We start from the raw sequence: 215667 nt of genomic DNA on the forward strand, positions 1-215667 counted from the left end.
TGGTATTGAGAACATGCTTACGGTGGAAAGGTAACGAAACACTTCAGAAAGTGAGACATATAAAAGTTTTATTTTGTAACATATGAGGAAAGCATGTTCTTCAACATGATTATAAAAAAAGTCATCACAAGTGATTCATCATTTTAGAACATTTACACTTCAGAAAATGTATACATTTTAAAAAATGTGATCCAAAATTTAATGCAATTTTTATGAATAGCAGTTACACATCTGTATTCAAGTGAAAAGATAATTGTCAGATTGCTAATACTTTATTTTAAATCATTCTGCAAATTTTATTACAGCTTAAATTTGCATATAAATATTGGATATTTTTAATTTTTCTTTCATGAAAGAGGCAGCATTGTTATTTTGGGGTGGGGGGTCGAGATTTTTTTTCAGCTACATTTATAACTCTTTTATGTTTATTAATTATTGTTACTTCTTCAAAACATATTTTGCATGTGACTAGTGTTATATTTATCACTTGTGAAAGTAGTCCTAGTAGCATCAGTATAAGACCATGTAATCATTTAATGTATATTAATTTCATATTGTTTGTGACAAAGAATTTGAAATGAGTACCAAAACCTGAATTTTAAGAGATTAAATATTAGCATATTTTTGGTTTATTAGTTTTAATAATTTTTTGGTTATTTATCTATATAAATGGAGGTGATTTTGCTTTTGAGCTTTCAGATATGTTTCTAAATTTTTAGACCATATAATATCAGTGAAGCTAGACATTATGAAAATACTTTTATTTTTAAATATTTAAATGAAAAATTTCAGCAGGCAGTATACTGATCTATCTCCATAACTGCCATATGCACTGCAACAAATACAATAATTTAAAATTCTTTGGTTCTTTTAAAAAGACATTAGAGTCTTGTTTTAAATTAAAATATAAAGCAATCTTAGAGGAAACAAGTTTTTAGAATGTATCTATTTTTTTAATTTTCAATGAATGTATTATTTATAGAAATGTCTAAAAATGAGTTTCCAAGAAATTTTGTTATGCAAATTGTTTAATTATAGCTGTTTAGCAGATGTCACTTTATTCATAAAAGGACATAAAATGCCTTATCACAAATGTTAATTTTAAGCCATCATTATTGCTATAAGCCATTATCTGACCTAAGCAGACAGAAAAAATATTTTTGAAAGAATAACTAATATAAGGCATGGCTTATTACTTCATTTTAGGCAAAAATATACAGACAAGTAAATTGAGTTTTCATTCTGCACAATTGTCACGAAATCCAATGATTGCCTTTTCTCTCATAATTACTCCATCTTGCATAAATATTGCAAAATTCTCAATGCTTGCCTTTTCATCCATTTTATAAATAATATAATTTTTAAAAAATATTCAATTCCGAATAAAATTTCAAAACAAGTCAACATAGTACTGGTTTGTCACAATTCAAAAGCTAGCCACATATTCTGGATTCTAAGATAGCATGCCATCTAGTGAATGTAACTGCAGTTAAAAATTTTACACCTTTCCTAATTTCTTGGATTTCAGTGTTTTAGCATCTCTTGTAAAGTCTCTGAAATGAAATGATAGCTTTGAAGCACAAGTATATTCTTTCTTTTAAATGCTTCTTTATAATTTTATTTGAGATGGTAATTAATACCTTTTGAAAATAATTTAATACTCCTTTTTTATGAAATGAATATGTTTAGCATCTAATATGCTTTTAAGAATATGGGGCTAACGATTAATACTCAGCAAATGTGATAATATAATCATTTTTTAAGAAATGATGAATTAATCAGTAATCTTTTAAAAAGTTATAACGATTTAATATGCCTCTTTCAGAAAATTATTTAACATTAGTATTTGATTGAATTCTCTTATAAGAAAGTGATAATTTAGTTTTGTGCATGTTTGAAATTTGATAATAGATTGTTTACATTCATGTTTTAAAAAATGATTTGTTAAAATCTGCTGATATCTGTACGTTGTTATTCTCATTAGAAAGCAAATGTGTGACTATCTAATAGGAATATGTGCACTGAAGTATTAATTTTAGTTTTGAAGTATTTATAGATCCTTGATTAATTGATATAATTTTTCTCTTTCATTTTACATTTTTAATCTTGAAAAGTTTTGAGACCTGGATAATGATTGGTTATTTCATTGACAATTTTTTCCATATTTAAATATGTACATATATATTCTCTAGAAATTTTGTATACAGTAAGCAAAATAAAGTGGAAATCTAACTTTTTAAAATTTGTAAAATAATATTAACGCCTTTCATTTTACAAAATGAGTATTTGCAGCATTTATAGTTGTTGAATATATTCCATGTTTCCTTTACAAAATGAACCTTTTAATGATTAATTGGTGTTTAAAAGAAAGTAGCTTAATATAGGTGATTTTGTATTACCCTTAAAAATTGTCACAAATAAAAATGATTGGATGGCAGTTTAAGTGATCTGGTTAACTGTCCGTAGTTCTTAAATAATCAAGGTAATAATCTAATATCAATTATACTACCTCGTTTTGTTATTTGATATATGAGATTACTATCAACACTATTAGTAGTTACTCCATATTTTTATAAAGGAAATGGAGTACAAAATCATTGAAAAAAGACAATGAATCAATTTTTTAACAATTATTATTTCTTAATGAATAAAGTTGTTGGAATCAGTTTCTTGAACAGAAATTATTTATGCATTATAATTTGTTAATTTAAAAAACTAAAATACAAGTTTTAAATTGTTTAGAACTGTGATAAATCTTCATAATTATTTTATGTACTGCTTAAGAATTTTTTGAGAAAAACATCTTGTTCTGTTTATTTCAAAACTGAGTAATTCAGTTTTTCAAATGAAACATCTTCAGTATCACTATCATACACTTAAATAGCTAATTTCTATTTATAAATGAAATATTGGAAGTTTCTTTCCAATGGCAATTAATCTTGTGATGCTGATTGTCTTTTTGATAGCAATTTTGGATGCATAGAGAGATTCTAGATAACAGTTACGGGATCCAAAATTTTAAGAGCATAGAACAAGGCAAAAGTAACAATTTTTCTAATACAATGCATGTGAATCATATATGGTAAGAAAAAGTAAGCAAAAGGAAAGTTTGATCAGGTATTTACTAGAAACAATTTTCAATATTCAGAAGAATTGTTTAAGTGAACAGCCACCAACTGCAGTACATGCACCAGAGTGATTTGCATACCCTTTAGAAGTGTCTTCTTGTGAAAAACTTAGTTTATTTCTGACTACAAAGTGGATTATAAAAATTGTTACTTTTGTCATTATTTACAATCCCTTAAAATTATGACACCTTAGCCCCCCTGTATAAAAATAATATGTTTCTGAAAAATATAGAAGTTCTAAAATTTTCTGTCAATGAAATAGGTTTAGAATTTGATCACTGAATTTCCAAATAACTGCTTGTGCATCTATTCTTCTTTAATATCTAAGAAAAACCTGTCAAGATTCTGTCATATGATATTTATACAAGAAAACAATCTTAGAGGCAAAATTGAAAAGTTTTTAATATCCAAAATCATAATTCATTATCTCGTAAGTGTGAAAAACTGTGTTAGTGTGATTAGAGATGGTGATATAATTAAAAAAATATTTATATATCATTACATTATTTATATAGCATTATATATCATTACATTAAGGGAAAAAATAAAATTTTGTTATAATAGTGTATATTCTTTAAAGGGAACATATTTTTAGAAGCATCACCCTCTTATTGAATTACAAAATGGTGAATGAATTTAAATGGCATTCTATGTCGATATAGCAAAACATATGAACAAATTGAATTTGAGATTGCAGGGAGGAAAGCAGCTTCTTCCTGATATGAAATATGAATACACTAATATGAAATTTTTCCAGCAGAAAATACTATTTCAATCACAATAACATAAAAAATATTTCACACATATTAAAAAATGCGAAACATTCAGCCGCACTAAATTTCTTGTTGATTTTGCAATCGAAGCTTTAAAGATAAATTTTATTGTCATTGTGAATGAAATTAAGATTTTTCGTTACTGATTTACAATGCAGAGATATAATTAAGAACAACCATCAAAACTCATCTTTGTTGGAAGTTTAAAGAGTCTTTCACCGGTACAATTTGATAATTTGCTCGTGGGAATTTTTTTTTGCTTTTGGTACTATTTGTGTGAGAAAACATTTTCCAAAATTAAGTACACAAAAAATGCTTACACATCTAAGTTAACCGATGAGCATCTTAAATTTCTTTTAACAATTGGTACAAGTAAAATTGGTCCACAGCTACAAACTATTGCTAGTGGAAAATCATTTATATAAATCTCTTTAGTATTTTTTACAAGTGGACACTTGTCATTAAGCTTTACCTAGCAAGAAAACAAAATTGAGTTATTCTATCCAACTTATCACGACAACAATAAGCCATTAGCTGTCGCGGGGGGGGGATTGATGACACTGGCGGGCTGTAGTTTCGAGACCCTGATCTAGGTGATTACATTTCTATATGTAAAGAACGGGAAAGGCTAGGAATTATTGAAGAAGTTCAAGACGAGGGGGTAAATGATTTCAAGCATTATTTACCTCATCAGCCCAGTAACTAATGAAAATATCCGAACCTAAAAAAAGTCGGATTCTCCAAAAGAGGAAAATCAGCTATTCTTAAATTATCCTGATTGACCAAACCCGAGTTAATATCCGATATAATGGATAGATTTAGATCGTATCCCATTGTTCAGAATAGAAAGGGCCTTCTTACAATTGAGTATTAATCCACAGCAAAGAAATTTTCTTAGATTCTTTTTTCTTCTGAATATGAAGCAATTCTTTACAAACATTGCAGAATAGTATTTGGGATGACAGCAAGTGCTTTTATCCTTATAGGATCTTTAAATCATTTGCTAGGGAATGCCTCTAAGGAATATTCTCATCTTGTGGCTTGTCTTCGTCATACATTTTATGTTGATAACTGAATAACAGGAATGTGTCCCTCAAGTCCAAAGTTTACTGAAATGTGGATATTTTAAGAAACTGGGAAAATAACATACCTAGTTTACATATCTCCAAATCAGCTGGGGATACATATCTTTTGGATATGATATGGAATTTGGATTGAGATACCCTGAGATGCTTAGTACCTACTACTGAATTTAAACAAAATCAAAGAGAGGTGTTTTGTCTTTGGTACAGCAAATATTCGATTTGCATGGAATTTTGAACCTGCAAACTTACTGATGCAGGAGAAGTAAGTTAAACTGTCTCTTGACAATATGGAAAATTTTTTTTTAAAGATTGGTTTGTAAAGCTGCCGATCTTGAATAATGTCGAAGTTCCACAACACGTGGAAGTAAATAAGACATCTGAATTAAATGTATTTGTAGACAAATGTAAAACATCATATGATGCTTGCATTTTTACATGAACAGAGGTTTCTCTTGGTATTGAAATTCGTTTTTTACGAACCAAATCTAGAGTTGCACCAAGGAAGGAATTGTTGATTTAAGAAACTGGGAAAATAACATACCTAGTTTACATATCTCCAAATCAGCTGGGGATACATATCTTTTGGATATGATATGGAATTTGGATTGAGATACCCTGAGATGCTTAGTACCTACTACTGAATTTAAACAAAATCAAAGAGAGGTGTTTTGTCTTTGGTACAGCAAATATTCGATTTGCATGGAATTTTGAACTTGCAAACTTACTGATGCAGAAGTAAGTTTTTTTTTTTTTTAAGATTGGTTTGTAAAGCTGCCGATCTTGAATAATGTCGAAGTTCCACTACACGTGGAAGTAAATAAGACATCTGAATTAAATGTATTTGTAGACAAATGTAAAACATCATATGATGCTTGCATTTTTATATGAACAGAGGTTTCTCTTGGTATTGAAATTAGTTTCTTACGAACCAAATCTAGAGTTGCACCAAGGAAGGAATTGTCGATAATGAAATTAGAACTAATTTTGTGTTGTATAGGAACTTTATTAGCACATTCCATTAGACTGCTCAATTTGCCTGAAGTAAAACTTAAATCGTGGTGTGAGTGGCCTTTTGAAGGATTTGACAACAGGAAAGGCATCTATGTCTCATATAGACTGAATGAGATCCACCATTTGACTTCTCTACGAAATTAGGGATAGGTTCGTGGTAAAATGAATGTTGATGTTATTTCTCGAGGATGTTCCCCTGAAAAGTTAGCTAAAACTCTGTGGTGGTAGAATCCATCATGGCCACCTAATAAAATATTTTCGTAAAAGGGAGTGGATGAGGAAAGATGGTAAGGTTCATTCTATAAAGTGTGCATTGTGAAACTGAAAATTAACATTAACCAGACCTATTCAGAGAATATTTCCTTTGCCAATATCATCTAATGAATTTTTAGATTCTCTTTTACAGGTTAAACAAGGTAATGCTCGCCAGACCATTTCCGTTTCAGAGCAAAATTTGGACACTCAAACCACTCAATTCGGAAGAATAGTTAGTGAACTGAATATCGAGTTATTGAAGTGCTATGCAGCTTTGGTCTGGGTAATGTTTCTTAAAAGTTTTTGAGCCTTCTGCAGTAGCCACAGACTCAGAAGGGGGGATGATGTTAAAAACCAGCATCACAATTTCATCGGATTCCAAGTGAAGTCATGGATGAATTGCTTTTTGGCAATGTGAAACAGCCAGATTTGAAGACACTTTTTGTTTTTTCCCTTTCGACTGTCTAAGGGAATCTGGGACACAGCAATGCTAAATTCGATCCATTTACGTGTTTAATTTCTTTTGCTATTAATCATTAATGGATATCTTAGTGATTTACAGATGATTTGACAGCTGTAGTATTGGTTTGATGCAGGAGAAGCCCTTTAGAATTGTCTGATTTTACGAATATTCATATTAAATTATCATCAGTTAGCTTATAAAATTTCACATACAGTAGATTTTAAAATAAAATTCTGATCAAATTAATTAGAAGCATGTTAATAAATTTTAGCATTTACATTTTAAGTAATAATATTTCATCATTATTACTTATTTTTTCATCATTTTCTTAATGCAGATATTTTAATTTTGAATTCCAAATATAATGCCAGCAGCATTATAAAGATTTCAAATTAATAAAATTCTGCATTTTGAATTTTGTTACTTTGTATTTTTTGTACAGACAGCTGAAATATTATTCATATATATATATATATAAATAGATTAAAATTTGCATTGCAGTTTTTAATATAAGAATAAGGATATACTTTTTAAAATAAAATATATATCAGTGTATTGGTAAAAAATGACAATAAATAAAAACACTGGTTTGTAACACATCAAAGCCTCACCAGTGGCTGAGCAGTTTAACCTGGCTTGGTTTGATTCCAAACAAACAAGCTGGCTGTATGGTTGGTTTCCACATGTGTAATGTGAATATCAGTCAGTCTCAGAAACTCCTCCTCTCAGGATGATAGCTCTTGTGTCTTTCCCGTGTTTGGATATTCTATTCTTTCCTAACCGCAACATACTGGAAGAAATGTAGCAATATTTTGGGTTACAAATGTTTATTTGAAATAGGTGTCAAAAAGCTTAATTCTGCAAATCTTTAATCATGCTTATAACATCTTGTTAGTAATACTGAAATATATTGCTGAAATCAATAAATGGCTATGGCTAAGTGGTTAAAGACCAGTGGATACTGGTAATTCTAAACCAGTTCAAACCCAGGCAGACGATGGTTGGTTTTCTCTATGTTTAACCTGAATATAAGCCAGTTTCTCTTAGAATAGCTCTCATGAAAATATCCTTTTTCTTAGGCAAATAGCCCTCATACACTTTGACATACTGAAAGAGCATAACCAATAAAAAATTTTTACATACAAAAAGCAAAACTTATTTTACTATAATTTTATTTCAAACTGTGCTTTCCTTTGATGAAATCATGAACAAAATCACTAAAGTAACAAACAAGATACAGTTCACAATTTCGTCAAACATGCGTAAAAGTAAAATCATCAGTCAGAAATGTCTTTAAATGTTTGGGTTTAAAAAAAAAAAAAAAAAAACTTTAACAGTGAATTAAAATAATTTTTAGAATTTAACAATGACTAATATAACAAAATCACATAGAAACTACATTAACTAAATTATGTGCATGTATTACTAAGATTTTTCACTTAGCATACTTAAATAACACGGCTACAATTCATTTCCTATAAAAAATAGATCCACAAATTCAGTAATGAGGCCTCCCAATATGGGGGATGAAGTTAGCATAAAAAGATATGGTCCCACAAATATATATATAAAGCCACGTTATAACTTTTTGTCTCATTCACTGTCATGTATCAAGACACAAGCTACAAAACTGCACAATTTATTCATAACAAAATAAGCGACTTAAACATTCACACTTTTAATAGTGACAACAAAATTACTAGTCCTTTCCTGTGACAAGTTAAAATCATTTCCCCTCATCTGTTCAGATACCTCATGAACTTCAATCTTTTCAGGATGATAGTGATGAAGATGCCGAATTTTACAGTCGATTGAACATTCAGTCGGAGGACGTTTGCTTATGATGATTGATGGTGATGATGAAAATGGCACAAATGTGGTTTCTGTGGACCTGCAGTGTAAAGTTCTGGATAATTGTCTGTCACCATCTCCCACTACTATTATTTCGCAAGATGAAGAATCAGTGCTAAGTGCATTCTCCATTGTCACTTCACAGGAGACGGAACTAGAATCATTAGAAAATAGAGCTTCATGGTCACATGCAAACAAACGAGGACATGGTGGATACAACGAGGAACTGTCAGATGCATCATCATCTGGCAAAGGAGGAAGAGATCGAATATCGGATATAGGGCTACATAAAACCAAAGGAGAACTATCATCCTCCAACTCAAAGTCTGCAAAATCTTGAGATGTCGAAGTGTTGCCACTTGATGGCACTCTACTACGAATGTTTCTAGGAAGAGAATTTGAAAGGTTTAAATTAGGCATGGACTGTGCGTACATTTTACTAGTAAGTGTAAAGTTTTCTGTTACTGGGGTAGATGGGCTAGTAGCAGTTGCAAGACTGGCCTTAAATTGTGCAGGTACCTCAACTGTTGCAGGCTGATAACTAAGTGAACTTGGTGAAGTATCAGTCTCCAATGAATTACTAACAACAGAATCAGTACATAAAAGCTCTTTTGTTATTCTCTTCAGATCATGCAAATGACACACATTATTCGAATCAGTAACACGCACTGTTGCATTTGTATTTACTTCTATGTCACAATGTGGTTTAACTACTGAAAGTTGTTCGTGTTCTGATTTTTCATTTTTTGCATTATTTATTTTACGGGATAGACTAAGTGGAATATTTGACAACGATTTAAAATGATTTGTATTTTTCTTTCTGCAGCTTCTTGTAGGTAATGTATTGAAAACAATATCTTTTTTATTAAATATATAAGGTACATGAACTTCAACAATACATGTTTCCTCTCGCTTATGCTCTCTGGTCACGGCATCCTGAGTACATATGTTGGTATAATTGCTGCCAATAGTTAATCTAATTCCTTCTGAAGAAAAATTATGACACAAAAATCGTCTTTCTGATAAGGGCGTGCTGATCTTTGAAGATACTGAACCATTTCCACCATGTTCCATATCCAGATTTGTGTAGACTCTATCACAGTGTGGTATTTCCATGCCACTACTTAATCGTTCAAGTTCTATAACAGACTGCCTGCTTTGTAGTTGGACTATGTTCTCAGTTGATGGTGGCTGTGAGTAAGGCGGAGGAGGTCCCCACATGTAACGTGGAATTTCACATCCTGAAAAGTGACAGCTGATTCCTCCATTAGCATCAATTAAGGAATATGGTTGTGCATAGCGAGGTGGTGCATTCATGTGAAGATGATGGAAAATTCCATCATTTGATCTTGTTCGGCGATGATTGCTGTGAGGTCGACCATAAGGCATGTTTCTTGCTCGAATTCCAAAACGCACAGGAGGAAAAAAATTTGTATTATGTGGACTGGGTCGAAAAATATGTATGCATTCACTTCTCCAGGGCAAAGTCCCTACTGACTGTGAAAGTGAGCAAGAGTCTTCTGCCGATCCATTAACTGCTTGATTCCTTACGTCTCTTGACATTAAGCGTCTCATAAAACTTTGCCTTAATGGTTGGCCATCAGATCTATCATGCAGATTTATTCTACTTCTTTCACTTATCTGCCTAGGCCATGGTAGCCAATTCCAGGCTGAAACACAGTGGTCACCACCTGATCTTGCATTTCTAGTGGGAGATGAGGTAGATGGAAGACAATGTTCTTCTTCGCCAGAATTATTTGGCAAATTATTATGCGGAGCAAGATATCTATAATCAAGCATTTCCCACAACTGCCAAGGATATAATTCATCATAGCATCCACAAATGGAATGATGAGGCTGACGTTGGGACAAAAACCTTCTTCTCAGTTCCAGCTAAAAATAGAAAAGTTTTGTCATTTAATTCAACAGTTTAAAAATTTAAGTTCAAATTCTTAATGAAAATAATTAATTAGTTTTATAAAACATAATACAACTTGCTACTGGTTGAACATTTGAAGTTTAATCTTATATTCATAGAAAAAAAAATCTGCCCATATAGTAAAGTAATACTTTTATTAACCACAGTGCATTGACTTATTTATAAAACAGGTTTGTCTTTTAATGTATAAAAGATTCAACAGTTATTAACCGAAAGCTGATGATTAAATGTTTGCAGTTCTAAAATAAAAGTATTTATAACAACAGAATTTCTACAAATGCAGTATCTGAATGCCTTGAGTACATTTGGTTAGAATAGCAGATTTTTACAGTTTGATAGCTAAATCCATCTAAAAGATTTTAATCCAGATTTTTCTTAATAAAAGGCATGTAAAAATATCTACCTTTGTTTATAAGGTTTTATGTTAACTAACTCATTCTATGGAATGCCAAAAATTGGACAGCAATATATGAAACGATACATACATTTCTTAAAACTGGCATAGTATGAAATATCTCTTTGATTCACTTCGAATATCCATACATAATCTTAAGTAATATTATTATCATGGCCTTTTTTAATATTTTGCCTAAATAGCATTTGTCATTCTATAGAATGCCAAGGGAAAGTATATAATAGTACTTATATCTCATACTTTGACTAAAAAATGCCATTCTATAAAAAATGCCTAGATATTCCACTGAATGCTGTCTTTTCATGCACTACCTGTAACATATATTGAGAGAACCTCTGGCAGCACAGTCTGACTGTAACTCTGTTTTGCTGATGGGATTTAATTTACTGGCTTTCGATTCAGCAAACCCCTTTTGCTTCATGAACACTTAGTTCTCAGTCAAGTCTTAACAGAGCATTCTGATTTGTACTCTCGATTCAGTTTGAAATTGAATATGTATTCTGAATTACCTACAAGTTACAGATTTTGGTTTCTGTTATACCGGGTGGCCATAATTAAACTGACAGTGCTCACAGTGTTCTGTAGCGCGATCTATTTGCGAGAATGACGCCACATTTTATAGGAAGATTAAACAAGACGGGGGACGAAAGATTCCGCGAAAAAAAAATTAGTTCCAAAAGTCACCGCTAGGGGAACATTTGGCGCTGTGTAATAGGAAATAGAGTGTTAACAAATACAAATTAATATGGAATAAAATTACCTTTTATTATAGATATGCCTTACAGTACGGTATGGAAAATCTTACGAAAGTTTATCAACTTCTATCCGTACAAGATCAGCCGTGTACAGGAGTTAACTGTACCCCGACCACGATTAAGCACTTTTGCTCTTGCCTTTCTTGCCAGAATGGAGGATGATCCTTGGCCGTGGAAAATCTTATGGGGAGACGAGGCCCACTTTTACCTGAATGGAACTGTGAATACCCAGAACTGCCGAATTTGGGATGACAAACCACTACATGCAGTCACAGCAATTCCCTTTCATTCACCAAAGGTAACTGTTTGGTGTGAGTTCACAGCGGAATTTATCGTAGGTCCATTCTTCTATGAGAACATTACCCCGACAGGACCGGAAACCTGTTCTGTTACCAAAGAGAAATATCGTCACATGTTGAACAGCTTTGTCATTCCGGCACTTCAGCAAATACAATGCCTGGGGGAAATCATTTTCATGCAAGATGGAGCCCCTCCACACGTTGCTGTACGGGTACAACAGATGCTACGACAGAAATTCACAATAGAAAGAGTCATTAGCTGCTACTTTCCAACAGCATGGCCAGCCCGGTCGCCTGATCCCCCATGTGACTTCTGGCTATGGGGTTACCTTAAGTCCAAGATCTATCAAGGAGTGGTCCAGGACCTGGCTACGTTGAAGGATAACATATCACGGACTGTACGGGAGATTCCTGCAGACATGTTACTTTCTGCTGTTGTGTATACTGTGCACAGAATGCAATATGTGGTCCACAACAATGGCAGCCACATTGAACCTCATTTGAATGCAAAATAAAAGGTAATTTCCGTATTGATTTGCATTTGTTAACACTCTATTTTCTATTACACAGTGCCAAATATTCCCCTACCGGTGACTTTTGGAACTAATTTTTTTTTCGTGGAATCCTTCATCCCCTGTCTTGTTTAATCTTCCTACAAAATGTGGCGTCATTCTTTCAAATAGATCGCACTACAGAACACTGTGAGCACTGTCAGTTTAATTATGACCACCCGTTATTTTTAAGCTAGTATAACCATCAGGTTCATGTGTTAATAAAGAGTCTTTATTAAGCCTTCACTTTGAGTTGTGATAACTTTAATTAATGGGACCCTAAGTCATATGACAGTCTTAACTAATTTAGTATGTTTGGCACCAAAAAGCATTGAACAATCATATGTTAGATGTTATATTAATTAAAATTTTTTCCTCTATTTGCATCAGTTTTAAGAGTTTTTTTTTAAATTATAATCTAATCTTAAAGAACAGTGCATGCTTTTTTCTAATTGAAAATGTAAATTATAATCAATAAACTTACTTCATGTCATATTTTTTCAAAATATTTATGTTTATAGAATTTGGAGGTACCTAAATATTTTTCATTACAACATACAATTTAATTCATCTAAGCAAACAATCCATTAATGAGAAGCTCTCCTGAGTTCAGTGATACTGTTCAAGTTTTCTGCAAACAAAAATGCTAAGCTTTCTTCTCATACAGCTCTCCTGAATTCAAGTGATGCTGCACAAATGAAAATCTTAAGCTTTGCTCTCAAGCAATGCATGATAGGTTAGCTATTTGAATATGGCAAAACCACAAGAGCTATCTGCTTCAGAGAGGAATTTCTGCCTTTATGGAGGAATTTCTGAGGGAAAACTGGTTTATTTACTTTACACACAGGGAAACATATGAAAAACAACCATGCATCCAGCCCATTCATCTGGGATCTTATCTGAACTAGGTTGAACTATTAGTATTCAGTTGTCATTAACCACTCGACCTCTGAAGGGATTCAAGCAACCCATGAAAGAGAATCTCGCGAGTTCAAATGACACTGTCTACTTTCTACAAATGAAAAGCTTATAAAATTGCCATGGAAAATGGAAGCAATTAAGCTGCTCATCCAACATTACTTTTCCTCATCCTCTTAATTGAAAGTAGATTTGATCTAAAAGAAATTTTCTCTTCACATTACTCGTTACGTGCTTCTGCCACGGAGAGCTGAATAAGTTTCTACCAATGCAAGATATATTTTTTCCTTTCTTATACCTAATAAATATGTCTACTTTCTGTGTTTCTTACATATCACAATATGGATTATCCATTAATAAGGTAAGAGACTTTTATTCCACTTTAATATTTGCTTATGCCACCCAGCCAGTATAGTGGTTGGGGACCGAAATACTGTCATATGGATCTCCAACCTAAGGTTCTACACCAATCAGAGTTATGTCCATGTGACGGAAAGAGAATCTAGCATCCACCACTGCCGGCCACTACTATCATGGAATCAATGATAGTAATATTACACTGCTAAACTGACAATGTCATCTTTACAATAATTCTAACATAATAATTTGTATGAAAAAATATACAATTAATTAATCATTACATTATCATGGATAGGATCTATACTGTGGAGAGTGGAAACTATATATTAACCAGTCTCTAAATCTATGTCTACTTCAATATGTCATAATTTCGTGTTCTTTTTTAGTTACACACCCAATGATGTGTATCCTTAGCAATTTGCACACTATTGTTGCAATTATCCACGGAGTAGGCCAGTCACATCAGTTTAGGCATTTAAAAGTTCCATAGCCCAAAGTTTATGATGTGTTTCTCAACCGCCGGTCTGTGAAATATCCAGCTATCTGTCCAAAATACAAAGTGTTATCAGCCGATAACTGATATTAAGAACAGCACCTACATTGCAATACAATTTATGTGAAAAAATTGTGCCAATGGGTCGAATTATTAAACTTACCGGTCTGTGAGAACGTACTGAAATATTTTACCACTCCTTGGAGTAAATCCAGTTGAGAAACACTGGTGTAGACTATTCTATGTTCATATAAACTGTATATTAAGTTAACTTTTGATAAATTTGAAGTGTATTTTTGTTGAGTTCATTGTCCCTGACTGCCGTAACGATGGGTCCAGGTTCAAATCCTTAAGAAGGCATAGTTATAACTGTTTGTCCTTTTATAGAAGGCAATGGTGGCCACCTATCAAGTGCTTTCATAATGAAATGGCCTTTCCAGTGGCACAAGGCTAATAGCTATTAAATACAGCACCTGGCCTAATAAAAAAAAAAAAAAAAAAAAAAAAAAAAAAAAAAAAAAAAACTATATATATATATATATATATGTGGTATCTGTAAGGGCAACACAACCACCAGAGGGCCTCACCGATGCGCCAGCAGTGAGGTGAAAGAGGAGTATGACAGAGACTTTCTTCTGCTATCCAATGCGAAGGTGGTGAGATGTCTGTCTACACGTGAAGGTGTAGAATAAGGAACTGTAGTCCACACGAAGGTGGTAAATTGACTGTATAATACATCAGCAAGTGCGAGTAGGCACTAATCGTTTAAGTGATAAGACTGGCAAAAGATATACAGAATCCTGTTTGTATCAAACGGCACTTGTATTTAATCTAATTTCTACCTTCTTCTGTTTGTCTTTATTAAATGTTCTGTGGTGTGGAAAACAACGTTGGAATTGTTATTTAGCATCTTCAACTCCCCCACTACAGAAAATCTGGGGGCTCGGCCGGGATACTTGATATTTGAATACTTCAGAGAAGGTACTGTGAAAACTTTCTTTCTTGAAGATAGTGATACTTTTGTTTCGTTTTTAAAATGAGTTTCTTAAATAATTTAAAGAAAAGTGATTTAATAGCAATAGTGGAACAAATTGGACAGACTGTTCCAGAAAATGCTAAAAAAGGTGACATTAGAAAAATTATCGAAAATTCTGATATTTTCAAAACGAACATTGAATTTGTTCGTGGCGCCGTCAAATCGATCGCTGACGATCGGATGCCTAAAACAAGTAATGAACAGTATCTGTTAGAGATCGAACGTCTTAAATTAGCTCAAATTGAGAAGCAGACTGAGCTGGAAAGTTTAAAATCACAATCATTATCGAGTGATAGAAGAAACGCGCAGACTAGTGTTGAAGATATCATTAAAAGCGTCAAAACCACTAACTCTAGCTGTACCACAGAAACCTGAAGCTATGCATTTGTTTTTTCAGTCACTTAAGAAAGCTTTTACTACTAAAAGCGTACCAGTGGAGTTAAAATCAGAAGTGTTGATTAATTTATTAGGTGATAAATGTAATAATGTTTTAACGTATGTTTCTGAACAAGAGATTGCGGATTATGATAAATTAAAAACTCTAATCTTGAAAGAATTTCAGCCGACACCACGTGAATGTTTGAACAATTTTAAAAATGCACAGCGACATTCATCAGAATGACATGTTCAGTTCGCATCTCGACTCAGTGCAACTTTCAATTATTATTGCAAGTTAAGAGAGGTACAAGACTTTAAGAAATTGTGTGATCTTATTGTATCTGATAAGTTGTATGAAACTCTGGATTCTAAAACAAAGGAACATATTAGTGTTCGGGAGGGTCAAAGTTGGTTCCCACCTAATCAATTGGGAAGAAAATGTGATTTATTTTATTCATCCAGGGGTAAATCTTTAGCTGATACCAGTAACACGCAAATCGAAACCCCAGAAAAAAAAAAAAAAAAAAAAAAGCATAATTTTCCCGAAAACAATCTTAGAAAAGCTGAGAACAATTTCAAGGATTCAGGGAAGTTTGTAAATCAGGGTAATAGTAAACCAGAACGTATTTGCTATGTATGTGGGAGTAAAGGGGAATTATTTCATTTTGCTAGAAATTGTCCCAAACGGGTAGAAAAGGAGGAAAGTTCGTCTCCAAAAAAGGTATCTGGGTTAGAGTTTGAATCGGATAATGCAGCTAGAAGTAAGTTAGAATTTATTGAACTGTTAATTGATGGTAAGAAAGTAAAATGTTTAATAGATTCCGGAAGTGAATTGATAATTGTAAAGAAATCTCTTTTTCCGAATAAATTATCAAATGGTTGTATAGAGCTCAAAAGTTCGTTTGGTCACGTGGTTAAAGCGGAAATGGCTAAGTTTATTTTCTCTTTATGCGAAAGCAAAAAACAAAAAGAGATAGAAGCAGCGATGGTTGATGATTTGATAACAGACTGTATTTCCCCCCCCCTTCCTGTCTAAAAATGATCTGTTGTGACCAGGTGATGTTTATGTAATATGAAAATGATTCTGCCACGTCGCACCGGAAAGGAATTTTTTGTCTTTTATTTCTGCAGCCATTGAGGGAGACCGCGAAACAGATTTATGGCATATTAAAGATGAAGGATTATGCAATACTCTTTCCACTCTTATTAATGAGTATAAACCGTTAGAAAAGCCGCGCAGTACAGACTTAAAAATGAAAGTAATATTAAAAGATGAAATTCCAGTTTTTCAGCGTTCAAGGAGAATTCCTTTTGCTGATAAAAAAATTGTTGATAATCAAATAGATGAATGGTTAAAGGATGGGATTATAAAGTCGTCGTGTTCAGAATATGCTTCGCCAATTGTTTTGTGTAGAAAAAAATCGGGCAAGACACGGATTTGTGTTGACTTCAGTTGCAGTTAAATAAAAAAATAGTTAAGGATTCTTTTCCTATGGCACAAGTAGAAGAGGTTTTAGATCGTTTGGGTGAAGCAAAGTTTTTTTGAATTAGACTTAGAAAATGTTTTTTTTCATGTTCCAGTGGAACTTTACTGTACTAAATATTTGGCATTTACTAATATGTACTAAATATTTGGCGTTTATTACTCATGCAGGCTTGTACGAATTTCTAAAAGCACCTTTTGGTTTGTGCATGTCCCCTAGTGTGTTCCAAAGATTTATTTATAATGTGTTTAGATTTAATTCGGGATGAAACCGTTGTTACTTACATGGACGATTTTATTATTCCAGCACGAAACGAGAACGAAGGTTTAGAAAAGTTGAAACACGTTTTAGAAGTAGCCAAAGAATATGGTTTGGAGATTAATTTTAAGAAATGCCAATTTTTGAAAAGAAAAATAGAATTTCTCGGATATGTTATTGAGGATGGTACAATTCACCCTTCTACAGAAAAAACCAGGGCTGTGCAAAATTTCCCGGAACCCAAAAACCTTAAGCAGATTCAAAGTTTCTTGGGCCTTACTGGGTATTTTAGGAAATTTATTGCCAACTATTCAAAAATAGCGAAACCACTAAGTGATCTTCTTCGTAACGGAGCAGAATTCAAATTTGGGCCTGAGCAAAAAGATGCATTTAATAAATTGAAAGAACTTTTATCGACAATTCCAGTTCTTCATATTTTTAAACGAGGAGCACCATTAGAATTGCATACAGACGCAAGCAGTTATGGTTTTGGTGCTGTATTGCTACAAAAGTCAGATGATGGACAGTTACACCCCATTTACTTCATGAGTAAAAAAACTAGTCTCCAACAAGAGAAGCTATCTAGTTATGAGCTTGAAGTTTTAGCTATAGTAGAAGCTCTAAAGAAATTCAGGAATTACCTTTTAGGATCTAAGGTCAGGATAGTTACGGATTGCGATGCTTTCCAGAAGACCATGTTTAAGAAAGATCTAACCCGTAAAGTAGCAAGATGGGCATTACTTCTAGAAGAATTTGACTATGAAATTGTTCACAGATCTGGGCAACAAATGAAGCATGTGGATTCATTAAGTAGAAATGCTGTTATGATGATTACTTGTTCTCAGGGAGAAATTACAACCAAAATTGCAGCTGCGCAAAGAAGTGATGAGCGTCTCCAGTTGTTAAAATCCTTAGTCGAGCAAAGACTAAAGAAAGATTTTCTCATGAAAAATGGAGTATTATACAAGTTCGACAGTGGTCGCAAGTTACTTGTGGTACCCGAAGCGTTAGAGCTAGAAATCATACGTAGTATCCACAACAAGGGACATTTCACGGTGTCTAAAACGGAAGATCTGCTGAAAATCGACTTTTATATTCCTAACCTTAGAAAATGAATTGAACAAGTTATTTCAAATTGTGTAGAATGTATTTTGTGCGACAGAAAACGAGGTAAGGGCGAAGGATTGCTGAATCCAATACCAAAAGATAGTATCCCTTTGAGCACTTTTCATATCGATTTTATAGGACCATTACCTTCGACAAATAAGAACTACAATCACATCTTAACCATGGTTGATGCATTCACAAAGTTCGTGTGGCTCTATCCAGTAAAGTCTACATCAGCTCAAGAGGCATTGCAGAAGGTGAAACTGCAACACTCAATTTTCGGTAATCCTTTGAATAATTATAAGTGATAAAGGTACGGTGTTTATCTCTAAAGACTTTGAAGATTACTGTAGTCAGGAGAATATCCAGCACATATTTACAACTACAGGCGTTCCTAGAGGAACTGGACAAGTGGAAAGAATTCATCTCACTCTGATACCAGTCCTATCCAAATTATCCATAGATGATCCAACCAAGTGGTACAAATATGTTGGAGATGTACAAAGGATCTTAAACAGTACTAAGAGCAGAAGCACAAAGAGTTCTCCATTTGAGCTTCTCACTGGTGTTAAAATGAGAAATCGAGAGGACTTAAAGATTATGGAAATTCTTGAAGAAGAAGAAAGAAATATTATGATGAAAGATCGAGAAGATATGAGAGAGGAAGCAAGGAAAAACATTCTAAAAATTCAGGAAGAGAATAGAAAAACATACAACAAGAAGAAGAGAAAAGAGGCACAAGTATATAATGTGAACGACTTAGTTGCCATACAAAGAACGCAGTATGGAGGTGGACTAAAGTTAAGGCCAAAATTCTTCGGTCCATATCGTGTGACAGCGAGGAAAGGCAAAGATCGTTACCAGGTGGAAAAAGTAGGACACCATGAAGGTCCTGGATGTACCACTACAGCAGCTGATCTCATTAAGCCTTGGACTTCTACTATATAGAACTATGTGTGGTTCTTCCGCACTTCTTTCTTTTTGTTCTTTTCCTTTTTTTTAAAATTTATTTTTAGGTGCTGTCTTGATGTTCCAGTGTTGCTGATCCGTGTTTTCGAGGGTGAAAAAATGTCAGGACGGACGAGCTGTGGTATCTGTAAGGGCAACACAACCACCAGAGGGCCTCATCGATGCGCCAGCAGCGAGGTGAAAGAGGAGTATGACAGAGACTTTCTTCTGCTATTCCACACGAAGGTGGTGAGATGTCTGTCTACACATGAAGGTGTAGAATAAGGAACTGTAGTCCATGCGAAGGTGGTAAATTGACTGTATAATACATCAGCAAGTGCGAGTAGGCACTAATCGGTTAAGTGATAAGACTGGCAAAAGCTATACAGAATCCTGTTTGTATCAAACGGCACTTGTATTTAATCTAATTTGTACATTCTTCTGTTTTTCTTTATTAAACGTTCTGTGGTGTGGAAAACAACGTTGGAATTGTTATTTAGCATCTTCGACTCCCCCACTACATATATATCTAAAACTGCTTATTGCCAGTTATCTGTGTCTAGATAGTAAACAAATGAACTGGGCATTCCTTCAACAAAGCTTTCATGAATTCAAATGACACTGTTCAAGCTTTCTGTGAATGAGAATCTAAAGCTCTGCTTTCATGCGACCCCCAAATGTGAAGCTCTCCCGAGTTCACAACATTGCCCAAGCTTTCTCAAAATGAAGATGTTACGCTTTGCTCTGAAATACCCTCTTTATGCTACACTGTAATATATTAACATTTATTTTAATTTCACAGTTTGCTATTTTCTAAACCTGTAATCAATAATGAACAGAATTACCATATATTTCTGAATGTAATTTAAGAGATAAGATTTTGAAACAAAAATTCAGCCCAAAATTGAAAACTTGTGTATAAGTCAAATTTAAAATCACCTTAGAAATGTAGCGATACATATTTACAAAAAGTGTGATTAATTAATTGGCTAACTCTTTTAGAACTATCAGACAATGTAAGTGTTAATTAGAAAATTGGGGCCGAGAGTATTGTAAAAAGGGGCACTTTTGTCACCAAAACTTTCTTTTTGATTCTCCCACTTTAGGGCATGAGCATCATTCAGCACTTTCACAACAGCATGACTTCCAGTCGTAAAACCATTCCCCTGCAATAAAAGTTTTTATTCCCTTAGCTATAGTCTTGCTTTTAGAAGTTAAGTAAGATTCTTCATTTCTGCTTTGTAGTGAAAGATGCTTTGATGACTTTTAAACTGAGTTTTACCACATTTTCTGAACAATGTTATAAGCAGATCTGAGGATCATATTATTTACAAACATGGCAACAACATTAAGGATGACATTCACCTGGACTTAAAAGATTTCAGAGAACTGATACACAATTTCTAGTTGGATATTGATACTAGTAAAATTGATTAATGCATATTGAAATTAAATAATAAAAATAATATCTTTGCAGTATAATTATTTGTAAATCATTTTGAACTCGTATGTAAACTGAACCGAAAACTTTATATTTGCTAAAAATTCTCAGCTTACATGCAGAAGTGTATGATATTTTTCTTAAGAAGACTGTGAGACGTGGGGCTACTTTTTTGCAGTGGTGCATTGCTGATGGATAGCTACCTTTCAGGAATATACCCTTCAAAGAGCACATCATAAAATAAGGAATATTTGCTTTGTAGAAAAGTAAAGCTTAATGGCAAGGAATTTATCCCATAGAAAAGTAAAACATCACATCACTGAAAACTGAAGTGAGATTAAAAGTTTCCTTTCAGGAAAAGATAATCCTTACCTTTGGAATTATCTTTAATATAGTTACATCTTATTAAAAGAAGGGGTGCTGTGTTTTTCAGGATCATGATATATATATGCAGTCACAAAAAAAAAAAAAAAAAAAAAAAAAAAATAAATAAAAATAAAAATACACATTACTTCCCCCTATACAAACAAAACAAACTCGCACATAAAAGCAAAGCATTATTATTTTTGCATAAAATAAGCAATTTAAGAATAATTTTTTGTTGAAACCAATAGATCTTTTCACACTTTTCAGAAAATACAAAAAATCACCACTGCCCTCAATGTATTAAGATAATGGATCTCCCTATTACTAAATGGACAAATTAAATATTTATACTATTTGACACTTGCATGGCTAGCCGCATAAACTTGTTTTTATAAAAATAAAGAAAAATTGTATAATGAATTTAAGGAATCCAGCTAATGTAATTTCATATATGCAGTTAGTAATTAATAACAATTTACATGAATCTGTGTTTATTACTTAAAATTTTTCAGTTATTTAATTAATAAATCTGAAAGAAAAAGTATTAGCTTGTGTTTTACTAAGTGACAATACACTGCCACATGGAAAATTAAAATATTTTAATTCAGGCATGGACAATACATTTGAATTTTTGAAATCGCACGCATGATTTATATTCTCGGTAATATTTCATAAAGTCTAGGAGACAGTGTTCTTGTAAAATTCTTTCAATGCTGCTTGATCCATGGGAAAAAACATTCATTGAATGTTTGTTTACCAATGATAAATATCTTCCAGCATGAGAAAGGTAGTAAAAGATTTTTTTAAACACGGGGAGCAAATGCATTACACAAAACTAAATTAACTGTTTCCCTATAGTGGAGAAAACATAAATATGTTCTTTGTACACAAATTTCTCAGCTACCTTTATAATGATGAATGAATCTTTAGCTAGACATTGCTCAAGGGAAAGAAAGTTCTCTTTTTCAGTATTATGCTCCTGAATTTAGTTCTAAATTTTAAGGCATTCTGGACATGCCCTGCTTTATACAGGGTTCGTACACATTTCTGCACATGGAAATTTACTACTTTTAAGGACCATTAATGAAAAACATTAAGGACCTATTAGCAAATGGGAACTGAATAAATTCAATTAAAATTATTATCTATGCCTGAACTTCACTTTTGTAATACCCATACCCGGATTTAGATTTGATAAGGCCCAAGCTATTTCAGGTATTATACTATATATTTTTAAAATTTTATTTATGAGTCTATTATACTATATTTTAATTTTTTGGAGGCCCTAAGCTATAGCTTACACATAAATCCTGCACTGGTAATACCATCCTAAAAATAAAATATATCCATAAGTAGGATGCATTATTATTAAAAATGAATTAATTAACACAATTATTGATAAGTTTGAGAATAAAATCAAATTTATGAAATTTATCAAGTAGCATTAAATATTTTACAGTAATAATAGTTGGAAATATTTGAAAGAAGATAAGTGACATTTTATTTACGTTTTATTAACAGTTAGCTTTATGTTCTTTTTTTAAATATCTCATTTTGTCATATAGTTGCATAGTTGCTAAGTCTAGAGGTTTAATAAATAACAGGTAGATTTTATGTCAAGTGGCATATGTTAAAATGAGAAGTAAGATCTTAATCAGCATGATTCATAACAAAAGACTGGAATTTGTCACCGCTGCTGCTTGCCTACAGAGAGACATGCTGATTGGAAGAAACCTGAAAGGCCTTATGTAGGCACGGTTGGCAAGTTTTGAAAAGTAGTTGGGCTCTGTCTGACGCAGTTAGTGTCGTAGCTTCGTGTAGAGTTCCAGAGGTTGTAACCCAGTTAATATAGATTAAGGTTCTAATAAGGCACTAAAGCACCAGAGGTGATAAGTTGTTTTGTATTATTTTAAGTCTCACTAGATGTAAAGAATAAGTTTTACATAAATTTTTACATTTTTGTTTTTTATCTTGTAACCACAGTAAGGATTAATGAAATTCAATAACTCACTTTAATATGAGGAGATAATTTTTAAGGATAAGCAGTTAGTTATAAATAATTAAATTAGGTAGTTAGATAACCTTAGTCATGAATTTACGTGGGCACTATTAAATTTTATTTATTTTTAAACAATATTTGTTAAAAAAGCCCTATTCAGATCACGATCTAATAAAATTTTACAGTTCAAAATACATGTAATTTATGACACTGTTTCTTAAATGATATTAGGATAATTACACATTTAATGCTACAAAACATACAAAACATAAATGTTAACAAAATATTTATGCGTCTTTTTAATTTGAAGCCTTCGCAGACATTTTGGCTAATTTATATCGATTTACTTCTCTTTAAGCATCTTTTCTATACGCAAACCTAGTCTCAATACACAAACCTAGTATTCTCACTAGTTTTTGGGTGCTTTATCTTCTAACTTGTCAACCTCTCCACAATGTACCTATATGAGGGTTTACTTGATCTGGTAAAAGTTAAATAGTCCGAAACCCCCTGACAGACGTGAAGCAAATCATGTCTGAAAATAACTACAATGTCAGATAAAGGTTTAAATAAGCGTCTTATTTAAAAAGAACTTAAACATAAAGGCATGTTCTGATGCTAAAGAAATCAATTACAGCTCATGGTGATATAATTAAACAAGAACAATCAAATTCAAACTAAAAATGTGGACTAGCGGTCATTCATTGTGTATAGAAAGAGATCATCATGATGCATGTGGACTATGTGGTCAAAGACTATGCAAATAAATTTTAATTCAAGCTGGCTTAATAACTCTATCATATGAGGAAACAGAGATGGGAAATTATAGTAAAGACTGAAATCATAAACAACAGGGTAATTTACATAATAATAACTGTACATATCTTTGAAGAATAATTTTCTTTATGTATTCAGTTTCTTTCTTCAACATGATGCCTTTCCATTTTAGAATTTTCGGTTTTAAATAAGGATTTCTGTTATTCTAAAAAAAAAAAAAATGTATTTAGAATGTATAGAAAATGTTCGGTTAAAAAGCTGGTGTGGCAGAATTTTTAGAATTTAGTGACACACCAAGCAAAAAAAATCTAGAAACGACAAAACTTTTAGAATTTAGAGCAGGCATTGGAAGAAAATTTAGAAAGGCACTAGGTAGTAGAATTTAGTATCCACAGAGATTGCATCAGGTAGAAAAATCCCTAGCTCTAGTTCTGTGTGTGATGCATTAAAACATATTAGATTATCTTTTAAATTGTAAGTTTTCAATTTTTTTATTCCTTTTATTCCACACCAGTCCATGTGATAAGATTAGAAGCATTTTTTGACATTTTCCATGCTTGTGTCTAATGAAAAGTAGAGAAAATCAAGAGAAGATAAAGATTCGAGTATTAGAAGTAAACATTCAAATATTACGTTTTCATTATTCTTCCAGATGTTCTCCAAAAAGCAAGAAATTCATAGCAAACTTTCTGTAAACTACATCCATTATGTGTTAATACCACGGAGACATTTTTCATTTTGTCACATAGTTCTTTAATTTTCTAGAATCGGGGGTCTATAAATCTAGCCTTCAAATGGTCCTAAACTTTCCAGGCTTCAATGTTTAAGTCCTAAAGAAAAATTATCCCTACCAATTCTGTAACAGCAAAAAGCCAGAAATATTTTGGGAAAAAGTGTAAAACTAATTTTATAGAGGAAACTTACGCATAATCTGAGAAAATTACATGGGAAAAACTCTTACGATGAAAAAATTAGTAAAAGGACATTTTTAATTAACTACATAGCTAATTTTGCTCTTGTTAAGAACTGTTTGTTAAACTGTACTTTATAGCAGTATACCTTGTTTATTTTTCAGAATCAAAATATTGTAGAATAACAGAACTTTATAATATGACAGAGAAAAATAAAATTGCTTTATTTTAATGTCATTTTTTTAATATAATTTCAATATATTACCATTATTTTAATGAAATTTATCAATGTTACAATATTTTAAAAAATATTGTTGAAAAATTCCCAGATCTCAGAATTAAAAATTTTCTATAGAAACTGAACTTAAAAGCACCAAAATGTTGATAAGTCGTCAAATTTAGAACCATTTAATAAAAGACTTCACATTCCCAAAAGCAGAAAGCTGTTTAAGAGCTCTTCATTGGGAAAATGAATTTCAAAATGCTTATGTTTCACTTCTTGCTCAGAAACTCGAGTATACCACAGTTTATATTAGAAATAGGAAAAAATTATAATCCACTCAATAGGTAACCATATATGTTAGTGAGTTGCCAAAACTATTCCTTCAAAATGCTAACTCACACTTAAAATGGCAGTTGTAAAAACAGACAGAAATTTCAGATGATTAAAATTAAGGACCTTCTGTCGATTTTGGCCAAAATTAAGGACTTTTAAGGACCAAAAATCGATTCCAAAAAACATAAGGACTTTTAAAAACTCTTAAGGACCGGAAGAACCCTGTTTATAACTGGTAAATGAAATTCAATTTAGACATCAGTTGGTGAATTCATCCCTTTCTGAGAGTGTCTTATTTTATTATCTTATGAGGTTTGAAGATATAAAAATTTTTGGAAGTGGAAATATATCGGCTGTGTTGCCTAGTTGCAAGGGAGAACAGAAATTACAATTTTATACATCTAAATTGTCCAGAGTTATATGATTAATAATTGAGGAGAAGCACATCTGGCCCTTCAAACATATAAAAAGTGTCCTATGTTTGACTTTGCTAAATAAGTAGATCAGAGAGGAATAAAAACATTATGTAGTGATAGAAATATTATAAGAATATGCTTATTCAGTTCCTTTTTTCTATATAAAATACAGTAATATTTTATAATCCTTGTTTAAAAACTGCACATGAGCAAAAATATTTTATAAATTAAAAAAACTTTCCTGTCTAATATTAAAGATGAAATATACTATGAGTTCCTTTTCTCACCAAGACAGAATATACAAAGACATGCATCTAAGATGCAGTTTTAAATTTTCTTAATACCAGCTATAATAGTTGCCTCATTTTTAAGGACTTCCAGACTGACAATACCATGAACCAACAAAGAAGTATCTAAATGGAATGTTAGAAATATTTACTTTAAAATAATGTAGCACCATTTGTTAAAGAAAATAGTTCATGACATATGAAAATTTATGATATTAGAATTCTGAAAGCACCGGGAAGAATTAGGGATGAATGCCATTAATTAAAAAGAAGATAAATTTTTGTGATTGTGGAAGTTTTATTTTACTCAAAACTTTTGCCAGTCTAAGGTTACTTAACATATATATGTAATAATAAAATTCCATAGTCAAGGATACATTTAAATTTCTAACTGCATGTTCTTTTCATTTTTAATGGCGACGGTCTGTTATTTGAAAGTACGTGGAATTAAATCCACAGCCCCGTAGTCAAGTTGTTTTTCCCGCCTTTTCTACATGTACAGTTATAGAATGTTCTGGAATTATCTAAAGCGAACTGGAATGGCTGACATCATTTCTTGGAAGCTCCGCCTTTCCAGAGGCTATAAAAGAACTCGCAAAGGAATATCAGGGGCTTTTTCTTAAATGTCACAATGCAGTAAACTTCATACAAAACGTTATTAGTGATTCTTTTTATATACTCCGGATATCTGATTTTGTAACTGCTATTTCTCCTGAATAATAAAAAAATTGATCCTGTTTTTTTTTAAAAAACTTATCGTCTGATAATTTAAGCTACGACTACATTTATGATTCTTCACAAATCTATTTATTTCGGACAAAAGCTGGTACATCACACGCACACACACACATCTATATATATATATATATATATATATATATATATAATTAAAAAAAAATCTAAGTTTAAATTAAAGGTATTGTTACGAAATGTACAGGTGCGGTGAGATAGCGTCCCCAGAAAGCAGTTTTAGGGTTGCCATAAAATGGCAGGGCAAGACTGGGTTGCCACATTTGGTGACAAAATTGGTGATATGCCATGGACGGATGGAGAACCTTCTGGAACGAATTCTTACCGGTTTAGCCCAGAATGTTCTCGAACACAAGCCAAAAGCTATATAAACCCTGCTGGTCTGCATTCAGTGAGTGTGCGTGCCTCGCCGAGAGGGGGAGTAAGAGTGGCTGGCATAGAGTGAAAGTGTGTGCCTCGTCTAGCGAGCTGATAGTCAGTCATTGAGCGAGTGTCTTGAAGTCTAGTGCCGAGTTGGTCGTCCAGTGCATTGAGAGAGTCTTTTAGTGCATCATCGAGTTTTGTCTTAGACTGTGCTGAGTTGAGAGCTATACTCTTGTGTATCGTCGAGTGCATCGTGTGGAGAGTCTCGAGAGTACGTGGAGTTCCGAGAACGACCAAGCAGAGTTGGGAGCTGTACTTGGGTGCTTTGCAGCAAAGCTGTCTCCACAGTTATAGCCTGATAACCTGAAGGCTGTGTCAGCATGTTTATAGTAGCTCTTCGACGACTGTAATGTGATTTTGGAGTTGTCCTGATTAGTACTGGGCAAATAAAGTGTGTTGCAATACTTCATCAAGTGTCATCCTTATTTACTCCAAATCTACGAACCCCGTACGAACGTGAAGGAAAAAAATAACGTAACAACTGGTGTCAGAAGAATAAAAAAATGCAACAGTATGTTAAGAGATTTTCATTCAAAATCTAGATAATTTAGAATCAAAGTACACTGCAAAATGTCATATTTATATTGCAGTTATCATTATAAACACACCAGGAGAGGATTTTTTTTCAAAATCTTATTAGCTATATCTTCTGAAAAGAAATCTGGAGTCTGAAACTATCAGCTTATTGTGTTATTTTAACAAAAATTAAGATCTGATACAACTTTTCAAAATCAAAATATATTTAGTATATTGAAAATATACCTGTTCCCAGTAAACCCTTTTTTTCTCATGTGAATGGAGCTGATATATCAACATTGAACATGATATGCATAAAAGAATGCCCAGTACAGAAAAACTAAAGAGAACACGCAGGCAAGAATACAAGCTTCCATGGACAACTTCACAGTTCGGAGTGTTATTGAAAACGAAACGATGTGCTGGAAATAAAATGAAAAAACAAATTAAATACAGAAATAATAAAGCTGCAGAACATTGCTATAATTTACAACATAATACTATCATATCTAAAAATTTTAATAAAGATTCATAATAGCTAAAATTTCAGTACTTGTGAATGGTAATAGTCTTTAATACTGAAACCCTAATTTGCTTCCCCCATGTATGCCTTGTGAGCTTCTCATGTTCCAATTTTTTATTATAATGATATTTCACTTGCTTTTTTAGATTTATATTTCATCCAGAAACATATTATCTATTTTTAATATGCAACTGAAGATATTGATGCTGTTTTGGTCTTTCAAGAAAAGAAAATTTGCTGGAACAATAGAGTTTGTAAGACTAATCATAAAAAGAAACTTTATACACAACTTACATGGCATTGTACAGTTAATTAACTATGCCAAATTCCTCATTTTTTCCCCTCTATATAATTATATGACCATTGGAACCCCAAATGTTAAATTTGGTAAAGATAGCAGTAAAGCTACCTTTTGTTGCTTTTAGATGGCTGAGAAACAAATTCCAAATTTTCTTACTGGTTTCACCTGCTTAATTATTGGTACAAATTATCACGCTCATGTATTCCCTAATTCAGTATCAATAATTTTAGTTACCTGCATTTACAATGACTCAAAAACTTATGAAAATTATAAAAATAAATATTTTAGAAATTAAAAACATAAGTCAAAACATCAAGAGAAAACAGGCTGTAACTTGGTGAAATTCAGCAGACTAAAACATGATAAATATCACTTTTATGCACTATTCTGGACATCAGTGTATCACACACAACTGACTGCATTTAAGAAGCTGCAATGCTAATTGACAGTTACAGAAACATGCTTTTACCTTCTTGTGCACTGTGATCCCCAATAGCTGACACACACATGCAAGTTTTGCTTTGAGGAGTGTAGACACATTCATGAAGTGTCTGTAACCTATTCATATGAACTACTGTTGTAGTGACTGTTATTACAACACACAGAAGTGCACAAATAAGGCAACAACCTCCAGCTATTTTCATCTATAAATAAAGAAATAACAATAAAAAAAACGGAAGAAATCTACATTGAAGAACAGATACTAAATATTATAAAATTTCACTAAAGAGAAAAGAAAAACAATGGTACCAATAGATTATTTCTTTACCTTATAATGTTTAAAGAGTGGCTCTAGCTAGTTGATTATTAGAGAATGCATGCAAGAATCATCTACCTGCCTTCAGAAAGGAAGACTTTAAATGGAAATCTTTCTTAAATTCACATTACACGTGAGAATGACCATGAAAATCTCAAGCAGCCAAACTTTCCACTGGCAACCTAATCTGAGTTGAATTACTAGGGTCACATGTCTTAGCCAATCGACCAATGCTAGGTTTTCACAAACAGAAGACTTGCGATATTTTGTATTTAAGTTTACTTAAAAGTTTTCTTCTACAAGATCTGGCTTGTTTCATACAGCTTCTGAACAATATTTCTCCCCTCCTTTGATATGGCTATTTTTATATAAAATTTAAAATGTGATGGCATATTCACTAGACAATGTTTACAGCACTTGAATTATACTTATCTATTTGCAGTAAAACATTATGCTGAATCAAACATTATAAAACGAGAATTTTGTAGGGTTTAACTATGTCACTTTAAAATTTTTACACGAAAATTAATATGAAAAAGATTTGAAGCCAAGCTAGTAAACAGACACTTGCATATGCTTCGCTATTATTCTGTTACATTTTTTAGAAACATCAGAGCATAGTGAATGCATGGGGTTATGATGAAACATATTAAATTTTTTTTTTCTCAAAATCAAGCTTATGCACTCATTTAGAAAAAAGTGGCCATCATATGACCTTTTTCTAATTCGATCTTTTTAAATAGCAACAAGCTTCAAGAAAAGTATCACTTTCAATTGATTATTCGTACACAAAATCTAAGCAATAACCAGAAAGGTCTGTAAGACAAAATTTTGGATTATATTGCATTAAGCATAACTGGCCATGTGTAAAAACTGGTTTTTCTAAATTTATATCAATATAATCAAACATTTACTCCTCTATTTTTTAAATTAAAAATTACATTTTATTGGCCAGTTGAATAACATACTTTAATTGGTTTTTAATTAAAGGAAATTATGTGTTTACAAAATATTTTAAATAAATAATTTGAAATAAAAATCATAATTTAATTTTCTTCTATGTTATTTCTATAGCAATGACAAACCTAAATTCATTTTAATCTTCATATTATTTAGATATTGCTAAATGGTGTTAATTAGTTTTTGGATTACAGCTCCCATGCATTAAGAAGTAAAGCAACGCATGTTTTCTAATTGCCTATTTGCTCTTCTGCTTTATCTTCATCAACATTACAAGAGAATAACAAGTTCATTTTTTGGTAACATGCCTGCATTACAAGAGTTTGGAAGTTCTGAAAATGAAATGCTGTTATAAAAATCATTTTTGCTAAGGCTTGACATAAATAAATAAATATAATGTCTATATATAATAGAAATAGCCTTAACATGAGCTGCATTATTTTAGTTCAAACTCTTAGTATAATGCTTCTATATTTTTCTATGAAAATCTCTTATGAGTTTCAAGTTCTATTTTTGGTTTATAATATATCATAAAAATATAATACATTCTGTTCTCAAATGTGATTATATATCATTGTACATGCATATACCAATTTTAAATACCAAGTCTTAGAAATTTTGGATTATATCCTAAAATATATTTTTTTTTTTTGAAAGAAATCTGTTCAGAGCTTTATGTAAAGCATCATTTTCAGTTTATATCAATTTTGACTCAAATCTAATATATTGTTCCCACTCATATAAAAGTTTTAGATACTAAAATTTAAAAATTTTGGATTATATTTTAATACAATTTTCCATTAAAAACTCTTATGGGCTTCATATTAAAGTACCATTTCTGGTTTTTGTTACTCAACACCTACTCAACTTTTTATATGAATACAGAAAGCTTACATATGGAAAACAGATATTTTGGAGGTTTGATATAAAAGGCAAGGTGGATGGAAAAATTTTCACATACAGACTGGCATAGACATTATAAAAATAGTAAAAACATATTGTGGGGACCCTAATTCATGCTTATTTACTGAAAACATGCTATCGAATTTTTTCGCCAAAAATTTACCTTCTTCAGTATGTATACAGATTAGCAAGAAATAAAATTATTTAAATTTTAAATATCTTCAAGAATCAATAAATAAAAGGAAGGAAGAAAGCAGGAGGTTATTTCAGAAATTTTCTCGGAGGTTGAGAGATGCAAAAAATAAACATTAAGGTATTATTTATACTTTCTATTTTACACACACAAAAAAGGAGATTAATATATTTATAATAACTGTATACAGTGAAATCTTGAGATACAAGCACCTCTACATACGAGAAATTCGAGATACGAGGAAAGTACAAGTGAAAGATTTGTCTCTAAATACGAGCACTGACTCGAGTAACGAGTGAGGCTGTTGGTATGTGTTCTCGATCTGGCTGGACTCGGGGGGAATCCCCTTGTCAGATCACTCAGTGTTTTTTGATCTATGTGTTTGTGCCAAGTGTTTATTACATTTAACACGAAAATAATTATTTTATGAGGCCTCCCAAGATGACTGTTGCCTCAGATAGTGCTGCAAAGAAAAACTGGAAAGATGGCTGTTTGAAATTAAAAAAGAAGTGATACATAAAACAAGCGAGCGTGGTGTAAGAGTGACGGAATTGGCGAAGACTTACAGCCTTTCGACATCGACGATTTGCACTATTCTGAAGAAGGAAGGAAGAAATTAAAAAACTTGATGTAGACAAAGGAGTTACTGTTACTTCCAAGCACCGTCCAAAATTCCTAGATGTTGAGAAGCTGTTGTTAGTGTGGATTAACGAGAAGCAGCTAAAAGGTTGGTGTCAGAAGCTATCATAAAGGAAAACTACGGTTATATTATTTACCAGTGTTATTTATTAGAAAAATTAATTTTTATGTTGATATTTTGAGGGCTAGAGAACGGATTAACTGGATTTCCATTATTTTCAATAGGGAAGTTTGTTTCTAGATACTAGAAATTCGCTATGAGCTCAATGCTGGAACAAATTAAACTTCTATCTAGAGGTTCTACAATATAAATTAAATAAGTGTCAATAAAAGTAGTTCCATAAATGGAGATAATATTTACGGATTTGCATATAACCCTGCGTACTATCTATATAACAGATATAATGTTTTGATTAATTTGGGAAAGAATGATACAAGAAATAAAACTAAGTATGAATAAAAGAATGGACTTTTTAAAATTCAAACTAAAAATAAACTTCTGTTAAGAAACTAAATCACATTTGCAGAAATTTGGATAACTTCTAACAAATCTTTATTCAGAAAATACAAAATCATTCATTAAAGAGAACGCTAACACATGCATGCCACATAATACTTTTTATTAAATTATAAAATTCAAATAGCATTATTTAAAATTTATCAAACATGTTTTTACATACACTGGCATGCCAGATATGAATTTTGCCAAACAAAATCATACAATATACAAATTCAAAAAAGTTTACCAATATTATAATTACACATAACAAATTTTAAATCATTTTAAGTCTAGGAGAATTGTTAAAAATGGAATTACAGCCAACTTAACCACGTCCTCTCATAAAAAAGTTAAATCCTTATTGCAGAATAACTGAAAGTATCACAACCATGAATCATTACTATAAAACAAAACTGTCTGCAGGTTTTGTTTTACAGTAATGACTTAAAATGAAGAAGTTTGTTTTGCTACTAATAATAATAGTGAAAAAAAAAAAAAAAAAGAGAGAGAGAGGGGGGGCATGGGACAGCAGTAGTGATAGCACAATTCCCATACTATTTGGAAATTGTTTTTTTAATTAACAATACATAATTTAATTGTATATAATCTGAATAGATAACCATTCATTAACCTCTTCACTCCCAGCATATCATATATGACATGCTTCAGTTTCTCTTCATTGGTCTATCATATCAAATGGGACATGGGAGCAAAATGTCATTGCTGGTCACTGTATCACATTTGATATGCTGAAACAAAACATTTTATTTCAACTTTTAAATGTATGTAAATGATGTCAGAATGGTGAAATACCTGATTGATGGAATCGCTTGACTGTTAATCTTGTTATCACAAATATTATTTAAAACTTTTATTCTAAGAACATAAAACATGCAATGCTTGTAAACATCATTTAGAAATTAAAAATATTTCACAAAGTGCAAGCAGCTTAAGCTTTTTAATATAATTATTACAATAGGATGTAACAGGCAGTGATATATAAATTATTAAGATTTTTATATGATATATATTTATTCTGAGTTTTTATTTTAAGTATAATAATTTTCTTTTTATAATATAAGAAAATAAATTGAAAGAACACACAGTGACATTCAGCACTCCAAGGTCATGGTGAACACTTCATTCTCTCAACATTGAAAGCAAAGAGGTTAAGAGTGAATTTAACTTATGTAACCAAATGAACTTATTCTCCAGATTAAACTGCATGAAAATACAGATAAATTGTTGATAATATAAATGTCTTTAATATTATTTGTGTACAATGCCTTAAATTTCAGTTAATAACATTTCAGATATCATCCAAGGATGAATTTTTTTTTTCACTTTAATTTGGTTGTGAAAAACATTCATTAATTTTCTTCCTAGGGGCCTGAATAAATATTTTTACTAGAGTCTGGAAATCTACCTCATTTCATACTTTTCATAAACTGACAAGTCACCTGTTTAAGATATATTCACTGTTGCAGTTTTTTTTTTTTTGAAAAAATTTGCTATACAGTATATTTACTCACATGTTCCCCCCTTTTCTTATATTTTCTGAAAATCAAGATTAGAATTATGGATAGTGCATACCATTGCCAAATGAAAGGGTTGCAGAAAAACTACTTGATTAAAAACAGCATATGAAAATATAAATATGATATAAATTTCTATTACTGTACTCCATATTTCAAAGTAGTCAATTACATTTATTATTCTGCAATACTATTCATTTACTTAACTACTATAAATCAGATGTTCTGAAATCATACTAATCATTATGGATAGTGCATACCATTGCCAAATGAAAGGGTTGCAGAAAAACTACTTGATTAAAAACAGCATATGAAAATATAAATATGATATAAATTTCTATTACTGTACTCCACATTTCAAAGTAGTCAATTACATTTATTATTCTACAATACTATTCATTTACTTAACTACTACAAATCAGATGTTCTGAAATCATACTCCGATGGGTACAGGAAAAGAATATGTGACGGAGAAATATATATTATTCAATAACTATCTACTTATGTTTCATATTTGCACACTGCGAAAAAAGCACAATTAGCTGGTAAAGAGGAAGATTATGGCTTAATAAAATTGTTTTACATTTGAGATGAATAAACTACTTTGCGCAAGAAGAACAAAGATTGCAGTAATTATTTGCTTTCTTTTAAAATCAATTTTGTTTTATATGTTACTGTTTCAGACATTATTGGTACTTTCTCATTAGTACAGCCCCCTCCCCAAGTTTTTAAATGCTTCCAAGAACAGCATTAAATTGCCAACAACAGAATGAATAAATAAATAAATAAATACTAATAATAAAATATGTATTGCAATCCTGTAAGATGATTACTGGTCTGTGAAATGCCGTTTATTTTATGATATAATTTCTATAAATTTTGATGCATTCACTATTACTAATTCTGATTCACAGATTTGAAAATTGAGCTGACATTTACACTAATAATGGTCAATTTAGTTTCTAATTCACGAGAAAAGCTGAGAGGAACTGCAACGTGTTTTCTTTTTTCAAAAATATGTTATAAAGTTTGATTTACTGACAAATGAGGATGATAACAGCTGTGAGCAGGCCACCTCTTAAATACTTTCTTTCAGAAAAATGCTAACAATTTTTTATTTACATTACTGAGGAAGATGCTTTAAAAACATCATTCTTCTAAGAAAGCATTTTACTGTGCATTTGAAAACATCCCCGGAATGGAACTATACATAGGGTTTACTGGAAAATGCTGTCTGTTTAGGAAGTTAAAGAAACTAATACATTTCACATACCTTTAATAATATTTATTGTACAATATAATATTTTTCCTTACTAATGCCTCTTGGGTGATAATTTGTAAATAACATTTTTTGAAAAATGTCTTGTCCTTAGTGGTGAAGAACTCAAGTACTGCTTCCGTTTTGGAGTGATAACTCGAGGGTGCCAGGTCTGAGGAGTATGGTGGATGTGGGAGAATTTATAAGCTTAGTTCTATGATTTTTTGACGATTTGCCAAAGCAGCGTGCTGTTTGGCCTTATCATAAGGCAGTATGATGTGCTTTCTACTGAACATTGACAGCCTCTTTTCTTTGATTGCTTTGTTTAAATATCCATTTGCTGATAGTACCTTTTTAAATTGAGCTTTTTGTTAGGTTTCAAAAGGCTGCAACATATGGTTCTTGGATGTCTCATTATATATCTATCACTTTCTTATTCAGGCTCAAACTCAGTTTAGTGGTGCAGGTGCTAAGTTGTCTGGGCTCACAGTATACTCTTACTAACAATATTTTTGGAGGTAATTCACTTTTCAACTTTTCATCAGCAACCATCCAGTCCAATGCTTCACTTTTGTTGCACACAAGCATAGATGTGTATATATTACAATTCAATCATGCAAATTTTTCCCAATTCATGAAGCACCCATCTGAAATATTTAAAAAATAACTTTAGTTTATGAATATGGCACATATGGTTTGTTGGGCTGAGTTAAGCTTTCCTGGAATCCTTGTCGAAAAAGGATCTAGCTCTACCATGATCTTGATAATTCCGTTATCAATTAAAGACGGCCACTTAGAACTTCACTTACCATTGTAAGGATCCTAAGTTTTACTAACGTTTATTTTATTTTAAATCTTTACTATCACTTCTTATTTTCTACTTCTGGCCAGAATTAAAAGCTTTAACTTATTTATGCAAATTTGTCTTGCTAATGCCAAGTACTTAAGTTGTGGTTTTTTGCCAAGCAAGATAGAGAAAGGAGTTATTGGAAGCAAGCCTCTTGCCATAGTAGTTTTACAAGTTTTCACTCGGTTGCTGGCTGCCTTCAAGGCCAGAGGTTTAGTCCTCTTGATAATTTCAAACGTATCGTAGTTTTAGCAACTCGGCGTACTACATACGGACCTTTGTTAAATAAAGGCCAAACTTAATGCTAGGCACTTGTATACTAATTCAAAGTTAGTTTTAGTTAGTATTTTATATTCTTACGTTCAGACCACAAGTGGTTGGTCTCTGTATTCCGAAGTTCCGGAAATACCTGTAAAGATAGAAAAATAAAGGGTTTCGTATACCCTTCCTGTGTGTATTGTCTACTTCACAATTTATTGAACATAGCTTGAGTAAGCTCCCTGTTCCAAGTCAGGACAGTTCATGTTTCCAAAGCAAGTCAAGAGGAACACAAGTCTTGATAGTGGCGCCTGACGAAGAAGAATAACTATGGCCGAGTTTCAAGAAGAACCTGTGGTGCCTGCAGAAGCGGCTCAGAATCAAGAAATGCCAGCTGCCGCCCTGGAAGGATTTGGGTACATCGTCCAGACCATGCGCGCATTGATGAAACCAGAAGCAACATTTAATGGAAACTCACCGGTAACAAGTTTTTTGGAAAAATTGGATGACCACTTCATGCTGTATCCAGTCCATGAGTTCCAGTCACCTTAGCTACCAGCGCTTTGAGAGGCCAAGCGCTTAATTGGTTCAAATGTATAGGCAGAAACCTCTTGGGTCAAGCGGGAAGCCCCACCTATACTTACGAAAATTTCAAGACTGCCTTAGTAAAAGCCTTCCCTGTCGTAAGAAATCGTGAAAAATTAGAAGTGGAACTCTTCAGCATATACCAGCAACGAATTGAAAATCTCTCAAGCTTAATTTTAAGAAAAATTCACGTCTTTAAACTCTTGTATGGAATCCGTCCGGATCCTGAGATAATGCAAGTAATTTTGCCTAGGTTACTTCCCCAAGTACAAGACTTTATTAAGGAATCTGACTACACTGGAAAAGTTATTTGAGCTAGCAATCCAGTTTGAAAGTAGAAGAACGGCGGACATTGAAAGAAGACACCAGTATGAGCAACAAAGCCAATCTGGTGCGCCAAGACCACAGCAAAGGCAAGAACACGGCTACGGAAGCAAGTCGAATCAGTGGGCAAAGAAACCTGAGTATCCAAAAACAACCGGCAAACGTCGACAGTTTAATAGTAAGCCAGAAAAAAAGTCTGAAGGCCAGCGGAAAAAGAAGGAAGGCATGGAAAGGAAGAAATAAGATTTAAACTAAAACGGATTTCTGCTGACGGGAGGGTGCGGAAATCCGAAGCCCAAGAAAACCCCTCTTCCTTCAAGTTAAATACAGTTATTGTGAAAAATTTGATTCTTCTAAAGATTGAAGTTTTGGTAAACAATATCCCAGCCACGGCGCTCCTGTATACAGGTGCGCAGTGTTCCTATGTGGCAGAAGATTTTTTTAGGAAGTACTTCCGTAAATACAGAATATATAATTCGGATAATACGACAGTGTTAGCTGCGCAAGGGGAAAGATGCAAATGCATAGGCAAAATTCCCCTCTATATTCACATTAAGGATGAGAAAATAAAGATCATGTTTTTTATCATAAAAAATCTACAAGCACATGTAATTCTAGGGATAGATTTTCTTTCAGAGGCAGAAGCAACGCTGGATTTTAACCAAGCGTCCCTTAAGCTGACCATGAAACCAGTTCTGGAAGAAAAAAGAGAACCACCCACGTTAAATCTCAACCACCTAGCTACGGGAGAGCAACAAAAAATTCGCCAAGTGGTAAGTGAATTTGCTTCGTTATTTAGTGATATTCCCGGATTTACTCAAGTTACTAACCATAGTGTCGACACAGGAGATTCACTGCCAGTTCGGCAAAAGCCATATCGGTATGATAAGAATAAAGAAAAAATTATAGAGTGGCACATTCGAATATGTTACGTTCGAATGAGATATGTTACGTAAAAAGATCATAACGCCCATCTCAAGTAGTTATGCTAGCCCGGTTGTGTTATGTAAGAAAAATAATGACTATCCAGTAACACATCCAAAAAGGTGGCGTTTTGCAATTGACTATCCTAAATTAAACTCCATGACTAAATATCTGGTATATCCGTTACCTATTATTGAAGAAATTTTAAGGAACATAACTTACATAACATACGAAATACATGACTACGTTAGACTTAACGACTGGTTATTTTCAAATAGGTGTTAAACCAGAAGATGTGCCTAAGACTGCTTTTATAACCAAGTCTGGCACTTATGCATTCTTGCGTATGCCGTTTGGCATTTCAGGGGTACCGGCAACATTTCAGCGATGTATGGACATTGTGCTAAGGCCTGTTCTAGGAAAGACCACATTTATCTATTTACACGATATCATTATTACTAGTGATAATCTGGACCAACACGTACAGGATTTAAGAGAGGTGTTTTCATTATTAAATGAGGCCGGTCTAATAGTTAATGTCGAAAAGTGCAAATTTGCAGCCCCTGAATTAAAATACTTAGGTTACAAAATATCTCGGAAAGGAATCGAGACGGACGAATCAAAAATAATCGCTGCGCAAAAGTATCCGCCGCCAAATACGGCGAAGAAGCTGTCTTCTTTTCTAGGACTTTGTTCATATTATAGGTCCTTTATAAAAGATTTTGCTATTGCTGAACCATTGTTAAAATTAAAAAGGAAAAAGGGCAAGATTCTCATGGACGGCCGAAGGCAATAGGGTGTTTGAAAAATTAAAGCAAACATTAACGTAAGCCCCTGTTTTGAAATTTCCTGAGAACGATGAGAATTTAGAAATTTCAGCGGATGCTTCGGATTATGCGGTAGAAGCTGTACTTTCGCAAAATCAGCAGCCCGTGGCATTTTTTAGTAGAACTTTAAATGAAACTCAAAGAAATTATTCCGCGACCGAGAGAGAGGCACTTGCAGTTCTGTTAGCAGTGCAAAAGTTCCGAGTCTATTTTGAAAGGGCGCCAGTAACAGTGTATTCTGATCATGCGGCGGTAACTAGATTGTAGTCAGAGAAAAACTTATCCCCAAGGTTAATAAGATGGGCCCTCAAGTTACAAGAGTATAATTTGGTAATTAAGCACTCCCCCGGAAAGGAAAATATCGTAGCAGATGCCCTATCCAGAATAAAAATAGATGAAGAAGGTAATACTGTAAAGGTGGCAATGCTCACAGCATATACGATACATTCCCAAGAAACTGTAATAACCGAACTAGGTAAGGATCCGGAATTTAAAAAATATTTATGATTATTTAAAAGATTCTGAAAATTTTAGCCACCAAGATATTGTGGCGATAAGAAATAGGGCGGCCCATTACGAACTAATAGACGGTCTATTATTTTATACAAAAACTACGAATTCCAACAACGAATTTCGACCTGTTATCCCAGCTAGTCTTAGATTAAATATACTGCAGGAGTTGCACGACTCCCCTTTAGCTTCTCATGGTGGTATTCGAAAAACCATCCAATGCGTACGCGAAGCAGTTTATTTTCCTGAGCTGCAAAAGTTAACAAGGGCGTATGTCCAGTTCTACCCAACATGTCAAGCAGTTAATTATATTAACTTCTGCCCGGCCGGGTTTCTAAATAGCATTAAATCGGAATTTCCAAATGAAATAATTGGCATCGATTTATTGGGCCCTTTCCCGAACAGTGAGTTAAATAAAATTCGGTATCTCCTTGTTATGGTTGATCATTTTAGTAAGTGGACCGAAATTGTTCCCTTAAAATGAGCCCCCGTGAAATTAGTTATTGATTATTATTTTAAATAAATATATTTTAAAATATGGGGCGCCCCTAAAAGTTATATCGGATAATGGTCCTCAATTTGTAAGTAATATATTTGAAGACGTGCCAAAAACTGGGCATACGTCATTTAAAAATGGTCTCGTATTCGCCGCAATCAAATATAGCAGAACGGGTCAATTGAAATATAGTGAAAATTATCCGTAGTTATGTTAAAAATTTTCATAAAAGCTGGGATAACTATGTCAATGAATTAGCTTTCGCCCTTAGGACCGCAAAACATCAAAACATGATACAACGGGCAAAACTCCTGCTGAGTTATTTTTAGGCAGAAAGATTATAACGCCGTTAGATAAATTATTTTATGTTCAACAAAGAGCCCCAGAATTTAAAATGGGTGATATAGAAAAATTAATTAAAGAAGCAAAAAAGAACACTGAAGTAGCACAAAGAAAACAGAAGCTATATTATGATATGAAACGACGGGGAGTAACTTATAAAGTAGGGGATGAAGTATTAAAAATTAAGTATTCACTTTCTTCAGCACCAGAAGATAAAACTGCCAAATCCTATTCACGATTTGAAGGACCATATGTCATAGAAAAAGTAACTCAGGCTGTAGTGGTGTTAAAAGCCAGGAATGGTGAAACCTGCACCGCGAACGTTGACCAGATAAAACCATTCTATAATCGTAATAAAATGCCAATATTTCAAGATCTTTTGCAGGATCCGGCACGGCAGGCACAATCTCCAGAGGTGGAACAACGACAATCACAAGGGCAAGCCATGAGTAGACAGGAGCAATTGAAAAGAAAGTTCCCCCGTTGGAAAACTGAAGGTAACAAGAAAAAGAAGCTGTTCCACCGACCAGAAAAGAGAGGGCATGACCACCCCCAGAATGAAGAAGGGAGAAGTTTGCCTAATGCAAAGAGAGCCAGGAGAAATGGCAGCAACCATAACACGGTTCCAAAATGGAAGATCTACCCATCGGATAGGAGTCTACGCAGCAAATGTCGACGAATGGACGAAGAAAAACCAACCGCAGATGCAAGGAAGCAAGAAAAGTTTGAACAGCCAGCAACGAGACAGAGTTGTCCCGGTTCCGCCAAGACCAGCTGCCATCAAACGGCCGAGACCACAAGCAGATGCTAAAAAGAAGGTCTTCAAGGGTGACCGAACTGGAAGAAAAAGGAAGCACACGGAGGAAGGAACCGACACGCGACCCCGCACAAGACGGAAGATCAACCAGACCGTAGTCTTCACCACTTTCCAGGACTAGGCAGAAAAAAGGATGTCTGAATATCACAAAGATAAGTAAAACTTTATGTTACTTTGAAACTTTTAAGTTAATTTTTCATTCTTACTGCAAGTAGCAGAATTCAAGGAGTTTTACCTCATGTGAGGCCTACCTTTATCACCAAAAAGGCGAGAAATCAGTTGTTACCTATTTTGGTATTATGTTTTTCAATTACTCCCGAGTAAAACTAAAATTAATGTATAATAGGAATGTGTAAATACTTGAATATTGTAAAAGCATTGATAATCTTTGAGAAAGGTACCTTAAGAAAATTGTAAAAATTATTGTATAAAATTTTATTTAAAAGATTCTGGCAAGAAAGAAGTTTTAGTCTGAAAGACATTTGAAATGTAGTATTTCAATGTAGCTTGCTTGGAAAAGAATAGAAGTTAACAAACAATGTACTACTAATGTATGTTTTAAAATGCATAAAATTAACGACATGTTAATATGTCCTTATGTACAATGTGAACTGTTATCTTAAAATTTAAGAAATACTGTGATATGTTAAAAGTGAAAATATTAGAGTAATGCCAAAATTTTAACTTATTCGTATGACTGTAAAAAGAGCAAATTATTGTGAATATGTGTTAAAGGTTGAATGAATGTAGTTAGGCTCTCTGACGCTACACTTCAGAGTTAGCCACTTTTCAGAATAGTACCTCAGGGTTCAGAGATGAATATAAAGTGTGTTCTGAGGTCTTGTTATGTTGAATTTTAACACGTTAGTGTTTTGATTGCAGGCAGTAGTGTTGAACACTTGTACATAGACATGCATGTGTTTGGTGTTTTTCTTTATAACACATGTCAGAGAGCACGGGGAGATAATTAAATAACGTCACGAATGAAATAAGAATTTTAAAAGAGAAATATAAGTATTCATGTTACTTGCCATTTGATTGTGTAACATTTCATTAAACTAGTTTTCCTTCCAGATCTCTGGAAGGAACCAGATTCAACTAAGAAACTCCTGTTTATAGATGCAGTACAGATGAAAATTATTTGTCCATGGAGTTGATAATGTAAAAACGACTTTTTAATTTCTAGATTAGATAATTTCTAGTGAGAAATGCTTGTAAAAGATTGGCCTCATGTTAGATTTAGAGCTAAAAGTTTTCAACAAGGTCGTTTTAGACCTCAGTTTCAAACTAATTAACTCTGGCGGGAAGTATGTAAGGATCCTACGTTTTACTAATGTTTATTTTATTTTAAATCTTTACTATTACTTCTTATTTTCTACTTCCGGCCAGAATTAAAAGCTTTAACTTATTTATGCAAATTTGTCTTGCTAACGCTAAGTACTTACGTTGTGGTTTTTTGCCAAGCAAGACAGAGAAAGGAGTTATTGGAAGCAAGCCTCTTGCCATAGTAGTTTTACGAGTTTTCACTCGGCTGCCTTCAAGGCCAGAGGTTTAGTCCTCTTGATAATTTCAAACGTATCGTAGTTTTAGCAGCTCGGCGTACTACATACGGATTTTGTTAAATAACAGCCAATCTTAAAGTTAGGCACTTTTATACTAATTCAAAGTTAGTTTTAGTTAGTAGTTTTATATTCTTACGTTCAAACCACAAGTGGTTGGTCTCTGTATTCCGAAGTTCCAGAAATACCTGTAAAGATAGAAGAATAAAGGGTTTCATATACCCTTCCTGTGTGTATTGTCTACTTCACAATTTATTGAACATAGCTTGAGTAAGCTCCCTGTTCCGAGTCAGGACAGCTCATGTTTCCAAAGCAAGTAAAGAGGAACACAAGTCCTGATACCATTAAGGTCGAAGTCAGTTGCTTCAAATTGGTTAAACTATCTCCTAGACGTTTTATCCCAACCTGCATTTCTACCAAAAACTTTCACTAAATTTTAATAAGTTTCTGTAGCATTTCTTCCTTGTTGGAATTCATACAAAATAAAATGTCGTAAATGAACTTTATCAGTAGCCATGTTTACACGATTGCATCTCAATAATGATGCGAGACACTTTCAGTTAATTTAAACAGCACAATTGAATAATAAAATAACATTATCAGACAAAATTTCTGGTACACCTTTTATAAATAAAAGCATTTAGAGGTGCAATGCAAAAAGTTGTAATTAACAGAAAAACATATGCTCCAATAACTGGTTTAGTGGCTGCAGAATACTATTTGTAACCAACAGCACTATAATGTATTTACTATTGGACAAAGAAATTGATACTGATTAAGTGAGAAATAAGAGTAATATTTTTTGGAAAATTTGAGTTAACTAGGAAAGTTTTATTAGAGATCTGTGTTCTTTACATTTAATCCAACTAAATAAACAGATACATTGGCCATGGAAAAATTGTGAGAATAGAAAAAATCTGTTCGCCCACCTGATAAAACATCCCAACAGGGTTGTGAAAAACTGGCAAACGCTTTCTTGCGGAATGAAGTTCAAATAAAGAGGAAACCACACTCCTGACAGCATACAAGAGTGATGGATAATTTATTCAGATTGTTAATGAGCATACAAAACAGAACTGGAAAAAGTACTGCTCACTTCATTGTGAATCATAAATTTCATTTTGTAGATCTGAAAACAGTTGTTCACATAAAACAGGTCACCATCATCTTCATCAGTATTTTGCAGGATACATGATTTGAATGTCCTGATTGCGAGAAAATGCTTTTGATACCATACTGCAGAAACATGACACTCAGATACTGTATGTGAAACGTAAAGATGAACACAGCGATATTCTTGGCACCATTAAGATGGGGCTCGTGAGAATGAGAAAGTACCATATTATTTGAGAGGATATGACTAGAAAAATGAACAAATCTTCAGTTGCCTAAATCACACAGAATTTCAATATGAATACCTAAGAAAGAGTTTCAGTTTTATTCTACAACATGACAAGTATAAAGTTTCTTACCAAAAATGCATATCTATTCCTCCTTTTTGCAAAGCACATCAAAATAAGGCCAGTAAGAATAAACTGAAAAATGAAAAAGTTATGATCATAGTAGATAAACACTTTGCATTTTAATCTCTTTGGGAAAACAAAGTGCAATATTAAATAGAGATTAAAGTCGCCTTATTACAATTTCCTACAATATTGGCATTTTCATGCAGCATAGTGTCTTTCAATATAATTAATAAATACTCTTATCGTTAAGACAACTATTTTTAATACTCTAAAAGAGTGTAAACTTACCACCACTCCTGGTACATAAGTTGGTATTGTTTCAAACAACTGCAGGGAGGAAGTGTAGGAACGAAGTAAAAGATAAATGATGATGAAAACAATGCCATGGAACACAGACAAGCCTCCACACACAAGGGAAGAGATCACATATTTTTTCATCCAGGCTTTCCACCAAGGGCCACTTCTGTTGTTACTAGTTCCAGTTCCTGAAAGAATCAATTATTACACAGTTGATAACCAAGACAATATACATGCAGAAAAAGAAGATGGTGCCAGGGCACACATTTTTTTTTTTTTCTGATAACAAGCAATCATGGACAATTTAAATATTTCCTTAGTTGATGCATGTTTTTCCATAAAAAATAAACAAATAATAATAGGGAATTAAATTTTATAATTCTGTAAAGCAAATGTGTCCATTATCTATTTCTTAATTTGCTACATCCAGAAAATCACCATCCTAAGCTAAGTCAAGTGAATTTAGTCTTCTAAAGAATGAAAGGACTGTGTACATACCCCTCTGACTTCTCGAGGTAGAGGAGAGGGCTCGGGAAGATCTAGCCTGAAGCTCTTGACACCGGTCCATCCGTCAATCAGGTCATCCTGCAGTCCTTTCTTCGTCTCCACAATTTCTGAAACGTAGAAAACAACTTAAAATTTTTAACTAGAAGACAAATTTCGGAATTTGACTGAGATGCAGATGAATGCAACAGATACAAATCTTTACGGTAATTTTAGTTAATAACCCACTCAAAACTTGTAAAATTTCTTGTAGAAGCCTGGACATAAGGGAAGAAAATGGTGAAGGCATGACAATTACTCCATGTTATCTTAGAGCAGGGGTTTTAACCTTATTTCCTGTCTGGGCACATCTGACAAACAGAAAATGCTGATGGGCAGGGGGAGAAAAAAAAAAAAAAAAAAAAAGGGGAGAGAGAAGTATAACGATTCTTAATATTTCTTTATTTTATTGCAATCATAAGCATAATAAACTATACCCTACATTGAAAAGGTAACAAAAAATTCAAAATAGTTGCATTTAATGGGATTTTTCGCATTGCATACAGTACAGTCAAAAGTCGTTAATCCGGACTCGTCGGGACTTCGGCGATTCCGGATTATCGATTTTTCCGGATTATAGTTCATCAGTTTAAATCTGGTAAGATGGCATGCAGAAATTACAAAATTAAAAATATGAAACCGTAATTTATGAAATAAAGAACAATTATGATCTAAAGATTATCAAAATTTACACACACAAAAAAAAAAAAAAAAAAAAAAAAAAAAAAAAAAAAAAAACTTAATATTTATTTGTTTACTTTATTAAACATTTCTTTCAATGTAAGTTGTTTAAGTTGCTTCGTTTCATGTGATAATACTTTCTCTTTAATTCTATAAACAGACATAATTTCTTCTTCAGTTACAAAGTTCCGCTGTTCAAGTCCTATAATTGCTGAGTCGAGAATACCGACTAATTTGTCAATCGAAATGTTTTCGTTTTCAATAACCTCTGTGTCACTTTCTTCACTATCGGAAGCGAATTATAATGACGAGGAATTTGATTTAAATCATATGAAAGACGGAGTACATCGAGATGAAATACTACATTTAGTAAGGAATTATAAGCCAAATAAAATAAAAACATCTGCCCTGAAGATGAGGATAGTGCTGACAGATCAACTTCCAATTCATTGCGCGCCGCGGCGTTCCTCCCCTCTCCCGCCGCAGAGCAGCGTGAAATTGATTAACAGATTTCGGAATGGTTAGAAAAACGAAGGATATGCTTTTATCCATTTTTTGCAGCAATTCCACTTTTTGTTTGATGGACATCGAAACATACTTTCGCTTTGTAGATCCTTTACATATTAGTAAATATATATCGGAAATTATATTTGACATAATCGAAAGTTCAAGCTTACTTTTTATAAAATTGCTCTAACAGTCTGCAAAAATAATAAGCCGGATCCAATTCGAAGATTAAGGAACAACGCAATCTGCAACATTAACTGAATTAGATAATTTTAGTTTAGCTTATACCGTCCGTTATACATTAAACGCGCATGCGTAAACGTATTATGCGCATGCGCACACGCATATTCGCAGCCGTAAAGGTTGCCGTAATGTTTGTAGCTTTGACGTCCGGATTATAGATCATTCCGGATTATGAGTGTCCGAATTAACGACTGTTGACTGTATATAGCGGACAGTCACGGGCAAACAAAAATAGCTTCGCGGGTACGGGATTAAGAACCCCTGTCTTAGAGCATGCAATGCCTACCTACACAGTATGTCAAACTTTTAAAAAGGATTTTTATTTAGAATCAAATTTAAAGAGCTGTGTGCTGTTGACTTTCTTCTTTTCTACAAATTGTACAATGTAATTCCGAGTATACAGCCTCAGTTAATGAAATAATTTATACAGATAAAGGAAATTTCTTCTTTTCTGCAACATCTCAGACTGGACAAGTGTTGTCCATCTGTAATTAACAGATTGAATGTATCTGTTGCTTACTTACCAGTGAATTCAGCACTATTTATCATTATTTTAGAATGAAGGTGACATAGGTGAGTCTGCACAATACTGTACATTAGATTGGTTTACTTAACTTCTGCTCACATTTCCTGGGAAGATCACAGTGCAAAACTTGCGTAGCTCAGAAAAACAAATCCTCCATGTCAAATACAATCTGATCAGAAAGAGGAATTTTTATGGGCATTACTTATCTGATCGAAGAGTGGCTTCAAAATAGATTAAAAGCCAAAACAAAGATGAAATTTTATATGAATGCAGAGTACTTGATCAAAATACTTACCATTCTTTTATCCTTAGTATCATGTTATCTTAGTATCATGTGTTGTTTCTATTAATTTACCTATCTTGCATTTGGTAAATTAACTGAAACTACAGATGATACTAATTATTCACTTATTTTTTATTTTATTAATTTTTTTTATTAATTATTAAAATTTAATTTGCCTACTTAATTAAATTTCCCCACATAATTGATTTATAAATTTTTTATTTAATCATTTATTTTTGTTTACCGTCTCTGATGGCCTTCCACACAGCTCTCATATTTCCAATTTTAAGAATCACCTTGGCTGTAATAGTACAAGTTGTGAAAGATCATGAAAAGATAAAGATCAACCAAATGAATATATCTGTAATACCTTATAAAAAGGCAGTTACATAAATAAATAAAAAAAAATCTTTTGATAAATTATATATCTTTTTTTCAAAACAAGAGCTCCCATTCAGAGGTCTTGATCAGTTTCCTGGTATCAAAAATGGATAAAGTTAAGTAAAGCTCATCGCAAAGTCTAGAATGATTATTTCTTATTACTGAGAATGATCCTGTTAACTGCAGTTCAAACATTCGTATGAATGTCATAAAAAGGAAATAAGGAGTTCTTAGTTTGTTGCAATCAAAAAGCACATTTAGCCAAATACACAAGAAAAAAAAAAGGACTTTTTCCAAACGGAATGCATACAAATAAATGAGAAATTAGTGAACAGTCAGGAAAATATGAGAATACTCTGGTTTTGAAAGTCTGAATGGGGAGGAGGGAAATCCTTCTTCTATTTTGCAAAAAATTTCTAAAATCTTGTAAAATAAATTGCAACTTAGTTTTGCAAATTATTTCAGTTTAATGACCTCTTTTCTCCTTGAGATACAATACAAACTTATACACGAATGTATACCTTATATAAACACCAACGAGCAGTGAAGATTAAGATTGATTTACTAATTTTGCAAGTATCTGTATTTAAGAGTGAAGATCAAGATTGATTTACTAATTTTGCAAACATCTGTAATTTATCAACTAATTATATACGATGGTATATGCAAAAAACAAATAAAAATTTTCTCAATAAACTCATACATATATTTATATACATATGAGAATACAAATTTTCTTAACAAATAAAAGTCTCTGATGTAAACTGTCTGTGAAACTGAACTGGAAAGATTTCCATTTAACAAAAGCTGGTGCATTCTGTATTTTTATTATATGCATTTCATTAGCTAAGCAGTATTTAATAATATTAATATGCAAATACTACAATCAACTTCCGAATACATATAAGGCTAACTTCCCTTTATTAACATAATTTTGGTAAATCGATGCTAAGTAGCAGGTTCTTTATTAAAATTTACGGTACACTTCTGCATGTGTACTATGAATAATCAAGGATTATAAAAAGCATGATGGGGAAAAAATAAAATTAAAAAATAAATAAAATTACAAACATGTATTACACCGGAAAAAACTGGGAACTACCTCATTATCACTGTTCCTTCTTCCATTCAAATTAGTCTTCTGCACCTATACAGTGCTTGAATCATGACTGGAATCTTTACAGTTATTTTTTAATATAATTATAATCTTTACAGTTATTATAAGTCACACTAGAAAGACTTAACTGATACATGCCTAGCATCCTCTGCAATTCTGATGAATGTCCTTTACAGAATCGGTGTCTTATGATTAACTAAAGCTTGAGTTTATTAACTAAGCAGATTAACTAAGCAAGAACTAACTAAGCATTAACTAAGCAGATTAACTGCTAAGATTAACTAAGCAGGCTCAAACCATCCTGTAACTCCTTAAAACGTATTTTGTTATCTCAAGAAAACAAGAACGACACACACCGGAAGCTCCTGAAAGAGCTCTGTGTCTACGGCCCTTTTAACCATCAGTCAGGATAGCAGTTAGCAACACTTACTGCCTTTCCAAATGGTCAGGGTTCGAATACCAGAAAAATATGAATATTTGTAAACATATACAGCAGTGCTCCGCAACCTTTTCTCACCTGCGACGCACAAAAAATTTTTCTGGAATTTCGTGGCACACCAAAGAGTTCCGAGTTATCAAGGAAGTGGCAAAAAAATTCAAATGCTGACACACTTAGAATCACACACACAACCATACAACAGTGAAATATATAAAAACATTTAAAATAGACATTATTAAGGAAAAAAATTGTCATTGTGTATTAAATACATGATAAAAAATTGCAAAATGTCAAATACATGTATTTGATTGCAGCACACCTATATCCTACTCATGGCACACCGGTTGCGGAGCACTGATATACAGGGTTCATACACATTTCTGCGCATGGAAATTAAGTACTTTTAAGGATCATTAATGAAACAAATTAAGGACCTATGAGCGAATGTGAACTGAAATTCAATTAAAAATATTATCTATGCCTGAACTTCACTTTTGTAATACATCCTAAAAATAAAATAGATCCATAAGTAGGATGCATTATTATTAAACATAACTTAATTAACATAATTATTATTAAGTCTGAGAATAAAATATATGAAATTTATCAAGGAGCATTATATATTTTACACTTATAAGAGCTGAACATATTTGAAAGGAGATAAGTGACATTTTATTTAAGTTTTACTAACAGTTTTATGTTGATTTGATTTTATACCTCATTTTGTCTCATACTTGCTCAGTCTAAACTCTAGAGCTTTAGTAAATAGTAAGCAGATTTTATGGCAAGCGGCATAAGTTAAAATGAGAAGTAAAATCATAATCAGCATGATGAACAATAAAAGACGCTTACCTGCAGGGGGTTGTGACTCAGTTAATATACTTTAAGGTTCTAATAAGCCACTAAAGGACCAGAGGTGATAAGTTATTTTGCATTATTTTAAGTCTCACTAGATGCGAAGAATAAGTTTTACAAGAATTTTAACATTTTTAGTGTTTTAACTTGTGACTACGGTAAGGCTTAATGAAAGGCAATAACTCGCTTTAATATGCAGAGATAATACGTAAAGGAAAGCAGTAAGCAGTTATAGGTAATTAAATTAGGTATAAGATAATCTTAGTCATTATGGATTTACATGGTCACTATTAAATTTTATTTATTTTTAGCCCTATTAAAATCCCAATCTTAATAAAATTTCACAGTTTAAAATACATGTAATTTATGACATTGATTCTTACACGATATTCGGATAACTACAGATAAGACATTTATGTTTTGTAGTAACAAAACTCAGTAAATATTTATGCGTCTTTTTAATTTGAAGCCTTCCCAAACATTTTGGCTAATTTATATCGATTTTCTTCTCTTTAAGCACCTTTTTTAACAATTAGGAATTTGTCTCAATACACAAAAGGACGTTCTCACTAATTTCTGCACGTTTTATCTCCTAACCTGTCAACCTGTCCACAATGTACTTACGAAGGTTTATTTGATCTGGTAAAAGCTAAATAGTCCAAAACAAATCAACAGATATGAAGCAAATTATCGCTATGTCTGAAAGTAAGTACAATGTCCGACAAAGGTTTAAATAAGATTCTTAAAAAAAAAAAATAAATAAAAAAATAAAAAAATAAAATAAAATAAAATAAAATAAAATTTAAAAAAATTCTTATGCTAACAAAATCAATTACAGCTCGTAGTGATGTAACGAAACAAGAAGAGTCAAATTCAAACTAAAAATATGGATTAGTGGTCAAAGACTATACAATTTAATTTCATTTTAGGCTGACTCAATAATTCTATCATCATAACAAATTCAAATGTCGCCAACGGTAATCCAAGACGAATAATTACAAATTATCAGAGCGGGCAGTAACTAATGCAGTGAGCAAGTGAAGATCAGAAACACAGTCTTGTCTTACACTCCAAAAATCTCGTTTTAAAAACTGTCTAAGTCATTTGCTTTCTGGTGAGAAAATAGAAAAGGGAAATTATAGTAAGGGCTGAAATTGTAAACAATTGGGTAATTTACATAACAATAGCTGTACATATCTTTGAAGAATAAATTTGTTTTTCTTTATGTATTCAGTTTCTTTCTTCCACGTTTCCTCTTCATTTTAGAAATTTTAGATTTAATTAAAGATTTCTGATATTCTAGATAAACTAAATGCATTTAGAATGTATAGAAAAAGCTGCTAATTTTATTTCTTTAGTAATATGAACATTCAGAAGAAATTTAAAATATATATGGTAAGCTTCGGTTAGAGAGCTGATGTGGCATAATTTTTAAAATTTAGTGACACACTGAGCAATAAAGTCTAGAAATGGCAAAACGTTTAGAATTTAGAACAGGCATTGAAAGCAGAATTTAGAAAGGCACCAGGCCAGAATTTACGATCCTCAGAGACTGCATCAGACGGGAAAATGCCTAGTGCCAATCCTGTGTGTCATGCATTAAAACATATTAGATGAATGTTTTAAATTTTCAGTTCTCAATATCTTTATTAATAAAAGAATTCTTTTCTATAATGCCTGTCCATATGATAAGATTAGAAGCATTTTTTTAATATTTTCTATGTTTGTGTCTAGTGAAAAGTAGAGAAAATAAAGGGAAGATTAAAATGTTAAGAAAAAGATTCTACTATCAGAAGTAAAACATTCAACTATAACGTTTTCATTGTTCTTCCAGAGCTTAAACTGCGCCGGAGCAGGCCTCGGGCGCAATTTAAGCTCTGGAGAAAACTGATGTATATTTTGAGAATTCTGAATATTCTGAGACAATTACATGAGAAAAACCCTTACCATGAAAATATTAAAAATACATTTTTAATTAATTACATAGTTAGTTTGCTTCTGCAAAGAACTGTTACATAAATGGTGCTTTATAGTATTATACCTTGCTTATTTTCCACATATAATAAATGACTGAAATGGAACTTAATAATATCACAGCAAGAAATAAAAATGCTTTATTTTAATCTTATTTCATAAATATAATTAAAAAATATTACCATTATTTAAATGAAATTTATCAATGTTACAATGTTCTAAAATATCCTAGATCTCGGAATTAAAAATTTTCTATAGAAACAGATCTTAAAATCACCAAAATTTTGATAAGTCTCCAAATTTAGAAGGGTTTAATAAAAGAAATCACATCCTCAAAAGCGAAAAGTTAATAAGAGCTTTTCATTAGAAAAATAATTTTGAAATGCTCATGTTTCACTTCCTGCTCAGAAACTCGTGAATCCCACCTTTTATTATTAAAAATAAGAACAAACTGTAATCCATGAACCCATTTAAAAGATAACCACATTTGTCAGCAAATCGCCAAAAATATTACTCTAAAATGTTAATTCACACTCAAAATGGCAGTCATAAAAACAGACAGAAATTTCTGATGATTAAAATTAAGGACCTTCTTACGATTTTGGATGAAATTAAGGACTTTTAAGGACCAAAAATCGATTCCAAAAAACTTACGACTTTTAAGGAATCTTAAGGACCGTACGAGCCCTGGTATAGTGCCTGTGCGGCAAGAATGCACTCAAAACAAACGGCGAGCCGAATCCTCTCGAGAGGTTGGTAGTAGGGAAAGTAGAGTGTGAGACCTTCGAATTGTTTCCCGGGGTGTTCTTTCTCGGAATTATAAAATGGGGTGGAAGCTAAGTGCAGCAATACCTCAGTCACCCAAGGCCTGGACATTGTGATTCTAGGTGGTAATCAGTTGTAGTTTAAGTCCTGAAACATCGATTCTGAAGATGATACTCAGCAGAATCATAGATGATGTTAGACACCCTCCAATTAAAAGAATTCCAAGGAGACATTCCAATTATGGTTCAAGCACTGGAGTAAATAGAAGCACTGGTAGTAGCGAGATATCTCGGTTGATTAGCGATTCAAGGGGTGCCTATAATAAGGAAGTACCGAAAAGTTTTTAGTACTAGAAATCGCTTAATAAATTATAATTTTTAGTATGAAAAATTTTTAACATTAAAAATTCACGAAGCCCTACGGTAACAACTATATGTATGGAGAAAATTTTTTTTTCAAAGATGATAATCCACTTCGAAAATGAACTTTAGAACTGTTAATAATAATAATGTTAATAACTTTAGAATACTGTAAACAGATCAGGCAAAATTAATTAAAGAATTACAAAAAACTCAAATTTAAGAGTGACGTTTGTATATAAGTTATTTAATAAAAATATCTCGAGATAAAAAAGAATTAAATGTGGTTGATCAACTGTATTAAAAAATACTACTAAATTATATGCACACATATATTAAACAAAAATATATACAGCTTTGACAAATAATTCCCTTAATATTAATAACAATCTCACAGAAAACTATGAAGTAAATAAGAAGTGTGATAATAACGGAACTTACCTTTAGAAGTAATAAAATTTAAAATGATTTACTCAATAGTGCGGATAAAAATTTAACATAACGAAAGAATCGTATTTTTCTTCAATCGCATGTGAAATCTGCTTTCACATTCAGACTTTGCATTAATAATAACTGTAACTATAACTGAAATCAAATTAATTTGATGACCGGGGCATCTCACGCAAGACGCCAATGCTGCGTATCAAACGGGTTTTGAGACGAAGTCAAAATTTGCAAAAATTAGAAACACAAGAACAAGTTGTTCGACCTACTTTCCGAAATCGTTTCTATTAGCATAAAACACCAAGAGAGAAAGATCGTCGACTTTTGGATGGATAAAAAACTCTGCACGATAAGGGGAGGGAAGTGAATTAAACAACAGAAGGGAAAAAGAAACTGCGCTGCGGGCAGAATTTCATTTAGGACACTAACCCCATTTTGCAGTCGCAGTCTCCAAGCCTAAACTATGCACATCCTCCCGAAAAAACAAACAAACAAATAATACAAAATAAATCAGTTCCTAAGATAAAACACAGATTTATTCGGATTTGACCGGATAAGTTAAGCATTTCATAAACTTTTAAGTTTTCCGGAAACTACAAGCATGCATGAGAGAATCCAAACTTCTAGAAATCATACCGCTGTTACCGAAATTCCTATAAATTCGACAAATATTAGGTCACAGAGCGTTTACTAAAAATAAATAATAATAATAAATAACCTAATTAATTTTCAACAGCAAAATAATTTAGCACGTCTTGAAAAATAAGGCGGTTCTATTTCTCGAAGATTTTATTTTCAGCAGTAAAATACAGTAGCGTTATTCGATGTACAAAACTGCACAGCCGAGTAAAGCCTCTTATGCAACCTCTCCTCTAATTCTTTTCATTGTAATAGGTATCATCGATACGAATTAAAAAAAAAAAAAATCTTAATAATACAGTTATTTTTTATTTAAAGGTATTTAAATAAAAACTGGATTGCCTTTCTATATGTTTTTGTATTCAGATCTTTAGTTTATTATATATTGAGTAAAATATAAGCTGATGCACATTTTAATTAGAGTTGCTCTGGGAAAAAAATGAGAGAAAGGGAAGAACATAATTACAAACTATAATTAAATTTCATAGATAAAACCAAAATAACCCAATTAAATCGTTTATCAATTTAATAATCAAATAACGCCTACAGTTATCAAAGGACTCTAATGAACGTAACATCATGAGGTTCAAATGTAATCACACAATAGACAGGTCGGCTGGTCAAGTCAGCGTTGATTTACAAGTATTCGCCGCATAATATCAGTTGCCAACGAGAGTGAAGGCAATGTTTTATTTTTTGAACAAAGAAGCACAGAACTAAAATACGAAATTAAAAATTTTGTTCCTGCTCTAATCCTACATCTTTAAAACTTAAATATAAAAAAAATATCAAAAATTCTACGCAATTTAAACAATAAAGAAAAATTTGGAGATTCCTTTAACGATGCGATTCAGAACACACAGGCTTCGTTTGTCCTTAAATCAGGCCCTGCATAATGTTTGTATTTCCGATTTTTTAAAATAAGTAATAATAACTTCAGGGCATTTCAAAGAACAATTGCATCAAATACGATGCAACAGTTCTTTAAAATGCAATGAAATTAGTATCGAAGTCTTGATGAACGTAAGGACTTGTTTACAGAAAAAGTACTAATCGTTCATTTATCTTGTATTAGAAAAGGCGAAGAGGGGGGATGTGTGCGACGTTGACGCATTCAGCTCATCAATTTACCTGAAACATTGTCTACAGGGAAGTTTTTTTTATTACTTTTTATGACTTATTTTGCTAACTTTACTGCCCATTGTTGCGCAAAGTTTCAGTTATATTGTAAAATAAAACTACAAAATAACTGAACCACGTTCGTTTAATTTTTTATTTAATATCATCTATTTATTATTTAATATCATCGCAGAGTTATTCTTACTTTTTTTATTCTCCCATTCTCATTCCCAAACAATTCATATTTGAGCGACTTTCAAGCGTACGGTTATTCGATTCGTTACAGAATCGGGGTCTTCCTCCTTAAGTGGCCAAACAGCAGAGGAAAAAAAAGTTTATTTTTCGGAAAACGACCGGGCTACATAGAGTTTTCTTCATGACCATATAATTGTTAAACGTGCTTCGTCTGTTTGATACTATACGGACTGGATCCCAACTGAGATACCCCCATATCAGGCAGTGGCTGTGCACATCATTCAAAGTTCCTCAACAGGATAGTGGTCAAGTGTGGATTATGTTAAAGCCCCGGGGCCTCCAATATCCGAACGGCAGGCTCATAAAATTTCTCTAAAACCACTGCTATACCCCAGAGCACGGGATCACCACTCACGGTTCCCAGGGATCAGTGGCAAATGCTGCCCACTAGTACTACACGGAATGCCTAATGCCACACTGATCTCACTCTTACTCCAACATGCACCCAGACTAGGCCAAGACGAGAGGGATGGATAATGAATTACGAACTATCCTTAAAGGAGTTCTCCATTAAAACACTATACCCTTGCGTGCTTGGCCACAATCAATTAACCAAGTTTCTTTTAAGTGCAAATTCTGAAAATGCATACAAATATAAAACAGCAGCATTTCAAATGCAAAATGCTTACGTTATAATGTCATAAACAGATTCTTAGGGAGGGGGAAAAAAAAAAAAAAAAACAGCAATAGTTCCTCCCACTACCAGATTTAAACAGACTCGGCAATAGTTTCTCTACATCAGATTTAAACATTCTTATAACGGTATCCGTAATTTACTCCTGGCCTATAGCTACTGACAGTTACCAGTATATTGAAATTCGTAACAGTAACATTTGCTATGTTTTCAAAATAGGGTGCTTTAACTAAAGTACCAACGCATAGAAACGAGAATACACACGAGTAGTCATGAAATTTCAATCAAAGTGATGTTAATGTCATTTTTATAACAGCTTGTTAGTTGGAATATAAAATATGAATTCATTCTGGCGTATGATGGAAATTATAGATTATCCTCTAAATGAATTACGAAAATTCTCGTGAGCTCTTTCAATAATAAACAGACAGCCTACGTGTGCTTTGCCATAATTGATTAAACAAATAATCTTTAAGTTAAAAAGCGTTGTCCAGTATTTAATGAATTCTAAAAATGCAACATCGAAACTAGTGCAAACATTATTCAAAACGCAGTCACTTAAGCTAGCAATAATAGTCGTACACTCGTAGTGACACACCAGAATTCCCCATTGAATTATCTGTTTACAAACTTTTACTGTTAACAACAACTGTCATACACAACTTTTTCTCTCTATTTTGTGTGCAGTTGATCTCCAACATGTGAACAAGACTACAACGAATTAATTTTATTACATTTATTATTTTATTTTACGGTCATTTTGTATCAGTTCAACAACACTGCTGGGTGGAGTTGGTGCCGCTGGCTTGGGCTTCAAAAATGTATAAAGTACCTCCTTCCTATTTCAAACTTCTCCATACGGCACAGCAATAACAAAGGTAATTAATCGATATTAATTCAACAAAATATAACGTGGTCTGATTTTTTTGGAGGGGGGGGGGGCGAAGAGAATTAGATTTAACATTTTTCTTAAAAATTAGGATATTTTCAATGCATTATTTTGAACTTAAGTTTGCATAATTCTTCCATCATAAATCAAAGCCTATTGAAACTACGTTAATGAACCGCTTTTTCATCACAGCTACTTATGCCCGCGTTTGTTTTGTTCATATTTTTAATTATTTGATGCTTCAATATATAGCACGTAACTAGACCTTACTTTTTATGTAAATAAATACGTAAAGCTTTCCTTCCGCTTAGGAAGTTAGACATGCCAACTGCCAACCCCACATGTACTTATCATTTGAAAGGATCTATCTGTAAATGAACATATTCCAGGTTGAAGAAAAAAAGTTTTATTAAGAAATGATGGCAATACGATTACAATTTAGTAAGAGATAAATTCTCCCCTGATAGTTATATAAGTCGGTATGCGATAAAAGCATAGAATCAATTAAGCTAAAAATTTACGGCACTTTATAAAAGAATCTGACCCAAATTTTGCAAAAGGTCAACTAAATTATCGGTATTTCGAACAAACATGCTGTTGTAACTACAATAAAGTTTCGTTTCGGCTTGGTACGAAGTACTAATCTAGAAGTAAATAATGGTTACATAAATGATGACGCACATATATAATTCATTTGCATTACATATACAGTATTTTACAAAAAGAACTAAGATGCCTAAGTCTTCATTACTGCATTTCTTGCTAATCAGAAATGCAAACTATTCTAAAGGATAGAATGCTTAAAGCGTTCACTAACAGCCGGCGCTATTAATCTATAGCCATCCCAGTTTATCGCATATATATTCTATTCATATCAAATTTGGGAATGCCATTGAAAGATACTTAATCTTTGAAGACATTGCTGAGAAGGTCGCGCAATACATACAGAGTTCGTATACACTTCTGCACGAGGAAATCGAGTAATTTTAAGGCCCATCAAAGAAAAAATTAAGGACCCATCAAGCAAATAGGAACTGAATAAACTACAGCAATTATCTACACCCGAACTTCACTTTGCATTTTGTCTTAAAAACTTTGTAAACTTTTATAATAAAATTCAAGAACAAAATTAACTTTACAAATATTTTCAAGTAATTAATTAGCATTAAATTATAAAATTTCTCGAAACATTAATATTTTACACTAATAATAGTCCCACATATTTTAATGAAGATTAGTGGCTTTTTATTTAAATTTTACGCTTTATATTGATTCTTTCTTTTATGCCCTATTCCGCTACATATTCGCTCAGTCCAGAGTTATATGCATTTATGTCAACAGCCATAAGTTAAACTGTGAAGTAAATTAATAATCAGCATGACTTATAACAGAAGCTTGGTTGCTGCCAACGCAGTTGCTTGCTTAGAGACAGAGAGCCGCTGATTAGAACAGACGTGAATGCCCGTGTGTGTGTGTAATTATGGCAAAGCCTCGAGGGCTATCTGCCTAAGGGAGGGATGCCTTTGTGGAGGATTTTCTAAGGGAAACTGGCTCGTATACATGTTACACATGGGGAAAACCACGAAAACGCCCATGCAGCCAGCCCGTTCGCGGGATTCGAACCTCGGACCGAATTACCAGTGTTCAGCAACTTTACTGCTCGGCCGCTGGTGGGCTCTCGTGAATGCCCGACATTGGTAATTGTTGAAAGTTAGTTGCATTTTTGTCTGACCCAGTTTGTGTCATAGATTTATGTAGATTTGCTGAAATTGTAACCCAGTTAATACACAGTATTCTAATAAGCAACTGAAGTACCAGAGATAATTTATTTTGTATTAAGTCTCATTAGCTGAAAGGAATACATTTTTATGTTAATTTTTACATTTTTGTGTTGTAGCTTGCATGCAGAATAAGGATTAAGGAAAATATCCTTACGGATATTAAGGAAAATAAATGACCTACGTTATCATTTTCACTTTCTAAACAGACTTGAACGCCAAACAGTAATCGATTATCACTCAGATTGGGATCGCGTAATCTTGCAGAAGCAGGACCTCCGTCTGATTGGTTGATCTCTACGCAGGACAGAGCAGCAGACGGAACATTTCCGGCGAAGTTTCAAAACATCCTGTGTAGCCGGAACATTGTATCGGTAGCTAGGGCAGGACTTCGCTTCCCCACGGAACTACTACTTCTAGGAATCCTCCCGTTTAAACCAATGCTACCAGAATCTCGTTTCTCAGAAAAGTCTCGTCTAGCGGGGACAGTCGCTAGATGGGATAACCCATTTAGAAGCTCTTACTCTAATAGATTTACATGGTTATAATTACATTTTTTTCTTTTATTTCTAAAAAATATCCATTAAAAAAAACTAAGAACTAAGACAGCAGTTATAAATTATTTTCTCTGCTCTGAAATTATATTAGTAAAACTACATATTAAAAAGGTACGAAAAAATTATGTTTTATAGCAACAATAAACAGCAAGATGTTTAGGCGTCTTTTTAACTGTTGTTTTTAAATTTTTAACTTGAAAATTTTTCAGATATTTCAGCTAATTTACATTAATTTGCTTCTCTTTTATAATTTTTTCTAAGTTTGTTTCGATAAACAAATTAGTGTTTCCATTAGTCTCTGCTTCATCTACTAATTTGTTAATGTTTCAAAGATGTACTTTTATTTTCTCTTTCTATATAAAACCAATTTCTTTTTTAATGAATTTCCTCTTCATTTTAGAACTTTCAGATTTAATTAAAGATTTTTGTTATTCGAAAGAAATGCTTGTATTTAGAATGCATAGAGGAAACTGCTAATTTTATTTCTTTAATAATATGCATATTGAAAATAAGTATGAAATGATAAAATAGAGTTCGTACACATTTCTACATTCTGGACTTTTAAGGACCGTACGAACCCTGTAAAAGGTCGGTCAAGACCGGCACCAAAAACAGTGTGGCAGAATTTTTCGAATTTAGTTAGTATTTTGAAGTATATACTACAGTATTTATGACAGCTTTCACATGTCTAGGCATAGAGTTCACCAGCTTTTTTTTTTTTTTTTTTTGTTTGTTGTTGTTGTTGTAATAACTGCATTAATATTCCTTCATCATTACTTTTTTTTTTTTTTAAATGTTGTACCTTCCTACTCTAACCTGTAATTCTCTCCAGATGTGTTCTGTTTGGTTTAAGACTGAGATGGTGTTTTCAGAAATTGTGGATAATTATAAACACCCAAAAGGGCAACATTGAGGGCCATGTGCTAGGAATTGTTATCCTGATAAAAAATAAGTTGTTCCCAGTATCCAAGTTTTGGGCGGATATTTTTAAATTATCTTTTAAAATATTTAAATAAAGATCATGGTTCATTGTGCCATCAGAAAATGCTAAATAATTTAATCCTGATGTTGACATGCACCCTCACACAAGGAACACATCCACCGCCATGCTTTATGATACTAACCAAGGTCTTGGGATTTAGCTCCTAATTTTTTTTCTTCTATAAATTAATACCCCTATCGGAATCAAAAATGCTAAATTTTCTTTCATCTGCAAATAAGACATGATTCTAATACGCTTAGGACTTATTTATGATTGATTTTGAGAAGAAAAGCCTACGCTTTCAATTTTTGCACTTCCAAAAAAATTTCTTTGAGCATAGCGCTCACGTAATCCAGCTGATCTGAGTACTTGTCGAACAGTTTTAAATGAAATTGAAGTAGAAAATTTTTTGGTAAATTCTATAGAAATCTTTAAAAAACACAGACATGGATTTTTTCACAGATTTTCGAACTAAATCTCTGATTATGTTGAGTCCTCTTTGCCAGACAACCTCTTCTTGCTTTATTTTGGACCTAATTTTCTTCTTTAAAGCATTTTATCACATACTGCACCGCAAAATGGGATAAATTTCCTAATTTAGCAATATCCCGAATCGAATTTCTATCCTTATGATAAAAAATTATCAATTTTCGAATGCTGTGCGTTGTTTCCTTGCGCTTACGAGCTGTTTTTAAATTATAATTAAAATATAACAAAGTAAGCAAGCAATTATAAAGCCAAACAATTTTTAAAGGTCACCAAAATGCAAAAATAAAAAAAAGTAGTACCCAATAATTTTATTTATGAAATTTTATGAAAACGTTTCGGTATACGATCACTTTCGTGGTGTGTTTTACCTATGCCTCCTTACATTTTCAATTTTAGAAAAAGGAAATATGTTAGTAATAAGAAGTTTGGTTTTATTCAAAGTCACATGCAGATGATATGAAAAAATACTGGGCTTTATATTAGAATTCCATTCCAGGTTACAGCACATTTTCTGCAAATTCTTAACATGTGCAAACACTTTTGTGAGACAATGTATTTGTATGTATCACCAAAATTATTCTTCCAAAATGTTAATTCTAACACATGGCAGTCATAAAAGTGTCAGATGAGTAAAATTAAGGACCTTTTGCCAGTTCTGCTAAGGTATGCTACAGTATGCACCGCTTATTGTAATCACCTTTGTCCCCGGCTAATTTGATAACACTAAGCGACGAAAAAAAATATCCTTGAAAATAGCATTCGAATCTAACTAATTTAATATAAATACAACAAGAAACATATAGTAAGTACTTCCAAAGAATTTTAATTAGAAAAATGCAAAAATTTATGTTGTTCCTAATGTCCTTCATGCAATAGTTCATTAATGGACAGTTCAGTATTTCTGGAAATTATTTAACGGAGCTTATGCCTAATCTTAACACTCAGAGGGCATCCCTTATTCACTGGAAAAAAACAGGCAAATCCAAAATTTAAAATTTGCTAAAAAAGCGACCTAAATTTGGCATAGGTATTTTCATACCATCTTCTTTTCTAAAGAAAGGGGAAAAAATCATTTTTGCATAATTTTTTTTAGCCTAAAGGTGTGTTAGCCCAGAATGGCTATTTTAGTCTCGAAATTTTTGCATCAGTTCACTATAAACGGCGTATCACTTTTTAAATTGTTCCCACTAAATACACTGCTCAACATTGAAAATGCAACACCAAGAAGGAGTGGTCAGAAAGTGATGAAATTTGGAAAAAAGACAGAGACAGCAAGCAGCAATAAGTGATCTTTATTTCAAAATGATAGCCAGAATACAGAGCAAGAACGACGTCGGCTTAGTAGGATGTAGGACCACCGCGGACAGCGATGCATGAAGAAACACGTCTAGGCATAGAGTCAATAAGAAAGCGGATGGTGTCCTGAGGAATGGCTCTCCATTCCCTTTCAACCATTTGCCACACTTCGTCTTCTGAACGAGGCAGGGGCAGAATCTGCAAAAGGCGTCCAATCACATCCCACACATGTTCGATTGGCGACAGGTCAGGAGAGTACGGTGGCCAGAAAAGCATCTGTATACCTTGCAGAGCATGTTGGCAGATGTGAGCACTGTGTGTTCGGGAGTTATCCTGCTGAAAATTTGCATTAGGCAGCCCCTGAAGATATAGGATTGCCACCGGTCGCAGTACATCATTCAAGTATCATTGGGCCGTCATAGTGCTCTGAACACGAACTAGAGGTGACCTGGAATAGCGCCTCAAACCATTATGTCACGTTGTCGTGCGGTGAGGCATTCCACAGTTACTGCTGAATTAGATCTGTCTCCACGTCGACGCCACACATGTATGCAGCGACTATAACTGGATAAACAGAAGCGTGACTTACCTGAGAACATGACATTTCGCCATTCTGTCATCCACATCGCTCCTGTCCGGCACCATTCTAAACGTTGGCGTCTATGCTGTGGGGTCAATGGCAGTCTTCTTAACGGACGCCGTGAGTGCAGGCCATGTTCAACCAATTGACGGGAAATGGTTCTGGTCAACACGGGAACATCCAGGATATATTGCACATGCTGCAGAATCATGGCACAAGTGACTTGTGGCGCCATAGCTTGTCGGCGGATGCGTCGATCCACGCTTGCTGACGTCACTCTGGCTGGCCTGCACCCCTCCTTCCAACTATGTTCGCCATAGCCAATGCACCATGCTCGCATCCATGTGGGTATCAGCTGCGATTTGACGTAAGGACCAACCCGCCCTTCTCAGTTCGATTACATACCCCTCGTAAAATCGTCTATCTACTGGAAGTGCCTTTGTTGACGGCGGCCTGGCATTCTCTCCTATTACATGTATCTTCCAGGACAAAAACCAACTTTCTTCGATAATTCGCCTGGCAGAAATAACGACACGGATATTGTCCATTCTGCACATTCTTTCCCTTATATCTTACTTCATGTGCGTCGGAGAGCTGCGCATTTCAGATCATTCGCATAATTCAGTGACGTGCACCTAATTTGCATAAATTTCTGACCACTCCTTCCTGGTGTTGCATTTTCAATGTCGAGCAGTGTATTATTGCACTGTATTATATTTAAAGAATCACCTGATTGTGAAGTGGCTAGCGCATCTCGCAGCTGCACCACAGGTCAGAGGTTCGATCCCCGGGCTCGGCAAGGTTGACTCAGCCTTAATCCCTTGAATGGGTTGTTAGAAAATATGACTTATTGTAACCCTTTTTCTGCATCATCTCTCCTCTTGAAATATTTATTAGGCTTAGTTTTTATTTTAAAGGGATATAGTAGTTACTTCTACTTCTGTTTTCACTGCCACTGTTTGTGTTGAGAACGGACTGTTTAGGCCTAATTAAGATGCAAAAACGAAACGTGATGTTACGTCATCTGGAAAGCCGAGTTGTGCCGATAGCTGATTGGTTGCTGTGAGATGACATCATGCCTACTTCTGGTATAAGTATCTTGCGTCGCTCTGGCTCATCCCACACAATTTATTTCCAAAAGAACCCTTCCAGAAGACATCTCAACAATATCACAGTTAATAATATCTCCATCCCAAATGAAAAATGTGTTAAATATTCAGGCGTTTATCTTGATCAAAAACTAACCTTCAAAAACCATATCGAAAATATCTATAAAAAAGCTAACCAAGCAATAGGCAGTATCTATGCACTCATAGGGAGAAATTCTAAACTTAGTCTCGCTACAAAAAGAGTTATCTACCTACAAGCTACCGCCCGATTTTACTGTATGCTTCCCCAGCGTGGGCTGCAACTGCAAGAACTCATCGTGAAAAAATACAAAGAATTCAAAACAAGGTCATCCGAATAATTACAAATGCGCCTTGGTTCATACGAAACAGCACTCTTCACAATGATTTAAAAATTAAACCCACGGATTCTGAAATTCTAAAAGCTTCTCATAACTTTTTTATGAAATGTGACAGTCGTCTTAAGAATATCATCAAAAAACTAGGAAATTATGATTTCACAATTGAACAACGCCACAAGAGGCCCCACACTATTCACCATAATAGTCGGTGGTAATGTATATACAGTGAAACCTCCTTACAACAATATTTTAGGGACCAAATAAATATATTGTTGTAGAGAGGCATATTGTTATATCGAGGGCCCACATATTTTGAGCATTTAATAAGAGTTTTTTTTTTTTTATTATTATTAGTTTAAGGTGCATAACATACTACTTTTAAATCTATATTTAGAAGAAATTAATTTGTAAAATACTAATAATAGTGGTTTAAATACTAAAAAAATAAATAAATAAGACAAATTCAGAAAATAAGCACAGAAATATTCACATACCTGAAAACACTTTTTATTGAAAATAATCCAATATTTTTGTTTGTTTATTGATTTTTTTAACTGTTAAGTTCACCAATACTGTATGCATTGAGTCTAGTGCATGAAAATGTTCTTCATTTGTCGACGGAAGGCTTGAAAAAAATGTCCGTACAGAATTCACAGATTGAAGAGCTTCCTGGGATGACAATAAGGACTGCGATGGATCTGTATTATCATCGTCGTCAATATCATCATCATCTTCATCATTGTTTCCTATCTCATCAGTAATTTCAGAGAGAATATCTTCATCAGTAACTCCTGCAAAAACCATAAGATCATCATCTGCTGTTAAATAGTCTTCTATACTAATTCCAAACTTTTTACCGCTTGTTTCCTCAAGTTGGGATACGGATTTTTTGATGTGCAAAACACATTCTTGATCATCTGAGAGATCATTGCCTATGGAATTTTCATCATTATCAGATTTCTTATCTTCCATAACACAAAAGACCAGCCTTTTTCCAGCAATTCCGAATGGATTTTTCTGTTACTTCCCACCAACTTCCAGCAATATTGTCACACGCTTCATTGACATTTACAGCTTTGAAAGGGTCTTCTATTTTATTTTCAAAGTTTACAAGTATCCACCAACCATTTTCTGTAATATCCTTTGAAGCACTTAATTATGCCCATATCAAGAGGCTGTAAAATTGAAGTGCAATTGGCAGGGAAAAAAGCAATTTCGATATTTTGTAGCTTGGGAAATGACATGTGAGCACCGCAGTTATCTATCAACAAAATGATTTTTTTCTTTCTCTTCTTCATTTCATTGTCTAACTTCTGTAACCATTCGGAAAAAAATTTAGACGTCATCCAAGCCTTCTTATTTGCTTTATACTCCACGGGAAGACTTTTCACGTTCTTAAAGCACCTTGGCTTCAATGATTTACCAATGACGAGAGGTTGTATTCTATGCGTTCCTGTGCTATTTGTACACAGAAGAACAGTCAGTCTCTGCTTTGATTTCTTCCCTCCATAACACTTTTCACCCTTGAATGCCAATGTTCGATCGGGTAGGAGTTGGAAAAACAGCCCAGCTTCATCTGCATTATAAATGTCTTCTGGAGCATACTTTTCTAAGATTTCTTTCATATTGTTTTGCCGCCATTCATTTGCGTCGTTTATCGGGGCTGACTTTTTCAATCCGTGAACTTCTTGGAAAGTTATTCCATGACGATCTCGAAAACACATTAACCAACCATTGCTAGCTTTGGAAGTTTCGTTCCCTAGCATTGCTGCAAATTTCCGTGCTTTTGCACATAATAAAGGTCCATTTATTGGGACATTTGTTGCTCTCATCTCTTGAAACCATTTTAAAACAGCAGCATCAATGTTTTCATTTGTCGCAACTTTCAGTCGTTTTCGCTCTGGGTTAATTTCATTTGAAGTTACAGCATCTTCGATTTGCTTTCTCTTCTTTAGGAACGTTGCAACTGTAGATTGCGATAATCCATGTTTCTTAGCCGCATCAATCTGCTTCATTCCCTCATCAATATCATTGATAACGTTCAGTTTATCTCGAAAAGATAGTTGCTTTCGCCCTGCCATCTTAGGGAACAATATCGCGTGAAAGAAAGAAAAGTTTAAACCAAATGTTTCGCGTAGAACTCAAAATCGTTAAAGACTATAAAACAACTCACTTTTCAGTATGTCACTTAACAACACCCCGCCTCCATCTCCCCCTGTTCCTCTAACAAAGGGCACTTGTTCTGTGACAAGGTGACCAGACAGGTCTAGATGTCCTTAAACCTTATCAGAATTCCAAAGCTTACTGGGAAATGATACTAGGCATACATTTACACTTCACCACCCCTCACCCACTCCAATTCCCAAAAGGGTGGTCTTCATCTGTTTCGAAATCTGAACAATAGCTATTTCTATTTATTCAGGGATAAGTTGAATATCCACAATGAGTCTTAATAGACGGAAAAAATAACAAAAGAAAACGAAAGAAAAGCATTTGAAAATCAAAATATTATTATAAAGAGAGAAAATAATACTGAAATTTAGATTGAAAAAATCGTTTTACAGAGGTTTATTGTTCTAGAGAATATAGCAATATTGAGGGAAGATTAACATTAGTTTATATGCAAAATCACCCGGACCACAAAACATTATTGTAGTAGAGGGAGTTATTGTTGTATCGGGTATCCTTGTAGCGAGAGTTTACTGTATTTTCGTTTTCTTCTCAGTTAGCCAAGATTTTACTTCATTTTCTTTACTTATAGATTTACTTATCAAATTACAAAGCACTATGGACTTTGTTTCTGCCAAAGCAGGTAGACTTTGTGTGTAAATAGTTTTTACTCTTGTGAAACGTTTCAATGTACTGCAAATTGTGTTTTTCATCATTTTACTTGCCATTTATTGCTTACCAAAAGAGTAATTTTTATGAAATTTTAAAAATGCCTTACAATACATCCTGCAAGAGATGGCGTAAACAGGGCTCCAGTCAACTAAAATGCTTTTGATCACTACTAATAGATGGCGCCACACGAGCATCTCTTTTGTTCAAAGTTTACTTATTCTACGGACGGCGGCACAGGAGCCTCCGTCGCTAGTAATCTCCGAGTTCTAGTACAGCATGTGAACAAGTACTTCCATATTATTGGATACAACTTACTCGATTCTTCAGGCATTTAAAAGTCAAGTATCATATATTGGTAAAGGCCGTTAATGGTCGATTGTCTCTTACTAAGTGATAAGACATAGACATAGGCTCATCCCTTCTATTTCCTGCTTTCTTGGCTCTTGGGTGTGCGGATTCCAGCTCCTATTGAAAGACGTCTTGCGATGCATGCAGTCTGGGAATAAGTTCCTTAGTTCCAGTCTACAAGATGGTTTTTCCCGAATAAGTTCCTCGGTTCCAGTCTACAAGTTGACTTTTCCGGAATTAGTTCCTTGGTTCCTGTCTACAAGATGAGTGACTGCCGTGGGCGGCATCCATGTTCTTCATGAAAGCGGCATTTAACATAAGTTAGCGGCGATGTTTTACTGGGCTATGATTCCTTGTGTTCAACTACAGTAAGCGGAGTTAGGCCGGATTTAAGTGCCCTCATGGACTTAATTTAATTTTCAGGTGCTTTTTTATCATTAAGCGGATCTATTGACAGTGTAGCTAATTTCATTTAAAACCGCATAATTTCTGTTTAGGATACGTTTTTCGCGTATTGAATGCACGGTAAAAAAAAAGTTCGCTCTTTAAAGGCAAAAGTTTTGTAAAGTTATAGAAATCAAAAAGTTACAGAAGAATTTCTTGTAATGGTAACAGGTTGAAAGCAAACTGTAGCGGTAACAGCTGATTTGCTTGTAGCATTACAGATACTGTTTCAGTAGCCGCGCGGAAGAATCACGTGACTGACTGGAAATTAGCCAATCAGGAGAAAAGTGTTTGAAAGCTAGTTGCAGAAAAAAACATGGCTGAATGCATGTTGGTTGTATAGCGCAGGTAAGTAAGAAAATGTTTACAATTACTGCTTGAAATATTTTTTGTTCATTTTATGCAGATTATTCTCATGCACTTTGCACTGTTATATGTAGTGAGTAAGTATTTAAACGTTTAAGCTTTGCGATTAATTAATATCAGTGTTCGCAATGTCTAAGTTGAAAGAGTGCAAAATATTTATTCCAAATGCAGATCTAATAGTAGTATTTTGTCATTGTGCATCCGATAAATTACGCCTTAAATTGCCCGTATTATTATTTAAAACTAATTATTCCAAAATTTAATCACTGTTTGTGGTATTTAATTGAAATGGTAATGTGGTTGTTGAAACAAAACTAATCATGTTAGCGTTCTTTTCCAATCGTCTGACCAAAGAACGTTTGACATCTTTTTCCCGGCAGGCCTTGCGAGAAACGTTTATATAAACATTTAGAATTCTGAATGTAATGTATATATTTTTTGCTTACTAGGTTTAGTTTATTCTTTTTCTAGGATTATCTAATTAGTTATACCTGGTTTATAATTCAGTCTAATATGTTTATGTACGAGTGTGTTATGAAGTAAAATTACAAAAACTTGAACAACGCGGTCGAGAATCTCGTTTATTCCTTTAGTGTAATAATATTTTTTTCAGTGGTATTAATTTCTTACGAAAATATTATAATTCCAAAATGAAGTAATTATATTGATTAAAAATATGCCGTATCATACTTTTCGTAAGGTTTTGTTTTACTAACTAGATGCAACTTAATTATTCCATATATTTTAATATACCAATATCAACAGGGGAAAAATGGAAATGACCTAAAATATTTTTCTAACAATTCGTTAAACTAATTATAAAACAAAACTAAAATTTTGTGCATTATTTCCAAAAATATAATTTCATTAATATTTTATAAATGACAACATATATTATATTGTATATATAACTACCATTGCATACTTATAAGTTTTTAAACATTTAATGTAGAATTTATGTTGATTTTATTTTGCCCAGTTTAAATACAGATTTGAATATGATAGTCTTGTTACTAGGATAGCATGAATCTGCTAATACAAGTTTAATACATTTCTTGACAAATGTTTCTCTTATTCATGTAATATAATATATAAATCATAAAATAAGTTTTCTTAAAAATAAATTATTATTGTTTATTGTTTAATTTAAAATAAATCTGTATCTGTATGTTGTATTAAAAATAAAATAATAATGAATTTTGAATGAAGCATTGATTTTAGCATTAACAATGTAAATATATATATATATACACACATGAATAAATGGAAATGCAAGCTACTTTTCCTTACAAAACCATCCATGAATATATACTTCCCCTTAGGCTGATAGCCTTTGCATGCTTTGCCATATTCTATCAATCCAAATGATGCAAATATGCAGAAAATTTTACTTTCTTTGAAAGTTAATACGGGAAATAAAATTCAGTGCATTTGTAAACTACATTAGTTCTCTTATAGCTTGGCATTTAATTGCCCAATGATTTACTAGTCCAAACTAAGGCAGAATTCAGATAGCGTTCAAATAAAAGAAAATTAATAAGGTCTGATTTTTAGACGTATAGTATATGAAGATTTATTTTTTAAATATTATTTTAAGTCAACCAAATTAATTTCAAATTTAAGTAAGTATTCATGCCTTTCAGTAGCATTATTTTTGATATCTTAAATTAAATAACTGAATGCAATATTTCTTGTTAATAAAAGAAAAGCAATTTTATGAAAGACTAGCGAAGTGGATTTGCAAGTTCTAATTACGAAAGGTCCCATGCTTTAAGGGGTCATTTTTAAAAATACTTAATTAAAAAAAATATTTAACGTAAAACTTCCAAACTTCACACATGTGGAATATTAATTCTATATATTTTATCTCATTCTTATTTTATTAATTAATTTCATAGCATTTTGTGTGACACTAGTAGTAATTATTAATTAAATTTTATGCTGTTTCTGATCTATGTTTTGATTTTGTTATTAATTACGTTAGTTTACATAAGATTTAAAATTATGTAAGGTACAAAAACCTTCTGCATCTATTAATATATGCTGAAGTGAATGAAATTATGCCAGTGAAATTTTTTTAAATCAAAATCAAATTTCTGTGGAAAATTAAAGTTATAAATTCTAAATGCAAACAAAAGAGGGAATTTGAAAGTTATCAAATAAGCCAAAGTGTTGGTCATTTTTTCAGTTTTGCAGAAGAATTTTTATACTTTGCAGAATGGGAATATGATGTTTGGTTTTGTTAGTATTAATTATTACAACTGAATTATTGCAACTTAAATTGCAACACGTAATTTAGCTTAAAATTTATTTGAACTTAATTTTCTAATTTATTTTGATCATGTATATTTCATGTGTCATAAGTCTTTGAAATGAACTTAATTCTATTTATTTACACAATTTTTTTAAAGAAGAAAAAGTCACATTTGGTTTGCTTAGTTACACACGAAGATACATACCTATATATATGTAGAGAGAGAGGGAGAAAGAGGAGTTATGTTTACTTGCAGACTTTTTTCTTCCTTTTTACTAATATTATAGTATGAAAATCAAGGGGGAAATTAAGCAATCAATTTAATTTTGAAGGATGTGATTACAATAAGATCATAACCAATAAAAAATATTCATGAATGAACTACTGGTAACTATCATAGTATTATTATTTAAAAGAAACCTACATTCCAATAAGAACACTTAGTAACATAACCATTTAAGTTATCTGATAAAAGTAATTTTCATTCTTACTTCCCTATACCTTGAATTTCACTCTTAGTATTGCCCATTGCTACTCCCTAGACCTCAAAGCATTTAATGTATCTGGAACTGCAATTTGTGTCTTCTTCTACAGCATACAAGTTATCACCGTTTAGTTTGTACTGCCACGAGCAATGATCTTCAGAATTACCGTATTGCGTTGCATATTCCACCCCACCCAGCTTTAGAACCAGATTCTGAAAATTAAAAAAATATTTACATAATTTTCCACCTTTTAATGCATTCAGAAAATGAATATCCCAAGATTTTAAAATGGATTTATCAACATAATGATTGTTTTCGTCATACTAACAAAGGCAAACTTTTGCACACTTAAGACCCCATTGAATCTTTCTCTTCTAACTGTTGAATATTATGTCAGCCTAATACAAACAATGATCTATGATAGTGAAAGCAAATACCAACTGCCATTCACTGTGCAATTTTGCCATATCAGCTGAATGTTCACCCTAGCAAGCATCGGACCACAACCTTCTCTAATTATTTATGTATAATCTGAGGCCTAAGGATTTGCAAGAACAACAATGAGAATGACAGTAGTTCAAATTATAAAGAAGAAATGAGATAACTTATTAGATGTTGCAATTATGTTTATTCTAATTGAAATAGAGGTTTCTTTTTAATAAATAATATTGTGATAGTAGTAGTTTATCCATGATTACTTTTCATTTGTTATATTCCTGTGACTTTTGGAAATTAAATTATTCGTTTAATTTTTCCCTTTTAATTTTCGGAAGATAAAATTAGTAATAATAAGTGGGAATATGGCATCAAGTGCATTAGATATCCCCATTTTCTTGAAGCTGTTCACTATTATTGTTTCATCAATGATAGGCCATGCACCCAAAATCCACTAGCAAATCAGTTAGTAAGATGAAAATGACCACTATGCGGACAAAACATTTAGGGTAACTTGTTTTGTGAGCGCCTTAAGGAAGACAAACATTACCTAAATCATTAAAACATATTCTGAATCCTGTGCTAAAAAAAAGCTAGGGGGAAAATGTTGTCCGAGTCCCAGTGATTCCTTTGGACAAATATGTAATACTGTTTTAGAAATTTAAGGTGATAAATATAATATTTTTCGAATGCTAAAACAGTTCGAGAAATTTATTCAAGTTCTGAATTCTGAATATAAGTATACTGTATATTATATTTAATAACTATGGTGGCTTCATTTATGAAAATATTTGAATATTGGCTGTTTTTGTACAATGAACCTTCTCTAAGCTAGCTATATGTGATTCCTGAAAATTTTGATCTTTAAATGATAGTGGGCATCCTAGAGAAGTTATGTTTACTAATTAGTTATTTTATGAGGAATGCTGGTTAAATTTAAAAAGTGATTGACTGAGGTAGCTTGTCGTAATGAGACGGTTCACTGTAATCCAATTTTTTAAAGAATTTAAGCTGTTCTTAATTAATTAAGATACTATAAAGAAATATGATTAAAAGTGTTATATAAGCACATGTTTAAAACATCTATTAAAATAATTTTTATAAGCTTTTTAAGAGCATGATTATGATTTTAAAAGAAATGTTTTTTTTCTTTATTTAGGAGACATGGTTTACAAAGAGGGGAAAAACCATTCATTTTTTCCAAGCAGTCGAAACGAATTTTTATGAAATGTTTATTAAATTATATTATGTTATTTTTTAATTAATTCTTTTTTTCAGGTTTTATGTAAAGTTTATGAATTATGTAATAAATTATTTTTACTTCTGTATTTTAATTAGCATATTATTTGCTTCACAGTGTTGTTTCACATTAAAATTATAAATTCAATAAACTTCTTAATTAACATGCTGTAATATAGAGAGAGCATAAAGTTTGTTTTCTGTTGTCACATGTTTATTTCACAATTTTGTATGCGAATCTCGAAATTTATAATAACTAGGAATACTTTTTTAATATCACTTTCGAAATGGTAAATATTAAGCTTAGATTTATTACATATTATGTTTGTAAAAAATTATACGTAAAATTAAAATGCATTAAATTTTAAACTAAACTGAAGTATTAATTTTAGAAATAAATTTCTTAAAGGCATAATTGTATTAAGAATTTTAAGGGAAACAAGGCTTCAAAAATTAAGGTCAGTTGGCAAAGTTTTATGCTTATTCCAAAAAGCATGACATTAGGTTTTTAATGAAAGACTTCTTAATTGAAAGGAAATTATTTAAAGGTAAGTAAAAAAGTTATGCATTATTTCAAACAATAGCAGACTGTTGACAAACACTGAGTGCAGATAAGAATAAAAAGATTAGTTAGACGTAATTCAAGCGTATGAACAAAATTTGAATTCCTTGTAGTAACAAAATGAAGTTCATTGCTATGTTGAATTTTTTAATTTACTGAAAATGTCATTTTTTAGAAGGAGAGAATATATTTTTTGAAATATGAAGAACAGTTGTTCTGAGTTCTTCTTAGAAATATTTCACAAAATGTCTTTTACTGTAATAATATGATCATATCAACATGCAACACGTTTACTCATATAAGTTAAATCTAAAGCAACATGTGTCTATTTTAGCTAAAATTACTAAAAAGAAAGTTCTAGAACATTAATTAACTGACACTAAAACATGCAAATAAAACATACTATTTTTTACAGCTATTTTACAGGGCAAATATAAGGAGTAGCATATCAATTTGAGCTTTTAAATTAATCAAAATGATAATATGAAAGGCCTTTCAATAATATCAGACATAAGCTTCTCTTCATAAAACAAAAATACTCTGCAACAGACTAATGTTACTTTTTGAAAAAGAACATTGCTGTTGAAAGCACATCTTTTAAATTAATGCTATTCTGAGGTCAAATTGACTAATTTAAAAAGCCAAACTATTATGCTTCACTTGCATATATCTGTATAATGATATACACATGCAGATATTGTTTTACTCAAAATATCTTGATTTCAATATATTTTATTATAATAAGCATCATTTTAGACAAAAAAAAATCTATTACTTTTATAGACATATCCTTTAGTATTATCTATGAAAAATATATTCTACACACATAATTACTTAATGGGATATTAGAAGGAAATAATCTGAGACCTTTACAGATACAACCATTGGAATTTTACGTAAGAAAAGTATCTTCTACTCACATGATAACTTGCTATAATAATACAAGCAAATAACCTGTAACGGTTACAGATATATCTGTTGAGATTTTACATGAGAAAAACATGTTCTTTTTACATAATTATTTGCTGTAATATTACACGCAAATAATCTGTAATCATTACAGATATATCGTTTGGGAATTTACATGAGAAAAATATGTTCTACTTACATAACTATATGCTGTGATATTACAAGAAAAAGATCTGTAACCATTACAGGCAAAACTCTTGTAATGTTACAAAGAAAACACCTGTTTCTGTTACTCAAATAACCCATGGCATCCCAGTTTCTATGAGTTTTCTTAGTAACCTTACAGATTTTTTTTTTACAGTGTGCCAGTATTTTGGAGACCAGGTAAAATACTATTTAATATATGAAATTTTGATAATGATGGTTATATTATAATTTTCTAAGTTACTGATATTGTTTAAATTTATTCATTGTGTTTTTATTTTTCTATATATTGTTAATAAATTGGTTAAGTTTGAAACTTTTTATTGTCTTCAATGTCTGCACAACATATAATCTTAGGGAGCTTCTATTGCTACTGCTGCTAAATGTTTAATTTTATAAACTTTAAACTTTGCTTTTGCATCATGGGTCAATAAATTGAGTACTAAGTTCGCTTGGGGACAAAACTCTGTGGGTTCTGCGACAAGCTGACCACTTGGCCAAGGCATATGCTGATGCACTCCAGGGCAAAAGGTCAAGAAAGGGGATTTTGGAAGACTGCAGGCCGCAGCCCACTAGGGCTGTTGTGCCACTGAGTGTAGTTTATAATATTTAAAGAAATCAAATAATGAAGAATCCGCTTGAATGTAATGCATGTTTCTCGCACTGCAAAAAAAGACAGGAAATGAGCATCAAATTTTGAGTTTTGAATTTGTTTTATTATCTATTTCATATTTTGTAAAATTTAAGCGAATTTTTTATAAACAAAGTCAACCATTTCAAAGCAAGCAATGGCAATACTGTACGGAAGAAAACGTTTTTATCTCCAGCATGCGAGACTATGTGATATTCTAAAGATATGCTGTTTTTAAATACTTTGTGATACTGCTGTTGAATTGAATTTTAGGTGGTTTAAGTGCGAAGAACAGAATATTTAAGGTAACACACAAAAACTGAACCCGCCAAAAAAACTTTGGGTATGATATAAAATCTGAAAACTTTCATTTTTTAGGGGTTGGGGCAAAGAAAAGGGACTTTTATCTCATCATCCTCAGTGATGGATTACTCAAAATCTAAGCCAAACTAAGGTTGCTTTTCTGCCTAATTAAACGGTTGATTAAAATCATAATAAATAAATAAAAAGGGAATAAAAAATTTGAAAGCTTTCAGATTTTATATTATGCCCAAAGGAGCGCTTTTTTTTTTTTTTAATGAACATTTTGTGTGTTTATCATGTTCTTCACTCTTAAATCATAAAATTCAATTCAAAAGCAATATCACAAAATATTTAAAAGAGAATATTTAGAATTTCCGAAATGCAGTCTTGCGTGCTAGAGATAAAAATGTTTTTTTTTGTATACTGTTGCCACTGCTCGCTTTGAAATGATTGAGTTTGTAAATAAAAAATTCTTAAATGTTTGACAAAATATGAAAACAGATTAATAAAAGAAATTCCAAATTCCGGCTTTCAGATGCCCATGTTTGAATGGAGGACTACGCTATTCAAAATTGAATGTCTCCAGGTACTGTTGTTTTCTCACAGTGCGAGAAACTTGCATACATTCATGAAGATTCTTAATTATTTAATTTCTTTAAATAGAGGTCTCTAATATTTGGTGGCGACAATTTAAAAGGTAATTCACCATTTATAGTGAATGAACGCAAAATGCCAAAATAAAATTAATAGGCCTTCTGGACTAATTGCTCCTTTGGGCTAACAATAATAGATATTATGCACCTCAAGCAATGCCACTAGGTGTAGCAGTAACACATACAAGTAGTATAAGTCATGTGAATATTCCATCATTGTCATGGACATCTCCAGACACATCACTAGTCACTGGAGCTCAGTTCAATGAGGAACTCATTACTGAAAACATTTCAACTCGAGTCCGAGAAATTCCAGATCAAATATACCTGGCACCACTGTAAATGTGCCTGGTGTTTTGAATGGTAACAGAGAGTCTGTGCGATGGCCCCGTAACAGCAGACCCCATTAGCTGAGTCATCTATCAGTGGTCATTGCAGTCACTGATGTAGACATCAGATCACTGATAAGGATGCATCAGGGGCTGTGATCACCGATTGGACAATCACTCTGCCCTTGATATTGGTTGACCGCTACCTTTTTAATGCTTTGTAGGGCCTTGTTTTAGCCATTCCTGCCAACACCATTGAATGGTAGCATTTCTCTAACCCAAATGTCTAGTGATTCTGTTACCACACTGCTTCTTTTAGCCTAATTGCACATTCTCTCTCAAATGGTGACATCTGCTCATGCTATTCGCGAACTCATTTGTGAGGTATTTGGATAACCCACATGGGCTGAAAGAACAATGCTCACATGGAAGTTATACCATATCACTGGAATGTTTTCTGCTAGTCATTAACTAGCTGCCAAAAGTTAATCATTTACATATTCTGTTGTAAGGTTTCATATGCAGTTTCACTTCATTCAGTCAAGTATAATACTGTCTCAATGGGATGAAACAACCTGGTTACATATTCTGTTTTAAAGTTTCATACGAAGTTTCACCCCATTCAGTCAGATTACTCCTTTTTGGTGCATCACATTTTATGTTATTGAGTGCATTTGTGTTTGTTTAATCCAACACTTTCTTTCTTATAAGTACATAGACTTCAGAATTCTATTGTAATTCATCATGATAAAAAAAAAGTATTTGCCAGTGAAGTGACGGTTAACTATAAAATATGTAAATCCATTTGTATGCGCTGTCTTTGGTCGCATATGTACCAGACATGCATAAAAAAAAACCTAACACTTTTGTAAAATGCTGAAACTAGGGGTTGGATAATCAGAAAATACTTAAATATTTAGTATTTGAATGAGGTTGATAGTGTATGCTTCATATAGCTTTGTTCAAAAACAAGATAGCCTGTGCAGGCTTTGCTGTAATCAAATAAAGCAGAACCATTCTACCTTACACTATTCATTTAACAAGTGCAGCAAAATTTGGTACACTTCTGTTATCAGGACCGAATTCAGAAATGTATGAATGGATGAATGCATTTTAATATGCATGTATGTTAGTGTATAAACACACATATAAAAGTGCATACATATATTTCTGAATCCAGTCCCAATAACTGAAGAGTACATAGATTTTTCTATATATAAAACATAAAATTGTGTGTATTTTTTTAAATAAGGATCTGATTTTAGCTACTGCTGATTCAGCTGGGGATGCAAGAAGGGAAGTCATTTATGATCCTGGTTCTGGACATCGTATGATCACGACCAGTTTTGGATTACAAATCTCTTACCCTTTAGTAAAAGTGAGAAACAGGTGGAATTTTAAGAAGGCAAAGTGGGAAAACTTTTGCTGGGAACTTGAGACTAACTTTTCCCAGCCACTTAAGTTTTTAAACCCTGAGACGAGCATCGACAAGGCATTCTCTTATTTTTCTGAATTAATTTTGACAACCGCAAAGAAGTGGATACCAAGAGGTAAACAAATAAGGCTCAAGGCTTTCTGGAATGATAGATTGACTGAATTAAATGATATATCCGTTGAATCCCGAAACTTTGATGAACAAACAAAAAATCCTAAGAACATCCAAAGATGGAGAAGTGGTGCAGCCATCCTTAGAAAAGAAATTATTGCGGCAAAGAAAAAATGCTTTAATAATTTCACTACTAATATAGATTACAGAAAGGACGGAAAAAAGGTTTATAATTTTGTGAATGGAGTGAAAAAGGAAGAGAGTGTTCAGGGAAGAGAATCCATGAAAGTAGGTTCAAAAATACTGACGGATGATCTGGTCATTGCAGATGCTTTTAACTCATTTTATTGCAAAAGACAGCATTTAAAAACGATCTAATGAAGAGGCAAAATATCCTTAGGAAAACAATTATCGAGAAATTTTCTTCCAGCTCTCGGGGACCTTCAGCTTTTAATAGAGATTTTACTATTGTGGGAAGCTATTGGACAAACGAAATGTAAAAAAAGTCCAGGCACAGACAATATCCATGTTGAATTTTTAAAGAATTTTGGTGAAAACATCCTGAATGTCCTCCTGAAGCTTTATAATAAGAGTTGCAACTCGACTGTTCCTGCTGCCTGGAAAATGGCCATCTTGATCCCAATTCTTAAAAAGAACAAACCACAGCAGGATTTGGACAGCTATAGACCAACTGCTTTAACTACTGTGTTAACAAAGATAATGGAGAGAATGATTGTTTCCCATCTTAAGTGGTACCTGGAAACCAATGGCTTAATATCTTCCAAACAAGCAGGATTTAGAAATTACCATTCTACAAGTCAACAAGTTGTATTCTTAAGCCAGTCAATTAAAAAGATGGCTTGATGAATGAAATTCGGTACTGGCTGTTTACGTAGATTTCCAAGCAGCTTATAACGTTTGGAGGTTAAAAGCTGTTCAAAAACTTCAGACATTCGGTGTTGGCAGAAAAATGTTCCTTTGGTTAAAACATTTCTTGACCCAATGTTTTTGTGCCATTCATGATGGCACCAGCACTTCAAAATATATAAACAAGTTGAAATGGGTTTGCCTCAGGGCACAGTTATTAGCCCTATTCTGTTTGACATTTTTATTAACGACCTACCAGACATCTTAGAATCAGATGGAATCATAAACACTGACCTTTTTGCCTATGATCTTGTCGTATAGGCCAGAGCTAACAAAAAAGATCAAGACGGTTTAAACCCAATCTTAAACTCTGCGCTCCAGAGACTTGAGGAGTGGTGCTCTGCTAATAATATGAGAGTTAATCAGGGAAAGACTACTTGTCAGTTTTTTTTTTTCAACAGACAACACTTTACTCCTAGACTAATGTACGAGAAGTCGGTTTTGCAGTAGACGGATGGTGCCACCTATCTTGGGTGTATTTTTGACAAGCACCTAACGTGAAGAAAGCATGCAGTCTTTATTCACTGTCATATTCTCAAATTTTCTTGATGTCACTGATGTTATGTAGCATAAGGAATCTCCCTATGATGAATTTGAAGCACTAGATTTGCATTCAGTAAATTTCACACTTTAGATAAGCATAATGTAATGAAAATAGTAGGCTCCTTCAGTTTTTATATTTTTCTGAGCAGTGTAATATAATGAATCGTCCATTTAAATGGAGATCTTGATCTCATAGAATGGCACTGATATCAAAGCCAGAATTTGGTTAATTGAAGGTAATTTCAATTTGAAGAAAACAACATTATAATACTTAGTTGTGCCCTGATTATTTCTGTTACTGCTTTGTTTGAGGCCTCTTTTTTTTTTTTTTTTTTTTTTTTTTAAATTCTGGAAAGCAAACATTTTTGCAAAATTGTTGGTGTAAAGGCCCCGAAATTCCACTACTTATTCTGTGAATTTTATGCCACTTTTTGAAGTGACAATGTTACTTATATAAAGCAGTTTGTTCCACTATGTTATCTAATAAAGTAGTCTAACTAAGCAATCACTGAACAGTGATGAAATTAGAAAACAACTGATATAACAGCATTATTAAAATACTATTATTTTCTCCCAATCTTATTGAATGCTAAGTGCAGATTTTATCACAAATATTTAATAATATTTATAATATCAGCTGTATTTAGAGATCCGTATTTTTTGAAAGTATGCAAATTTAAACTTGGAACATTGTAAATCTTGTTATTATTACACAAATAGAAATTTTTGACCACATACGTTAATAACGTTATAAAGCCAGATATAATTTTTAATGCAATTACCCTGAGTTTCTTATAAATTTTAATGAATATTTCAGAAACGTAAAGATGCAATTTTTTAAAATGAAATAATTAAACTAATACATAAATACTTTTCTTTCATGAGAGTTGTGAAAAAAAAAAAAAAAAAAAAAAAAACTTCACACAATTTTTCAATTCAAATTTTTTGTTTGTTTTATACTTTCTAAAAAATTACTTATTAAGTATTTCAATTGGCATTCTGAGAATTATATAATCATACAAGTTACATTTAAATGTACACATCGTAACTGGGTCCGTGACACTCAACCGACAGGACATTTAGCCGACACACAGAGTTAGCCGCCAGGACATTTAGCTACGGGACACTTAACTGTCAAGACATTTAGTTAACAGAACACTAAGCCGACAGTTACATTTAGCTGACACGGACCCAATAATTATTTAAACTTACTATGAATTACAAAATTTCTCGACTTATCCACAAGTTCAATATTTAAGTTATTTCTTCACCTATCAATAAAATTTATTTTTTGATTATTAAAGATCTCATATGTGCTTTTAATCATTGGGACAATTTAGCATTGTTTGATATGTATCGTGATGTTTGGTGTATAGTGGCCAAATTGAAAACGCGCTAAAATTTCTCATCAGGGAATCTGAATTAAATTTCGAAAGGAAAAAATTTTTTTAACTAAGTACGGTGGTCACTTAATTACATTTGGGATCTTCAAAATTTATCCGTAAAGCTTCTTCATTTAATCAAATGGGTTACTTTGAACACTTTCACATCATTAATAATTTTTCGGTACTTTTCCGTTTTGCCGGCGCAAACGATAAAGTCGCCAATAATGGTTTAACTGATGCCAGACAGAATATCTTAGCTGGTAACCTTTTACGCCTCAGTTTCAAAACAAGTTGAAGCCATTTCTTATCAGATTGTTTCTTTCAATACTGGCATACAATAATATAGAATTTTTACACGATATTTAAATTTTATCCCCTAAGACAATTCATGGTAATAAGTCAATTAGTTCTAAGTCAATTAGGTTCTAAGTCAATTAGAACGCAATTACACCGCTCATCCGAAGGCGAAATCAAGTGTTAAATTCATCAATTCTAATGAGAATGCACTAGTGAGGTAAAGCACTACGGTTTTACATAATTTCTGAGTAAGCTATTCGTACGAATTGAAATAATTCTTGCATTTAAACTTGTATTCCAAATTAAGATTTAACTTGAAATTAATGTAGATAATTACTGAGCGAATTAAATTTTAGTAGCATAGTTTACGTGAGATGAGATCACTTGGGGTCACGTGATACGAACCGGCGAATCAGGATATTGAACCATGAAATCATAGTAAATTCTTAAATTAATGTCTTTTTACAAATTTATTGTCTTTATTTATTGGCTTTTTACAAAATTTTAAACCATATTAAAATGTTTATGCCTTCAAAATAAAAAAAAATTCTTAGAATTAACATTTTTTATGTGTGTACTGTATGTTGTCGCCAACAAAGTCTGCTTGGCGAGATTTGCGCCGGCGAAACGGAAAAGTACCAATTTTTCTTGTTTACTTAATGATATTAATTTTCCAATCTCGCTCTTCCAAATGCTTTCTAATGAAATTTCCTTTCCCTGTAATGAAAAATCCGAATAATGCAATAAAAATTATTGTTGTCCTTGAATTATTCTTTTTATAGAAACATATGGTCATAAAGGGTTAGTTTCAAAATATATATTATTTTGTTATTAGAAACAATAAAAAAAAAATAATCTTTAAGACAAGCAAAGGTATAAATTATTGACCTCTATAATGGGCTGTTCATGCTACCATACTTGAGATAAAAATTCTGTAACATTTTAATGACCACGCCTCTCACTGAAAATACTTACTTAGGTTAATGTTTATAGCCCTAAACTGGTGCATTATGTTTAATTTAGAAGTAAAATATTCTTTAAGGTTTTATTTCATTCATACCTGAATACATTTCTGCAAAAACCACATTTTTCACTCTTCATATATTGAAAACGTTGCTGATATGAAATTCCGGACATGGAAAAATCTCAGAAGAGAAACGGAGGAATCTGCAGAAGGAGGGGCACCAAGCAGGGCGGAGCAAAGCGAGACATCCTGAAAAGTCACCGTAATGTGGTACCATCTATCGATGCTAGATTTAACTAGATCAGTCATGTAACTAGATAATATTATGTACTCTGTTTTGAAAGTCGCAATGTGCAATTTTCGATGTAATATGTTATATTGTTTCATGTTTTTCTTATAAAATGTAACTTTCTCAATTTCTGTAAAAATGTATAAATTTTCATTTTACTTTTCATTAATTTAAATTCCCCCCCCTTTCATTCTTTCTCTTTCTGTTTTAGCTACATGGTGATAGGGAAATTTTTGGTGCCCATTTCCCTGAATGCATTTATAAAGTTCTAGTCTAAAAAGGCAATTTTCATTGGAAGAGACTGGTTATATATTAAGTAAAACAGTCACTCTATTTCTGTTAGGTCCAGCAGTGGCCGAGCGGTAAAGTCACTGTACACTGGCAGGTTCAGGCCGAATTTTGAATCCCACGAACGAACAGGCTGCACGGGCGTTCTCGAGGTCTTCCTCATGTGTAACATGTATAGGAGACATTTTTCCTCAGAAAGTCCTCCATGAAGGCATCCCTCCCGTTAGGCAGATAGCCCTCTGGCTTTGCCATAATTACATAAACCAAACCTACTTCTGTTAGGTGGTTGCAAGCCACGAATTCCCGTGCCAGAGCCCTATTCCAGATTAATAAATATGCGATGCCTAAATAGCATATGTACACTCTAAGAATGCTGTAAATAGCATTCTTAGAGTATAAATAAGAATGCTGTAAATAGCATTCTTATAAGTAATGTAGTGTAAATAGCATAGTAAGAGTGTAAATAGCATTTTAGATAAAAAAGTAGTTCCAGTGTGGCAAGGAGTAGGCGAATCACTCTACTTCCTGACAGGGAAAGGAAATTTCATTAGTGGGAGAAGCGAAACGATTTTATACGGAATGAATGTAGTGTGATGTGTTGAACAAAGTAGTAATGAAATGTAAAAGTATTAATTTAAAAGCATCGGGAAGAGCGAGACTCATTGTCGGCTTAATGGCATATTGGCGAAGTGTCCTGTTGGCTAAGTGCCCGTGTCGGCTAATTGTCCGTGTTGGCTAAGTGTCCTTGTCAGCTAAATGTCCATGTCGGCTAAATGGTGTTGGTTAAGTGTCCACGACCGATTGTAACTGTATGCAATCAAAATCACTTTTCGGGGGAAGGGGAGAATCATTGTCACTAAAATACTACATACGCTATATAAAATTTGCGAGAAATTTTAATAATAGAAAGTCAGGAGAAATATGTTGTAAATTGGGTTAGCAGGTATTAGTAAATTGGGTTGATTTCTACTTGTATGGTCAGAAATCTTAAGTCTCCCACCTTAATCAGGTCAGTTTGTGCAAATTTAAGATGTTTTTGCTTAAAAAACCATCACAATATTGCACAAATTTGGTGTCGCAGAAATTAAACATTATACGTATACGCTTCAACATCTTATTTTAAACAATGACTTAAATAGTAGATAATTTGTCAATCTGCAAATATTAATTCCACAAATTCTAAACATAGACATTTTTTTAACAGAACTTGAATGCACTTCCTGTGCTCACAGATATTAACCACTACCTGGGTGATGCATCTAAAATCATAGTCACATTCAAATTAAAATATAGGCTATACAGTCAAAAGTCGTTAATTCAAACACCCATAATCCGGACCTCAAAGCTACAAACTTTCTGCGCATGCGTCGCTTTGATGTAAGACCTTTACCGCTGCTAATTTGCGTGTGCGCGTGAGCAAAATACGTTTACGAATGCGCGTTTAATGTATAACGGACGGGATAAGCTAAGCTAAAATTATCTAATTATCTATTTCAGATAATGTTGCAGATTGCGTTGTTCCTTAATCTTCGAATTGGATCCGGATTATTATTTTTTGCAGACTGTTAGAGCAATTTTATAAAAGTAAGCTTGAACTTTCGATTATGTCAAATAGAATTTCCGATATATATTTACTAATATGTAAAGGATATACAAAGCGAAAGTATCTTTCGGAGTCCATTAAACAAAAAGTGGAATTGCTGCAAAAAATGGATAAAGTTTATCTAAACTTTGTTTATCTTTAACGCTGCGGTGGCGAGCATTGAATTGGAAGTTGATCTGTCAACACTATCCTTATCTTAAGGGCAGATGTTTTTATTTTATTTGGCTTATAATTGCTTACTCAATGTAGTATTTCATTTCGTCTTTGATATGATTTAAATCAAATGCCTCGTCATTATAATTCGCTTCCGATAGCGAAGAAAGTGACAGAGGTTATTGAAAACGAAAAAATTTCGATTGACAAATTAGTCGGTATTCTCGACACAGCAATTATATCACTTGAACAGCGGAACTTTGTAACTGAACAAGAAATTATGTCTGTTTATAGAATTAAAGAGAATGTAATATAACATAAAAAACGAAGCAACTTAAACAACTTACATTGAAAGAAATGTTTAATAAAGTAAACAAATAAATATTAAGCTTTTTTTTTTTTGTAAATTTTGATACCCTTTAAATCATAATTGTTCTTTATTTCATAAATTAAGGTTTCATATTTTTAATTTTATAATTTCCGCATGCCATTTTACCAGATTTAAACTGATGATCTATAATCCGGAAAAATCGATAATCCGGAATCGCCGAAGTCCCGACGAGTCCGGATTAACGACTTTTGACTGTAGTAAAAGATTACGCAATCAAATTTAAATCAAAGATGGCTCCTTAGCATACCAATTTAAATGTCGGCAACAAATAATATAAAGCTGAATAATTAGAAATCTAACTGAGATAACAGAACTAAAATAATGTGGCCTTAAGAGGCAGAAACATGCTCTGTTTCACAATTCAAAAACCCCAGCTTAAATACCTCTAACTTATTTACATTTCTGGTGAGGAAATGGAAAGGAGAAGGTACAGTAATTATAACTGAAATTATAAATAACTGGTTGATGCAAAATAACAGTAACCTTACTAACTTTCTACAAAGCAGGTTGCAGGAACAATTGGCATAACTTCGAAAGAATCTCTGCCAACTTTCATTATTTAATGGTAACCACTTTTATAGTCTACAGGGTAAAGTAAAGACTGGAAATACAAATAATTGCATACAGATAATAAAACTTCAAAAAATATATAAAATAATGATTAAATTTAATAATGCAGCACAATTAAAGTTAGAAGCTGCCATACATTAGTTCTTTTTTCACATCAGCTGATACTAGGAAATTCTTAAAGGTAGACCTTTTCCAGCACCTGTTTAAATTTAACAACACATTTAATTGAATCCAGATGAGAGTAATTCTTAGAAAGAAAAAGACTTGCATGATTCTGTAGTAAAGTACGACTGTGACTTGCACAAAAACAAGAGGTTCACAAATCAAAACAAATTTAACAAAAAGGATCGGATGAAACTCGTAAACATCATCACTATTCAGCTCTCTCTAAGTATGTGAATAAATAAAAGTTTCCTATAAAGAAACATAATAAATAAATAAAATGACAGCATCAATATTTCTCAGGATATTACCTGGATCCATGATTTTCCCTAATACACAGTAATTTTTAATAATATGTAGTAAGAAAGAAGAAGAAAAAAATATTCATGTATAAAATATGAATGCAAGACTATTTTGTGATTAATTTAACAGTTATTAAATTATTCTCATGCCATAAATATTAAATTATGATTTAACAAATTTAAAAGTAAAAACCTTTTGAATAATAATTAACTTACCATATAGTTTGAAGTATTAATCAAAACAAAAAGTGGAATCTGCTTGTATCAAGTTGTTAAATATTTACATCTTAACATCCTCACTTCCACATTTAATAAAAAACCTTAGGAGGAGAAAAAGAAAACCATTATTATATGACAAAAATATTCTTATAGATTACATTGGAAATTAATTGATACATTGAAATATAGAACAATGAAAAAAGAAAAAAAAAAGGGGGTACTGTTCTGTTAACCCATTAACCACCAAAACTACAAGGAATGTTTCTTTTCTCATGAAAATACCAACAAATATTAAATTAAGCATTTATAACATAAATTTACATTGGAAATAAAAAAAGGCTCTTTCTTGTGGAAAAAGCGAGTGTTGCGTTCGCGCAACGTCAGCGGAATAAGACTACGGATGTTTAATGAGTAGGATTGTACTCGTGTGATGTTTCTTTTGAATGGAGTGCAGGATTACTTTTTAGCTGTATAACGTTTTATAAATCTACAAATCACTTTACTTGTAATTAATATTAAAATATACACTGTATTTCTTTTACAAATACAGATTATTTCAACTGAGAGATTCAAGCATGAAAAGCTTGATTACAATCATGATGTAAAGCTACATTAAATACTTTGCATCTGTAAATAGTCTGGCTATGATACTCTTTACAACAAAGTCTTTTGTTATCAACGAACTTTACAATAAAATGTCTACCATTTTATTGTAAAGTTCGTTGATAACAAAGTGCAATGGTTTTTGAATGCTGAATTTACTAGGTCTTCCTGTTGCTGATCTATTTCTGGCTAATTCTACATTCTCAATAGGAGTTTGCAAAAGGAATAATGCATTCTCGTGTTTGAAATCTAAAAGAGACTTTATATTTCCAGTAGTAAAAAGTGGTAATATTTAGTAAGTTTAGATACGGTCTCACCTCATATAATTTATCAGTATTGTCAAATGCAAATTCTGCTTCATACTCCTGTACTGCTAACGTGATATCGATTCTCGCACAACAGGAACAGAAATGTCCTTATCAAAAGATCAATACATTTTTTCTTGAGGTAAAGAATGATATCCTGTAAGCAATAATATTCCAATAAATCTTCTCATATAGGCTTCAGATGCAATAAATTTTGGGCCTTTTTTTTTTTTTTTTTTTTTTTTGCTGAGCGTATATATTTGTCTGTTCAACGAGAAGAGAGTAAATGTCTAAACCAAAAAGAAAATCGAAAATTTGCGCACTAGTTTCACCTTGTATTTTGTCTTTTATAATTTCTCTTCTATCTCTTTCTTAATGTTCTTCCTGAGACATAACTAACAGTTAATTTTTTTATCCACTTCAAGATTTAAGTCTTCTGCTTTTTAAACTTTTTAGTATGACTATAACTGCTTTTAGAAAACTGAAACTTACTTCTTACGTGAATTTCTTTCAACTTCCCCAGCAGTATCATTTGATAAAACATTGCCATTCCTTTCTTCTTTGTCACTAGCTTGTGCAATTTCTGGGGGAACAACAATATCAGTTTCATTCTGGTCATTATTAACATTATCATCATCTGTTTCTTCATCAAAAAATCTTTGAAGGACTTCAACTAATGTAAGATACCTCATTCTAGGCATTTTTAAAGAACCAGAGCATGAACCAGAACGTCGAAAGGAATGAGTGATAAAGGAGACTGACTACGCGTTTCCTGCTGACGTTGCGTCAGTGCAACACCTATTTTCCCTTCCTTCCCAACACAAATACAGTCAAAAGTTGTTAATTCGGACACCCATAATCCAGAATGATCTATAATCCGTACCTCAAAGCTACAAACTTTCTGCGCATGCGGTGCATTGACAGGTGTTTACGCATATGCGTAAGACCTCTACGGCTGCAAATATGGGTGTGCGCAAGTGCATAATACGTTTACGCATGCGCGTTTAATGTATAACGAACGGTATAAGCTAAACTAAAATTATCTAATTCAGTTAATGTTGCAGATTGCGTTGTTCCTTAATCTTCGAATTGGATCCGGCTTATTATTTTCTGCAGACTGTTAGAGCAATTTTATAAAAGTAAGCTTGAACTTTCGATTATGTCAAATAGAATTTCCGATGCTGGAGCTCCCAAAGGATCTACAAAGCAAAAGTATGTTTCGATGTCCATCAAACAAAAAGTGGAATTGCTACAAAAAATGGATAAAGGCATATCCTTTGTTTCTCTAACCATTCCGAAATCTGTTTATCAATTTCACGCTGCTCTGCCAAGGAGGGGGGCCCAGTGGCACGCAATGAATTGGAAGTTGATCTGTCAACACTATCCTTATCTTCAGGGCAGATGTTTTTATTTTATTTGGCTTATAATTCCTTACTAAATGTAGAATTTCATCTCGATGTACTCCGTCTTTCATATGATTTAAATCAAATTCCTCGTCATTATAATTCGCTTCCGATAGTGAAGAAAGTGACACAGAGGTTATTGAAAACGAAAAAATTTCGATTGACAAATTAGTCGGTATTCTCGACAGAGCAATTATAGGACTTGAACAGCGGAACTTTGTAACTGAAGAAGAAATTATGTCTGTTTATAGAATTAAAGAGAAAGTATTATCACATAAAATGAAGCAACTTGAACAACTTACATTGAAAGAAATGTTTAATAAAGTAAACAAATAATTAAGCTTTTTTTTTTTTTTTTTTTTTTTTTTTGTAAATTTTGATACCCTTTAGATCAGAATTGTTCTTTATTTCATAAATTATAGTTTTATATTTTTAATTTTATAATTTCTGCATGCCATCTTACCAGATTTAAACTGATGATCTATAATCCGGAATCGCGGAAGTCTCAATGAGTCTGGATTAACGACTTTTAAATATCTGACTACATCACTGACATAAACATCTGACTGATGTACTGTTCTGATAAACGGTGACCTTGACTAAAAATATATCACTCATAAAGACGGCGATTCTTTCGTTAAATATTTTCAGCAAAAATACCCGGTCGAAAATTTTGCTTTAAGTATGAGATTAATTATTATAAACAAAATGATTGTTGAAGGCAAATATTTTTTACAGAAATAATCTTCATAATATTCCCCACACAAAATCATCTGCTGGTATAAAATATCTTAGGTAGTTATATTTATATACCCATTTATTTTCACCGTTGCGTCAACGCAACACCAGCAGCTAATGGGTTAATGGGATCGGATTCACAAATGTAATATGCATGCATGTGTTATACGCTATACACGTGCATCTCTGCTTGCACATATACATGCATACATGGACACACACATTCATCCATACATACAGTTCTGGATCTTGTCCTGATAACAGAATAGTACCCCCAAAAGAGAGGGGGGAAAAATTCTTAACAATTGAAGAGATGGTTGATCTTTACATTACGGTAACTTGGCGATTTTTTGGCGAAAATTTGGCGACCAACTTCCCTACAGCAACCCTCTATTTTTTTTCCCCCGCCGCCATTTTGTCTTCACGAAGTAAAGACATGTTTCTTTTCTTCTTATCTACTGAATACTTCTTCCAACAATCTACTAGCCGAATTACACTTATGCTAGAAATTTTATCAAACAAAACTGCTTAATCATGACAAATATTCACTGCAAAATTCGGAAAAAGTGCACAATACCATACACCTTACGTGTTTTTCAAAATAACACATACACATAAACCATGTACACGCTGACTTATTTTTATTTAAAAAAACATCCCAGAATTGCACAAAAATGGCATTGCGCACACTCTTCACTATATCCATGTACACTGCTTTTTTCTCATAAATTCGAAAAATTTCACGAAAATACATGACGATTTTCTCAATCTTTAAACCCGGTAAAAAGAACATATATGAAATTACCTGATCGCGAAAAAGTATTTACCCTTTACAAATATGAACATTTCCATATATAAAATAAATAAAATATCCAAAAACTTTTACCTCTAAATCATCTATTACATTATACACGTCACCAACGAATTCATACATGAAGCATTACAAATATTTAGTATCAAATATTTAAATTATTTCCATGCACGTTTATTTCAACTTAAACGTAAACCAAATTCCTACAAGCATAAAATTCACAAAATAACTATCATTTCATTAAAATATCACTGAATCATGTACACGTCGACTTATTTTTACTTAAAAAAACATCCCAGAATTGCACAAAAATGGCACTGCGCACACTCTTCACTATATCCATGTACACTGCTTTTATCTCATAAATTAAAAAAATTTCACGAAAATACATGACAATTTTCTCAATCTTTAAACCCGGTAAAAAGAACATATATGAAATTACATGATTGCGAAAAAGTATTTCCCTTTACAAATATGTACATTTCCACATATAAAATAAATAAAATATCCAAAAACTTTTACCTCTAAATCATCTATTACATTATACACGTCACCAACGAATTCATACATGAAGCATTACAAATATTTATTATCAAATATTTAAATTATTTCCATGCACATTTATTTCAACTTAAACATACACCAAATTCCTACAAGTATAAAATTCACAAAATAACTATCATTTCATTAAAATATAATTAAATTCAAAAACACCACTTAAAATATACATGAGCACATACATTCAATTAATAAAAATTACCTTACAATCCTAATTACTTTAAACTAAATCATTGCTAATAACAATTTTCCCAATAATACCAAATTCCTTTCCACCTTACATTTCCAACAATGCATAAAAATAATTAAAAATACTAACTTACCTAATCTCCTTCAGAATCTTCATTACGTGGCGGATACACTTTTCTTCATTCTCTTTCAGAATCTTTAAAATCATACTTATCTTTCAAAGCAAGATACCAGGTAAAATAAATAACATAATAAAACATGTTTATTTCTCTCTCACACAACCTTAAAAAACATTTCTTACTATCCTTTTCAATACCACTAAATACCCATTTCGAATTCACTTTACTTACGGCCATGGGATCCAAAAATTCACAAACACTATTTCACACAACACAGAATAAAGCCAAATACAAAATTTCCAGATTTTTTCCCGATTTCCCCCCTTTTCCGATTAAAGAACCGTAATTCGTCCATTAATATCACATGACATATCCCATGATCTCTCATTTCCCCCACACAAAATAATGCGTAATCGGAACTCAGTACTGCTCACATTATTACCAAAGTCCCAGGTAGTAACCTTTATCGCCTCCAAAATGTCGCCAAACTACCAGTTACCGTAATGTAAAGATCAACCGAAGAGATCTTGGACTATAACTCTGGATATCTTTTCTTCTATAAGCATTCTAGTGCAATATATAACTAGACAAAAACATAATTTATTAAAGCCCGACACTTTACGATTTACAGCAATGTTTCAAAAACTTTTCACCTTGTGGTTTAGGTTTATTGGATTATGGCAAAGCACTCGAGGAGTTTCTTAAACTGTGGGTCACGACCCCCATAGAGATCACAAGACCTGCAGCATGGGGGGGGGTTGCCAAAAATTTTAGCGGTTTTGATTTTTCTTTAACTTATTATAATAATTTTACTATTACCAAATATTGTTACACCATGTATCTAAAAATAGATAAAGATAAGACAATAGAGACAAAGAAAAATTAAAATGTTTTGACGCATTCTTTTTATAATATAAACGTTCATTTTACTTGCTTTGCACGTAAGGCTGTCATTTTGTCTTTTATTTATTTAAAATTTTCACATTGTTCTAGGTGAAATCAGAAATTGAAGTTATTGACCTAAAACTGCAATAGTACATTACAGTACAAAAATTGACAGTTTCAATCATGCGCATGTCGGATTTCGCAATGCTTATGGTATCCCATAGAGCTGTAATGTACTAGAGAGAGAAACGGCAACTCTGAGGGGGAACAGGAATGAAAACCATGTGACATATGGAACATTTCTCAGATCGTATTTCCCGCGAATCTTCCTTACCATTAGAGTTCTATGGAGAATTTGTGAGAAGCAAGTTTTTCGTGAGTACGCACATTGTTTTGGACTTCAAAAATGGTACTTTCGTTCTCTGCTTATGGATTAATTCCAGATAAGTGAAAGGGGGAGGAGTAACATTTCCCAGGTGAGCTTTTTCTAATGTTTTAAAACCTATTTTGTATAAAATGTAGAGGTTTTTTTATCCAGTCTACTTGCCATTTTCTAATAAAAATAGATTTTCTAATTTTATATATGGCTACTTGAAATAACATTTAAATAAAAGTATCTTAATATAAATGTATGTTTTTAATAACTGTGTTCTGAAAAAAATATTAAAATTTTAGTAATACAGTCAAAAGTCTTTAGGACTCGTCGGGACTTCGCCGATTCCGGATTATAGATCATCAGTTTAAATCTTGTAAGATGGCATGCAGAAATTATAAAATTAAAAATATGAAACCGTAATTTATGAAATAAAGAGCAATTATGATCTAAAGAGTATCAAAATTTACAAAAAACACTTAATATTTATTTGTTTACTTTATTAAACATTTCTTTCAATGCGCACATGCATAACGCATACATTATACATAGTCGAAATTAGAAAATTGCAACCAGAGAACTATTTGATGTGTATTTGTGATATTTATAATGATGAGGAATTTGATTTACATCGAGATGAAATACCACATTTAGTAAGGAATTATAAGCCGAATAAAATAAAAAATCTGCCCTGAAGATAAGGATAGTGCTGACAGATCAACTTCCAGTTCATTGCGCGCCGCATTTTGCATAAATTTTCCATGCAATTTTTTTATGGTCCTCAAAATGGAATAGTACCCAAAAATATTACTAGAAATGATTTATTAAGTTATGAAATAGGCAATGTGAAAAAGAAATATCTCCTAATTAAAAATGCAGCTAAGAGATTTTTCTTTCTTTCTCCCCGAATCCTTTTTTTTCAAATCCAAAATTTTTATACAGAATGTATATATAATGTCTTCTTGATAAAATCATGAAGCTTTATCATTCCTATTTCTTAATTCTAAATGTGAGTTAGTTTCAAAACAGTATTAATAATAATATTTATATTTTCATAATAACCATGAAACCACTAAGTTTATATTAACTGGCATATATAGGCTAATCATGAAGATAGCATTACTAAATACTAATGTTTCCATAATAACTACATAAACAAAGTTATTAACTGGCACATACCACAAATAATACGCTCTTCAGTAGCTAAGTAAGAACATTGAGTATTACTAGTTTACCAAGATTTGTTTCCTAGAACCTAAATAGGTTACTGAATGAAGGTTTTTTATGATTAATTTTTTTATTTGTAAAAATATGAATTAGTTTACACAACAGGTTTTAATGATGACAGTTCTTTTAAAGTAGGTAACACTTGAATACTTTATCATAATCAATAGCATAACAAGAAGTAAGTCTTCATAACGTTCATGTACTACAATAACACTGCATAAAAGCAAAATGTTTTAAGATAAGAGTCCACACCAGCTCAAAATGCACAGTGATGCATCAGTCAAACATTTACATTTATTAAAACAAATTTTCTATAAAACTTATCAGTTTTTAAACATAACAATACTTTATTACTCATGCATAGTAATTCGAGAACTTCCTTGTGAAAGAAATAAAACATAAACATTTCATTTCAAAATGATTCTATATGAGACTGATGACGCAGAAGTAACTACTTTCTATATTTTTATTATACATGTACAATAAGATATCACTAAGGGAAAATAGCCCGTGAAAACTTAAACTTTAAATGCTTACACATGATCCTACATCCCTCTTCATTCTTTAGAATGATATATATAATGTATGACTAACGCAGCTCTTATGTTTTAATCAAAATACTTTTTGTTTTGGAATCGAAACATCTACCAACATACTTGTTTGAAGTGCTTCACAGAATATTATATAATTGAAAAACTAGCTGCAGATATTTTTATATCAATATATGTAAACATTATACCTGTATGATAATTTTCACATTCAAATATCGTCATAAATGCGAAACAATTAGTAAAACACACATCATCGTCCTAAGAAACGGAAAGCAAACAAGTCATGAAGTCTGATACGGAGTTTAGTTGTTTCTTTTACATCAAACAGCTGATTATATAGGATGTTACATAATATACGCTATTAGTATATTGTTAGTGATTACACCGTTAGATAAACATCATAATATTTACGCCAAGGAACTATTACGGTAGTACTAATCCCAGCGAATTATGCGTCCCAAACGTGGCCAATGTTTGATATATCTTATGCAGATTTGAAATTTTAAAGATCTTAGGAATTGCAGAAATAAGCATTGAAGTGCTGATCTGGAAACTAAAATATGAGAGTGTCATATTATTTGTCATTTATTACCTTGATGTGAAATTTTTAGTTTTATATGCACTTGTGATTGTTTATCAAAATTAAAAACTGACTTACCTAGCGTCGAAAAATTGGTAGATAAGCATAATCAAATTATTTAGGACCCAGCAAAGTTTTGTATCTATACATGCTCATATTTTCCTAAATTCTACCTGTAACCGCAAAATAATAATAATAAAAAAAAAAAAAAAATGTGTAGTTCATTTGACAGCTATGCGGTAGTGTTTCCTGAGTAAAGCATTGGATTTGAATGAGACGGCAATGGTAAGTTTCTCACGTAATAGCAAAATTTTTTAAATGGAAATGTTTATTTCATATTTAAATCGCAATATAACAAATTGGGAAATTGTTTGTCATTATTTAAATGTCTATATATTTAATGCCAATATTTTTTTTTTCGTTTTGTTGTTTATAATACATGAATCAAATAATTTTATTTGATGAATGATTGACTTTTATCATTAAGAAAGGATGGGACACTTAAAATAATATTTTAGCAACCCGTATATAAAATGTGAAATTCATGTAAAATTCGTATGGCGTGAAACCTGTTTTTCTTAACATACACTGATTTATATTCTATATTTATTTTCGTATTGGATTTTATGAGTTCTTAAAAATCCGTGTTATTCTGTGCGCATGTATTTCAAAATTGTTTATTCAATCTACTTGGAGATAAAAGGCAAATGGACTAAGAATGTATAGTCAACAGTAGTTCTGCTGCCTCTAGAGTCAGGTCAAGCATTATTAAACTTATCAGCATGTTTCTGATAAAATATTTTATCATAGGATAATTCTTTTATATTTGTATTTTATCTATTTCTGGTAAAAGTAAGAGTATATCGTCTTTAGATTCTATGAGCATTGACATTTTCCTCTTCCAAAAAGTATGAAATTGTTGTAAGGGTTTAGTTTCTGGTTGTTTTTCTGCTTGCTGTCAATTTCCCACCAGTATAAGCATCAAAGATATACTCAGTATACAAAATTTATATGAATTTTTGTCTCTACTTCCTTAGTTTTTTTTTTTTTTAATTTACTGTTTTAAGTTTATTACCATGTTTAATTGATATAGCTTAGCAAGAAATTTGCTTTTATTTGCAGTCAGTAGACAATATTAAAAATGGAAAATGAAATTGTTAACTAACAATAATAATAACAATATTTATTCATTCTTCCATAGTATAACATTCTTCTGCCAAAAATATTGCACACGGCTTAATAATCCCTTACTGATTTTCAAGCAGTAAAATTACTGTTAAAAAGAGAAAAAATAAGCTTTATTCCCCGTCTTTATCAATGTGTACATGGACAAAGGGAGTGTACAGTGCCGAGTTTGTCCAATTCAGTGATTTTTTTTTTAAAGTGAAAATAGGTCGATGTGTGCATGGAGTTTGTGCAATTCTTTCACTCGTTATTTTTAAGTTGGCGATTTTGAAAAAAGCTCCAAGCAGTGGGTGATTCTTGAATTTATCATTTGCAAAAGAAATGTATGCAAAATTGAACATACTCTAGAAGTTTTCTATTAAACTGATCTGAATTTACGATGATATTTAATCAACTGAACCAAAAATGAGAATATAATTTTGATTGAAGTAAATTAAATTGAAGAATTGAAAGTGAATACATTTTGATTGTTGGTCCAAAAGGTTTCAAAACACAGTTTTGCTTAGTTTCACTTTTCATTCAAGGTCTGTTGCCATCTGGCAAAATGCAAGAGTTATCTTTCAGATTTATTCTGTCTGTTATTAATTAGCAAACTAAGCTATTTAAAATTAATAGATGTAGTTCAAGAATATTATTTTACTTTTGAATCAGATTAATGGAAATAAAAATGCATTTAATTCATTTTGTTATTCAAATTCATTTTGTTATTCAATTTCAATATCTAATTAAAAACATTAAATATTTTTAAAGAAATATGGTATTTCGTTTTGAGGACTGTAAAAAAATTGCAGCGAAAATGTATGCGCAAAAGCACCAAATCAGCAAACGCGCCCATTTAACAGCGCACCAAATCTAGCGTACGCGCTGATTTCAGATTACGTAAGTTTATATAGTTCTATATTTCTTAAGATACCATTGAAGTACTTGTTTAATTTTTAAATTCTTTTTTGATATACTATAGATTTAACAATTTGGAAATTGCCTACGATGAAAAGTCTGCCATAGAATTTTGGGTAAAGTGCAGAATCACCCACTGTTTGACGCGTTTTTAAGAATTGCACATACTCAGTATCCATGTGCGCATCGACCTATTTTCACTTTAAAAAAAAATCCCAGAATTGCGCAAAAATGGCACTGCGCACACCCTTGACTTTATTTATGTACATCAACCTATTTTCACTTAAAAAGTAAAAGAAAATTGACAAAAATTAAATTGTTTTTACCTTTGTAAAAAGTGGCAAACAAATAAGTGGGCGATTCTGCATTTTACCGAGAATATTTTCAAAGAAAAAGCATCATTCATTATAGAAAATTACGTTTGAACAACCAACGAGATGAAATTATGCTTTAGCGGTAAGTCGGTAGCGAAATAGCGATGCAGGCATCTATTCAGTTATGTTTAGCAATTTTTATATAAATTATAATAATGATCTGAAATAGTTATTCACTCTTATGCTTCCATTCAGTCATGTTTGGCCTTTTTCATATAAATTATATTAATAAAAAAGTATTATATGAAATTAACCTTTCATCTAAATTAAAACATGAATCTTAGATAGTTATTTACTATTATACTTCCTTTCTTGCCGGAATTATTTTTGGCAGCATTGCCATCAACAATAGTTTGGCGATATTTTACGGCCCTTGAAACCAAATAGTACCAAAAAAACATTTTTCCACCAGACGTGACTTTATTTGTCCATTTTTTTTCCGATTTCTATAAATTTAATTTCAATATTTTGGGAATAATCAACTGCCAAACATTATAATTTATGTTAATGCTTTTGTATAAATTTCTATAAATAATTTTTCATTAAGTATTAGTTACATTTTATTTCTGTCATTATCCTTTGATTTTGATGACCACTGTATTATTATTAATTCTATTCGTACATTAATGTACTGTTTTTTGTTGATTATCTTTTATAATTTCGCATTTGAAATGATGTTTCAATTGTTGCTATTTTTTTAATGATTCAGTACTGAATTTATGTTTAAATACTATATTAAATAATTAACTGTATTTCTTGTATATTTCAGGCTTCTGAAGATAAATCCTTATCAACTCTGGAAGCTCTTTTGACAGAATTTTTTAATCCTAATACAACAAATGAAAGGAAAAGACAGATAGGTATTTATGATAAAGGAAATTTTTGTGTATTTCTTTGTAAATAGTATATATATATACAGTGGATGGACAAAAATATGGAAACACCTTGTGAAATGCATGTTTGAAAAGAAAGATTGATTTTAATGAAATATGGCGAATTTACGAAGTTGTATAGGTGGCGTCAGTAGTCAAAACTGACGCTGGCAGTTTTGACTACTGACGCCACCTATACAACTTCGTAAATGTGCTAAACAGTTCAGTTGTTGTCAGAGTACTGTTATGTGAGGTTGTCATTGCATTATGTCAGAGTTAACAGACTTCGAATGTGGGCAAATTGTTGGAGAACGTATGGTAGGTGCTTCCGTAAGCAAGGTAGCCGAGGTGTTTAGTGTTTCAAGAGGTACTGTATCGAAGATTTATTCCGCATATTTGAAAAGTGGAAAAACATCATCTGCTAAATCACAGCGCGGACGAAAGTGTGTTCTGAGTGATCGTGACAGACGAGGCACACAATTGTGACAAAAAATAAGAAGACCACAGCTGCAAAAGTTACTGCTGAAATGAATGTTGTGTTACCGAACCCGGTGAGTACCAAAACAATTAGAAGGGAGCTTCATAAACAGGGAATTGCTGGCCGTGCTGCATTTGAGAAGCCACTTATCAGTGATGCTAATGCCCGTAACAGGAAAAGGTGGTGTTTAAGTCATAAAGCCTGGACTATAGAGCAGTGGAAGCGAGTAATATGGTCTGACGAGTCTTCTTTCACATTGTTTCCCACTTCTGGCCGAGTTTACATCTGGAGAACGCCATCTGAAGCCTATAATACAGACTGCTTGTTGCCAAGAGTGAAACATGGCGGGGGTTCTGTTATGGTTTGGGCAGCCATATCGTGGTTCTCTGCTAGCCCCATGATAACTGTGTCAGGGCACATGACTGCCAAGACTTATGTGAACATTTTGGCCGATCAAGTTCATCCCATGGTACAAACTTTGTTCCCTGATAGTGATGGTGTCTTCCAAGATGACAAAGCTCCTGTTCACATAGCTCACATTGTCCAGGACTGGTTTTCTGAGCACGAGGATGAGTTGTCCCATCTCCCCTGGCCACCACAGTCACCAGACCTGAATATTATCGAACCTTTGTGTTCTACATTGGAACGGAAAGTGCGTTCTCGTTATCCACCACCAACATCGTTATCTGAACTTGCCACCGTTTTGCAGGAAGAATGGTATAATATTCCCTTGGCAAACATACAGGAACTGTATTTATCCATTCCGAGAAGACTGCAAGCTGTTTTGGATGCCAACGGGTTTCCTACACCATATTAAGCAAATAAACGTGTTTTTTAAAAGGTGTTTCCATATTTTTGTCCAACCCCTGTATATGTGTGTGTGTGTCAGTTTGCTCTACCAGAATGAAAAATAATAGTAGCATATGCAGCATAGTTTGGCTAATGTATGCATTTTAGTTTTCATTGAATAGATATCTAACTAAATTTAGTTATTTGTAATTAACTGCTGAACCTTAGACATTACCTGTAAGTGTTAAGGCAACTTATTGCTTTTCCTTAATCCTTATTTATGTAAGATAGCACAAAATTGTGAAAATGTTACTTTTTCAGTTAGTGAGACATAAAAACATTACAAAACAGTATATTAGCTGGAACTTAACAGTATATTAGCTGGGTTACAACTCCAGCAATTCTGTACATAGCTAAAACTAACTGGTTCAGACACACATAGTGCAACTCACTTTCAACTCTCAATCAGTTGTGACAACATATGGTATTCAGATTTGTTCTCATCAGCAGCAGCTCCCTTTCTCTGTGCAAGCAGCAGTGGTGTCAGTAGTCAAACTTCTGTTACAAACTGATCACTGATTATGATTTTACTTCTTATTTTAACCTAAGCCGCTTGCTGTAAAATATGCTTAACCCCTTAACCGTGGAAAACGTACAAGATTCATTTCCCAGTGCTACGGTTTTTCACACAGGTGCACGTAGTTATGCGATGTATTGGGGAAAATAAGTGCAAGTTTTACTTTCTAAAAACTGTTTACTTTCACAAAATAAAGAGAAAAAGAAAAAAATGAATGCACAAAATTTAATGTTGTGAGTAAAAGTATAATAAAAAGATGTAAGTATAATAAAAATGATGTTTTTATAATAAAAAAGATCCCTAAAATGGAGTTTCAATCAATTCATTTTTATACCAGTAAAGTGTAGTATCAGGTTTCAGTGTTATACCTTGTGAAATCAGTATGCCTAAAAAAACATATATTTCTTCTGAATTGGTTGAATGTCACTATTTTGTTCTTGATTTTTTGTTTCCAAGGTGTTGGTTCATATACTCGTCTACAAAATGGTTAGTTTTTCAGTAACAATATGAAGCACGAGCAGTTCATAAAAAAATAATTCGAAAAAGATAAATGGGTTTGAAACATCCGTTATATCTTTCTTTATTCCTGCAACCTACTACAAAAAGTAAACAAAAATGGAATAAAAATAAAAACAAAAATGGACACAGAATAAAAAAAAAATACGTTTTACTCCAACAACACCAGCCAATACCCTGCAATCATTACTTTCACCGCTTTAGACACACCCCTCTCTCCAGTTTCTCCTCTTTTGCATACTTTGTGAAGGTCATTGTGGTGTTGCATTCCAAAGCTTTGCGAATAATTTTATGGGTAGCAGCGCAAAGCAAATGATAGTACAGTCAAAAGTCATTAATTCAGACACCCATAATCCAGAATGATCTATAATCCGGACCTCCAAGCTACAAACTTTCTATGCATGCGTTGCGTTGACTCATTCGCGTAAGACCTTTACGCCTGCGAATATGCATGTGCGCATGCGCATAATACATTTACGCTTGCGCGTTTAATGTATAAGGGATGGTATAAGCTAAGATAAAATTATCTAATTCAATTAATGTTGCAGATTGCGTTGTTCCTTAATCTTCGAATTGGATCCGGCTTATTATTTTTTGCAGACTGTTAGAGCAGTTTTATAAAAGTAAGCTTGAACTTTCGATTATGTCAAATAGAATTTCCAATATATATTTTCTAATATGTAAAGGATCTGCAAAGCGAAAGTATGTTTCGAAGTCCATTAAACAAAAAGAGGAATTGCTGCAAAAAATGGATAAAGGCATATCCTTCGTTTCTCTAACCATTCCGAAATCTGTTTATCAATTTCACGCTACACTGTGGTGTGTGTGAGGGGCGGAAATGCCGCAGCGTGCAATGAATTGGAAGTTGATCTGTCAGCACATCTTCAGGGCAGATGTTTTTATTATATTTGGCTTATAATTCCTTACTAAATGTAGTATTTCATCTCGATGTACTCTGTTTTTGATATGATTTAAATGAAATTCCTTGTCCTTATAATTCGCTTCCGATAGAAGAAAGTGACACAGAGGTTATTGAAAATGAAAAAATTTCGATTGACAAATTAATCGGCATTCTCGACACAACAATTATAGGACCCGAACAGCGGAACTTTGTAACTGAAGAAGAATTATGTCCGTTTATAGAATTAAAGAGAAAGTATTATCACATAAAACGAAGCAACTTAAACAACTTGCATTGAAAGAAATATTTAATAAAGTAAACAAATAAATATTAAGCTTTTTTTTTTTTTTGTAAATTTTGATACCCTTTAGATCATAATTGTTATTTCATAAATTACTGTTTTATATTTTTAATTTTATAATTTCTGCATGCCATCTTACCAGATTTAAACTGATGATCTATAATCCGGAATCGCCGAAGTCCCGACGAGTCTGGATTAACGACTTTTGACTGTAGTTTGGAAGTGCGTATATATACACCCGTGGCAGTTAACGCATCAGCTGAGCAAGGCCTATATATATGCCCACGGCAGTTAAGGGGTTAAATCTTTGGGCTGAGTGAGTACATGATGAAACAAGGCATCAAAGAAGGAATTAAGTTAACTATTAATAAAACTTAAATAAAATGTCACTATTCTTTGTTATGTATTATTTTATGGAAAATTGTTATGTATTATTTTGTTGAGTACAGTTATTACATATTATTTTGCTGTGCATAAGGTATTCTTAGTTATTTTATTGTGAATAATGAATTTTTAATGTTCGTATTTAAGAATTAATGTATAATATTTAGCATTGTTTAAACTTTTCCTTCAATTACGGCAAGCTCTTTTAAGTTTGGCTGAAGATGTGATACAGTTAAAAGGGCGTGGGTGTATTTCAGTTTCTCACGAGTCGGCCTCTTGTGGGGATCAGGAGTCAGACTGCACAGCTGCATTTTTCCCCCTTACTCTTTGCGGGGTTGACCACGTGTTTAGGATGTGAAGGAGAGAAAGTATTTCGGCTTTTCTGAAGTAGAGAACTGGGTGACGTATTTATTACCTATGGATGTCGCAAGTTTAACTGCATGCACTTTCTGTCTCTTTCTGTCCATGAAATTTTGAAATTTTTATGACCGTGAAAAATTCTTTAACCTGATTAGATCAGGAAGTCAAGTAACAATATTTTTTGGAACTTTCTAGTTATGTTTACATACCCAATGAACAATTGCAAACTTTTTGGTGACTTTGGAGAGCATTTGCAAACTCAATGGTGACTAATTGTTTGCCAAGTTGATACATGAAAGACAGCAGTGAAATTGAGGCACACTAAGAATTTTGTGCAAGAGCAATCAATCAATAAATTTAAAAGGCAACAAGTATTGGCAATAAAAAAACCTTTTTTAAAAAATCCTTCTTTTTCTGTATTCTTGTTTTCCCATGTACAAAGCAATCTGCTTAAGAAAACAGACAGTCACGTGCATTTGACATCTGTACAACTTGGGCATTAGATTACATTCATACCTAAGTTATAGAATACTTTTTGGCAATATTGTGAGTTACCACACAGTTGTTTGGGGGAAAAACTGCTTTGCCTCATGAATACTTTTTTGTAACCTTTTGGTAGGGAGGGAGTGTAGATAATTAGGAAATACCCCCCTTTTTTTTAATCGCAAAGTTCCTTTAACTTGCTCTTATAGCCATGTTTTGGAAACTTCAGCTGACAAGGTGATAGTTTTTCAAATGGGAGTGCCTTTTGGTAAGTGTGTTATAATAATGCAGGGAGTCTCTTTGACAATCTTGATTTTCATTGCAAATGTTGGATAGGCAACTTGGTGCAGTAGGTACATCCTAATAGGTCACCTGCTGCAAATTTATGGACATTAGATATAATAATTTTATGTCTAATAAATGCAGTAAGTGATGCAGTTAATAATATTTTAATACCGTATGTTAAAAAATGAGGTCTGCAAAATGGCTTATTTTAATTTTTACAAATCAGAAAGATAAATTATTGGCATATTAAAATTAGGTACTTTCTGTTTATCCATATCTTCAGGTTTAACTTTTGGTGGAGTTGCTTGCCTTTGGCATATAGTTTAGCATACATGCAACAGTAAATAACCCACACATATACCAGATACATGTTTGAATACTAAAAAATTTACATGTTTTGTATTTATTGGTTTCTTAAACAGTATCCATTGGCTGTAAAAATGTAAAATAATGACTGTATTGAATTTTGTTTTTCGTTTCTCATACAATTTCTTGTTTTTTATAGAATGCTTCTTTTTATTATTATTTATAAACAGAACAATAATTATGGGCTGTAAAGATATCCAAAGAAATGTTTTTCACCAGTTTACAAAGCTGCTGTTTTTAGAAACTTTTTTATTGCAGTAAAAATAATCTAAAAGTCCTTAAAATTATTCAGGTTATCTTCTGTTGCCTATTGCATAGTATAATTGAGCATCATAAAATTATCTATTATACATTTATTATGAAATTGTATTAAGCTCACTGATTTTTTAAAATTTGATTAATTTATTTTCAGAAGAGGTTTTAAATGGATTTAGTAATCAACCAGAGTGCTGGAGGCATGCTTTAAATTTTTTATCAAGTACCTCTAATGAATATGTATTGATGTATTGTTTGACAGTCTTAGAGGTATGTGTAACATTCTCTTCTAGTATTTGTTCATATGTAAAAAGCAGAAAATCAAAATATAATTTTTATAAGCAAGGAAATAAAACAATAATGGTAACAATCACAATAGTAGACAATCTAAAAATGTTTAAAAGTTCTACTAAAGGTATTTCTGATATCAAAACTGATATTTTAGTCTTAAAAATAAAATTTTGCTATTTAAAAAATAACAATTTATTCCAAAATGTTAACAGAGAGTAAATGACTGGAATGTGAGACAAAAATGCCTTGTTTAATGTAATAAATTAATATATTTACTTTGTTTATTGTGTTTTTAGAAAAGACATTAATATGGCTGAACAATGACTCGTGGAATAAATAAAGAACAGATTAGCTTTTCCTTTAATGTTTATAAGCTGCTTATTTACTAAGCTTTGTAGGCCATTCTAGATGTTGTATGTTGTATACATACCTATAAATTAATTTGGCATTTTCTTGAAAATGTACTATACTGTATTATTTTTATATTAAATCACTCAAATAATAATAATTCATTAAACAATTTTAGGTTAGGTTATTAATTATGGTAAAGCCCCAAGGGCTATTTGCCCAAAGGGAGGGATTCTAAGGACTTTCTAAGGGAAACTGGCTTGTATACATGTTACACATGGGGAAAACCACGAAAACACCCATGCAGCCAGCCCATTCGCGGGATTCGAACCTTGGACCGAACTACCAGTGTTCAGCGACTTTACTGCTCAGCCACTGGTGAGCTAAACAATTTTATGTGGCAAATAAAAGAATCTGAATGATGAAAATTGGGGTCTGAACAATTCAAGCTCCACTGTGTATCTAAAGCTTAGTATATTGTACTTAATACAAGCTTCCTGATGTTTGCTACAAGTGCACAGAAATCTCCTAAATAACTACATCAGATGTCCAGGAAGGAATTGACATTTTATCGAAACAGGTAATGGCTCATACAGCAAGGTGTACTTCTATAAATAGTTTAAGGAGGGGGTAAAAGCAGTTAAACCCAATTCTCTGTAACATGCAGTGCAGTCACCAAACTCATTCACAAAGTCCAAAGCAATAGTCAACAAGCAGAACAAGCAGATCAGTACAGTTGAAAAACTTAACTGACATTTCCAGTGCATCGAAAATTTACAGATTTTCTCAAAACATCTGGAAACTTCAAGAAGGTGCTCATAGGACTTCAAATATGCATTTTCTGGAAACTTCATTTTGGAAGGATGTCACCAAGTTTAAGTAATTGCCAGTGTTGCTAATGTCTCTCAGAAGGATTTTTGGTCATGTCTCTAGTTCTATATAAGCTGTCTGTACAGTTCAAGCATCATTTTGTTATGAATTAAAACATCTACAGCATAATAATAATTAAAATATTAAAGGCCAGAAATTAAATGGAAAATTATACAATAAAATTATTTTTTTGGTACATAAGTTCATGCCATTCATTATTGGGTTGCCGTTTTTACCATGGTATGATTTTATTAGTATAACGTGCCTTACAAACTATACAATGGACAATAACAAGACAATATATATTGCGTCATAAATCAATAATCATTCACTCGGTGATTTAATCACCATCTTTGTCAATAATTGCCAGCGACCATCCAGATAAGAATTCAGTGCCTCTCCTGTAGAATTGTTGTGGTTTCAACTTGAACAGATATGTTAGCCTGTTGCTAAAAAAATCTTTGTCATGAAACTTTTGCCCCTGAATGTTGTTAGAGAGATACCAGAGAAGATTGCAGTCAGAGAGGTCAGTAAATGTGTCGTAAGTATGAATTTTTCACTACTTGACATTCCATACTGATTAGCCTTGAAAACAGCCAAAACGAGTTGTTGACAACGTATAATTTCCTGTTCTCAACAATCAAACTCAAAACTGAAGAGAAACAAATAAATTACAAAAAATAACAAAGGCTTCTCAATGAATGCAGTGTTGCCAACCCAATGAAGAATGTCTTGAAATTATGCATTGACCCAATATTATAGTGTTTCTCAAACTTTCGACATCTGTATACTCCTATAATTTTCGTAATACTGAGTACCCCTCTTAAAAAAATTGCTTATACTTTAATAACAATCAAAATATTTTTACTTTTCCCCCTTTTTTAGTTAATAAACAAAATAATAATAAGTGAAAAATAAAATTAATTCATAATGAAACATAAATAAAATTAATAACAGTTATTTTATAAATAACATTCATTATAATTAGTGAGAAGGATAAAATCATTTATGTTGCGACAAGAGATCATCATAATTTAATTTTAATTTGAAATGCAGTTCCACATCCTAAAGCCTGTTTCTTTTTCTGACTTAATGTTTACTTATGCTGAAAAAGCAACTTCACATAGATATGAAGTTGGAAAAAGCAAGATACATTTCAGGACTTTCTCTGTTAAAACTGGATAAACATGTTACATTTGCAACCAGGATGATTTTAAAATACACTCTTTATGTCTATTTTTCAAGAATCCATCTGAAGTTAATTCCAACAATTGCTCTTATTCCACATGTGAGAAATTTCTGGCATGAATGTTGTATTAATATTAAATTGATATCTTATCTATTGAATATTTTCTTTAAATCAGGCAAACAGTTTTTCGGGCTCGTAAATTCTCTAAATGCTGTGTTATACATTTCAGAGTGTCATCATCAGTCTTATCAGTCATACTTCTTATAAACTCATGAAGATAGGAAAACGAGTCCACTTCTCCATTACTAGCTCTGTTTTGCCACAAATTTAATTTTGCCTTCATCTTGAACCTGAAACACTAAAGCTTCTTTGCCTTGCAACAATATGTTGAGGCAATGTTAAACAGAGAATATGTCTGCTAAGTATACCAATTTGCAAAGCCACTTCCAGTCATGTAAACAGTTTCTCAGCTGAAGTCTATCATTAAGAAATATTTGAAGTTCATGTCTAAGTTCAAATAATCAGCTTAGAATTTTCCTTTGAGATAGCCAGTGAACATCAGTATGATAAGGAAGCTAAGTATGAATACTTTCCATTTCTTCTCACATTTGTGAAAATAGTCATGGATTCAAAGGACAACTTTATTAATTTTGACCATACTTATTGCTCCAACTGTGCTTATTCCAATAAGTTTTGCTCTCTTGCACAAATTTATTCATAATATTAAAGATATCTTTTCCTACTGTGTGACCTGATAAATACTGGCAAAATAAAATATTATCATGGATTTCTTGATTTTTTTTCATATCTAACAAACAGCAATAGATTTTGCAAAATTTTCAATATCAATTGCCTTATCAATTTGTAATGCATAATAAGAGTTTTAAAAAATGTCAGACAATAACATCCATTTTACATCATTAGACATATCAATGATTTTCCAATGAACTGTATTATTTGAGAGGAGAACACAGTCAAAAGTTTGTTTTGCCCTATTTCCTATCATTATTCTTACCATCGTACAAAGCTTCTAGGATTTTTTGTTTGTCACCTCTTATCTCTGTATTTCTTTTTGAGACTGATTTAAATCCTTAAGTTTGTTTAAAAAACATTAAAATTTTTAAAGTGTTTACTTAGAGTAAAAACTGCCATGTTAAAGTATGAAATAAAATGAAACTGGCAAATTTTATATTCAAAAATGAGTATATACATTTAATTTTTATTCCTGTGTTTTAGTTAGCATTTGTGATTTATTTTGTAATCATCTGTGAATTGTTATTTATTAAAATTTCTTCTAGCATATCATTAATAAAGTATGGATTCGAATGCCTGGACCAGATAAAGCAGAATTACGAACAAGATTGCATCGATTTATGATCAGTCATCACCTTAAAGTTCCAAATTTTATATGCAATAAATTAGGAAAACTGGTTGTTGATATTGGTCGGTTAGACTGGCCTCATTTTTTTCCTGACTTCTTTATGAATATTCATCAGGTAAGTTGAATTATTTAATATTCAGTTCACAGTTTTTCTTAAAATTAAAATTTAGCATTTTTATTGAGTTTTGGTCTTTTATTATGCCTGGTCTTTCTCATTTCTGTGTGAAGAAGTGAAGGTAAAGAACTTAAACAAATGAACTGGAGAATATTTAATGTAATATAGACAACAAGGATCGGTGGATGCCACTATGGTTCTACATTGTCGACATCTGGACATTCAAACTGTAGGTTGCATAAAAAATGCAGACATTTAATCAGTAAAATTAGTTTTTAATGATACACCTTATCATAAAATTGTTAAAGAGTTCCCTTCTATTACTAAATTACCAGATCTTAGTCAGCCTGCTAAACGCAACACTTCGTTATATCATAACTAAAGGTCCACCTCTGGTTTGAAACCTCGTCACAGATCCCTTAAAAAGAGCAAAACAAGAATTTCAAACTGTGATACAATTGGGGAATTTGAGACTTGAGAAGCAATTATGTATCCCCACTTCACATGGTTCCAAAAGAGGGAACTTTGGAATGGAGACCTGTAAGAGATTATCACATGTTGGATGCTCAAAGAATAGAAGATAAATACCCTATTGCACGGTACTAAAATGTTTAGTCTTGTTGAACTGATTAAGGCATATCACCAAATATCAATTAATCCTGCTGACATTAATAAAACCACTATATGTACACCATTCGATTTATTCAAAAGTACCCATATGCAATTCAGCTTATGCAATGCATCCGCAAAATTTCAACCTTTGTAAACAAAGTCGCAAAACATTTAAGAGTTGTTTATGCTTTCATTGATAATTTGCTCATAGTCTCTATAAAGATTCTGAGGAACACTGCAGGTATTTGAAAGCCTTATTTTCGAAACATCAATAATATGGGCTTTGCATAAAACATATTAATAAAAAGAAATCTCTTTCTTGTGTTCAGGATTCATCTTCACCATTAAATTGGAATGAAAATGCTGAACAAGTCTTTATTGCTGCTTTCTTGGATTACCTTTTAAAGACACCCTATTCCCAGAACCCAGTTAAGCATCTGGGTAGATGCTTCAGACATCACAACAGGTGACATTCTTATGCAGTTGTTTCAAGAAACATGGGAACCTATAGCATTTTTCTCAATGAAACTCAATAAAAGTCAACAGAAATATCCACCTACAATAGGGAATTTTTTTTTCAATTTATTCTACAATTAAGAAATTCTGACACATGTTAGAGGGTAGAAATTTTCAAATTTATATGGATCAGAAACTCTTAATATGCGCTTTTAAGCAAAATCCTCAAAAATGTTCACCTTGACAATTACACCATTTAGATTTTATTAGGCATGTGTAAGGTTCTAAGAAACGTCGTTTCTGACACTGTCGAGAATCAAAATTGATTCCATAACAAAATCTCCATCTTTGGATTTAAAAAAAAAATTCTGAACTTAACAGCATGATCTGGTGGTACAAAACCTTCTCAAAAACAATACGTCATATTTGAAGCTGGAATTCAAGCCATGCAAATACTCCTAGGTTAACATTTTTTGTGACATCTTTACAGATGGTTTTCTTCCATTTATTCTGAATTCCTTTCACAAACTCATCATTAATCATCTGCATAATCTATCATATTCAGGAATTGCAGCTATTACAAAGCTCATTTGTTGTCATTATGTATAGCCTGATATGAAATGTCATGTTAAAAATTGTGTAAAATCCTGTGAATCTTGCTAGAGTTTTAAAATAAACAGGCACACACACTAAAGCACCACTGGTTACCTCACTTCCTGATGAATGTTTTTCAGAAATCCACATGGATATTGTTAGCCCATTACCGCCGTCAAAAGGTTGCACATACCTTTTGACTTTAAACAGATAGATTTCACAGATGGCCTGAAGCTATACTTATCCCTGATATGAAAATGGAAACTATTTCAGAGGTATTTTCAACTCATGGATATCTCCCTTTGGATGCCTTTACCTTTTTTGGTCATAACAACAGATCAAGGTTCTCAAATGAGATCTGCAATGCTTCAAGAGTTAACACTCACTTTCTGTACAAACAGAATCACAATGACAGGATATCATCCAATGTCAAATGGCATTGTTGAATTAATTTCATCAACATTTAAAATTCTCTCTCAAGCCTCATGAGACCAATAACTGGACTGAAACACTGTCGGCTGTTCTGTTTGACATTCAGACAGCCATTAACCCCTTAACTGCCGCGCAAAATGTACAAGATTCATTTCCCAGTGCCACAGTTTTTTACACAAGCACGCGTAGCTATGCGATGTATTAGGGAGAAAATAAGTGCAAGTTTTTACTTTCTAAAAACTGTTTACTTTCACAAAATCAAGAATAAAAGAAAAAAATGAATGCACAAAATTTAATATTTTGAGTAAAAGTATAATAAAAAGATGTAAATATAATAAAAATGATATTTTTATAATAAAAAAGATCCCTAAAATGAAGTTTCATTCAATTCATTTTTAGACCAGTAATGTGTAATATCAGGTTTTCAGTGTTATACCTTGTGAAATCAGTATGCCTAAAAAAGCATATCTTTCTTCTGAACTGGTTGAATGCCACAATTTTGTTCTTAATTTTTCGTTTGCAAGGTGTTGGTTCATATACAGTCAAAAGTCGTTAATTCGGACACCCGTAATTCGGAATGATCTATAATCCGGACCTCAAAGCTAAAAACTTTCTGCGCATGCTCCGCGTTGACACATGCGCATAGGCGTTTAACGCGTGCGCGTAAGACCTGTTACGACTGCGCATTTGCGTGTGCGCAAGCGCAGAATATGTTTTCACGTGCGCGTTTTATGTATAACGGACAGTGTAAGCTAAAATTATCTAATTATCTATTTCATTTAATGTTGATGATTGCGTTGTTCTTTAATTTTCGAATTGGATCCGGCTTATTATTTTTTGCAGACCGTAAGAGCAATACTAAAAAAGTAAACTTGAACTTTCGATTATGTCAAATAGAATTTTTGATTCTGGAGCTCCCAAAGGATCGTACAAAACGAAAGTATGTTTCGATGGCCATCAAACAAAAAGTGGAATTGCTGCAAAAAATGGATAAAGACATGAAGAATGTGACAGAGAGGTTAGTGAAAACGAAAAAATTTCGATTGACAAGTTAGCCGGTATTCTATTAACGGGACTTGAACAGCGGAACTTTGTAAGTGAACAAAAAATTATGTCGGTTTATAGAATTAAAGAGAAAGTATTATCACATAAAACGAAACAACTTACATTGAAAGAAATGTTTAATAAAGTAAACAAATAAATATTAAGCCTTTTTTTTGTAAATTTTGATACCCTTTAGATCATAAATGTTCTTTATTTCATAAATTACGGTTTCATATTTTTAATTTTATAATTTCTGCATGCCATCTTACCAGATTTAAACTGATGATCGATAATCCGGAATCGCCGAAGTCCCGATGAGTCCGGATTAACGACTTTTGACTGTACTCGTCTACAAAATGGTTAGTTTCAGTAACAATATGTAGCAGGAGCAGTTCATCAAAAAATAATTCAAAAAAGATAAATGGGTTTGAAACATCCGTTATATTTTTCTTTATTCCTGGAACTACAAAAAGTAAACGAAAACGGAGGCCACAGAAAAAAAAAAAGTTTTACTCAAACAACATCAAACAATACCTGGCAGTCATTACTTTCACCGCTTTAGACACATCCATCTCTTTGATTTCTCTCCATGCTTCTCTGAAATAGTATACTCCTTCGCATACTTTGTCAAGGTCATTGTAGTGTTGCATTCCAAAGCTTTGCGAATAATTTTACGGGTAGCAGCACAAAGCAAATGATAGCATTTTGGAAGGGCGTATTTATACGCCCGGGGCAGTTAACGCATCGGCTGAGCAAGGCGTATGTATATGCCCTCGGCAGTTAAGGGGTTAAAGAGGATATGCAAACATACTATGCAGAAGTGGTGTACGGCACAATTCTCAGGCAGTCTGATAATATGATAACACTATCTAAAATTGCCAAGCTAAGTATTATGTAATTTCTTCTTTAAAATCATGTAAACAATTTCTGCTAACTTCTGGTAAACCCCTGTCAACACTTCCCTAAGAGACTAAGAACGCTAATGTTGCTGGTTGTTGGCGACTCTCTTGGGTTTGCTGAATGAGAATGTGAGATGTTCCTCGTCAGTGAACAGATTCGTCGCTGGCAATTGAAACCGAGAAGTCAATAAAGAGAGTCATGTTCTTTTCTGTCTGCAAGTGAAGGCTGACTGAAAATCATGGTGAACTGAGTATATCTCCATAGCCTAAGGAAGCAACAGGTCCTGGAAGGCTTTGCACTAATCTAAACCCCTTTCTCTCTTTCTTTTTTAAAGATATATCATTCTTTAGAATCCATCAAAAGAAGGCCTGTGTGAAATAGCTTGTGAGGATTATCATATATAATACCTGTAATAATATTTGGTTGGTGTAAATTAGGTCTTATAAATTTTGATCAGGAATAAATCGTTCCAGTGACATCCGGTTTTAATTTTTAGAATTTAGTGTAGTCATAGCTTCAGAAAAGCATAACAGTGTAGTGAAAAACATTAACTCTATTAAGACATCAACTTTATCTAAACCTCTTTCTCTCTTTCTTTTTTTAAAAGATGTATCATTCTTTAGAATCCATCAAAAGAAGGCCTGTGTGAAATAGCTTATGAGTATTATCATATATAATACCTGTAACAATATTTGGTTGGTGTAAATTAGGTCTTATAGAATTTGATCAGGAATAAATCGTTCCAGTGACATCCAGTTTTAATTTTTAGTTTAGTGTAGTCATAGCTTCAGAAAAGCATAACAGTGTAGTGAAAAAAATTAACTTTATTAAAGTACTTTGTATAAATATAGTGGCATTACTCAAGTACATCAAATTACAAAATTAATTATAAAAATATTTTATTATAGACATTCTGTTATCCACTTTTCATAAATTACATATGTTAAACACGTGAAAAATTTTAAAAAGTGAACAATAATTCATAATGAGGTTAATCACTGCAATAACTGAACCTGATTTTAAGACATCGCTTTGTGGAAATTTTTAGGCATTTTCTCAATAGTCTATAATAATAGATACATCTTAAAATATGACACTAAATCATTGGCCTTGTAATCATTATTTTTATTTATTCACTTTGTGACCAGATGTTAAGACTTATTAATTGTATATAAGCTTGTAAAAAGTATACGTATAAAAAGTTTTCATCATCATATTCTGCACCTATTTAACCTACAATCTTTATAGCTTATTTAACTGTATAATCTTCATTTTCAAATGTATATTTGTTGCTTTGTATATATATTTATTGTTTGAAATTATATACAGTCAACTGCTCATTAATTGGAGGCAGATTAGCCAGATCTTATCTCCCCCCCAAAAAAATGTTAAATTTGTTTACTGTTTAACAATATTAAAAAAAAAAAAAAAGTCACAAACTATCAAAATAAAGCTACATTTCTATAGGAAATAAAAAAAAAGAGAAGAAAATGTGTGGAATAACAGCATTGATAGCAATTGATATCACAGTTTTTATTTTAAGGATTGGTGGTTTTATGGTTATTAGAATATCTGGAATATACAAATGTGGTTAAATTGTCTCTTAAAAGTAAATTACTAAATCATAAATTAATCAGCTGTTTCCCTTTGATTCTTATGAAAATACAAGAGTCATATAAACAAAAACATAGTACTTTCTGGTTTGAAATATGTTCATTTTAAAATTAATTTATATAACAAAGTAAACCTCTTCTTTAAATTAAATTTCTTTAAAATCATATAAATTGTTAATAGAAATTTTCTGTTAATTGTAATATGGGTTATTCCTGTTTTCCTATATTTTTTTTAACTACCAACAGATTAACCATGATTTTGGGTTAATCGTGGATGTTGTCACTAGAGGTACAAGAAGAAGCTATGCCAGCACCTCTGGACTACCATAGGTGATTGAGATATTGTTATACCTGGCTAAATGATAAGCTTCCATCCTGTTTGAAATTTCAAGAGAGAACACTCTGGGGAGTCCAAGGGTCTCCCATACTTCTTCCACTACTAACCAACCTCTAGGGAGAATTTCAGCTCATCATGCATTTTGAGTGCCCATTGCCACACAAATAATATATCTTTACAAATATCCATGCTTCTTCTGGATTCAAACCTGGACTCTTCAGTGCAGCAGACAGTGTCCTATCTGGGTGGTGAAATAGCAAATTTACTATAGTAAATTAGGATTCTACTGTATTTCATTGTATCAGAATTTAAAAAGTTATTTTTGCAAAATTAACAATGTCTTTTTTTATGGTTTTATGTGTACCTTATGCATATATGTTTATATGTATAGGTTATGCATATATATTTATTTATATAACTTTATGTAGTATTTATTTTCGAAATTTGAAATTTTTAAATATTTTCTAATGCCAGAATGCTAAGCTGGTTGCTTTCCATTTAAATTGGGGCTGCCAGTAGCCAAATGATAAAGTCGATGAACACTGGTGGTTCAGTCCGGGTTCGAATCCACATAAAGGGGCTGGCTGCATGGGTGTTTTCATGGTTTTTTCCTTGTGTGACATGTATACAAGCCAGTTTCTCTTAAGAAGTAGTAGGGATTTATATTTATTTTAACTAACAATTTAAATTCAGGCTTTTCTATAAGCCTTCATTCCCTTAATTGTCAGTTCCAAAATAGTTAAATATTGTAGCGCTCGTGATGGAATGCAAATTTTCTACTTTGAAGGAAGTATTTAAAAGCCGAGTTTCAGTAGGAGTTAAGAAGAGTTAGGCTCTAGCCGCCGTCTCTGCTGTAGGTACATTTGCTTATTGCTGGTTCAAGTGGCTTAATTGCATTTATTTGCGGCCACTAGCTTCGAAGGGGGTTTAAGTTATGGGGTCTCGCTGATCCCTGTAGGTTAGTTCTATCTCTTGTTAATATATGAACTTTTAGTTTCAATTATCTGACTTTCAGTTACTGCTCAAGCTGAGGTGAAGTTTGTTAGCGTTGATTTGACACTTTGTAAGTTTTCAAAGGTTTAATAAAGGGCAATTTAACCCTTCTCTTGTGTAGTTTTCTGCTACTCCAGTTTGACAGAAGTTCATATACTGGACTGTACAAAGTCTTTTATGAAGTCATCCCTATTCTTAGGCAGATGGCCCTCATGCTTCATCATAATGAAATGAATCAAACCATCCTTTTATGCTTGTTAAAAAAATAATTTGAGATTGATTTTTTCCCCATTTAATATCATTCAGTGATATTATTTTGTAATTAATTAGTCTGTAACATTCTTTAATTCATAATTTTGATTTGAGATGCCAAAAGCATTATCATTTCAAGTAATTTATAAATTTTCAAATGCAAAAAATACACTGATGTTCAAAATTAAGAGAATTTTTGCATTTGATCAGTTATCTCAAGAACTGATAGACAGGTTTTTAATAAATTTGTGATGGAAATATGTTGATATAATGCACAATAAATAAATAAATAAAAAGCACACTACAGATAATTTATACATGCATCATCATGCTTAACCTATAAAAGACGGGTAGCCTAAATATCGGCCAGAGCTGCAGTGTCTCAAAAAGACGGCTGTGGCCGAAATATCGGCCAGCGAATTCCCCTCGCCCCCAGCCTTCAGGGTGCGGAGATAGTCATTGTCCGAATAACCTCCCTTGCCACTTATGCGAGATGACCTTCGTGCCTCCCAACTATGGAGTTTCATAAATTTCCTTTCGTTTTCCTCAGCAGTGAAATCTTAGCAATTTGACAATAGTATTAATTTCACCAACTTTTCAGTGTCATTAAAAATGTTTTTTTTTTCTTTATATTTCCCCTTTTTATTGTAATTTTTGTATTTAATACTGCTGTTTTAAACACGCAAAATGCAATGGTGTGCAATGCAATGAAAATATAATCAATAAGTATTTAGACACCTGTGATAGAAAAGAAAAACTAACTTTATTATTTATTGATTATATTTTTAAGTAAAGGAAAATAATTTTTTAAAAAATGCTAAAGGATAAAAAAAGCTTTTATCACAAAACTGCAAGAAAGAACAATGAACAATAATGTAGTTGAAAGATGAAATAACTTACGATACAATGGGGGGGGAATCAATAAATTAAACTGAATAAGGAAGAATACCAATGAAAAAGGTAAACTAAACTAATATAAGAAAAATACAATGGGATTTGTTTGATATATAAATACAAGATGTTACACAATGCTTGGAAACAAATAAAAGCGAACTGCCGATTTATGCGAGAAACAAATAGTTAATCATCATTTTCGAGTATAAATTAAAAATGTTAATTAAAACGTGTAATTCTAAACTAAAAACAAATAAAAGTGCAATAAACTGAACTAATTACAGGCGTGCATTTGCTGCTAAGGCGTATTTTCATTATGACGCAATGCCAAAAGTTAATATTCCAACATACGACAATTATTTAGCTACGAAATCTCATTATAATATGTTTCCCTAGTTTAGGGAAAAGAAACAGCAGAGAAGAGAAAAAATTCAACAAATTCTTTTATATTATTCCCTAGTCCCTTATCTGAAAATTAACAAAGGCGACCCCCAAAGACGATCTACAGGAAAAGTTGCGAAAGAGTAGTAGTTTTTCTTTACAGTGGCAGCTAAAAGGGGGTGAAAATGCATTTGGATTTCCCGTCTTTTTAAGTGAAGCCTTTCCAAACTGCCCCGTCTCTTAAAGGTTAATTCTTATCAGCACAAAAAGGTTTAAAACAGGGATTGCATAATCAAACAATATGGATTATGGTCCCCTCTAACAGTTATACATACAGCTGTCTTGATGTGACCTTTACCACATTAAAAATAAAGCAGTTTATGAGGCCCTGTTGTAATCAGTCACATTTCTACAGCAGTGTTTTCACGCTCTTAAGAGGAAGGATGCTAGTTGCACTTGTTCTCCCAAGAGTATCCCAGACATGTTCTATAGAGTTTAGGTTTGGATATCTGGTTTGTCTATCCATCCAGTTAATATCCAAGCATTGTCATCCATAAAAATGAACTTTGAGCTAACTGCATCTCTGAAATGGTAAATATCAGCTTGCCATAGTAAACTCCTTTGTTGTCTGCTTTATGCGATGCTTCTAACAACTCCTAAGAATTAAAAATTAAGTTTGTAGTCATGGAATAGCAGAGTCAGTTGCCAGGATTTAAATTTTGACTGTTAAATACTTTGAATCACTATTTGTTCAGTCCTCTAAGGAATGGAAGTTAATTTTTTTAAAACATTATTTTAGGTTTATAGGTCAAGCAAAATTTTAAATGAATTCTTTATTTTTTTACATTGTGGTAATTACTGAGTACTTTTGCGTTGAAAGTTTCTGACAGGATTTAGGATTATTTGGATTATAGCAAAGCTCTCCAGGGCTGGTGCCAGAGCATGTGCATCAGGTGCAGCCACAGTGGGTGGCAAACTTTAGGGGTAAAAAAATATGTAAAATTTAGGCTGTCAGAATGTAGGAAAACAGAATGTAGGAATTGTGATTGTGCTTACAGTGAAAAGCCTAGCACCAGCACTGGCAAGGGCTATCTGCTTTAAAGGGATTCATGCTATACATGGGAAAACAGGAAAACTCAGTGCAGCTAGCTTGTTTCCTGGGATATGAACCCAAGTTGAAATAACTGCTCAGCTGCTGGTGATAAGGTAAAGATAGATAAAAATTCATTCAGTAGTCTGGAAGATTGTGCTAAAGTTAATATTAAGTCAAATTGAATTTATTCGTATAGGTAAAATTGTGAATTTTTATTGGAAATGCAAATTCTGCTGTTTAACAATAAGAAAAATCATATTTGGCAATTTATTATATTCCTTTGTCCTTAGCATCATGAAATCGTTTATACCATAGTGACACCTAAGTATTCACTGATCTTAAAATTGTTATTAATTGAAGGAGTTTGAAAGTAAGAAACTTAGATATAAGTTTTAAATTTTGGAAAAATGTTATTAATTGATGGAGTTTGAAAATAAGAAACTTAGATATAAGTTTTAAATTTTGTTTCTTGGTTTTATTTTCCCTTTTGTTGGAATAAATGGAATTCTGTATGTATTTTATTATTAATGCATACAATGCCTCATATTTATTATATTTTTCTCATGACATAAATGTTATTTATAGGCAGGTGTTATTCCTTAAAACTCCAGACAGTAAAACCTTCCATTATACACAGTGCATCTAAAAGAGTTTCAGGACTAATTCTTTTAAAACAAATTCCAGCTAAATGGTAATTGACAGTATGACACTTCAACCTATGTTTGCTAGATTATCATCTGCTTATAGGTAGAATATTTTATGCAGTTAATCATTTGCATTGATCAAGTGAACATCTACTGCAATGGATTTAAACAATATTTCAAAAGATAATTTTTGTGAAGGAATCCAGCAGCTTCGGGAACATGCCAAGCATTACATAGATTTACAAGGATTATATCTTGCAGACTAAGAAGTATGAATCTTGTTTTCCTTAACTTTCGGTTTTCTGCAAACTTAATCCTAAAACTTAACAGATGTACTGTGTATATCAGACAAGCTAATTTATGCAAATTATTCTGTTATGTTAGGGCAAAATAAGTTATGATAATGTATCTTTCAGTTGGCCCAGGCACCTGAAACAGCTCCACTTGGATTAATGTTAATACAAACTGCATTTGAAGAATTTACATCACCTAGGGAAGATCTGGCTGTCACTCGGAAGGAAGAATTACATAGATTAATGCTGGAACAAGTTCCCGTTGTTCTGAATATTTTAGCTGGTAAAATTTATGTTATAAGAACTATGCAATGAACATATTTTTAGCTGTGACATTAGGATCAATTTTTATTTTTATTGCAAAATTTTGTAATTATAAGATTAATCACACAAAAAGTGTTTTGATTAATAAATCAGAATCAGATTGATGAAAATATTTATTGTAAACATTTTAACATTTAAAAAAAATTCTTAGATTTAATTGTATTGATTCCATTTGATGTATTTCCCCTAATTATCTGATGAAGAAAATACACTCAGCCATTTTCTGCAAAAGGATTAACTTGCTAGCATGTATTTAATAATATCTAAAGAATAGAATGGCGAAGAAGAAAGATAACAAGGATTATTAAAAAAAAACAACCACATGTCATAACCAGTAAAAACATAAAGAGCTAATTGTTTTGGTCTGTACTGCATCATTTGAATTGATACTGTTAATTGATAATGAATAATCTAATACACTGACTACCAATAAGTATTTGGACACCTGTGATAGAAAAGAAAAACTAACTTTATTCAAAATCAATAGTTGGTAGAGCCTCCACGAGAGGTAATTACAGCGTGGACCCTCCGGGGCATACTTTCCACAAGTCTGTGTGACAGCTAGTGGTATTTTCTTCCACTCGGCTTGGAGAAGACATAGAAGTTTCTTTACCGATTTTGCACGGGTAGTGCACCCCTGAATTCGGCAATGCAACTCATCCCAGAGGTTCTTGATAGGGTTCAGGTCTGGACACTGGGCAAGCCAGTCCATTCGATGAACTCCATTGGCACCATACCAAGCCTTGGTTAACGTCGAAACATGACAACTGGCATTGTCGTCCTGAAAGTAACAGGGGTCCAACCCGTAAAACTGCCACAACATAAGAAGCTCATTGTCATCCAAAATAGTGCAGTAGGCATCGTAGTTGAGCTTACCATGAATGGGGACCAAGGGTCCCAGCCCATACCAGGAGAAACACCCCCAGACCATAATTCCACCTCCGCCGAACCTGACTGTTGGCACAATGCATTCTGGCAGGAGACGTTCTCTAGGTAGACGCCAGACCCAGACCCTGCCATCTGAACGGTAAAGGGTGAACCTTGATTCTGATACACTGACTACTTGATTCGTCACTCCATAGAACTCGTTTCCACTGATCTACGGTCCAATTTCGATGTGCTTTGCACCACATTAACCGAGCAGTGCGGTTGGACTTTGTGATCAAAGGCTTATGGGCAGCAGCATGACCATGAAAACTAAGCAGATGTGCTTCCTTACGGATGGTATTCATTGAAAAAATACTCCCGGATACCTGTAGAAACTCCTCGCGGATGAGGGCCATCGGTTGGGTGCGGTTCTTCCGAATTTCTCTGGACAGCACTCGTCGGTCTCTATCTCCCAGTTTCGTTGGTCTGCCGACTCGGGGCACATTCCGACAATCACCACTCACCTTCCACTTCTTAGTCACATAGGCTACTGTCGATTTTGAGTGCTTCATGTCGCTAGATATGTCCCTTAAGGATCGGCCACATTTGTAATACCCAATAATTATACCTTTCTCGAAATCAGGGAGCTCCGAACTGCGAGGCATCTTGCATGCGACTAAAGCTGATGCTGTTTCCTACGCGATATATACCGCCGGAGACCGTGACGTACCTTAGGACTGCAGATATCGTCATTTGCATAGGTGTCGAAATGTTTGAAAATTAGTATTGATAACAGAAAGTTACTTCCTTTGTAATTTAAAAACCAAGGTTTAGTTAAAATTCTAGAATTTTAATTAGTATTTTTTTTTTAAGATATAGTTGCTGAGCTGCAAGAGATAGAAGTAGTTTGATAGAACTACATCCATGTTTTGCACTGTGGCATCCTTTTTGGCTAAAATATTTGTTTGTTCGTTGTTAGGAACCCCACAGTGTACGGGGGATCCAATTTGAGGTTACTGCAGTGTTTTGTGATTGCAGTGCATTATTGAGGTGAGATCAGTATTTGAGAATCATGCAAGACATCGGGCATTTGACAAAGACAGTTGCATCGATGGACGCACATGAATAAACCAGAATGATGCATTTCCTTGGTATAAATTGTTTTTATTTTAATTGGTTTAAAGCCATGCGGATTGTCTCCACTTTGCTGTCAAAAGAGGTTGCTTAGTTCCTTCAGGGATGTGTTATCGAAATGTTTTGTTGAAGATTCCCATGCCTACATTTACAAAACTGTTAATTCTTGAACCATTTTGTATCAGATCCTACAAACTTTGATTTTCTGGACATTCAGATCAGAAGAATGAAGTGGTAATTGAACTAAATTGATTCTTGTGGATCTAATGGATAGTTTTGTTTGCAACTTTTGTTACAAACAATGAATCAACATGAGCATTAGCTACATTAAAAAGTATTGAATAACTAAGCTTTAAGAAAGAGCATTAGCTATATTAAAAAGTTTTAAATAACTGAGCATTAAGAAAGGAAATATGGTTTTCTTAATTATTTAATAAAATTAAGTGGATTTTTTAAAATTTCCCTTGTAAATATTTTATTTCAAGTATTGGTCCACTATATATATGTTACCAGGAAAGACCGAAATTGTCGACTTTCACCGGAGAATGTCAACATTCACCAAATACGTCGGTGAAAGATTGAATATTGAATTAAATTCTTGTACATTCGGACTCTCACTGGTGTATGTCGACAATCACAGATATGCTCTGGTGTAGATTGAAAAGAGAGGCGTATATGTACACGCTGTCATTGCAAAAGGAAGTATTCCACAAATAAATGCAGTTGTAAAAGCAAGGGCCTCTTGTGGAATTCAAAATGTCATACTAGTTTAAGTCATTGCAATAAATAAGATTTCAATCACATAATTTAGTAAGTTTTTAACTTCTATTATTTTCCTTTATCATTTTGAATGTACTGTGTGTTTCAAGTTCTCAAGTTCCTATTTTAAGTCTCAAGCGCGTTTTTTCGTGACTGAATTGACGAAGAAGAAAATATAATATTCTTATATGTTCAAGATTCACCATTAGTACATGGTGAATGTCGACAGTCACCGGTGTAAGTCAGAAATAAGGGTATTCAGAAAATATTTTGGACATACACCAAGCGACTATGTGAATATTGACATTCACCGGTGAAAGTCGACATTCTCCAGATTTCGGTGTTTCACAGTAACATATATATCTACTATTGTATATCTTTACGTATCTATATATCTTCATGTATTAGTCCACTGTATAACTTCTTATTAAATTTGAAATTAAAGATTAATCTATGTTTTGATAATTTGCTTGTTCCAAATATGTTTTTCATCTAAGTTACCTGAATTTCAGTGAAAAGTTACTAAATATTATGAAATGATAAACATACAATTATATTGCGTACATTAATGCAAACACGCAATACTTATTTTCAGTTCCAAGATTGTGTAGAAATTAAATGATGCTAATATTTTATAATTTTTTAGGTCATCTGGATGCTGTTTTAGAAAAACATAGCCATTTAGTGACTGCTACCCCTCCACCTTCACCAACCCATTATCAGAATAACAGTCAACAAACTCTTTTTAGCACATCTCCTCTGCACACAGGTAATTTTATGTTTTGTTTACTTTATTTAAAAAAAAAATTTTGGAAATAATTAAATCTATAATATCAAAATTTAGTACTTGAATTAATGAATACTTGACAATGAAATTAGTGAATACTTGACAATATTCATTAATTTTATATTACTTGAAATTTAGTTTTCTAATCAATTAGTAGATGAAAAATTCAGCTCAAAGATCAATTATTACTGTGTTGTATCTGAAACATTTCATAAAATGTAGACACATGTATTTTATTCTGCTTTACAATTTGTTTTCATCAGCGTGGTTTTAAGAATCTAGATGCTGAAAATAGTTTTATAATTTCTAATTTTGTGAGTGCCTGGAAAACACAGCTCAGCTTATTATCTTTAATATGTAACATAACCTTTAAAATAAATGGCTTAGTGTGAGAGAATTTAATCGATATGTATTTATTTTAATACATTCCCCTTCTCCCAATTTACCAATCGGATGATTTTCAAGTTTTTCTCTTTTGTATGTTGATTAGTGTATTGTGTTTTAATAAAATATGAAATTGTGGAAATACTATGTGCTATTTTATTGTATATAATATTATGTTCAATAAAATTAGAGGAGCACATTATTAAATGATTTTATTGTAAGCATTGAGTAAAATGTCATTGAATTACGAAAAGTCCTTTTGAATTATGAAAAGACAGTTGTCAGAAGGAGTCTGGAATGCAAATTAACTGCAACAATGCCATAATTGACTTCTGTGTAAAGATACATAAAATTGATAGTTCATTTGGAACTGTGTTCTTGTAAAGGTACTTGCGAGAGAAGCTGTTTTTTGCATTTATTTCATTTTAGCATGCCAGATCAACATAGTTGGACAGAATGTATTGTGGACCAACTCAGAGGAAGGGTGGTAACCATTTAATGCTTTATTATTATTTTATATCCTTACCTTCTAACTAATTAATCAAGGTAAAACAAAACTGCTTACCTCGTTCCAATGGGTTTGGCCAGGGCCAATGGGCTGAAGTTCCTCTCTGCTGTGCATCTGCAAAATCTTGAAAGAGATAATCCATATATGATAAACTTTCTTAACACAAACCTATTTAATGAAGACGCAAACGGTTACAGGATATTTACATAATGAAAAGGTTTAAATGTTCGCACATCGCAGCGTGCGACTTCTCAGTTCCAAGTTCTCGTGATCTCTAAGCGAGAGTTCATAGTTCGAGATGACGTCACTCAGCCATCGGATCTCAGCAAGAGTTGAGTTGCAACATCCTCCCGCCCGGAAGGACAATTGCTGTAATTGTCCTTATTGCATTCCAGCTCCACTGGATATAGTAATTGCACTGGTCTTTTAATCGTATGTCCATTGGGCAAGCGGACAGCACAGGTTCTCACCTTGCCATCTCTCCCAGGAAAGACTTCCGTTATGATGCCCATCTTCCACATCAGCCGTGGAATTTTATCTTCATGCACTAATACAATAGTTCCTTTCTTCAAACAGGTTCCTGTTTTCGCCAGTTTGGAATGATGAGCAGATTTTAAATTCATCAAATAATCCTGCCTCCATTTTCGCCAGATTCTTTCTGCCAGTATCTGTTGATGTCTAAATCGACGTGTAAGACTCTCCTATGTTGAAGTTAATTTACAACTTCCTTGTGGCAATGATAGTAATCGTCTTCCTATTAAGGAGTGACCAGGGGTCAAAGATTCTGGTTCTCCTAGATCCGAGTATGTAAATGTTAAAGGTCTGGAGTTCAATATAGCTTCGACTTCTGTTATGACTGTCTCTAATTCCCTGAAAGTTAAGGATGATTTGCCTAAGATTCTCTTCAGAAGAGCTTTCAGAGACTGAACCATACCCAAAAGCCTCCCCACCATGCCGCTCTCTCAACTAAAAATTTCCATTTGATTCCTTGCTTAGAGAACTCATCTTGAACTTTATTGCTTTTCATTGCCTCGTTCAATAGCTCCAATTCCTTTTTCACTGTTTTAAAGGTTTTGGCGTTATCGGTGTACACTATTCGGCACAAACCTCTTCTCACTATGAACCGTCTAAATGCAAGCAAAAATTTTTCTGTGGAAAGGTCAGCCGTAAGTTCTAAATGCTAGGCTCTAGTTACAGCACAGGTAAACAGTAAAACGTATGTCTAAGATAATTCTCTTCCACTTTTAATGTACAGTGGACCCGCGTAATCTATCCCGGAGTTTTCAAACGGAAAAGCTTCTCGGCATCTGTCTGGTGGGAGAGGTGCCATATCTTGCATGACAGGTTTAGTTCAAAATATCTTGCAGACATTGCAATTGTACAGAACACTTTTAATTTTTCGACGAGCCTTCAGCAACCAAAATTTATCTCTCATCTGATTCAAAGTATCTGCTATTCCTCCGTGTCCTACCACCTGATGACTGTGAAGAATAATTAGATCAGTCAAATGATCTTTGTCGGGTAACATGATTGGATGTGCTTGTTTGTAATCAAAATTTGAATTTTCTAATCATCCACCAACACGAATTACACCACTACAAATGGACTGAAGGACTTCAGTTTTGATTCTGAACTTAAATCCTCGTTGTTCTTCAATGCCCGTATTTCATTTGTGAAATTTCGCTCCTGAACACGTTTGATCCAATAAGTTTCTGCCATTTCCAATTCGGTAACCTGCAAACATCCTGATAATTTCGAGGTATTTTTAACATTGTTAATGAACCTTAAGCACCACGCAGTATTTCGGTAAATTCGACGTAAATTGCTGTAATTTTGGGTTTTAAATAAATCTTCGGAAGGTACGGTAACACACGCATTTACGAAAACTTCCTTTGATGTTTTTCTTAGTTCCTTGTTGGAATCTTCAATATTCTTTGTGGAACATAAATTCGGTTTTGTCCAGTGTTCCATTTCTTCCTTTAACCACGTGGGCCCTTCCCACCATATGCTAATCTGCTTCAGATGTTTGACATTTTCACCTCTAATTAGCAAATCAGCTGGATTATGTTCACCAGTCATATATCTCCAGTTCAAGACATCTGAATTCTTCTGTATTTCCTTCACTCTGTTCTGAACGAATGGCTTCCACCTTTTCACATCACTTCGAATCCAGTGTAACGTTATACTAGAATCAGTCCACATATATACAATTAAATCAATGTCCCAAAGTTTCTTTTGGATATATTTTGACAAGCGGGAGCCTATCAAAGCACCCATCAATTCCAATCTGGGAAGTGATAATTTTTTCAAAGGTGCTACTCGTGATTTTGATGTAATGAAACTTGTATTAATGATTCCATTTTTTGAATAACGAAAATACAGAATAGCCCCATAGGCCTTCTGACTGACTCGCATCTGTGAAACAGTGTAACTGTAAACCATCCTTTATATCCCTTTTCCCAGCACCTGCAAACTGATGTCTTGGTATTTCCAAACTAGAAATATAAGCTTATTCATCACACCAGCTTTGCCAATTCTTTCTGAGATTTTCTGATATTTCAGTGTCCCATGCTATCTTTTGTTCCCATAAATCTTGTAATAAAATCCTAGCTCGAATGGTGTATGGATTTAAAAACCCCAGTGGATCAAAGAAACGTCCTACAAATCTCAAGATTTCTCTTTTAGTGGGTATGTTATCTATCCTTTTGGCATCTTTTACCAAATCTTCAATTTCTATCAAAAATGTATCATTTGACCTTTTTCATATGTATCCGAATACTTTAGAACAAGTTGAATCGTGTGAAAAATCTTTTTCATTCCATACCCTTTGTAAATTCGTTTCATTCGTTTTCCACTTCCGCATGTTAAATCCACCTTCTTTCAGTATGCGTTTAATATGTTCTGATTCCTCGAATGCTTTTCATTCTTCATCTGCTCCAGCGATTAAGTCGTCAACATACATATTTTCAGTTAGCATGGAAAATACGTTCTGATACTGTGACTTGTATTTGTCAGCGTGTACATTAAGAGTTGCTCTGAGAAGAAATGGACTAGATGTTGCTCCAAAAGTTACCCTTGTCATACGAAGAGCCTTTATTTTGGTTCCATTTAATTCACCATCGTTCCATAGAAACTTGACTGCGTTTCTGTCTTCATCAGCAAGAGAAATCTGCAAGAGTGCTTGTTCGATGTCAGCTGTAATCACAATTCGATTTTAACGGAACTTAAGGAGCAATTCCAGTATGTCTGGACACATCTTGGGACCTGAATGTAAACAGTCATTTAATGACAAACAATTCTCCGCATGTGACGAAGCGTCAAAAACCACATGGAGGTTTGTAGTTTCCTTGTTTTCTCTTATAACGGCTTGATGTGGCATAAAATACGTTTTTGGTCCAATTTCAATGTTAGTCTCTTCGGCGATTCCTTCTTTTAAGTACTTATCAATTACTTCGCGATATCTGTCATAGAACTGTTGATTATTCTGAAATCTACGAATTAAACTCTTAAATCTAATTTTAGCAATCTCCAGATTATCTCCAAGCTCATTTGAATTATGATTCCAGGGAAGGTGAACAATATAACGATTGTTTTCAAATTTCACAGATCTTTTGAAATGATCGAAAACTAAATTATCTTCTAATTTGAGTTCCTTATCTGAATCATAATTTATCCCCATAGAATCGAGCTCCCAGAGATTCTTCAGCAAACTAGACAGTGATTTATTCTGTGTATCTTTATTATTATGAACCACAACCTTCATAGTATTCACATTAGTTGGGAAAATTCCGTAAGCCCTTTCTGTTCCACTAATGGTCCAACCCAGTTTTGTTTCAACTGCTACTAAGGAATTAGACAGTCTGTGAACCTTACCCTTAACTATTTTCCAATAAAAATCCGCTCCTATCAGCAAAGAAATTTTCGGCGATTTCTTCCCTGGTCCCCATTCATTGGAAAGTTGTATGCCCTATTTTTTAATAAGATTAACTATTTCATTTCTAGGGGAATGAATATATGATCCATTAATGACAGGAATAATTAAAGCTTCTATTTTGATTTCATATCGATTCTTCGAATTACGCAAAATGAGCCTGGTTTTTTTAACATTCTGCGCTTCAGACATCGTGCAACCATAAGAGAATATTTTAATTTTTTCTTCTCCAATAATGGGAAGTTTTATTTTTTTACAGATGTCCTCTCTAATAAATGTCCGCTGCCATCCTAAATCAAACAACAAGCGAACGCTTTGCTGGCGCCAATTGCCTGTGTTTATAATTTCAGATCGTGCTGTCAGAAGAAATGAGTTATTTGCCGTTGTGCAATCGGAAACAGAAGAGACTACTGCCCTTTGGACGGGACTCTTGTCTGACGCGTTCGTTTCGTCAGAATGTATCAATGTATGATGTCGCCGATCGCAAATACCACAAGTTAGTTTCGATTTGCACATCCTCGCTAAATGGTATCTTTTGAGGCACCTGAAACAAAAACCCCTTCGCTTTAACGCTTCCTTTTTTTCTAACACAGTTTTTTGACATGATTCTGACGTATGATTTTCAGAACAGAATAAACAGCTATTAGATAGTGATGTGTTTAACGCTGCCGCTGAACGAATTCTACCCTTATTATAATCCCGATTTCTTTCGTCGTCTCGAAAACGTTCTCGAAACTGCCACTTATTTTCAAAATGGGATTTCTTTTAAGTGACTTCAGAATCTGTTGGCTTAACTAAAAATCCTGTATGTTCTCAACTTTCTATTTCTTTTCTTTCCTTAGAAAATTGAGCAAATTCGTAATTTTTGTCTTATTATCATCTTCATATTTCCTATTAAATTCTAGTGCTAAATCATTTGGAATTACCTTTATTAATATTGGATACAATAAGGTACTTTACGAATCTGGTAAAATATTACACGATTCTAATCCTCTAATTTGTACTTCACAACAATCATTTTTCGTCCGAAGCGAACTTTTAATATTTTCACAGCCTTTTCGTAATTCTCTGCTGTTAACGTCAACCCTTGTATTGCAGTTTCTGCATCGGAAGTAAGAATTGACTTTAAATAGTTAAATTTATCTACCACATGCAGACTTTCGTTTTCATGTACAGCTGTCTCAAATCGTGCCCAAAACCCGGGCCAACTGCACACATCCTTTCCCGAAAATGTTTCCAGGGCCAATTTGGGAAGTTTAATTTTGTTTTGCGATTCAGTGACAGTTCCATATGACGTAGAATTAGCGCTATGTGGATTACTATCTAAATATCTTTTCGCGCGTAATTTCCAAACAATAATTTTACTTTTAAACTCTTCTCTAGACATTATCTCATCTTCTAAATTTATTACATCAATTAAAGCTTCAATACTATTATCCGCTAAGATTAGTTCTTCTTCTTTACTAATTAACTGAGCAACCGTTTCTTCAATTATATTTTTAACCCCCCTCATTAGCAATTTCTGTTTTTATCTTATTTATCAGCCTCGTAACTACTGCTCTTATAGCAGATCGTTTCTTTTTTAATTTTTCTAAATCCATGTTTTTGCTTGAGCAAAATCTATTAAATTTCAGTTCGAATTCAACCCAATGGCCCCACGTTATGGTGCCACAATATTATTATTTTATATCCTTATCTTCTAATTAATCAAGGTAAAACAAAACTGCTTACCTTGTTCCAATGGGTTCGGCCAGGGCCAATGGGCTGAAGTTCCTCTCTGCTGTGCATTTGCAAAATCTTGAAAGGGATTATCCATAAATGATAAACTTTCTTAACACAAACATATTTAATGAAGATGCAAACGGTTATAGGATATTTACATAATGAAAAGGTTTAAATGTTCGCATGTCGCAGCGTGCGACTTCTCAGTTCCAAGTTCTCGTGATCTCTAAGCGAGAGTTCATAGTTCGAGATGACATCACTCAGCCATCGGATCTCAGCAAGAGTTGAGTTGCAACACGCTAAGGATCATTATACCTGTCATTGGTTTGGGCCAGATTGCAGTTCCGTGTCTGTGAATTTGGTTGGGAGTCTTTGAAGATGTTACAGTTAAGGTTGCTTAAGAACTACCACTTAAGATGGTAACCATCATTTATCAGTAACAGATCTTTGGAATAAGGGCCAAAATGCAAAGTTAGCTTCTAACGGCAACTGGAAGAACATTGATACAATACAAAGTCCAGAATCTGGACCAATCTCCAGAATGACCTCTGGATCACGAGGAACCTTTTCCTTTTTTTATGCTTTATGCCTGCACATTTAATATTTTTTTAGGTACTTATGCATTAGCCTGTTGAAATTTCATCAATAGTTGACAGTTATTACTGTGAAATTCTAAAGCACACATTCATCTATAATTGATGCTAAATCCTGCTACTGGGACGGTGGATGGGATAATATGTTAATATTCCTTTTTTTAATGATAAAACATGGAGAATTCTGATTCTTAATTTCACTTCAGCACTAACCCTAACCTGGCAAATCAAATATTTTTTTTTTCACTTTGATTAATGCAAAACTATCAAAACACTGCAGCTTGAAAAATGACTAATGCCATTTTATTTATTTATTTATTTATTTTTAAATTCCAAATACCATGGCAACTTTTTATGTTGGCATAATGTTTGGCAATGGTTACAGACTTCAGCTTACTCTGCTGCGAAGTGTTGAATATGTTGTTGAGAAGAAATTTAATACATTTCATTATGCAAAAAATGGGTTTTGTAAATGATACTCATAGGCTGAAAGATTACATTTAGTACTGTGTGGATTAATAAAATTAGGTACCTTTCCGTTTCGTCAGTGCAAATCTCGCCAAGCAGACTTTATTAGTGACAACACACAGTATACACATTAAAAATGTAGACAAAGTTAGTTCCAAGAAATTTTATTTTAATTTTTTTTAATGTTGTTTAAAATTTTGTAAAAAGGCCAATAAATAAAGACAATAAATTTTTAAAAAGACAAATTAAGAATTTACTATGCTTTCATGGTAAAACTTCCTGATTCGCCGGTTCATATTACGTGACCCCAAGTGATCTCATCTCATGTAAACTGTGCTACCAAAATCTAATTCTCTCAGTAATTAATTTCAAGTTAAATCTTAATTTGGAATGCAAGTTTAAATGCAAGAATTATATCAATTCTTACGAATAGCTTACTCAGAAGTTATATAAAGCCGCAGTGCTTTACTTCGCTAGTGCATTCTCATTAGAATTGATAAATTTAACCCTTTCCCTTTTCAATATTTTCGTCATAGGGTAAGCAGTGAGATTGCATCCTAATTGACTTAATTAAACCCCACGAATGGCCTTAGGGCATAAAATTGAACTATCTGGTAAAACTTCTATGTAACTGTATGCTAGTATTGAAAGAAACAATCAATCTGATAACAAATGGCTGCGATTTGTTTTGAAAATGAGATGTAAAAGGTTACCAGCGAGGATATTCCGTTTGGCATCAGTTGTACCATTATTGGTGACTTTATCGTTTGCACTGGCAAAAGTACTGAAAATTAATATGTTTTCCAGTTAAGTCCAGGGCCCATGCCAGAGTATGATAACAATGCCAGACAGCAAAATCTTTAGTATGGTTCTAAGTACAGAAAATATCGATACCAATAGTAAAGAAAGTGACAGGAGTTGATGAGAACGAAAAAATTTTGTTTGACAGTTTAGTGGGAATTTTTGACACAGCAATTATGGGACGTGTGTAATGGAATTTTATATCTGATGAAATTATGCTTATCTTTTGAATTATAGAGAAAGTATAAGCACAAAAAGCAAGCCTAGTTAAACAGCTTAAATTGAAAGAAATGTTTAGTGAAGTAAACAAATATTCAGCCTTTCAGCCCAGAGGGGTTTTAGACTCAAAAGCCTATTAGTCTCAAAATGGCATTTTGCGTCATTTAACTTTCTGTATTGGTTTTCTTTGAGTAGACAGAGACCTATTTTGAATGATATACAGGTGTTAAGGAATATTCTTTGATATCGCCAAGAGATGGCGTTAGGGGTCCATCTATTGGCTTACTTGACCTTTCCCCTTCTGAACACGTGACTTGAAAAAATATTCTTCTTCTTGAAGGTAGAATTTCGATGCACTACGCAATAGAATTTGATTTAGATTTTAGCTGGAACTATTCAGTTCTTGCCTTTTGAGCATTAAATATTCGATTCCGGCATTTTAGCCTACATTGTATATATGTAAATATTAGGTTTAATTAAAATTTATGGAAAACCCTCCAGGCCATGCATCTCGTCCTTTGGATTATGAGTGATTCAACTTTGATCTAGAACTTTCGTTACATAATGGTGCATCGGCTCCAGAAAAGAATCTGATTAATTTGAAAATTTGTGTTTTTTGCCTTTTGGATTAGCTTTGTAAGTGAAGACTTCTCACGGTAAGTCTCCTTTGATAATTTATTCAAATGGAACAGAAGACACTAATTAAGAATCGGGCACATATACGTGCTTCTGTAACTCAAATTATTAAAAATGTAGATGTGTATTTAAAAGAAGAAAAACAAGAAGAGTTAGAAAATTGTTTGGAATTGCTAAATAGTAAAGAAACGGAACTACATGATTTAAATGAAAAAATACAAAATTTGATTGAAGATGAATCAAAATTAGATTCAGATATTAACACTTCTATGGAATATAACGATAAAATAATAATAGCGAAGTCTAAAATCAACCGCTATTTAAGGAAATACAATCCTCAAAATATCAACACGAATTTAAATAATTCATCTACAGAAGTTGAAACCAAAAGACAGATTGAAGGCAATGTGAAATTGCCCAAACTGTTAATTCACAAATTTTCTGGAGATTATAACGATTGGATGAATTTTTGGAATTCATTCAAGGTCACTATTCATGACAATGTTACACTTTCATGACAATGTTACACGCAAGAAAAATTTAATTATTTGAGAACTTATTTATGTGGAAACGCAGCATCAGCCATAGAAGGTCTCTCAATCTCAGAGGCTAATTATGACTCTGCTATAGACATTCTTAAAAATAGATTCGGTCAAAGTGACCTTATTATCAATACACACATTTCTAATCTCTTAAATTTAAATCCCGTTCAAAGTTCAAGTGAAGTGGCAAAATTGCGAAAACTTTATGATACAATTAACGTTCAAGTCAGAAGCCTTTTAGCATTCGGTGTGAAACCAGAAACATATTCCAACATGTTTATTCCAATTTTGATGAAAATTGTCCCGAACAATATAACTTTAGAATTTCATCGTACAAATACTGAAAATCCTTCAACCTATGATTTAAACAAATTTCTAGACTTTCTCCGATTAGAAATAGAATCGCGAGAAAAGATTAATTCGTTATCCTTTCCACGCAAGTAAAACCCGGAAATGAAAGGTATTAACAGATATCCACCGACGCCGAAACATAAACAAACTGTCATGTCACCACACATGAATTTATGGCAGCCGCGTCATCAAATCGAAACTGCATGTTTTGTTTTCAAAACCATGACTCAGAGTCCTGTTTATGCCTTACAGTTAATGAGAAGAGAGATATTTTGAAAAAACAAGCGCGTTGTTTGCTTTGTTTGGCCCCTAAACACAAAATCTCACAGTGCCGGCAACGCCAAACTAAAGTTTGTAAAATTTGCAAAGGTAAACATTCAGAAGCCATATGTTTTAAATCCAGTTCGATAGTTAAAAATACACCAAGTGATAAAAAGGATAGTATATCAATTTCGAAAAATGATACACAAACTAAGGAACAGAAAGAAGAAATTGTTTCGGCCGTTTCACATAATGCAAATAATACAATTCTTTTACAGACTTGCACAATAAAAGTTAAAGCAGCTAAGGAAAAGGTGTTTGCCAGACTTCTCTTGGATAGTGGAACTATGAAAAGTTTTTGTGCTCGCGAGTTAGCGGACAGATTAAACCTCGAAGTCATAAGAAAAGAAAAATTGACTGTCTACACTTTTGGGAATACTTCTCCCATCCAAAAAAATTATGACATAGTTAAATTAACTTTAGAACATAGAAGTTCTCCCGATTCTAGAATAGAAGTTGAATTATTAGTAACTGATCATATATCAGGTGCAGATATTCCACCTCCTAAATCAGAAGAAATTAAGCAAAACAGACAATTAAAAAATTTGCTGCTCGCAGATTTTCCCGACTGTAAAAAACCCATTGCCATTCTAATTGGTGCAGATTATTATTACAACATAGTAATGGGACACGTTAAATACTTAAGCAAAAATCTTGTTGCAGTGGAAACTATTTTCGGCTGGTGCCTACATGGACGAAAAGGTGATGATAATGTCTCATTAGCTTTCAATGTAGTTGTAGGGGAAGATTTGATTTCCAAACAAATAACAAAATTTTGGGACTTGGAAAACTCAGGACTTATTGATAAGAGGGAAAACTTCAATTCAACTGAAAATGAAGTCGTCAAATATTTCGAATCAAATATAACATATGAAAATTCTCGCTATAAAGTTAGATTGCGTTGGAAACATGACACATCAAATCTAAATAATAATAGGGAAATCGCAGAACAAAGATTTCATCGACTTAGAAAACGATTTAATAAAAGATCCTAATCTATTTTCCGAATACAGGAACGTATTAAGAGATCAGTTAAATCAAAATATTATCGAACCAGTTTCAGAAATTTCAAATGAAGAGGATGTCGTGTTTTACTTGCCACATAGGGAAGTTATACGCGAGGATCGAGCTACAAGTAAATTACGTATTGTTTATGATGCATCATCGCATGCCCCAGGATCCATTTCTTTAAATGACTGTCTACATGTTGGGCCAAATTTATACCCTGAAATATTTGAAATATTGTTAAGATTTCGGTATAATCTAATAGCCTTCACCGCAGATATAAAACAAGCCTTTACAGATTCTCATACACGAAAAGGATCGAGACGCAACCAGGTTTCTGTTTTCCGATTTCCCTAATGATGAAACCATTTCTCCTGACAAATATAGGTTCACTAGAGTTTTATTCGAAATAAATAGTAGCCCATTTCTATTAGCCGCTACCATTAAACATCATCTGAAAAAATATAATAAACTTTATCCTACAACGGTTAACTTTTTGAATGAGAACGTATATGTAGATGATGTGATTGGAAGCCAACCAACGATCAATGAAGCATTAACTACGAGTCTAGAATTGGTCCAGATATTTAAGGAAGCAAGCATGCAGCTTCACAAATGGCATAGTAACTCGAGACAATTACATGAATTGTGGGTAAAAAAGGGTATCGTTCCAGATGAAAATCCTGAAGATTTTAATAGAGAAAATTTCCCATTTAAAGTCTTAGGTATGGCATGGGATAATTCAAAGGACTTACTGTATTTTGATGTTTGGAACTTATTGTCTTTTACATCTAAACCAATAGAAACAAAACGATTTCTTCTACAAGTGTTGGGTCGGATATTCGATCCGATTGGAATTTTAGGACCTTTCACTGTTAGAATAAAGTGCTTAATACAGAAGATTTGGTTGTCACAAATAGATTGCGATGAACCGTTACCTAAAGATTTGTCCTCTGAATGGAGAAAGTGGTGTGAAGAGCTACCTTAAATAGCTGAATTCTCCATCTCTCGTTACCTTTTCATGCACTCGAACGTTAATGTCGAAAATCTCGAACTACATTGCTTTTCAGATGCAAGTGTCAAAGCCTATGGTATAGTCGCATATTTACGTTTCACGACAGAAAATAAAGAAATCAAAACGGCCTTTGTCTCTTCTAAAAATAGGGTAGCCCCACTAAAATCCCTTACTTTACCGAGGTTAGAATTAATGGGGGCATTGTTATCAGTTAAGTTAGTCAGCAATATCCTGAAAGCACTGAAATTGAGAATTCCGTGCTATTTTTGGACAGACTCAACAATTACTTATTTTTGGATCCAGAAACAACCTGAAGCCTTCAAACCCTTTGTCAGGAATAGTGTTGAAGAAATACAAAAATTGAGTTAATCTCAAGATTGGTATTATTGCCCAGGTGTCGACAACCCTGCAGATCTCGTATCTCGGGGAACGAAGATTTCCAAGTTAATAAATGAGACCATTTAAACGCAAGGTCCCCAATGGCTTCAACTCCCTCACGAACTTTGGCCAAGATTAGATATTAAAGAAACAATAGATGAAAACAAGCTGGAATACTGAAAGAGATCCGGTGATATACATCAACTTGAATGTACAATCGAAAAATGTGCAGACGATCTTTTCGACATATCAAAATGTAGCAAATTAGAGAAGGTGTTGAGAGTCACTGCTTGGACAACACTTTTCATTAGAAAATTAAGAAAAACTAGCGACATTCAAGGAACTCTCACAGCTGAAGAGTTACAAGAAGCAGAAAATTTCTGGATAAGATCAGAGCAAAAGAAGTTTTTTGCCGAAGAATATAAATCCCTCAAAGAAGGTAATTCAGTTGGAAAAAATTCTCCTTTGTATAATTTTCTTCCTTACATTGATGAAAAGGAAATCATGAGGTTGAGAGGAAGACTGGAATTTTCTGACTTCTCACTAGATAATAAACATCCAATAGTCTTACCTAAAAATTCTCGACTAACGATTCTGATTGTATGCAAAGAACATGAGAAGATAATGCATGGAGGAATTGCTGCAACTTTAGCTAAAGTCAGATCATGCTTCTGGATTCCTAAAGGACGACAGTTAGTCAAAAAAGCATTAAAAGCTTGTATAATTTGCCAAAAATATTTAGCTAAATCAGCAGACCAGATGACAGCACCCTTACCAAAGGATAGAATCCAAGAATCGCCTCCATTTGCAGTCTGTGGAATTGATTTCGCCGGACCAGTTTACGTAAAGAATTCTAAAGACACTCGAAAATCCTATACTGTTTTGTTCGTTTGTGCAGTAACCCGAGCTGTACACTTAGAACTTGTATCAGATATGTCAACAGAATCCTTTTTACTTGCATTTCGCAGATTTTTGAGCAGAAGAGGAAACTGCGTAATCATCTACTCTGACAACGCCAAGACCTTTAAGAGGACAAAGAAAGAACTTGAGAATTTTTCAAAAGTTTTAAAAGATGACAAATTCAAGAATTTCATTGCCAAAGAAAGAATCCATTGGAAATTCATAATCGAACGAGCCCCATGGTGGGGAGGGTTTTATGAGAGACTTGTTAGATCTGTTAAAGAATGTTTAAGAAAAATCGTAGGAAAAGCATTGTTGACTTTCGAAGAAATGTCTACACTACTTGTTGAAGTGGAGTCAGTTCTTAATTCACGACCTCTAAGTTACGTTTTCAACGACAATGACGAGCCACAGCCGTTGACTCCAATGTACTTCTTAAACATTGGACAAACTGATTTGAAGTATCCTTTGACCTTTGCTAGAATCATCGTTAGCGAAACGACAAGAGAAACGCTGTTAAAAAGAAAGCGTTATCAAGAATTGCTGTTAAAACAGTTGTGGTGGAAATGGAAGCAACAATATTTATTAGATCTTAGAACTGCCCATTTCTTGAAGAATCCGCAACTTCAACCAGAACTAAAAGTAGGAGATGTTGTTTTAGTCGAAGGAGATAATAAAAACAAACTCTTATGGAAACTTGGTAGAATTATAAAAATTATTCCTGGACGTGATAGTAAAGTCCGATCATTCGAAGTAAAAACTGATAATGGGACTTTAAAACGTACTGTTCAACATCTATATCCTCTTGAACTTTAGATATTTTGAACTTTAATGATTTAGTTATGCTTTTTTCTTTTTTTCTCTATTAATGATTAAATTGAATATCGTTAGTTAAGTTTGTTCAGTTAAGTGGAAAATATTTTAAAATTTAGCTCATTTATTAGTTATAACATTTATTATTTGATACCTGTATTGGAATTGAAGTGTTTGACTAATTAGTATTTTTTAATATTTTTATAGAATAGTGATTTATGTACTTGATTGTATGTATAACTGAGTTAGATGAACTCTTGTCAGAGTTCAGGTGGGGAGTGTGTTAAGGAATATTCTTTGATATCACCAAGAGATGGCGTTAGGGGTCCATCTATTGGCTTACTTGACCTTTCCCCTGCTGAACACGTGACTTGAAAAAATATTCTTCTTCTTGAAGGTAGAATTTCGATGCACTATGCAATAGAATTCGATTTAGATTTTAGCTGGAACTATTCAGTTCTTGCCTTTTGAGCATTAAATATTCGATTCGGGCATTTTAGCCTACATTGTATATATGTAAATATTAAGTTTAATTAAAATTTATGGAAAACCCTCCAGGCCATGCATCTCGTCCTTTGGATTATGAGTGATTCGACTTTGATCTAGAACTTTCGTTACACAGGTTAATATGTCCACCTAAGCTTATCTCTAACCAAACAAGTGTTCTGTCAGCAGCAAAATTACAATCTTTCTTTGACATGCACTCAACTGTATCAAGTCACACATTCACTTCAGATCACAATTTGTTGATGATCTAGCTCCAAGCTGAATCTAGATTTGTTAGAAAATAGAACTTAGCTCACCTCAGTAGGCCATAAACCACAATGCTCTTCAGCCCAGCTTCTTCAAGTCCTACAATGATGAGAAGCCACTGGGACACAATTAAGTGGCCTACGTGCTTACAATTCTCATGTGGGAATTGTTTATACAGTACGGAGTCTGACGTCCGAACTCATCAGGACCGAGAGAGTTGTTAGACCATTTGTTATGCCTTCTATTGCTGAAATAGGAAATTATGACCTTTTAATGCATGACAATGCCAAACCTTATTCAGCATACATTGGGAACTAGTTATTTGAAATAGAAATAGAGCATATAATAGTGGTTGTCATGCTGCCCAGGTGTGAATTTAATACAGTAGGCTTGAAACAGATTAGATAGACGCTTTCCTGCTAGATCATAACTTCTGTTGATACTCTTTCAGTTACAAAATATCCTCCTTGATAAGTGAGGAAAAATCTTTTTAACTCATGAAACACCTTATTAATTCAGTGCCTTGCATTTGAACCTAATTAGACGATTGAAAAAGTTTGACAGTGCTTATTTTTCTCTCTCCAGATGGTATGTTTAGGAATAATTTTTTATGAAATTGGTTAAGTTTAATGCAAAATGATCTTTGTTAACAGTAAACATGATTTTTCACTTGTTTGATTTTTTTATTTTATTGTCCCTTTCAAAAATGTATTTTTATACTGTACTGCATATTTACCAGCAGCTGTATATTCTCGCTACATCATCTGCTTCCCTAATTTTCTTGAGCAGTGTAATAAATTTACAAATTTATCCAGAATGTAACATTACTTTTTATTAAATGGTTCAGTAAATTTCAGTGAATGATATTGCAAACCTACAGCCTTCATAATAAAATGTCGTTATTGTAATATTGGCAACTGATAGCTATATTTAGCTAATTGTTACACTTCAGGGTTTTATATGCATCTTTCACACTCATAAGGCATGAGTGAATAACCTAAAACATTTAAACTGCTTGGTGTAGAATAGCTTTTCATATATTTTTATGAAACATTTATAAAATTTTTTATTGTTATTGATTATTTTTATTTTGCATGTTCTTTATTAATAGATAAATTCATCAGTGTTGTTAAAAACTATCAGATTCAAATTCTCATATCAGTTTTATTTTACTTAAAAAAATCAATAGCAGCTTCTAGTAGTTATGTATGTAAATTATATATTTCTGTATGATAATTGTTGAAGTATAATGGATGCATGTAAAGTTGGCTTACTTTAAAAATTTTAAAAGTTATATTATCATTAATTCTTATGAAGGGAATCCTGTTTTCTGGAAAGATTGTTATTTAATTTGTGGAACATTTGTATTAATATTTTCTGGTCTGTGACTAAATTAAAAAAATAAAAATATTTTTCTCCCTTTTTAGGTAGCCTACTTAGTGGCATGTTTAAATCCACAAGTAAAAACCCATTCCAATGCATGCCCCCTTTAGATGCTGAATCTCATCAACTTAGTGTTCTCTCTTTAAGATGTCTGGCACAGTTGCTTAGCTGGATTCCACTCTCATCTTATATCACTTCTTCATTGCTAACGACAGTTTTTCATTTTGCTAGTTTTGGCTGTCACCCTGAACCTGTAAGCATTGATGTATGTTTTTTATTCATCTGGACAAAGTTACTCTCTACTTTCTGGCATCTTGTACTGAAGAAGATCTTTGCATGGTTTTCCTCAATATTTTTTTATTTGATTTCATCACATTTTGTACTAAACAATAATGAGTCTGTTTAGCTGATTGATTTGTTATTTATACTTATAACAAGTTATTTTCATTTAAATCTAATTAATATATTATAATATGCTCTGATAACATAAACCTCTACTTTGCCTTCTTATCAAACTGTTATTTAAAATTTAATTGAAGAATGTTTTTCTAAGTATCCAATTTTAAGTGAAGGTAGTACATTTCTGATGATGGATTCTCCTCTTTCATATAAGCATTATGTGGTAAAAAAGTATTAAGTAACTTGAAATCTTAATAATAATGCCTTTTCCTTTTTAATAAATGCCTTATTTGTCATTTTGCAGTAAATTAAAAAAAAAAATCAGTCATCTAGGCTAACCATTTAATATAATTATTCGCCAAAATATTGTTGATTATTGTTATCAGTTTTTAAATAATTAACTTTATTTTAATGTTATTCATACCGTTTAATGTGGCTTCTTCCCTCTAAATTTATTTATTATTAGCTAATAATACTTTCAAATTTCAGGCAATTTTCTCTGACATAACCCTCAAACTAATTCTAGCAGTATGATGACATACTATCATGAAATTTAATGGATGTAATTTTTGCTTATGTATGCAGCTAAATAAATATAAAATACCTAAATTTATTTTAAAATATCATTAAATAGATGTCTGTCTTTTATTTAGCTGCAAAATGTCTGGAAATTTTTTTTTTTTTTTTTTTTTTTTTTTTTTTTTTTCTGATCCAGATTGGGCAGATTCTAATCTCAGTCTTTAGTGGAGAAAACAACTCCTATTATATTTATAATAGTAATGCTTTGAGAATTATATATATGTGTGCGTGTGTGTGTGCAAGTCATATGTAATCGGCAATTTTTTTTTTTTTTTTTTTTTTTCTCAAGTGGTACCATAATTAATGTACCTCTCAGCACAGAAAATGTGCACTATGCTTATAGACTGGAATTTTCTTTAAACACATTTGGAAAACTTGAGGGGAATTTCATTCTCTTTTTGAGTGGCAACTTTGTTATAAAATTGCTGAATGTTGGTAGTAATTTTTATATGGATTTTTTTTTAACCTTAGGGAACATTAAAATTAGTGTTTTTGTGGTTTTCCCATGTGTAATAGAAATAAAAACCAGTTTCTGTCAGGAAGCCCGCCACAAGGCTATCCCTTCTTTCAGACAGATAAGACTAGTGTGATTTGCGATAAACATAATTTATTGAGAGATTTATATATTAATGTCTCAGTATGTTTAGTCTTTGCTTAATGCCACAGCTTAAGGAGAGCAGTGATTATGTTACTTTCAGTTAGATGGAACATTATTACATTCACATGTCAGTTTACTAGTGATTTTAACTAAAAAATCTTTTCCAAAGATGTATTAGACATAATCTACAATGTATATTTGAGGAAACTTTGTTAACTTTGTTATCCCAATGTTTTTGAATTTATACCCTACGGCTTTTTATTTTGAGGGTTTATGAAAGACAGTATGTTTATCTCTTCTTTTCCTTATCATTTACGTGAACTGAAAGAATTGGAGATTATCTAAAAAATGTACTGGATATAACCAGGGCTGTGGAGTCGGAGCTGAGTGTCTAAAAACAGGTTGACTCCAGTTTTCATTGGACAGTTTGAATTTGAAATGAAATTAAACTGGATTGAAAAAAAATTAATGACAAGCCGAGTTATTATTTTTATTTATGGACTATATACATTAATAAATAGTTATATTCTATTTTATTGAAATATTAATAAATAAATATGAAAGAGAAGGATGGATGTGATATTTGCCATTAATGATTAAACTGATTCATTTAGTTACATAACTCGCTGGTAAATTTAAGTAAGAAGCAATAGCAGTAAGAACTCCCAAAATTGATGCCATTCTTAGGAAGCAGCAACAAAAGGATCAATTATTGATCAAGCAACATGATAAGGAAGTACATATTTGATGACAAAGAGGTTTTTAGAATTAAGGACTTTTTTAGAAGATGTAGACAACTCTAATGTTTCACTAACAGAAAGACTGGAATGATCTTGCAGAATTGGAAACTCTTCTTTCTGCACCGTATATAGCCACAAAAAAAAAAAAACTGCAATCTGAAGAATTATCAGGAAGCGAGAATGGGATGTTTGTTCTTTCTGAAATGGAGGGTTTATTGCAGAAGGAATCATTTCTTCAACGAAGAAAAGAGAAACTAGTTTGCTAGACAAGGAGATCTTGCTGGGTTCAATCTGTAGATCCAAAACACGGAATTTTCCTGGATGACGAACAAATTAAAAAGGCAAAGAAAGCCACCTATGAACTTTCATTAAGATTGAAATTATTCTCAGAACAATTGGAGAATTCGAGTGAGGACAGTAAAACTGCAGACATTGTAATTGAGTCTCTATCATCCTCTTCCAGTGATGAATTAGATTTTGAGGAGTATTTTTGGATAATATTGAAAATGCTAAGACAAAGCGAATGAAAACGAAGAACCAGGAGCCTTTAGATGTAAAAATGAAAAAATGCAAACAAGATTTCTACACAGTCTTTGAGAAAATAGAGAAATATGATTGCACTTTCAAAACACTAGAAGTTCATTTAGAACTTCTAAAAATCTATCCTGACAAGTTAAAAGAAGTAGCCCTAACAGTAACAGCTCTTCCTGCTACTCAGGTTAGTGTGGAAAACCTCTTCTCAGCTCTGAAGTTTATCAAATTGGATCTATGGCCCTCCAACAAAGAAGATCTTGCCGAAGCTATACTGTTTCTTAGAAATAACTAATGCCAGTTTTACCATTTCATAATAAATGCTAATTAATATAAATAATTTGCTATGCCATCAATTTTTTTTCTGTAGCATCTAGTATTTCTTTTATATTGAAAAAATAATCTGTAACTCATGTATACATGTTTATATATATATGATAATTTATTTACTAAAGAAATATTGATTATATTATCTCCTAAGATTAATTTTAGTAGAATTATCTAAAAAGAGTGAATCCATAGTTAGTAAGTTTAATTCCGAAAATTGTTTTAAAGTAACTTTAATGCAAATTGTTAAAAATGTTTAACGGGGACTTGAATTAATTCACGAATAACAAAAATTTAAATTGTAAAAAGAAATTAAATTAAAAGCAAGTAATCATTGCCATTGATCAGAAATTAGTTGACTTTTTAAGAGGAACAAACCAACTCCCGTTCAATGATCAATAATTAAGAAATAAATACGAAGGTGTTTCGTCCTTTACTCAAGTAATAAGGCGATGCCAAACTGGCAATTTAAGTTAGGCCAAATATTTCCGTGAATTGAAGGGATCAAGAACCAATGCAGAGCACTAAAGAACTCATTCTGATTAAGCATTTTCACTAATTCAAGTTTGAGTGAAAAGCAATTTATGCAGTAAAATTGATAAATTACTTGAGTAATTGTGCCCCGACACCCTCGTGTTTATGAAATTTAATTCAAAACTATTTGTAAAAAATTAAACATTGGAAATTGGCATTATGAAATAAAACTCAAAGTACTTCTGGCTTTTTGTTTGGAAGGAAGGAGGTGAATGAAAGATAAAATGCTTATTCCTTCTTTTCTTTATGATTTAAATGAGCTGAAGCTATGTATTACAGCTGATCTTTATGTTTTTGTTAGATGTACATATCTTAAATCAAGTTTCTAGAACTAGACCAATGGAACTAGTATATATGGACTATTAGACTGAAATATGTAAGAACTAGACTATTGGATAGATATATGTTGTGTGATTAAAGATGCACATATGGAATATTTTTTAAACAACTTAATGAAACATACTTTTCAATATCTTAACTGTACTTTTATAGATTACTAAAACTAATTACTTCCTTTCTAATAACTATATTATTTTTATACATTATTTATGTTACATATATAATTATTACTGCATACTAATGCTAGTAAACAAATAAATGTTACTCTTAGTTAAGTAATATTTTTATAGAGTTCTGAAATTCTGTGTAAATTTTTTAAAATTTTCCTTTCGATCCATTTCATCTGTCAAAAGATACTACTAGTACTGTAAAATTTAATTTTTATACTTTACTGTATCAGTTTTGTTGTCATGTTTTGTTAATTAACTTCATTTAAAAAATTAGGTAATGAATGTTGGAATGCAACATGTACAGACCTTAAGGAGAAACACTGAGCTGGGAATTCAAGCTATGGGCTGCATCAATGAAATAATGTCCAAACATTGCATTCCAGCCGATTATGAAGGCTTTTTATTACAAGTGTTTCAAGATACCTTCCATTTACTACAGAATTTAACAAAGGATAATTCTAAAAGTGCTGCAGGCAGAAATACTTTAGCCAGTATTGATGACATGTAATGCTTTTATTTATAAATATACTGAATTAAATATTCAAGGCAAAATTTCACTGACTTAAAACTATGTTAGCATGCTTAGTTTTATTTCTTTCGTGTATAGAAGGGTTTCTTAAACTTTTTACATTCGTGACCCCTTTTTATGATTGAGATTTTTTCACGACCCCCAAGACCCCATAATATTTTTAAAAATTTTGTGGGACTCCATAAGTATTGTGCAAATCCGACAGACGCGTGAGTGAAAATGTCAATTTTTTCTCTTCTACCATAATATACTGTTTCAGTTTTAGGTCATTAACTTTAATTTCTAATTTTAAGACTTGGAACAGTGTGAAAATTTTAAATAAGTAACAGACGAAATGACAGCGTCACTTGCAAAGCAAGAAAAATGAACGTTTATATTATAAAAATAATGCGTCGAAACGTTTTTGTTTTTTTCTTTGCCAGTATTGTATTATCTTTATCTATTTTCATATACATTGTGTAAAAATATTTGATACTTGTAAAATTATTTTAATAAGAAATATAAAAACTGCTAAAATTTTTGGCGAGCCCCTGCTGCAGATCCCCTGACCCCCTAGGGGGTCGCGACCTACAGTTTAAGAAACCCTGATGTATAGGCTGCTACAAAGCTTCAGTAGATCTGAGATGCTAAACATACACTTGTGTTCAAAAGTAAAAGAATAAACATATTTCCTAAAAGTATCCATTCAGGATTATTCCATGATGTGTCCATATGATATGGTCCATGACAGCAGGAATATTCAGAAAAAACATTGCGTGAATAACCCTTGAAATTAATATTTTAATGGTAACAGAGTTCACAAGGGGGGGGGAAGAAAAAAAAGATACTTGTGTAGTTGTAGCATTTTTATAGCACTTAGCTGAGAGTACCAAATGTTGATTGTCTTTGGGCATCATGACTTTTGAATGCGGTTACCCAGACCATCTAGATATGGATCCAGTCTCCTTAAACTGTTTCCACAGATTGCAGACACTAAGAATTATTCTGCAGCTTGGAATTGTTCTGCATGTAATCTGCCAATAATTTTCCACATTATTCCATCATCTAAATGTTAGTTATTACTCATTCTATCAAACTGTTTATAAATTTAATTTTTTAGGAAGCACCATGATTATAACAGATAAGAGCAGAGCAAAAAAGATCACCTTTCATGTTTAATGTTTGCTATACTAACTACATATACATCTCCGTATATTATATTAGTTAGGAAAAATATTCTTAGAAGTATATATATATAATTTGTAATTACTTAAAAGATTTTAAGAAAAATATTCTTAGAAATATATATTTCCTAACGCATTTTAAGTAATTACAAATTCATTCATTTTGAAGTGTATCCAAGCAATTAAGGCATTAATTTGAAGCAAAAGAAATCCAGGCATAAAGCCACAGAAGTGGTATGGAATTGTTCTGAAGAAAATATATTATTACAAAAAAAAAAAAAAAAAAAAAAAAAAAAACCCTTTCCAATGGCATTTTAGGGAAATTTGCGATTATAGAACAATACCTTGGCCAGTTGGAGGGTTAAGTTTGAGCCGCAGTTTTTATTTTAAGCATGTAATAAGGATTTTAATCTTTGATATTAGTGTTGTATGTTCCAATTAGTAATCCTTATGGATATACAGTCAAATACCGAAAATCCGCTGACCTGAAATCCGCCAACTCCTGAAATCAGTGTTGCCTCTCAAAACATAAACATTTAGTTTATAGGTTCCGGAAACCACAACATGGAGTACGAAATATCGAAAAAAAAAAATACTTACTGGGTAATGGCGTCATAATTACTGAATAATAATGAATCATAACAAAAATACGAAATTATTGTCATCGTGATAGTTTTTTTCTCCTCCAATCTGCATCGAAATAAAAAAGCAAACGATTAACTCAACTCTTTCAAGTTCACGCTTCACGTTGTTGTACTTTCTGAGCTTTGTAATTTCACGAGATTGTTTAGTGATGTCGTTTTTTTTTATCCAGATATTTTAAGGGTAAATTAAGAATATTTTTAATTTCAGCGCTTTTAAATACAGTGAGAGAAAAGAAACGCACTCGTGATTTTACTGCTTGCAATGTTGAAAAACGTAAACACGTTGCATTGACGGTAATGAAAAAAGTGGAAATTCTGCTAAAGATAGAGGCAGGTGCTTCTGCTCAGTTTATAGCAGAATCATATGGAATTGCCACATGGACTGTGTACAATATACAGAACAATAAAGAAAAGCTGTTGAAATTTTACAGCAAAAGTGATTCTAACACCAGAATCCGAAACCATAAATCTTTACATGAGGCGAAATCGGCAAACCTTGATGCTGTCTTGTACAAGTGGTTCTGGCAGCAGCAGAGTGATGAGGTACCTATTTCAGGACTACTTCTGAGAGAAAAGGGGAAGCAGATTCATGCTAATTTAAAAATAGATGAGCCTAATGTAAATGAACAATATAATATAATCAGTTTATATATGCAATAATAATTTAATGCATATAATTAATTATTGTATTAATGTATATAATAATTTAATTAAATGTATCTAATATGCATTATTTATTTTGCACTTTTAGTCTGAATATTATCTTTTCTGTCCTGAAATCCACAAAATCCTAAAATCCGCACAACCTCTGGTCCCAAGCGTTGCAGATTTCTGGACTTCTACTGTACTATTTAATGCTGCCTTATTAGAATTATTTTATATTTCATCTTAATAAAAGACTTTAAAAGTATTTTATAACCCTCCCTCCTCCTACGCAAGAAGAAAAAAAACTGTTAGCAATTAAGAATTGTAAGAATAGCAAAAATTTAAAATCTCAAATTGCCATTAGTTTGTGAAATGTGTGAAATGAAAGATTTCCTTGCAGATTTATAAATCTGAGTTGCACTACCATCTGATAGCTTTTCTGGTTAGTTTAATTAGTTAAGGATCAATCAGATGTTATAAATGGCAACATGAAACATGATTTATAATAGTGTGCTATGGTCTTGCAAAGTTCTCTTTAAGCTGCTGGCCTCCAACAGTGGCCAAAATGAATAAGATCACCGAGTGTTAGGATCTTGACCTGGTTTTGATTTCAGGCAAACAGTCTGACTGCATTTTTTTCCCATGTGTAACATGAATATGTGTCAGTTTTCCTCTGAAAGTCATCACAAAGACATATCTCTCCTTAGGCAGATAGATACCCTTGCATACTTTGACATATTCAAATAACTAAACTAACCTCCTTAACAATTAGGCCATATGAACTGGAAGAATTGAATTCTTTATTGATATAAATAACAAGATTGTACATGTACAGCAAAATAATTACAAATAGCCCAAGTGGGGAAACAGAGATAAAGCAAAACTTTTTTTTAACATACAGGCAATATTGAAGATTGTTAAAATTGCTCACAGAGCAAAGCTTAAAGCAGTAATCATTGAGCAGAACCTTAATATTGTTAAATCATAAACTAAACTAGGTGAACTATTGCTATTTACCAGGGTTCTATTTGTAAGGTTACTCAAGTGAACGTAAGCACTTCAAGAAGGTTTGAGAAAAATCAGTCCTGGGATTTAATATACACTGCTGGCCACCCAAATTGCAACACCAAGAAAAACAAGAGATATCACTACAAAATTTATTAATAGATAATATGTTGACCAAGTATCAAATGATTAAATTTATAGACTTCTGTGAAGTGTGGTTCCTTCCAGAGTCAGTAGCCAAAGTAGCTGCCATTGTTGGAGATCACCGCTGCTACACGCCTCGGCATTGATTCAAAGAAACTTTGGATGTGTTCTTGGGGTACAGCAGCAGCTTCCACATGTTGTCAAAGTTAATCTGGTGTGGCAGCTTGGGATGTAATCTGGGTCAATTGTTCAGCAACCATGGACCACATATTTTCTGTCGGCGAAAGATCAGGAGAGCAAGCTGGCCAGGGCAGCAATTCAATCTGGCAATTGATGAAGAACCCTTGGACAATGTGTGCCACGTGTACTCGTGCATTATCCTGTTGAAATATGGCTGTGGGCAAGCCCTGAAGGCAAAGAAGGACAACTGGCTCCAACACCTCGGAGATGTAGTGCTGGCTGTTTAAAGTATCGGCAATGCATACTAGAGGAGTGCCAGAGTGATACCCAATACTGGCCCATACCATAATAACTGGTGCAGGACCAGTGTGGCGGTGCATAATACAGCTATTCAGCATCCTTTGCAGACAGAAGCGTGACTCATCAGTAAAGACAATTTCATTCCATTCTGCCGTCCACATCCTTCTTTCATCACACCATTGGCTGCGGAGTCATCTGTGGTTCTGCATCAAGGGTAGACGAAGCAATGGACGTCTTGCGGACAGACCACTGTGCTTGCTGTAAATGGTGTCGAATGCTACGCGCAGACACTGGATGATGCACAGACTGAATGTGCTGTGCTATGGTTTGTGATGTAACTGAGCGATCCGTCACTGCCATGCGCACAATGTTCCTGTCATCACGTGAAGTGGTGCACTGAGGTGGATGCGATCGAACACGTCGGTCCCTCATACTCTCCTGCATCCAACGGTCACATATCTGCATTACAGTTGTTTGGTTTCGTCCAACATGACTACCGATTTCCCTGAAAGGTAATCCACACTCTCAGTATGCCACTATCCTTCCTCTGTTGAACTCGGATACTTGATCAAATGATGATCGTTGGTTACTATGAGGTATAATTGATCATTTTTTTTTTTTTAAACCACAAGGAAAACACAATTGCCGAACTTGAAATTATCGAAAACTCCAAGCCTTAAATAGAGATTTGAAGTGGCGCATGTGATATGGGTCAGCGCTGAAATTCTAATCGTTTGCATATCTCACCTCCGTTAATGCATGTTCTAAATTTCATGTTATTTGCATGCTTTCTTCAGGGTGTTGCATTTAGAAACTTCTGGAATGTTGTCTAGTTGATGGAAATTATCAAGTGTTGGGAATGTAGCTACAAAAATTGTATAAGTTAGTACTGTTGTTAAAATTATATAAAATAATTTGGAAATTTTTATCCACAGTTGTCAATAATTAACTTGTATTGAAACTGGAATAGTGAAACCTCAGTTCATAAATTGAATTAATTCCTGAAAACCATTCATCATCCCAAATGTATGTTCATTAACAGAAACTGTTTTAATCAAATAAAATTATATAAAATAGATTAACCTATTCCTGAATTGCAGGTGATCGCTTGCTTAAAATTTATACCATTTGTGCACAAAACAGAAGACAAAACTTAAAGAAATCGTTACACCCAAGACCCAAGGAAAAAAGTTAGCACAATATTATGTACTTAAAATGTATATATATATATATATATATATTAATTTAGTTCTGCCATACACATATGAAGGAGAGTGGCCATAATAAAGGGAAAATATTGAGAAAAAATTTGATTGTTTGGAAGAGAAGTCTCCTTTTGTAAAAAGATCAGCTAACTGTCTTTCTGAGCATCTTCATTTATCTTGTCTTTGTCTCTTAGTGCCACTGAATATTGATGAAGACTCACTGGCCTCTGTTTGATTCGAAATTTATATCCAGTGTGATTTGTTGTTGTCTGTCTCTTAAAATGTTTCTAAAGTAAGACATGTCATAGTCTTTGAAATTGCTTTGTTACAGCTTGCTATTGTTTTATCAGGGTAATATCATTACATAAAACCTTGCACCTCATTTTGCGCAAATTTTGCATATCAAAGAACTGTATCTCTTCTTTTCTTCTGAAGACATTCCAAAAGTGCCTTCTATTGCTGCTTCTGAAGGTTTTTTCAGTTCTTTCCCGTTGAACTTATTTTTCTGATCTGTGAGTAAGTCCTTTGCATTTCCATTGTTAATTATGGTTTTGCTTAGGAGCATAATATTGTAGATAAAAATAAAATAAATATTAATGAATGAAAATAAAATAACTGAAAAAATAAGAATTATAAAAAGTAAACAAAAAGCCCTCAAAATCTCTGTCTGGAAGAAAAACTGACCATGATTTCCTTTGGACAGAATTAGTCTCTTGAATGTCATTTGCTTCCAGAATTTATTATTGAAAATTAAAAACAGAAAATATTAAAATGATGTTTCTATAAATTCCAGAGTGTTACTTCTATGCTCAAGGTTACCTTAAAAACACCCTTGAAAATCTTTTGTTGCTAACTTAATTGTTCATAACTTGAGACACTGAGGTACTTTTTGTTCAGATAATTTATTTGTGATATGAGGTTGTGTGGTATGCTGTGAAAACTAAAAAGTTCCAGACAATGTTTTTATGCGAGTTTGAACTTAATGATACTTTTTAAGTTCTTTTGTAAATATTGTTTTTCAGAGCCATTTATAACTTCGTTTCTTCATTTCAGATTATGTTTATTCTTCCTATGTTTATAGTATGTTATTTTTGTTTTGAATGCAAATTTAATTCATCTATCATTTATTCTTGAGACTAAACTGTTTGGAAATACATATACATTTATAAGGTCCTAATAGTGTAATATTAACTCAAAGTCCTTCAGACTGACAAGCAAGTTATTGCTCTGTCTGTGTAAATGCAACAAAGTCCTGTGAAAGTTTTAAATAAAACTTTTTTTTTTTTTTTGTTAAATTTGAATTTAAACAAATGGTGCCACTGCTACATATAAACAAAATTTTGACATTTACACATAGTAAAATAATATGAAATAAAAATTTAAAATTATTGTAGCTAGAGACTACACAAATTAGGCCCGACTAAACTGGCTCTGATAATGGCATGTTAATGACATAATTTAATTTTGTTTACCAGGTAGATAATTCTGGAATGCTAACTACCAGAGCTGAATGATAGAAAAGTAATGCTGCAAGCATCACTTCTAAAAGCTGTATGTTTAAAACATTCAAAACCCTCACTTTAAATACTGTTTAACTTGATAGCATGTTGGTAAGGGCTAATGGAAAGAAGTTATATTCAAATCATAAAAATTGGTTAATTAACTTTAAATACCTTATAATTTGTCAGTAATTTCTGTTAATTACGATATGTAGTCTCTTTCCTGTGTGTGTGTGTGTGTGTTTTCTGTTAATTGCCCTTATATTAACTGTGGTTTTGAATTAACCGTGAGCATCATCTACAGTATAAGTGTAGTTGATTGAGGGTTGATTCTAATACAAAATCAACAGTTTATATATTATTTTTAATCAAATTAGTCAACTGTAAAAATTACTTTTTGTAATAAAAATTAAACACTAATTTTAAGATATATGAAATGGTTTTAGGAATGCACACTCAATTAAAATCTACTTAGTAGTAATTTTAGTTCTGAATGCATAATCACACATATATTTTTTCTTCTAGGTATGTTGAAAAGTTTACAGAATTTCTTCAGTTATTTGTAAATTTGCATTTGAAAAGATTTGAAAGTAGCCCACAATTTCCTATCTTAGAATTTTTAGCTCTGCTTTTTAAATATACGTTTCAACAGGTAATAATATTTTCTATAATTTACTTTATTTTTGTATAATTTTCTATAGCTTACTTTCTTTCATTGAGGATTTGTAAAATAATTACATTTTCATTTTATTTCAGCCTAGTCATGATGGATTTTATTCTTGCCTGGATATCTGGAATACATTTCTAGATTACTTGAGTTACAAGCTAAAATCCCAAGATAACAGCTATGAATTAATATTAAATAAGTAATTGTTATTCAAACTACTTACCTAAATGTATAGTTATTTTTTGTGTGCAAATGTAAATTACAATATACATACTTAATATTGATGGTAGAATATATTGTGTTGAAATATAACCATATCATTATACTTGTTACGAAAGTGTTGTAGATATTGTAAGAAATTCATTGGTACTTAAGTTTTGTATTAGTACAACTACTTTTTCAGAGTTTGGTAATTTTTTGCCGAAGGGAAAATTATTTATATACTAACAAAAAATGATTTATTATATACATTCATATTAGTACATACATATTTTACATTTTAATTAGCTATTTATCTCAAAAGTCGATCAACAAACGAATTTTTGTTTCTTTTGTAATAGTGGAAATTTTATGACTTTTCTTTAAGAATAGATTTAAAGGAGTTATTCCTTTTGTGAGTTTATAGTGAAATACTGTATTTCTGCAGAAATTTTACTGTAGTTTGTTCCTTTAAGTTAATCTGACAAAAGTGTATTTTAAAATAGAGGTTTATAATCTCAAGTTAAAGATTTAACATTATATTAATTGATAAAAATCATTAGAATTTAAAATACAGCATAAAGAGAAAGTATGAAAATGGTGAAGTTGTTTGTTAAAACTAAACAACTGTTACGTGTATTTTGCCAGAGTTTTGACACATTCTGAAAATTTGGGAATATTTACTTAATTTTGTTGTGCTAATACTTAAGTATCAATTCATCATCTAAATTTTATTATGTTAGTCTCATGAATAATTTTAATTATAGGCTACTTATGAAAAGTTGAGTAGGAAAATTATTTTCACTAAAAATTAAAGATGGTATTAATACGAAGCGTAATTACATTCATATTATATTTTATTATTGAAAATATATGTTTTAGGTACAAAGATGCATTATTGGCTCTAGTGCAAGAAATATTCAGGAAACTTCAGTTTAGGTATAACCAATCAAGTTTAGAAGAATTAGATGATGAAGATCTGGATGATGATGTTAGTTTCTCCTTGTTGTTGTAATATTCAAGTTGACATTTTTATTTTAAATTTGTTTTTTGTAAAATCTGTTTTTATAAAGATCTCAAACTTATTCAAATATTGTTATAAAATGACCTGTTTAAGACCAAAACTAATTTTAAACCTTTTATTAAATGAAACCTTCATTTTCTATGAATTAGTATAGAAATTTTTAAAAGCTCATAATTAACATAAAAAAGTGGGGGAATAACAGAAAACTGTAATTTCATAATTTAGAAGAAACTGGATTGCATAAAACTGTATATCATTAAACTGAAAGAAACCGAATAACATAAAGCTGTTTAAAATGAAAAAAATCGGATTCCATTTGCTTATTAAACACCATTCACTCTTTGTTTAAAGAAAATATTACTTATGGAGAAACTAATACTAGACTAAAATTGTAAGTTGGTTGCTAGAATGCTTGGAATAAGTTTACAGAAATTGTTAGTTAGATAATCCCAAGGTTTCAATGCATACTTATTTTAGCTTTTGAAATGTTTGTATCTGTTAAATGTTTAATTTATCAAAAAAAAAAAAAAAAAAAGCAACCTCTTCCTCCAGACTTCCACTGGTATGACTAGTGCAAGTTTAGAGTGATCTCTGCTAGCATTCATGGTTAATGGGAACATAAACTTTGTTTTTATTCTCAGTTTGAGATTCTAATTTATTTGTGAGAATAAAATAACTAATTATGACTAGGGTTTGCTATAAATAAGTAAGTCAAACAAAAACTTTCAGGTTGTTAATATATATAGTATATATATTCACTGATGCAAAATGAAATCCCAATAGCAAAAAGAAATCAGCTTGAGGCATGAAATATAGGCAGAGCATTTGTTTAGGTAACATATTTACTTGATTAAGGTTTCAAAGTTACAGGTAAAGTATGCACAAGCAGATCCAGTTTAAATGTGATACGGTGGTACATTAATAATGATCATTTAGTGATCATGATATTGAATTCAAAAACACATGAATTGTGTCATACAGGTATGGTGTGTCCTTTTGTGGGATGGAGTTCCATGCTTATTGTGCTTGGTCAGTCAAATCAGCAACAGCCGTTTCTGGTTGTGGATGATGTTAGATTTGTTGTTCAATCATGTGCCATACATGCTCAATGGAAAAAATATTGGGTTAACTCACAGCCCAAAGCAGCATGATAGCAATGGTATGAGGATGAACTTCATCCTGTTGGAAAATGTCCCCTGAAATATTGCTTAACAATGTCAGTGCAGTCTCCAGTCTGAGGAATAAATTTTCTATCAAAGTGTATAGGATAACAACAAGTGCTCCTGTTGTCATAGAAACCAGGCCATAACTCCTGGTATAAATCCAGTGCATCTGTGCCACAGACAGCTTACATCTAAGCTCTTATCTGGCTTCTTTCTAGGCAGCATATGGCCACCACTGGCTTCAAGACAGAAATGACTGTCAACTGAAAACAAGACTGATCCCTACTCGACCATTTTGATGAACTCTAACTTGACACTTTTCCAAAATGAATTAGAATTAATCAAAGTCATATATGTTGTTGATTTTGAAATAGTGGATGCTACAGGACCTCTAGTGTGGACCTATCTCTCATGTAATCAATTTGGTGCAGTTCACTGTGTCCCTCTGGTGTGAACAAAAGCTTGAATGTCTGCTGTAGATGCAGTGTGATGCACTGCAGATGTGTGGCAAATATGGCACTTTTCTCTTTGAGTGGTGGCAGGTGCGTCTGTTCATAGTGGCTATGTTCGTTGTAGCATTGCGTGTATTTATTTAGTGTGAAATTTGAATAGACGTCATCCTTGACATGTACCCACATGCCTTCCCCCTTTTTTTTTTAATATATCTAGCACAGCTCTTTGGTGTTGGGATTTCATTTCCTGTCAACATATATATGTAAAATAAGAAATATGTAATTCAAAGTTATAATTTAAATTAGCTCCTTCTTTTTTCTTTTTACGAGGGCTATGTAAGGAACTTTTCCTTTTGACGTCACTAGGCGCGCGTCGTTCATGTAAATTTTGGTTTCTATGGGCTCAGCATCTCAGTTGCCATCCAGCCATCACAAAGGGAACATTTCCATGTTGCCCGTTTCTTTGATATTCAAATTCAAAATGTGCTCTGCAATTGGAAATCCCGCCAGTTGTGAGGTGCGGTCTGTGATATGGTTTTTGTTGGAAGAAAAACCTTAAGCCTATGGAAATTTATCAGCAAGTGTGTGAAGTGTACAGAAACAATGTAATGAATGAAAGTTCAATCCAGAAATGGTGCATTCAGTTTAAAAATGCCCGAACTAACGTTCATGATGAAGAAAACAGTGGATGCCCTAGCGTTGTGACTGACAAACTGGTCGCTAAATTTGATGAAAAGATTTGTAAAAAACCACTGTTTCACAATAACAGAGCTTTCGCTTAGTTTTCCACAAGTTTCTCAGACTTTGTTGTTTGAAATTGTCACATAAAAGCTAGGCTATCGCAAATTTTGTGCAAGATGGGTGCCGAAATTGCTTGCAGACCACCATAAAGATCAGAGAATGGGAGTAGCTTTGACATTTCTGGAGGCATACGACAGACATGGTGATTCATTACTGGATTGAATCGTAACTGGTGACGAGACATTGGTGAGACACGTGATTTGCGAGACAAAATTACAGTCCATGCAGTGGGGGCACACAAGTTTCCCCAAAAGACCAAGAAAAATGTTTGCAAACCTTGTCACCAAAGAAGATTATGGCGATTGTGTCTTGATATAGGCAAGGTGTGCTTCTGATTGATTTTCTCGAACGTGGTGCCACAATAAATTCCGAGTGGTACTTTCAAACTTTGTACAACCTTAGGAGAACAGTTCAAAACAAGCACTAAGGAAAGTTGACGTCCAAAATTTTGTTTTTGCACGACAATGTGATTTTCTCGAATGTGGTGCCACAATAAATTCCGAATGGTACTTTCAAACTTTGTACAACCTTAGGAGAACAATTCAAAACAAGCACTAAGGAAAGTTGACGTCCAAAATTTTGTTTTTGCACGACAATGCCCGACCTCACACGGCAAACCGCACTCAAGAACTCCTTAATTCATTCAAATGGAAAGTTTTCTCTCATCCACCCTATAGTCCCGATCTTGAACCTAGTGATTTTCGCTTTTTGCCAAGAATGAAGAACTGGCTAGCCACACAGCTCTTTGACGACAAGGAGCTGCAGGTGCGTGTCACTGAGTGGCTGAGATCGCAGGTGACATAATTCTATGACGAAGGATTTTCAAAGCTTGTCCACCGCTGTGATAAGTGCCTCAATTTGTTTGATGACTATGTAGAAAAGTAGAATTTTAGTCGCTCTTTCTGATGTATATAATATTTTTTCCCCTTGTACTTAGTTTCTTTTTAATTCCAAAACGTTCCTTACTTTCTGAATAGCCTGCATACTTTGGATACTTCCCCTCTCTTCTAAAATAGTAATAACTTTTTCTGAACTGCATCATTTCTATATTAATCCACCATGTGACTTTAACATACTAATGATGATGTAGCTAATTTGGAAATTAAACCAAAACCTTTCTATTAATAAGCCTCCATGATGAATAACTATGCACTTCCTTTAGGCATTTTGGCCTAGATAAACTGCTTCTTCCTTCTTACGGCAAAGCTATCAAAAATGTAATATGTATGAAATAGGAATGATTAAAGTGCCAAGTAAAATGTGGCCACAAATGTCAATTGAAAAAAAGTAAACATTTAATCTTCCGTGGCTGCCAACTTGCTTTTCGTTATAGATCAACAGCTATGAAATGCAATATTTTTATATTAACACAGTCAACATTTCTCATCATCATTGTTATTTAAAATATATATATATTTATACATTTTAAATCAATAAGTTGATTTTGGTTAAACGTTATTTCTTAAAATAAGATTTACTCCTAGGTTTTTATCTTTAAGACAAAATTATTTTTGAATGTTAAATTTCTTTATAATTATTTTACTTCAAAATAATATAATAATCACTATATATGTAATTATTTCTAGGTATTAAACATTCAAATGTTTCCATTCATCTTAGTTCAAGCAATTATTTCTGTTACTGACATTGTTATAGAATTTTGAAGCATATTTTTAAACAATTCTTTGTGAGCATTAGAATTTTGAAGCATACCTTTTAAACAATTCTTTGTGAGCATCCATTTTATAGTTTCACCATAATATTTTCCTGAAGTAATTCCTGTTATTATAATATGAATCATATATATTTAAATAAAAGAAATATCAATCAGTTTTTCTGATTAGAAAATTATACCCTGAGATTATATTTGAAATGTTTAAAATACTTTTAGTTTTGGGTATGCATCATGCTAATTTTTATACTTTTCTCTCTTTTAGTCATTAACTGAATGGCAACAATTTTTATGTCAGTGCTTAGAAATTGCATCTAAAGTTTCTGATCTTATGCCAAATGAAGTTTTTAACTTAATTGTAAGTATAGCATCATGAATGTTTCTGTTTTTTTTTGGGCCACCTTAAAGAAAATTTTAATTCCAAAAGCTTTAATAATTACATTAATAAAAATATATAAACTGCTTTCTGTTTCCTACATTATTGATATTCAAAGACAATTTTATTTATTAATTTTTTATATGCCTATAGTATGTTTCACTTAAAAAATAAAGACGACTTTATTTTTGTGAAAATATAATCTTGTGTTTTACACATATGCATATGATTATATATTTATATTATATGTGCAAATGTTTTCAAGTTGTATAAATAAAAATGAGATTTTTGATGAAGTGATAAATGATTTAGCAAAGGGTTAACTGAATTTGTTTTAATTATTTTCTGCCCTTTTTTCACCCAGTCTAATGATTTTATAAACTATATATTAACGTTTAAGATGTGGTAAAAATTAAATTAGTTAATATTTAAGTAGAATATTATAAAAATTCATATTTATCTTTTGGCCACTATAGCTGATCTAGTGTTTGACAATGTAAAGTCAATTCCTGATTAACTGGAGACAGATTAACTTGACTTGTCTGTTGCAGAACATTGAAAAAATTGCTATCACAAACCATCAGCATAAAATAAAACTGTTTACAAAAAGTGCTAAGAGGAGGACCATCTACTATCATTCGTGAGATTACACCAATGATAGCAGATGACTGTCAAATGAAATCTGCTATGAAACTAAAAGTCTGTTTGATTTTTATATGCAGTTTGAATTAAATAACATTTTTCAAGTTGTAATATTGTTCTTTAGTGTCACTCGTACTTTATTTTTTCATCTCTAATGATGTTTATTCTTTCATTATTTACAGTATATCTTGAATACTGATTTAGTTTATCTAGCTTAGTGAAATTATTCTTTAGATTAAATTGTTTGAAAATATGACTAAATCATTAATAGTTTTCTTCTGTACATTAAGCATTATTCCTACTCTCTGGACTTTTTAATTGGCCTTCGATGAACTCAGATTTTTAGTTAACTGTGGGTAGCATCTTTTATTATGCTGCTAAATTGGAAAAAGACTGTATACCTAATTAATTTTGAACTTAGTGTAATATAATTAATAAAATGAATACACCAGCATTTAATTTCTATCAACAGGTTTTATTTCACTGACATTTAATTTCCAAGACAAATTTTTTTTATCTCTTTTTTTGCTAGGAGGGGTAAACCTACTAAAATTTCTTTATATTCACTCTTCTTATTTTTTGGTATTCAAACTGTATAATTAATGTTGTAACTTTTTTTTATTACTAAAATGAAATTATTCTTCCAGTTCATAATATTTGAAGAGAATTTAAGGATATATTTTGACCTTGAGCAATATTTGAAATCTGCTGCAAATAATGGCCCAATTGAGCTAAATATTTGTGGTGAAAATGAATGTCGCCGCTTACATTGCAGCCTGAGAGATCTTTCTTCAATGCTTCAGGGTTTGGGAAGATTAGTGGAGCATATGTGTGGAGAGCACTTTAATAGTCGAAAATTAGATGCTCAGAAAACTTTAGAAAAGTAAGTTTTTGTTCATCTTATAAATATTTTATTAACTATTAATGTATAATAATATGAATATTATTATATAATTATCAGAAATTACTAAAACCCAGTTTAACAAAAGGAAGTTGAGAGTAGCAAATCTTTCAAAAATATCTAATAGATACAAAATGTGTATGAAATGTAAGGAAGTAAAAAAAAAAAAAAAAAAAAAAAAGTCATTCTGATTCAATAAAAGCGCTACGTGAAAAATAGCAATTATATTCCCTAGCAGCTGTATACAACATGGGAATTTTTATTATGAAATTTAAAAAAATAATAAATGAATTGTAAGAATAAATTGTTAATTGTCATAATAACTCAGGAATAGTCTCATCAGCAGTGGGAATAGTTTATTATAACTCAGAAATATTCAGCATTTTGACTTAACACATATTCTAAGCCAAAATCATCATAAATATACCATATAACTTCAATTTCATCATTTGCTAAATCTCAGAGAGCTTGAGAAAATGAATTGAAATGCTGGAAAGGAATGAAAACTTTATAAAACCTAATAAAGATTAAAAACGTAGTTTGAACTGGAAAAAAAAAGTATATAAGCTATTGCCATTTTTAGATGACTGTCTGGTCCAGGCTAAGACACAAATACTTTTTACATCATGCACAAGAAAGATTTCTTAGTTTGAGTTGTGAAAATGGTGAATTTTCTATTTGCAGCTTTACAATTGTTTCTCTTATCCTTAAAAAAAAAAAAAAAAAAAAAAAAAAAAAAAAACTGATGTATACACCTCATGACTTCCTTGTACGGAATATTAAATTATACGCATTTTTTCTTGCATTTCATTTAAACTTATTGGATTGAATTAGATCTACATCGCCGACAGCGCATAAACCACAATAGAATAAATTCATTCTTTAAAATTGACTCTAGTATTTGTTTACCATAGCGATACTCTGGCGCTAGATTCACTTAACAGTATTAATAATTATATAACAGTTAACTTATATAATAATTATATAACGGAAACTAAGTTAGCTGTTATATAATCCAATAATTATATAACAGTTAACTTATCTATTTCGTTCATATTATAACTCATAATGCACAAAATTTATATCATTTAAAGAATAGCATTATCTAATCGTTGCCACATGTTCTATTCAAATACTATAATAAAGCTAGAATGATGTATAAAAGAAATTAAGCAAACAAAACAAAAAAGAAACAGTTTTTTACAGACGATTTAGTATTTCTCATTTAATTAATTTAGTTCTCACTTCGCGAGAAGGCAAAAATACATAAAAACTCAAAATATCTATATTAAAAATTACGAAGTAAATCTTAAACACTTATTTCCTCAAAAAAATTCCAGAAAGAATTAAGCATGATTTAATTGGCAATAATAAATGAATGCGTTATCTTTGTTGCTGCGAAGCTAAGTTTCTCTAGATTGGCAACAAATCCACTAGTCTCCTGTTTCAAATGTAAACATCAATGGCTGTCATCAAAAAAAGGCTTAGCGGCACTTAGACAACTTTAAAATTGTTGATAATTCTAAAAATATTGCATACAGATTTACTAAAGGCATAGAAACCTTAACCGGAAGATAAAAACAACATAATACAATCATTTTTAAAGCAAAAAATGTACAATTTACAAACATATAAGAGTAAAGAAACTGAGATCATTGAGCCGGGTAACAGAGTGGATATATATATAAATATATTTATATATGTTTGACGCGGCCGATTGCAACCAAAATACGAGGTGCACATCTACATGTTATTGCAGTCCTATATACAAAATTTCAACATTCTGAGGCTACTCGTTTTTGAGTTATGCGAGATACGTACGTATCGAAAATATCCATTTTGACCGCTATCGAATGCAATTTAACGATGTTTTTGCTTGATATCTGTACATAAGGACAGAATAAAATACTCTTTCCTTCACAAAAATTATAAAACTGCTTTAAAATTCTCTTCAGAATTAATGAATTGCATTCGATAGTGGTCAAAATGGATATTTTCATTGAAATATGCTGCCTGAAACTTTTCGCGATTACAATACTTCCTTTTTACTTCGTACAGTAAAAAGAAAAAAAGAAGAAGAAGAGGAAAGGGGGTGTAAGTTTGCACGTAAATAGGGAATTTGCCATCACAAAAAATTAAGAACTTGCCATCATTCCCCGATTTTGTAATGAAGCCTCCCCCCTCTCAAAAAAATGTTCTTTTCGCTAACTCCTTGTTCAGATGAATTATTTTGCATAAATTTGGAACGTTAAAGCAGTTTTATGAAGAGTTATTTAGAAAATTAGTGTTGAAAAAGTTAAGTAATTTGTGGACAATAAAAGTTGAAAATCCTTCATTTTAATATAAATATATAATGCTGAGAACCACTTTTATACTTTGATTAAAGGATTGAGTTAGCTCTTATCAGCATGAGTTAAATTTTGTTAATGTAATACTCCTTGAAAAATAGATTTAATAATAATTGTAATGATGAAATGTAATTGCTATTTTATAAATCAAGGTTTAATTTTGAGTCTGCGACTTTCTAATCTGGATCTTGAACATAAATGTGTTCTTGTGAAATTGTTCTATGCTATGAAAAAATGTAATTTCACAAACATGTCTTTTTATAATGAGAATAAGTTTGAGACAGAGGGAATTAGCAGTTTCTTAAGAAAAATGTTTTTATACTTATGATTAATATTATAATAATGATTGCAATCATGCATTTGTGTAAGGTTTTTATTTCTTAAAACTAGGTTTGCATATGCAGTTTTCTCTTAAATTTGAAGTTCTTTTCTTGTGTTTTTAGGCTATGTCATGCAGCAACATACAGTAACCGCCTGCGATTCTATGAAATGAAAACTGCAGCACCTTTGGTTTTAGAGATTGATTTTATAGAAGTGTAATTATTTTTTCCCTCTCTCATTTCCACTACTAAGTACTCTAATATTAAAAATGCATGTTGAATTAACCTGAAAATATGTGAAATTTATAAATATAATTATTATATTATAATTTATAATATTTATTTTTCAACTCCAAGGTCTCTGGAAATTGTTTCTTTATTTTCATATTTTTTCAGTCATGCTCAGATACTAGCTACACTGAAAGCTTTCTGTCATTGGCTAACACAATATAGCAAAGAAAACCCTTCTTTTCCAGAAGAAAATTCAGGCAATTCAATAGAAAAAGTTATTGCAGACATAGCAATAACAAATATAAAGAAAAAGGTAAAGTTTTACTGAAATAAATCTTCTTGTAGTTTATTTTAGTTTTTAAGGTTTGCATTTGCCTGTTTAAATGGCATAGTGATTAGGTGAGCCAACTGCGATACCGAAGGGCCCTGGTTCAAATTCTAGGGAAGGCAAGGATGTAAATTGTTTGTCCCATCATAAGACATGATGGTGGCCACCTATTAGCTGCCTCTGTAATAAAATTACCACCAATTCTGATGTTCTGGCAAGTAGTAGTGGCGAAAGCCTAAAAATGGCTAGTGCTCACCATAAAAAAAGTTTTACATTCGTATTTTCACAAAAAAATATATTTTGATTTCAAATTATTATTGCTAAGTACATTAGAAACTGAAATTGTATTATATTAATGTTAATTGGGCAATAACCCTTAGAGCTAAACATTTATGCTAAATTTATGTAAAGAATACATTTTTAGAATTTATATTTTATAGCTTATGTACATTATTTTTTAATGCTTTTTTTTACATTACATTTTTTATATTTTTTTAAGTCGCACTTTTTTCCTCTCTCAGAAATACTTTTGTACTTTATCCAGAGTCCATGCTGTACAATAGATAAAATATGAAAAACAGTGCTTATAAAATTTAAATTTTTTTTATTGTGTTGTTTGATAATCATACATATAAAATGAAATTAGTTTTATGAAGTTTCTAGTGGAATGCATAATCTTACTTACATCATGAAATGTTTATGCAAGAGGAATTCTGTTAAATATATGTCCAAATGCTGTGTTTCTGTATTTCACTGTTTCTTGTTATGCCATGTGGCCTTTTAGTTTTCTGTGTGTGCATTATTAAAGCTGGATCAATAAAATTCTGATTTGCAGTTTGATGAGTGTATGCATCTTCTTTCAAACTGGTGTATTGCATAACCAACTAATGTGTAAATACTATTAAAACTATTAGTCACATTATCTGTAATTACCTCCATTAAAGTGTTTGAATTTTGATTCAACCATTTTTGAAAAACACTTGCTTATTTTATTATAACTACTGCTGAGAATCTGTTTAGTTAATAACTTGACAGTATGTTTTTTTCCATTTGGAAAATAGATTTTGTTTTCGTCTTCTCTATTTTATTCTTTGCTCCTATTTTATGATTTCTTCTTTTGTTAAGAACTATGCATACAATTTTACATATGTAATAGCACAAAAGGTATTCTGAATTGTATGAAATGCTGAAGAGGCAAAATTCAGGCTAATTTTCTGTACCATTGCATGCTGTCATAAAAGTTATCTATCATATCAGGAGATAACATGCTAATGAAACTGGAAAAAGGCTGAAATTTTTAGTTCTTCAATTTCTAAAGATAATCATCCCAAAGATCATTTCCTCAAATTTAATATTGCATATTATCATCACAACATTCATCCTATTATCCTATTTATCTCCTCATCATAGTTGTTTTGCTATCATCACATAACTACAAATGTCATTGAATCCCTCAATAAGCTAATGCCTTTTTTCTAAAAGTGAAATTTCCATATTGTATGTTATGTATGAGTATGTGAACATAATTTCCATATACAATTTGCAGCATAAAAAGTTTTTTGATTATTTTGTTGGGAAAGGCAAGATTTTTATTCCTATCATTCTTTGAAGCAGTTCATTTGACTACATAGTGCAGGAACTGCAAGAAAGTTGAGATGAATGTAAGTTTCCAAAAAAATCCAGCAAAAAGTACTATTTTTTTCTGTTTGTTTAAGTGAACGACTTTGTTATTTTTGGACTTACTGCTTTTGGGTGAAGTGTTAAAGCTGTTATTTTTTAATAATAAGTAATATATTAAAATTTTTATAATAAGTTAAGCTTTATTTTTTATATTTTGTTAGCAGTCTCAGGCAAAAATTTTAATTTACTGGTTATTACTCTTCATAGTAGGTGCCAGAAGTAAGATAAAGATCCAAGATAGGAACTGTATATCGTAATATTTGACTCACCTTTTGTGGGTCAGTTTGAATTTTCAGTCTTGCTTAAAGCACCCAATGAGAGAAAGAGTTTACTGTAATGTAGAGTAAATTTTTCATTATTTAATTAAAAATGCACTACATAGTAATATAGCATACAGTATATTTTAGTACTACTTATTACTATTGATAATGTCTTACTGTGCCCAATTCATCAAATAAGTTACACATAATTTCTAAGTTTTATGAATATCCTGTTTAATGCAGCATTCATTATTATTTATATGTTGTAGAATATGTATGATATGTAGAATATGTATGATATATCGTATTATTTATGATATATCACCTGCAGATATGGGGGTACTACTGTAAGTGTATAAGATACATGCAACATTTGTTAAGGAGAGTTGAAATAATGGTATAAAGTATGTATCTGAATATTAACTGATAATGTACTAAATGGTTGCTAATTAATCGGTGTCTAAAATATGTGCTTTACTACAACAGCTTAACAATTGGCTTCATTATTGAACTGCTAATTATAAAAATAAAACATTAAACCAACAAATTAAAATTATCTTTTCACAGCTGTATAATTATCAGAAAAATACTGGTATTCAGAGCTTCCAACATTCCTAGTAAGACCAGAAGACTGCTTATTTTTGATCATGCCTACCAGTAAATTTTCAAATTTCCCAGTTTTTTTAATTTATTTGCATTTACATCATCTCCTTCAAATTAAGTTTTAGAAAAGCTGTTTATCACTAAGTTTCAGATTAAAAGGCAATGCTGTGAAGAAAATTTTCAAGATAAATTTTCAGAAAAAAAGATAAGCTAACAACGTTGTTGTCTCTTGATAAAATTTACTAAAAATTCTGTGTTTTTCTCTCATGATTTTCAGTATAAATTATTTAAATAATTTATATTCCTTCTGTTTAATCTGTTAAAATCTGTTCCAGAGATCTGAGAGGGTTTTTTTTTACTACCTAGTCTGGTATTCATCAGCTCAAAATTTTGAGAAAATTATGACATCAGATAAAATCAATAAGAGGCATTTAATTCCTTAATAAATTCATTAATAAGCACATACTTATTAATTCATTGTTCTGAATCTTTATTTAACACATTTTTCATCAAAATCATTCTGCAATTTAATGAATTGAGTAAAGTGATTTTAAGTCTAATTTGTCAATTTTGGAGTCTGTAAAATGTGTAAAATCCTCCCGATTTTCACAGATCAAGGTTGGCAGCTATGCCATATTCATTATTTTGCTTTTCATGGAAATGCTATTTATAATTAAAATATCATAATAATAAAAGTCAAAATATCTTGAACGCAAAAAATGTATTCTTGAATATAAAAACCTTTATTTTTTCTCTGATTATGCATATCTGTTATTTAGGTACCTGAGAAAGTAACCCATAGTGCTGCTCATCTACTGATATCCCTAACATGTACTGTTAGACCAGCTTTCCTATATCAGTTTCCGTTAGTTCAAGATTTATTTTCAGTTGTAGGGAAATTAGAACTAAGGTTTTTACCAATTGAGGTAAGTAATTTGGTTTCTTTCTTTTATGTCTCTTCTCACAGAATTTGTTTATAGCATAGAATTTGTCTCAATAGAATCTCATTGAATGCTTTTAATGTTGTAACAATATTTCCCAAAGTAATGAACTGTTCTATTTTTCAAAACACCACCTTTGTTCAGCAGTCTCTAATCATGCAACAAATGATATTCTAGATTTTTTTAATGTTACCTGTAGGCACTGACTGAAAATGAATAAAAACTTAAAAGTGTTTATTGCACTTACACTGCATCAAAATTATAAAGCATATCTTATGATATGGAGCAGTAACCCACCAGCAGCCAAGTGATACTGTTCCTGAATACTGGTAATTCAGTCCAGGCTTCAAATCCCGGCAAATGGACTGCCTGCATGGGTATTTTTGTAGGTTTTCCCATGTATAATGTGTATATGAGCCAGTTTCCCTTAGAAAATCCTCCGTAAAAGCATCCCTCCCCTTAGGCAGATAGTCCAGTCCTTTGCCATGATAAAAAAATAACGATATGGAAACTGTGAATTTGTAAAACATAGATTCCTGCCATATCATGTGCAACCCTGTGTATAGAAAGAATGTGCTGCTGAATATCTCTGCAATTATAGATTTGTGATCATGTTCTAGAATGTTTCTAGACTGGCACTTTATAAATTTTGATCTCTTTGAATAAAAAAATCAAACTAAGCAACTTGGGCTATTTAAGGAGTGTTAAGTAACACAATTTGATACGATTCTTGTAAAACTTTTTACTGCAGTATATATATATGTATAATCAGTAGAATGTTTAAATGCTTTTTTAAAAAAGTATTTAAGTAACTAATTTCATTCATTCACTTGTTCCTCAGTATCTCATTACTCCCTTTTGGATCAGGAACACTTCCTTGATCTTTTCAGTAACCACCAATAAGCAGTAATTCATACATTAGAAGGCTGTGGTGTAAATCATAAGATTTGTTTTAGACAGAAAATTTGTTACCCAGTTTTAAAATAAATATTGAATTTTAAAAAAACTTAAAGGGGATTGGTACCTTGAATCTAACAGCTAAATACAACGTTAGTGTTGTATTCCCCCCCCCCCATTTTGTGACTAATAATCTTCTTGTAATTTGACAATTTGCATAATTACCTTTAATCTGGGCTATCAGAATTCCTGAAGGTGTTGCTAGAAGGTAGTGGTATGTGTTTCAATGTATATTATGAATGTTGTATGTTTCAGTGTATGCTAAGAATTTTCACATCTATTTTTTTGTTTATGCATTTAATCTTTTCACAGCTGGCACAGAGATTTTTCTGTGGGCCTGTAGTCCTAAATGTCACATAAAAATTTTTTAACAATAATTATGTACCAATATTATTTCTATTCATTAAGGAAACAGAAAACTTAATTCTTAACTCTGCCTAAACCTCTTTGCCCTAAGTATATGTGTAACATTGTGTCCTAAAAAGGACTGACTATTTTTTAAATATAGCAGCAAGAAGATAGTGACAGTTTTTAAAGTCATTCTTACAGAATATTAACGTATGAGGTTAGGAATTTTCTTAGTATCCTTTCTTGTGTTAGTATCAGATTTCGCCAACAAATTGTGCTAAGCTACTGTAGTTCTTCATTCAAGTCTTGCACAGAAGGCAATGTATTGTTCCTGATATATTTGTCAGAACAAAAAATATTTATTGTAATGGAATATCACAGATTGAGTGAAAGTGCAACAGTAATGAGGAGGAGCTTCCAGTATAGATTTAATCTGAAGAATGTCGTGCATACTTATTTAGCAAGACAGCTGTATACAATATACTTGCAAAATTGCTTGGAAATATTTTCTTACAAAATCCAATTATAGCAACCTCTTTGCGTGGTAAAGTAAGACCCATTTTTGGAAAAGAAATATTGCAAGGCAGTATTAATGCAAATTATGCACAGTTTTTTTTTTTTTTTTTTTTGACTAAGCATGTTTTGATCTGGATGACTTTATCAATAAACAAAACTGGTGGATCTAGGGAAAGGAGAACCCTCGTAGGCATTCCATGATAACTGTTGCATAAAAAAAATATTGTATTGGCAGCTATTCAAAGAGCATATAAAAATCTTGATTAATTTGTGGACATTTTAATTCCTTAAACAGTTCATCCAAAACAGCCTGTGCAAGACCTCATCAGACTAGATTTCACTTTCGTAAAAGAATATTTTGACAATTGCATATTTGCATTACAACCCATGCACTTGAGAAGGGTTATATCACTGTATTGGCTACTCTTCCCAACTGATAATGGCCACTGCATCCATTGGATCTCAGTCCATGTGATTTCTTTCTTTGAGGAAACTTAAGGTTGTGTATTGATGGAATCGCATGTTGCTTGTTGAACTGGAACATACACTGCCCATCCAAACTAAAGGATAATGAGAAAAAAATATGCTTACTAAGTTAACCTTTTGCACTCAAGGCCTTTTACTCTCAGGCGAACCAGCAACTCAAGAATATTTTGGCTGTATTAGGGAAACATATTACAGGTACTTTAAAATACCGCAAAAAGTACTGCAGGTAAGAATATCTTATCACACATTATAAATAAATAGATAGAGTTCCAAAACGCTGTAGCGGCAGCACAGTGCACATAGAGTGAACGCATCAAACTTCCCGGGCACAGTAGCAGTGCCACTTGATGGACACTTCAAATCGGCTGGGTGCCGTAGCACCATCACTCAAGTCACTACTTCATACCTCCTGGGCACCATAGTGGTGCTACTTAACATTTCAAATTTCCTGGACGTCATAGCGGTACTGCTCGAGTGGGTGCTTCAAATCGACTGGGCTCTGTAGCAGTGCTGCTCGAGTGTAAAGGGTTAATGTTGTAACCATTGCCCAATACTGTCATTTTTTATATTAATTAAATACAGTTGACCAAAATTGCACTTCCGTGCGTACATTAGCGCCAGAAATATGCAAACTCAGTGAATGACAATGATGCAATAGACACATATTGGAATTCCAGTCTGTACTGTTGTTTAAAGTGAATGTGGCTTGTGAGAGTGATTAGTATTCCATATTTATGGCTTTAAGGAATCCTTTAAGTGAAGGTCGAAAGTGGTAAATGTTGTTGTTGATAATGCTGACTCATAGTCAGCCCAAGCCCACGAAATTCCTCGTAGCCAGGAGTGCAAGTTTATGCCTGTCGTTGGTAACAAGCCTTGAGCACCTTACAGGTGAGAGTGTGATTTAGCTCAGCTTTGCCACCAATTTTGATGGAGAGCACCCCAGGGAGATGGGTCTAAGGATCACCTGTGCCTCTTCTCCTACCACAACCTCTTGAGAGGACTTTTGGCTCGCCGCATCTTTAGAGTGCCCTCATGTGGCATGGGCAGTATACATTTACAAATATCTTTGTCTTCTCCTGCATTCAAACCCAGGCCTTTTGTCACGGCAGTCAGCGACACTAACCACTATACCGCCTTTGCGGCAAGAGGTGAATAATTGGTAGAATTGAGGGAAGTCAGATACAATTGGAGGTCACCCAAAATTTGAATATACCTCAAAGTTTCATAACAAGAGTTTGGAGCCACTTATTAAGTACTGGATCAGTTGATAGGTATCCTGGTCAAAAGCAACAACTGCATCAGAAGACCGTTTTCTGTCATTGTTGGCTTGAAGAAATTGTGAACCGACTCCAAGAGGTTTGGTTTTAGACATTCAGGCTGCTCGAATCAGCCATTCTACTGCTGCACAGAAGTTTTAAGGAGGTTGTACGGTATGCAAGGAGAAAAAAAAAAAAAAAGTGGTTTGTGTCTCACTCACTGCAGCTTTCAGGGGACCTGTTTAAACTGATGCTGTTGTCATGTTCAATGGAGCAATGATGTCTGAGCCCGAGTAATTTTTACTGGCGAGTCCAAATATAGTCTGAATAGTGATTCTACATGGGTTTTGATCTGGAGAGTGGAAGGAATGCACAACTTGCCGTCCTTTGTGCATAAAATATTGTGATAAGGTCATATAAAGGAAGAAGAAACTAAAACTTAATATGGACAAGGATGTCTCAAGAGTATAAGATGAATATTATTATTATTTAACTTTTATATGATTTCAATAGTTGTTAAGTTGAATGAATTGTTTTAAAAAATAAAATTAATGTTGACATTGTTTCAAACAGGCTCGAGAGCCACGTATTGCTCTCGCACGTAAAATGTAGAGAATTTGAATTTGTTTAAATGGATAGGTTTTTCTCTTGTTGATTGTATGTAGCCATTTTTTGGGGGCTTTCAATACAATTTTCATGCAGTGTTCCATCGTTAGAGTTCAACACCACACAGTTAAAGCATTAACACTACACCACAGCAGTAAATATTAAAAATTGGTGGCAGCATTTAGGGATTGTTCCTGAGAGAAAATTTAGGAACAGACTTTTTCACCTGTGAAATTGAGTTAACATTGTACGTTGTTTTCCGTACATCTCGTTGTGTGAGTGTTCCGGACTGTCGAATGGAAGTTCCAGAAAAGGCAGTATTGTAAAGGGCTTTATGTCAGCAGTCAAGACTTTCTTCTCTGCGCAAGAACGATCTAGTTTTAGGTGCAAGGACAGTTCGCGTGGTGAAGCCTCTTCAGAAAGTGACAGTGTGTCAGAAGGGACTGGCGGAGAAAGCGTGATCTAGTGCCGCAAAATAGTGAATTTTCCCGCAAAATAGTGAATATCCAAATTAGTGCCAGGAGAGTCATCAAAGGCGTCTTCAAATTGGTGAGTACCATTTTTGTGATTTTGGAGGAGTTATGCCAGTTATTCAAGACTAGGTTTATTTTGGATATAGCTCTGGGGATCAAAAGTTTTCTTGTGGTTATTGAAAGTTAGTCTTGTGGTTACTTCTGCTAATTGGAATTTAATTGTTTAGTCTATTGTTTTAGTAACTGTTTAAATTGTATGAAGTATTGTAATGGTATGCTTTAGAAAAATTTAGTTTTTAAATCAGTCCAGAGTTAGAGGACAATATTTATATATAGTTGAGTTAGCACAGGAAAAAGTTGCATCTTAATTAGCATTTTTGATATGTGTTTTATATGTAGGCATAGGTATTATCATTTAGTGTTGTAAGGCAAGTTCTGTTCAGAATTATTAGGGTATTATTCAGTTTTGGAGAGATAGACCTGTTGTTATTTTTGTGTTATTGTATTTTGGGATAGGTTATTTTTCTTTAATTTTCCATAATGGGTGAGTTTATGAGAAAATTTACTAAAACTCTGCTATTGGAGTTAGCAGAGGAGTTTGATACAAATGTGTCTCAGGCAAATAGAGTAAGAGAAATTAAGCAGGCTATTCTAAATGCCGAGTACTATGAAGAAGAAGCAGCGAAAAAATACACGGCAAGAATTTGGGCAGCGGGCTGAGCAGAAAAAAGCAGAAGAAATAGCTAAACAAGAGAGAGTAGAGCGTGAACGTGAACAAGAGAGAGCAGAACGGGAACAAGAGAGAACAGAACGTGAACGTGAACAAGAGAGAGCAGAGCGGGAACAGGAGCAAGTTTTTGAATTCAAAAAGTTAAAACTGATGAATGTGGTTCAGACTAATAGCATAACTTCCACGGTTACGACAGTTGAACAATCTAGAGAAAAAAGGGTTAATTTGAAAGATCTAGTACTGCGTTTTGAACCGCAGAATATAGATATTTCATTATTCTTTATGCTATTTGAGAAACAAGCTCAAAAAGAGAACGTTAATGAGATTAATTGAGTCTCGCAGTTAATTCCTTTATTACCTCACGATGTAGCTCAGTTAATAGTGAAAGAACGAACGGATAAAGGGGGTGATTATCATCATGTTAAGAAATTACTCATGCATAGATTCAAGCTTAGTTCTTGGGCACTAAAAACAAAATTTGAAGAATATTCTAGAAAAAACGGAATGTTATGGGTAAATTTAGTGTATGAATTAGAAGTGTATTTAGAGACTTGGGCTGGATTCAGTGGAAGTTCAAGATTTTGAAAGTCTTAAGGAACTTATGCTCACCAAGCAAAGAGCAAGCAAGTGGCAAGTCCCTCTAGAAATAAGAGAGCACTACTTAGACAATTGGGAAGAATTTAAAACAGCTTCTATTTTAGCAGAGAAATGCGACAGGTATGAGGCTTTGCGAAGAGATACGAGGAAGTTAGAACAGAGAGCGGGGTTAAAGAAACCATTTGAGAAAGATAGAGAGCGGTATGTAAATTCCAGTGGTAGTTATAATCAGTTGGTAGTGGTTATTAAAGAATTAAATCAGAGGAGCATAGAAAAGTGGAGGCTCCTAAAAAAAAAAAAAAAGCAAGTTTTCAATGAAGCAGGTTTCGAGAAACAGCGGAAAATAAGGTGTTACCAATGTGGAAAGGATGGACATATCCAACCTAACTGTCCATTGCTGGAAAAGAATAAGGCTAATCTGGTGAATGATCTAGGAATGGAGAATTTAGGAAAATGTTTTGAGCCATATTTCAAGACAGCAGTAATTAATGAGATAGAAAGAGAATATCTGAGAGTTACTGGAGCTGGAATAGATCTGTGTAATAGTACTTGGATTCATACTAGTGACTTATTAGTATACTGTATGATTTATTAATATACATAAACTGTATGGGTGAAACAGCCTTTAGACACGATGTAAATGCTTACCCTTGGCGAAAGTCACCATTGAAGGTGATTTTGGTGTGGTCACCACAAAGGCAGCAGTTACTCCAGTAGAGTTAGATAAAGAGTACTATTTATTAGGAAATAAAACTGCACAGTTGATTGAGGAAATTAGGGAATGACCGGTTCTCTTGAATGTTGTGGAGACTCGTAGTCAGGCGCATGTGCACAGTTTAGAGAGAGCGAGTACAGAAGACTTAGATTCCAGATCGGAAGAAGAGAAAGTGAAAGGGTTTTGAATAATGAGCATTTGGAAAAAAGGAAGTAATACGGAGTAACCAGTAATACTAGTAATATGGAGGAGGCCATTAAAATTCCAGACATCAGTTTAGAGGAAAGGTCTGTGATCCCTAGTTCACATGAAAATAAATATTTACTTATGTCTGTTTGTGTTGCTTCCAAATATCCTGATTCCATTCCTGTACAGAATTTAAGCTCTAAAAGTGTGATTCAAGCCTTGATACAAATCTTTTCTAGATCAGGTTACCCTAAGGAAATTCAGTGTGATTTGGGTAGATCGTTTACCAGTGAACTTACATCTGAGTTTTTTAGCAAGTTTGGAATTAAGGTGTATCATTCTTCTGTGTGTCACCCTCAAAGCAATTCTGTTAAAAGGTTGCATCCCATTTTGAAAATGGTGTTGAAGGCTTTCTGCTGGAAAATCAGGAAAGATTGGAAAGTAACTAGTGTGATTACTGAAACCAACTATACCGTCGAAATTCCGGGTAGGCGTAACAGTGATACTATTTATCATGGAAATTTGATTGAACCTTATCATCAGTGCCCAGTGTTTGAGAATTTGATGAAAGAGGAAGTCGTGGAGGATATCGAGGTAGAAGTTGATATTTCTTCTCTTTTAGCTGCTCCAACACAGATAGATTTATGGAAGCGGATAATTGTCGTAAATGGAGGCCCACCAGCGACTGAACGGTAAAGACGCTGAACACTGGTAGTTCGGTCCAAGGTTTGAATCCCGCGAACAGGCTGGCTGCATGGGTGTTTTTGTGGTTTTCCCCGTGTGTAACATGTATACGAGCCAATTTCCCTTAGAAAGTCCTCCACGAAGACATCCCTCCCTTTAGGCAGATAGCCGTCGTGTGCTTTGCCATAACTGAATAATCCTAATCCAACCCAATAGTCGTAAATGACTTTTGTAGTGTTTTTGAATTATATTTTTGTAGATTCAAATTTGTTTGCATCGGGTGTTTCATTTTCAAAACAGTTAGAATCAAATGTATTATCTTAACTATTAGACTATTAGCATTATGTAGAATTTGAGGAATGTACTTTGTATGAGGCAGACATTAGGAAGAGTTTAAATCTTTTTGTTGTATTTTTGTGTTTATGTTATCTAGAAATAAGTGCAGGGTAATGTAACTGGCTTCTCTGTTATCACTTAAATGGTTACCACTTGTGTTTTGAAAGCTGGGAAAAATATTTAGAATTTTTCTTTCCATAGTCAAGAAAAATTCTTTTATGAGGGGAGGAGTTGTGATAAGGTTGCATAAAGGAAGAAGAAACTGAAGGAAGAAACTGAAGAACTTAATATGGACAAGGATGACTCGAGAGCATAAGATGAATATTATTATTATTATTTAACTTTTATACGTTTTTAAGAGTTAAGTTGAATTAATTGTTTTAAAAAATAAAATTAATGTTGGCATTGTTTCAAACACAGGCTCAAGAGCCACGTATTGCTCTCGCACGTAAAATGTAGAGAATTTGAATTTGTTTAAATCGATAGGTTTTTCTCTTGTTGATTGTATGTAGCCATTTTTGGGGGGCTTTCAATAAAATTTTCGTGCGGTGTTCCATCATCAGATTTCATTGGAGTTCAACACCACACCGTTGAAGCATTAACACTACACCACAATATCTTATTTCTTTGACCGCTTTTTAATGGTTTGAGCTGGATTTGTGACAAGTAGCCATGTGCAAAATGTCTTATGGTGCTGAATTTCAGCACTCCAAATTCCTCCCCAGACCCTCCAGAAGCTGAAAAGAGTGTTTTTCAGAAGAATGGCATGCAGTTCCGCAAGACGTGATCAAGACTTTGGTAATGTCTATGGAATCAAAATGTGAGGTATGCGTATCTGTCTGAGGTGAAATTTTTCCACAAGAGTAACTTAATTTTTCCATCATTTTCCAATTTCCATAAATTGGTTTAAATTTCAATATTTTGCAAATAATCAACTGCTAAAACATAGTAATTTATATTAAATAATGCTGTGGTACACATTTCTAGTAATAATTCTTCATTAAGTATCAGTTATGTTTTATTTCTGTCATTTTCCGTTAAGTTTAATGACCAGTGTACCATCAGTCATTATGTGAAGCCATTCCGGTAAAAACATTTCAAAATGCATCTGTTAAATTTGTACCTCGCCTACAACAAGTGATTGCTGCAAATGGTGGACATTTAACCCTCTCAGCATTACAGCCGGAAAATACCGCACAGAAAGCTGTCTTCCATATTCATTATACATGAAAATTTCTGCTAGCTGTTAAATGTATGTGATTTTGGTTTGGATGTATATTGGAAGAAAAGGAATCAAGGTACAAAATGAGATAGTCATTTTTTAATTAAAATCAAGAAAATATCACTTATTCATGACATTTTGAGAAACTTTTAAATTTCAGGGCTAAACCCGTAACACTCGGAGGGTTAAAGAACATTGTGATGCAATTAATAAAAGTGTTCCAATGACTGACGATTTCAGAAACCAAAGTGCCATAAATTGGTGACATTTAGTGCTAACATATAGAAGCCTACTAAAAGCATTCATGATCTGACACATTAGTTTCTTGCATCACACTAGAGATTCTTAATTAAAACAAAATGACTTACCTTTGGTGAGTTCAAGTTCTTGGATGCCAGACTGATATCACGTTGGATCAATCAGGATCTGCCGGAACTTTTGTGAATTAACACGTTGACGCCGGCCTGACCCACCAGTGAGTGATACTTGTCCGTTCTGTGACCACCCCACAGAACAAGACAGGTTTGATTTCAGTTTTTAAATAAAAAAAATCAAATTCTGTTACAGAGGGAGATGCTTCTTGCTCTGTCATATAATGTTTCTCATAAATTTTTGGATTTCCAAAGCTCATAGAGTTCTCAGTCTGTTGTCATCAGAATCATGTTGTATAATTTTTAGCAGATTATCCTGCATCTCTGATCTCCATTGTAGAAAGAAGGCCTATTGCTCTTTCCTTTCAATCTATCATCGACTTGTTGAAAATTCTATAAATCCAGGTAACCTTTTTTACAATTTTGTTGTATAAGGAAAAGTCATAGAAATTTTTGAGAGTTTCAGCTTTAGTTGTTGACTTTACTAATTACCGGTTTCATTTGCCTGAAATTTGTAGTTTCAGTACCCCAGTTTCTTAAAAGTTCCTTTTACTTTTTTTTTTCCTTCCCACCACAGGGATGTGTCTAAAATACCCACAGTACATGCTTGTTGAGGTAAGGTGAGGTTCAGAATATGGGCACATGGTTCTATTCATCTGCATGATTTAAGGATCTAATTTCATTCATTTTGTCATTGGCAAAAGTAGCCCACATTTCGTCATTCTTAATCCAAAATAGCATATTTACAGGGTTTGTAAAGCCTTTAAAATTTCTTAGGCTTTTAGAAAAGGAATTTGGCTCTTTAAAGTCCTTAATTTTGGCTAAAATCAGCAAAAGGTCCTTAATTTTTGTCATCTGACATTTCTGTTTGTTTTCTACAACAGCCATTTTGAGTGTAAATTAGTACTTCGGAGGAATACTTTATGAAGGTTCATTGACAAACATATATTTGATAGGTTATAATTTGAATTTCTTCCTGCTTCTAAAAGCAGGGTGGGAAAAAATAAAACTGGCCCAGAAAATGTTTATAGAATTTACACAGAACTCACCATTTTTGATCGATAGGAGAACTCCCCATTACAGAAAATGCTGGAATCGGCTTCAGTTGATGTCGATGCAGCACTGTGCTCAATGTATCAAACTGTGAGACTCATATAGCAGCTTTGTCTGAGGGATAGGAGCAATATCGTTTTCAGTGTTCTGCTATAGCTCTTCTAGTGTTTGAGGATTATTTGAATATACCTGACTCTTCAATTTGCCCCACAGGTAAAAATGAGATGATGAGAGATCAGGCGATCGAGCTGGCCAGGAGATTGCATTTCCTGTGCTGATTATCCTCTCCTCACCAAGCACTTCATGCACTCATGACAAGGTGGTCATGGTGCTGTGTTCTGTTGCTCTGTCTTGCTGAAAATATCCATCTTCTCTGAGTTGAACGACAAATTGATTAAAGTGATTCCAGACATACCAGTTAGCACTAACAATTTGGTGAAAAGAATTGTGTTATGATGCAGAATCCAGGAATTGTGCACCAACTACCAAGCTTGAGATTATGCAGCGGCTCTTCAAAGAATTTTCTGATCCATAATAGTGCATGTTATGTGAGTTCACACAACCTAACAGACTGAACCAGGCCTAATCTGAAGAAATGAAAAACTGAGGATCCAAAAAGCCTGTTCCGCTTCACTCAGAAACCACTGGCAGAGCTCAATCCATGCAAGTTTGTCTGGAAGCTTTATCTCATGCACAAATGTAAATTTGTAAGGATACAGAGGCAAGTTCCTTTTGATAATGTTTCAACAATATGATCTCTGAATCCCTTATTGTGCAGATAAACAGTGTTGTGGTGTTGTTGGACTTTGTTCCAGGCTTTCTGTCACTCGATCAGTGTTTTCTGGTGTTCGAATTCTTTTTGATAGATATGGTTTTTATTTGCTACAGAGCGCATTTTGTGCCATTTTGCCTCCATGTCTTGCATTGAAGACTTTGCTGGAGGTTTTGCTAAAAGCACTTGACTTCTTAAACTCTTGTGCAAACAGTTCCACACAGGTTTTCCATGAATTGGGCTTTGCATAACCCTCTCCAATGAACACACACTGTTTTATCTTTAGCACCATTTTGTGTTGCATTCAACTGGTCATTAAACATATCTGCACCTCTCATTCGTTCAAATGTAAGCATAGCGAAGAATGCTGGACTGAACATGTGCAGGCATGTGACAGCAACTGATGGTTACATCTACGTCACCAGTGGCCATTTCAACCTCTTTCTGTAAAGTGATGTTCTGTTCATGAATAAAGGTACATTCTGTGGGAAAAATCCAATTATTTTTCCTGTTTTATTTTGGCCATCCCATATAATCGATTCTTACTTCTAAATATATGCGGTGCGATACTCAAGATTATGGTCAAGAAATGAAACATAAACATTTTGAAATAATTTCTTATAAAATATTACATTAAAAACAACTTTTCTTCTTGGGAATATGAATTTTTTTAATGAATGATGCTAAATTTGGCAACATTTTGACATTTTGGCGATTTTAGGATACATTTGCGTATAAAATGTTTTATTTGTGAATTTTCCAACAATTTTTTTTTACAAACATAATAACATTGTTAAATATAATTAAAATAGCTAAAATTGTTGGGGGTTGTGTTGGATGGGGTCCTATATCATGTAACATTGATTTATTACAAGGATTAAGTTACACATGGGCATAACATATCACTTTAAGTTTTACAGAGCAGGGTTCTCACACAACCTAACTGGTTCATCACTTGGCCTTTACTGAAAGTTTTTCTGGCTACTCAACAGAGGCATTGTACTCTTATTGCTAGAGTAAGTCCACTATAGTTCATGGTATCAGGAGCAATTATATAATATACTAAAAGTGTATTTAAGAAATCACATTAAAATAAAAGATTTTTACCTTCCCCTGTCATCTTTATAAAGTGGCATTAGTTTCCATTTTCACTACTGAGGAATGTTTTGAGTCTGGTAAATAAACAATATAATAAATGCTATAAAACAGTTTCTGAAACACTTCTTAACAAAAGTAAAAAACTATTGTCATTATTTTAAAATTAATATCATTTGTCTTCTTTTATATTTTTTTTTTTTTTTTTCATGATAAGAGTGTTTTCCCATGTAATTATCTCAGAATTGTAATTGAACTGAATCAGAACTGTAATTGAATGAAGAAAATGATATTCAATTTTCAGTATCTTAGAATAGTACCGAAAATTGAATATCATTTTCTTTATAAAATAACACACTCTTCTCTGACTTTTTTCTCCCAAATATCTTTTTACTTTTATAGAATTGGCAGGGAGAATTTTTCTTTTGGATTTTAGATCTTGTATCTCAAAAAGTTAAATAGATTTGAAGGCAAGATTTATTGACTTAAGATTCCACAAAAATATGACAAAATGCAAAATGTCTTCATGGTATCTACACATAATGAAGGCATTTTACTGCAAGTTTGTGATGAATTTTTTACTTTTTGGAGAATTTTGTTCGCGAAGTACAAAATTAATAGATTCATTCTGAAATGTCACTGGAATTGCTGGAATACTGGAATTGCTTTATAATAATGATTGATAGTATGTTACATTTTCACAAGCATTGTGCAGTTCCATGAATAAACCACACCTCCAGGTTTCCCTAACGGAAGAAGTCACAGGTATTGAAGTCCAGCGAATACAGTGGTCATTACCCGTTGGGAAGAATAGCCAATATTGTGGTTTCTAGCTACAGGGGTTAGTGTCATGCAGTGATGCAGTTTTCAAAATATACCTTTCGTAAAGTAAAAATTACTTCAGTCTGAAAGTTCTTGCACCAGGCTGTATCATGAAAGCCTTTCTTTTAATATGTTTATTTTAGCTCTATTTTTCTATTTTTTATGAGAAAAATGCATGTAAAGGTGCAAGAAATGTTTCTTATCTTGTCACATTTGTAGAAAAGCATTTGTAGCACATCTAGCATTTGTAGAAAACAAAATTTTTATTAATAAAAAAATTGGAAATTGACAATCTTAAAGATTTATCTTACACACAAAGCTAGCATTAGGCATTTTACTCTGTCCATCCTAAATTCTGCTGCTCATTGCCTGTTCTAAATTCTAAAAATTTTGCCACCCCTATATTTTATTTCTTGGTGCTACATTAAATTCTAAAAAATTCTGTTACTGGCCCTATTCATATATCATTTCATATTTATTCTCAATGGTCATATCACTAAATAAATAAAATATAACAGTTTTTTTCAATACGTTCTAAATACATGCAGTTTTTTAGAATAGAAGAAATCTTCAGCTATGTACAAAGAATCTAAAATAAAGAGGAAACTTGCTGAGAAAGAAACTGTGTACATAAACAGAATGAAAATTGTGCTTCAAAGGTATACTGTTGAACCATTAGCAGACTAGGAAATGTAGCAGAGACTAATGGCAACAGTTGTTTGTGTATTGACACAAATAAACTTCGAAAAGATGCTGAAGGAAAGGCACTTGATATAAATTAGTTAAAATGTCTGGAAAATTTTCAAATTAATAAAATGCATAAATATTTTATTATGTATTATTGCTACAAAACATGTATGTTTTGTAGCTCAATATATAATTATCTTAATATAATTTTAGAATCAGTATCAAAAAATTATTTATGTACATTATTAATCAAATAATATATGACACAGTATGCTTTAGCAAGAGGTATGCATTAAAAGGATACATTTTTAATGATTGTTTATGTAAAAATAAATATTTGGTACTTTAAAACAGAACACATTGTTTGTTTTGTTTTTACATTTATTGTTCTTATAAGTTTTCTTTTTTCCAATTATAGACTCAGCTTGTTGTTTACAGATCTATGTCAAATGTTTTAGTCTTACCATGGCCAAACATACCGGATGCTCAGCAGCTTTGGCAAATTCGGTCATCACGACACGATGCTCTTATTCAGTCTCTTTGCGAGCCGTTAAAATCTTCTTGTAGCAATCCAACATTCTATCAAGATAAAATTATGCAAGAGCATGGTATGATTTCTTATTACAAAAAAATCCTTATTGGTTAATTAAAGTGACTTGGCAATTTTTTTTTTTTTTTTTCTAATATATATCTTTAATACTGTTTTGTTTCAGATATTATTGTTCATGAACATCTTGTATATACATCTTGTATATTTTAGGTGTTTCAAGACTAATGGACTTAACTTTAACCTTTTGTAGATAAAAGAGAAGTTTTGCTTACATAATTATAGAGGAGATTACCACATATACACCACAGCCATCTATCTGCAACAGGCTTAAGGGTAACAGAACACATTAAAACTAAATTATTTTAATAACAGTACGTATGGTCTTGCCTTAAGTGATTAGGTGCTGAAGGGTACTTTCTATTTCCCCATGCATCCTTTTTCACAATATAGATACCTGATGTTGTCCTTTCTACTCATTCATATATGAATTTATTCCAAATTACTCTTGATAGTGCATGAACCATGACCTTAGACAGGAATATCGCATGAAATGCTATATGTCTGGTCTTGCAAAAACAAGGTCACTGAAATCACAGACATGGTTAAATGTGTATATGAAACAAGTTCCTCTTGGTAGTATATCCAGCATGATTCTTCAAAATGTGAAACTTTCTCCTTCTTTAGAATATTAGGGCTACACTACAGTGAATACCAAATTAAAAATAGTAAGCATATTAGAAATTCTAAGGATAAGAAACTATTGATTTAGCAGTGACATATTTCATCATCAGCCACCATTTTGTCAGTTTCATTTTCACAATGTATAACATTTTAATACAAATCACACTTACTCAAATCTGAATTGTGCTGATGCTGTTTTCTCGCTAATGCAAAAAGAATGATGACAGTACATATAGAAATTGCTTATGTTTTTATGTTACAAAAGAGAATGAGGATATGAAACACTTTCAAGTAACTTTTATCAGGTGACCATACATTGCATGATGACAAGTGTTTTTAACACCCCTAAAGTTTGTTTTATTAGTTTTGAAACACCCTGTATATGTACAAGGTATTCCTGAAACGTTTTATTTCTGTTACTACTGAAATGTATATACTTTTTATCACAGATTTTCATCCTGATTTTTATTAAATGTTGGAAACATTACTTTTATGTATAGATTGTACTGATTTTTAGATCATATTTTTCAAATTCCTTACTGTATAGGAATTTTTATATTTAACATGTTTAATTTTATTTCAACAAAACTTTGACTTATCTGTCTTACTTATCCAAAAAAGAAACAATGTAGGTATAAAAGATTAAAATGATACAAAATGACCAAAGATTTATTGAAATGAAAATAAAATAAATGAAATTGCTGCTATCTGCACTGAACTATTGACATTTGGAATATAAAAGTTTAAGATAATATGGAAGTAAAAAGAGTATTAAAATTTAGTTGCAAAAATAAATAAACTAGTCTTTATTTATTGAATTCCAATATTGCAGTCTGAGCATCTGCTTGAATAAGAGTAATTAGGCATCACATAATAGTTGCTCTTATTGGTCTTTTCAACTTCTCTCAACTATGGGATCGATAATGAAACATTTCATATGTCCAGAATATCTGTGAAAATTTTAGCAATTACTGCAGAAAATTGATTATATATATAAAGAGGTGCTCATTTAGTTTTCTTGAATGGATTTTTTTGCTCCATCCATGAATTGATAATTTTTTCTTTGTTTTACTTTATGTGAGCTATGTTAGTGTTTTTGGAACTTTCATTATTATCTACAACATATGCATCAATTTATGCACTCGACTATCACCTTCTGTTTGAGGAAATTGGTTGCTTCTTTTGTACACTGCTTTCATTTAAAACAATGTTCTCATCATCATCACTGTCATATAAAAGCAAATTTTTAGAGTCTCAAATTCATTAGGACCATGCATGCTAAAAGTTCTTCTTCGTTGGCCATATTTGGAATAAAATATAAATGGGAAAAAATTTAATTGCATATGTGACAGCTATTTCTCTTTCAATAATGAAAGCAATTAGACACAAAAATTATATTAAATCATAAATGTTTAAAATATAAGGATTTCTTTTAATCCCCTCCCAAAAAAAGAGGGGGGGAAAAAGATTTACCCAAACAGTCACACATACACTGACTACCAATAAGTATTTGGACACCTATGCAAATGACGATATCTGCGGTCCTTAGGTATGTCACGGTCTCCGCCGATATATGTCGTGTAGGAAACAGCATCGGCTTTAGTCGCATGCAAGATGCCTCGCAGTTCAGAGCTCTCTGATTTCGAGAAAGGTATAATTATCGGCTATCGCAAATGTGGCCGATCCTTAAGGGACTTATCTAGAGATCTGAAGTACCCAAAATCGACAGTGGCCTATGTGATTAAGAAGTGGAAGGTGAGCGGTGATTGTCGGAATGTGCCCCGAGTCGGCAGACCAACGAAACTGGGAGATAGAGACCTACGAGTGCTGTCCAGAGAAATTCGGAAGAACCGCACCCAACCGATGGCCCTTATCCGTGAGGAGTTTCAACAGGCATCCGGGAGTAATGTTTCAATGAATACCATCCGAAAGGAAGCACACCTGCTTGGTTTTCATGGTCCTGAACCTGCCCATAAGCCTTTGATCACAAAGTCCAACCGCGCTGCTCGGTTAATGTGGTGAAAAGCACATCGAAATTGGACCGTAGATCAGTGGAAACGGGTTCTTTGGAGTGATGGATCAAGGTTCACCTTTTACCGTTCGGATGGCAGTGTCTGGGTCTGGCGTCTACCTGGAGAACGTCTCCTGCCGGAATGCATTGTGCCAACAGTCAAGTTCGGCGGAGGTGGAATTATGGTCTGGTGGAATTATGGTCTGGAGGTGGAATTATGGGGTGTTTCTCCTGGTATGGGCTGGGACCCTTGGTCCCCATTCATGATAAGCTCAACTCCGATGCCTACTGCACTATTTTGGATGACAATGTGCTTCCTACGTTGTGGCAGTTTTACGGGTTGGACCCCTGTTATTTTCAGGACAACAATGTCATGTTTCGACGTTAACCAAGGATTGGAATGGTGCCAATGGAGTTTATCGAATGGACTTGCCTGCCCAGAGTCCAGACGTGAACCCTATCAAGAACCTCTGGGACGAGTTGCATTGCCCAATTCAGGGGTGCACTACCCGTGCAAAATCGGTGAAGGAACTGCTATGTTTTCTCCAAGCCGAGTGGAAGAAAACACCACTAGCTGTCATACAAAGACTTGTGGAAAGTATGCCCCGGAGGGTCCACGCTGTAATTACCTCTCGTGGAGGTAATTACAGCATGGACCAACTATTGATTTTGAATAAAGTTAGTTTTTCTTTTCTATCACAGGTGTCCAAATACTTATTTGTAGTCAGTGTAGATCATCAGTTTAAATCTGGTAAGATGGCATGCAGAAATTATAAAATTAAAAATATGAAACTATAATTTATGAAATAAAGAACAATTATGATCTAAAGGGTATCAAAATTTACAAAAAGAAAAAGCTTAATATTTATTTGTTTACTTTATTAAACATTTCTTTCAATGTAAGTTGTTCAGGTTGCTTCGTTTCATGTGATAATACTTTCTCTTTAATTCTATTAAACAGACGTAATTTCTTGTTTAGTTACGAAGTTCCGCTGTTCAAGTCCTATAATTGCTGTGTCGAGTATACCGACTAATTTGTCAATCAAAATTTCTTTGTTTTCAATAACCTGTGTGTCACTTTCTTCACTATCGGAAGCGAATTATAATGATGAGGAACTTAATTTAAATCATATCAAAGGACGGAGTACATCGAGATGAAATACTACATTTAGTAAGGAATTATAAGCCAAATAAAATAAAAACATCTGCCGTGAAAATAAGGATAGTGCTGACAGATCAACTTCCAATTCATTGCGCGCCGCGTCGTTTCTCTCCCAGAGCAGCGTGAAATTGATAAACATATTTCGGAATGCCTTTGATCACAAAGTCCAACCGCGCTGCTCGGTTAATGTGGTGCAAAGCACATCAAAATTGGACTGTAGAGATTAGTGGAAACGGGTTCTTTGGAGTGACGAATCAAGGTTCAACCTTTACCGTTCGGATGGCAGGGGCAGGGTCTGGGTCTGGCGTCTACCTGGAGAACGTCTCCTGCCAGAATGCATTGTGCCAACAGTCAAGTTCAGCAGAGGTGGAATTATGGTCTGGGGGTGTTTCTCCTGCTGGGTTCGTACGGTCCTTAAAAGTCCTTTAAAAGTCCTTAATTTTTTCAAAAATGATTTTTGGTCCTTAAAAGTCCTTAATTTTGGCCGAAATGAATAAATGGTCCTTAATTTTGCTCATTTGACATTTCTTATCATTTCTAATGATTGCCATTCTAAGTGTGAATTAAGATTTCTCATGAATATGGAATTAAAATTACACGGCTCTTAACCAATCTGTTGGTGGATTTGCGTTGCAAACGATAAAAAAAACAATTAGCTACCCGAACGAAAGTATTGGTGTCTGATTGGCTATTCACCCAATCTTTCGAAACAGGTGTTATCCATAAATTTAGGCAGATTGTGACGAAAGCGTGAAGCCGGAAGTTCTTTAAGAGGCGAAAGTGATGATGAAGGTGCTCGAGAAAAAAAGGGGAGGATTCTGAAAATATTTGCCAAAATTAGAGCAATCCCAACCTGGAAGCCCACAACCCTTCCGACGCCAATAGGAACGAGATGCCTGGAAAGTGCATTTTCAATAAACTGTGGATTCATCAAGCTGACTACAAAGACTGGATATTGATAGATGGCAATCCTTAAATGTGGTCTTTGTGTGAAACAAATTGAAATTTCTGTAATGAGAGAGTCAGCGCTGAAAATTCACATGAAAATTAAGTTTCGTTTTATCATTTCAATTTGTTTTTACACGGTTTTGCTTAGCTTAATTTCTGTGTTTGTTTCAATTAAGCCATAAATTAATTTTTTATCACCTTCTACAGAGTTTATTCTCTTTTGCACATATAGTAATATGTATGGGATATCGGGATTATGAGTTTATTTCTGCAGAGGATCTGTTATCGATTTCGCGGGAAATCTGTTGGCTCCATTTCAATTTTAGGTCGCCAAGGGCAAATTCGGTAACGCTAGCCGAGAAAAAGTGAAGTTTGGAAATACGTTTTGAAGCTTCAATAGACAATTAAGTATTTAGTTTAAACCTATGTTGATGATAGTAATGCATAATTTTTGTTAATGGCGATACAATTATTAGTTGAAAATAACTAACTAACTAAAAAATTTTTAATATTTTTAAAGCTGAAAACAACTAATTGAAATTAATTTTCCTGAATTAACTAGACGCAAAATTAACTTTCATGAATTACTAAAGTTATTGGGTAGAAGTTTAACTGAAAATATACATTCCGTATTATATATATAATATATTTATACAGTACAAAGTCCGAGGTCTGGACTCGTCGGGACTTCGGCGATCCCAGATTTGTGATTTTTTGGGATATTAGATCATTTTAAATCTACTAAGATGGCACATAGAAATTATAAAATTGAAAATATGAAATCGTGATTTATGAAATAATGAAGCATTTATGATTTAAAGGGTATCAAAATTTACAAAAGAAAAAAGCTTAATATTTATATGTTTACTTTATTAAACATTTCTTTCAATGTGAGTTGTTTGATTTGTTTTCTCTGCTAATACGGTAGACTAATACTGTAAACGTATAATTTCTTGTTCAGTTATTAAGTTCCATTTTTCAAGTCCTGTAATTGCTGTGTCGAGAATTCCGAATAACTTGTCAGTCAAAATTTTTTCTCGTTCAGTAACCTCTCTGTTACTTTCTTCACTATCAGTAGCTGTATTTTCTGGATTTAGAACTATACTACAGATTTCTCCCTCCGTTAATTGATTGATGATCGGGGCATTTTCATCGCGATAAAAAACTTCTGTTTAACTTCCCTAAATTCTGCCGCCTGGTGCGGCCATGCGAGCTCTGGCGCTGGTTCTGGCTTTATGTGAATAACAAATCAGTTATTCTTAAGTCAAATAGCACTAAATATAATCGTTTGTCCTATGAGTATCATTAACAAAATCTATTTTTAGCATAAGGAAAGAAATTTCTGCTAAATCTCCCCTTGTCAACATTAAGCTTAAATCTGTAATCGGATAATACTCTGTTATTTGGCGTTGCTGCATGATTCATCACTCAAGTTGTCATCTGTTGATAAACATGCGGTGATGAAAGCAAAATACAATAAATAATGATTCGCGATTTCGGCATCAAGGATATAAAATATTAGTTGGTGTAAAATTAACAAATGTTTTGGTTTGAGATTATGCCAAGCAGATACACAGCTATGGAGTCAAGTTACTAATCACACAAATTTATGCTAAAATAATTATTTCTTCAATAATGAGATATTTTATTTAGTGCCAAACTGAGATCAAGAATCGGGATTTCCGACATGTTTTTTTATGATGAGGAAAAAAATCTAATGCGCGTGCATAAAGCATACCCCTTTCCTTCAAAAAAGCCCTAAAAAATTGGTTGGTGGTGGCTTTGAGGTCCGGATTTTAGATCATTCCAGATATTGGATGTCCGGATCTCGGACTTTGTACTCTCTCTCTCTCTCTCTATATATATATATACATCTTTCAAAATATAACTTACCAGTATGTATTCACTCTTTTAAAATAATTCTACTTTAATTAAACTTAGGAGATAATATAATCAATTAATCAATATTGTTTAGGAAATAAATTATATGTATATATATATATAGAGAGAGAGAGAGAGTAAAAAATGTATATTTTCACTATTCAAGTATTCACTGGGGCAAGTATTCTTATCTTGTCACATGAACAGGCCTCTGTGGAAAGGGGCTTCTCTGTAAATAAAGCAATTGAAATTGAAAATTTAAGTGATTCATCATATATTTTTCAACGCACAATATTTGATTACATAAAATTTTCTGGAGGTGTTCTTAATATCGAAATTAATAAAGAAATGAGATCAGCAGCAGCTTCTGCAAGAAGTGGAGTTCGTTATTTAGAAGTCCAGTATTTAGCAGAACAAAAATCTTTTAACTAAATCTGAAAATTCAAAGAGGAAAAGAAATATTATTGAGGAAGAAATTGATTATATGAAGCAGAAGAAAAAATTTCTTCAAAGGGATGTTAAAGATATTAATGAAGAAGTAGATTCTTTAGCAGATGAAGCTGAGACCAGCAGGAACATTGATTTGTTTATCAAAGCAAATGAACTTAGAAGAATAGTTAAAGAAAAGGAAATAGACATAAATAAATTAGATGTTAAAATAGCTGATATATAAAAAGATTTCAGATTTAAAAAAAGCACAAATGTTTTGTATCTTTTATTGTACAGTTTATTATTCTAGTATCTTTCAAAAAACCAAGGAAATAAATTGTATGTTTACAAATCAGTTATTTTAATCTGCAAAATATTCTTACATTGTGATTATAATAGTAGTTGACTGTGTTTAGATAAATATAAAATAAGTTAAATAATAATCATGTAAATCTCTAAAATAGTGACTGTTATTAGTGTAAAATACACTTATACATCTTTTTCAAGAAATTATGTTCCTAATTTAATGTTATCTACTTCATAACTTGTAGGGAGTTAGTTTAATTTTCAAAATTGTTTTATGGTAAGTATTAAATTGAATTTAATAATAGTGCATAATACACACTTCTGTTAGTTTCTTAAAGTGAAATTACAAGCACGAAGTCGGTTGTATGGATAATTGCTTTATTCTATTCATTTTTTTGTTTGCTGATAGGTCCTTAATTTTTTCTTTGATGGTCATTAAAAGTCATTAATTTTCATGTAAGGAAATGTGTACGAACCCTGTCCTGGTATGGGCTGGAACCCTTGGTCCCCATTCATGGTAAGCTCAATTCCGATGCCTACTGCACTATTTTGGATGAGAATGTGCTTCCTACGTTGTGGTAGTTTTACTGGTTGGACCCCTGTTACTTTCAGGACGACAATGCCAGTTGTCATGTTTTGACGTTAACCAAGGCTTGGTATGGGTCCAATGGAGTTCATCGAATGGACTGGCCTGCCCAGAGTCCAGACCTGAACCCTATCAAGAACCTCTGGGACGAGTTGCATCGCCGAATTCAGGGGTGCACTACCCGTACAAAATCGGTGAATGATCTTCTATGTCTTCTCCAAGCCGAGTGGAAGAAAATACCACTAGCTGTCATACAAAGACTTGTGGAAAGTATGCCCCGGAGGGTCCACGCTGTAATTACCTCTCGTGGAGGCTCTACCAACTGTTGATTTTGAGTAAAGTTAGTTTTTCTTTTCTACCACAGGTGTCCAAATACTTATTGGTAGTCAGTGTATAATTAAGATAGAGTAACAATAACACATATTTCTAAAATACTAAATGGTATAGACAGTTTCAAGAATAGCCAAGACTATAAATTTGTAGTGCCTTCTGGCCTAAAGGTAAAATCAAATTCTACTCTAGTGTATCTCTCACATATGCCTGCCTGTTGGACTGTTAACCTACAGTAACTGTATTTATGGTTTTAACTGATTTTAAAGAAGTATTTTCATAACATTTTGTAATTATTTGTTTGTATTTTAACTATTTTGCATATTGACATATAGTTTTGTGTATTTTTTTTTTCTTTTTATGGCATGATTTGTCTCATGAGTTATGGTTTTAAATTTATTATAACTCTGCTTGTTTGTTTACTTTGTTTATATTTGCTTTTAGGGTGGTTATGCTATAATTACTATAATGTCTATGCTGTAATATATATTTTTAAATGTAATTATTTGCTCAGATTTGTTTTTCATATATGTTTGTATAAATTTTTAAACTTGCGTGTAATTGGGTCATTAGTCTGGTGCTTTATAACCATACTTGGTTACGTTCCATATCCAAATTGAGCAATCAACTTGTTCTAAATTAAATTAAAAGTGCTGTTTTCTAATTTTATTTCCCTTTAATTACTGTGAGTAAAAATGTTAACATGCTTTGCTATGTGAAAGTAGTAATTTCATTTCTTTGCTAACCAGACAAACTGTTTTTCATTTCAGCAAAACAAAATATATTATGGGTTCTTCGTGTTGTCTGTGGTTTGATTGAAAATATATCTGATGCATCAACAAGAACTAAGCAAGTCTTTTACAAGTCAATACAACCTATAATTCCATTCATTGAATCACTTTTTCATTTGTATTTGCAGCATTCTGGTAAATTATTTTGTTTTCTCAAAATATTGTAGATATCTTCATACAGTAAATCCAGTTTTAGTAAGGTTTTTTATTTAATGAATTGTGTTTTCCAATACACATTAACCAAAATATCTTGATTCGTACTTTTATCTCTATTTAACAAGATGTCGAAATTTTTAAAAATTGTATATTTTAAAAGAGTTTTTGATGAAAGTTGTTTCTTTAGAGCTAAATTTGGATTTTCTTTATTTGTGAGTCAGAATTGACCTTTTCAGATGTTCTGAGAAGAGAAAAGCTGTTTTTATTTTTCTAATTTACCCAGAAAATCATCAAAAGTCAGGGAAAGGGGGGAAACTGTAGGGAAAATTTTTTGTATTTTATTATTTACCATTACTTTCATCACTCTTATGCCACGTAAAATGTAACAGTAAAATCACAAAATTTTTAACAGCAGCATATCTATAGAATTTGTGATAGAGTGTTGTGCACTTTTTTATAGTGGATATACTGTGTCTTTAAAAATAATACATGGTGATAACTTTGGTGGCAGCTTCATTTTATTTAAAAAAGTGATATGAATAAAAAAAAAAGAGGGGATCAAGACTAATAGCCCATCTGGTGCTACAAAAAAAGGGGGGAGGGGGAAGAAAGAAAGAAAAAGCCAAAAGAAAGCAACGTAGGAGTTACTGTAATCTTTTTCTTGCATAAACTTTTTTTAACCTCTTCATAACCATAAACCTTTTTCTCAACCTCTTCATGAAATGTTCTTCACTTTTTTCTTTACATATTACCCTTCTGTATAAAAGTGTTAACTGCCCTTTAAAAAATACATGATTCACTTGTGGTAGTGCATTTTTTATTAATAACTGTATTAATTAAACACCTTTTTCTAAGTTATTGAAATTATTCTTCAGTTTTATTTTCATATATACTGCAGGAATAAAATTTATTACGAATGATATGCTATTATAAATTTTGGCAAAATAAACAGTTTTTTAAAATTGTTTTATTTGAAATTTTGCTTTGAAAAACCTGCCTATTTATTTGAATGGTTCAGGGGTAAACTTCTTCCATTTTCTTCAAAATAATGAGTTAAATTAATTGAATTATTGTAATGTTCTAAATCGGGGTTTCTTAAACTGTTTCTTAAACAGCAGGGGGTTGCTGAAAATTTTAGCAGTTTTGATATTTCTTTAACTTATTATAATAGTTTTACAATTACCAAATATTTTTACACAATGTATCTGAAAATAGATAAAGATAAGACAATACAGATAGATAAAGAAAAAAAATTAAAACGTTTCGATGCATTCTTTTTATAAAATAAACGTTAATTTTCCTTGCTTTGCACGTGATGCTGTCATTTCGTCTGTTACTTATTTAAAATTTTCACATTGTTTTATGTCTTAAAATTAGAAATTAAAGTTAATGACCTAAAACTGCAATAATATATTACAGTACAAGGGAAAAAATTGACAGTTTCACTCACGTGTGTGTCGGATTCGTGCAATACTTATGGGGTCCCACAAAATTTTTGTAAATATTATGGGGTCCTGGGGGTCACGAAAAATCTCAGTGTTAAAAAGGGGTTGTGACTGTAAAAAGCTTAAGAAACCTTGTTCTACGTTATTTCATTGTATTCTGTAAGTAAACAAGTAAAACTGTTTACTCTTGGTCATACTTTTTATGATATATTACTTGGTCATACTTTTTATGATATATTTTTATGATATGTCATACTTTTTATGTTATATGATAATTAATTCATTATGCTTGGTCTGGAGAAATCATCTATTTAGTCAGTAGTTTTTCTCCCCCCCCCCCTTAATTTCGTTTCTGAAATCATCTTATGAAAAAAAAAATTTACAGATAGACTAAGATTGAAATTTCTCCTTCTTTTCAAACTTTTTAAATGTGTCCAAAAATAAAAATCTTAAAATTATTTTTTCGTATGCTGTGTATTTTAGTAAAAAGAATAAAATATTCATAATAATGTATTACAAAGTTCTGAAATTTATATTTCATGTTTTAAGCTTTACAACAATAAGCTAAAAATAAAAAAAATTGAAATGCAACTTAAACATCAAAACATTTTAGCTGTATAAATTTGCATAATTAGCAGCTTAAAGGTTTTGATGTTTGTTTAAGTTTAATTTCATTTTTTTTTATTTTAAGTTTAAAATGTGAAATATAAATTTCAGAACTTTGTAATACGTTATTATGAATATTTTTTTCAGTTTTGTAGGTCATAATTCAGGGAATATAAAATAAAAAATTTCAAATTTTCATCTTAAAATTTAATTTTAAAAGATTAAGAATTTTTTTTATTTCAATCTTCTGGAAAGTGTAAACAGTTTTAATTGTTCTTGTATGGACATTAAATATATATGTGTTAGCACATGCTTTTAAGTTCTGCTGGTACAAAATATGTTTGAATTAAAAGTATCTAATTAATAGTTAAAGAAAATGTGGTGAGATTCCTCTCTTTTTAAACTCCTTTTTTCCGGTTGTTGGTGGTGTTGCCAATGCTTTTGAGATAAATAATGCATGTGTTTAGTTTGTGGCATGTCTTTTTGGTCTCTCCTGAAGAATTATATTTAAACAACATATATTAGGCTAAATTTGCATAATTAATTATTTTAGTGTCTGTTTTAGAAAATCTTTATTCATTAGGATAATATTTTTATAACTGAAAAAAGTATCAAAACAGAATATTTTTAATAATACAAGTTAATGACAAAAAAGTCATGACTGGATAAAGGCATCATGGCTGTCAGGAGATTAATGATCTTAGTAAAAATAACTTTACTTTTTCTAATATATTTATTATGTGCATTTAAAAATTCCTTTAAAATACTTCGTAAAATATATCTTTATTTTTTCTTTTTTTCCCTAGATGTTACAGAAAGCATTTTGGAATTTTTTTTGTGTCTGTTTTCTGTGTTTAGAATACAGATAGGCCTTCCATTCGTAGAAAAGACAATTCAGAACTTTTTGACACTGTTTTCATCGTAAGAATGGTTATTTTTTAATTTTCCATAAAAAAGAAACTCTTTGTTTAAAATTAAATTAATTTAATTTATCTTTTTCTTAGAAACCAGTTGATGGAATTTGCTTTGAATGAATCTTCATCTGGGTGTAAAGTAATAGAAAAGTAAGAGCCTATATACGAGGGCCATCCAGGAAGTAGATTACGTTTCCGTCTGTGTCCGCTAGGGGCGGGGCTAGCGCGGCCATCTTGGGGTCAGAGCGTTGCGCAGCTCAGTCTGCATCTAGCCGTGCTAGTGAGAGGTTCGTGCTGTGCTCCGTTCAGATACTGTGACGGTTTGAAATGTCTGCGTTAATTGAAAATCCCGCGAGGTGCGCTCAGTAATAAGGTTTCTGACTGCAAAAAACTGTAAACCGATAGAAATCTATCGGCAGCTTCGTGAAGTGTATGGGGACAACATTATCACTGAAGGTGGAGTGCGTCAGTGGGTCATAAGATTTCAAAATGGCCGAACCAATGTTCACGACGAAGATCGAAGTGGGAGACCCAGCATAGTGACCGCCGAACTTCTCGAAAAAGTCGATGCTAAAGTCCGTGAAAATCGAAATTTCACAATAACGGAACTTTCTTTGAGTTTTCCACAAATTTCGCGAAGTTTGTTGCACAAAATCATCAGCGAAAAGCTTGGTTACCACAAGTTTTGTGCAAGATGGAAGGCAAGAAGAGGTAACGAAGTGGTTGAAGGCGCAGGCGGCCGAATTTCCAAGCTTGTACATCGCTACGATAAATGCCTTAATTTGTATGGTGACTATGTAGAAAAGTAGTATTTGAGTGTGGCTTTCATCTGTATATAATAAAATTTGTTTCCTATACTTTGTTTATTTTTTTATTCCAAAACGTAATCTACTTTCTGGATAGCCCTCGTATTATACCATATGAAGTTTTATTAAGTTTTTGGTAGAAATATGATAGAAAAAATTAATTTAGTAAATTTGGCACATTATTCATTCAAAATGCATTCTAGTTTCTAAGGTTAAAAGGTCTCATATTTTTGAGCAAATATGCATTTGTAATATTTGTGTCATATATACACTTCCTAGAAAATACCACTATAAGTTCTTAATAAGTCTTTAGTTTAATATATATATATATATATAAATTGTTACTGGTCACTTTCAGGTCACAACCTTATTTACATCATCAGTTCTTGTCCTTTCAGCTAGATGAAGCTGACAAGGATATGATATTTTATGATGCTGTACGGATATTTAATGGATCATGACTACGTGATTCAGTGTGATTCAATAACTAGATTCACTTGTGAATATTACTGAACTGTATTTCTTCATGCTTCATGTAAACATGTTTTCATGCCTAACATAGTCAAACTGCTATGTCTAAAGCTGGTATCACACTATGTGTAAAAATGGTGGGATGTGAAATGTAACAGGAAGCTTCCTAGAAACATGAACTAATTTGAATGACAGGTTTCTAGTCACAAGATTTTGCAGCAATATCAGAAAAATTCTGTTTAATATTTTATTTTGCTTAGATCAACCAACCAATTGGAAGGAAGGATAGGTCACGAGACCTAATTTTATAGCTGAACTATGTATTCTGAAAGTATTGATTCTTTTAAAAAATTAATTTGGAGAGATGTTAAGGGAAACTTTTCTTCACTCTGACAGCTTAAGCAAATAAGTGCAGTGTGTGTTTGCTAACTTGATTACCAGGTCTTATTTTCATTGAACATTTAGGATAAGCAGCTGTCATTTCTTCTCTCTGAAAGATCACTGGATATTGATTAAAATCTGACATCATAACTCTTTAAGTATGAAACAGCAGCATGAGTTCCTTTTTAGAATTCCCTAGAAATTCAAAAGGTATTATACATATTGGTAATTGAGAAAATTAACAAGTTATTAAAACTGCATATCAGAGAATAGAATAAAACAAAATTAGCAACATTTATTGAAAAATGCATTTTTTTTTTCTACTTTATATATTTATGAAGTTAAAAAAAAAAAAAAAAAAAACTTAAAACAAATTCAAAATGTAATGTAAATTAAAATCAGCAAGTAAAAATTGTTTTTCAACCATTTGCGTATAGTCATGTAAGTTTTAAAATTCAATAATAAAGCAAAATACACTGTGTAGGGGGGAATCCATGCACTTAAAAAAGAAAAATTGGTTGTTAAAGATATGGGAGATGGAGAGCAATATAAAAAACATAACAGTTAGATAATCTTAACATCATCTACTGCAACAAGTTAAATACAGAATCATTACAGATTAACATGGCGTAGAGCCATCTTGAGCACTGATGTATGCGAAATTGTGGCCTGGTGTGGATCCTTATGAATGTCTAATGTAATTGAGAGATGTCCCATCAGATGCAGTACAATTCCAGAGTCAGGCCAGATACGTTTTGCAGTGGCTTGGCCCATAAGCCAATTATATTGGCTATATATATAATTATACAGTCAAAAGTCGTTCGTCCGGACTTGTCGGGACTTTGGCGATTCCGGATTATCGATTTTTCCGGATTATACACTGACTACCAATAAGTATTTGGACACCTATGCAAATGACGATATCTGCGGTCCTAAGGTACGCCACGTACTCTGCCGGTATATATCGTGTAGGAAACAGCATCGGCTTTAGTCGCATGCAAGATGCCTCACAGTTTGGAGCTCTTTGATTTCGAGAAAGGTATAATTATCGGGTATCACAAATGTGGCCGATCCTTAAGGGACTTATCTAGAGATCTGAAGTACCCAAAATCGACAGTGGCCTATATGATTAAGAAGTGGAAGGTGAGCGGTGATTGTCGGAATGTGCCCCGAGTCGGCAGACCAACGAAACTGGGAGATAGAGACCAACGAGTGCTGTCCAGAGAAATTCGGAAGAACCGCACCCAACCGATGGCCCTTATCTGCGAGGAGTTTCAACAGGCATCCGGGAGTATTCTTTCAATGAATACCATCCGAAAGGAAGCACACCTGCTTGGTTTTCATGGTCCTGAACCTGCCCATAAGCCTTTGATCACAAAGTCCAACCACGCTGCTCGGTTAATGTGGTGAAAAGCACATCGAAATTGGACCGTAGGTCAGTGGAAACGTGTTCTTTGGAGTGACAGATCAAGGTTCAGCTTTTACCGTTCGGATGGCAGGTTCTGGGTCTGGCGTCTACCTGGAGAACGTCTCCTGCCAGAATGCATTGTGCCAACAGTCAAGTTCGGCGGAGGTGGAATTATGGTCTGGGGGTGTTTCTCCTGGTATGGGCTGGGACCCTTGGTCCCCATTCATGATAAGCTCAACTCCGATGCCTACTGCACTATTTTGGATGACAATGTGCTTCCTACGTTGTGGCAGTTTTACGTGTTGGACCCCTGTTACTTTCAGGACGACAATGTCATGTTTCGATGTTAACCAAGGATTGGAATGGTGCCAATGGAGTTCATCGAATGGACTGGCCTGCCCAGAGTCCAGACGTGAACCCTATCAAGAACCTCTGGGACGAGTTGCATTGCCCAATTCAGGGGTGCACTACCCGTGCAAAATCGGTGAAGGAACTGCTATGTCTTCTCCAAGCCGAGTGGAAGAAAATACCACTAGCTGTCATACAAAGACTTGTGGAAAGTATGCCCCGGAGGGTCCACGCTGTAATTACCTCTTGTGGAGGCTCTACCAACTATTGATTTTGAATAAAGTTAGTTTTTCTTTTCTATCACAGGTGTCCAAATACTTATTTGTAGTCAGTGTAGATCATCAGTTTAAATCTGGTAAGATGGCATGCAGAAATTATAAAATTAAAAATATGAAACTATAATTTATGAAATGAACAATTATGATCTAAAGGGTATCAAAATTTACAAAAAGAAAAAGCTTAATATTTATTTGTTTACTTTATTAAACATTTCTTTCAATGTAAGTTGTTCAAGTTGCTTCGTTTCATGTGATAATACTTTCTCTTTAATTCTATTAAACAGACATAATTTCTTGTTTAGTTACGAAGTTCCGCTGCTCAGGTCTTATAATTGCTGTGTCGAGAATACCGACTAATTTGTCAATCAAAATTTCTTTGTTTTCAATAACCTGTGTGTCACTTTCTTCACTATCGGAAGGAATTATAATGACGAGGAACTTGATTAAAATCATATCAAAGACGGAGTACATCGAGATGAAATACTACATTTAGTTAGGAATTATAAGCCAAATAAAATAAAAACATCTGTCCTGAAGATAAGGATAGTGCTGACAGATCAACTTCCAATTCATTGCGCGCCGCGTCGTTTCCCCTGCCAGAGCAGCGTGAAATTGATAAACATATTTCGGAATGATTAGATAATCAAAGGATATGCCTTTATCCATTTTTTACAGCAATTCCACTTTCTGTTTAATGGACTTATTATTTATTCCATAATAGATGAGAAGAACATGTTTGTGAATGAGTCGGGACCTAGTACACAGTTAATTCATGCAGAATCTTGTTTTCACTTTTCCTTTCCCATTGGCAGCAAACTTGTCAAATAGTATCAGAAGAGATCGCAAAGTGTTTTGTACAAAGGTTTTTCTGAGATTTTTTTAGCCATGCATTTTAACTCGTCATCAGCTAGGGTTAGGGCCCTTCTGCTGCGAGGAGAATCACTGAGCTCCATTTAAATCTTGTAAACAATTTTTGCAGTGTTTGTATTTTGGGTGCATAATTTCCAAATGCTTCTGCTTTACTTTAAGCTTCTTCAGTTTCACATATGTCCAATTTGAACTGATAAAGTGCTAATGGGTGACTGTGCATTCTTTTTGTTTTGAATATTGAATTTATTTAACCAAATAAATTTATTCTTCATATTAAACAGCATAAAAATACAAATAAATAATAATTGTCAATAGTATTTTTATATTAATTTAATATAGGTTATTTCACTTTTCTATGTTTTTAGTTGCCTTCAGATTAAGTGTGATTTTGAATTAACCGTGAATCTCATCTCTGATAAGTCAGGATTTGATGGCAAAATCAATTATGTGTGGATATTAATAAATTACAAGATTGCACCTTTCAAATATTGTATTGTACTTTGTTAAATATCAACATTATTCAAGTGTATTGAAACACAAAGATCAATTCTGCATTTCATGGAAACTTTCAGGATGATAAAACACAAAGCAAGCTAAAATTCTAGTTGGATACAGAAAAATGCCATCAATAAAGTGTTAAGAAAGATTTTGAATTAAAATACTCATGATATAGTTTAAGTTTTTTAAGTACGGTACAAAGTCCGAAATCCGGATGTCCATTATCTGGAATGATCTAAAATCCAGACCTCAAAACCACCAACAATGTTTTCTCGTAGGCTTTTACACATGCGCATTTGCTTTCCCCCTCAGCGCATAATAAACAATCTGCAGAGTCCCGATTCTTAATTATACTTCGACACTAAATAAAATACCTTGTTACTGAAGAAATTTTTTGTTTAATATTTTAATAAATTCATCACAAAAGATAACTCACGTTGCCTCTTCCAGCTGCCCCCAATTTTTTTATATGTGAAGCTAAAAACTCATCAAATTCTACTAAATATTCTACAGCTCCTATGTAATTTACACTATGGGAAACAGAAAAGTGTTCATTACTGCCACGAAATGCAAGAGAATTTTTAGCCAAAAGCTTTATTGTTGCTACTACCCATAGCTATATTTTTCCCTCTCTTAATACTGTGTTTCAGGAATAGTGTCTATATGTCCTTCAACTAAATTTCTTGCTATTAAAATTTTAATAGAATCCCTATGATCAGTAGAACTTTCGTGTTCTACTCTTAAATTTGAATTTTTCCAGTCTTAGTGTCCTTCTGCAAAAGTTGTTTGTTTGATTGAAAATATCTTGCAAACATAGTAGTAAATTGCTGTACTTTTTGGACTCTATACTAACCATTCTCGTTCAACGTTTTCACCATTTGCTTTATTGCAAATAAAAATACTTTTCTTTAATGACCGAGTTACAATTTTTCACTTTCTTTTTAAGCTATACATATAAATGAAATATTTGATGGTGGTTTATTTTTAAGCAGATAATGTGGCATGTCTATGTTAAATTTAACTACAACAAAGAAATGTTCAAATTTCCCAAAACTAAATTATCATTAACTGCATTAGGTATATGTTCTGTATTTTGAATTTCTTCTTTATTACTTGCGTTTTGGTTATTCTCCACATTATCTGGTATGCCTTCTTTGTTTTTCATTTCTATTACTTCAATTTAGGTTTCATTGCTTTCTGTCATATCCGCATGTACTTCCTGGTTTCCAGAATATTTTCAAACTTCTTTTTCTGTAACCTTTGCCTCAGACCGAGCTTCCGCATCAGTATTATCTGTTTTTGTATTAAAAACATATTTAAACAGAACATTTTTTTTTTTTTTTTTTGCTTATTGGTTTCTTCCTGCGTTTTCTTCTTACACTTTCTTTTATTGCCACCAGAAGCATGAATATAATTTATTTTATATAAAATATTTATACATCTCATTATATAAAAAGCTATTTCAAACACTTCAACTGACTAATCACTACTAAAAATTTAATATTTAAAGCCAAAACTCGTCCATCTACTCTTGACATATTTAATGTTTTTACTAAACTTCTGCACACCATGCAATATGCACCCAATATCACGTATCACACCCTACCTACACATCAGCTAGTCAGCTTCGCTGATTCGGCAATATGTTGTTCATGTACAATGGACCATTTATATGAATACATCTTAAATAAAATGTAAACCTGTAGATTTAGATTAAATTTAAATTGAATATATAGATAAACTTTTATTTATTTTATGAAATAAAAGGAAACTTTTATTTTAATTTTACATTTTTTTTTTTTCAAAAGTGATGGTTAGACCGGTCCCTCCAAAAAACTGGGCCCTAGACATTTGTCTTATTTGTCTATGCTATGGTCCGTCCCTGTGTTTGCTTATGAATAGTTTTTTAAAGTAAAATTAAAGTAAGTTTTTTTTTTTCCTTTCTGTATTTTAGGCTTTTGCAGTTACTACAGCAAGTTGTTCAGGAACCAAATTCAAATTTCAAAGCATTTTTACCAAGTACTATAAATCTGTGTCTTGATCAGATTTACCCATTAGTTGCAGAAGTATGTTCTTTTCCATATTTTATTAAAAAAATTAAGCAACTTTCATTTTAACATATATGTTATGAAATGTAAAATTTTTTAGAATTAAAATTTTGGTTCTTTAAGAAATTTAAAATACAATAGCAGTTTGTTATGTAAGGTTTGTTTATCATTTTTCAATTAAGTATATCAATAATTTCCACTTTGAATTTAATAGTAAAACAAAAGAAAACTATTTATATAATACTTTTTTAATTAAAAAATATCAAATCCCAAAAAAATTTGTTTTGAAAGTAATTTCAAACCAAAATTGAAAATAAAAATTTTTTCCCCTCAGCGTTCATCATCAGAAGTTAAACCTTCTTTATATGAGTTACTGCATAAAATTCTTTTGCATAACTGGCGATATTTCTTCAAAGTCAATGTTGTCAACAGTCTTGGAGAAGCAGGAAATGAAAAAATTGAAAATGAGCATCATTTCACCAAAATGATGGAGGTATGATTGAAGCAATTAAAAAGTTTCTGTAGAGCATTATTATTATTATTATTATTTGTTTTAATACTCAAAAATGAAATGGTGTTTATATTAAGATCGACAAAAGACCATAAATAAAACTAGTTATTTATTTTCCTTAATTAAATTAAGGAGAAATCAGCTATTTTTAGGGAGTTTCATTCATGAGAAATTGAGATTTTTTTAAATATTGTTTCAAGGTAATAATATTTTTTTTTACTTTGCTAAGTAACGTATGTAAATTTTAATCTGCCTTATAAATTAAGAAAAGGGAGATGTGAAACATGTATACATGCATTATTTTTAAACATCTGCAAACTTCATATGAAGGTACTGAAGATGAGAATCAAGATTAAGCATTGGAAATGAAATATTTGAGTGTTTTTTTTTTGGGGGGGCTTTTCTTTATATAGCCTTTACACTGGCCTTTAATTTACTGAATAATGCATTAAAATTATATCTGCATGTTAATGCTAATACATTGCATGAATTTGATTAAAATGCATAATATATCTGCAGAGATTCAGAACTAAATTCATACAAAATCAAATGTTGAAAATATTCTTACTTCATAGCCTTTAATGTACAGTCCTTATACTTCTGTATGGCATTTGACATGTTCATACGGGTACTGCTAGAAGCTAGGCCAGCATTTCTGTCATACCACAGATGATTTAAGTGATGCTAAACCTAGCTTACTTATTGAGCTTTCCCCTTCCCCAGTTCTGAGGGAGAACACCTCAGGGACAGTCTGAGCCACTCCTCTTCCTTTACCATCAACCTCTTGAGAGGACTTTCGGCTTGGTGTGTATTTTGAGTGCTCCCATACCATACAGATACAATATGCTTTCAAATATCCATGCATTCTTTGGAATTTGAACCCAGGCTCATCAGTACGGCAATCTCACTAACCATTATATGGCTGGGTGGTGACATATTCATATTGCTGTTTGATTAGTATGGGAAAGATAAAGTAATGCCAAATCTAATAAAGGTTGACCGAGAAACTGCTTGATAAGAATTAATTTGTGTGATGGTGCTTTGTGATACAGCAAAAATCAGTTAGCTGATTAAGCATTTTCAGGCCTAATACACTGAATTCTCTTTAGAAGTCTATTATATCTCTGTAAAATATGAAATTACCATCTGTCCTCGGGAACAATTTCCTTGTGAAACATTTCTTCCCATTCAGAAAATGTCACTAACATGGTCTTGACTAGAGATTCTGAAACATATTTTTGTGGCCATTAGGAACCGTCTTTAATCCAAACAGATAATTTCCATTTTATCTTAGAATTTTAGGCAAAATATTTAATCTTTTAATCTCCAGACATAATTTCTTCGGGAGAAAAATTGGATTAATATCTACTATTTAAATTAAATCATGACATGCAAAAATTCAGTTTTTTTTTCCTTTTTTTCTTTCTGCAGCCAATGCATGAAGAAGAAAGCGAGATATATTTTTTTCTTTTTGTTTTTTTCTTTTGATAATACTTTTTTTCGTTTCATCATCCATGTCAGCTTTGCAAGCAGTGTCTTTCCTGATATAAACTTGTCAGTTATTATTCAAAGAGACAAGTTATGATTTTTAAGCAACATTTATCAAACCTTTTTGGAGTTCTCGTCTGTCTGAATTTGGAAAGATGATCATCAACATCGTCTCATCCATCATGAAATTAACTGTTTTAGTGAAAAACTTTGGGACATGTAAATGCTTCATCCTTGTGTGCTTTATACAACATTTCATACGTCTTCATTCCTGTTTCTGTCTGCTTCACATCAAGACAATATTCCTATTCTTTGATCAGGTTTCAGATCTATGGTAACAGCTGTTCACCAAATCAAAGTTCCAATTAACTTCATAAAAAATTCTATGTTATGTTGACTGGCATATTTACTCAAATTTTTAAAAAAAAATTAGCCTAAAATCTTGTTGATATTCTAGGTATAACTGTAATTAGTCTTCTAAGAGATTCAACTTCTTCCTCCCTCTTTTTTTAAAGGGGAAAAAATTTCAGATTATTTTTTTGTTATAATTTCAGATATGGTTGACTCCCACTACAGTGAACTTAAACTGAAAGTTTGGTTTGCTGTATTAATCCTCACATGAAAAAATGGATCATCTCACAAAATAATGCAAAAACTGATTGTCGAAATCCCCCTCTAAAAAGGCTTAGCATTGTCATATCTTGTTAAAGAAGCAAATAAAACTCGAATTTTGAAGAAGTCATAATAAGTGTTAATTACAATTTATTATTGTGTGCAATTATTAAATTCCTTTTTTATTGTGTTTCAATTTTACCATGCATTAAAATTTTTACATGAAGAATAATTTAATATAAAGGTATAGACCTATCCTTACAATTGCATATCTTCTGAAATACATGTTTATAATTATCAATTATCCAGATAATTGCAGCTCTTTGACTACCATTTCAGCATTGCTTCTTTAACTTTCTTACGCTAGGTGTTTAAAACATTTCTTTGTATCTAAGTTATTCTCCTATTAATAGAAATTATTAAGTCTTAATTTTTCTACCTTGTATCAACAGTAGCTTTAGATGAAATGTATTTCCAACAAATGTCTATCAACAAAGTTCTATATCTCCTGTTCTACTGGGCCGATTGATGAAATTCAGCTTGTGTTTTTTATGTCTCCAAAGCACAACTTAGGATATGTATTAGATTTATATTATAGCATTGTTTTAATATTGGTATTTTGACACAAAATCGGACTTTTTCTGAAATGACATGCCATTTTTTTTTTTTTTTCCATATTTCGATTCTAAGAGTCTATGCCAAACCACTAAGTTTTGTAAAAATCGCACGAGTAGTTTTTAAAAAAATAGCTCTCAAAATTTTAGCTCCTCAATGTTAATTGAATTTGATATATATTTATTAAACTTACTATTTGATTCTTCCTTCCATAATTCAAAATTTAAGCTTAATCTAAATATAATTTGCACATTTTTATTATTTATTTTAAAAATTTGTTTTTTTAAATATTTTTATAAATTTTTCAAAGAAATTTTTGTATTATAACCTATAAAATTTTCAACATCATGTTAATGTAGATGTATTTCTAAGCATATCTGCAAAAAATTAGTTTTTTATTCAAAATTTCCTAAAATGTACCTGAATTTATTTTTTGACGTGTTTTGAAATTTGGCATATTTAATATAAGTGATAATAACGAAAATTTGGTTTACGTACTTTGTTAAAATTATTTGAAAGTATGAATGATGACTTTTTTCCCCCGCTCATTCACAATGAAATAAAGGAAAGGAAAATAGTTTACTATAAGTTAAGAAGTTTGCCAAGTGAATTATTTGTGGCGCAAACTGAAAAAAATATGCCAAGATAAATTTTTGAACACCAAATTTTACAAAATTTATTATTTAGGCATAATTTGAGTTGTAGAATCGAAAAAATTGGTATGTCATTTCAGAAAAAGTCCTATTTTGTGTCAAAATACCTACCTTTGAACAATGCTGTATATAAATCTAATATATATCCTTTCGAGACATTAAAAACGCAATTTGAATTTCATCAATTGGCTCAGTTAGAATGGGGGAGATAGAACTGTCCCACTTTTTTTTTTTTTTTTTTTTTTTCCTCACAGTGTACCTTAAAGCTTATAGATTTATGTATGTATATTAATTTATTGATACATCAAAGTCTTACTTTATATGTAAATGATATTCAAATGGCTGTCTGAGAAAAAGATTTTAATTTTTATCTTTAATATACTGCATAATAAACTTTTCTGTTGACGATTTTAAAACAAAAAAACTGCTAAATTGAATTATAGTTCTTTTTACTTTAAAACTGAATATTATGATTTATTTTTTAATTGCATGGTATTATATGTATGAAAAAGTAAGTTTTGTTAATACCTTATGTATTACTCAATATGTCTTACAGGCTTATGGGCAATCTTTCTTGCAGCCAGATATAAATCTGTTTAAACAAAATTTAGTATCTCTTGAAACTTTAAACAATAAGTGGAAACTATATCAAAAGGTATGTGTTTTTTTGTTTGTTTTGTTGCCAAGCTGTGTATTTTAATTATTTTGATCCTTTAAAGAATGAAAATGAAGGTACTTTTCATTCATTTTTTTCCCTTCACATCTTGTTAAAATATTATTTTGTTAACTATAGAAAGGGAAATAATGCTTAAATATTGTTAACACTTTATGTGCAGGAATATTATAAATGTTAATAGTGTTGTGAGCTACTGATACTTGAAAATCCCTGTAATGACTATGCCAGATGGACAAGAAATTGGCATTTTGTGGAAATAAATCATAGTATATACATTACAATTAACAGCTATAAATAGCTCAAGAAGAAAAACAGAGATAAAGCAAATTCTCTTATGTGCAGTAGCAAAAAAATGCTATTCACTTTATGTGAAAGAACGTTATAAATGCTAGTGTTGTGAGCTGCAGGTTCTCGAAGATCTCTGTAATAACCATGTTAGATAAACAAAAAGAATTTGGCATTTTATTTAAATAAATTATAGTACATACGGCACAGTAAACAGCTATAAATAGTTTAAGGAGAAAAAAGAGATAAAGCAAATTCTTTGTAACGTGTAAAGATTGTTACAAATCGACAAAATCACATATGCCGCGAAATATAAAGCTTAATGCAGTTACCTGACTCTGAATTGAATCATTGAAATGAGTCATAGCTCTAAATGCAGCTGCATTTATAGAATTTCTCTACACTTTTGGAAGCTTCGAGATAGGTAACTCTTCAGGAATATTTTTTTTATAAACTTCTAGAATGCTCTCAAATTGGCTAAAATGTTTCCAAATACTGCTGATTAAATGATAAAAACTGTCACCAAGGCCTGAGCATTCTGCTCTCATCTCAAGTTCTCATTTAACTACTTTTAAAATTCAAAATTGCAAGATTTAGAGCATAATGCACAAAATAAACACTTGTAAATGTAACAAGTACAAATTTGATATTAAATTAAACTGTAATACAAGTAAAATTACAACACACTTGTTTAATGAAATACATCAAATAAATTATTGAAAACAATAGAAAACACTATAATAATTATAATAATATGTAAAAAAAAGAAAAAAGAAAAAAAAAAAATCAAATAAATGCAAATGTGCATAGCCAGTCAAAAAAGGACGGGGGGGGGAGACTGTTCAGTGTCTCTCATTCTACTGGGCTGATTGATGAAATTCAGCATGTGTTTTTCATGTCTCATTCAAAAGTGCAACTTAGGATATATATAGTATTATTTTAACATATATATTATTGTTATAACTTATGTATTTAGGTAAAAAATCTTGAGTTTTTTTAAATGACGTAATAATATTTTCCCATATTTTGATCCTACAATTCAAGTTATGCCTAAGTACCAAGTTTTCTAAAATCTGGCAAGAAATTTAGAGAAATTTAAAAATTTAACTTGTCACACTCTTTTTAGCTTGCGCCAAGAATAATTCATCTGGTGAAATTCTTAATTTATGGTAACCTATTTCTCTTTCATTGTGCAGGAATGAAAAAAAAAGTGCTTTATTTAATTTTTTCAATTAATTTTCTTTATATTACAATTTTTAATCATAGTTGTTATTCTTAGATAAATTTTTCCTTTTTAGTATTTCATTTTAATTGAGTTGCATGGCTGAATTATATTTCTTCAAGTAATTATTATAATATTCATTCAAATAATTATTATTCATTCTAACTGTTAACTGTTATTTTAAGTATATCCATTAATATAAATTTTCAAGAATTTGATTTTATTCATTTGAATTGTATTTCTTTCAAAAGCATACTTTGTGGCTGGACTATGATGCTTTTAAAACTGTATGTATTGAAAGAAAAATACAATAAAGCACAGTTAATGCATCTTTAAATGGGTTGCTCAGAAAATATATATAAATGAGAAAGATATATAAGCAACATTTTAATTCAGAACGAGTTGCATACATTGCTTTATATGAGTTCATCATCCTACATTTAGTTTCATAAAATATCATTAATTTAAAATATTATTATTTTAGTCAAATATTTTATTTTTAAATTAGCAAGAATTAAATAAGCATAAGATTTAAAAAATTATATTTAATTAAAAAAAAGTACTAAATTTTTTGCTTCCCCCTCCTTAATGCCTTCTGATACTTTTTCAGGCATTCTGTAAATGCATTAAAAATCATCCACCTTTTTTTTTTTTTTTTTTAAACTATATAATTTTTTAAAAAAATTTTTTCAAAACATCTTGGTATTTCTGAAATTCATATTAAGTGAAGGTATTGCCCTCCATTTCATCAATATTTGGTTAGAGTAAAATAGAGAAGTGACTTTTACCATAATACTGAACATTTTTGAAGGATAAGCATTTTGAAAGCATGAGTTGAAAGGAAAGACTGGTTTCATCAATAGAGAAAATGCCTTAAGATGATGTCTTTAAATAAATAGTTTGTTTCATCATGAGGCATACATTCATTCATGGAGGACAATGTATTATGGCATCAATGAAAGCAGTTAACGATACTTTTTTTAATTGCTGTGTGACATTTTTTTAAAAATCTGGTAATCTAAAACTTCTTCATTTAGTACTTTGGTTTATGGTTTGAATTCACAACACCTTGTTTCATTCATGGCACTAATGAGTCACACAAAGATAGATTACTTTTCAACAGCTCTGTAGTCATTGATGCACACTATTCTTTCTGCTCTTCAGTGAAAGGCTGTTTATTAGTTTCCTAGTCCTCAAATCATTCCATAAAATCCCTACTCCTTTTCATCAATGAACACATATACAATGATGTGGCAATCCACATGTAGCTTGTTCCTTCTGCACACTATGTTGTCATCAGTATGGGTTGTTAATTACCATCCGTAGCAAAGCTTATCTTCCTTCAATTCTTTACTGTTCATAAAGGTATTTAATGTTCAAATATTGTGATCTTGATAATGGTGGATGACATCTGTTGAATCAGGTTCTGAGTCTCTGTCATTGTGTTTCCTAGCTTCACACACTTGATTTTTGTATCCATGATCTATCATCACTAAGAACACACTACTGCTGCAAGAAAGACATTTGTGTTTCTCTGTGCTGCCCTGTTAACTGATGGATTCTTGCAGAAACATTCTCAAGGTCGGAGAAAGGCTGCAATCAACCATACTAAACATACTGTCAAACTGATTTTTAATTAAGTTTATTTCCATTCATGGTTTCTGTTTTGAATCTTATTTTAAATATGACATTTGTGCATGAAAAACTATGGTATTTCACTGCAGTGTGTTTTTATGAATAGTTTGTATTCAACTTTTAATCACTAATATTATTTAATTTTTATATTTTGATATGCATTTAATAAATTTTTTTCTTTTCTTTTTAGGGTTACTTTAAAAATGTTATGCTATTCCAGTTTTTAAATGTTCTATTTCAAACATTAATTCACAAATCTCATAATTTATTACAAGAAGAAATAGTGAATACAATTTATAACATGGCATCAGTAGAATTCAGTACCTTCTACTCAAATTTTTTACCTCAGTTTCTGACAAGTATGGACAGTTTAGATTCAAATCAGAAAACTGTTTTACTAAGGAATTTTAAACATGACATGGTAAGTTTCTTCACAATGTATGGTATAATAACATGTAATGTTGTTAATAGTTAATTTGAAAATTCTTGACCATTCTATGAGTAAAATAATATATATGGAAAAGAAAGCTGTACAAATTTCAAATAATTTAATGGTTATGGATGTTAAATTCTGTATCGAATGATGGCTTTCTAGTTATTATACATGAAAATTGGCTTTTGTTACGCATGAAAATTTCTGCCAGATTCTGATCAGTCTGATTCGAGTTAGATGCACACTGGAAGAAAAGGAAAATGAAAGGATCAGTTTGGAATTATTATCAAGAGAATATCACCTAATGATGACATTTTGTGGAACACTGAAATTTCAGGGCCAAGCCAATAATGCTCGAACGGTTAATTTATATTTTAAATTATATGATGCAATTTTTTCGACGTCTACAGTATTTTTACTTTTTTAAAACAAAACTGAAAAATGACTGCTTCCTTATTATTATGACCCATTATTTAAATGGTGTCAAGATTGTTGCCAGATTTTAATTAAGAAAAGTGAATAACTAGACATTATAAGCATGTTTACTTTTTGCATGCAATTTGTATCTAGCTTATTTTCACTATTGGTTTTAATATGGTATTGAAAAAAATAAGAATTCTCATAGCAAACATTCTTATTTCTTTTATATCATTTCTAGCTGCTATATTCCATGTTTACTTTCAATATAGCATTAAAAGAATTTTTTTCTTTCCAAGGACTTCTGCTATGTAATTCTTAAACTTTATGCCTATTATCCCTCTTATTAATTGGCAGCATTGTTGACATTTCTACTCGGAGGTTTTGTTAAGATGGGTGGAAGATAAATGACTGGAGTTAGGACTGCCATCCATTTGTTTTGGTTTAGTAGATTATGGCAAAGCACACTAAGGAAAGGAAGGGATGCCTTTGTGCAAGTTTTTCTAAAGTAAATCGTCTTGTATTGTATGCACATTACACATGGGGAAAACCAAGAAAGTGCCCATGCCTCGAATTGAACCCAGGTCAGAACTACCAGCGTTCAGCAATTTTACTGCTCAGCTGCTGCCAGCATTTGGAGAGGGTTTGCAACATGTGTTGACACCATATAAATAAAGTGGGCCATCATAATAAAGAAGTACTAAAAAATATTTTTGACATCTGATAACATATTAGAATTTAATGAATTTTTTTAAATAACTTTTTTTTTTTATTTATGTAAGTGTAGAGCAATCAGAATGTCTTAGTTACTAAAGGTATACATTATTTAAAAAGAAAATGGATTAATAAATCTGAAATGCTTTTTATGCATATGAGCATTTTCCTTTTACAGATAATTTTAATGATATGGTGCACTGGAAGTTTTATAATATGGATATTGTAAAATTTTATTCCCTATAAACAGTGCCTTCCATAATCAGTTGTTCACTTTCTCATTTCATTTTATGGGAGGATTAGATATTTGGATTACAACAAAGCACGCGAGAACTATCTGCCTTAAGAAAGAGACCCCTTTCTAGAGGACTTTTTAGGGAAAACTGGCTAGCATTTACATTATACATGGGAAAAAAACTATGAAAACCTCTATGCAATTATTCTCTTTGCCAGGATTTGAACTGCAATTGAGTTACCTAAATTCAGTGATCTTAACACTCAACCACTATTGAGTCTTTTATGAAAGATCCAGATTTTGAGAAATTGTGTAAAGTGAGAAACTTGTTTAGTTGAAAGTTATCTTTCTCTTCTTCTAGATGGTACTGTTCAATGATGCATGAAGTTGTTCATGCATCATTGAACAAACAGATCAGCCAATCTATTCATTTTAGCTTACTAGGATGCAGTTGCTTGGCTGAGATCTGGATACCTTCCCACTTCTAATTGAATAAATTTTCTCTTGAAGAAATTTGGAGTGTCTAATTTCCAGAAGGTCTTTGGTAGTTACAATTGTCATAGGCCTTTTGCAATATTCTCACCATTTAGGACCTTCTGTCTAGGATTATTCATGTTGCTGGCTAAAGAGGGCTTGCAGTTCTTCAGTGGTAGTATAATATTAAGAAATGTGTTCCTCCTTTCCTCTGCTTGTTGCTCTTGTTTATGCATTGGCTATTTTTTGTCAAAGCAAAATAAATTTTGCTCAGCATTTGTGCACTGTTTGTAATATGAGACTTATTAAATTATGCAAAATATCACTGTTCAAATTATAGTTAATTTTATCATTTTTAATATTTTATAATAAATTTATTACTTATAATTAATTTCAATTATCTTTTCAGGATCTGCATTCTTTTTCAGAAAATGTGCATAGATTTGTTAGTGATCTGAGATATTACTGCCTTTGTACAAATTCATCTCTTTAAAAATGCAACAAGTATACAGTTGCATAATATATATGCAAAATGAAAATATTACAAATTTATGTACAGTTCACTTTTTATACTTTGATATGAAATTTTGAGAAGTAATATAACTTTTGAATTTCATGCTTCATCATATTATCATCACCATCATGCTGGATGTATATTTGAATGGGTTCATCTCATAATCTTTTCTGACATACTAATTAGTTTTCGATGTGAATTTTTTTTATTTATTTTATAAAATTAAATCTTATAATAGAAGTGATTTTTTTAACAAAATATATAATTTATATTTCAACTTATATAATTCTGTTTCTAATATTTTTATAACTTACAAGGAAATCCCAAAGACTGTCATTATGAATCTTTTTGGAATGATCAAACATGTGAACAAAACAGCAGATGCAAAATATAGCATTTTACAATCACTTGAAACCCTGAAAATACAGCATATAAAGTAGTATGCACACATATAATATTTGCAGTCATGGATTGGTTAACATAACACGAGGTTTGAGGCATTCTGTTGTGAATAAATCCCATGTTATGCAGCTTCTAGAATTCAGTGTACATAAGCACCCCCAGCTTATTAAAATCACTTCCATTCCAAACATATTTGAACGTATGAAGTGGCAATTTGTAAATTGAGACAACAATTTTAAATATGTCTAGTAAGACAATAGCTAACAATCAATCTAAGAATTAAAAATTAATACTAAAATTAAAATCTTACCACAATTTTGGGAGTTATTTATTTATATTTTTACAGCAATGTATTTATAATTACATACCTGATGAAATTTTAAATTTTTTGAGGGACTGATCAATCCATGTTTATTGCATATTATTCATCAAATTTTTTAGTTGCATTTTCAAGTTCATAAAACTGCTAGTAGCTTTTCTGATCACCATCTTTGCAGTGTTTTTCTAGTTTTGATTGAGGTTAGAATGTCATCAATGTCACTGTCAGTTTTCATAGCTGTTTTTAACATTTTGTACTATATTAATAGTCAATTTTTTCACATTATCTCAATATTATCATCAATTGCTACATATACTAAAAATAAATCTTCATAATTTCAGCCAGTGTTCTCTAAAACTGGCCATAGCTTGTAATTCCTCTAAATAAAAGCTGTATATTTTAAAGCATTTTTTAATTGTGTTTTGGCATTTTGCCCACCATGGATTGGCTGCAACATGCATGATGCTGACTTACTTACCTCCTTCAAAGTCTTCTTGCATTATCACATAATAGTTTTGTTTATCACTTTATTGAATGGATTCCTTTTTTAATCACATTTAAAATCTTTTATATTATCTTGGTTTAAAGACTGAATGAAGCTGTATCTTCAAGAAGAAAAATTGATGTAATGGTTCTCAACACAAAATCAGATGGACCTGTATTATCCTGAGCTTGTATTTAAATACTAGGTAACAGTTATTTAAATACAAGCTATTTTTTCATTTTTCAGTTCACTGTACCATTTCAAAAGAAAATCAATAAAAATGCTACTATTTATCCACTTATTCTGGTTGCTGCAGTAAGTTGGGGGTAAACTGACTCTTTCAAACAACAAAGCTTACCATTTTTGCCCAAACAAAGTTTGTATCGACTTTAACCAATGTTGTCTTAAACATTGGTTAAATTGCACATTAATAAATGAAATAATCTGGTCTTTCAGTTTCTTAAAACTAGCTGTTGCTTCATTTTTAGACACCAATATGTGTTCTGGTAATTCTCAGTTAAACAAACCAGTGTATTATAAATTTCATATAGCTTTTATTCAGTCATCTACTGCATGATAATCTGCCTCTTGCTTCTCACCTTGAAGTTTTCTGAGAACTTCCTATGAACATAATGTGTGTATATCAATAGGAAGATTTTGAATGTGGAATCCCTTAAAAAATGAGATGTATAGGTTGTATATCTACTGCCTGTAGCATCAGGAATTCAAGAAGGAACACTCGTTATTTTACAGTGCCTTTGGAGGATTGCTTTCATTAATTTTTTAAGATAAGAAAATTCCTCTCTAGCTCTATTCCAGTCCAATCCAAAAAGTTTTTCAAACAGCATTTGAAAGGTACAGTGACTGACAGGGATCCAAGTACACTCGCCAAAATGATTTTATTGAAGCACTGCATACCTAAACAATAAATAAGCTATGATTCTTAATAAATTAAATAGATGAACTACAAAGAGCTTCAGTATATACCAACAGGATACTCTGCTACTGAAGAATCATTCTATTGTTAATCTGAGTTTTATAAGCAACAGGTGCGAGTTTAATAAACACCTGATTTTCTATTGATTAGTATATATTTGTTATGGTTTTTGAGAATTTGAATATAATAAGGAAATCATTTTATTAAGTCACTGGTACTGTATATGCTAATGAATTCATACCACTTTATGTTCTACAGCACCATCTCTCTTATGTGTGATAATTTGCCACACTTAATTCAGCCTTTTTTTTTCATTGCTTTCATGGAATAAACAACTTCCATATAAAGTGCTTGTCAGTGTATGTTGGAACCATTTCATATGCTAAGATACTTCTACACCACTGCTATTATATTTCTACCATAACATGAGGATTACAAGCTATTTGGTTAATTGCACATCATACATATTACTCCCAAACATTTAATTTTTAGCACGTAAGCATGCCAGCACTCTGTGTCATACTAATAAAGCAATAGTCACTGCTATGTTACACATACCAAGAGTGTGACTTATCACAAAACAATATCACAGTTTACAGCTACATTATGTTTGCCAGTCAATGACTGCAAATATTGTGGGTACACATCATGTCGTACTGCGTGTTCTGGGAGTTGCAGGCAACTGTGAAATGCCATATTTTGCACCTGTTAATTTTGTTCTCATGGCTGATAGTTCCTGAACATTTTATAGTGATTGTCTGAGTTTTCTTACTACTCAGAACTAGGATTCATTTTTATTTGCACAGCATGTTAGTTTTTCACTGACAAAAGCATTTACTCACAGTTTTCATCACATAAGTATGTTTCCAAACTCATGAATGTATGTGATACTAAGAACTCAGTGATTGAGCATTTATATTTTTTTATCTTCAACTTGTCTGAATTTATTACATCAATAATTTCAATAATTACATAATATTTCATACCTTCCAGCCAGTATGTTAAAATAATATATTATATCTTTTATGTATGGTATTGCTCAGTTTGTTTAAATATATTCACATTTAAAATTATTTAAATGCATGAATATTATGTCACTACTTATATATTTTCACAATCTGAAACATTTCTAAGGGAATCAATTTGAAAAAACAGAATTCTTTAATAACACTGACTTTATGTAAATGCTGCAGTAATTACTCTTAGGGAACTAAGAGGATTAATTCATAAGTTTTATTGCACACATATTTTAACTTCAAAAATAATTTCAGTTAACTTTTAGGGAAACTAGGTTTTTATTATTAGTATAATTAATAACAAATGTTTTTCTGAAAAAGAAAGTATTTTGAAAAACCATGGAAAATTTGTATATTTTTCTTAAAAAAACTAAGTGTTGTATAATGTTTAAATCTTTCATTTTAGAATTATGTGCATTTTATTCTAGCTGTATATAAAATGCCATACATAATCTGCAATCTTTAACCCAGTTTCAAATAAATTTTCACTTTGGTTGTATGAAATAAAGCACATTCCTCATTACTTTTAAGTAAAAGTAATTTTATATTTTCAAGTTAAAAATGAGTAAATTAATGTCTGTACAGATTTTTAAAAATTTATTCCATGAGGAAACTTTGTAGTAAACATTCTGCTTTCTGTTTATTACATTTTGCCTTCAATTTCAAATTAAAAAAATCATATGTGCATATTTGTATGATTTTTAATTTGACCATGTTTCGCGTACAACAGGCATAGACAAGACTACAATCTGTTACAACAGAATAGGCAAAGTTATTTTCTCCCACTTTGCCTCATAACTACAATAATGGCAAGCGGTCAAGTTTCCCGGTTGATCCTCCCCCCCCCATTTCATTTCTGTTTAACATGTTTCACGTTGTGAAAAGACCATGAACGATAGCCACTTGATTTATACTTTTAAATGAAGTGAGGGGGGGGGAAGTACTGTGCGATGACCACACATGTTAAGATTGCAAATGAAGCAGGGTTAGATAATGCCTATTTTAAAGTAATGAACTATAATACAAAACAATATAAAAACATATTAACTATTCAAATACACTATTTTTTTCCTTTTTGTGGATTGCATTTATTTTTTGGCATATTGATTGAAAAATATAAGTTTTTAAGAACAAATGAACAGAAACATGGTAAAGTAGTTGGCAAACAAACATTGTAGGACCAAATGTGAGATTTTGTCAATTTCTGAGTTAAGTTCCTTATATGTATCTAAATATATCTAATGTAAATACTGTCAAGTGTTGAAACACTGTATTTGCTGTTTTTCAAATAAAAAGTTAATTTTGTATTTTTTTTTTTTTTTTTTTTTTTTTTTTTTTTTTTTTAGTTTCATTACTTTTATCAGCATTACAAAAAATGTTATCTGTATCTTTGGGAAATGTAAGAAATTTTAAGCACTCATGACTCTGAACTTGCTGTAAGAATAGCTTTGAAACAATTTCTCAACTCTCATACTTCCTCCACATAAATTCAGCAAGACAGGTCACCAAATAACATATTTTGCAAAAGTTTTTGAATGTCTCTGATATGAACTTCATGCAGAAAAGCTCTCTTCTCATTCTGCAGCTATGTTTCTAAATATGAACCATCCTGCGATGGTTTTCTTATGTAAAAAGACCTTCCTTGCAATTCTAATTAGTTTTTTGCAAAGGTTTGCAAAGGTTGACTAATGCACAACATCTAAACAACAATTGAAATACTTAGTAACACCACTACATTTTACAATGAATATTTTTCATTACTCAAAAGAAACCATTTTATGTGAGATTTTGGCCTGTTTAAGACAGAGCAGTTTCCCAGCGTCTGGTCTTATTTCATTTAGTAAATAAAACCTAAAAATAAATTAAAAAATTTCGTTTCTGCCAAAAGTTAACAAGTGTTGTATTTTTGTATCTCTGAGTTTGATTATAGGAAATTTCTATCAATTGTTCTTTTTCTTCATGAGATAAAATTTCAGGTATATTTGAACAAGATGGATTTCTAATGCATTTTTCTTTTTCATAATCCTTGGGAAAATACATGTTGAAATTATTTATCAATTAAAAACAATGATTTTTAATGTCTGTTGTTAGTTCTTTTATTTTCGGTCAGAAAATTTTCTGAAAGTGGTAAAAAGCTTAAAATATTATTATACAATTCTTTGATTATTAGCTCGAGTTTTTTTTTATTATAGCAGTTATTTTTTTCTCTAATTAACACTTTGGCCTTGTACTTCTAACTTTAATTCATTTACCTTTCCAAACATAGCAACTTAATATGCTAAATGCACCAACCATAATTCACTAAATATTTTTGTAATTCAAATTTTGAATTGCAGAGGAAAATGGGAATTTCTGACTGACGTTCATTTAAATTTTTGCATCTGGATAACCACCTTACGTTGGAATGTAACAACAGCGTTTCATTTTCATGCCCATCTCCTGGCATAAAATCATAAATACTCTTGAATTTAAAGCTCAGGTTTTAATAAAATTAACAATTTTCACAGTTTGATTCAAACCGATTTTCAGGGTTTTGTTTTGTCTACTAAAGCTTCAGGATGAATGGGGGAGTGAGTAAATTTAATTTCAGGTGAGACTATCTTGATTTAGAAATAACACCAAAATGTTTTCCTGTTAAAGCCAGAATCCGCCACTGCACTTATTCCAAGGAATATCATTCTCAGACATAAAATTGCCAATTACTTTGAAAATTTCATCTGCAGTTGCTCTATCATGAAGAGATTCACAAAATATGGCAAGATAAGAAGAAGATAAACAAATTGCCCAATGGCAATTTATCTTCTTCGAAATGTACGTAAAACTAGTAACTGAACAAAGTTCATTACATCAGTACTTTCATCCAGTTTCAATGTGAAATACTCAGTGTGTTTTTATTTTTTGATAAGTATCTCTTTTATGGAATTTGGCATTTCGTGAATTCGTTGATTTACTGTATCATTTGATAACAGAATATCAAGTTCATTAACTGCTTTTTTGTTGAATAATGTTAAAACAATATCTTTAGCTGCTAGTAATATAAGGTTTTCTCCAATAGTGCGAGTCTGTCTAGTCTTAGACTTACTATTTCCAAAGCTAGTTACTTGAAGTAACAAAACCTTTCATTACTCGTTTACTATTTTTTAATTCTGATTATTTCCTCTTAAAG

General features: G+C 32.4%; 2 protein-coding genes across 7 annotated transcripts; one reads left to right on the forward strand and one right to left on the reverse strand.

Moving 5' to 3' along the window:
• Window positions 1-8007: 8007 nt before the first annotated feature.
• Window positions 8008-94312, reverse strand: LOC118196191 (uncharacterized). Of its 5 annotated transcripts, XM_085821022.1 has the most exons (9): window positions 94165-94312; window positions 86212-86315; window positions 45268-45383; window positions 44761-44957; window positions 44479-44541; window positions 29243-29417; window positions 28196-28371; window positions 24194-24295; window positions 8008-10459 (listed from the first exon to the last, which is right to left on the reverse strand). In XM_085821022.1, the coding sequence occupies exons 3-9, from the start codon at window positions 45335-45337 to the stop codon at window positions 8378-8380; spliced, it is 2865 nt and encodes a 954-aa protein (XP_085677148.1). In that variant the 5' UTR covers window positions 45338-45383; window positions 86212-86315; window positions 94165-94312; the 3' UTR covers window positions 8008-8377. The 5 variants fall into 5 exon arrangements, with proteins under 5 accessions (XP_085677148.1, XP_085677152.1, XP_085677149.1 ...); XM_085821026.1 differs by lacking the exon at window positions 24194-24295; XM_085821023.1 differs by lacking the exons at window positions 86212-86315; window positions 94165-94312 and adding an exon at window positions 53884-54085.
• A 394-nt stretch (window positions 94313-94706) lies between these two features.
• Window positions 94707-213808, forward strand: ebo (exportin ellipsoid body open). 2 transcript variants are annotated; one of them, XM_085821020.1, is made up of 25 exons: window positions 94707-94841; window positions 97782-97872; window positions 103737-103849; window positions 107576-107773; window positions 118435-118594; window positions 122042-122164; window positions 138950-139170; window positions 143397-143626; window positions 150962-151088; window positions 151193-151302; window positions 152184-152292; window positions 156679-156771; window positions 158079-158314; window positions 161124-161216; window positions 161397-161544; window positions 164882-165028; window positions 179374-179563; window positions 188610-188765; window positions 191644-191758; window positions 191842-191901; window positions 198766-198877; window positions 199194-199352; window positions 203295-203393; window positions 206747-206977; window positions 209239-213808. In XM_085821020.1, exons 1-25 carry the CDS (start codon window positions 94839-94841, stop codon window positions 209320-209322), a joined length of 3408 nt encoding a protein of 1135 aa, XP_085677146.1. In that variant the 5' UTR covers window positions 94707-94838; the 3' UTR covers window positions 209323-213808. The 2 variants fall into 2 exon arrangements, with proteins under 2 accessions (XP_085677146.1, XP_085677147.1); XM_085821021.1 differs by having other exon boundaries at window positions 138950-139158.
• The last annotated feature ends 1859 nt before the right edge of the window (window positions 213809-215667 follow it).

This window comes from Stegodyphus dumicola, chromosome 7 (assembly GCF_044657685.1).
Source record: "Stegodyphus dumicola isolate Sdum_Otavi_A_Nest chromosome 7, ASM4465768v1".
In the NCBI taxonomy this organism is placed as follows: Eukaryota; Metazoa; Arthropoda; class Arachnida; order Araneae; family Eresidae; genus Stegodyphus; species Stegodyphus dumicola.

What these genes read in the sequence shown, in the direction of transcription:
- ebo (XM_085821020.1), top strand. An exon ending in ATGAAGTTTTTAACTTAATT is followed by an intron (nt 156,772 to 158,078) that starts GTAAGTATAGCA and finishes TTATTCTTCCAG; the next exon opens with TTCATAATATTTGAAGAGAA. An exon ending in GGAATTTTAAACATGACATG is followed by an intron (nt 206,978 to 209,238) that starts GTAAGTTTCTTC and finishes TTATCTTTTCAG; the next exon opens with GATCTGCATTCTTTTTCAGA.
- LOC118196191 (XM_085821022.1), bottom strand. Translation starts at nt 45,337, where the DNA reads ATGGACCGGTGTCAAGAGCTTCAGGCTAGATCTTCCCGAGCCCTCTCC. An exon ending in TACCTCGAGAAGTCAGAGGG is followed by an intron (nt 44,958 to 45,267) that starts GTATGTACACAG and finishes TGATTCTTTCAG; the next exon opens with GAACTGGAACTAGTAACAAC. An exon ending in AAATTATTCTTCAAAGATAT is followed by an intron (nt 10,460 to 24,193) that starts GTACAGTTATTA and finishes TTCTATTTTTAG; the next exon opens with CTGGAACTGAGAAGAAGGTT.